The 288,358-nt window shown below is 42.9% G+C and overlaps 6 protein-coding genes and 1 long non-coding RNA gene across 13 annotated transcripts; 5 read left to right on the top strand and 2 right to left on the bottom strand.

Moving 5' to 3' along the window:
• The first annotated feature begins 559 nt into the window (after positions 1–559).
• On the top strand, positions 560–8,923 carry LOC150053970 (uncharacterized). Of its 2 annotated transcripts, XR_016537912.1 has the most exons (6): positions 560–669; positions 1,367–1,441; positions 1,924–1,974; positions 5,744–5,867; positions 7,472–7,599; positions 7,821–8,923. It is a non-coding gene; the product is annotated as an uncharacterized LOC150053970 (long non-coding RNA). The 2 variants fall into 2 exon arrangements; XR_016537911.1 differs by having other exon boundaries at positions 7,472–8,923.
• A 61,462-nt stretch (positions 8,924–70,385) lies between these two features.
• Nkx2-3 (NK2 homeobox 3) lies at positions 70,386–74,125 on the top strand. The gene is made up of 2 exons (XM_090346913.1): positions 70,386–70,920; positions 72,526–74,125. Exons 1-2 carry the CDS (start codon positions 70,569–70,571, stop codon positions 73,272–73,274), a joined length of 1,101 nt encoding a protein of 366 aa, XP_090203039.1. The 5' UTR covers positions 70,386–70,568; the 3' UTR covers positions 73,275–74,125.
• A 41,311-nt stretch (positions 74,126–115,436) lies between these two features.
• Slc25a28 (solute carrier family 25 member 28) lies at positions 115,437–125,969 on the bottom strand. 4 transcript variants are annotated; one of them, XM_090346095.1, is made up of 4 exons: positions 125,595–125,969; positions 118,669–118,897; positions 117,854–117,928; positions 115,437–116,283 (listed from the first exon to the last, which is right to left on the bottom strand). In XM_090346095.1, exons 1-4 carry the CDS (start codon positions 125,883–125,885, stop codon positions 115,766–115,768), a joined length of 1,113 nt encoding a protein of 370 aa, XP_090202221.1. In that variant the 5' UTR covers positions 125,886–125,969; the 3' UTR covers positions 115,437–115,765. The 4 variants fall into 4 exon arrangements, with proteins under 4 accessions (XP_090202221.1, XP_090202222.1, XP_090202223.1 ...); XM_090346096.1 differs by having other exon boundaries at positions 117,854–117,910; positions 125,595–125,968; XM_090346097.1 differs by lacking the exon at positions 125,595–125,969 and adding an exon at positions 125,279–125,572.
• Positions 125,970–137,596: 11,627 nt separating this feature from the next.
• Positions 137,597–169,547, top strand: Entpd7 (ectonucleoside triphosphate diphosphohydrolase 7). The gene is made up of 13 exons (XM_090346094.1): positions 137,597–137,676; positions 137,940–138,042; positions 139,942–140,124; positions 148,486–148,691; positions 148,884–149,034; positions 153,097–153,200; positions 156,068–156,124; positions 158,277–158,410; positions 160,685–160,851; positions 164,279–164,603; positions 165,869–165,954; positions 167,056–167,217; positions 168,496–169,547. The coding sequence occupies exons 2-13, from the start codon at positions 138,035–138,037 to the stop codon at positions 168,725–168,727; spliced, it is 1,815 nt and encodes a 604-aa protein (XP_090202220.1). The 5' UTR covers positions 137,597–137,676; positions 137,940–138,034; the 3' UTR covers positions 168,728–169,547.
• An 8,706-nt stretch (positions 169,548–178,253) lies between these two features.
• On the bottom strand, positions 178,254–192,355 carry Cox15 (cytochrome c oxidase assembly factor COX15). 2 transcript variants are annotated; one of them, XM_090346092.1, is made up of 9 exons: positions 192,190–192,355; positions 190,899–191,089; positions 187,868–187,990; positions 187,433–187,619; positions 184,953–185,120; positions 183,541–183,622; positions 181,429–181,583; positions 180,226–180,339; positions 178,254–178,642 (listed from the first exon to the last, which is right to left on the bottom strand). In XM_090346092.1, the coding sequence occupies exons 1-9, from the start codon at positions 192,277–192,279 to the stop codon at positions 178,511–178,513; spliced, it is 1,242 nt and encodes a 413-aa protein (XP_090202218.1). In that variant the 5' UTR covers positions 192,280–192,355; the 3' UTR covers positions 178,254–178,510. The 2 variants fall into 2 exon arrangements, with proteins under 2 accessions (XP_090202218.1, XP_090202219.1); XM_090346093.1 differs by lacking the exon at positions 187,868–187,990.
• A 145-nt stretch (positions 192,356–192,500) lies between these two features.
• On the top strand, positions 192,501–218,252 carry Cutc (cutC copper transporter). Of its 2 annotated transcripts, XM_090346089.1 has the most exons (9): positions 192,501–192,656; positions 195,356–195,427; positions 195,852–195,911; positions 199,537–199,746; positions 200,893–200,928; positions 202,849–202,982; positions 210,651–210,678; positions 215,404–215,509; positions 217,748–218,252. In XM_090346089.1, the coding sequence occupies exons 1-9, from the start codon at positions 192,596–192,598 to the stop codon at positions 217,860–217,862; spliced, it is 822 nt and encodes a 273-aa protein (XP_090202215.1). In that variant the 5' UTR covers positions 192,501–192,595; the 3' UTR covers positions 217,863–218,252. The 2 variants fall into 2 exon arrangements, with proteins under 2 accessions (XP_090202215.1, XP_090202217.1); XM_090346091.1 differs by lacking the exon at positions 200,893–200,928.
• Positions 218,253–228,517: 10,265 nt separating this feature from the next.
• On the top strand, positions 228,518–279,728 carry Abcc2 (ATP binding cassette subfamily C member 2). The gene is made up of 32 exons (XM_090346088.1): positions 228,518–228,562; positions 230,381–230,554; positions 236,536–236,661; positions 238,452–238,586; positions 238,796–238,903; positions 239,893–239,948; positions 241,052–241,280; positions 244,482–244,648; positions 246,006–246,183; positions 246,919–247,173; positions 248,170–248,235; positions 250,324–250,461; positions 250,973–251,119; positions 252,733–252,817; positions 254,772–254,838; positions 255,730–255,856; positions 259,175–259,351; positions 260,568–260,735; positions 262,856–263,036; positions 265,302–265,428; positions 265,715–265,850; positions 266,434–266,653; positions 266,809–266,963; positions 268,715–268,870; positions 270,538–270,737; positions 271,519–271,645; positions 272,471–272,572; positions 273,365–273,508; positions 274,065–274,223; positions 275,058–275,224; positions 278,105–278,299; positions 279,479–279,728. Exons 1-32 carry the CDS (start codon positions 228,533–228,535, stop codon positions 279,606–279,608), a joined length of 4,632 nt encoding a protein of 1,543 aa, XP_090202214.1. The 5' UTR covers positions 228,518–228,532; the 3' UTR covers positions 279,609–279,728.
• Positions 279,729–288,358: the final 8,630 nt, after the last annotated feature.

The raw sequence follows: 288,358 nt of genomic DNA, 5'->3' as shown, positions 1-288,358 counted from the left end.
CTGACAACTTTCTTCTCCAGGAATTGCAAGTAGACACTGAAGGTCAAATCACAGTGAGCTCTCAGCACTTCCAGAGCTCCCAGTGGCTGCAGGCAGCTGGTGAGAGGGGGATCCACAGCCCAGCCTTCCCAATATTTGGTTCACAGTATTGGCCAACAATATCACGGTCACTTCCTGCGTCATTCCCAAGTAGGAAAACAAGCATAGGTTACCTAAACACTATCAATTTGGCTAAGAACGAATAAATATTTATGGACAACCTAAGCAGATCCATAATCCAAGCCAAGGGCTGACAGGAACAAAGAAAATGCCATAATCACTTTTCCTTTATATTGTCTGGATATCTGATTTGAATATTGGAAAAAAAAAGCAGTTACTGAAGGTAGGGAAGGGAACCTATGAAGTCCCCCCACACACACACCTTGTTTTTTATTTTCATGAGAATGTGAGGTACATGGAGATTACTTTAGTTCAGTACCATACTGTCTCGAGCCTGTAGGCCACTCACCCTTCCCTCGCCCCCATCAAAATACCAATCTTAAAATAAACAAATGCCTTCCAGGTCATTGCTAATTTTAACGCTTTGAATTGACTCAATGCTGGCTCCTTGCTGAAGAGACCATTCCAGCAAAAGACAGGGCAGAACACTGAAGACAAGTAGGCTTGCAGGTAAAGAGTGTCAGGAAAGGGCAAGCAGGATCAGAAGAGGCACAGGCTGGAATTCTCTCCCTCCTGACTGCATTGTGACCAGGCATACCTCCTCCTGAATCTTTCCCCTCTTTTTCTCTTCAGAAGAATTTGAAAAGAGGAACTGGAAACTCCTATAGTGACAGCTCTGTCTGGAATGAATTCCTTCAGAATATGCTCTCTTGAAAAGCTGGAGCCTTCCGGGCTGGGCAGTACTACCCAGTACCTAAGTGGGGACTGCTGGGACTTCTAAGCTTATTGAACTTAGCCTTGGCCCCTGACATACCCAAGTCTAAACTTAGGAACAAGTCAGGAGAGGGAAGAGTTTATTCCCCAATGCACTCAGACACAAAATGCGTTAAGATGGTTCTGTTGGGAAATGTGCTGTCACTGAGGGTAGGGTATTCATTATAAGATGGGTTGTGTGTTGAGCAGTATGTTTAAAAGCAAACCAACAAAGCCATTGCCAAGCGCCAGCGGCTCTTTCCTGTCATTCTAGTTACTCAGGAGGTTGAGATCTGAGGTTTTCTGGCAGTTCATTGGAGATAAGAGTCTCATGGACTTTTTGTGCCCCAGCTGGCTTTGAACCACAATCCTCAGATCTCAGCCTCCTGAGATCATGTGCCACCAGTACCCTGCTTGCTATGTTTTTTAAGAGGGACACGTCGTCATGTTGTAGGATTCTGTGATTTGGTACAAAATACATGAAAATGAAGAGATAACTAAGGAAACAGGAAAATGAAGAGATAACCAAGTAAGTAGGTTTAATGTGTTTTCCAGAAAGTGTCTTTTGAACTGCTCCTGAAATGATAGTTTAGAATGGTATAACATTGTCCTTATGTTTTGCCCAAAGCTAGCAGGGTTATGGTTGGGCCATTTTAATACCCAGCACTAGAGGGCAGCACTGCACTTCTTTTGGAAAGTTAACCATGGAGAAAAATAAGAGCAAAAGCTCCTGACAATTTTTTAGGGGAGGGGAGTGGGCAGTCCTGGGACTTGAACTCTGGGCCTGGGCACTGTCTCAGAGCTTCTTTTGCTCAAGGAGAGCACTCTACCACTTGAGCCACAGCACCACTTCTGGGTTTTTTGAGTCGTTTATTGAAAATAAGAGTCATTGCCCAAGCTGGCTTCAAACCACGATCCTCAGATCTCAGCCTCCTGAGATCATAGGTGTGAGCCATCAGGGCCCAGGTCATATATATTCTTTTTTATAAATTGTATTTTTTTATTGTTTAGATGATCTTGTAGACAGAACACCAGATATTGTATTGCCTTCAAGTAGACCAGGTAAGTAGTTTTGAACAAAACAGATTTTAGTCCTCCCACCACCCCCAAAATTCAAGTTGTGTGCAGGAAATGTAAACAGTAATCAGATAATGTTATCCTATGAACAGACCTAATGCCCCTGCATTTTCTGGGTAGATGTCAATCTGTAAAATAGCAGAATGTCGTTTTGAAAATGTGTGTAAGTCATTTGGTCTTTAGCTCTGATGACTGCATCAAAACCTTATTCACTGCCTTTCTTCTGCTGTGTTAGTATTCCTTCCTGTCTGATCTGAGTCACATGGAGACAGTATCAAACATAGCACGTTGTATGATGACTTTAAAAAAGGGACTGTTTTCCATGGAACCGCAGATGGCTGAACATGTTAATAGCCATGTCATTTGAGTTTCCCTACCCAGGAATTAGCAAGAAAAAAAAAATCCAATTTTGTTCCCAAAGTTACCTGGTACTCTTTGACAAAAGGACAAGACAGGAAGGAATGATTCTTATGATAGCAAATGGCGTAACCACAATATTCCTAAATTATTTGGGTTATGCTCTAACCCTGAAAAAAAATTAACAGCAAATCTTCAATGTAAAGTTAAACAAATATTATCATAAATGAATGCTAAAGAATTGGGGTCTAATTGCAGTCATGTGAATCTGGGCAAATTATAACCTCTGAGCCTCAATTTCTTGAGTTGTTAAATGGAGAACCCTCCTCAATTTATTTAAAGAGTCCATTGAGAAAATATGTATTAAAATACTCTGAAAGCTTCTGGGCATCAGTAGCTCACACCTGTAATCCCACTGAGATATTCAGGAGGCTGAGATCTGAGGGCTGAAGTTGGAACCCAGGCAGAAATGTCCATGAGACTCTTATCTTCAATTAAACAATAACAAGCCAGATGTGGAGCTGTGGCTCAAGGGAGAGTGCTAGCCTGGAGTACCAGGCCCTGAGTTCAAGCCCCAGTACCAGCATACACACACACACACACACACACACACACACACACACACACACACACACACACACACACACACACACACACACACACACACACACACTGAAAGCTATTTAAGGACCTAACAAATATTTCTATATTGCTGGGCCTCAAGAAATTCCTACTTCTTCTAATATCCAATAAGACTTTATGTCTGTTCTTATTTGGCATCATTATGTTGCCTGAGGTTGTTAGTTAATTGTGGTATGTACTAAACTTTTTCCTCAACTTGATTGCTACTTTCTTAAGACCTAAAACCATCAGACATAGTTCTTTGAATCTTCCACAGCAACAAGTTAATTGCCAGGTAACAGAAACTCAAACATTTGTTGATTGATTAAAAATAAACTACTAGGGCCGGGAGTGTGGCCTGGTGGTAAAGTGCTTGCCTGTCATGTGTGAAGACTCAGGTTTGATTCCTTGGTAGCACATACATAGAAAAAGTTGGAAGCGGTGCTGTGCTCCAGTGGTAGACCTCTAGCCTTGAGAAAGCCCAAGGACAGTGCCCAGGCCCTGAGTTCAAGCCTCAGGAATGGCAAAAATAAAATAAACTACTATGCAAAATTAACTTTAAAATTGTGCAAAAACACATATAACAATTTGACAAAAACAGTTCGTAAGTAGATAGTATAGTAGTGTCAATGGTATGTTCGTTGTTACATAATAGATCTTTTTCATACAGAATTACTTTTTTGTGTGTATGCCAGTACTGGGGAAAGGCTGGTGCTCTACCATTTTAGCCATACCTCCACTACTGTCTTTTTTGTGGTTAATTGGAGATGAGAGTCTCATGGACTTTTCTGCCTGGGCTGGTTTCTAACTATGATCCTCAGATCACAGCCTCCTGAGTAGCTAGGATTACAGGCGTAAATCATTGATGCTCAGCCGCCCTCTTAATAACTGTCTTCTACATCACTAGTATTTTGTTTCCAAAGAGCTTCTTTATTGATTGAGACAAGAAAAAACTGTAGGACTTTCACTGTGTGCTCAGGAATGTTTTAGAACATCTAATCTGTAAATTAGCCATATCCTATAAATCTGGAAGTTATGCCAGAGAAAGAGGTGGCATAATAAAGTGTTTTCATGAGTCATTTGTAGTATATAATTAACCATTTACAAGAAGGGAATCATCAGATTAAACATAGTAAATTCACTTGCCAATTATTTGATCTTGAAGGTACCTGACTTTTATTAATGACTGAAAACAGTGCTTTAAAAAAAAAAGTCAGGGGGGTGTGGGGGGGGAGGGAAATGGGTACTAAGACATGTGAAAGGGTATCAATGTATGTGAATTAATGCACCTTCTATCTGGCAAATATCATGTAACCCTTTTACTAATTACAATAAAAAAATGCAAAAAAAAAAAGTCATTGCTGGAATGTGTGAGGACTGGATAACAGAAAGAAACTCACAGAAAAGAATCCTGTACTGGCCACAGATGGATGTGTTTCTATTACTCTATCACAATGACATGACTATTAAACTCTCAACATATGTTTTTGGAAACTCAGACCCTTTTCAATCACAGATCTTTATCTATTATTGTGCCTGTCAGTGATTATGTCAAATTCATTTAGTATTTTAAAAAGTGATTTTCTCCTCGGCACCAAACACAAAAATAAACTCAAGATGGGTATAAGGTTTATCTATTTCAGATGGCAAACAAAATACAAAAAAGAATGGGAGACTTCAGAAACATAAGTTACAATAGACTTTCCTAATTCTGACTTGCCTGCAGGAACCATAAAGAAAATAGTTGAATTTACATGATGGTAGACATCATATATAAAAAGTATGATGACTTAGAAAATCGATCACACTATTTGCTCAGAGTTCATTGTGTTGAGAGAATTTAGTATGTAAAAAACTCAATCATAAAAAATGGCCAATAAACAACAAAAATCATCCTCATTATTATATTGAAACTATATCAGTTTGTCCATTTTTACCCACCACACTGACAGGGGTTTAAAAAGTTGCTACAAAAGTATTTGGAGGACAAACATTGATATCCATTTTGGGGAGGAGTCAATAAAGCTTTTACATACATTGTATTTTTTCAATGTTGATCAAAAAAAAGTTTAATGCTCATACCACTTAACCAAGGACTTTCTACTCCAAGGAACTATCCTAAAAAAAATGTGTTCAAGTTTTCAAAGATGAGTAGGAATAGAAGCATGCAATTATGCATCCTAGAATTGTTTTATTAGGAAAATAGTACACAATAGTATTATAGATTAAATTAATAGTAATATTAAATTATCAGAATAATAGTACTAATATTAAATTACCATTAAACCATAATATATTAAAATCCGAAAATAGTTTTTATTTGAAAAAACTAACAGATCTGAAAAAGAGTTGATAAGAGTGAAAAATTAAGGTCACTTCTTTGTTTTGTTTTGGGGGTTTTTTTGGCAGTCCTGGGGCTTGAACTCAAGGCCTGGGTTCTGTCCTCAAGTTTTCTCAAGGATGGAGGTCTACTACTTGAGCCACAGAACCACTTCTGGCTTTTTCTATGTATGTGGTACCAAGAAATAAAACCTAGGTCTTCGTGCATGCTAGGCAAGCATTAAGGAGAACAATGTCTCCAGCAGAGTTGTTCTGAGAATGGATGCAAACTGCCTTGAGCCAAGTTCCTGCCAAATGTATAGCAAGGGTAGCTAATAGTTTGCTGATTTCCAGGGGTCTATTGTAGTTTAATAACTGCTTCATACATGACAAGGCTTTATTTCAAAATATTTACATTGTGCTTGCCAGTTCATTTTTTTATTATCCCATTTGGCAGATGAGACAGTTGAAACAATAATAACAACAAAAACAATTAAGCAATTCTCAAGAAGACCCTGCTAGACAATGCAGAGATGGAAAGACAGACCCCGAATGCTAAAATGTTACAAGTGAAAGGAGAGGTGAGATATTAATGGGTTTTTTTTTTTTGAAATTGCAGTGTGCCTTTGTCCCAGTGAGCTTAGAATATTTATTTTAGTCATGCCTGAAAATTATCTTCACAATCTCCCTTTGAGATAAAGCATACTTGAAAAACATCTTTAGTGTATTATTAAGTCATTTTTTAGAAAAGAATGTATAGGGTCTATTTCTGTGGTGAGGTCATTTTTTGCTTTCTGACATCATATTAACTTCAACAACACTCCCAAATTCTAATCAGAACTTGCTCTAGAGATGGAAGAGGCATAAAAGCTTACAGAGAATTATGAATGTCAAAGTTAAAGAGATGAGGGGTAGGTGTGGGTGGGGGTATGCTGTGTGCACACTTACTAGCCAGGCACTCTTATTTTGGGGAGGCATGTCCCCACACCCCTACTCTATTCTCATTCAGCAAGTCTGGGTGTATCTTGGAAGTATCTAATTTTGAAGTTTCTCAGGTGAATCTAACATTCTGCCAGGATTGAGAACCATTGGCAGAGATTAAATAGGAAATGATCAGAGTTCGACACATTGTGAAATCAGCATAGAAACAATAATGAACCAAGACATGCCTTGAGTGCCACCACTGACCCAGCATTCTACTTCTAAGTTGTCTATCCTGCCAATATATGCAGCCCAGAAATATATGGGTCTGAAGGTCCATCATAACAACATTTGAAATGACAAATACTGGAAACAATTGCAACCTCTACCAATTAGTGAGTGATATAACACAAGCAGACCAGGTCCATATGATTCCATATGGAGCTACCATTAAGATGAATGGGGCAGAGCTATGTGCACTGGGAGGGAAATCACTCTCAGATATATACTATTAGGCAAAACAAATTGCAGTTACATAACAATATGTCATCTCTGATCTCATTTGTGGAAAGGTGTATATATGCATGCATGGATATGTAAATGCTTCAAAAGATCACTGAAGGATTCGTAGCCAACTGCTGATCATGGTGACCTCTGGGAATAGGAATGAGAAGAAAAGGGGCATTTTGCACACTTCTAAATATTTTACAAGAACATATTAACATACCAGTCATGTACAAATGTAAAGCACATTTCAGGACTTTTGGCTGTCGTGCAATGATAATAGACTATTTAAACTAATTCTTATTTTATTATTATAATAATCTTGAGTGCATAACTGTGTAATGAACAGAATAGAGGGCTGATTTTGTTTTTCAGTCATGGGGCTTGAACTTTGGGCCTGGGCGTTGGCTCTGAGCTATTCAGCTCAAGGCTACTGCCCTATCTCTTGAGCCACAGTGCCACTTCCAGTTTTCTGGTGGTTAATTGGAGATAAGGGTCTCAGGGACCTTAGTGCCCAGGCTGGCTTTGAACTGCAATCCTCAGATCTCAGCCTCCTGAGTAGCTAGGATTATAGACATGAGCCACCGTGCCAGTTAATTTTTTTTGTTTTTAAGATAAACCTATACTCAGAGCAAAAGCTACCAGGGCTCCCAGGGCTTTTGTAGTTAAACCTGTGACTTCTCAGTCTAAGATGGTGGCATTGTGTCACTCTGGCTTGTGTGCTTGGCATTGCCTCTGACAACCTCTCTGGTTCCTCCAGAAAACTTCATCCATGCAAGCAGACCCTACTTCTAGAAGAATCTCAGCTTTGGTACTTTGGAAATGTTCCTGGGAGAGAAAGCCACCTACCACTCAAGCCTGACTGAGTCAGCTCTCCGACTTAGGGAGGTGAGGATTAAACAGCAGTGCGCACTCTGAATCCTGTCTGGGGCTAAATTCTAGTCCTTTCCTACATGGCTTTTCCTCTGTGGGCCTATGATGAAGCCCTGAATGTGTCTGATGAGCAATGTTCAAAGCTGAATGGAGCAGAGCTGCAAGGGAGACGTCCAGCCCCTGGCGGGGCCCCACCAACCACTCAGCTCATTAGGACCTGTCCTTCTCCCTTCCAGCTCGCCTTTCAAGTTAGAGCACCTGACAACAGTTTTACTGAAAATGAAGATGTGATGTCTGCCGGCACCAGAGGCCTGGCCCATCTGTCTTTGTTTGAAAGATGAGGAGAATGAGATATCTACAAAACGGTCTTCATAACTCACCTGAGCCGAGGGTGCCAGAACAGCTCTGTCACCCGCCAAGGACCCAACAGGAAGAAGCCACACAGCTCAGCCATCACAATTGATATTCCTCACAGTTAAAAATCACTCTAACCAGACAGCGCGTGAAAATCAAGGGGCCATGCCAGGCCTCAGAAAAGTGCCTATCACTGCAAATAGCGCAGAGTGAGCCTTTGATTTGGGGAAAATCTTTTTTTGGTTCTACCGTCAAGCTGGTCTTCAAAAATTGGTAACCATTTAAGATCTGAGAAGTTAGACTTACATTCTATGAAGAGGGTCTTAGCCTCAGATCTGCCACATAACCTGAAAGGGAAGGATAGCCAAACGCACACACACCTGTCCACACTATAGAAGGGAGACAAGCACACACCTGTATCTCAAAATCCTCTCCACTCAGCTTTTTCTTGTTCTCTGAATTGAATATACCTCAGGGTATATTAAAATGGAAAAAGCCTGTTTAAGGAGCAGATTCTAGGCAGATGCAGATTGTATCAAGGTGTTACATGACTGTAATCCCAGCCACCAAGAGACAGCAAGAAAAAGATAGTTCTAGTCCAGCCCTGGTAAAATTAATAGACGATCCAAAAATAAAACAGTACTTCATTCAACAAATATCTGTGATGAAAGTTTATGTCTGTGTTGAGGTTGTGCTCTAAATACACAAGCCAAGACAATACTGTCCCTGCCTCCACGGGACCTGGATCTCCATGAACAGGCCAGAGGTGTGTGTGCGTTATTCAATACAGCGTGGGCACCAAGCAGTCCCCCAACATTGCTGGAATGTGAATTTTCGGACTAAGCTGTTTGGACAGTGCTGTTTGGTGTCTGTTGTTTTGGACGAGGCGTCTTTGTAACAGCCAGTATTTGTCCTTAGCTTTCCTCCCACTCTTCTCCGCCTGTGGGGTTTGCCTCCTGTTGTGCTCTCTAATCTTTCTACTACTCAGTTGAAGAGGTGTTTGTTGTTTTAAAGATCTCCTTACAGAGTCTGGGACTCTGGAGGATGTTAAGTTCAACAAATAAACCAACTATTGTCCTAGCTTCACATTCTTATTCCATAGGATTTGGGAAGAACTGGAAGAAGTTCTCTTGTTATCTAGGAATCAGCTTTGAAAAAAAATCTCCAGTCAGGCTGGAATTGCGCTTTGTTTCTCCTTAAAGAGTGTCCCGGCTAGGGCATGAAGAACATATTTAAACTAAAAGCATATCCTATAGCCTCAAAGGGCTAACAGTCTCCAGTAGTCTGTAGGGGAGGTAAAATTAGCATCAGGGAAGCAATTAGAGAGTGGTTGAGTGCTCAATTATGTGCTACTGGCCCCTGCACAGCAGTAAGCCAGGACCTGGCTCTCTGCCTCCAAGGGGAAAGTGGAACTTGAGCAGGGTTAAGAAGCAGGAGGTGGCAATGTTCTGAGAAGAGGCAAAAGATGGGCGCTTTTACAGGTAACTGGTAACCAAGTTAAGATCCTCAAACCTTCTTATGAAAAGTTTTTGGTTAATTAGTGTCTGCCTGCCACCATGGGAAAGTAAGCATGAAAAGGGAAAGAATAGTATCTGCTTGACTATTGAATGCTTGACTCATAGTGCATATTTGATAGCTGAAGGAATGAATGAATGAATGGCCAGTGTGTCAGAGTGGTGAGAAGACTGGCCTGTTTGGAAAGAAGTATCTTGTTGGTTAGTGGAGGGACTCTTCCATTGAGATTCAAAACACAGGAGAATGAAACCAGCTGAGCAGGATATAGGAGCTGCCCCTTGTTTAGGTGGCCATGTATATATCCAGCAGTGAACATGCACTGCATGGAGATAGCTCACACCTGTAATCCTAGCTCCCTGAGAGGCAAGGATCAGAAAAATCAAGGTTCCAGGTGAGCTTAGGCAAAAAGTTTCTATGCCCCCCCCACCCATCTGAAACAAAAATAGTTGGGCACAGTGACACTAACACCACAGATAAGGTGGAAAGTGTAAAGAGGAGAATGATAGTCAGAACTGAGAAGAAAAATGAGGCACTATTTGAAAAATAAGCAGAGGAAAAAAAGGTTTGGCGACATGGCTCCAGTAACAAACACAAAGCCCTGAGTTCAAACTCTGCAAAGAAAGAAAAAGGAAAGTAACATTACATTTACTGCTGTCTCATCTTGAAGCAGTTGTGAGCCCTGAACTGTTCCGTTTTGCAGAGTTCTCCATCCTACACTCCTGGAATTGATTAATGCACCTAATGCAGTACTTTACATTAATGTCAGCTGCATCTTCTCCTATTGATTTCGGTTTGTGGAGTTCATTTGTCATCAGTTACTCCACATCAGTTACTCCCACACAGATGATCTGCAAAGCCCCCAGGGACTTGGATGCCTGAAGGAAACGGGGTATGTTCTAAGGGACAAAGATTGTTTACCAACTCATACCATCAGCCACATGTTAAAAAGGCACTAGATCACGAATCTATAGGGCCAACAACATTGGAGGGTCTTGTTGGGGATGGGATAGCTGTGGTCATTCCGGCTTGAGGCAGGCCAAGGTCAGAACTGCCCATTGAAGTAACCAAAGGATTTAGCTAGGAAGCTGAATGTTAAGGGATTGGGGGGAGGAGGGAGGGAAGAAAAGAAAGAAAAGAAATAGCTCAACAAATGTTGAGGCAGGCAGGAAGGGGAAAGGGTACGTTGTTCGTTTTAGAAGTAAAGCAGGGAATGAGAAAAGGATGTGCAGATACCATCCATTCATCTCAACTTGAGTCTCAAGCCTGCCACTGATGGCTCACGCCTGTAATCCTATCTACTCAGGAAGCTGACATCTGAGGATCGCAATTCAAAGACAGTCCAGCAGAAACATCCCAATGAGACATTTATCTCTAACCACTCAAAAACTGTTAGTGGCACTGTGGCTCAAGTGGTAGAGCACTAGCCTCAAGCACACAGAGGCTCAGGGACAGCACCCAAGCCCTGAGTTCAAACTACACAACTGAAGAAGAAAAAAAGCCAGAAGTGGAGTTGTGGCGTGTGTGTTATAGCATCATCACCCTAGCATAAAACATCAAAAGAATATGAGGCCCTGAGTTCAACAGCCCCCTCCCTTAAAAAAACAAAACAAAACTTGGTTTCCTCTTCCATTTGAGCAGATTCTAAGTTCTCATCTGACCATGGATTCCTTTTACATCTCGGAGCAAAGGCCCAACAAAGGTTCTTTAAGCTCATCCTTTAGCCCAGGCTACTCAAACACTACATCCATCCCCTATGGACCATTCCTCTTACTGGCTCTGGTGCAAATCAATTCCAATCTGCTTCCATCTCCATCTGCTCCAAACCTGCACACACTGAGCCTGCGCCATGCCCCGCCCCCCACACCGTGCCTTCTGCAATTAAATTCATCTTCCTGCACAGCACAGGGACGCAGATGTTTGCGCCTTGTTGCTCCAGCATAAGCGTATTTTCCCAGTGTCTCTGTGTGTAGGCTCCAGGCACTGGCTCTCTGGGGAAGGAGAGAGTAAATGTTTTCATTCCAAACCCTCAGGGTCAGGTCTTGTTTGTCTAAACTGTGTTTGTTGCCGTAATTATCAGATTAGCTGATCTCTGGCAGCAAGTTGGGGGGTGGCCTGGGAGGGGGGATTTTAACCCTGTGTGGGATGACTCTGGCTTTGTGATGAGAATACCTCTAGAAGGAGCTTCATTTGGCTAGGATTCTTTTCACCAGTCTTCACAGGACTGCCCAATAATCTCTCCTAAGTAAATCCAGCTATCCAATAGCCACTGCAGCTGGGACCCAGTGGGCAGTCAGCCAGAGATGGGAGGTCGAGAGGTCATCTCTCTCAGGATCTACTGGGGAAAGAGAGAGGGGTGGGGAGCCCTGCGGATGGCAGTAAGTAACTCCACAAAGGATATTGGTGGCTCTCCACTTCAACCCAGGCGCCCATCCCTCTCCCCCCACCAGCCACTGGCTGAGGCTACCCAGCCCCATTTAGCTTTTCTGGGGATTTCCTGTTGTTTCTGAGAATGTGAAGGTAATTTTTCACCATTGCTGTTTTAAACAAAGCTGTCTCCTCTATGTGGACATTCACAAGCCTTGGCTTTCAGGCTCGGAGGGAGGGAGGAAGGGTCCTTTCTACTTCCAGATGTTTTGTTGGTCTTCTGCTCCTACTACAGCACCTTTGCTCTTCTGTCTCATCTCCACAGACACAATCCGTACAGACTGTTTGCTCCTCCCAACCAGAATAATACCAAAGCCTTTGCATTTTAATTATTGCAAATGAATCAAGGTCATCTGTGCAGATGGGTAGTAAAACAAGTCCATTTCCTAAATACCACAGACCAGTAACTTAGCAGAGGACCCCAGATACCTAAATATGTGCCTAATAAGTGACAGCATTTTCCTACGCTTTTTCTATTTCTCACTTCTCCTTTCTGGTTCTGTTGTTATTGATGATGATGATGATGATGATGATGATGATGATGATTGATGGTGATGGGTTTTGAAGGGGTAGATATTGAAGAGAGACAGGGTCTCCCTATGTAGGCCAGACTGTTCTCAAAATCAGGATCCCATCAACTTAACATCCCACGTGCTGAAATTATAGGTGTGTAGCAATAGACCCAGCTTTTTTGTTGTTGTTGTTTCATATTGGTTGTCAGTATGCTTGTCTGTGGAACCATTATTTATGAAACAGTTCCCCAGTTTGTACTTTCCAAGTCAGTTTTCAGGTGTGTGAGACAGAGAGAAACAGACAGAAGCACACAGATGCACACACACACACACAAGTGTGGGGAAAATAACATAAAGATCGATAGCCCTAGCACTGTACACACGTACTCCACAAACAATATCTTATTTGAAACTCACCATGTTGTGAGGTAAGTGTATCACATGCAAGGAAGCTCAGACTCAGACTGGCATCAACCAGCAACTACCATTGCAAGTGGCAAAGTGAAGATGAGCCCAAGTGTGTGATTATTACTGTTCCTTCTTCACGTACAATCCCACCTTCCTAGTTACTGACTTATAGAAAAGTTCAGACATTTACCAAAAACATGCTTTCTGCCACAATCTGAATTTAAAACCAACTAATCTCTCTTCAGTGTTTTCCCTCAACAAATAGCAATTATAACAATGTCTTTACAAAAATTTGCAGAAGTTCAAACCCAATAAAATTCTGGACAATAATTTAGGCACTACAAACAGTTTTGATGTCGTGTTAGCAGTACTCTCTAATTGAATTTGACTCCTTTGCCCCTGTTGATGCTGTTTATAAATCCATCATTGCTAGAAGGCAAATAGGATTTTGCATATAGTCTATGGAGCCCGCACATGGGTTCACCAAACTCTTGTTGAAAAGCTGCTGACCAAGAGAAAGGAGGGAAGGAAAGGGGAGGGACAGGAAAGGGATGTCACATGTTCTGAGATCTTTCCTCTCCACTCACATTGCCATACTGAATTCCAACTGTGGGTAGGGCACAACGGTTCTTGAATAGAGAAGTTCAGAACCATAACTGAACAAAGTATTTTCATCCAACGCTCCTGGACTCTCCCAGAAGCAGAATTCAGAAGAATTTCTATGGAAGCCAGTGACAACACAACCAGCTCTTTTGGGGGCTAGAGAGGTGTTCTCTTCGGCTACACAGCCAAGTAACTATTGATATCTCTATTCTTCCCAGCAGTCCTTCTTCTTGGGACTGCCCCTCCTTTAACTTCTTACCTACCTTGCCACAAGTCACACAGGAGCAAGAAATTGTCCAATGTGCTAATAAGGAAGTCAGTGAGCCTGTGAGACAATTGCATGTACCTGCTGTAATATCAGCAACATCCTCTGGATCCGTAACATCTTGTACACTAAACGGTAAAGCTATGCATTCTATACCTTCAGCTGGAAGGTGTTCGTGCAGTGTGTTGCTGAACAATACTCTAATTCCTTTTCAGTTCCTAAAAATTGAAAACATTTAGGCCATAAGAGCCACACAAAAAAGAGAAGGTCCAAAATCCAAAACTCCAGTTTCTAGCCCAAGGCTGAATCTCTATCTTTTCCTCCCTAGAAAGTGGTAGAGTTATCTTGGTCTGAATATGGAGACCTGAATGTGACCAAAAACTCATATGCAGTGTAGGATGAACAGTGAGCAAGACAGAAAAGTAAGCAAGTAATCATAATAAAAGAAACAGAAGATCCAAGGATGATGGTTCAAAACCAGCCTGAGCAGATAAGTCCATGTGAGATTGTGATCTCTAATAAATTAAAAAAGCCAGACGCAGCGCTGTGACTCAAGTGGTAGAATGCTAGCCTTGAGCACAAAGAGGCTCAGGGATAGCACCCAGCCCCTGAGTTTGAGCCCCAGGACCAGCAAAAAAAAAAAAAAAAAGGAAACTAAAATGAAATTCAAAGGGGCAGAAGACAGAGGCAGCTGAGAAAATGGAATTGTGTATGGATGTGTGTGTCCTGGAGCTTGAACTCAGGACCTAGACACTGTCCCTGAGCTTTATTTTTGCTCACGGCTAATGCTTTACTACTTGAGTCAGAGCTCTACTTCTGGCATTTTGTTAGTGATTGGAGAGAAGAGTCTCACAAGGTTTCCTGTCCTTCTGGCTTTGAACATTGGTCTTTATATCTCAGCCTCCTGAGTAGCTAGGATTATAGGTGTAAGTCACCAATGACTGTAGAAGGATTGTTTTAAGTTTACACCCTGAAAACAAGACAGGTAAAAAGAGACTTGATATTAAACCAAAGGAAAGGATTACACAGAAAGAAAGGTGATAACACGCATCAAGTACTGAGAAAGCTACACAGAAAAGAGAAATCTGTGGGAAGAAAGTCTATTTAACACCAAAATCATCTCATGAGATCATGTCTATAAGATTTTGCTTGAATCTTTGCTAAAAAAAAAAAAAAAAAAAAAAATCTTCTTGGCCAGAGGCCTCAGTATCTGGGGAAGAGACTCTATCTATTCCCCTGGGCTCTCTGCCATCCAAATTAAAGGAAAATAGACAGGAACACTCAAACCAGAAGCAAAGCTTCTGTTGAAACAGGGCAGGATTGACAGGCTCCTTCTAGCTGCTTTTATTCCTCTCCATGATCCCCAGATAGGACCTTACTTTCAGGCAGTCCTGAAACTCTCAATGGCCCTGCCTCCTGAGTGCTGGGATTATAGACTTGCACCACCATTCCCAGCATGGTGCCCTTCTTAACACCACTGTCCTTGTTTATGTGAGAATGATTGGTCTGAAAGACCCTTCCAAAACCCTGAACAAATGGATAATACTCTACTACTGCTTTCATATTTCTCTTTCTCATGCTTTCTGTGTTGCCCTGTTACTTGGAGAGGTTAAGGGAATTGTGTTCCTATGTAATCAGTGCAGGGACAACTAGTGTGATGGCTTAATAGCTGAGCTATCTCCTTGAATAAAGTCTAGAAATGTTCATTGTAGTCCAGAGAGAGACTGCGAGGCAACAAGTATTAGTCACTATCACTGGGAGCAGAAGCCATATTTCAAAAGAGCTGAGTGAGTTTATTAAGAACAACAGTGGTGATAGACTAAGTAATTTAATGAGCACTTAAAACCCTGGAACCTGTCCTTGAGTTCACACACCAGATGTGGCAGTAATAACAGTGATGCGTGATGCCTAGTGCCTTCCAGGTGCTGGATAGAATGCAGACTTGGATATTCATCAAGTTATTTAATCCTCTTCACATCGAAATGAGGCAGGTCCTGTTGCCATCCTCTTTCCAGATGCGGTAGTAGTGGAAGTCAAGATTAACTGCTTTATCAAGATCAGCCAGCTTGTGACAGGCTGAGATTCAAGCATGCTCCCAGGCCCCTTTACACCTTCCTTTGCAAACTCCCCAATCTGCCTTCGTCAAGATCCAGTTGACTCAGGCTCAGACTGCAAGAGCACTGAGGTCTCCAGATTCATCTCATTCTTACTTTAAAACTAATATCCAGGATCTGTGCCCAGGAGCTGTTCCTGTGAGCCATTCCTTACCATGTCATCTGGAATCCAACCTGCATTAACCTGTCTGTGCTGTTACCTGTCCCAACTGGCAGATGCCCCCACCCCCATCCCTTGAGGAATTCCTACTATAGGATCCTCCTTCTCTTCTCCCTCTCCACCAATCTATCTTCAGCCCTGCTACATCAAGTTTTCCTAACAATGATGATGTTGCCTGACCTTTGGGATTCCTACCTAGGTTGCCTGTCCTGTTGAGTCAAATGAATGACTAAGGCAAAGAGATAAACCATGCTTGAGACAGGAAGTCCCACCCTCTGGAATATTGTCTTCCAAACCTAGGCTCGGCATCTTCTTCACAACTACTTTTTTTTGCCCATAGCAACATTGCAATACAAACCTTCACTTCAACTCCCAACTAACTGAGAATTAAAACCATTAGCTTTGTGAGATAATGCAAAATATTCATGTAACCAGGATAAAAATCTGTTCCAGTAATAACTGATAAGAGTATTTGAAATTATACTGTATTATCATTTTACTTAATCTAGCAATACTTTTTATCCTGAAGATTATACATGTAAGAACATAATAAGATAATAGTAAGAATTACTATTCAGACTTTATTTTTGAACTTACCCATTCTTCCAGTGGCCCCTCCCTGCCTTCCCCACTCCCTCCAGGCATTCAAGATGGTAGCATCTATATGAATAGAGTCAAATACTCTGTGAATACTCAGTAAATATTAACTGACTGTTTAGATAAATTAATCTCATAGCCTCTAGTATAGTGCTTTTGATGTCTCTCATTTCCTTTCCTTTTACTAATACAGGCATTCATGCATTCACTTCAAACAGTTATTGACTTAAGGCTGATTGGGGCTCCACAAATGTACAGCCTAGTAACGGGTGCAAGACAGCAGAACAAGTGGTTGCTTCGGTGAGGGCTGTCGCAACAGGAGAATGGACAACATCAGGTTCTCAGTCTTTGCAGACCTGGACTCAAGGCTGCCTCACTTAAAATGGGAGTATTGCACATCAGTAACAGGGCACCCATGAGGAGCTAGTAAGCACTGTGCACACTGACTTCCTCCATCCTCCCTGCTCACAGAGCTACAGCGCACAGTGCTACAGAGCACAGAGCATGAGGCACAACAGTTGGCTCCGTCTGAGGTCTCATAGCTGGAATATGAACCCCCAATGGCCTGTTGGTGGGAGTAGCCTTGAGGGTCTGGCAGGTTTCTCCCACAGCGAGTGCTCTATATGTATTTCCTTTGATCCCCTCCACAGGAGACAGGAGCAGGTATGGAAATAGATCATGTTACTTCTCATCCTGGAGAATTAGTACCCCCTGAAAGCCATGGCCAGTCAGACCCCTCAAAACCTACTGAGGCCCCAGAAAGGATGAAGGAATGGAAATTCTGCTTCCCTCCATCCCAGGAAGGGACTTGGAACAGCACATGGAGAGAAAAACCACAGCCAGATCCTTAAACACCCTGGCGAGGCTGCAGTGAATGGAGAACAGAGTCCCCCCTCTGATGCTTTTGTGTTTTGAGGCTGCAAGTTGGTTTGGTTTGGTTTCATCTTGCTATTCTTAGAAATATTCCTTTACTTTTGAAAAGCGTTGTTCTTATTTCAGCTGAACAAGGCGGGAAATGGGGAGAACCCAGGTTGGTTCAAAACATGCATCAAGATGTCTAAGTGAGGCATGATGATCTTGGCTAGAGAACTGGGGGAAATGGAAGAATGGAAGGACCAGGCAGCTAGACAAGGGAGATTATTGGGGTGAGTCTGCAGGCTGGGATTCAGCCAGTACCACAACCCATCCCCAGCAGCATTTTCCAGATTTCAGTGGCCTCCCTGGCAATCAATGCTCCAGAGGGTCAGCAATGGGAAACCTTGGCAAAACTGAATGGAGACAGGATCGTATGGGAGACATTCCCAAGTCTGGAGCCAGGGATGCCAGCACTGAGACGGAAACACATAACTTAACCTTGTCCATGTGCAATGGTGATGCTGAACAGACCACAAAGACCCCAGGCTTGTCCTCCAGTGAAGTCAAGCTCCTAGAGCCTGGCCACCTGGGAAAGGATGATACTCAGGCTGCAGCCCCATTTAATGAGAGAAGTTGGATTTTACTGTATTCCACTCCTGTTGCCTGGGGCAGGAAAAAAAAGTTTCTGTAATCTGCTGTTCAAAGTATAATGTTTATAATAGGGAGAGAAGAGAGCTTTAGCATATGATGGTAAAATCAGGTTTAAACAAAAGACCCCCCCCCACATATATGACTCCTATTCTTTTGTGACTATGGTAAAAATCTGCATAATATAAAATTTGCCATCTGTGTGTGTGTGTGTGTGTGTGCGCGCGCGCGCGCGCGTGCGAGCGCGCGTGCGAGTGTGTGTGCCAGCCCTGAGGCTTGAACACAGGGCCTGGGTGCTGTTCCTTAGTTTTTTGTTTTTTTTTTATTCAAGGCCAATGTTCTACCACTTGAACCATACCTCTACTCCTGGCTTCTTGTTGGTTAATTGGAGATAAGAGTCTCATGGACTTTTCTACCTGGGCTGGTTTTGAACCTCGGTGCTTAGATCTTATCAACCTGACTAGCTAGGATTACAGTCACCAGTGCCCAGCTAAAATTTACCCCCTTAACTATACCATTTTAAGAACACTGTTCAGTAGCACTAATATGTTCACTTTGTCACGTCACCACTACCACTGCCTGTCTCCAGAACTCGTCTCATTTGGCAAAATCAAAACTCTGGGACTCATTAAACACACTAATTTCTCATTTTTCCTTCCTTCAGTCCCTGCCACTCACCACGACATTTTCTTTCTCTACGAGTTTTACCACTCCAGGTACTCCATATGATTGGTCATATTTGGCTTCTTGTGACAGGCTTATCTCACTCAGTATAGTGAACTTCCAGTTTTTTTATTTAATTCATTTATACTCTAAAAAGAATGTCCAAAGATAATAAACTTTTAGAGTCATAATTCAGAGACTACAGGATGGCACATCCCAATGTCAATTTCCCTATGGCAGTTCTAGGAAAATGTTTTTCCCAGATTTGGAAGAGGAGTGGGTGCCAGATGGACTGTGGTCCCAAACAAAACCCCAAACACAGCTTTTGGAGTTAGGTTATTTCTTCCTTGTTCTTGAGATCCTTTGTGTTGCCACAACACACTAGTTCAGAGGAGAGCTGACCTTAGGATGAAAGCATACCTGTGTATGTTTTCTGTAGGCCCCATCCTAGTATGACCCCTTCCCATAAAGCTTACTCTTGCTCCTGACACAGGCGGGCAGCAGACCGCTTGTATTGCCTCATTGGTGGCAAGAAGGATGGAGATTTATACAGACAATCAGCTGTCAGTGGGGGAATGAGAGAGGAGTCAGATTCTCAAGATGTTTCTATATCTCTTGTTTCTCTCATTTCTACATCTGCCATCTTCATTAAGGGATCTCAAGCTTGTCTACTCTGAGGAGTCTGAGCCTGCCCTCATGCTTACCTCATGAACAGATTGCATATGAGTAGGGCAGAGCATGAAAGGGAAGTTTCATCTTGAGCATCTGATTTACTGATTGCAGTAAATACTGTTTTAAGAGCTTCAAAAAAAAGAAGAGAAGACTTTCAATGGAGAAGAGTATAGTGATCGATTAGAGATGTCTTCCATGGGCACTGAAAATAAGAATAGAAACACTTGTGCATCCATTGGCTATTCTGCTTTGGATGCCCAAGACAAATCAACTCTAAAAACATGCAACAAATTGAAAGCAGGAAGGTTTTTGGAGAAATCTCAGAATACAGGGATTTCCATCCTTGAGGACTTGGAACTCTGGAACATTTACAAAGTCAGGTCAGTTAATAATGACTTATGTCTTTTTTTTTTTTTTTTTTTTTTTTTTGCTAATGCAAAGGCCCAACTGCTTATCTGTGATGGGTTGACGAGGTTAACTAAATGTCAGGCCTCCTTCCTTTTGGATAGAATGTCAACTCCATTCACTGACCCTGGGTGTATCATGCTAGTCACTATGATTTACATTTGTTGAAATCACAGAAATTTCTGGAATGTTATTGGTTGACCTGCCAGTCTAGCATACCAACTGCATCCATGAGCAAGTGTGGGCATGAAGACGGAGTGGTGACCTAACATAAGTGATTGGTAACAGGCAGCAACACTAAAAAAGAAAAAAAAATCTTAGTGATTAGGTTGGGAATCACTGCTTTAGTAAAATATTGTGTCATTCTTAATGGAACTAACTGCCTCAAATCCTAGCCCCCATTTCTGGATATTTTAAACATTTCAGATCTGGATGAATATGCCAAGAGTTAATTTCAAAATGCCTATTTCTATTTCAGCATGAGTTACTTCAGGCTTAAAAAAGTAGTTTCTGTTAAATAATAAAATGTCTTTTTTTTCCTTTTTAGCTGTGGAATTCTAAAGGCCTTCTGCACTGTTATGGAATTCTGAAGTGTATGCACTCTGAATGCTTTTAGGAATTTATTTTGCCACTTTGGAACATTCTGTTGGCTAGAAAGTCCGGCCTGGGGCTGAAAGGCACAGCTGGTGTTAAAGCTGCCTAGACTCTGTCTGCCCACAAGAAATCAGGCTTCCAGGCTGAGAGGAGAGCCTGCTTCATTTTGGTCGTGTTCTATAGTGCCTCAACATAAAGCTATGCACAACAATGAAAGACCTAATGATTCGATATTTGAGGGTGCTTGTAGCCTTTGCGGGGGGGGGGGTAAAATAAGTATGGAGAAGTCATAGGTGTATCTAAAAGGAGTAAGGAGTGCCCTCTCACTTGCTCCCCCCTTTTATTTCTTTGTTGTCTTATATTTTTCCTCCCTCTCCTTGTACTTCTTTGCTCACTTGTTATTTTTTCTTCTTCTTTTCTTTTTTTTTTTTTTAACCAGTCATGGGACTTGAACTAAGGGCCCTGAACTTCTTTTGCTCAAGGCTAACACTCTATCACTTGAGCCACAGTGCCACTTCTTTTTTTTTTGCCAGTCCTGGGCTTGAGCTCAGGGCCGAAGCACTGTCCTTGGACTTTTTTCTCAAGGCTGAAGCTCTGCCACTTGAGCCTCAGCTCCACTTCCAGCTTTTTTCTATGTATGTGGTACGGAGGAATCAAACCCTGGTCTTGCATGCTAGGCAAGCACTCTACCACTAGGCCAAACTTCTGGCCACACACTTTTGGCTTTTTTGTTTGCTTATGTAGTACTAAGGACTTGAACCCAGAGCTTCATGCATGTTAGACAAGCACTCTACCACTGAGCCACATTCCCAGCCTCTTGTACTTTCCTCCTGTGTATTTATTCTAATTTTCCTTCCATTCTTCTGCTTCTCTCTCCTTCTCTATTTTCTCTCCCAATCTCTTCTTCTCTATGCTATCTTCCATTTTCTGTTCTTCAACTAAAAAATAATCCCCACCACCACCCCACCACCGGCCATGGCATCAGGCTGTGTTCCATCAAGCTCCAAAGCCATATGTGTTTTGAAGAAAAGATGTGGAGAGGAGTTAGACTTATGGCCAACTAAGCTCAGGGAACATTGCAAGGCGAATTCCTCTCTGGCAGTCTTAGCACACCCCGTGGCATGCATGGTACAGAGGGATGGAACCCAAGTCTTTGTGCATGTGAGGCAAGTACTCTATCACTAGGTCAAACTCCTGGCCCTGTTTTTTGAAGAATAATATGCAGTGTTGTATTGGTAGAACATAGTCATATTTTTTATTCCTGTCAGTGATAGTTTAAGTTGATTTAACCATTCCTGAAGGCAGTTTAACCAACACATTAACAGTCTACCTTGGCACTTTTTCCAGAGAAAACAGTTAAGGAGGTAAGCAAGATTTAGCTACCCATGTTTTTTTTGTTTTTTTTTAATTGACTCCTGATTTTAATAGCAAAGACTTGAAAATAATCTTAATATCTAACCAAGGGAGATAGATGAAGCACCTTACAAAACATTCATATGATTCAGTATTATATGACTCTTAAGACTGGGCTTGTAGAAGAGTATTTATTAGCATAAAATAACTCTCTCAAGCCAGGTGGTGGTGGCTCATGCCTGTAATCCTAGCTACTCAGGAGGGTGAGATCTGAGGATCACAGTTCAAAGCCAGCCTGGGCATGAAAGTCCATGAGACTCTTATCTCCAATTAACCACCAGAAAACCAGAAGTGGTGCTGTGGTACAGCACTAGTTAGCCTTAAGCTGAAGAGCTCAGAGACAGTGCCCCGGCCCAGAGTTCAAGTCCCAGGACTGACCAAAAATTAATAAATAAATAAATAACTCTCCCAAATTAATTCTATATAAAAAACACACATATGCAATGTGAGCCCATTTTTATCAAATCAGCTTACACCAAATATGAAATATTCCTGCAATTGTAAAATCAGGAAAAACTGTTCACCAAAATTTAGCAGTAATCATCTCTTCCTGGGTTATTCAACTTCTTGTTTATCTGTGCCTTCTGACTATTACATAAAGAGCATGTGTTTTTTGTATATTGAAAGGAAGCAGTTAGAAAAATGAACAAAAAAATGGCTAATGATCCTTCACAAACGTTGTTACCATTTGAAGTTCCAGCTTACTCCAAATATGGCCCTGTCCACACCAACTGGGACTCCTCTGTTTCTCCAGGGCTACAAGCTCCATGAGGAAGAGAACATGTCAGCCTTCCTTCTGGTCTCTGAAGAGATCTGGATACAAGAGCTGACTTCTGCATTGTGATGCTGCAAAAGATGGAGTTGGGTGGGGGAGGAGCTCAACCCACCCCATCATCTATTTATTTCATATTCAAAATAATATTTCACTGAGTGGCTGGCGTCAGCTCGAGCAGTTAGTCATTCAGGAATTCAAACAAAAGCAGCTTTGGCCCTGAGCCAGTGGGCTGGTGTGGGTGGTCCGAGTCCGTCCTTAGCTCAGAGCAGCTCCTAGGCTGTTTGCAGACCTGCTTGGAGTTCGGAAGATGATGTATTCATTTATTTATTAGAAATGTTTTAACAGGAAATGCGAACCGTTTGCATTTAGGGAGAACTGCCCTGGAGACAGCTGGAGAAACCCCACAGACACTGCTAGAGAAAAGATTGCTGTTCTTGGCCATCAAGTCAAATTAGGGTCTGTTTTGAGAGTACACTTGAACTCAGTACACCAGGTTAGCTCAGAAGATCTTGGTTGCTTTGCTTCAGAAGAAAAGGGAGGAACAGATTCCTTATCTCAGCTACCCTGGTTACCTTCACCATTGCTATGTGATAGGACTGGAAAGATGGATTTCAAATACCAATGCTGGCTCTGTTGGAGGTGAACAGGCCCTGTGCACACAAACCTGCAGATGGTTCATGGGAGCCAAGGCAGGAGCAGTATGTATACAGAGAACCAACCTGAAGTGTCATTGTGGGCTTGGTAGGGTGACGGGTGGGTGAACCGCTTTTATGTGTATGCTCTTTGTGAGGGCAGATGGAAGACAAGTGTTTTCAGGGGATTCCAGGTATGTTTCTATGCTCCAAGGTGCATTAAGTTCCAAGGGCGTTTTTTTGGTGCAGTTCCTGGGGCTTAAGTTCTGGCCTTGAACGTTGTCTCTCAAGACTAGCACTTTACTGCTTGAGCCACAGCTTCACACAGCCACATAATTCTTGTTTGTTTGTTTGTTTTTCTTTACCTCTCCCCTTCCTTCCTTTCTTTTCTTTCTTCACTTTCTTTCTTTCTTCTCTTTCTTTCTTTCTTTCTTTCCTTCTTTCTTTCTTCCTGATGCTTAAGTGGAGATAAGAATCTCACTGACTTTCCTGCCTAGCCTGGCTTGGAACAGGGATCCTCAGATCTTAGGTACATGAGTAGCTAGGATTACAGGCAGAAGCCATCAGTGCCTGGCTTCCATGGTGCCTTCCCATAGATCTCATTCATGGGTAATTCTGTGGCATCCAAAAGAAACTGAAATGCAGAAGGGAGAATAAGCCAGGCACAAATGCATGCCCATGAGAGGAACCCAAGCAAATTTATGTGTTTAAAATCCTTTTCCAGTTGGTGCCATGGTTCACGCCTGTAATCCTAGCTACTCGGGAGGCTGAGATCTGAGGATCAAGGTTCAAAGCCAGCCCAGGCACAAAAAGACCTGAGACTCTTATCTCCAATTAGCCTCTAAAAAACAGGAAGTGGGGCTTGGCTCTAGAGTAGGGCAGTAGCCTTGAGCTGAAGAGCTCAGGGACAGCACCCAGGCCCAGAGTTCAAGCCCCATGACCGGCCCACACACATACAAAAATCCTTTTCCAGAGCTTGGGAGTGGGGCCTAGTGATAAAGTGCTTGCCTATCATGCACAAAGCCTTGGGTTCGATTCCTCAGAATCACATACAAAGAAAAAGCTGGACGTGGTGCTGTGTGCCTTGAACAAAAGTGCCAAGGACAGTGCCTATGCCCTGAGTTTAAGCCCCAGGACTGGCAAAAAAAAAAAAGGAAAGAAAGAAAGAAAGAAGAAAAATCATTCTCCAGCTGCTTTGGAAGAGTGTAGAACTTTCCAGGGGTGGGGGGGAAGGGTGTGGAGCAGTGGGGTCCAGTGTCTAACCGGTCTGGCATGACAAAAGCCCTGTTCCTGTGCTTCCAGATAACAATAGAGGTAAAGACTGGCCCTGGAAACCGGTCAAGATTCCCAGAGATAAACCCTCAGGCTGCAAGAACACTGTCAATGAAAAGAAACTGACCTTTCCCTTCTTGAGTCACAGAATTCCCACAAATGCTATGTCTTCCTCAGCTCTGGCAGGGCTCACCACCACAGGCCAGACTTCGACGCCACTTTGTAAACAGCGTGGGGGAAGGCTGTGCTAGAAGACAGACGTGGCCACCTCCAGCCTCAAAATACAGAATGCCCCCTCCTCCCTTTTGTTTCTAGTGGTCATCCTTTCTTCTGACCTAGCCAACATCTCTATCTGCTGCTGCTGGGGTCCATCTCAGAGCAAACATAGTAGAGGGCTGAATTGAGAGGAGAAGCAAAGGGGCTATGGTTTTAGTGTGGTTCTCTGAAACTTCTATTGGAGTTTAATCCCCACTGTGAAGTATTAAAAGGCTGAAGATATCCTCTGAATATAGTATCTAGAAGTAGGCCTTTGAGTGGTAATTAGGGTTAGAGAAGGTTACCAGGGTGGAGCCTCCTTAACCGAATACTGTGAATTTATAGAACAGGAAGAGAGACCAGACAGTACGGCACACATGTGCCCATGCTCCCTGTGCCCTTGCTGTGGGGTGTCCTGCCAGGCCTCAGGACTCTGCCAGTAAGACAGTCAGCAGAGGTGACCCTTCCATCTTGAACCAGGGTGGTGAGCCAAACTTGGTCTCTTTTCTTTATTATAACTCATCCAGTCTGTGGCAGAAAACAGACTAAGACAGAAAAGTAAAGTGAGGTAGGAAGTCCACTCGATGTCTGGTCTAAGATCCAAAATTAATGAGCCATATTGTCAAGTTATTCAGCAAAATGAGAAATCATTGGAGATTCTGGGTTGAAAAGTCAATAAACTAGGACTTTATTCCTTGACAACTGCTCTGTCAGACAACCTGAACGACCATAAAACATCACATGAACTTCTGAAACAGGGTACTCAATTGCAGATGCCCACTTAGGGGCACCTAAACAGAATCAGTGCATGAGTGCCACCACCAGAGATTCATGGAATTGGTCTGAAGAAGGCCTGTCCACCACGATTTCTCTTTCCTTCTCTGGAAGCAACCTAATCTAAAATATGTGTTTTTTAAAGTTCTGTCCATGATGTTTATGTTTTCTTATTTTGTCACTCATGCCTGTATCACTATCACCTTATTGGAGATAATGACTCCTGCCATCTTCCATTTGTCCATCTATACCTGGAATGATGTTCTAGTTCTAATTCATATTTGGTCCCCAAATCAATATCTTGCCCCTAAACCTCTCCTATTTCTTAGTTCTTTTTACAATAAATGACACACCTTTCATTATCCTATTTGCCAGTATTCAAAACCTTGGTGTTCTCTTTAGATGATTATTAACATCACAGTGTTCTCAACCTCTGTAGCCTCCATCCATAAGGAAAGTATTGCCTTCTACTCATTGGCTGAGACTTCCCTCTTAGGAAAGTTGCAGTTTCAGGATGGTCCCTAGGCTTCATAACTCAAAATCAGAGCTGCAGTAGAAAAGATAAGACTAAAGAGGAGGCAAAAGAAAAGAGGACAGAAAATAAAAGGCCTTGGGAACCTAAGCTTCTGAGTTTTAGCACATAAGTGGAGGTGAAAGTTTAGGAGAGTGATAAAGTGTAAGAGCTGCTAAGGAGAGGGAAAGCGAGGCTTAAGAATTTTTTTTAAGAATTGTTTCTAAGCCTTATGAATCATGTTTTTTAAATTCTTTTTTTTTTTGCCAGTCCTGGGCTTGAGCTCAGGGCCTGAGCACTGTCCTTGGACTTTCTCAAGGCTAGAGCTCTACCACTTGAGCCTGAGCACCACTTCCGGCTTTTTTCTATGTATGTGGTACCGAGGAATCGAACCCGGGTCTTCATGCATGCTAGGCAAGCACTTTAACCACTAGGCCAAACTCCCGGCCCTGTTTTTTAAATTCTTGAACAAAGGAAAGTAAAAAACTTAATTAGATTAAAAATACTTTTACTTGTTAGGCTATTTTTGTAGTTCATCATTGCTTTGAAACTGAACCGTGTGGCTGGCCGGTTTATATGTGGATTATTTAGGTTCTGCACAATACCTCCTCTTTCCTCATTTGCTATATCAAAATATTGTCCGACTGCAAGCTGGGTGCTGGTGGCTCACACCTATAATCCTAGCTACTCAGGAGACTAAGACCTGAAGATCACAGCCTTAGTGAAGGAGCTAAAGCACAGTGCTAGATCCTGAGTTCAAGCCCCAGTATTGGCACACAGACAAAAAAAAAATTGTCCAACTCTGTAATTTTTCCCTTCGTCTTATCACTATTTCCCAGTAACATCATACACCTTAGTTAACAACCTGCTGTCTATGTACAGCATATCTCAAACTTTTTTCTTTGGATTTGATTCATCCTATTTCCTATACCCATAATCCCCAAACATTTTCATCATGTTGAGATTTTTTTCCTCACCTTCAAAGCTCAACCTCCAATTCTACCTTCTCCACGAAGGCCTCTCTGTTGACAGTCCACATATGCATTCTCCATAACAACAGCAAGAAGGAGGAAGAAAATCCTAGTTAATACTTTGAGTCTTACGTCATTTGTGCACATCCTCCTATGTAATTCTTGGCACAACCCTATGGGATAGCAACTGTGAGAAAGGAGAACAGGAAGGTGAAGTGACTTCTCCAGCTCTAATTGTCACAGATAGAATTTGAATCCAGTCTCCATGATGTGTGTTATTCCTACAGGGCATATATATATATATATTTTTTTTTTTTAACCAGTCCTGGGCTTAGGCTGAGGGCCTGAGCACTGTCTTTGGACTTTCTCAAGGCTAGAGCTCTACAGCTTGAGCCACAGCACCACTTCTGGTTTTTTCTATGTATGTGGTACCAAGGAATCGAACCTGGGTCTTTGTGCATGCCAGGCAAGCACTCTACCACTAGGCCAGACTCCCGACCTGGGCACTTATATTTTAAGACCTTTGGAAGTGCCTAAAATCCCCTTGCCCTTCCTTTGTCTACAGGAAGCTTCTATTTGATATGGCTTCCCATTTTGCTCCTCCTCCCACTGACTGCTGTCAAATAAATGCTGCGCTTAGCTGTGGTCAGATTTACATAGTCACTCCATGGTTCCCACTGGTCTCCAACCAGAAAACCTGTGCCTGTGTATGAGGAGGATTTTCTCTTAGAGAGATCCACTTTAGGTTGAAGTCTTCAGGGACACTTAATCTAAGAGCAGGGAGCATATGTTTATAAATCTTACCTTTGAATTTCATCTTCCTCCTCATTATGCCTTTGACGTGTCAGCTGTAAAGCAAACCACAGGATGGCCATACTTGAGTGAGGCCAAGATTTAATGCCGCTGCTCCAGTTCAAGTGGCTGTACCTAGAATGACAGTTGTGTTTTAGCAGTGGCTGGGAAGTACAAACACAGTGATTTAATGCAGCTCAGTTTATAGTCAGACGCAGCTCTGTTCTAACATCTTCTCGTGAATAAGCTATGGGGTTGCTACTGAAGGAAAAGGCAATTCACTTACTTGGTCAGGAATTGTTTTCAGGTGAATGAAGCCATGATTTTATTTGATAACTACATTTTTTCATTCGATGAAAGACACAAAAAACGTTTAAGCTATCTAGCATGCTTCAAAGTGTAACTGCAGGCTTGTACTATTGACCAAGAGAAAATACTATCTGGTTTACTGATTTACTCTCTCACTTAAAGCAATCAAAAAGCTGACAAGGAATCTTTGGCAATGTGAAAGATGCTGGATACAAGGACATGGCTCTCTAAAGAGATGTAAAACAAATTGAAAATGTCCTCAATTTACTGCCTTGAGCGTGGAGAGGAAACTCAGGCAGTGAAGGAAACTCCATGAGTGAGAATACAGAGTGACAGTAAAAAAAAAAAAATAAGGCTGCTGGAGTATAGAAAGACACCTGCACACACAGAGACATTCTGGATGGTTAACAGAGAGTTCCACTCCAATATTCAGCTGAGGACTGATCAACAAAGAGAATAAGCCAGGCACTGGTGGCTCATGCCTGTAATTCTAACTACTCAGGGGGTTGAAATCTGAAGATCGTGGTTTAAAGCCAACTGGGCAGAAAAGCCTGTGAGATTCTTATCTCCAATAAACTACTCTGAAAAAGCCAGAAATGGTGCTGAGGGTCAAGTAATAGAGAAATAGCCTTGAGCATAAAGAAACTGAGGGAAGGCACCAAGGCCCTGAGTTCCAGCCCCAGGACTGGCAAAAAGAAAAAACAAAAAAACAAACTGAGAAGCCATATCCCCTAAATAAGAACCATCCATTTCACCTCTCCCACCATTCTCTGTTCCATCTCTTCTATGAAGTTCATGTAAGGGAATCACCCAGTACTGACCTTTTTATGGCTGGCTTATCTCGGTTGGTATCATATCCTCAAGGTTCCTCAATATTGCAACATGTCAGAATTCCCCTCCTTCTAAGGGCTGAGTAATACAGCATGCAGGGCCCAACATACCACCTGTGGCCATCCATTCCTCACCCAGCAGACAGCTGAGATGCACCCACCTCTTCATGGCTGTAACTGGTGCAGCCGTAAGGCAAATCTCCTCCTTATAATTATTTTAGGTATGTACCCACAAAGAAGATGTCTGTATCATATAGTAATTCGATTTAAAATTTTATCAGGAATCACCACATTGTTCTCTTTTTCCCTTCTTTTTTTTTTTTTTTTTTTTTGTCAGTTGTGGGTCTTGAACTCTGGGCCTGGGTGCTATGCCTGAACTCTTCAGCTCAAGGCTACCACCCTAACCCTGGAGCCACAGCGCCACTTCTGGTTTTTTAGTGGTACTTGGAGATAAGAGTCTCACAGTCTTTAATGCCGGGGCTGGCTTTGAACCTTGATCCTCAGATCTCAGCTTCCTGAGCAGCTAGGATTACAGGCTACCACATTGTTTTCTAAAATGGCCATATGGTGTTACATTTGCACCAACAGCACACAAAGTACACACCCTCACTGCCACAAGGGACTGCTTGTTTTTCTAATATGGGTCCCCAGGGTTTGATTACATTGATCGTTGATTGCATTGCCCTAATGATTAGCGATGCTTAGCACCTTTTTATATGCTGTTGGCTGTTCTTAAAGAAGCTTTTAGAGATACGTACTCAGCACTGTTTCCTACTTTTCCTCTTTTTTTCTTTTTTTTTTTTTTTTGTACTAGGGATTGAACCCAGTCCCTGAAGTGGCTAAGAGTGAGCCACACCCCTAGTTCTTCCTTTGTCCATACTTTAACTTATTTGTCAGGAACCAGTGGCTTATGTTTGTAATCCTAGCTACTCCAGAGGCTGAGATCTGAAGATTAAGGTGGGTGGGTTTCTTTTGTTTGTTTCTGTTTCTTTGTTATTGTTTTGAGTCATGGAGCTTGAACTCAGGGCTTCGGCACAGTCCCTAATAACTTCTTGTACTCAAGAATAGTGTTCCACCACTTTGAGCCACAGCTCCACTTCCAGTTTTTGAGTGGTTAGTTGGAGATAAAAGAGTCTCACAGGGACTTTTCTGCCTGGACTGGCTTTGAACTGCTATCTTCAGATCACAGCCTCCTAAATAGCTTGGATTACAGGCGTGAGCCACCAACGCCTGGCTAAGATTAAGGTTTGAAGGTAGCCTGGGCAAATAAATCTGAAAGGAGCCTGAAGTGGCTCTGTTGATTAATATATTCCAAAGCAAAGACTATTATTAGGGGTAAAGGTATTAAGTCATCCAAGAGCCTAACAGTCTTAAACATTTCTGTACTTAATAACGACGCTTTAGAATACACAAAGCAAAACTGATAGAACTATGGGGAAAAGTGGACAAATCCATTATACAGTTTGACATTTAAATACCTTTCTCTCAACAATAATAGAATTAATAGAAACAACATCAGAATATGGAAGAGTTAAGCCACACCGTCAACCAACTTGACCTAAATGACATGTACAGAACACTAACACCACAGCTCAATCTAGCTACGCTCACTTATCCACCCGCACAGCAGTCTAAATAAAAATTTTAATTCAACTAATACAATGTATCTATCTTCATATAGAATTAAGGAACACACACACTCCTCTGGAAAATTTTCAAGAGCTTGGAAATTAAATAACTTCCATATAACTCATGTATCATATAAAAAAAACAAAAGAGATTAGAAAATGTTGTTTTGGTTTTGTTTTATTTTGGGCAGAATCCATGTATTTCAGGCTGGACTTCAACTTGTGATCCTCCTTCATCCGTCTCCTGTGCATTATGTTGCTATATCCACTACCACGCCTGTCTCTTGAAAAATACTCTTCTAAAATAAAATTAAAATATGTGTCAAAATGTGTGGGAAAGGACTAAAGCAGCATTTAAAATCAGATCACAAAGTTAAATGTCAATATCAGAAAGAAGAAAGTGTCAACTCAAGGAGTGGACTCCAACTCAAGAAACTAGAAAAAAAGAGAAAATTAAAGCTAAAGAAAATGGATATTATGAAAGAATAGAGTCTTGAAACTAAAAACTGGTTCTTTAAAAAGAGTGATAAAATTAATAACACTACCCAGATTATTTAGGAAAAGAAAAAGTGAACATTGATAAGTAATGAAGCAGGCAGCTTTACTACGGGGTGACTAACAGAATATTGAAACAATAATGAGAGAATATTATAGGAAATTGGTACTAATAAAGTTAACAACTTCTGTGACATGGACAACTTTCTAGAAAGACAGGAACTTCTAAGACTCACTGAAGAAGAAATAACCTCAAAAGCCCTTTATCTACTACAGAAATTGAGTCTTCAGCTAATAAATATTCTATGTAGAAAATTCCAGCCACAGTAGTAAATTCTATTCAACATTTAATGGAGAAGTAATACCAAATCTATACTAAAAGGAAAAAGGGAAAATAATGCAACTACTTTCGAACTCATTCTGTGAAGCCAGAATTACTCTGATACCAAAACCAGATAATGTTATAATATAACCTGCAGGAGGTGGGAGTGTAATTTCGTGGTGCAGCACTTGCCTACAATGTATAAGGCCTTGTTCCATTCCCTATCACAGACCTAAACAAAAAGAAAAGAAAAAAAACCCTATACACCAATATCCTTATAAACATGGATCTAAAACTTCTAAATAGAACTTTATCAAAATGAATCTAACAATATGTAAAAAGCATAATACATCACAAACATGAGCATGGGTCTGTCTAACACTCAAAAATCACTGTGATTAGGCACATTAAGTCACAAAACCGATATGAACATTTCAGTGTGCACAGAGAAATCATTTTACAAAATCCAACCCTGTTTTGATCATTGTTTTAAAGTCAACAAACTAGGGAGTGCCGGGATGTGTTTTCTTTTTCAAGCCTGAAAAATCGACAGCTAACTTTATGCTAGTGATGAAAGCTGAACATTTCCTCCCTATAACTGGGAACATGACAAGAGTAAGTGCTGTCATCACTCACGCTCAACTTTGCCTTGAGGAGCTAGAAAATCTGGTTTTAAAAAAATCAGACGCTGGGACTGGAAGCTTGGCTTAGTGGTACAGTGCTTGCCTAGCATGCACAAAGACCTGGGTTCAATTCCTCAGCACCATATACATAGAAAAAGTTGGAAGTGGTGCTGTGGCTCAAGTGGTAGAGCTCTAGCCTTGAGAAAGCCAAAGGACAGTGCTCAGGCCCTGAGTTCAAGCCCCAGGACTGGCAAAAAATCAGTCAGGAAGAAAAAGCTGCCTTCATGATTTTCTATTTTGAAAAGCCTATAGTATCTACAGTAGCAATAGAAGGAAAAAAAAAAACCCTGAACCAATAACTGCAGTCAGCAAAGATTCCAAAGGTAATATGCAATTTTAATAATGCCAAAGTTAATCATAAGCTGGGTGCTGGTGGTTCATGCCTGCAGTCCTAGCTACTAGGGAGACTGAGATCTGAGGATCGCAGTTCAAAGCCAGCCCAGGTGGTAAAGTCTGTGAAACTCTTATCTCCAATTAACTATCAGAAAACTGAAGTGGCACTGTGGTTCAAAGTGGTAGAGTGCTAGCTGTGAGAAAAAAGAACTCAGGGACAGCACCCAAATCCTGCGTTCAAACCCTATGACCAAAAAAAAAATTAAGTTAATTGTATTTCTATATAATTGCAATGAATAATTGGGAATTGAAATGTAAAAGCAATACCATTTACAAGAGCATCAAAATAAATGAAGTGCCTTACACAAATTGGACAAAATATGTGAAAAACTTTACACTGCAAACTACTAAACAAAGATGAGAGAAATTAAAGAGCAAAATTTAAAAAGTTCTCTCTTGCTGGTGCCGCAAGTTTATTTTCTAGGCACACCTGATACTTATTTTCCTCTGCCTCTTCCAGAAAAGGCCTCCAGATGGCACCCTTTCGTTCAGTTGTTTGGTGATTGCCAGGAACACCCCTGTGCAGGGAAATCGTGTTTCCTACCTAATTTCCTCCCCCCACAAATTTCAGAATCATTTTTAATCAGATGAAGAGGACAGGAAGTATGTTCAACACATCATCAGTTCAGATTAGGCACTTTGAATAGTTCCCTTAACTCATAACCCGTGGTTTATTTGCTTTCTCCTCTCCGCTCTATCTCTCCCGAAAGTTCCTACGGCCTGCTTAAAAGACTTTTCTACGTCCACCATAGTTTGATTATTTTCACTTCTCAATGAAGAATTCTTTCCACTTACACAGATAGTGATAAAGAGAAATAGTTCCCTGATGGTTTAACTTGCTTATTGTAAGGGGAAAAAAAGGTTAGGACTGTCCCTAATCAAAAAGGCCATCTTTTTCCTGCAGAAAAGAAGTATGGAGGCTTCTGCTGCTGAAAATAAGTTGCCAAGTCCCTCTCAGAACAGTCACACGAAACTCTTGGAATCGCTTCTGCAAATCATTTTCCCTTCTCCATCTAGGGTCTCTCAATTTTTCCAAAAAAAAATTTTTTGCCAGTCCTGGGGCTTGAACTCAGGGCCTGAGCACTGGCCTTGGGCTTTCACAAGGCTAGAAGCTCTACCACTTGAACCACAGCACCACTTCCAGTTTTTTCTATGTATGTGGTACCAAGGAATTGAACCCGGGTCTTCGTGCATACTAGGCAAGCACTCTACTACTAGGCCAAACTCCCAGCCCTCTAATTGTTTTTTTTTTTTTTTTAATTTCTGGTTGATTGTTTTTTTCTGTGACCTATGACTACAGCAAACAACTTTTATATACATAAGATGGATTCTGGCCTAGGTGGGGAATGGCAGCCAGGCAAATTCCAAGGTCTACCCTAAACTCTACAGAGGTGATCGCTACTTCCTGCATATTGCCATTCACAAGGTACAGGTGAAGGTGATTCTATTGCTGTATGAACATTGGCTGCCTGTAGATATAGTGATACTGTGTCTACATGAAAGTTCTCTTTTGACCAGAAAGACACAGGACTTCCCATGACACCATAACCATGTTTCTAATGCTCTCCCCATTAGCAGGTTTGTCTACTCTCTTGGAATCAACAACCTTAGAGTAGAGTGGCAGGTTACAGAGAGCTGTCAAGTTTCTGCTACTTCACCTGTTTTGATTTGGAATCCACTTCCTTTTTCCTCAGATCTGGCTGGCTTTCGTGACTTAACTTGATCAATTGTATGTGACTGAAGTGATGCTCTGGAACTTTCAAAACTAAATGATGACATTGCATCTGCGTTTATAGAAGCAAATGCTACTTATACAGGACTAATGCATGTTGAAATGAGGATTCATTGTGGATTTTACATATAGGACAAGAAATCTTCTACCTGCTACCCAAGCATTTTGGAGCAATCTTTCTTGAGTAAACCAGCTATCTGATTATCCCAGATGACCTTGCTATAAGAAAGCTTGAGTTGCCCGATTCAAGAGGCCACATGGACAAAGAGATGCCCAGCTTCCTGTGAACAAAGAACCACTTGATGACCGAAGTGGCTCATACACCAGGTGACAATGATCCAAGGTACTCAATACTCAGAACCAAAAAGGAAGTTTATTTTTCTTAAATGCCACCTTGAAAACAAACTACAGTTAGATAAAATTATCTTTGAGGTGAGTACTGTGGCTCCCACCTGTAATCCTAGCTACTCAGGAGGCTGAGATCTGAGGATCTCGGTTCAAAGTCAAGCTAGGCACTAAATTCCTAGAAATTCTTATCTCCAATTAACCACCAGAAAACAGGAAGTAGCACTGTGGCTCAAGGGGTAGGTGGTAGCCTTGAGCTGAAGAGCTCAAGAACAACACGCATGCCCAGAGTTCAAGTCCATTGACTGACAAAAATATCTTTGGGGGGGGGGGTAAAACATATACAGGAAGTTTGCAAGTTTTTGTGGCATCTCCTTTTTTTAGGTTGAGAAAGAATGAAGCCATGTGGTCTGGAGAAGATCTATTTTGAAAGCACTACAGGCAGCGGATGATCCTCCCTCCGCTAGGTCCCAAATGCTGACAATGCCAGCACTGGTTAAAGCCAACCAGGTGTGTGTCACCAAGGTTTGAGTGCATTCTCTGGCTAGCAGAGCTTGAGAGAGCGCTTTGACCCCTCCCTGTACCGGTGGTGACTCAGCCACAATCCCCATGTTTCACTCATCACACTCCCGTCTACTGCGAGGGAAACACCCAGTTCTTCCTTTTGTCTAGAGAGAAAAGCATCTACTTTACTTCTTTATTTTTCAAAGACTGACATAACCATAGGAACCAATGTGAAATGTCACTCAGCCAACGGGGAGAAATTTTCTCTAGTAGGGTTTAAGTCTCCTTTTTTTTTTTGGTTCTGTAAAAACTCTCCTAACAAACAAGTGAAGTCATGCCTTGTTCTTCTGTGCTTTTCAGAGACTCTGTTGTCACTCACAGACAGCATCCTTGAAGAGACCCCAGACCCACCCCAGCCCCAAACCACACGCTCATCCCTGCTGAGGTCTGGAGACACACAACTCTCTACTCCAGTGCTCTGCAGGCTCTGGGGCCTGTAGGTTCACGGCAGCCACTTGGAGGGGGGAGCAGGTGGCATATGGGAAGAATGTCTGACAAGGTCACCAGAGCAATCCATAAATAGTGAGGCATCTAATTCATCCCAACCCTGAGCTAGGCACTGTTGAGTAGGAGGATAAAGAGAGACCCAAAGATGACTTCTATGGCCTGGGCTCATTCCTCGTTTTGCCATGTGCTTGCTACCTCACCTTGCATTTTCTTTATCAACCCTAGGAACCCATGAGAGTGAAAATAGGTTTAGTGCTGCTGTCCACTGCTGGGCCATGAAGGCTATTATTATCACATTCTATTGTGTGCCAGGAGGTCACAGGACGAGGTAGGAACTGGGCAGGCGCTGTCAGGGACGGTTTGATGGAGGATGCTGCTCTAAACTGGACCATGAGGAAGGAAAGGATTGAGAGAGACCGAAAAGCTGTCGTCCTCCCAAGGGGAATGAGGGAGGGATTCGTATCCTGTGGGGGAGAGACAAAAGTAAGGAAACTTGACCTAACCTGTGAGAGAGGTTTGGATTGAGGAACCATATGGAAAATGAGCTTTGGGAGATAAGGGGAAACCATAAGTACTGGGTAAAGGATGTGAACCAACTTCTGCTGACCCATACCACAGAACATGTATCCAGTACCCCCTTTCTTAAACATGGACTAATCTGTTCTATGCTTATGAAACTGCTCTAATGAACTATGTTGGGCAATGACTTACGAAAATAATAATATTATCTGCTATATAGATTTAACATGTAGGAAGGGGACACTTTGAGATTTATTCCCCTTTCTCAGAAACAAAATTATTTTTATCTAATTAGATGTTTTCTTTTTTTCTAATTAGATGTTTTGCATTCACAGGGTCTCACACTTGCCTGATTGGTGCTTTAACCATTTGAGCCATACCTCCAACCCAGCATTTTGTTGGTTCATTGGAGATGGAGTCTCCCTGGCTAGAGAATCCATTACAATCCTTCAGGTCTCAGCTTTCCTGAGTCGTTAGGATTACAGGTGTGAGCCACTGGGGCTCAGATGAATGTTTACTAAAAGATTAAAACATCCTCTTAATTAGAAGATTCTAGGAAAAGAACCTCTCTCCTTTCAGACTCTGGTCTGCTCCAGCGGTAAGTCAGCACTCTGAGAAGAAAGAACTAGCATAAATCTCCAGATCTCCACCGAGATTCAGTCTGGCTTTATTCCTTGGTGCCTGTGTGTGTGTGTGTGTGTGTGTGTGTGTGTGTGTGTGTGTGTGTGTGTGTTAGTCCCTGAACCCCAGCATCACGCAGGATGAGTTACTGGGATGATACCAAGTGGTAAGTCAATCCTCTCAGAATGAGGCTCAAGAATCATGAAAGATTTTCCTTTTTTTTTTTCCGGTACAGTTGAACCTAATCTTTCTTTGGCACCTTGCTAATTTAGGGGCCCCTTTAATTTAACCTCAGCTTCCTCTTCTTGAAAAGGAAATGGAAGAGTCTGGGTAAATGATAGAAAAATGCAAAGAGTGCCAAGTGTAAGAGCAAGTTCAGCTATACTATGATTAGTCCCATTTGAAAAGAATTGTTTCAGACTTGAAAGCTCAGTGTATGCCTTAAGTCTTACAAAAAGAATCCAATGATTTTTCACAAAATTATGGCCATGATTTTAAGCTAACTTACTGCTAGCTAAACAAATACAGAGCCAAAAGAAAGTACATTCAGAATGAGAAATTTTTAGTTGGTGCCACGAAAGTCTGAAATTCTACTGCTGATGGTTTGTTGAATTTGCAAATGAAGACATTGAATAAAATCTAATGGTAATAGTAAACAGTGTATCTTAAAAGTAAAAGACAGTAGGCTGGGAATTTGGCCTAGTGATAAGAGTGCTTACCTAGCATGCACAAAGACCCGGGTTCAATACCTTGGTACCACATACATAGAAAAAAAAAAAGCCAGAGGTGGTGTTGTGTGGCTCAAGTGATAGAGCTCTAGCCTTGAGAAAGCCCAGTGACAGTGCTCAGGCCTAGTTCAAGCCCCAGGGCTGGCAAAAATTTTAAAAATAAATAAATAAAAGATAGTAAACTCCTACAGCCAAATAGAAAAGCAAGTGAAAATGGTCAGTGAAGAAATCCTGTGTATCCAAGGTAGGTACAACCATGTCATTACCAGAAACAAACATAGATTCACTTTCCACCATGCAGAAATAACTATGCTACCTTCTTCACATAATAAATGAAGTACAGCCTTAATTCCTATCCTGAAGGAGCTTGCAGATTAATGGAGGAAACAATGCACAAGCTCATTTGACGGAAATATTTGAAAACAATAACATACAGACTGATGTGAAAAAGATAGTGTGCCAAACTGTGCTGGCAAGCTGGAGAATAGGTGGGGTTACTTGGGAAATGTGAAATTCCTTACTGAAACCATTTGCTGCCACTGTTTCTATTTGATCCTAAGAGGCAAAGCTAAAGGCTAATAATGTGGCTGGAAATGAGAATAATATTGAAGTAAAAATGACACTTGAAGGCGGAAGCTGAGAAGGGTTTGATCATCTATCTGTTTTGAGATTTTTTTCCCGTAAAACCAGTAATGATCAACAGCATAACGAGACAACACATAGACCGGTAGAGAAGTATTTGCTAACAATCTGATTTTTTTTCCATGAAGCCCTGGGTTTGATTCCTCAGTACTTCATACACAGAAAAAGTCTGAAATGGTGCTGAGGCTCAAGTGGCAGAGTGCTGGCCTTGAGCAAAAAAAATGTGCAAAAAAAAAAAATCCAACAGATGAACTGAAAGTAAGACGTGCAGGAGCCATCACCACACTCTGAGAAGGGGGCCGGGCTGGAAGGGAGGGGAGCCAGGGGTAAGGAGGCAGGGGCAGATGAGCGCATCAGTGCACAATGCCTGCATGTATGGAAATATCACAGTAAAACCATTCCTCTCTATGATTAATATGGCTTCATATTGCAATAAAAGTGGTCTGCTCACAAAACTGCAGCTCTGTGAGGAGCACAGAAGTACAGGCTTGTAATCCCAACACTTGTGAGATGAGAGCAGAGGGGGAAAGAGTCTGAGGCCAAACTGGGCTATATAGTGAGGCCCTGTTTCACAACAAGCAAAAATAAAACCATAGATCATATTGTATTATATATTATATTACATTGTATGTGTGTTTTATACATACAATATATTGTAATATAAGTGTATATTTATGTTATAAATATATGTACCATACTATATCATATGTTATATAATATGTTATGTATTATTATATTATCAGTGTTAGTATATATTATATGAGCTCTGTAATATATATAACGTATGTCCTTTTTTTAGTTAAATTAAAAATAAGAGGTGTAGCCTAGTAGTAGAGTACTCGCCTGGCATGCAAGAAGCCCTGGGTTTAATTCCTTGGTACCACATACACAGAAAAAGCTGGAAATGGCTCTGTGGCTCAAGTGGCAGAGCCCTAAGCCTTGAGCAAAAAGTGTCTAAGAACAGTGCCCAGGCCCTGAGTTTAAGCCCCAATACTGGTAGAAAGAAAGAGAGAAAGAAAAAAAGAAAGAGCGATAATGGGGAATAGATTTTCTTTTAGCATAATGAACAAGCTGCTTATCTTTGGGACTGCTAATTTCCTGTTTTTAAAAGGCAAGCATGAAATGCCTTTTTTTTCCCATAATACCAGTGACTCAGAAGCTGACATGCAGAGGATTGCTATTTGAGACCAGTCCAGGCAGCAAAGTTCTCAAGACTCCATCTTCAACATTAGCAACGCAAAGCAATGCTAGAGTCATGGCTCAAGTGGTAGAGTCAGTCAAGGCCCTGAATTCAAACCTCAGTTCTACCAAAAAAAAAAAATATGAACAGCCATGTTATTGTCCCACATAATCACCATCCTTCACCTATTTATGACCTTTAATATGAGAATATACATAAAAATCCTCTGCATAGTAGCTACTCCATAGGCTATAGCTGTCTCCTCATGTGTTTGTCTGGTTAAGCCCTTATGGTAGTCCTAAGGTTTTCTAGTCACCCTGTCTGGATAATCATCATAGCGGTTGGCCCTGCTTCCAGTTCTGCTGCTGACTCACATACGACCTTGAGCGCATCCCGTGTCTTCCCTGAGCCTGGGCTTTTCACCAATAAAATGGGTTTAGAATCTGTCCAATGTGCTTTCAGACTGGTTACAAGGATAATGCATGTGAAAGTACCATGACATGCATAAAGTGCCCAGCAAATCTAAGGTATTATTGGGATTAGGTCCCATATGAATCATTCCCCCAAATGGAATGTCCGTCAGTCCTGAGGCTGGGGTGAGGCTGGAGAAACACTGGGTAACTTCAGTAAAGTTGCCATTATTGCTTAGCTTGATCTGTTGAGATGAATCTTCCAGCTGTGTGGTGATTCGGGGAGTGTTTTGATTTTGCAAGTGTGCTTAACCCAGCCCCTTAAATACGGCATTGCAGTTATAATTTGAGGTTAGAAAAAGCAGAAGGAAGTAAAGGGTCCACAATATTTGTCAGGCAGCCACAGAGACCATTGCATGCCCACATGCTACTGTAGAAATGAACCTAATCTCTCACTTCCAGGACTGCAAAGGTGCTTCTAAGTTGATCGACTAGATGGAAACTGTGAACACAAATACACACACACACACACACACACACACACACACACACGTGTTCGTATTTTCATATCCAGAGATGTGGAGAACACTAGGTTTTATTTGCAGGCTGACAAACTGAGTCAAGTCATGAGGATACTGCCCTATCAAATACTCCAAAAGGAAATCTGATCAGGATGGACTTCAAATTCAATTTCTGTCCTATAGCCCCAAGTCGTGTTGCAAATAAACAAGAGTTCATTTTCACATGGAATAAGTTAAAATTTAAAGACAGAGCAAGTGATAAAAACTGCATATAATAACACTCCGCTTTAAAAGTATCCAGGTGCTGGTGGCTACTCAGGAGGCTGAGAGCTGAGGATTGTGGTTCGAAGCTAGCCCAAGTAGGAAAGTCCATGGGACTCCTTATCTCCAACTAACCACCAGAAAACCAGAAGTTGCACTGTGGCTCATAGAGGGAGGGAAGGAAGGAAGGGAGGGAGGGAGGAAAGGAGGGAGGGAGGGGAGGGGAGGGGAGGGAGGGAGGGAAGGGAGGGAGGGAGGGAGGAAGGAGAAAGTCCTTGGGATCATGATAAAGTAGAATAATGTGGCTATAATAATCAGATTCTAAAGGCTTCTCCAGAAGCCATTCTAGCCACCCAGCTTTCCTCTAGGGTTAGATCACAGCTTCATAGACTGAGCACTATGTGGAATATTTGGTTTCTGTTTCAAGATCAAATATTCTCTTTCTCCTATCTCTGTAAGTGCACAAAGATGACAACAACAACAACAAAACCCTTAAAACACTAGAGTAATATTCAGTACAGTGTAAAATGATACATCATAAATGGCACCTACGATCCACCTCTCCAATCTGGCTCTCAACTTGGATGAATCAGACTACTTAAGTTTTCCCATTTTAAGCCCTGACTCTGTACTTATCTGATCCTATTTGCTCCTTTGCAGAGAGGCAAGCCTGCTTCAAAAGACTTCCTTTCCAAAAAAAAACCCCAAAACTACTTTATTGATGTGTAATCTATAAGTATGACACATCCATTTTGAGAGTACAGTCTGACAAGTGAATAGATATATACACTAAATTCAATAGACAGAATATTTCCATCACACCAAAAGTTTCACTGTGTCCTTTGCAGTGAATTCCCACTTTTTTTTTGTCAGTTGTGGGGCTTGAACTCTGGGCCTGGGCATTGTCCCTGAGCTCTTGCATTCAAGGCTACCACCCCATCCCTTGAGCAACAGTGCCACTTACAATTTTCTAGTGGTTAATTGGAGATAAGAGTCTCACAGACTTTAGTGCCTGGGCTGGCTTTGAACTGTGATCCTCAGATCTCAGCCTCCTGAGTAGCTAGGATTACAGACGTAAGCAACCATCCCTGGTTGAATCCCCACTTTTGACACCAAGCAACCATTGACACACTCTCCTCTTTCTAGAATGCTCTAGAACTGCTTACAAATGCAATTCCCCTTTTTGAAAATTTCATAAAAATGGAGTCATACAGCATGTACTATTTCATTTTAAAATTACCCTTCCCCCCAAAATATATTACTCATCTAAACCAGACTCTGGTGGCTCACATCTATAAACCTAGTCTGAGATCTGAGGATTGGAGTTCAAAGTCATCATCAGCAGAAAAGTTTGTGAGATCCTTATCTCCAATTTATTAGTCAAAAGCCAGAAGTGGAGGTGTGTCTCATGGGATAGAGTGCCAAGCAAGAATGCAAGGCCCTGAGTTTAAGCCCTAGTAAAGGCATTAAAAACAACAAAACAAAAAAATCAGATACCTTCCATTTACCCAAAGGGGAAAACAGTCTCTAGCCTCCCAGGAGATACATAGAGATTTATTACAGGAATTTCCAGGTATTAGCTTATGTGGTTGTGTGGTTGTGGGTTTAAGTTCCACAATCTTCTGTCTGCAAGCTGGAGAACCAGGAAAGCCAGTGGTATAATTCAGACCAAGTGTGAAAATCCATGAATCAAGGGATAAATTATGCAAATCATGATCTAAGCCCCAAAGGCTGAACCAGGAGCAATGATATCTGATATCTAATGTCCCAGGCTAAGAGAAAAAAGAATGAATGTTTCAGCTGAAGAAGAAAAACTTACCCTGCTTTCTCCTTTTCTATTCAGGCAGCCCGAAAGACTGGATAATTCCCATGAACATTAGTGAGAGTGGCTCTTTATTGAGTCTACTAATTCAAGAGTGAGTCTCTTGAACTAGGCGCTGATGGCTCATGTTTGTGAGCCTAGCTACTTAGGAGGCCGAGATCTAAAGATCATGGTTCAAAGCTAGCCTAAGCAGAAAAGTCCATGAGACTCATATCCAATTAACCAGCAAAAAGCCAAAAGTGGGCCAATGGTTCAAGTGGTAGACTCCATACCTTAAGCAAACAAAACTAAGAAACAGCACCCAAGTTCTGAGTTCAAACCCCAGTACTGGCACCCAGAAAAAAAAAAAAGTTAATCTCTTCCAGGAATATTCCTACATCCGCACCTAGAAATAGTATCTTGCCAGCTATCTGAGCACTCCTTCGTGTAATTAAGCATCACAGCCCTCAAAGATACCAAGTTTTTCTCGTGGAACCTGTGGATATTCCCTTACATGGCCAAGGGATTGTAGGAAATTGAGCTGGGGCAAATAGTCTGGGTTATCCACATGGGCTTACATTAATCACAAATACACTATAAAAAGGGTTGGCAGAATGAGATTGAACCATAAAAGGCAAGATGAAGTCTGGGAGTTTGACCTAGTAGAATGTTTGCCCAGCAAGCATGAAGACCCAGGTTTGAATCCTCAGTACCACGTACATAGAAAAAGCCAAACGTGGTGCTATGGCTCAAGTGGTAGAGCTCTGGTCTTGAGAAAGCCCAAGGACAGGGCTCAGGCCCTGAGGTCAAGCCCCAGGACTGGAAAAAAAAAAGGCAAAATGAAAAAGCAAAAGGAAGGAGATTTGAAGACAGAAGATACTGTGCTGCTTGCTGGCTTTGAAAATGGAGGTCAGGATATCCAGTGGAGAAACACCCAGCAGGAGCTGAGAAAGGAGTGGAGCTGACTCCATGCTGGTGCCTCCTGCCCTACCAACGCTGTGATTTCAATGTCATAATGTAGCTTAGACTAGTCACTTCCAGAATGGTAAAACAAATTTCTGTTGTATAGAGACACTATGTTTATGGCCATTTGTTATAGCCACATATGAAGTTAATACCCAGTGCTCATTTTATTCTGAGTCCCCTTTATAGCATAGGAAGACTTTCAAGAAAAAAAAAATACACTGGGACATGACAAATTGTATAGGTCTGTAGGCATTCACATACAGGGAGACAAAAGAGGATGTTCTTAGGAGAGGAGCACAAAGGAACAGTACCTACTTACATCTGATCATAGAAAATAACCTTTATCAAAGTGAACTTCAGGAAACTGAAACAAGTTTTTTTTCCTTTGTTGTTGCTTTTGTTTTCTTTTTATCTTGTTTATTCATTGATCTGTCTTTGGGAGAGTAAGGGGGGGCCACAGACATGGTGAGACAAAGTTGAATACAGCAGTGGTGCTCACTAGACACTATGTTGAAAATGATTTATACAACTTGTGGGTAGAGATGGGTGGGAAAGACTAGAAGGAAGGGATGACATAATCCAAAAAGAAGTGTACTCTTTACCTGACTTCTGTAACTGTAACCTCTCTGTACATCACTTTCATAACAATAACAATGCATGAAAAAAATTAATAAAAGCAAATGCAAAAAGGAAAAGAAATCCTTTGGGTAGAAGATGTGTGTCTCATACTTATAACCCTGTAACTATCAGAAGGCTGAGACGTGAAGGATCACAGTTCAAAGCCAACCCAGGGAAGAAAGTCTGAGAAACCCCATCTCCAATGAACCAGCAAAAGGCTGAACTGGAGGCATATGGCTCAAGAGGTAAACCACCAGCCATAAACAAGCAAGCAAGCAGAGCAAAAGCACAAGGCTTTGAGTTCAAGCCCTCCCCCTGCCACACACACACCGGTATTTCAGGACTTGTGAGGAAACACATTTTGAGGATCTCTCAACCACTGGAAGACTCTAATGAAACTGTCTTTTTCTGGGGGCTGGGAGGGAGGTGAAGGAGCTAATGGTCCCAGTCTATTTCCAGCAAGGTTGGAATTGTTTCGTGTGGGGCTGGAGTCCCCTCTCCCCGTTTTAAAACAATAGAATTTATTTCTTCCCTAAATGTACCCCCAGGATTAGTAGAGAAGTCCTGGAAAGCAAGAGCTAAGATTAGCTTCCACTCTCCCACGGAGACCTTGAGTGGCTGTCAGCGCTTCAGGGGCCAGCAGCAAAGCCTCACGCAAATGGCCTGAGCCTTGTCAGAGCCACCTTGACCTGGCAGGGCTGCTCTGCTCCTCGGATTCCCAGAGGCCCTCCGGGGTTACGCTCCCTCCCGTGATGTATTTCCCCTGCCTTTTTTAGAGCTGCATTATGCTTGCTCCAGGAAACAGCCTCTTCCTCCTCATAAACACAGCCTTGGGTTCCTGACCAAGCATCGTGCCACTTCGTGGCTCCCTATCCATCCATCACACCTTGCTGTCACCCTGCCCGCGATTAGGGACGACTGGTCCAGCTCCAGAGCTGAACTCGGGGTGGACAGAAGGAAGAGGCAAGCCCCAAGAGCAGGGAAGGGACACACACATACACACACACACACACACACACACACACACACACACACACACACACACTTCCAGCCCACTGGTGAATTCCTCTGGAGCTGTACCCCAGAAGAGCAAGATGGATGGGGGGATGGGAGACCCACACCACCTGGCCTCAGGCTCTGCTCCCATGTTTGTGGGCTTATTTATCAGAGGCTTCAGTCTTCTGACCAAGCAGAGGCATTTGTTCCCCACATTTTGCTGGCGGGGAATTAAAGGTATAGTAGATGGAAGGAAGGATGGAAGTAGAAGGATGGAAGGTGATGAGGAAGTTGAAGAATCAGAATTCAACCCTACACGTTAGCCCAGTGTCCACACTTGTCTGATTCTCAGGGCTTCGAAACCTCTGAAGTCAGGATGGCCTGTCTGTGCAGGTGCAGAGGTGAGCGTGGGTAAAATAGCTCCCTCCCCTGCTCCCAAGGGGGGCATAGCTCTCCTCCTCCTCCTCTTCTTCCTCCTCCTCCTCCTCCTTCTCTTCTCTTTCTTTTTCTCCTCCTCCCTACTCCTCCTTCTTCCTCTTCTTTTCCTCCTCCTCCCTCCTCCTTCTCCTCTTCCTCCTGCTCCTTCTTTCTCTTTTTCTCTTCTTCCTTCTCCTCTTCCTCCTCTGTATCCACCACCACCACCAGCAGCAGCAGCACGGTTTAACTGTGGTGTTTAATGGTGATCATAACCAGAGTCATTGAAGGAGCATTTGATGATACTTTATTTTTGAAACAAAATCTCTCTGTGTTTCCTCTCACATTCTTGGCCCAAGCAACCTCAGCTCAAGCTGCTTCAACCTTCTGAGTAGATGGGACTAAAGGTGTGCATCTGGCTGAGAGAACTTTAAATAATGGTGGGAAACATATGGTTCCTGCTTTTTACCATGACTCTATCAGCGGGAGCCTCTGGGAACAGCCATACTTTTTTTTGATTTGCCTCTTGCCACAGGTTTTAGGATGGATTTGGAGGGCAGGGTTCTTGTCTCAAATTGTCTCTGGTAAGGCAACAGGAAGTAAAGCATTTCTTCATCATTCTTCTTTATAAGCATGTTTTTGAAACTCCTCCTGAACCAAGCTTTTCCTCAAACATTCAGACCTTTATCTAGGGGAACAAAACATAAGGAAGCAAGTTCTACAGTTTGTTTTAGGGAGACTGTGAGTGCATAAGACTCGAAGAATATAGTCCCTGACATTTTCCTCCCCCTCCAGATCCAGACTGCCAGCTCCCTCAGTTCCCTTGGGAGATGAGTGAGTGGGGATCTGGAGCCAAGCTGTGCACGAGGACAGTACACACAGGGCCCAGAGAATGCCCTCTGGAGCTGACAAGTGTATCAGGCTGGAAGTAGCTGCCTTCCACCTCCCTCATTTTGCTGTTCTGGGAATCCTTGATCAATGGTTTCAATCAAGTACCCCAGGTAAAGTTAACCAAAACAGGGAGTGGTGGTACCTACCTAATGTCAGAACTTATGACGACTAAGGCAAGAGGACCCCAAGTCCCGAGTCACCCTTCGTGACATGGAGGATGGACATCTGATGAAATACTTAACATGAGGATCCAGAATTTAACCTCCCACAAGAGCCTTGTCTTTGTTTGACTTTTGTTATTGTGATTGTTGCTGTTTGTAGGGAGCCGGGACAAACGCCATTCTAAGATGGCGCCCGTTTCCTGACTCCTTAGAGGTAAACAACTCCATATAAGGCAATGCTGTGCTCGACTACGTGTCCTAAGTTATGCGCATGCGCGAATCACATGATGATCCCTGGCCAATCCCGCGGCACCTCGTTGTGGCAGTAGGGCGGCAGCCAATGGTGGAGCGACCCGTGTTCCTGTTCCCTATATAAGCAGCTGCTTTTGATGTCTCGCCCCTTTCGCTTCCTGCTCCCCCTTCAATCAAGAGGCTCTCCAATAAAGTATGATTTGAGAAGAATCCTCGAGTGGTGGTCGTTCTTCCTCGCTGGTCGAGGAGCTCGCCCCAGCTGTTCTCTTACTTTCCAATTGTAAAGTAGAGAGAAGTGGCAAAATAAATAACCCAGAACACAAGCACCCAAGCTAGTAGTGGAAGAAGCTGAGAACCAGTCCAACTTTTGCCTTGGAATCCTCAAAATCTCCAAAGAGGCAGCCCTAGAAGATCTGACCTGAGAATTTGACTAGTTTGTGAGAAAATATTTAAAGATTCTGACATTTAAAACAGTTCACGTAGAAGAGAAAAAGAAAAACAGACAACATGTTTTATTTGATGAGAAAGGCTGGGAAGAGCAAGCAAATCTCCTTCAACCTTTATAACTGGGGTCCTTAGGCAGAAACAGTGAGGTTAGGCAAGAAAGATGGAATGGGGGTGAGATGAGGCAGAGTGGGGAAGCAATGTTATTTTGACTGAGGAGTTTCAAGGTTTCAGCAGCATCTATGTCTGCAGGGGTGCAGCATCAGGTGTGGCCTTGGTCTCAGGCTCTCTCTTCCAAAACTGCCAGGTGAATTTGTTGGTCGGGGGGAGAGGGAAGGGAGATGATTCAGCGGGGTTGGCAGCAAGGGCAATTCTAAGATATGGATGCAAGGAGCAAGGTGGATGCTTTCTTTCTATTTAAGTCATTTTTCATCAGTTCACCCAAATCAAAACCCACTGAAGGCTGGAGTCGGAAGTACTGCTTCTGCTGTCAGCTCATTCCTAATCTCAGCATTCAGACTGCAGGTTAATCATGCAGGTATAGAAACATGACATGTGTGGAAAGCCATTCTCAGGAAATTCAGTCATCAAAACAGGGGAAAGGGTGTGGCTCATAGGTAGAGCCCAATGTTAGCACACACTTAGCCCTGAACTCAATCTAGCATCAGGATGGGCTGCAAATTGAAAGGCTGAACATGCGGCTCAGTGCTAATGTAGTATTACAGGACCCCAGGTTCCATACCAAGCAACACCATCAAAAAATAAGGGAGCAGGGAGCAACTTGGAACTTAGAGAAAAAAAGAAAAAATATCAGTGTTACCTCTTCAAAGAGATAAGAGGACAATATCACCATTCCAGAACAAGAGCAATGTTGTACTTCAGTGAAGTAGGAGAAAATAAAAAAGAGCTCATGAACATTAAAAATATGAGAAAGTACAGTGAAAAAAATGCCATTTGAGTAGGAGGATACTATCCAGGAAATCTGCTAGAAAAATGAACCAAATGTCAAAGAGGAGAAAAGAAATTAGTCCAAACTGATCCAATAACCAAATGAGAGAAGAAAATAGATGCAACAAAGAAATAATCCAAGAAAATGTCTCACACTAAAGGACATGAGTTGTACAACAGGATAAGACTGTCAAGTATTGAGCACAATGGATGAGGTGTATTACTGTGCAATTTCAGCTTCACAGCCTGGAGAGGAAGGCTCGTAAAACTCTCATTTCCAATCAACCAGCAAAACAGACCAGAGGTAGAGTTGTGGCTCAAATGGTAGAGTGCTAGCCTTGAGCACAAAAGCTTAGGGGCAGTGCAGTCCCTGAGTGTAAGCCCTAGCACAGGGGAAAAAAAGAAACACAGTATTAAGATTTTTCAGATCTAATGCTTTCCAAATTCTGGGGAAAATACATTTTCCAAATAAGAATTCTAGATTCCAGCAAAGCACCGATGGAATGTGAGAAGACAGGCAAGGCTCAAATGGTAGAGCACCTGCCTAGCAAGCAGCTCTGAGTTTCATCCACTGTGTTGTCAGAGAATAGGGTAGACAGAGGGAAGGAAAAGAGTTTAAGTACATTTAAGATACTTACAATCTCAAATTATTGACTTCCCATATGCCTTCCCTGTTTGAATAGCTTTTAGAAGTAGTTACCCTACAAAATAAATCAACAACTAGAAGAAGAACTTGGGAGAGAGAAAACTAGTTAGGCGACATCAGAGAAAGGGACAATCCCTGTTGACAGCAATGGAGAGTCTCAGAGACCAGTTTTGCCCACCTTGACCAAACTGTCTGTTGAGACTAGGACAATAAGATTCAAGGAGTAGACTCTGCAAGCGCCATCATCACCTGAGTTTCTCTGCCATTGTACCATCATTTAACCTGAAGACAATGCCCCAGTGAACTTGACCCAGTTTCATGCCTGTATCTGGTCTACCATAAGAATGTATGGATCAAATTCTAGCTCCTCCTTCCATGTCTGCTGTCCGGGCCAGCTTGAGACATTCATTTCACCCTCCAGAAGTCTTTGATCTACCTTGAGAGTTAAAGGCAGTCTTATAGATGCTGAGAAAGGAGTCATGCAAAACCCCCTGTTCCCTGTGCAGAGCTACGGGTCATCCACTCCCTGTCCCACACTGCAGCCCTTCTAGGTCATGTGGACCTAAGTCCTAGTTACAGGACTCGATTATGTTCTTATCCAAGATGGCCCAAGTAAACTCAGGAAAGAGCGGTGAGGCTCTTACACACCTCCTCCTCCTCCTAATAGTGGTATATTGGGGTTTTGTTCTTACACAGCCAGATTTGTGTTTGACACTCAGAGTTTTTTTTTCCTGGAAAAACTAATAAATGTTTAAGGTTTGAAAAATTCTAGGGAAATGATTAAGACAATAATAGGGGGAAAGGAAGACATTTCGTGGAGGAATTCCAGCAATGTTTTATTTCTTCACCTGGGTGGTGGGTTTATAAGTATTTATGCTATGTTTTGTTATTAAAACTGAACATATGTTTCATACATGCTCTTCTGAAGATCCAGTACACACACATAGGCATACACAAGAACTATAGAGACACGGCAAATACAAACATAATATAAACATTTGCAAGTATTTCCTTCCATCTTTTTTGTATGCACTCCTGTAACTGAGATTATACTGCACATACATTTTATATGCCCTTTATTTGAGAGAGATTATTTGACATAAGTATCTATGCTATTGAATTATTTATATATATGCTGAGTACTGGTGGCTTATAATCCCAGCTACTCAGGAGGCTAAGATCTAAGGATCAAGCTTTGAAGCCAGCTCTGGACAGGAAAGTATGAGAGACTCTTATCTCCAATTTATCACCAAAAAAGCCAGAAGTAACAAAAGGCGCATGGTATCCTTAATATGTGGCTATTAAATGCAAAGAGTACAAGAGCGAGGACTCAATAACTGCATACCCAAAGCTACAGGCATGATAATGGAAATATAAACATAACTATATAGACATAAAAACCTATGACTCTATAGACATAATGTTTTATTTCATAAATTAATATGTTTCTATGACATACAAACCCTTAGCCTAATTGTGATCAAGTTCTAAATACTAAGTCCCAGTGATTGTAAATAGAGATTCCTCCCTTGAACACTTGATTGTTAAACTTGTCATTTAAAATATGATGTAAAAATCAATGTTAATAAATTCTTTAATAAAAAAAAAGAAATGAAAAAAAAAGGCAGAAGTAGGGCTATAGCTCAAATGGTAGAGCGCTAGCCTTGAGCAAAACAGCTTAGGGACCAGGCCCTGAGTTCAAGCCCCAGGATTTGGGACACACACACACACACACACACACACACACACACCTAGGTGTGGTGATTCACGCCTGTAATCCAAATTATTCAGGAGACAGGGAAGCAGGAGAATAGAAAGTTAAAGGCTACCCCAGGCAAAATTAGTGAAACCTTATCTTTAAAAAAAATACTGAAAGAGCTGGGAGCTCTTTGTATTCAAAGAGCATACATATATATGGTTGAACACCTGTTTGACACTCTAAGTTGAATCTCCAGACCACAAAGGAAAAAAATTATATACTTATCATTTTAGGAACCATGTAATATTACATTAAAATCCTTCCCTTTTTCAAAGAGCATAGCTCTTGGAAATAACACACACTGGATACTTGTGTTGGTAGAAACTTGTAACTGAAAATATTTATGGGGAAACTTAAAAAGTCCTCCCACAGGCCAATCACACTGCCCAAAACCCACCCTCGTTCTGGAGATCCAGCTTAAACCCCAAGTCTACAATGAAACTTCCCCAAAGAAATCCTCTCCTCCAGCCAAGCAGAGTGCTAGTCATTTATTTGGCCTCTCTTTAGAGCTATTTCTGTTCAGATCTTTTCTGTACTGTAAGTTCTCGGGAACACAGTCTTGTCTCTAGAAAATTCCAAGTGTTCCAAAAGTGGTAAGTAAATAGATTTCAATTCTGAGCTTCTATATACTATATTACAAATTGTTTGACTGTTTATAATAGTAATAGTCTCTCTATTTAACAAGTAGTTTGTCTATTTGGGCTTTCACCCAAATTGCTACATTCAAAAACTGATATTCCAGCTGATTTTCTTTTCTGATTTGATCTTTGTTCTGAGGTTAGGATTAAGGAATGTTTGAGTGGCTATATACATATATAATATATATATATATTGGTCTATTAGATGCCAAACTCCAACTCAAAAAGTTTGAATGCATCTGTAATTTAACTCTCTCTCCTGGTAACACTATGAGATTAAAAACCATTTAGTGTTCCTATTTTCCGATGAAAAAACAGCCAGTTGCCTAGGGTCAATTAGTTTGCATAGGGAGGAATTCCTCACTTCTGACAAAGGCTGCTTCTTTAAAGATAAAAATGTAAAATCTGTTTTTGAGCTCCTACTTTCAGTTCCATATTGCAATGCTAATTCTCCACCAGATAACCGACAGTTATGAATAGAAATTTTATCGATCAAAACAAAAAAAAAATAATGTTTAAAGAGAAATAAGAAATCACAATGTGATCACCTAACAAACACTGTCATTTTAGAATATTCCAGTCTTCTGCCTAGGTATCTTTAAAAAGAAAAGCAAAACAAAATTCTATCCCTAGACAGTTGTATGACTGCTTTTAAGCATACAGGAGTCTACTCGGTGGAAAAGATGAAGGTAGCACTAAGATAAGCTTCATCTACTCTTCAGCTTGGCCTGGGGCTCATCTTCCATCAGATAGAAACCCGAAAATATAACAGAGATTACCGTGCCATTAACAAGGAGCTGATTTCCTTTTGCACAGTGGAAGATAGCTTGTCTGCAGCAGGAGGCTGCAGAAGCAGACCAGGCAGACGTTAATGGTGTTGGCTTGTGCCTTGAGTGTCATATGTTATGTCTACAGCTACTGAATGTGTAGCAAAGAGTAAATGCACTTCACTAGAAAATGTCACCTTTTAGCTGCCTTCTCTAATCTTAACTGTTCTGTTGTTGACAGTCTCTTTTTCTGGGGAAAACACTATACAAGTATTTCTCCTTTCTCTCCCATTTCTCTGCTCCCCTCTCTTCTTCCTCTTCATCTTCCTTCACCTCCTCTTCCTCCTCTTCCTTCTTCTCTTCTTCCTCCTTGCTTTCTCATTTTCTCTCCCCTTTTCTTGCTTGTTTGTGTATGGATTTTGTCCTTACGAATAGTACATGTGATACCTGTGTGCTTAATGTACTAGTTTTTGATATGCCCTTGAACCACTTCCTGGAGACACCCCAGTCACTACAGCAAGTTCCCTGAGTGTTAAACCTCCAGATCTTCAAGTCTATGCAGAAGGAAAGAAGGGAGAGAGAGAAGGTAGGAGGGAAGTTAGGAAAGAGGGAAGGAAGGAAGAAAGAAAGGAAGGGAGGAAGGAAGGAAGGAAAGAAGGAAGGAAGGAAGGAAGGAAGGAAGGAAGGAAGGAAGGAAGGAAGGAAGGAAGGGAAAGAGGAAGAGAGAATGGGGAAGGAGGGAAGAAGAAAGAGAGACGGAATAAAGAAAGAAGGGACGAGAGAAGCTCAAAGTCATCCCTTGCACTGGGTAAGGACACTGGTGACAGAAATCTTGTCTGCCTTGCTGAATAATATTTCACACACAGTCCATGCTTAATAGGCATTTATACACTGCTTGCGTGAGGAATGGTACTTTTGAAACCCCTGTCTTGTTCATCCACGTGCTGGGGTCCTTTGCTGTGTCCCATCACAGCTCTGTTTTCCTTCAAGGGAGGAATAAGTGTCCAGGAGTACGAGGATGCCGAGTAAGCACAGCTTGTGCTGTATATATGGACACATGTACAATGCTTCTTTAGTCCTTCATTCAACCAAAATTAAAAGCCTGCTACATGCTAGAGTCACTGGTGTGTTCTTAGAATACAAGAATAAATAGGACACAGTCATTTTGGTCCCCAAACTGACAACCCAGGAACGACTACTAATAGCCTTTTAATATGGTTACCATTCTTACATACAGCAGCCTCCTCTCAATTTTCATGATCCAGAGAGATCCGTGTTATTTGTCCCATTTTACAGACGGTGACACTGAAGCTTGGGATGTTAGATAATTAAACACATGGCAAAGAAATAGTCTATGGATGGCTTAGAATGTAGGAATCTCTGGCAGGCAAAGCATATAATAACTACTTACATTGTATAGCTACTTACATGGTACAAAGCACCTTTATTGCGTATTATCTCACTTGATCCAACAAGTGTATGAAATAAGCATTGCTAGACTCATTTTCTTACAGAGAAAACTTAAACAAGTCATCTGGTTAAGACACAACGTTCTCAGGGCATAGAAATGGAATCTGAACCAGCAGCTCTTCAGAGTCTATGTACATTCCTATGGCCCACTCTTCAAGGTTGTTTTGGTTGGGTTTGGGGAACGGAGTTTGAGACAAGGTCTCGTTTTGTAGCCCAGGCTTACCTCCAACTCATAATCCTCATGCCTCAGTCTCCCAAGTGCAGGAATTATAGTCATGCACTACCAAGCCCAACCTTTCTCATGTTTTTTTTTTTTTATTAAGCTCTGAGGTTTATGAGCAGACCCACCTGCTATGTCTAGGAGTGTGATCTGAGATTCTGATGAAGATATGTAGGAGAATGCAAAGCAAACAGCACTGCTAAGGTTGAAACTCGTGCCAGGTGAAAATTTATTAGTTAGCACTGTGTTTGCTCTGTGCTGTCAATTATAATCTCTTGCTTAATCTAGGACTAGCAATTGCATGTTGGGTATATCTTGCATGTTTCTTAACATTTGGAACAAGCTCCATTTTGGCACTTTAACACTGTAATCATGCTCATCAAAGTTCATGGTCTAACTAGTTACCTATTACAATAGAAAAGACAGGTCCCCAATTAATATGCTAAAGCTCTTCTTGGCTTCCAATAAGACTTGTTTGCCCACTGGCAATTATGCAAACATCAATTCAAGACTTTGTCAAAATAGTCTGATGGGAATCAAGATTACCAGGCAACATAGGGAGAGCATTTGGGAGAGAGAAAGAGAAGTGGGGGGAGAGAAAGGCTATCTGAAATTTCTAAAGGGTAGTGTTATTTTTTTTTCATTTTTTATTGTAATTAATAGAAGGGTTACATTATGTTCACCAGATAGAAGGTGCATTACTTCACAAACATTGATTCCCCTTCTCATGTTTTTGTCCCCATTTCCCTTCCCCCACCACTTCCCCTCATCTTGTTTTTTTTTCCCCTTCCCTATCCTATTTCAAATAAACATCTGTACAATCTATCAGATAACAAGATACTGTAACAGTATGAGATAATCAAGGGACAATAAAAGAGATGAGAAACAGGGCAGTGTTATTTCTTTACTCATTTTTTTCTCAGTCATGGGATTTGAACTCAGGGCCTAGGTACTGCCTATGAACTCTCATTGCTCAAAGCTAGAGTTCTACCACTTTGAGCCACAGTGTGACTTTTGGATTTTTCTGGTGGTTAACATGGGATAAGACTCTCACAGGCTTTCCTGCCCAGGCTGGCTTCAAACCATGATCCTCAGATCTCAGCCTCCTGAGTAGCTAGGATGACAAGCCTGAGCCCCCAGCACCCACCCAGCTTACTCATTTCTTTATTGCCCATAATATCTATGGCCTAATCTCCATGTCAAGCACTCACTTTGTGGATGGATGGTGGATGCATGCATGCATGGATGCATGGTTGGATGTTCCAAACATACCAACTCAGGAAGACCACAGGGAAGCAAAAAAAGGAAGACAATTCTTCCAATGGAGGCTTGCCATGGGCCACATGGATTGATGCTGAACTTGATGTTCACAGGATGAGGAATTCAATCAGCATTTCAGTACAGTGGGCCACTTCTATCACTAACAAAGTAATCTGCAGCAGGTTTCCTTTCTCATGTGCAAGAAGAGCATGGCAAATAGGATAGGAGCTGGGTGCCAGTGGCTCACACCTGTAATTCTAGCTACTCTGGAGGCTGAGATCTGAGGGTCACTACTACAAGCCAGCCTGGACAAGAAAGTCCATGAGACTAATTAACCAGCAAAAAAAAAAAAAAAAAGAAAAGAAAAGAGTAGGACAGAACATGGGAAATATCATGGTTCAAATTTCTTGATACAATTAATACACATTTTTAAGAAAAGAATGGGAGTAAAGCAGGCTCTGGTAGGGGGAGGGCATTTGTGGGGGAGGAGGGTGAATCTTGGGGTGAATATGATGGAAGTAGTTTGCTTGCATATGTGAAAATAAAACGATGAAACTTTTTTTAAAGAAGTGGGAGGATAAGAGAGAGCAATAGAAGGAATGAGATTGGTAACGCACATTGTATGCATATAGGAAATATCACAATAAACCCCTCTTGCACAAATGATTTATACCAATAAAAACATTTCTATGAGCCAGGTGTGATGGCTCACAGCCCGTAATCCTAGCTACTCAGGAGGCTGAGATCTGAGGATCGCAGTTCAAAGCCAACCCTTCCCTAAAGTCCGTGAGACTCTTATCTCAATTAACTACTAGAAAACCGGAAGTGGTGCTGTGGCTCAAGGGGTAGGGCGGTAGCCTTGAGCTGAAGAGCTCAGGGGCAGCGTCCTGGCCCAGAGCTCAAGTCCCAGGACCGACCAAAAAAAAAAAACAAAAAAACAAAAAATTCTATTAACAGCTACCACTCCTTGGCAGCTTCCTTCCCAGGGACTCTTGGATGTTCCAGCCACTGCACCCACACAGCGCATGTGCACCATTTCCATGCAATCTCCAAGAAAAAGCTTCTGCCCTCCTGCCCCACCACCTGGCTCTGGGGGATGGGAGGACCGTCCTCCTTCCTTGCCTGATCCAAGCAGTTCCCCCAAATAAGCTGAGGCTGCCAACAGATAACATTTAGATGCAGCAATCCTCACACCTAAAGTGAAAATCATTTTGAGTATACTTTGAATGTGAGTAACACACTCAGGACTATTTTCTTGTGAATCAGTAACTTGGTCTCCAGGAGAAATCACTGATAGTGTCCTAGCACGTTATTGCTGCTACAGATTCCTTCAAATTACAATTATACTCATTACTGCTTTAAAATTATGGTTGTGGGTAGACCTACCACTAGATTGCATTATTTAATTTTTCAATAAAGATTTTGAAATTGAACATTATTGGCTTTCTTTATAGTTCTATGTATTATAATGTATGCATTTTAAAACGTTCTCTGGGAAGAGAGCATCTATAGCTCTCATCAGACTGCGTGTACCAAGACAGGAGGGGGGTGGGGAGCGTGAGGGAGAGTTTAAAAGTCCACTGCTCTAAACAGAACCCGCTATACTAACGAACCAAAAATGATTTCTGACACCCTCCTTCTTCCTGCTTTCTGTCTCCCCCAAAGCACTCTTTCAGCAAGGTAGTCTGCCCCTCTCCTTTCCCAAGACATGCTGAAATCTGGGGGGTAAAGAAGGCCATTGCCCCACAGAGACTGCGTCCTGGAGGTGGCCTTGGCAATGGGTAAGAGAGGCTGGCTTTGCCTGCAGCGTCACTTGCTTGGCCTGGAAAACTTGTCGCTTTGCTTTTCTATTCAAACTGAGCTCAAAAAAGTACTGTTTGATATAAATATTCACTGAAGGGGTTAAGAAAGAACACACTTTAAATGAGTAGAAACCTCCTGAGCTCAGTGGCCCAATGTGCAACAGAAACAGCAAAGAGAGAGGTGAACAGGACTACCCGCTCTGCCAGGCGCAGGACCCTCCTCCTTACTTGGTTTTTGATTTCTAGGCTGGCTCCAAAGTAAACAGGCTGGGCATATCCTTTTGGAAAGTGAAGCAGAAGAAGCAAGGCCATCCGAACTGGCTAGACGCGCCCCCCCCCACACACACACCCCCAGATCACAAGGTGCTTTATACGCAGGGCCCGCCATGACATGTCCCGTGTGTTGAGAAAGTAGCCGTGGAGAACCCTACCAGCTCACAAATGAGGAAGGAGCCCGGGACCCCGGCCTGCCGGCCCCTGGGGCCAGGGGCCGGGGGAGGGGAGATGAGCAGCTGGGCACCAGCTACCCCCGCTCCTCCCGGCTGAGAGTTTATCTACGTGTCCACAGCCGGAAAGGAATCAGCATTCCCGGGCTTGTGACTTTGGGAAAATTGATGACCAGGCCAGCCGATCCGACGGACTCCCCACGCTGGCCATCCCAGCACCCGGGCGGGCGGGCAATGCCCCTCCTGTAGCTCCGGCTAAGGCAGGGATTTCTTCGAAGGTTGGGGGGCCAATCAGCGGCTATAAATCTTAGCGAAGCTTCGCCTGGTTTACGAGGGAGTCGGTGGGGCTGCCCTTCTCTCCCCGGCGCGAGTCTATTTACAACCCTGAAATCTCCGTGTTAATGGACCTGGGATAATGGTGTTTACTTGACCGATAAAGCGCTCAGCTTCCTGGGGGAGCGGCTGTAAAAATGTTTTGGGGCGAGGAGGTGGAAAGGGGAGCTGGAAGGGCGGAGGGGGGGGCACCAGGTTCTCTTCCCAGCCAGCCTCCGCCCTCCACCCTCCCAGGCCAGGCTTGAGCAGCAGCGCAGGCCTCACCCGCAAGGACGGTTCCCACATAAATCACCAGCGCCAGAGACTCGGGAAAAGGCGCATTTTTCATTGCTGGCTGCAGGGCAACTCCAGACAGCGAACGAGAAACAGAAGTTGTCTTTAGATAAACGGTTTACCGGAGCGTGCGTCCTGGCAGTGGGGTTTGCAGAGCACAGGGCAACTCAGCCTGGCGCTGTGCCTCCCACTCTCCCCTGTGCCAGCCCCACCAGCAGAGAGACTCCCAGCAGAGCCCCCACCCAAAGAAAACTCACTCAGATCCTCTGCAGGGCTGCTCCCAAATCCAGCCACGGAAAAGAAGGAGCCAAACAGGAAAGGAAGGGATCTGAGAACCCTGGTAGCATGGTACCCAGGAAGATCCTGGAATCCAGAGACCTGCAAATCCACTTCCACTTCACTGGCTCTGTTATCTCCAGCAAGTGACTTTATCTCCCTGCGCTTCCGTCTATAGTAGCAAAATGGATATATACAACAGTACTACCTTTACTTCAAAATTAACAGAGCAAATCAAATACAAATATTTATATAACCTTTGAAGATAAATGATTCATCCGAGGTCAGTGCACACACCCAAAGGGGTTCCCCGATGCCCCTGGAACTGTTGGCAGAGGGATTCATGTGCTCACTTGTATTCTAGGGCAGGGAGGGTCCATGTATTATTGTCCAGACACAAAACCAGCAGTCTCAACCCAGGGCCTCATTGCCTCCGCTGACAGAACTCGTGGTTTAAGGTTCTACTGCCTAAGAGCATCACGTTACCCGTGACTGCCACCCCCAGTGCCTACAATGTAGGATTATTGGAACAAATGCAACCACCTTGTGTATTTTGCATCTTGGATATAGTAAATGCTAACTATTTCTATGCAAATGATTTTAGCTCTCTAGCAAATGCACTTGGCTCAAAACCCAAGAATTCTAAGCCAAGTCCTTTCCTTCAGTTGAAGGCTGACAAGCCTGGCCCTGGGTAAACAATCACCAACCCCTTTCCCCATCACCCACCCGACAAGGGCCTTTCCACTGCGGCCAGTGGCTGCACAGATTTCATTTGGCTCCGGGGCAGTGCAAGTGTGTGCCTGAGACCGAGTGCTCCACCTCAGTCCTCCCCAGTTTGGGTGAGTTGAGAGCTCTCGGCACAGCCTTTCTTTGAAGGCAGCTTTAACCTTGCAGGCCGCCAGGCGCCTGGGGTTCGGCCATAATCCGGATTTTGAGGCCGAAGTACTAAGCCGGCCCCGCTAGCGATCAGAGAATCAAAGTGGCCGCCACCGAGGTAGCTCAGGTCTTGTTTACTTGTTGACGTGTGTGCATCCGAGCGGGACGAACTGGAGGTTAGAGATGGCCTTTAGAAAAGAGGGGTGCCCCCTTCCCCGAGTAGCCACCTCCAACCCCCACCGCGTTTCCTATCGCGGCAGACACGTTTCCTTCCCCTCGAGGGTCAGCGGTCAGCCCCCGCGAGGCCTGTGCCCCCCTCCCCTAGGCCCACCCCGTTTCCAGCCGCGCCTCCCGCACCCTTCCCAGCTCCCCATCCATTAGCGTAATCCCCTGTCCAAACACTGAGGCCGGGACGGGCAGACGCTGCTGTAAACAGACCCGGGGGGACAATCCTAATGATATAAATAAAATAACCATTAATAGCGCAAATTGTTGGATGAGATGGAGGCCGGGCGAAGGGGACTCCAGCCTTGCTGGGCCTGGGGTCCACAGTGGGGACCCCCGCGCATCCGGCAGGTGAACCACAGGCTCTTGTCCCAGACGAAATCGAAACGCAGCTCCGGTGCGGGTCCCCCTTCCCACGGCCCACGCGCGTCAGCGAGGCCTGGACTCGCGACACACAGAAGCCGGAACGCGTGTGCAGCTGGGGACAGACGCACACGACACACCACGGCTCACGTGAACCATCTGAGCGCTCCCCAAACACAGCACGACCCACATTAGCCTCACTCTTTTTAAAAAGGAAAAAACTTCCACCCACGGGCGCCACCAGGTCCCACCGGCAACCTCCGTGCGCAACAGGGGTTCAAAGCTCACACACAAGACGGAAAAAGCCAGCCTCCACTTGATCCGGGGTTAATAATAATAAACGAACATTTATTGGCCGTTTATTGTGCCAGGCACTAAGCTAAGGACTTCTCCTTAGTCAACGCACGAGGGAGGTGTTTGTAGTGCTCCTCCTTCTGCACGTCAGGAAAGCAGGGGTCAGAGGGATTAAGGAATCTCACAGAGGGCTAGTGAAGACAGGATTTGAACCCATGACTCTGCTCCAGGAAGCGGATGGCGCACACCCCAGGCTTCCCGAGCTCTGCGCAGATTCCAACATCCAGTGTCCCTTAGGTTTGGAGCCTGAGGCCAGTTCGTCCCCAGCCCGGCAGCCTGCTTGCTTTGATTTCTACTAGAAAGTTTTCCCGAGGGGATAAGCAGAACGGCCTGAGAAACTGAGGCAGAAGCTTGAGTGAGGAGGGGCGTCTCGAAAAGCCGTTTCCCGGCGTTCGATGGCGACAGAGACCTCCACAACCTACTGAAGACAAATCTTCCAGAGCTAGGGGGCCCTGTGTCTGCAGGAGGCAGTGACCCTTCTCCAATGCAGAGCATCTGCCAGCCGAGCCATTCTCTCCCTCTGTGCAGGAGGAAAGGCCCGTCTTGGTGCCAGGAGTCTGGCTCGCCCAGTAAGATGTTGAGATGTTCATTCCAGCCGGCTCCGGAATGGAGCCGCTGGGAGTTTCACACCAACCCCTTGCTTTACGTGGTGACGTGGACCAAGCCGTTTCATTTCTGCCCCCTAAGTTCCAATGGTTCTAAACTGTGGGATCAAACTACCATCAAGTGAAGAAGGAAGAGGAAAAGTCCTAGTGCCGCTGGCTCAAGTCTGTGATCCTTATCAGAAAGATGAGAACTAAAGTTTAAAGTTCGAAGCCAGCCCTGGGCAGGAAAGTCCATGAGATTCTGATCTTCAACTAATCACCCAAAAGCCAGCTGTGGCTTAAGTAATGAGCCCTGTACAGGGGGTGAGGGAAAGCTCAGGAATGGTGCCCAGGCCCTGAGTTCAAGCTCTAGGATCTGCACCAAAAATAATAATAAATAAACAAAAACAAAGTAGTGTTCAGTAGATATGTAAAGGCTGAGGAAAGATCGTGCTGTAGAACTCTTCGCTCACTACTGAGTTTTATTGTCATGATTCATGCTAGTCTGGCTGTAGGAGACTCATAAGGCAGAGCCAAGATTTGCCAGCCCCAAACCGAAGAAAAGAAGAGCAGAGGTAGAAAGAAACAAGCAACTGGGAATGGGAGAGTGGGGCTAATGGGTGGGGAGGGGCCTTCGGATTGTTTTTCTCCCCCACCCCCAGGCAACCGCTAGTCAATCCTGTGGTCCAGGCACATTCTTTGGGCCAGAGGATTTGAGGAAAGGGAGTCCAGCCCAGCTGTGAGCACCCAGCAGGAATTTGCAGAAACTGAGGATAAGGGTACCTGGACAGCCAGTTCTAGAGAGAGGCAGTCTGCTCATGTTCCCAGCTGCCCAGAGCTGGAAAAAGTGAGCAAAGAGGAGCTAAGTGTGCAAAACAAGGAACTTTGATAGCCTTGAGAAACATGCTCCATCCTTTCCAGCCTCAGTTCATTCTTCCACGACCTGGTTATATTTATAAGACCAAACAGGAGATAGAGAGGGGGGAAAAAAAACAGAAAATAGAACAATGGTATCCACTTTTCAAGAGTTGACAATAGTCTGGTGCTTTCCCTAGGATCTTTATACTCCAGAGCCATTTAATTCCCTCATGGAGGCAGCTTGCCCAGGTGTTGGTTTATGTGGGGATGGGAAGGGGACACTGAAGCACTTAGCATATGGTGTCTACAGGACACAAACAGTAGCTCATGTTATCTATATAACCACTGACAGTGGCAAATTTCTTTGTTGTCAGCTGTATTATTTCTACCATTATGGCTACTTATCACTGCTCCTGAGAGAGAATTATCAGTACATCCTTTATGGTGATGGCTCAGGGAAAGCAAGAGACTGCCTAAATGCAAACAGTCATTCTGGGACCTAGTGGAGAAATGTAAAAATCGTATGATTCCAAGACCATCCAGATGTTCTTGCCAAAACAGAGGGGAAAGGAGAAATGGAAGAGTGCACAGAGACAGAGCAAGAGATGGGGAAGGGGGGAGAGTACCCACCTCCCTCCAGGGTAAGTCCAGAGCAGCTGATTTATTTGCATTCCAAGGAGAACACTAATTGGCCAGATCTTTATCTAAACATGATAACAATGACTTGAGACTTTGGGGATTTGTTTACAGACACTGAAAATGATGCATTTGAGGGAGCAGGAAGCCCATTCCAGCTTGGGATTTGTTTGTGGGGCTGAGGAGGAGTGAAGGGGATTGGGAGTGACAGGAGTGGGGGAGACCAAGAGCAGGCTGTTAATGTCTCCAACAAGTATTTCCTAATAATTAAGAGAGCCATCCTTGTTCAGGAGGGAAGAAAAGCACACAGTGTAATTGATAATTGAATAATGCTTTCCTCCACATGTTAGAAAACAGAGGGCCTCAGGATCCTGCTCCCTGTTCAGCAGAGGAGAGGCTCAGGGCTCTGTGCCCAGCAATCACCCCTGATGCCCACGCCCAGGCACTACCACAAAAACTTATCCTAGACATTCTCTGTGGAATTCTGCAAGTGCCATACCTCTATGAGGTTTCCTTCATCCTTGCTGCAAAGTCCACACAACTATTATCTTTTTTTTTTTACAGTCCTGGGACTTGAACTCAAAACCTAAGCACTGTCGTCAGGCTTTTTCCTCAAGGCTAGCACTCTGCCACTTGAGCCACAGCATCATTTCTGGCTTTTTCTATGCATGTGACACCGAGGAATTGAACCCAGGTCTTCGTGCATGCTAGGCAAGCTAGGCCAAACTCCTGGCCCCCATTATCTTTTTTATAAGTGAGGAAACTGTTGCTTGAGGAGGTTGAAGAATTGGATCAAGGTCACAAGTCTGAAAATCAGCGGGATTCCACTGCAAATCTGGAGCTGGTGGGATAGAGTCATGAGGTATGGCATGGCTCAGAAAAAGCCCATTCTCCCCAGATCCTTCCTTTAGAAAGGATGCCAACCCTTGCACATCCATTCTCTGGGGGCTGTGTACATCCATCCACATAAATGTTTGTTTTTTTCCAGTTGTGAGAAGAATAAAACATTCACATGCATACACACAACCATGTACATGTTCTTTCATTAGGAGGGGCTACACACACACACACACACACACACACATTCACACACCAGGCCACCCTCTATATGATTCAAGCTGGGTTGTGGCATGTGGTATAGAATATTTCAGTGTGATTTTATTACTTCCAAGAACACACACAGTCATTACAGCTCTAGCAATAAAATCTATTCTTTGTTCTCTGCCTTCTCAGACTACAGCTTAGGTCCTCAGGGACCACTTTGAATAAGACTAATTGTAAGGATCCCATAAATTGTCTTATAGAAGTAAAGCATCTGATTGTCATGGAAGCTAGTTTCCATCTTGAGTCATATAAACACTTCTATCCAAATCATATGTCACTACTAGTAATTCACATTATTGTGAAGGGGAAAAGAGAGAGAGAGAGAAGGGGTTTTGCAAGGAATGTTGGCCAAGCCTTCCAGTATTAGCCTTGCACTGAAAAAGAGCAAAGCATCAGTGTGCATTCTGTATTTATGAAGAGTCCTGAATGCCTTTGTCCCCATGCTTATCCACATAGGCAGACACACACACACACACACACACACACACACACACACACACACACGCTTGTCCACACAGGAAAATACTTTCTTTTTATTCAACGAGAAAGACAAGTATATTGAAACATTGAAAATCTGCATCTCTCAGAATACTGTATCAGCTACCAATCTCGGAGACGTGGCTGCAAAGGAAAGGGGAAAGGATAGAGAAGAGGGAGGATGGTTGTACATGCAACTCACAGGGGAGAAAACCTGACACCCTGTCTCTTCTCAAAAGGCGGGTGGTCCTCTGGGGTCCTCAGCAGCTGGACAGTTATGGTTGGAGCAGAACAAGTAGAGCAGTCAGTTCTAGCTCCTTTCCTCCTCCAGTGAGAAGCAGGAGACCCCACAGTCCTCTGATTCCCACATTCCAGGCAGTCCTGGAAATACCTTCCAGCTAAGAAGACCATTTCGAAGCTCAGTGACCCCTAGTCTGGAACGGGCCTGTAGAGTTATAGAGGTGAGTTAATGAAGTACATTACATACATGTGTGGATATATTATGATGAAATCGTCTTGTACAATATACACTAAAGAAAAGATAAAAGTAATAATATGGAGCTGAAGGACAGAAGGGAAGGTCGGCCCGCTTACCAGTGTGTGGTGGGGAGAAGGGGGAGAACGAGATCTGAGAGTCCCCAACAGCTCTTCAGGGATGCCTGGGGCAAAGACTTCACACTCACCCTCAGCTCTGCGCCCCCCCCCCCCCCCCCCCGCCTCCTTCTCGGGCCTAGCCACAATGGGAGGAAACAGAGGCTCCTCAGGAACTGCCTGGAGGGGATTCCCAAGAGGAGGGGGAAGCGCAGCCCGCCACCTGGAGCCTAACACCAGGGGCCTCGTGGGGGGCGAGTGGGTGGGACTGGGAGGGAAGGAGTCTTCTGAGTCTTCTCTTTCACGTAAGCTGCGACGCTTGGAGCGTTTTTCGTGAGCAGCCCGGTAACACCGATGGGATGGGGAGAAGGGGTCCGGGCTCGTAAGTGGGACTTTGTTCACTGAGTCTGATCTCACCCACGCTACCCTGCAGTTGCAAGTGTGGATTACCTTTTATCAGACCCAAAGGGACCAGGATTTAAACACTACAGCAAAACACTAGAGAGCAACAAAGTAGAGGAGGGAAGATGGTAGAGAGAGAAAAAACAACAACAACAACAAAAACGAGAACCAACAGGTGGAAGACTTAAAAGCCTAAGAAAAAAGAAGAAAAAAAAAACTAGGTAGATGGGGAGACAGTGAAGGAGAAAGTAAGTGGGGGAGGGGACGGGAGGGAGGGAAGGGGGTGGTGAGGAAGGGAAGGAGTAGCAGATTGAGAGATGGGCTCTGCCGAGAGGAAGGGGCCGGAAAAAGAGTGGCCTCCGCTTGGAGAGGGAGGGCAGCCAAGGAAAAAAGGCCGTGGGTGTTGGGGGTCCTGGACTCAAGCTCTGCGGGACGTCTGGAGTTTTCGAATCGGGAGAGGTAAGAAGGTCCTTTCCCGGGTTGGCTGGAGTGCTGGGATATCCTGGGCGGAGATCAGAGATGGGTTAGTTCCACAATCTAGAGGCAAGTTCAAGGACAAAGCTTCAGCCTGTGCGGGCCAGCCAAGTCTCCACGCTGGAGACTCGGGCCTGGCAGGTGGAGAGAGGCCCAAGGGGGGACGAAGTGTGAAAATATAATGCGCGACCTAGGAGCCAGCCGTTCTCCCAACCTGGAGCCCCCAAACCCTTGCTCTTGTTACCCCAGAAACTCAGCAAGGGGAAGACACGGAGTACTGTGTCTCACGCACGCGCGCACGCGCGCAGCAGCCAGCCTGGATCTGGCAGCGGGGGAGGATCACGCCATGGAGCCCCAGTGGCCATTCGCCTGGGCTCAACGCGCGCGCGCGCGTGATGGCGGTCGGTCTCCCTGCTGCCCACTTCAGGTCTCTCCAGGGATCCCGAGCAAAGCTGATCACTCATCGGCTACCCCGTCTCCAAGTGCGTGCGCGCCCCGTCTGCAGAACCAGGGCTGCCCCACACCCCGCCCCACCCGCGGCAGTGGGAAGCGTGGAATGGCCCGGGACCCTCGGGAGCCACCGCCGAGGTGCCTAGGCCGCTGCGGCGTCGAGAGTCTCCTTCCAGTCTTGGGAATCGCACTGCGGACCAAAGTCCTGAATCTCCAGTCAGACAGAGAAAGCATTAAACCACAAATTAAACCAGAAAACTTCCTTTCCAAGAGTAGTTTGAAGGTGTTCTCCTCAACGTGACCCCTGGGAGATGGGGAGCGTGTTTTCGGTTGGGAGGAGCGAGCTGCAACACTGGAAAGGGTCAAGAATCGCGTCTTTTCCTGCTCCCTTGACTCAGCAGCGAACCGCACATACCAGGCAAACGTTTCTGGTTTAAGTGAATCAATTTGCCCCCAACAGCCATCCTTCGGATGTTAGATTATATTTTAAGACATTAATTTTTTTGCTACAGGAAGTTAAACATACTTTTTTTTTAAAGTCACGGAATGCATTCGGAATTCCAAACTAATCCCCAAGTTAACACTGTTCAGTGTAAGTCCTCAGTAGCACGCACAACAGTGCAAATAAAAGCCTGTGTACAGGCGTCTTTCATTTAGGCATTTTTGTTAGAAAAAAATACTAATTTTTCATTCAACAAAGATGCTTGTTCTGTTTTCACTTTTAAAAATTTAATCAGCATGGAACTGATTTTGGTGAAAAGTCTTAACTGACGTTTTTATTTTTATGTTGAAGGAAGAAAGACACAGATAGTAGTGAGAAGAGTCCTCTCGCTGAGAAATCGAAACTCACTTTCTCAGCAAGGGCCCATAATTTACCAAGAGCCAAATGATTTGCTGAAGCCCAACTGGTTTTCACCCAGAGAAGAGAAATAAAGGATAGGTGATTTAGAAAATACAATTCCAAACAAAATTGAGGGGATAGGGGAGTTAAAACACGTATGCAAACAATCCAAAACAGCTAACACTTTTTAAATCCCTTTTTAAAAAATCACCTCAACAAGGAAATCGATGCTCTCAAGAAATTAGATCAGTTTAATGCCTTTAGCAACTGACCAGGCCAGTTGATATTTCTTTAAAAGTAGAATCTACATTTGCCTTTCTTACAAGCAAAGCGTTCTTGCTTTTGGGTGGCTCAGAAATCTCAGATGGCCTTCTCACATCCTTCTACACAAAGAAACAAACCCGCCCAACACACCTCACCACCATCCAACAAATAACAGAACTCCATTTCGTGCTACCACTAAAGAGGAGGAAAGTTTTTCTTTCTTGTTTTAATTCTTTTTTTTTTGTATGAAATTGCTGAGAATATAATTTGTAAGGCACCGGTAAAAAGTGAAATGGAATATCATTTCCTGAAATGTAATATCATTTTGGTTTTGGTGAGTTCATATTAGGACATTTTTTATACTTTTAATAGGAAGATCACTCCTACGTAGGGTGCCGCATTGAAATCATGATAACTTCCAAGTTTTTGTGGCTTTGGTTACATAATTAAATGGCTTTTTGAGCACCAAGATAAACTAAGACTTGACTATTTGCCTGTTTTTAAATGTGTGTGAATAAAACATTTTACAGACAATAACACAGGAACACACAACAGTTCTCAAAATATGATCATATTTCAACTGAGAATATATGTACTGAGCTAACGGACAGCTTTTTTTAAAAAAAGATATAATTTTATTTATTCATCATGCATTTATATAGCACTCCCCCCCCCCCGCGCGCGCACCCTGTGGAATTTGCCACAACGTGAACGAAGTGCACCCAGGCAACTACATTCGATTAAAATAAAAGCAAACGTTTCCACGGACGCAACCATTATTTACTTTATCTGACAGTAACTAGCTAAACTGCCTGGAACGGAAAACGTATTAAGGGAGCACAGTTTCAAGATTTCGAAGATCTTTTCAGACAAGAGAATGCAAATGCTCCGGAACCCAGCGGTAACTGGATACTTGTAGGAGCCAGATTCTGGAGTCCGATAAGCGCCGCGGGAGAAGGGACCGCCGCGGTTGTCTTTCTCCCGGACCGCGCATCCACGCGAGGCAGTTAGCCACACACAAACCCCGGGTGACGGAGAATTCGGGCTGCCGGGGCGGGAGGGATTCGCTGGGTGGGCCCCACAAAAGGAAAGCCTACAACCCAGGAAGGGGGGGAATCTACTGAAGGGAGCCCCAACAGTCCCATTTAGTAGCTGGAGTGGATCCCATTCCCCACTTAGGGCATGAAACGAAGACAATTCCTTGCAATAAATAAGCGTTTGTCGATTTCCCAAGAGCTGGATCCGCCCTGCGTGGGGCAGGGGATGGGGAGAGGAAAATCGGGGCGGCCCATCCACGCTGCCCGCTGCTAGGACCCTTTGTGATGGGTCTCCCCAACCCTCCAGCCTGCTAGCCTGAAGTGCACTGGACGGGGAGACGTCTAGGCTGACCGTGGCTGGTGGCGGTGTGACTTGAGAGAGGGTAGCCGGGTGGGCCGTGGGTGGTGAGGAGACGGGGGGGGGGGGCAGAGCTGGCGAGCTCCGGTGGCTGCCCCGGGGATGGGGGCGTGACCTCAGGCTGGGCGCCGGAGCCGCGCGGTGTCCATTCTCAGCTCTAAGACCCGGGTTTGTAGAATTGAGTTTAGATAGGGCCTGGACAGAAAGAAGCAGGACTGGGAAGCAAGGCATGTAGCCAGGACAGATTCACACTTCTATAGCAAACTGGGGAGAGAAAGATTCTCTTGGCAACTTTAATCGTTTCCTTTTTGTACAAATCTTGAGGGCAACAAGAGTTGAGAAAACTGGGAACCAGAGGGAGCCAGAAAGGTTCCCCCAAGATGCTCTACCCTAGGGGTAGGGACCCAGCTTCCTTCTGGAACGGTCCCACACCTCCGCGTGACACACACTCAAGGTCCCCCACCTTCAGTGGCAAGCACTCACCCCCAATTCTTTCTGGATGCTTGAACCTGTGCGCAGGCATCCCACCGCAAAAGTGGACGCATTCTTCCCCAGGCCCGGATTTCCTCGGCCTGGTTTGGAGGTAACTGTCTCTGCCTGGGGCGTCAACGGTATTCGAATTCAAAGCTGAAAAGACTTGGGCAGCCCCGATGGCTGGAGGATTGTGGTCGGGGAGCAAGGCCCTGCCCATAGACCATCTTTCCCATCGCCCGGTGAGGGTGGGGGGTAACTCCTTGGCTGCTCTCGGCCCCGGGCAGCCCAGTTTCCAGGCCGCCCCAGGCTGTCTCCCCGAAACATTTCCTCTCTCTCCTGTGGAGCCCCGCCTCTCTCTCCTCCCAACCGGCTGTTCTTTCTCTGCTGGGCCTTCGCCTAGCTGTCTAGCTATTGCAGGTCCTGCGTGAAAGTTTTCTGCCCGAATTCCACATACCTTGACTGCTCCTCTCCTGAAGCAATATCCGCAGTCTCTGCATCTTCTAACTGCCCCCTTTTAGCTAATCAGATCTTTCCCAACTCCACCATCTTGGCCGCTTAATGAAGGATGTCAAGGCAAGTGCTACCCACATGTCTTTATGTGGATCTCAGTAGTGCTCTGCAACTCACCAAGTAAATATCAACTCTAGGACATCTCTGGAGGACCATATAGCTCCCACCAAAAAAGCAAGCAAGGTCTCCTAAGGGCACCAGGAGAAGGGTGGATAGAGAAATTAGGCATGTCTCCAGAGCTGAGGCCTAGACTCTGGGCTCCTGATTTCAATAGGTGGAAGAGAGGTAGTCACAGCTGGGACACCTCCCTTCTAAGAAAAGAGCCTGTTCTCTAAACCCTATGAAGCCTTACAGGGTATATGGTGGTCCAGCCACATCACCACCAAGCCCATCACCATACATACAGTCAACAAACACTGCTTTGACCTCTGAGCTGTGGTTGACATGTACTGAACACTTCACATGCTTAAGATCCTAAGCTCCTGGTTTGTTTGGCTTTATTTAACCTAAGTGATAACCCCAAAGAGGGTATTGCTATCTCCTTCTGACAAGTGAGGAAACTGAGAAATGTCCAAGAATAAACACTGGTTGTAGGCCAGAATTTAAAGCTAAGAGCCTAGTAAGAACACCACCAAAGCATAGTGAGAACACTATCATCTTGGGCAATTGGGGCAATGGCTCACACCTGTAATTCTGAAGTACCCAGGAGGCTGAGATCTGAGGGTCCTGGGGCAAAGCCAGACAGACAAATTCGAGGGCCTTTTTAATCTCTAACTAGCACAAAGCTGGAAGTGGAGGTGTGGCTCAATTGGCAGAATGACAGCCTTGAATGAGGAACAAGCTAAGGAAGAACACGAAGCCCTACATTTAAGCCCCATTTTCAACACAGGGTGAGAGAGAGGGAGAGACAGAGAGAGACAGAGAGAGACAGAGAGAGAGTCTTCATCATCTTTTCTCTCACATACCTGCTTCGTGCAACCGCTGTGAGGGTTACTAGGGGCTCACAGCCTAACCGGACCACCTTACAGGTCCATTAAAGCTATAGAACTCAGAGGCAAAGCAGTTGCCAAGTGCAGAGGCGGGAAAGAGGACTTCCGGCCAGGCGATCCGCTCGGGGGAGCGCTTCCTTGGAGAAGGTGGCATTGAGTAGAGCCTCGGAGAACAGCTTTCCACTCGTGGAAACAGGGCAGGAAAGACCATCCAGGTGGAGAAAAACAGCTTGAGCAAAGGCAAGGAGACAGAAAGTGACACGTCGTTCACACATAGGTAAGACACTTGATCTCCTCGGGAATCCCCGCCATTAGCGTTTACCAGCCACCAAGTTTTCCTGCCCACTCACAGCAGGTGAGCAGAGAAAACAAAAACAAAAACATACTCTGGTGACATCCATCCCGGGCATTGATTTCATGGACAGTGAGCCTTCCAGAACTGGCCCAGGTCGGGAAGGTCCAGCCAGGTGGAGCGAGAAATCCGTAAGTTCGTCCACCCCGGGCCAGCGCAGCCTCTTCCGCCTGTGACTGGGACCTCGGGATCCTTACCCTCAGTCCTTGCCTATTTCTGGTAGCACCCGCACGGTCCTACGGGGTGGACGCGTGGGGCGTGGCCCCCGGGAGTCCGAACCAATGGGGAGAGAGGCCCGGGTGCTTGCCACGCCCCCAGACGTGACGCAAGGCCCCGGGACAGAGGCTTCGCCTCCCGGGCCCCAGTCCCTGCAGTGGCTGTAACAAAACCCAGACCCCCAGATCCCGGCCAATGGAGGCGATTTAGACTGCAGCGAGAACGCGTCTGTCAAAACCCGGACTCTGCAGCGCGGCGGCGGCGGAGTCCAGAAGGGGAGCTGGAGCCATCGGCTGCCTCCCCGCCCCCGCCGGGATTTATTGAGTATTTGGACTGGACAATTAAGTGGCCCTGATGATGTTACCAAGCCCGGTCACCTCCACCCCTTTCTCAGTCAAAGACATTTTGAATCTGGAGCAGCAGCAGCAGCACTTCCACGGCGCTCATTTGCAGACGGACCTGGAACACCACTTCCACTCGGCGCCTTGTATGTTGGCCGCAGCGGAGGGCACGCAGTTTTCCGATGGAGGGGAGGAGGACGAGGAAGAGGAGGGCGAGAAACTGTCTTATTTGAACTCACTAGCCGCAGCCGACGGCCACGGGGACTCGGGTCTCTGTCCCCAGAGCTATGTGCACACAGTCCTGCGAGACACATGCAGCGGGCCCAAGGACCACGAAGAGGAGGTCGTGAGGGACCGGAGCCAAAGTGAGTAGAGGGGGAACGGAAACGCACCCGCACCCCTGGAGCAATGGCTCAGCGCCCACAGACAGCCCACAAACCTTGCCAGCACGGCCACCCGCCCTTTTAACCTTTGGCTAGGGTCATGCCTCCGCCCCCCCCCCCACCACCAACGACAGCTCCGACACACCGCTCCAAAGCGCAGGTACCTGCCAGGGAGTTGGGGTGGAGGAAGGAAGACGAGGTGACCCTGACACCTACTACTCCCCTCCCCTCCCCAGAAAGGGGGGGGGAGGAGGAGGAGGAGGAGGAGGAGGAGGAGGAGGAGGAGGAGGAGGAGGAGGAGAAGGAGGCGGCGGCAGCCCCCCACTCAGGAGAAAGTGGTTATCGCTGCCCAGATGAGGATACACTGATGGAACTCAGCTATTGAGTCCTAACATCTCTCGGTATTTTTTGCTCTACCCCCTCCAGACAAAGTGCTCATTTCCCAGAAAAAAAAAAAAATAGGGAGCAGGAGGCTGGCCAGCTTTCCGATTTCTTTTTTAACGTGCAGTCAGGACAGACGTCTCCTCTTCTCCGGAAAGGCAGTGTGCGCAGCTAGTGGTGTCTCTAGCATTCGGGCAGCCCGGGAACCTGGGCAGAGACCGGCCGAGTGGGTCCTTGGCTCTTGTGCGTGGGGCTTCCGCGTTGTCTGCCCCCACTCACGCCACCCCGCAGAGGAAAGGGCGTGGGAACACCCTGGGCTCTTGGTGACCTTGGAGCTTTCGCACTTCTGAGCGCTGGCCTGTTTAAATTCATTCCTAGACGTCTGGCTTTGTACTTCAGGCTGTAGGCCAAAGAGACAAGGCTCAGAGCCGAGCACAGAAGCCTGCGGACTCCAGGTGAATTCGGCAGGGAGATCAGATAACCGAAGAACCCCCCCCCAAGTAATGCTTCTAAGGGGACCCGATGGAGGAACCGCCTTCCCCCCCCAGCCCCCAAGGAGGTTTAACGTGGCAGAGGCCAAGGCCTATCCTCCCACACGCTCCTCAGGCCTAAGGTCGACACCAGGCTGTCTAAAACCAAACGCATTCCCCACCCCTCTTTCTCTGATATAACGCAGTCATCACGCACATATTTACATGCAGTCTTTAATAAGCAAAAACCAAAGCAGTTGGCAGGTCACCGACCACGTTGCATTGAGACATTTCCCCACATAACATGCACATCACCACCCCCGTTCGTCCCCCCCCCCCCCGCACCACACACACCCTCAGTTATCCGTGTAGAGTGAAAGGCAAACGAGTTGCAAATACTGTAGTTGTTATGTAGTCGGAAGCTTTCATCCTGAAAATAGTCATTAGCCCGTCGAGCTCCAGATTTAATACAGGGTAATCTCATCTCTCTAAGATGCTCCAAGTTTAATAAATGCACAGTAACGACTCCCCACTCAACGTGTCTCCGCCCCACCGGGGCCGGTCTGTGGACGATGGGGTTGTCCTTCGCAGAATAATCCTAGGGGACCAGGAGTCCCAAGAAGTTTGCAAAAAGTTCAGACATCTCCTACCGCACGAAAATAAAAGGGGAGCGGGGTGGCGTGGATCATTAGCCGAGCACAGTTAACGAACCCTTGTTGTGTTGCTTCTTCTACAGAAAGCTGCCAGCTGAAGAAGAACCTAGAAGTGGCCGGAGACTGTAAGGCGACGGCGGAGGAGAGCGAGCGACCCAAGCCACGCAGCCGCCGGAAGCCCCGGGTCCTCTTCTCGCAGGCCCAGGTCTTCGAGTTGGAACGCAGGTTCAAGCAGCAGCGGTACCTGTCGGCGCCCGAGCGGGAGCACCTCGCCAGCAGCTTGAAGCTCACGTCCACGCAGGTGAAAATCTGGTTCCAGAACCGCAGGTACAAGTGCAAGAGACAACGGCAGGACAAGTCCCTGGAGCTGGGCGCGCACGCCCCGCCGCCGCCGCCGCGCCGCGTGGCCGTCCCGGTGCTGGTGCGGGACGGCAAGCCGTGCGTCACGCCCAGCGCGCAGGCCTACGGCGCGCCCTACGGCGTGGGTGCGGGCGCCTATTCCTACAACAGCTTCCCCGCCTACGGCTACGGGAACTCGGCCGCCGCCGCCGCCGCCGCCGCTGCCGCCGCCGCCGCCGCCGCGGCCTACAGCGGCAGCTACGGCTGTGCCTACCCGACCGGCGGCGGCGGTGGCGGCGGCGGCGGCGGGGCCTCCGCCACGCCGGCTACCGCCATGCAACCCGCCTGCAGCGCCACCGGAGGCGGCCCCTTTGTGAACATGAGCAACCTGGGAGGCTTCGGCGGCGGCGGCGGCGCCCAACCGCTGCACCAGGGCGCTGCCGCCGGGGCCGCGTGCGCGCAGGGCACCTTGCAAGGCATTCGGGCCTGGTAGAGACAGCACTGGTTACGCGGCGGGCCAGGCAACCCCACCCCCGCCCCTCATCGCCGCTTGGCGCCGTGGAGAATGGAACGTGAAGCAGGCCAGGTCCAAGAGCCAGGCCCCCTCGGTGCAAAACAAACACACAAACCAACCAAGAAGTAAACGAAATACACACGTCTCGCTCCCCAGAGTTCCATCTGGATCGCAGCTCGCTTGAGGCCTGGGGAAAAGAACTCGGCCTAGGGGCAGAGGAGGAAGCCCAGGTCCGATCGCCTAGGCTTCACGGGAGGCGGGACGACGGCCCCCGGTGCTGGCCTCCACGGGGGTGCTGGAGGCTGGGACTCCTGCCGCCGCCGCTTCTCCTGGAGCGGGAAGGGCTCCTCTCCCTCGGCGAAACGTTGGCGGGCAACTAGGACCAAACAACAACAACAACAACAAAACACACACACACAAAAGAAAAAGAAAAGAAGAAGGAAGGAAGGGAAGAGAAAACGACTAGGGACGTGGTTTCAGAAATCCCAGGTTTTCTGGGTTCTGGTCCCGCGTCCCCCTTGGCTGGCCCGAAGGCGCCATCACACAGTTGATTTTCGTTTTCCACCCTCTTCCCCCACGCAGCGGAGACTCAGCCCAGGTCTCTGGATTGTCCGCAGACTCAGGACTCTTCCAGGAAATTCAGCCCAGTGAGATCAGAAGTTGGGGGGGGGGGGGGAGGGCTGAGCAAATCCCGGACCTGGCGGACCACCCGAGGTGTTCCCAGGTCGCCTTTCTGTTTCCTATTCTGTATTCAGCACATATTATCTCTCTATATAACTATATCCACACGCCGTGTACACACCCGCTGCCATACACTACAGGAGTCAATAAACAAGGTGCAATATTTCCAAACGGCTGGCTGGCTGCAGACTTTGTTTAGTCCCAAAGAGTGGGGAGGGCTCCCTGAAAACTGCAACGGGGAGGAGGAGGAAAAAGCGAGAACCAGACTCCCAGACTGCAGGTCTGATCTCTTCCCAGCTTTGTTCATTAATATCTCTTTAATGGGGAAAAACACCCTGGAGATTCAGAAGGTCCCAGACTTTGTCATATCTCTCCCCGCTTCTCCTCCCCAAGCGCCCCGAATTTTACTCGGACGCCCGGACTAACTGCCTGCCTGGCCCGACCTCCAGGGTCTCAGCCCAGCCGTAGGCGGCGCGGAGGCCGCTCCTTCCTCGGCCTTCACCCAGGCTCCCGGCGCGGCCCCGGGGGCGAAGCGCCGCGTCCCGCCGCGGCCCAGCTCTCCCCCTCGGCCGCCCTCCCTTCTCCCCCGGCGGCCGCGGCTTAATGCAGCTCCTTGTCACTAGCGCAGAATGCCTGTGCGAGGCCTGGGCTGCCACACGGCCGATTGTGAGCGTGCCAAGGCGGGTGAATGGGGAGGCCTCGGAGCGCTGGGCCATTGTGGGGCCGGGCCTTGCTGAAAGGCGGCTCCGGGCCGGGAAGGTGCGGAAAGAATGGCTTTTTATTGGAGTCCCGAACAAAAGGTGTGGTAGGAAGGCGAGGTCCCCTGCGCGAACAAAAAACCCCAGCGCGTCGGATTGACGTCTCTCCCGAGCTCCCCATTGCTTCTCCGAGCGGGGGCTTTGTGCAGCAGCCTGCTCAACAGAGGGACGGAGAAATGCGCGGGGGGTTTTGTTCCCCATTTTTTTTTTTTTGTGCGCTGGGGGAAGGGGCGGCCCGGGGGCCGGGGGCTGGGCGGGCAGCAGGGAGGGGCGCACTGTTTAGGCCGGGCTGGCCCGGGCGCACAGGCGTTCGGCGGGAGTCGGAGGGCTGAATGCAGGGTCATTATTGCTACAAGTTTAGCAATTTCGCCCTTGCAAGGAGGCGAGTGGGGGCTGCTGAGCTGCCCCGGAGCCGCCCCACTGGGGAGCTGGAGAGACTCGAGGATAAAAGGAGGAGGGAAACTGGGAGGGAGAGACAGAGGGAGGGAGGTAAGGCGGCCCTCGGAAACCCGCTGACCGCCCAGGAAGCGCTTGGCCGCGTCCAAAAGGGGCCTAGTGGGAGGCTGGAGTAGGGGTGCTGGGGCAGGGAAGTCCTCCCTCCTCTCCTCTCTAGGGCTTTAGAAGATCCTGGAGTTGGGCCTGAGTTAGGGTACCAGACTGAGGCTCTCTCAACTAACTCACCGGCTTCAATCCCTCCTCTCACACCTCCCATCCATCTATAAGTTGCTTAGGCTGGGAGAGTTCTCACTCTTACCAGCTGAGGCACTCACTTCATTCACCCATCCATTCACCCATTCATTGAACTATATTTTTTGGACGCTGGAAACTCTGTGTGTGTGTGTGTGTGTGTGTGTGTGTGTGTGTGTGTGTGTGTGTGTGTGTGTGTGTGTAGTTGTCTGTGTAATCTAAGTTTGTTTTCAGGTGTGTGGGGTTGAAAGTTTGTGTGACAACAGCCAATAAACATGAAAAAAATAGTAGATCTGTTCAAAAAAGGAAACCCCCAATGTTGGGAGTTGGGGTACCCTAAGAGGAGGCAGTAGGGGGGCTCACAGCAGTGATGCCTGGCCCTTCATGTCTGTGCCTCCCCTGGTCTGGGATGCCCTTCTCTTCTCATCTTTCTGGTGAGCTCCTGCTCCTCCTTCAAGGCCAAGTGTCTTGCTGAAACCCCTTAAATGGATTTAATCATCCCTTTAGTTGTGCCACCAGAGTCTTAGGTACTTTCCGATGTCATGGCATGGTACAATGCGAAGATTTATGTGTGTCTCTCCCCTCCACAAAAGGTCTTGGAGAGCCAGTCTGACATCTTTTCTCTTTAGGAAATTAGGTCTTTGTGGAGTTACCAGCTCTGTGGGTGTCTTCCAGGTACCCTCACAGCTCCTTTCCTGAGGTTCCAAGCAGATGGCGCTGATAGTGTCAAGCTATGGCTCTGACGGAAATGCTAAAGGGGATTTGTAGCTCAGCTGGGCCTAGGTGAGACATCTGGAAACCCATCCAACCCCAGAGCCAGGGCCTCAGAGCGAAGAATCCACGCAAAGAAGCTGAGTGAGAACTTAGTGAAGACTTGGACACTGACATCCTAAGTCTGGGGATCAGATAGGCCTTGGAGACAAGGACAAGAGTAACCTCCTCCAGGAGGCCGCTAAGCAGCCACTGGGAATGGCAGGTGAGCTTACTTCCAAGGCTGGATTTCTCTGAAAACAGTCACCCTCTCTCCCTTGGGGATTTCCTAAACAAGAAGCTACTTTTCCAGTCCTGTCCTGCATCCTGCTGGGCCATGGCCTCTCTGTGCTCCCAGCGCCAGAACCTCACCGTCCCGGCCCAGCTTCCTCCTGGCCCTTCATTCTGCATCCTCTCCAGTTCTGGAATGTGACTCTCATAGAGGAAATACAGCTGGTCCTATGGACTGGTTTCCTCCTAGTTTGCGTGTCTTCAGACACTTAAAGCTAGGCTGGCCGGCCTCTCTGTGCTCCTACCCTGGAGCCTGCACACTCAAATATAAATAGCCCCTGTCACTCCTTGAGGGATTTCCGAACCAGTCAGTTCCAGTGCCAGGGACATCAGCAGGTGAAAATGTCTGACCAACACAGCTCCACCTTCCCTGAGCTCTCTCTCCCTCCAGGAGCTCAAACTGGGGTTTTTCAGGGTTGCCCCTAGAGCAAGAAGTAATAACAAAATTAGGCAGGCCTACCAACCCATGAAACTGAGCAGGGCAAAGCCAAGTTGTCCCTGGGGCTCTGCTTTCTGAGCTTCAAGGCTCTCTGTGAGCCTTGAAATCTGTGAGTTCAGAGACCAACCCTGGCTAGACCTCTTAGCTTCTCTGAATCTATGGGTAATCTTTGTCCCCTCTCCAGTGGCTGTGTCACAGGGACCTCAGGCAGTGGGTAGGCACTTCTGGTGGGAGGGGCCCAATTGTGCCCGGTAAATAGCATTGGGGTGCTACCTCCCTTCCGACAGAGCCTGATCTTGGGAATTAGGAAAATGGGTTTGGATCACAGTATCACTGTATCACAGTACCACCACCATCCGCAGTGTGGATCTTGAATAAGGAAGGGACGTTCTGAGTCCCAGTTTCTTGTATAAAATGGCTGTGCTTACAGCGTATTTCTCTTAGTATTTTTGCTCCATTTTCAGTGATTTGAACTCAAGGCCTTGAGCTTGTTAAGCAAGCACTTTACCGCTTGAGCCACCCCTCCAGCCCCCTCTCTTTTAGATTAAAAACAGCTAAAACAAAGCGTACACACATTGTGTTTAATTCACTTGGCTTTGGACGAACCCCTGAGATGATCTGTATAGCTTAGCGCATGTTGGTCTTGGTAGAGCACTCATCAGGGCTGGGTGCTAGGAGAGGTGAATGCTGAGAACCAGGTCCTAAGAATTCGGATCCCCCCCCCCCCAACTGCGTGCATTCCAGGCCCATAGCTGGTGAGTCCGGGGACAGGGGCCACAGGGCGGGGAACGACCCCCTGCAGGGTCAGGTGAAAGGGTGCTCCGCGTAGAGCCACAGCCCGGGAGAAAAGTCCTGGGAAGGGAAAAGGGGCTTCTCCAGACCCCGCAGGCCCCACCGCCCAGGGAGCCGGGGCCCTGCGCCTCGCCTCGGGCGGAGCGGGATGGGCGGGTGCTTCCCTGGAGAAGGCGCGTGCGGAAGGCCGGGTGGCTCCAGGCCTCCGTCTCTACCACTCCACAGCGGGGACTTCACGGGGGTCCTACACCCAAGTCCAGGAACTCCAAGAGACGGCCCGAGGTTGGGGAGGGTTCAGCCTGGCTCGGCACCGAGTGGGGCTAGAGCCTGTGTGCCACCGGACTGGCGCGGGCAGGCCCGGGTGGAGGCAGCCAGAGGCGGAGGAGCAGGGAGCCCCCGCCCCCCGGGAAGCCTGGCCAACACGGGGCCCCGTGCGCACCCCGACTGGAAGAGCCCGGACGTCACAGCGCCCAGCGCGGAGGTAGGACGCCCGGGGTGCGGTTTGGGGGGGGGGTCCTGGTAGGGGGAGGCGGCGGGGCCAGGGGGCACTGATCCCAAACCACACCTGAGATCTTAGGATCCCCAATCTAGACTGCGGGGGGGACCGGCTCAAGAATGAACGATTTCTGGAGTGACTGAAAATCCGTACAGAAAAACAACAACAAAAACCCACATACCGAAAAGTAGCCAACACCCAGACCAAGAAACAATGGCCCCGGTTACCCTCACCACTGTCCTGGCTTGGAGACAGGGCAGTGTGGTATCTATTTGGAGAGCCCTACTGTAAATGTCATGAAGCAGCGGGGATGCTTGGCTTCTCTCTTGGTGAGAGTTCTCCACATAGTACCTCGAAGTGGCAGACAATTCCTTTTCATTCCTTTCATTGTGTGACTGCATCACAATTCATTCATCCAAGCTGCTGTTTCCTAGACGTTTGGATACTTTCAAGGTTGGATTGTTCTGAAGAGGGTGGTTAGGAACTCCCTGCAGTAGCCAACAGAACTTTCTGGAATGATAAAACTATTCTTTGCTTGGTGCAGAACAGTAACCATCCTTGGCTTTTGAGTACTGGAGAGGCGATGGGTGTAACTGACAAAATGAATTACTTTTTGTTTCCTAACATGCTCACTTGGGGGGCTCACACCTATGTTCCGGTGTGTCTTTCTTGAGCCCTTTGAAATAGCCACACATGGGACTGGAGGTCTCAGCTCAAGTGGCAGAGCATCAGCCACTCAAGGCCCTCAGATCAAATCCCAGCCACCAAATACAGAACTAAAAACAACAAACACCAGTGAGTTAAGTAGCCACAGATGGCTAAGGTTACTGTACTGAATCACACCATTCTAGTCCATCTTTTGGTGGCTGTGTGTGTGTGTGTGTGTGTGTGTGTGTGTGCATGTCTGTGTTGGTCCTGGGGCTCAAATATAGGACCTGGTATCATCCCTGCAATTCTTTTGCTCAAAGCTGGTACTTGAGTCACAATGCCACTGCCTTTTTGGTAGTTTATTGCAGGTAAAAGTCTCCCAGACTTTCCTGCCCCAGCTGGCTTTGAACTGTGATCCTCAGGTCTCAGCCTCCTGACTAGGTAGGACTGCAGGCAACAGCCACCAGCACCCAGCTTCTTTCTCTTCCCCCTTTTTTCTTCTTCCTTCTCTTTCTTTCTCTTTTATTGCTTTACTTCTTTCTTCTTTTGAGACAGAGTCTCACCATGTAATCCAGGCTAGCTTTGAATTCAAGATTCTTCTGCCTCAACTTCCCAAATGCCACCTTACCCAGCTACCAAGCACTTTATATTTGTACCAGCGGAAGCTCCACATGGCCCTATACTTAGTATTTTCATATCATTTCTGCTTTATTTTTGTCATTTTGGTGAGCATGGAGTTAAAAGAGGGCATTTTGCTGGCTTTTATGTTAGGTTATAAAATAATCATACTAATGATGTTGTTGATGATGATGATGGTTGTGGTGGTAGTGGTGGTGGTAGCTGGGGAAAACTCAAATTATACACATCTAAGATTTACCCTTTACACCACCTCAACCCTGCAGCCAGGCTCATCCTTTCAGTAGAGCAAGATTGATAAATCAGGGAATAGACTGGAACTTGGAGAATATCCATTCCCCACAGTTCTTTTCCACTATGAGCCTTCCTAAAATCAGTGCTCCTTTCCCTTTGCTATTATTATTATTATTATTATTACTAGTACTATTATTATTATTAGTTGGTCAGTTGTGGGGCTTGAACTCGTGGGTCTGGGCACTGTCCCTGAGCTCTTCAGCTCAAGGCTACTGCCCTACCCTTGAGCCACAGTGCCACTACTGGTTTTCTAGTAGTTAATTGGAGATAAGAGTCTCAGGACTTTAGTGCCCGGGCTGGTTTTGAACCATGATCCTCAGATCTCAGCCTCCTGAATATCTAGGATTAGAGGCGTGAGCCAGTGAGCCCCATTTCCCTTTGTCATTATTGATCAGAACATCTCAGCAGAAGAAATGGTGATATTTTTCTGGTAAGCCAGGGCAGAGGAGTGGGATTCTGTTCCTACTATTCTGACTTATTTCTTGGCTCTGCCCTTTATAAGCCAGCATTACAGTCCTTTGGCATGTTACCTCATTGACATGTTACAGTACAAAATCAGCCCTGGAAAGAAGTAGAGGGAGATTTTCTACAATATGCCAGGCTCTACGCGTGTGTGTATGGCATTGTTTTATAGACATTCTCTTCTATCCTCAGAAATACCATGAGTGAAGTATTTCTTGTTTAAAATGAAGAAACATAGGCTTAGACAGGTTAAATCACTTGCCTCAAGACCCATAGCTAGTAAACAGTAGCAGTAATCTAGTAATATTTTTTTACCAAGGCCACTGAGAATAATTCTGACATTTTCTTTATCTTTTCTTTTTTTTTTTTTTTTGGTTGGTCATGGGGCTTGAACTCTAGGCCTGGGCGCTGTCCCTGAGCTCTTCAGATCAAGGCTATTACTCTACTACTTTAGCCACAGCACCACTTACAGTTTTCTGGTGGTTAATTGGAGATGAGTCGATCCTCAGATCTCAGCCTCCTGAGTAGCTAGGATTACAGACATGATCCACCAGCCCCCTGCTAATTCTGACATAGTCTACCTCTGTTCTCTGAGTCAACAGCCTTGACTGGTGCAGGTCTTGAAGTTCTAGATGAAATTCAATGCTTGTGAGCCTCCCTTGGGATGAATGGAGAATGGTTATTGGCCATTTGTGGGTTGGTAAGTCAACCAAAGAAATGCTAATTAGATTATAATACTATGGAATTCACTTGGTGAGATGCACACATTCTTAGAAAGTTGTGTGCAAAGAGTTTTTTGCCTGGGGTATGGAGAGGAAAACTTTTTTTTTTAAGCTCATCATTGGAATTTGTTACTTAAAAGTGAAATATTTGGGTTTTGTTTTTTGTTTTTTGTTTTTTGCCAGTCCTGGGCTTGAGCTCAGGGACTGAGCTCTGTCCTTGGACTTTCTCAAGGCTAGAGCTCTACCACTTGAGCCTTAGCACCACTTCCGGCTTTTTTCTATGTATGTGGTACCAAGGAATTGAACCTGGGTCTTCATGCATGCTAGGCAGGCACTCTACCACTAGGCCAAACTCCTGGCCCAAAAGTGAAGTATTTTGTAAAATGAAGAATTCCTCTGAGATATGAGTAACCCATTATTTGTTTCGTAAGCTTAGGGTTTCAGATCATAAACAAGAATAATGATTAATTCAAAATTATACTCAACATGCAACCATATTTTGCATGCATTTTCTCATGCAATGAGAAAATTATTCCTGGGTCATTTGAGGGATGAGTTGTGCAGAGAACACACAGATTCATTCTCCATAAATAAACAGACAATCCTGGCTCCCAGTGGCTAGTGTAGATTCGCACTTAGCTTGGGTGTGTCTCTCAGTTTCTGGTCACTTATCTTCTCACAGAGGGGATTCAAGAGCCAAATGTATAGTTAGATTAGATAACCTCCAAAGTGAGTCAGATATCCACAAAAGTCCACCTCGTCTCCAAAGCTAAATTCCATCTCAGTTCTCGGAGTAGCTGAGGAGAGAAGGAACCTTTGAAGAAATGGTTTCCAGGGGACTCCATGCTGTCCTGCGTTTGTGACTTCTTTGGGATTGGGATTCTCTTCCTGCCTTTCTTTGGAATGACAGACTGTCAGAGCAAAGAGAATCAAGCTAACCTATTATTATTATGTATTGTTGTTGTTGTTATTTTGTCTGTGTGCATGTGTGTGTGCCAGTCCTGGCACCTGCAGTCTGGGCCTAGGCAGTGTCCCTATGCATGTTTGCTCAAGGCTAGCACTCTTCCATATGAGCTGCAGCTCCACTTTTGACTTTTTGGTGGTTAATTAGAGATAAGAGTCTCAGAGACTTTACTGCCTTGGCTGGCTTTGAATGACAATCCTCAGATCTCATCCTCCTGAGTAGCTAGAATTACAAAATGTGCTATGGATACCCAGCTCCAACCTCCCCCTAGTTGTGGGGCTTGGACTCAGAGCCTGGGTGCTGTCGCTAAGCATTTTTGCTCAAGGCTAGCGTTCTACCACTCTGAGATACAGCACCACTTCCTGTTTTCTGGTAGTTAATTGGAAAAAAGTCTCCCTGACTTTTCTACCTGGGTTGGTTTTGAACCACAATCCTCAGATCTCAGCCTCCTGAGTAGTTAGGATTATAGGCGAGAGCCACCAGCACAGGGCTCCCCAACCCCCCCCTTTTTTTTGCCAGTCCTGGGCTTGAGCTCAGGGTCTGAGCACTGTCCTTGACTTTCTCAAGGCTAGAGCTCTACCACTTGAGCCTCAGCACCATTTCCAGCTTTTTTCTATGTATGTGGTACTGAGGAATCAAACCTGGGTCTTCATGCATGCTAGGCCAAACTCCCGGCCCCACAACCCCCCTTCTTCAAGATAAGAAAATCATCTGAGACTATCTGTCTCCATATCCCCTGGCCCCCTTTGTGGTCCTTTTTTTCTCAAGTCCAATTCATGGTTTCTCCAACTATATTTCTCAACCCCTCCTCCTTAAAAAAAATTGTCATGCTGTGAATCTCCAGCCCATTTTACTTTCTGGAAAGTTCTATGTCTCACCTTCTCTCCCCCAGCTATGCATGCCCTCAGCTTGGGAGTAATGTTGTACTTGGTACTTGTGGGAATGTAAGCAAGAGCTACCCCCGAGAGGTAGACATACAACATTTTATAATATATGGATACTTCAGAAGACCACAGTTCCCACAAATAAGTTACCACTCAGAATCTCAAGTGGTTCCTGGGCTGAGATATGTTTTCAGGATTTCCCTGGGTCCAGAAACATAATGGGATTTAAAAAATCATAATAACAAAAGTCTCCAACGGCTCAAAATTCTAGATGATACACCAGATATTCTAGAAGGCCCATAACTCTCCAACCTCACATCATAGGAGCTACTTCACTTCTCCAGAAAATTCTTCCTTGGTCACTTCAGTTGAATCCCCGTCTCCCTTGCAATAGCTGCTCTTGGTGATGCCTCTCAGCCAGGAATGGGCCCTTCCCTTCCTGAGTGCTGGGAAGTGGGTACCTGCCTACGCCCTCTGCTGGTCACAAGGGGATTTACAACTCTTCCTGCGCAGGTACCTGAAGACCCAAAAGCACCCTCTGGTGTTGGCCAGGGACTCAAAATGCTACACATCCCAGTGTCCAAGGATCACCTGGACTGCAGCTGAAGAAGAGTCCTACGTTCTCCTGGTTCTCACTCCCCCCTGTCCTTTAAGGAGAACCCACTCATGCCTTACAGTGATCAAAGGCAGAGAAGAGATGGATTTGGTCACACGCCGCAGTTTTATTTTTTCAAGAAGTCAGCAAGATTATCTGAACATCTGTCTACATATCCTTAGTTTCCTCCGTCCTGTTTGTGGACACGCATCGATGGCTGGCATTGTACTAAGTTTGGAAACCTACTTTTCCTGGCCTTGATAAAGCTTGGATCCCTGAGCCCACCTGAAATCAGAATGGGAATGGCTGTCACCTGCCCATCAGATGTGATGAGCATCAAGCTAGAAAGCAAATTGAGAAAGGGTGAGGGTTCAAGTCCTGGGGAAGCAGGATTAGCCCTCCCCCAGGGCTGCCCCCAGCATCGGAGTGTGCCTTCTCATAAGGAAGCGGAGTGCTGTGGTAGCTGGTACCTCACAGAGCACCCACTCACCTCTTTCAGTGAATCAGAAAATGCCATCGTGTCCTCCAAGTGGTTAGAATCTTAGCTAGGTGCTTGCTGGATAGATATGGATTTCTCTAGGTCACTCTTGTTCAATGACCAGTCACCCAATCAGACAAGCTAGTTTTAGTGTCACATGCATCTCTTTCTCTCTATTCCCTGAATAACATGACGCTAGATGGAAATTATCATGTACTTATTGTCTTATAGGATATTAAACAATCACTGTCATAAAGAAAATTCAGTCATTATAGGTGGCTTAACCTCTGTTTGTGCTATACATGCATAGATCATATGGTTTTTGCAGTGCAAAAGAATGAATGAAAGTTGGTAAGAAGGCTGTCATCTGATGTGTGCCAAAGGAAAGCCTCACACCAGCTGCCAGGAAGGTTAGAATAGTAGGACATTACAGGTGCATTCTCCAATCCAGGCCTTTTGGCCTTTTTTCTGGTCTCTCCCTTCACCCCATTCTCTAGATAGAAATGGAGCTCCAGAGAAGCTACTTGATTCCACAAAGATACACACCCAAGAAAACAAACCATTGAGTGGAACCTAATTGTTCAGTGAAACAAATATGTAACATGGGACATCCCATGTCCTGGAACAGCTGAGTAAGACCGAGCCACCACTTAAGTGCAATTTACGACCTCCAGGGAGAAGATTGGTCATTTAACCTACACTCATTCACTAGGTAGACAAAATCAGATTCAACCCCAAAGTCTATAGATTATGTGTCAACCTGACGCTCACACAACATCCATCACTCTAATTGTGGATTAGGGCCTGGGCTTTCCACACAGGAGAGGATCTACTATTCTCACAGGCTCACTGCAAACAGCTGGCCCTTTACAACAGCTGTCTGCGCTGCCAACACCTCCTCTAAGTACCTTCTCCTGCAATAAGCCATGGGATTTCTCTTCCCAGTTGGACAGAGGCCATTAGCAGGCAGCTTTACAGACTGGCTTTGAGTTTGTTAAGTCTTGAAGTCCCACAGTACTTTTTTCGTGTGTGTGTGTGTGTGTGTGTGTGTGTGTGTGTGTGTAAATGGTACGTGTCACTTTTTGTTCAGTTGTGAAAGCATTTCTGAAGTGGACAAGCACTCTAGCCAAGCTCTTCTTTTTTTCCTGAGTCTAAAACTTCAAATCTATTTAAGAAAAAAAGAGCTTTATGCTAGATTGTTCAAGTTCATTTATTGAAGTAGTAACCAATGATACCTCAACCGACACTGAGTAGAAAAGGACTGTGGTATCACCCAGGGTCAGGGAGCAGAAGTTTAGGGATCAGGCTAAACTCCTTGGTCTCCCTCACCCTGTATCTAGTCCACCATCTAGTCTTGTGGACTGTGCTTGAGGTGCTCCCTGGAATCTGCCTCCTTCCTCCCCTCCAGCAGCAGCGGGCTCATGCTGTTCCTCCTACCTAGACACGCCTCTTGTATGAGTGGCAGCTGTCACCCAGTGCCACAGAATGGCACTTAAACAGCAGAAGTCCGCAGTCAAGGAGGGACACCAGGCGACTCTCCTCCGAGGCCTCACTCCTCAGCTGGAGGTGACATCCTCCTCTGGGAGTGTCCTCACAAAGGTCTTCCTTCTTTGTGTGTCTTTATCCCCAGGCTCCTCCTCCTGCTCCTCCTCCTTCTCCTCTTTCTTTCTTTCTTTCTTTCTTTTTTTTTAGGGGGGGGGCAGTGTTGGGGCTTGAACTCAGGGCCTGAGCACTGTCCTTGGGTTTTCTCAAGACTAGAGCTCTACCACTTGAGCCACAGCACCATTTTTTACTTTTTTCTATGTATGTGGTACAGAGAAATCAAACTGGGGTCTTTGTGCATGCTAGGCAAGCACTCTACCACTGGGCCAAACTCCGGCACCCCAGTCTCTTCTTGTAAGGACATCATCACATGGAATCAGCAATTCCAGAGTGACCTCTTGAGACTCTCCAAATGCAGCAGTGTTTTGAGTTTCTGGATATATCGACTTCAACATGTGAGTGGGGGAGTGGAGACTGAGAAAACAACTCATCACAAAATGTGACTTCTTCCATTCTTCTAAGCCATGGTTTTTTCAGTACTGGGTCTGATTTTAGGTTTTCACATTTGGTAAACAGGTACTCTACTACTGAACCATACCTCCAGTCCTCTTTTACACTGCTTATTTAGAGAAAGGGTCTAATGTTATACCCAGGAATGTGCCTAGACTACAATCCCCTATTTTATGCCTCCCACCATAGCTGGAATGACAGTTATCTGCAATCCACCTGCATTCTTTTGTTGTTGTTGTTGGTGGTGGTGGTGGTGGTGGTGTTTTTTTTTTTCCTGAAGTGGTGTATATCTGTGATCTTCCTAAGGTGACCCATGAGTGCCACCACATCCAGCTACTGGTTGAGGTGTCTTGTGAACTTTCTGGAGGACCTAGGCTAGCCTTAAACAGAGCTATGAGCCACGGTATCCAGTACCTCTGAGTCATTCTTAATGAAACTACCAAAGAGCTTTCCTAAAGATGTAAGTCAGGCCACATTGTCTGACTAAAAGCCCTCAGTGACTTCTCACGTAGTAAGAATGAAATCCAGGACAGCTGCTAGTGGCTCTCACCTAAAATCGGAGCTACTCAGGAAGCTAAGATCTGAGGATCACCATTCAAAGCCAGCCTAGGCAAGAAAGTCCATGATACTCTTGTCTCCTATACTCTACTCAGAAAAAAAGCTAAAAGTGGTGCTGTGACAGAGTGCTAGCCTTGAGCAAAAGAGGCTCAGGGACAAACCCAGGCCCTGAGCACAAGTCCAATGACCAACACACACACACACACACACATACACCCACACACACACACACACACACACACACACACACACACACACATGCATAGAGTACCTTACACTCAGTAGGCTTGCAGCAATCCCAGATTGAAATAATGCATGCAAACCCTTAAGTTGCATGTACCATGTCCCTTGTGGAGACTCCCCCAGGGCCTGCAAGCCCTGACCCCTGGAAATGCTAGCCCTCTGAATTCCCCTGTCACTCATCCTCCAGCTCTGCTCATCCTGTTCCATTCACTTCAGTCCTTTATTCTTTGCTTGATTTCCACTCTGACAGAAACAAAGCAAGGCCAAGATACATTGGGCCAACTGGTAAGTGGTGAGTGATGAGCCTCCTGGCTCTAAAAGGCTGGGAGGAGGAGCCTTTCACAGCTAAGTGCAGAAACCCTAGCCCTCAGCGAGTTGGTAATTCTAGATGAAGGTGGGATAGAAGGGGCAGCGTGAACAGCACAAGAGGTCCTTAGTGGGCCACAGGAAGAGAGTACATCTCTCTGAAGTCAGTTACAATTGCGGACTTAATGCCCACATGGAGACAAATTAGATGCAATGAGATAAGGAAGAACATAACAGATTCTGGCAACTACAAGGGCAGGCCTGCTGGCTACACTGGTTTCTATTCACTACTTGCAAAACTAAGAGAGCACCTTTAGAGAAAAATCCGTATTTCTTCTCTCTTCTCTTCCTTCCTGTAAAACATCCTGGCTCTGTGACTTTGGGTGAGTAACTTAATCATTCAAACCTCAGTTTCTTTATGGGTGATAAAATGAATCAGAGTCCCTAGGTACCTCAGAGGACTTTGGGGAGAAGATGGATTTAAAGGATGACTGGCTTAGTGGAGGCTTTCTGTATTAATGGACTTGAAATCTAGATGTTTGGCTCCTACAAGTTCCTAGTGCAGAAGTACCAGGGCTCTGGAGAAATGTAGTCAGCTCGGAGACATGTGAGATTTGCAGTATGATTAGGAAGTATGTGCTCATTTAGACTGTGCTTTTGATGAAATATTTAATATATAGCTCAGCAGTAATCACCTAGCATTTGATTATACATTTACTACTTCAGTCCTAAACATCAAAACATTAATATAGTTGGTAGGTTTTCATTGAGGAAAAGGGGGCTTGTTAATAAGCCAGATAGGGGCTGGAAGTGTAGCTTAGTGGTAGAGTACTAGCTTAGCATGCATGAAGCTCTGAGTTCAATTCCTCAGTACCACATAAACTGAAAAAGCCCAAGTGGCACCGTGGCTCAAGTGATAGAGCACTGATATTGTGCTCAAGCACAGAGAAGCTCAAGGACAGAGCCCAGTCCCTGAGTTTAAGTGCCATTACCCAAAAAAAGCCAGATAGGTTGGGGGTTTGGCTTAGTGGTAGAGTGCTTGCGTAGCGTGCAGGAAGACTGGGGTTCAATTCCTTGATACCGCATACCTAAAAAACAAACAAACAAACAAACAAAAAAACAGAAATGGTGCTGAGGTTCAAATGGTAGAGCTCTAGCCTTGTGAAAGCTCAAGGACAGTGCTCAGGCCCTGAGTTCAAGCCCCAAGACTGGCAAAAAAGCCAGAATGAAGTGAATTTCTTTCCGTGCAAGTAAGGAGAGGCAGCTTTTTCTGTCCAACAACTTCATGGTTTCTTTCCCATATGTTATTGTGTGCTTACCTGTTGAGAAGAGCTGTGATTCAAGAACAGGGTCCAGGGATTTGGAAATGTTAGTTAATCTCTCTGAGCCTCTGTTCCTTCAACAATAGTAAATGGTACCTGTTAGGGCTATGCAGAGGAATGTGGGTATAATACACAACCAGTGACCAAAGACAACTGATAACACTCTGCGTTCATCCAGGTTAGTACAAGAAACAGTCTATTGCAAAGAACAACCACATGGGGGCACACTTTCACCACTGGAAAGCCTGGTCATAGTTGTACCATTTCCTGCCATCTCGCTTTTCCCATTCAAAGATGATATGGCAACCTTCAGCATTGGCAGAGATTTCAGGAGAGGAAAGCAAGGTCACACGTACAACATTTCCAAGAAACATTTTTTGTTTTTATAGACTTTCGAAATATTGACCAAAACAGATATGGGAAACTCTCATTTGTGCTTCTTCCTCTCACCTAGGTACCAAGAACAGAAAGCATATTCTCTGATTCTCTTTCTCAATCCAATGAGGTTTGTAGCATCAGACTTTTCAGATTTTGTGTTTCAGGCTTGGGAAGTTCAACCATTCCTCTTTATGTTGCTGAAATGCCTAAAGCTTTGGTGGCAATGGCTATGGTGGGGATTATGTGAAAAGGGTAGACTCCACCACTTCATGCCTATCAAGATGGCTATTTAAAAAAATAATAATAACGGGAACTGAAGGTGTGCAGACATTAGAACTTGTGCACATTGCTGATAGAGCTGTAAAATAGGAAGGCCACTGAGGAAAACAATATGGTGGTTCTTCAAAGAACTAAATCTAGGGCTGTGAAGGTAGCTCATACCTCCCATCCCAGCTACTTAAGAAACAGATCTGAGGATCAAGGTTCAAAGCCAGCATGGGCAGACAAATTCAAGAGATGCTTACTTCCAAATAGCCAGCAAAAAGCCAGGGTTTGGGGGTATAGTTCAAGAAATAGAGTCCCAGGGCGGGAGTTTAGCCTAGTGGTAGAGTGCTTGCCTAGCATGCACGAAGACGGGGTTCGATTCCTCAGTACCGCATACATAGAAAAAAGCCAGAAGTGGTGCTGAGGCTCAAGTGGTAGAGCTCTAGCCTTGAGAAAGCCCAAGGACAATGCTCAGGCCCTGAGCTCAAGCCCAGGACTGGCAAAAAAAAAGAAGAAGAAGAAGAAGAAGAAGAAGAAGAAGAAGAAGAAGAAGAAGAAGAAGAAGAAGAAGAAGAGTCCCAACCATGAGTGAAAAACCTAGTGAAAGCATGAGGCCCTGAGTTCAAGCCTCTGTACCAGCACAACACACACACACACACACACACACACACACACACACACACACACACATTAGATATCAGAGTATGATAGGATTCAGCACCTGCACGTCTACAGTACAGATTCTGTACATCAAGAGAATCAAAAGCAGAGACTTAGATGAATATTTTTATATCTGTGTTCATTGCGTGTGTGTGTGTGTGTGTGTGTGTGTGTGTGTGTGTGTGTGTGTGTATATCTGTGTGTAACTAGAGTTTGAACTCAGGGCCTCTTGCTTACCAGGCAGATGCTCTGAAATGTGAGCCACATCCCAGGCCAGGATTATATTTTTGTTCTTTAATGAGAGTAGCAGTCTACTCCCCTTATGTCCTCAGGATATGTGGAGTACGTGCCATGGAGGATTTTCTAGTGTCAGTGTCACTTTTACTAATGATAGTGAGGGGACTGTGCTCCATTTTATGGCACTTTTCCTGATCCTTGGACCATCCCTGGGCTCCTTTTGCTCAAGGATAGCACTCTACCACTTTGAGCCACTGTACCAGTTCTGGCTTCTTCTGTAATTAATTGGAGAAAAGAGTCTCATGGATTTTACTACCTAGGCTGGCTTTGAACTTCAGTCCTCAGATCTCAGCCTTCTTACTAGTGAGAATTATAGGCAAGAGCCACCAGCACCTGGTGCAAGCAATATTTTTATCCACAATACAGCTGAAGGACTGACGCACAAGAAAAGCACACCACTGGTGTCTTTTGTACTATACTGTCCTTCAAATGTCATCTCTGCTTTGCTGCAGTGTCTCTAACACTTATTTTAATCCTGGAATAGAGTATTCTGTATAACCTATTCATCTGCGGATAGGCATCCTTGCTGAAACTTCCCAAATGTAAAGGATGATTTAGTCTCAAAAAATCTCATGCATTTCTGTTTGAATGAAACTCCACTTTTGTTTAGTCTGCTTGGCAGGCAGACACCACGTGGGATTCGTATTGGGAGCAATTTTCTCGCTCAGTCAGCTAGCTTGTAGGGCACTGTTCATGGCTGTTTTGGCCCAGGCAAAATGGTATTTCTTCTTCTCATTTGTCAGTCTATGTCTCTGCCACCAAATGTGTGGCTTCCACTAACTAGGCAAATACTGATGATTTTGCTTGTTTGCACTGAGATGCCAAAGATGTATTTGGATTTTTTTTCAACTGATCATCAGTAGCCACAAGAAAATGAAAATATGTTTGGATTTCACAAGCATCTTAGATACCACTTGTAAACCAAGATTATCTCTAGGGTTGGCTAAATAACTTATAGAATCCAGAGTAAAATAAGCATGAAGGGGCTCTTGCTTATATGTGTGTGTGTGTGTGTGTGTGTGTGTGTGTGTGTGTGTGTGTGTGTGTGTGTGTGAAAGAGAGAGAGAGAGAGAGAGAGAGAGAGAGAGAGAGAGAGAGAGAGAGAGAGACAGAGAGTTGTACTTTTTTTTTTTTGCCAGTTATGGGGCTTGAACTCAGGGCCTGGGCACTGTTCTTGGACATTTTTACATTTTTTACTCAAAGCTGCCACTTGAGCCACTTGAGCCACAGTGCCACTTCCAGCTTTTTCTTTGTATGTGGTTCGAGGGAATTGAACTCATGACTTCGTGCATGCTAGGTGAGCACGCTACCATTAGGCTACGTCCCTGGCCCTAAGTTGTACTTTTTGTTTGCTTTGGTTTTTGCTGTGCTAGGAATCAAACTGGAGGTAGGGACAGTCTCGTGCAAATTAATGAGTTTGCTAGGCAAGAGCTCTGCCCCTGGAATCATACCTCTAGCTTTACTTTTTGTTGTTGGTGGTGGTGGTGGTTGTGGGGCTTGAACTGGAGGCCTGGGAGCTGTCCCTGAGCTCTTTTAGCTCAGGGCTAGCACTCTACCACTTTAAGCCATAGCACTACTTCTGGTTTTCCGGTGGTTAATTGAAGATAGGAGTCTCATGGAATGTCCTGCCCACGCTGGCTTTGAATCCTGATTCTCAGATCTCAGCCTCCTGAGTAGCTAGACTTAGAATTGTGAGCCACCAGCATGTGGCTTGAAATAGAGTTTTCTAAACCTATTTCCACTCTGGCCAGTGGTCATGAATATTTTCCATTAGCTGTTCAGTTCAACCTGTCAGACTACTCCCAATATATGGTTACTTTCACATACACTTTAAAGAAGTACCATAGTTAAGAGCACACTCTACACAAGCTTAGCTATGTGACTCTGGGTGAGTTACTGGCTTTCTCTGATTTCCAGCTTCTTTATTCATAAAACAGAAACAAATATAGACCCTCTGTCATTCAGTCTACTGGGAAGTAAATGATTGCAAAGTGTTTATAATTATACCTGATATACAGTAAATTAATATTATTTTTTTCTATGATTGCTATTATCTAATCCTTCTAGGACTAGCTCATTCCCATTTTCCTGAGCTTTTCTAAATTTATCACCAAAAGCCTCTCATACTGGACAGGTGGAGTCTTGTGAAAAGCAGGCCACATGGTTTTCATGTCCTTGTGTGCAGTGACATGAAGACTATATGTTTTTGCTCAATCAGACCACTCTGCTCAATCCCTACACTGATAAGCTCAACGAGTGTGTGTGTGTGTGTGTGTGTGTGTGTGTGTGTGTGTGTGTGTGTGTATCAGTCCTGGGTCTTAAATTCAGGGCCTGAGTGCTGTTCCTAAGCTTTTGTGCCCAAAGCTAGTGTTCAATCACTTGAGCCATAACTTCACTTTCGACTGTTGCTGGTTAGTTGAAGTTAAGGGTCTTCTTGGGAGTCAGGAATTTGGCCTAGCTTGCCTAGCCTGCACAAAGCCCTGGGTTCGATTCCTCAGTACCACATACACAGAAAAAGCCAGAAGTGGCGCTATGGCTCAAGTGGCAGGGTGCTGGTCTTAAGCAAAAAGTGTCCGAGGGCAGTCCCCAGGTCTTGAGTTCAAGTCCCAGGACTGAAAGAAAAAAAAAAACCCAGAATCTCACTGACTTTCTTGCCTGGGCTGGCTTCAAACTGTGATTGTTGGATCTCAGCCTCCTGAGTAGCTAGGATCACAGGTGTGAGCCACTGGCACCTGATAAACTCAACCTTTAGAGAAAACCCACAAAATGTATTCTTTTTCATAAGAAAAAAAATCCAGGGCTGAGAAAGTGGCTTAGTGGTAGAGTGGTTACCTAGCCTGCATGAAGCCCTGGGTTCGATTCCTCAGTTCCACATACACAGAAAAGGCCAGAAGTGGTGCTATGGCTCAAGTGGGAGAGTGCTAGCCTTGAGCAAAAGAAGCTCAGAGACAGTGCCCAGGCCCTGAGTTCAAGCCCTAGGACTGACAAAAAAAAAAAAGTAAATGCAAAAAAACCATCCATTCTAGTCCAGTGCCCCTAGTTGGGGCTGGCAGGAATCCTAATCTAGGATTTCCTTGCGTTCCTACCTAAGCTAGATCAAAGAGCCCTGTCCCTACACAGGGGTGGTGTGGGGGAGGGAGAAGTGCAGGCCGGGGTCACACAGAACTCCACGAATGGAAGGCAGAGAGAGTCCAGGATGTTGGAGAGTGGAGATATAATTCAAAAAGACCCCCAGAGCCCTGCTCCCCCTCATCCACTCCCCTTTCCGGAAGCTCTGTAACACGGGCAGAGGACATGTTACCCAGGAGGTGGGGCCTGGAGTGGTTTTTCACTCCCACCTCTGCCACAGCCCCAAGGGCCAAGCAGTTTGGCCAGCACAAGGACAGAAGTGCCACATTCTGCCTGGTTGCAGGGGAGAGAAGAGAAGGGTCTATATTAGAGAAATCAAGCCTTGGGCTTAGATTTAAATTCAGTCATTCAACTGGAAGATGCCTGGAGTGGAAGTGGGTGTGCGCCTTCACAGCTAGCTCTCCACCTCTGCCCCAGTAAAATGAAGGACTAATGGCTGGTTGTTTGTTGATTGCAGTACTAGAGCTTGAACTCAGGATCTTGCCTTTGCTGGGGAGGTGCTCTCTCTCTATCTCTTGAGCCATATCTTCAGTCCTTTCAGCGTTCGTTATTTTCCAAATAGGGTCTTGCATTTGTGCTCAGGCTGTCCCAGACCTCGGTCTTCCTACGTATGCTTCCTGTGTAACTGGTATGACAGATGAGAACCACAGTACACTGCTTTTCATTGGTTGAGATGTGGATCTTGTGAACTTTTTTGTTTGCCTGCACTGACCTCAAACTGCCTCCTGCTCTGAGGTTATGGGGTTGAGTCGCTCATCTGGCTTCAATAAACATTCTTTATGATTCCAGTCCCAGTCACTGACCGGCCTTGAATAAGGCTCACCTAGTAAAGCTTAGTTGGGGTAACAATAGATTCTGATGATTGTGCTTTCTAGATGCCAGGGGCTCCTTCCCTAGAGGGTGGCAGGTGGTAGGGAGATACCCCTTAGCTGCCACAGAAAGTTAGGAGATAATGTGAGTAGCATGCCCAGTTTAACTTCACCGAAGGGGTCCCTCCCTCTGACCTTGGAAAGCAAACTGTAGGTGGAATTAAGTCAAGCCAGGCAAGATGGGGCCACCCTTCCCTGGCTAATGAGGACTTATGTGGCCCAAGTTGTTTCTGCCTATATGTGTTCTCTCCTTCAAATATGAATCTTGAGCCAAGTGACAGGAAGCTTGAAAATAACCCTGGCATGGTGGTACATGCCTGTAATCGCAGTCATCAAGGAGCTAAGGCAGGAAGATACAAAGTTCCAAGTAAGACTGGGCTGTGAGACCCTGTAAGATAGATAAAGAAATAAAGAAATAATAAAGCACATTCATTCCAAAGGATATTTCCTAAAACAGGAATGCACACTATGGTCACAGATTAAATCTGGCCCAGCTATTTTTTTTTATGTATTTGTTGGTTGTGGGACTTGGATTCTGGGTCTGAACATTGTTCCAGAGCTCTTCCGCTCTTCTGCCCTACCCCTTGAGCCACAGTGCCACTTCAGGTTTTCTAGTGATTAGTTGGAGATAAGAGTCTCACAGACTTCAGTGACACGGCTGGCTCTGAGCCTTGATCCTCAGATCTCAGTCACCTGAGTAGCTAAGATTATAGATATGAGCCTGGCTTATTTTATTTTATGTTTGCCCATCCTGGGGCTTGAGATCTGAGCCTGAGCACTGTCCTTGGGCTTTCTCAAGGCTAGAGCTCTACCACTTGAGCCACAGCCCAGATTTTTCTATATATGTGCTACCCAGGAATGAACCTGGGTCTTTGTGCATGCTAAGCAAGCACTCTCTTACTAGGCCACGCTCCCAGCCGCGCAGCTATCTTTTTTTTTTTTTCACATGTTCAATGTTACTTGTTTTTATTTTTAATAATTTTTTTATTGTAATTAGTAAAAGGGTTACATGATATTTGCCAGATAGAAGGTGCATTAATTCACATACATTGATACCCTTTCACATGTCTTGGTACCCATTTCCCTCCCCCCACAGCTATCTTTTCTTAAATCAACCAAGTCTTTTTGGAAAATAACCATCATGGTTTGTTTACATATTATTTTACTGGTGCCCTTATGCCCAAATGACAAAACTCAGTACTTATGATAGACATTCTCTGCCCAACAAAGCCTGAAGTGTTTATTCTCTTGGTTTTAAGAGAAATTTGCTCATCTTGGTCCTAAAGGGCTTACCAGTTCATCCCTGATACTTAGATTCCATTCAGTGGGATCAATCCCTGTTCTTGTTCATGGCAAAGCCAGGTTTCTTGGATACTGTGAAGTACTCCATATTTTTCCTAAGACATTGCTTAAGTTAGAGAGAGTTGATTTCTATCACTCACAACCAATGAAGACTAACTTGGTAGCATTCAAATGTATTTCTCCATGGAAATTTTTGTTGCACCCAGATTTACACCTGGCTCCTGCTACTGAGGAGTGTGAAGCAGAAGAATCTCACGGTCAAGTTTAGCCTGAGTAACCTAGTGAGATATCCCTGACCTTGTCCATCCCGTCTCAGAAAAAAAATGAGAGGGTGGAGGGAAGGAAGGAATGAAAAAGAAAAAAAAACAAGGAAACAAATGAAGAAAGAAAGAGAGAGGGAAGGAAGGAAGAAGAGGGAGAGAGATGGATTCTATATTTCTGTCTGTGGGGCAGCACAGGTGTAGACAGAACACATCAGTCTGTGCTCCAGCTTTGACCTGATGTAGGATTATGGTTATTATTTGAATTGCCTTGCTGGACATGGTGGTCTGCACCTGTAATACCAGCACTTGGGAGCTGAGTCAGGAGCATCACAAGTTCAAAGGGAGCTTGAGCTACATTGCCAGACCCTCTCCAGTGTCAGTGAAGTACACTTCCCAATGTTGTGTAATAAGCCTGGCCACCCTGGCTTCCCTGAGACTAAGCTTTTGCTCAAGGATTTCCTGGGAATGAGGAGTTTGTGGAAGGTAGGATATTTTTCTATGTTCAAACTGAGATGGTCCTGGGCCAACTGAGGCCACATCATCACTCTAGGGTTTTGTCTGAGAATCAAATCAGGAGTATTTGTATTGATTTCCATTGGTTTGATTTGATTTGAGCCGCAGTATTTCAAATATCTATCTATCTATCTATCTATCTATCTATCTATCTATCTATCTAGATGTTAGACATTAAACTCAAGCCATTAGACATATAAGTATGAGCTCTATGACTGAGCTGCGTCCTAGCCAATTTTAAATACTGTAAGTGTCCAAATTACATGAAAGAATAACATGCGATTTTCATATTTAGCATGTTCTGGAACTCCTGTGTAGAACAGAAAGCATAACCATCAAGTCATGGGATGTCAGGGCGAATGTTGGGTTAGGAAGGTGGAGCAGGAAGTGTGCATCCTGGCACTGCAACAACATTTTTTTGTACAAATATGACTTCTGAGATGCAGAAGGTACTACAGTGCAAATGCAACCCACTCCTCATTACTGGTGGAAGGAAGAATGACGGTGATCTCAGAAGACTTCTGAAACGTGGGCGAAGAGGCAGAGCGTGATCGCTGCCAGTGATTTCAGTAATGGATCCAGCACCGATGCTTGTGTGAAGGAAGGAGACTGAGCCTCTGGATTTGCAGAGTCCTGGAAAATACCTTTGGTGGTGAAAACATCTATTTGGATTAGGCAGCTTCCAATAAGTAGATGGATTACCCAGCTTCCTTGGTTCAGAACTGACTGGACTTGTTCGACTGCCAGCAGGAAGGAGGAAGCGGGCGAGTGTGTGTTAAGTCTTGTGCAAATACGGACCAAGGTGCACCGGTGGTGGCAAGTCTGCTTCTTTGTGTGAAGATGCAGAGGAAGAGTGACAAGGGAGTGGAGGTGGGTGCAGGTGCATAGGGATGGAAGAAAGCCCCAAATTAATTCTGGATGATCCCATAATTATGGGACCTGAGGGAAAGGCTGGTGATTTGGATAAGAGGAATAGGAGGGGGAAGAAAAGAGGAGGAGGAGGAGGAGGAGAAAGAAGAGGAGGAGGAGGAGGAGAAACTTGGAAACAAACTCTTTCCATTCACCTTTCCCAAGCTGATTTATCTAGAGGTTCTCCATGGAGGACTTGACCTAGAAATTCCTGACACTCATAAAATTCAGGAAGCTATAAAGCTGGATGGTTAAAAAGCAACAACAACAACAAATGACTTCTTTAACTTCAAATATAACATAGTGGGTTTTTCCTTTTCAGTTACCAGAAATTACCACCTAGGTATGTGAGTGAACATGAGATTCATAAGTAATAGAAGTCACCAATGTTTTCAAATCGTACCACTTTGGTCTAGATGTCATGAAGTATTTGTTTGTCACTACTTTCAAATGATGACTCACTAATAGACCTGTTGCTTAATGCACAAAGAAGTGCAGATATTATAAATCTATTATAGGTTTTTGTTTTGATCATTCTCTTATTTATAATTTAATTTTTTCTGATCCTACTTATCTTACTTTATGTATTCTGGCAAGGGGTTTAGGGACTTCGCCATACTGCTAAGGGGGTCAAAACAGCCCAGTGGAATGGCCCCAAATCTTCTGTGTCCCCATGTCCTCCACCTCTTCATACAGCCATTAATGGAAGTCTCTAGAAGCATAGATAAATGTTCTAGGTCCAATATGACAAAGGAATCTTTTAGCATGACTACAACTAGTTAAAAAAAAACCCTTAGGACAAATTTTTAGTTTTTGTATGTGGATAAGGACTGGAAAATAAGCCTGGGTTGTATTTCAAATGGTTTAGTGCCTGCCTGGCAAGCATAAGGCTCTGAGTTCAAATCTCAGTACTGTATATATAATATAAAATTATTTATATACATGTGATTTTTTAAAGACTGCAAAATAACAAAAATGGATTAACCTTTAACAATGTTTAATTTACCTTTCCAATATTATTCTTATTTTTTTTATAAAACTGAAGATTGAACCCAGGGTCAATATCAATTTTTCAAAATAATTTACAGGCCAAACATGGTTGTTAACATGTATAATTCTAACACTTGAGAGGCTGAGGCAGGAGGAATGAAAGTTCAAGGCCTAGCTGGGTGCTGGTGGCTCATGCCTGTAATCCTAGCTACACAGGAGACTGAGATCTGAGAATCGTGATTCAAAGCCAGCCTAGTCAGGAAAGTCTCTGCAACACTTATCTCAATTAGCCACAGAAAACCGTAAGTGGCACTGTAGTGGGCAGGGACAGCTCCCAGGCCCTGAGTTCAAGCCCCATGGCCAACAAGAAAGAAAGATAGGAAGGAAGAAGGGAAAGGAGGGAAGGAAGGAGGGAGGGAGGGAAGGAAAGAAGGAAGGAAGGAAGGAAGGAAGGAAGGAAGGAAGGAAGGAAGGAAGGAAGGAAGGGAGGGAAGGAAGGAAGGAAGTTCAAAGCCTATTTCTGGACTAACTACTGAGTTCTAAGCCAACCTGGGCCACATGATGAAATTGTCTAAAAATATCAAGGACTGGGTTAGTAGCTCAAAAGTAGAGTCAGGTTGTTGTTGACTGGTGAGAATCTGGGACCTGGCTTTGTAGGCCTGGAAATGCTATTTGGTTTCCATACCAGGAAGAGCTGGTCTCTGGAGGAAATGGTTAACACCACGCATATGCTTGCATCATATTTGAAATGCTTTGTATTACCTGCCTTGCCAGGTACTTTGTCAAAGCTCAGACAGTAAGCAAGAAACACATGTAGTTCAAAGTGGGAAAGTAATGGAGGGAAATGTGCTGGAAAGGACATTTAAGGTACTTGGGAAGGACTTTAACTTGGGCAGGATATGAGTTACAGAGTGTCTCCTAAGTGGAATCTGAGTGACAGCAATCCAGTCAAGGGAAGATGTGAGGGTGATATGTTCTGGTCAGAAGTAACAGAAGTAAATGTACTCTGATTTATTTCAGCTATACCACAGATAATTTTTTTTAGTATAAGAATATCCCAAATATGACACGGGATATACTTCTCCTTTAAAAAGCTATTTGTGGTTTAGCTGACACTTATGAGTGCTTTACCACTTGAGCCACAGATCCACTCAGCTTTTTTGGGGGGAAGGAGAGACGTTTCATGGAAGTAAGAGGTCATATGAACTTTCCTGCCCAGGTTGGCTTTGAACTACCATCCTCCGATCAGCCTCCTGAGTAGCTCAGTGTGAACCACCAGAACCTGGTTGACAGTCTGTCTTTTATCGGGATTCTGTCTGACAGAGAACCAAGTTGGGGAGCAGAGCTGGAGGGGACTTCTGGAGAGCAGTGACAGGTCGTCAGGCAGCCAAGACGCCAGACGGAAGGCTAGGAGAGGCAATGGGACTACACCAAGGCAAGCTTCAAAAGCCTTGAGGACCACCTATGGGAGGAACTGGATGTTGCTATTTCTTCCCCTCAGTGAAGTCATTGGCTTTACCTTCCTGCCACCCTCAGCTTCTGGGAAGGGCTTCTTGGAAGATGAACAATGTCTGGGCTGCTTTGCCTGGGCGGTGCCTGGGGAGGCCTCGGACCACTAGTTGACCTGCCTGAACATAGCGTGCCACATATATTGTTTGGTCTGAGCTCTTAAGTGTTCTTTCCCTGTTTGTTTGTTTAATTCCTGCGCTTTTGTATGTGATCCCCCATAAATCTCCCTTTTCTTAAGGACTGTGTTTGACAACTTCATTTCCCCCCCTCCCCAACCCCAACTGGAGACATTTCCCCTGCTAAGGGTCAAAGAGACTAATTACCCAAACCAAGACTTGAAGACATCCCAGGATGCGACATGACAGGGACGCGTGCAATCCTTGTCGAGTCAATAGAATGAGAGATGATTGTCTCGCAGCACAGATGCCCCGATGTCCGAAAGCCCAACTGCACTCCTGTCAGAAAATCAACTCCTGACCCCTTCACTCATGGTCATATGGAACCTTATGGTAGAAAAGGCCCTGAAACATTTCCAGTGGACATGATTTACATGTGAGAAAGCAGAGGTCCTGGGAGAACCACGATTTGTCTAAGAACCCAGAATTGATGATGAGATGATGATGATGATGATGATGATGATGATGATGATGATGATGGTGATGATGGTGATGATGATGGTGATGATGATGATGATGATGATGGTGATGATGATGGTGATGATGATGGTGATGCCAGCCCAGAGTTCCCAATTCTCTGTTCAGTGCTCCTTCCAACCAGTTTGGACTTGGTGAGGAGGAGAGCTAAGGATGGAGGGGAGAAGGGAAACAGAAGAGCAAAACCTTGCCAGACTCTGGTAAGATGTCTTCGCCAAAAACCCTTTCCCTACATTTTCACATTTAAAGTCGGTATAGTTTCTCTTTGGCAAGTCTACATTTTTATAGGAGGAGAGGAGGAATCTAACCCAGATCTTCCAGTTCCTTCGTCTATTGCTATTTATGCCCTAATATGGAAAAGACGGACAAAGAAAGGCAAAGCAGCAAGGTACCAGACACAAGGGCAGGCCTGGGGTTGAGAAGAAGACCAGCTTGGAGTCAATGTTGCACACTGGCCATCGCCTTCCATCCACACCTCAAGCTGTGAGTGATGCATCAGCACCTCCACTTTATAGATGAGAGACTGAGACTTGGGGTGACCTACCTGGCGAAAGCAGCTTTGGGGCTTGAGTCTAGATCTGACTGACTCAACAGCATCCCCTCTCCTCTCCTGACCACTGGCTTTTCTTTGATTAGTGGGAGCCTAGGATGAAACTGAGCGTGAAGGAAGCACAGAGAATATCACAGGGGTAGCGGGGCATGGGGGGGGGGCACCAGGAAGTTTATGTGCCCAAGAGCAGATCCTGGGGACAGAGCCTCTCCTTTGCTCATCCTCTGCCTCCCTCTGCTCCCTGGGCAAATATTCTCTCTGAAGCTTTAACCAGACTCCTTCCTTTCTGTAAGGGCTATCAATGTGTTGGATTTTAAAAAAACAACAAAAACCAAAGGGGCCAGTAGTGTGGCCTAGTGGTGGCATGCTCACCCAGCATGCACAAAGCCCTGGGTTGGAGTCCCTGGAACCACATACACAGAAAAAGTCAGGAGTGGTACCGTGGCTCAAGTGGCAGAGTGCTAGCCTTGAGCAAAAAGTGTCCAAGGACAGTGCCCAGGCCCTGAGTTCAAACCTCAGGACTGGCAAAAACAAAACCAAAAATCATGTGTCCCTGGACGGATACCCCCCTTAGAAATGTAGACTCTGGGCCTCTGGTTTCTCTGGTTACCCTTCAGGGCTTCCTTTCTGCCAAGCCCTGCCTCTACCTCATCGGAAGACCACCAGCATTGGGCAGGAAGCAGAGTTGGATTGCCTTGAATTCATGCAAGAACTTGCCACCTCTTCTGCTTTCCTCCTCCTCCTCCTCCTCCTCCTCCTCCTCCTCCTCCTCCTCCTCCTCCTCCTCCTCCTTCTCCTCCTCCTCCTCCTCATCCTTCTTCTCTATTACCATCACCTTCTCCTCTTCCTCCTCCACCTCTTCTTCCTTCTAATCTCTCTCTCTCTCCTTTAATTTTTGTTTCCAAAATACTTGTGAGGTATTTTCCCCCAACTAAGACTCCCAGAAGAACTCATGGGGAATTCCTAGAGATGTTCTTATTATCTCTTCTGGTCAGCCATGTTGTTTTTCTGATCCTGGATGCAGGCCCATAGGGAATAGTGTCATTTGCCTTGGTTCTTAATTCATTGCTCATGTATAACAGGGTCAGAGTAAGCCTCTCTGCCTTAAATTGACAGCACAGGGAAGAAGAGGAGGAATTATTCTGAGGAACTGTCATTGCTAATGTGTCTTTCGTTTACCCAGTTTTTGTAGCTAATGAATCTCATCAAGCTTGGCGTCTGGGACATTCCTCAGAAGCTTTCCCATTAGACAAGTCACTGGATGACCCTCTTGTCCTTTGGGGGAATGCTAGACGTTGACCCATCTGTTCTCAGCGCTCAGGGTTCCCAGTAGCCAATGGAATCTGCTGCCCACCCAGCCAGCCACCACGGCCACATCCATGTCATTCTTCATAAGGGTCTGTGCTAATGGAAACACAAGTGGAAATTCAAGACTAAAAGAATATAAAAATACAGTAGGGCTGGGAGTTGGTGGCTCCACTCAGGCTGAGATCTGAGGATTGTGGTTCGAAGCCAGCTTGGGAGGAAAGTCTGTGACACTCTTCTCTTCCCTGGAGTACCACAAAAGCCAGAAGTGGAGTTGTGGCTCAAGTGGGTACAGTCCTAGCCTTGAGCAAAAAGCTGGCCACACACTTCTAGTTTTATACCATAGATATCCTTAGTGCCTTTGAAGGCCACATTTACCTCAAAGAGGAATGAGTAGGTCCCAACAATGGCTGATGTCTGGTACTGCCTCTGAGACCAGGAGCCTGAGCTGTTTGCATTCAAGGGCTTTTATATCTGGAGGAATGAGCAGAGCTGGGTGTTACAGAGGGGTGGGGGAGAGGGAGGAAACCACTGGGAAATGCTAGTTCCCAAGACGGGAGCACTGCTGAGAGGGCAAAGACGGGTCACTTCTATTTCCTGCTGTTCCATCTACACCAAGTAAGGCCATGGCCATGGAATGAAGCCACCAATCATAAACAAACTGGGGTCCCAAGATTACAGCCAAGTACTATCCCATAAGCACCCTCCTGGCAGCCCTTGAAGAGAAGCGGTTGGTAACTCTGGGGAACAGTCTAAGGGTAGTGCCCTACCCCCATCCTGACTCATATAAACAACTGGAGATTGAAATGAGAGACTTGTTAGAACAATATGGAGAGTCTTTGGTGTGGGGGTTGTAACCTTTGATGGAAGAGGCTGCGAAGTCATAGTGATGGGTCAAGGGAGAGCTTTGTCCTTTCTGTGTTTCTTTGCCTCCCTCCAAACATTTACTGAGCATTACTAGTGCTTGCCAGGCATTGACTACAGGGTAACTGGCATCCTCTCATTTCATCTCCTGATATTTCATTAGAATCCTCTCATTTCAGATGAGGAAGAAAACTGAATGAATAAATAATTCAATAACCTGCCCAAGCCACGAGAGCTCTTAACACTCCACTCTTGCCTCTCTCACTCACTCACCTGCTCATAAAGCAGATTTTATTTATATTTGCAGCATGGTTTTTTTGGGGGCAGTTGTGAGACTTGAACTCTGGACCTGGGCACTTCAGCTCAAGGCTACCACCCTACACCTTGAGCCACAGTGCCACTTCATGTTTTCTGGTGGTTAATTGGAGATAAGAGTCTCACAGACTTTAGTGCCTAGGCTGGCTTTGAACTATAATCCTCAGATCTTAGCCTTCTGAGTAGCTTGGATTACAGGCGTGAGCCACCATGCCCAGCTCTGTGCAACCTTTTTATCCTTGAGATATTTTGAACAGAAATTTTTACAAAAGGAGTAGGAAGACTCTACAACTATTCTTCATTTACATTCTATAATAGAAATCATTTTTCCCCTCAATATTGGGGTTTGAACTCAAGGCCTCAAGATTGCTAGCCTGGCACTCTTCCATGTAAGCCATGTCTCCAGACCTGCCTTTAGGGGTGGAGTCTCATGAACTGCCTAACCTCAAGCTTCCGTCCTCCCGATTTCAGTCTCCTAAATAGCTAGGATTGCAGGTATAAGCCACTGGCACCTGGCACAGAAATGTGTTTTCCTCACCTTGTATTCAAACCATTATTATTTTTTTTGGTCTTAGTTTCTCAAAGTGGAGCTAATCATAACCATATATATAATATATAACCATATATAATATAACCATAATTCTTATTGTCATTATTATCTTATTAACCCACAATCCTATTCTCTCCCAGATCTCTCTTTAGGGTCCAATGTCATCAGCAGTGCCAAGCCCCTACCCTGGTTTTCATCCTTGTTCTCAACCCATGCATGCCTTTCATGGGGACACCTGTGTCTCCTGGCCCCTGTCCCCAGCACCATGTATGGTCTCCCTTTTGCTCTTCATTTGTTTCCCCTTCATTTGTGCTCCTCATTTTCCAGGTTGTCTGGTGTTTTCCTATTCTTAGAATTCTCACAGTGACTTGGGTGGGGGTGGAGGGGTGCAGGCTGAGCTCCCCCCCCCAAAGTGGAGGACGTGGATTAGGGAGAAAGGAAGGGGCAGCATTCCAGGTGGGTGAACCATAAGCAAAAGAGGAAGCAGATGGAACATAATTTGGGGACTAAGAGGGGAAGTAGGAGAAGGTTCCTGCCAAGGTTAGCAGATCAGCTCAAGAGGGAGGGGGTGGGGCCTGTAATGGAGGTCTCCCAGGCCTAGGAGAGGAGTTTGGACTTGATCCTGAAGGAAAGAGAACCATTGCAAGTATCTAAGTGGGGCAATGACAGGAGGCAAGCCAGGTTTCCAAAAGTTAATGTAGCCTAAATGTACAAACCAGAGCGAAAGCAAGGAAGAGCCTAGAGACAGGGAGACCAATATAAATCTTCCAGCCAGTCATCAGATGGGCAAACTCTGTCAACAGACTGAAAGAGGCCTTATGAGACAGCAAGATTACAGTGCAGTGATTTCAACTAGCAACAAGAGGCCTTAAACAAAGTCACCCCCTCCCTCTCCAACCCTTAGAACTTCTCATTCACAGAGCAAGTTGAAAGCTTCCAAGTAGCAAAAATGGGTTCCATGCTTTTAGAAAGGAATTTGGCACTGTGGATCGAGAGCCATAAGAATGGTCACACCCTTTGACCCAGTAATTCCACTTCTGGGAATGCTAGGGAAATAATCCAAGCTAAAGAAGGGGAAAAAAAACGCACGGAGATCTTAATCACAACACACTTTATAGCAGCAGATATTAGAAACAAGTAGCCAGCAAGGGGAGGGATAGTAAAGTAAACTACCACCGACAGTTAACTGTTACCTAGCCATTAACTCCAAGAGTTATGAAGATCAAGCAGACAGTGTGGCAAATGACCCTGATAGAATGGGAGGAAAATGGAATGCAAAATACATCTGGTAGATTATTGTGCAGTAAACAGTCCAAGCATAGAAAACACCAGTAATATTCTCGGTTGTTTTGTTAGACTGGAGAAACTATACATTTTGTTTTTGTTTTTGTTTCTCTTTTCAAAAGCTTCTCTTCAATATGATTTTTCTTTAATTTTTAAAAACATTTACTTTAAAAAACATTACTATAGGCTGGGCGCAGTGGCTCACGCCTGTAATCCTAGCTACTCAGGAGGCTGAGATCTGAGAATCATGGTTCAAAGCCAGCCCGGGCACTAAAGTTCATGAGACTCGTATCTTTAATTCACCACCAGAAAAACCAGAAGTCTGCTGTGGCTCTCAGGGTAGGGCAGAAGCCTTGAGCTGAAGAGCTCCTTTTGTCACTTGTTCCCTCATTCCAATATGCATCCCTCCCCCTACCCACACATACACAGGGTTCAAATCCACGGCCTCATCCCTGTTAAGCATACATTCTACCACATAGCTCTCCCTGTCGTTGCTGTGTATTCTCATGATTACAAGGAACACCAAGGAGAATTCTTACTTTTCATTCTGTTCCTGATGAAGTTGTTTGGCTTTTTAAAGAACGTACTAAAGAGTGGTTTAGGGGGCTGGGAGTTTGGCCTAGTGGTTAAAGTGCTTGCCTAGCATGCATGAAGACCCAGGTTCGGTTCCTCGGTACCACATACATAGAAAAAAGCCAGAAATGGTGCTGAGGCTCAAGGGCTAGAGCTCTAGCCTTGAGAAAGTCCAAGGACAGTGCTCAGGCCCTGAGCTCAAGCCCACGACTGGCAAAAAAAAAAAAAGAGTGGTTTAGGGTTGGTTTTGTTTTGGTGCCAGTACTGGGGCTTAAACTCAGGGCCTGCTATACCTTAGTTGTTGGTTCTTGTTTTGTTGTGTTTTTCACTCACGACTGGCACTCTACCACTTAAGCCACAGCTCCACTTTTGGCTTTTTGGTGGTTTATTGGAGAAGAGTCTTGTGGGCTTTCCTTCTTGGGCTTTGTCCTCAAACCACAGTTCTCAGAGCTTAGCTTCCTGAGTAGCAAAGATTACAGGCAAGTGCCACTGGCCTGGCATTCAGCTATCTATGATGTAGTTTCCAAATGAAAAAGGAGCTCAGTGGTAGAGCACTCTCCTAGCATGTTTGAAGCCCCAGGAATGGACCAGCAACCTCTGAGCACAAGGCTCCACATTTAGGAGACACCCAGTAAACTGACTAAACATTTTGAGCTATCATTTTCTCTGTTCTTTTTCCTGCCTCTTGAAAATAGGAAGCTGTGAGTTTACAGGCTGCTTGTCCAAGAAAGCCACAGAAACCCTAGCAATTCTTCCTTCTCAGCCATTTCATGTCCTTATGATGTAGCTACCCTCCTTTCCCTACAGTAAACGTGGTGAAATTTCTGCTTTTTGAATCTGCTTTTGCTATTTTTCAAACTCTGCCCAGACCATACTTTTGCTATGATGTACAAACATCATAGGTAAAGTTTATTTTCCAAACAAGCTTTATTCCAAAGAATTATTTTAATGTTGGAGATGTTTAGGTTAGACTATAAAGTGACCTTGGCTTTTGTGACCTTTCTGTTGTACCCCCCCCCTCAGGTTTTAGGCAAGCTCTCATTTACAATGCTGCTCACAGCTGTGCAAAGGCTCTGTGAAGGATGGTATAGGGTTTTAAAGAGCCATGGAGATTAAGGAAGGGGTTAGGGAGGATGAAGATGAGGATAGTTTGTAGACCACCTAGGACAAAGCCAATTAATGAATGCCAAGAATGATTTGGGTGGGGGGAGGGGCTACATGGCACTAGCAATTTCTCTAACAACCTACTTCATAAAACTTTTACACTCAGGAAGATTTTCCAAGTTTCTCAAGGACTGCTTAAGTGGGAACCCATTCAAAACCTTGTTAAAGTCTAGGGAGATGACATTTATTGGATCTGCGCGGTTTGCTGACATGGCTAAGCTGCAAAGGTGTTGACTCTGGTTTTCCAGTGGGAAAAGCCCCTTTCCTCCCCCACCCTGGGCCAGTCTGCAAATAGAAACACTGTGTGTCACACTTGGCCCACACATCCTGCTCTTCTAACTCTGATTTAGTGTGGTTACAACCACTGTTAGCCACGCAGGGCGCCACTGTGGATGAAATGACTCACTGGGAAGTGCTGGAGACAAAGTGAGTGGGGTAGTAGCCTCTCAGGAACCAGGTGATTCTCTTGATAGCCTTTGCCTAGGTGGTTGGGACCTGGTGAATGGATTGGGGATGGCAGAATGTCTCCCGGGCTGAACTGGTGTGCAGATAGAGTTGAACGGTGGCTTTGATCTGTGGGTGCTCTGAATGAACAGGACCTCTGATCTATGGTCGGCTCCAGACCCTTCTCTGTAGTGATCTCATCCAATCCTCAGGCCACACACCATCATTATGAGAAAAATGAGTCCAGGGCCTTCTTGCCTGAGTATCTGCCACGCTTTATTGGAAGATTCAGTGTCGGGGTCCTTCGTCCTCGGTCCCTCTCGGCTAGCAGGAGGGATGGGGAAAAACACGACCTGACCAGACCAAGCCGCGAGAGGAGGGGGCCCACGACCTCCCGCACTCAGCCTTCCTTCCCCAGAGCATGAACAGAGACACCACGCAGCTTCATCAAGGCAGGAAAATCTCTCTCTAATAAACCCCCTCCTGAGGAAGTCCCTCCAGCTAATATACCCCCACTCTAGGTCCCAGCAGAGAGTGATAAACAATAACATATTTGGGGTTTTTTTTGTTTTTGTTTTGCCAGTCCTGGGCTTGAGCTCAGGGCCTGAGCACTGTCCTTGGACTTTCTCAAGGCTAGAGTTCTACCACTTGAGCCTCAGCACCACTTCCGGCTTTTTTGTATGTATGTGGTACCGAGGAATCGAACCCAGGTCTTCGTGCATGCTAGGCAAGCACTTTAACCACTAGGCCAAACTCCCGGCCACAGTAACACATTTGTAACCAATCGTAATCAAGTCTTGCGCCCTGCCTCTTGTGCCTTGCCTTGTCTCAGCAGAAAGTTATTAGACATGGCATTACTCGGCCCCCAACAATTCAGAAAAAGCTCAGCTCCCCCTTCTCCTGCTGGGCCATGTTGTGATAACTATAGATTTATTAGGCAATGGAGCTGAGGAGTAGAGCAATTTAAATGAAGGTCATTACTCTAATGACATTTGTGATATAAAAAAATAATTTAGGCTTGGGTTGGCCTGAGCACTGCCCTTAGACATTTTTTTTGCTCAAGGCTAGAGCTCTGCCACTTGAGCCACAGCACCACTTCCAGGGCTTTGTGCCTAGCACTCTACCACTCATGGCCCCTAATGTATCATTTTTTAATTTTTAAAAAGATACACATGTAGCATCTCTCCATGCCCTTGGTGTTTCTAGTTGGCATTAAATTTGATTCTTAAACCATAGAGTCCTTGCAGTAGGGGCTTAACCTCAGGGCCTGGGTGCTGTCCCTGAGCTGTCTCCCCACCCCCTCAAGGCTAGTGCTCTTACTATTTTGAGCCACAGCACCACTTTCTGTTCTCTGGGGATTAATTGGAGATAAGAGTCTCATGAACATTTCTGCCAGGACTGGCTCTGAAACTTGATCCTCACATCTCAGCCCCCTGAGTAGCTAGTTGTGAGCCATCAGCACCCAGTTGCAATTTTATTTTTATTTACTTACTTTTAAATTTAAGTAGTTGTCCAAAGGAAATGCCATGTAACAAAGCCATTTAAGAACGCGATGCAACTTGATCACCCCTTCAACATTCTCACCTTTGTTCCACCCACCCCTTCTCTTACTTTTCTTCATTTTGGGGTATATACAATTAGTTTTATTTCTAGACTTCATTACTCCCCCTCACCTTCGTTCATCTGTGGTTTGATTTTTGAGTGAGGGTTTTACTACCTTTTTCTGGCTTGTGTGGTCTCAAACCATGATCCTTCTATCACGGCCTCCCACGTAGCTTGGATCACGGATAGCTTCTTCCTGGGCCATCAGCTTCTGTAGGCAGGATCGCTTCTCAATTCAGAAGGGGCCCATGGGGACTGAGGAGCCACACAGACTTTAGAATCCTGAGTTGGGATCCTGGTTCTCTCTTGCACTTGCTGGATGAGTTCAGGTACATTTTTTTTAACCTTCCAAAGCCTTGGTTTCTTCATCTGTAAAATGGGACATTTGCAGAGCTAACTCCCAGGATTGTCGTGGAAATGAATAGGGCCCAACACATACTAGCTACAAAAGTGTAGTTGACCTACCAGCACTACCTGAATTCCAGACGTCTGGCATGTAATAAGTGCCCAATACATTTGGTGGGATGAAATTTGTAAAGTAAGGAAGTGTTCTATGAGGTATTTCATGCTGAGAACAGCTGCTGACGCAAGGCCAGGATGCATGTTCCTCCTGGAAACTGCCCTGGGGTGGATGGAGTTGTCTCTCTTAGAATACCCATGAGACAAGCTAAATCCCTAACCTAACCCCTTGCTCGCAAACTGATTTTAATGCCTTGTTCTCAGTTGGAAGCAGTGTCAAGCCATTAACTTGATATGAACAGATATGGTGCCTGATCTTCCCCTGAAGCTAAGAAGCAGCGTTCAATTTCCACTCAGTCTTTGGCTGTCTTCCAGCTCCTGAGCACCAGGTGTCTTCAGCTGTGTGTGGGCCTTGAACTCACCAGTCCCAGCCCTTGGCACTTCTTTGTAGAAAGCCATCCTAGCGCAAGGTGAGCTGGGTAGGGGATAAAACAGGGACCATGAGATTTAGCCAGATGCAAAAGACACTGTTCAGATCACATATTCTGAAGGTAAAACCAGTAAAAACCATCTTCTTGACCATCTAATTGTATAGGTTAAAAAAGTAGAAAGAGGCAGCTTGGAGTCTTGACAAAGGGAGGTTTTAAGGAAAGGGAAGATCCTTTCAACAGAGTTTACAGGTAGGCTGGCTGTGCAGGTGGCCAGAGGTGGCTGGAGAGGGAGCAGATCCCAAGTGGCTGGCCAGGAAGCCTACATCAGGACTCTTCCAGAGCACTCTTCCAGAGCTTCCTCCACACTTGCTGCTGACTCTCAGTCACCACCAATAATTGGTTTGCTTTCCCAAGACCCGCACCCAGCGTGCAGCCATCACGTGACCTTGGGAGCTGGCCCTCACTCCTTCAAGTTGTACAACCCAATAACACAATGCAGGACCAATGCCTCTTCTGCTTTCCGGCACTGCAAGCCCAGTTTTGAGTGAGCAGTTGGGGAAAGGAAAGGTATCTATTTTCTGGGAGACTGATAAAAAAATCTTTCATTCCTCAAGCACTTTTTCCAGACAGACCAGCCTAAGCTGAGAGACCCTGATGAGATGAATGACCAAAAGTCATGATTTTTTTTTGTAGGTGGGGAGGAAGTAAAACTGGTATGAAGCCAGTGTTTAGCTGGAGTGGGCAACAGATCCAGGCCAATAAACACCCAGAAGTTTATGACTAGGTATGGTGGTTCAGTTCTGTAGTCTGAGCTACTTTGGGAAGGAAGTCGAAGGATTGTTGTCTCAAGCAAAAGCTTGAGACCCTATCTGAAAAGTGATTGAAGTAAATATGGCTAGGGGCATGCCTAGTAAGCATTTCTTAACAACTGAGTTCAACCAAACAAAATCTCAGGGTCTAGGTCAGCAGTATACATAGGAACTCAGAGTGGAGGTCAGATGTGAAGATTTCAGTCTAAAATCTAAACCATTTGCCTGCAGCCTGTCCTATTGTGGCTGTGGCCAAGTACCTTATCTCTCTTCCCATTTACTTCCTTATCTATAACACGGGATGACAGCTCCTGCTGCATCTTACTCGTAGAGCTCACCAGGCTCCCGTTTGCTTGAGAAAATTTAACGTAAGTGATATCAAGTGATGGCCCATCTGCAGTGGTCATACAATTGGCTCTCAAACATAGCAGTCATAGATATTACAGTTCATTGAAAACAGCATATGCAAATGTGACTTTAAACAGCAGAGTAATACAAAATGCAAATTCGTCCATCTTTTATCCATCTTAACACACGATCCTGGTGCCACCTCACTCAGCCTAGCAAATTCTCCCATCCAGGGACCTCAGTGGTTTTCTCCCATCTTCCCCAGCTGGAGCCTGAACATCAGCCATCTTTCCATCACATATTTCTTCCTGGATGCTTATGTGGGTGCAACCCCAATGTCCTTCCTCTCTACCCTCAGGTTGCACCATCTTCTCCAGTTCTCTGTCTATCCTTTGATCCATCACCATGCTCATCCCTTCTTTCTTTCCCATTCATTCCTTCTTCACACAGTAAAATAGGACTCTAGCTGAGTGTGACACCTTTGGCCTCAGTGTTTGGAGAGAGATCAAGTTTAAGGCTAGCCTGCGCTACATAATGAAAAAGAATAAAGTATGAACATGTACTCATCTAAATAAGCAAATAAGGAAGCAAAGAGATAGCACTTCCTTGTAGTAGAATACTAAGTTATAAATATAGGACTATGGGCTACAACTCTATTCCTGTGCAACAATTATATTAATAACTCATTTACACAAAAATTAATCCATGGATGCTAAAGTTAGGGAGTGGAAGTTTAACAAAGAACAAGATAGCCTCATAGATGCAAAGCCCTTCCCCCCAAATGCTAGTAGTTCACGTTTGTAATTCTAGCTACTCAGTAGGCTGAGCTCTAAGGATCAAGGTTTGAAGCCAGCTCAGTCAGGAAGCCCATGACTCTTACCTCCAATTAACCACCAAAAAGCTGAAAGTGGAGCTATGGCTCAAGTTGTAGAGCACCAGCCTACTTGACATTTCTTTTGGGGGGGGTGGGCATATCCTTACCATGCTGACAAATAACCCTGACCCTCTACAGACTTAGCATCTCCTCAAAAGGACCGACCCATCCACTCATGAAGCAAAATGGCTCACCTTCCAGACAAATCAGTATCAGGCTGCCACCATTCACAGTCAGCATATAGTATCAGCATACAGAAAGTCATGCCAGGAAGGGACAACTTGGGGCCTAGTCTTAGTAGACACACACAGGAGAAGCTATGGGGATGGCAGGCATTTGGCTTTGTTCCGTGGTAATGACTTCTCAGGCTCATCTCCATCTAGGTGGTAAGAGCCCCTCCGCCCTGTTGTCAGGTTATTCTGTGCTGCATTCACACATTATTTTGGTCAAGCCCCTCCCTGCAGAGAACCACCAGAACTCCCATCAGCCAAGCCGTCAAGTCTAAACTCTGCTGCTGGGCTTCCTGGCTCTCTCTGCTCTGTCTCTGGGTAACATGACAGCCATCCTAATGTTTTCTGAAGGCCCATCACAGAAGAGAAGGGGATTAGTCTGATTTTGTATTGCCCCAGCAGGCAGATGAAGGTGCCATTAGAGGCAGAAATGACAGAGAGTTAAGAGCCTAAATTTATAGTGAAATCTTCTGCTGTCTTTTGAGTTTGTGAAGTGAATGTGGTGTGTGGGGGTGGGTGGGGGAAGTTGCAGTGGTGCCAGGTTGGGTTTCTGGAGGCTCTGACAAAGCATGGATTTCTATGTGCAGGTTCCATAGAGCTTGCCTTCCATTCACCCATCTAAAGTAGCAGGCAACAACCCAATATTGCACAACTGATCCAAATGCCCATTGTGTGAAGTTCCTGAGAGTTACACTTATGACCCATCATATTTCCTACATTAATGGAGTGAAAGGCATTTAAAAAATTTTAATGCAATAGTATGTTTGTGTTTAATGCCTCACTCTAGAGTAGCAAGTGGGATTGGAGAGATAGGCTGGGACCAAATTATGTAAAATAAAACATTTGGTCTTTGTTTCAAGGAATAAAAGAATCAAGGGAGTGCCAGGCGCTGGTGGTTCATGCCTGAAATTCTAGCTACTGAAAAGCTGAGATCTGAGAATTGTAGTTTGAAGCCATCCCAGGCAGAAAAGTCTGTGAGGTTCTTTTCTCTCATTAAGCAGCAAAAGGGCAGAAGTGGAGCTGTGGCTCAAGTGGTAACGTGCTAGTCTTGAGTGGAAAAAAAAGGGACAGCACCCAGGCCTCGAGTTCAAGCGTTAGTATCAAGGGCGCTCACACACACACACACACACACACACACACACACACACACACACACACACACACACTGCACTGCACTGCAAAACACCTCCTTAGTGGTATTCACATACTTTTTCCTCCATAAGCAATTCTGACTCCAGGAACCACCACTGGGCACAACTAACATCTCTCCTTTCCAATGTTAACTCAGAGGGGCAGCATAGCTTCTTAAGTAAGGCAGAGAACAGGAACTCCTGCTGTTATTTGACAGTTGTTTTCAAGTGCATTCAGACACAATTCGCCATAGAGAGTTGAGGGACTGTCAGGAGGGAGGAGGCTAAGATTTATTCTGTAACCAAATCCTTTTGGCTCCTACAATTATAACATGGCTACAGTTTCTTTGCTTGTTCTGGTCCAGACCACCACGGAGTTGCCTGGATTACTACAACAGCCTCCTAACTGGTCTGCCTGCCTGTCTGGTCTTGCTCCTCTAATCCTTTCTCCAGTGAGTCTAAGTGATCTGTTTAAGTGATAAATCTGATCACACAGCCTTGCTCCGGCTGCTTAAAATCCTGTAATGCTTCTGTCTTGCCTTCAGGAGAAACTCTGAATACTTTAAGCCCAGCCCCCACTCCCCTGTCCAACTGCTTCTCTGGCCACATAATTCCAGTCCTACCAAACCACAAACCACTGGTACACCCAAGACAGAGCACTTTTTTTTTTTTTGCCAGTCCTGGGCTTAAGCTCAGGGCCTGTGCACTGTCCTTGGATTTTTCTCAAGGCTAGAGCTCTACCACTTGAGCCTCAGCACCACTTCTGGCTTTTTCTAAGTATGTGGCACCAAAGAATTGAACCCTGGTCTTCGTGCATGCTAGGCAAGCACTCTACCACTAGGCCAAACTCCCGGCCCAACAGAGCACTTTTTTTCTCTTCTAAGTCCAAGTCTTTTTCTTCTTCTTTTTTTTGGCCAGTCCTGGGCTTGGGCTCAGGGCCTAAGCACTGTTTTGGGTTTACTCAGTGCTAGAGCTCTACCACTTGAGCCACAGCACCACTTCTGGCTCTTTTCTATGTATGTGGTGCCAAGGAATTGAACCTGGGTCTTCATGCATGCAAGGCAAGTACTCTACCACTAGGCTGAACTCTGAGCACTCCTCTAGGTATCTGAAAAAACAAAAAATATAATCTCTATCACCAGTAGTCCAGGCTGGTATCCTTATAGCCTCAAGATTATTCTAGAGTTAATTCATCATCTTGTCACTTATTCTATAATTGCCTCTTTCTTCGTATCTTTCTTTCTAGTCCATAAGCTCCTTGAAGGACAATTTTGTCACTGGATCCCCAATCCTAATATCTGATGTTTAGTTACTGAGAATGGATGACCCATGACACAAGGATGATGAATGGGAGGTTTCTTTTCTTTTCTTTTTTTTGGGGGGGAGGGGTTTGTTGTTTTGTTGGTTATAGGGACTGAACTCAGTGCCTGGACACTGTCCCTGAGCAATTTTGCTCCAGGCTAGTGCTCTACCACTTTGAGCCACATCCCCACTTCCAATTTTTCAGGTGGTTAATTTGAGGTACAGAATCTCAGGACTTGCCTGCCCAGACTGGCTTTGAGTGGTGATCCTGAGCTCTCAGCTTCCTGAGTAACAGGATTGCAGGTGTGAGCCACCAGTGCCTGGCTAGGTGGTAAATTTCTACTGTGTACCAGGCAACTTGTAACTGGTCATATTCAGAAAAGGAACCCACCAGCCTGCCATATCCCCAGCTCAGGGAAAGTACCATCTGTGGAAGTCTCCAGACAGTCCCAGGGAGCTTCTTTGGTAATAGCATGCTGGGGAATGTGTGCTCAACTCACCTCCCTTCTGCAGACAGGAACTGTAAGATTTACTTCTGGGGTCAAAGATCTGGATTAAGGTCTCTGCTTTGCAGTTACTATGAGTCCTCCGCTAAGTCCTGGCTTCTCCGAGCTTTCATGCCTGGGAAGCAGAGATGGTATTCATTGCTGCCAACTTCACTGACTTCTGAAAGCCAAATAGGATCACATCTGCTTAAAACCTTACGCTCCAGTCAAATGTTACTTATCACACCATCTTCAGGACGTGTGGCAAACACTGAGTAATTCTGAAACTATGTTAGAAAACACAGCGCCATGTGTAAACTGTCACTTCACAGACACAGCGGAGAATTAGAGCAGAAACACCTACTCTTCCTGATCTGCTATTGTTGGAAGAAATGGTACCAGTGGGATCTACTGGTAAAGGCCCAGTGCTCCAGGTGTTGAGAGAACCCCTGAACTCTATTACTGATACCAGGGAACAGAGCCCCAGACTTAAGGCATCAGGAAGGTCAGCAGAAAGCCAAACCAGACACACACAATAAGCCTTCCATGCAGTTCTTTGATTTAAGCTAAGTCACAAACAGCCCAACAGTCCATCACTCCCAAGACACACCCCACAGAATCATTTAATTTAAAGGCCTTTTATTAGGAACCAGGGGAATGTGCTGCTTATTCCTCTATAACAGTCTAGGGCAGGTCATCAGGCCCAGGATGGAGAGGTGGTCAGTGGCGCCATGGTGTGCTCTGCTGCCCTTGCTCAGGGCCTGGAAGGAAAGGCGATGGCAGCAACGGAGGTTGGCAGGAACGCGTGTTAGCCAACATACCAAGAGCCTAGGGAGAGCTCTCTACCTTCCTTCTAATTCCACTCAAGGCTGGAACATGCCAGGAGATAGAGCGTGGTTCGTGGAGGCAGGGCACAGCCGTGTTGCCTGGCCCTGGCTTCATTCAGCATTCACTCACTCACTTGCTTGCCCTCCACTCTTCTTGCCGTTTAGTGATTATGTATTTGAAGAACTCATACACAGACCATGCGATGGCTGTGGAGGGGATCTGGTAAATTACTCTAGCCTGTACCCCTCGGAAGTAGGCGGTCACTCCGCCTACTTGATAGACCGTCCTGAAAGCACTAGCCATGCCTGTAATATGTCCTGTAATGTTTGAGTTCAAAGCCAGGGATTCCTGGGTGTTGAGCAGTGTTTTGCAAACGTCCAGTGGGGTTGTGGCAGCGGCAGCTACAGCTCCTGCGCAGGCTCCAGAGAGAACATGGGAGCTGGGGTTGTACCGTCTCTGAGGGTTAAAGTGCTCTTGCAGGAATTCATAGGTCATGAAGTGAATGGCTTGGAAGGGAACATTCATGGTTAGCTGGGTCGTGTAGCTGCGGTAAAAGGCCCCGGCTCCTTCGTTTTGCCACACTGCCCGTACACAGTCTGTCACTCGGTGGTATGGTGAGTTGTACATCTGCATCCTCTGCTTGATCACTGGGGAGCATTATCAACAAGGAGAGAAATGGCGATGGCAACCGGCCGGTGACCAAGAGGATCCAGATTCAGGGTCCCAATCAGCAGATCAGCCAATGGAGTGGAGAGAGAAAAAAAGTATGAATGAGTTGCCCATTACTCTGGAAAGATCATAAAAAAAAGTAAGAATAATGGCCCTAAAGGAGGGAAAGGGGGACAAAAGCATGAAAAGGGGTATCAAGGTTCAAGAAGTAATGTACCCAATACCTGACTAACTGTAACCCCTCTATATATTACCCAACAATATAATAAAAAATTAAATTTAAAAATAATGGCTTCAACTCCCAACAGGATTTCATTAAAATTAGCTAGGGGGGGCCAGGAATTTGGCCTAGTGGTAGAGTGCTTGCCTAGCATGCACGAAGTCCCAGGTTCAATTCCTCGGTACCACATCCATAGGAAAAAGTCGGAAGTGGTGCTGAGGCTCAAGTGGTAGAGTTCTAGCCTTGAGAAAGTCCAAGGACAGTGCTCAGGCTCTGAGCTCAAGCCCAGGACTGGCAAAAAAAAAAAAAAAATTAGCTAGTGGACACCTAATAGGCACCAATCTATTTCCCAACAACATGTGACCGAGTGGCAGTGAATGTACTAACAAACACCGAGCCCTACCAATCCCGGTCCTTGGGTACAAGGAGGAATATCTAACTTCATCTGTGAGGATGGTGACTTCCCAACCACTGGTGCTACCAAGCAAAAACAAGGGGGGGGGGTCATGGAACTTGAACTTGGCCTGGGCACTGTCCCTGAGCTCTACAGCTCAAGGCTACCACCCTACCCCTGGGTCTGGGCATTGTCCCTGAGCCCTTCAGCTCAAGGCTACGGCCCTACCCTTGAGCCAAGCCCCATTTCCCATTTTCTAGAGGTTAACTGGAGATAAGAGTCTCAGGTCCTTTTGTGCCTGGGCTAGCATGAGCCACTGCGCCCTCTCGCAAAAAAACAAGATTCTTAATCAAAGGGTTTTGGCTGTTGTTCCCAAATGTCTCCCAGTCCCTAAGGTAGAACTGGGGTTGCGAGTTCCTTGGATCTCTAGCTTTCCCCAGATCTTTCTACTCCATGGCCTTTCCCAGACCTAAGGAACATGGAGGATGTGCCAGCCCTTCATTATTTTCCAATGGGAAAGTCAACAGTCAGGCAGCAATGCACAGATTGAGCTCTACAATGTAATCTTTTAGTCTTAAATCTTAACTATCCCCATTCCAACAAGAGAATATTTTTCAGTCAAATCCATCTTCTTTGAAGAAAAAAATCTGATAAACTTTTAGGAGATCAAATCTTCTAGGAAGGCACAGAAACAGGCCATTAGAACAAAGATGAATCATATTCAGAAGAATGGTTTCTGAACAAGTTCCTCCCAAGTGCTGAAAATAAGGAGGGAGTGCCCTCTACTGGTAAATAACACAGGAGGATTTCCTACTCTGACTGACATACATATTCTTGCCTCCCCCCCTCCACCCCCCTTTTCTTGCAAGCCAGAAACTACATAGTCTAGACATGCAGATTCGGCTGCCAAGCAGGTAGGGCGAGGAATCATTACCTTCTGCTGGATTCATGGCTGCATCATGAAGTAATGTTGCCACACACCCAGCTGCACCTGCAAATGAGAAAACAACTGCCACATGTAAGGCCAGGTGGGTGACCGCTTCCTGGAGGCCCTGAGTAAAGGGGAGTGGCTGTGACACCACAGTAAGTCACAGCAAGGAAAGGGAAATGTTAAGAGCCAGTCCAAAGGAAGGGAACCCAACTGCTCCTAAATCCCTGCTCCAAGAAAGGGAGATATTGCGCCCATCAACTTGCTAAGGCCATCACTGTACATTCCGCATCTGACGGGAAGGCCCCAAAGAGGCAGAGGTGGCCCGGATTTTAGCAGCACAGATGGCTTTAAGAATGCAGCTTAGGCCACACAGGAAGCTGGCACATGCCGACAGAGGATAGCACCAACTGCCTCCAGTTCAGGAGAACATGGTGGTTCAAATCTTCACCACAGAACCTGTCTTCCGTCCTGCTGCCCCCATGCTGCCAAACCCGCTCCAAATCCTAACACTTGTCCATCCAGTCCTTCCCTCCGCATTACCAGGCATTTGAAGTTGATGCCAGGGAGATGAGAGGAAAAAGTCAAGCTGGTAGGTAAGGGAGGATACTGTGCCCCTTTGTTCAGGTGCCCCAAAGGAGGGGTGGGGTTGAAGCAGCCCGTTGTCTGAGAACATCAGGTTTGGAAGTCCCTCACCTATAATCTGGCCTACCCCAGCCCAAAGCTGCAGCGCCAAACCATGCTGAGACCGGGAAGCACTGGCAGCAGCAAAGCCCAAAGAGTTGGGAAAGTGGGGGAACCAGCACAGGAAGGCTTAATACCATTGGCAATATGGCTATTGCCCCCTGGGTGGATTACATCACTCAATGTCTTTTTTAACTTTTCGTAGCAGGCAAAATAGAGGGCGTGGGCAGGCCCTGCGCCTGTTGCTGTGACATTCAGCCCCCGCATGGGCCTCCATAGGCCCTCCGTTCTTATAATCCTCCAGAGGGCCTCCAACACATTGCGGTAGCGGGCAGCTGGGTCAGGCTGTAGACTCTGCATCCGGGTCTGGAATTACAGCAAAGAGAAGTGCAAGGTCAGTGCTGACAATTTCTCGCCCCACCTTAATACTCAGGCTGTGGACACTGGGCAAACACACAACCACACTCATCCATGGAAGTAATACCTGGCATCCATTCAGCTTCACTTCACCCCAAGTCTATGCTCCATCTCTCCAAATCTTGGGGAGTGAGTGTGTGAGTGTGAGTGTGTGTGTGTGTGTGTGTGTGTGTGTGTGTGTGTGTCCTGGGGCTTGAACTCAGGGCCTGGGCACTGTCTCTAAGCTTCGTTGTTTAAGACTAGTGCTCTACCACTTGGACCAAAGTTCTACTTCCAGTGTTTTTGGTAGTTTATTAGACTTTCCTGCTATGGCTAACTTCAAACTGCAATCCATTGATCATAAGCTCCTGAGTAGCTAGAATTACAAGCCTAAGCCACCAGTGCCCAGCCACCAAATCTTGGACTGTCTTTCACTACTACTCCCTCTTGAGAGCACTGTCATTTGTGAGTATCGTGAAAGTCCAAAATTATCCATTGCCCCAAATCAAGTCTGTGATTCACAAGTTGCTTTTCTACCTTAATAAACTCAGGCTAACAGCAGTGGTACTCTAGACACTATGCTGAAAATGAACCATACAACCTGTAGGTGGCAGTGAGAGGGAAAAACTTGGAGAGAGCAAGGAAAGGGGTGACACTGTCCAAAAGGAAATGTACCTGGCCTTGGGCAAAAGAGCTCAGGATCAACAGGCCCTGAGTTCAAGCACCATGGCTGGCAAAGAAAAAAACCAAAAAAACAAAAAGGAGGGGGAAAAAAAAGTACTGTTTAGAGCGATGACTCAACATTTGCGTACCTAATGCTATAGACATGGAATTGGAAATATAAACACAACTACATAGACAAAAAATTTATGACTCTATGTTTTATTACATAGATTAATATGTATTTATGACATACAAACCCTCAGCCTAATTTTAACTATGTTCTAAAATCTAAATGCCAGTGATTGTATATAGATCCCCTTCTTGAATACTTGTTTAACATGTCATTTGAAATATGATGTAAAAATCAATGTTAATAAATTCTTTAAAAAAGTAGTGTTTATCTGACTTATGTTACAGTAACCCTTTTGCATATCACCTTTTTAATAACAATGAAAGATCAAATTTAAAATCTTAGGCTAAGAATTTTGCAGATTTTAAATTGAAGCATTTACTGCCTACAATGTACTTTGTGCTTTATTTCTAAACACTGCTCCTAGCCTTGCTCCCCGAAGCTCATCTTCTGAGTTATATTCAAACTACTCAGCTACCTTTCAGACAATTCGGCATTAGTAGTCTTGGCATAAGTAGCGTTCTTAATAAATGCGATTATAATTTCCTGAGCTCAAATTCGTGTAGATGGGAAATATCTAGCTGGGAACCAGCACGGTCTTGAACACTGAAAAGGTTTTCAGGTTTCTTGCCTAAATTGACTGGATCTCAACAGTTTCTGTGAAGCAGTTTCTGTGAAACATAACCTTTGAAATCTCTTGAAGAGTTAAGAATTGTAAAAAAATAAAGTGCATGATAGACACTGTGTCATGTTCATAGACTGTTTTATTGAGCTTTGGGGCTTTCACTTCAAACACTTCCTCAAATTAGACCGTCAATGAATTATGTCTCTCCCATGTCAAAATCAAAAGCAGTTTAGAAACTAGCGATTTAAAATCAGAGTTGGGTGTCATTAGCTCCCATTTGTATTACTAGATACTCAGGAGGCAGAGATAGGAGGATCATGGTCTGAAGTCAGCCACAGCAGGAGTCTGTGACACTTTGTCTCCATTAAATTACAAAACAAACAAAAAAATAATCAGAAGTAGAGCTCTGGTTCAAGTTGGCAGAGTATTAGCCTTGAGCCTGGGTGCTCAGGAACAGCACCCAGGCCCTGAGTTCAAGTCGAAGGACTGGCACACACACAAAAATCATTATCTAATACTTGGCACCCAGAAGGCACTTAAGGTTTGTTTGGTGAACGAATCTTTTTGTCAAATCTTTGCAGCAGTTCAAAAAAAAAAAAAAGAAAAAAAAGGACACAGCCATCAGTCAGCCAATAGGGGGCGACTGATGACCGTTTAAATAAATTCATTCTACCCATCAGATTCAGTTTGGATTCGAAAACTTGAACCCTCTGATTCAACTTGGCCTAGTAGAAGGTTCCAAGAGCATTTTCTTAAGAGCACAAGAAAAAAAGAAATGAACCAGATGAACAAGTCCTGTCTAGCCTCAAGCCATCCACATTCTTCTGCAGTGACTTTCTTCTGCTAGGAATCAAAACTGCATGCTAAACACTAATGATTGGATATTAAAACAATGTCATATTTCCAAAAATGTATTAGGATGGTCTTGTTCAGAATGGATGTCCAGAAATCTCACTGCTCTGCTCACGGGTATGTATTTGGCCATCAGCTCTGGAAGGTCAGGCATCTGCATCCAGGAATGCTTTGCCTCCAAGAGAAAACTGGACTGTGAGCGAGCCTGAACATTTTGCATACACATCTAAATCTAATTCAATAATGCCAACTCAATAAAAATACACCCTCATGGAGAGGAGCCAGGCATAGTCATGCCAAATTAAAATTGAATATAGATGCCCAAATCTGTGAGCCAATAAAGCTACCTTTTGCCCTAAGAGGAAAACTCTTAAGAATTTATGAAAAGCTTCACTGGGGACAAAACATAAACTGGCTTTGAAGAGAAGTTAAACAAATGAAGTTTGGTAAAAGTCAAAGACACAGTTGAGTTAGAAAGCCTGAGTCTGAACATCAGCTTTGCTACATGTGTTGTTCTGTGTTATGTCACCTAAACCTCTGTAAAAATGGTCTTTTATAACAGGAAGCTAAGAATGGCTGGTTCATATTGCTGTTGTGGGAATTTAAAACAAATAAGGCATGTAAAAACCATGGATAATTCATACTGAGCTATAAATGCAAGGCTTTTTTATTGTATTAAAAATGCTTCAAAGATACATTTATTCATATCCAATAATTTACAGATCATGGCAGCTTTGTCTCTTATCTAAATCAGTTCACAAATAGGCTTACACAACTAACTGGTAAGACTCCAGGAATAAATCAGGTTTAATTTTGAATTTTTTTTTTTTTTGCCAGTCCTGGGCTTGAACTTGGGCTTTCTCAAGGATAGAGCTCTACCACTTGAGCCTCAGCACCACTTCCAGCTTTTTTTTCTATGTATATGGCACTGAGGAATTGAACCCAGGTCTCCATGCATGCTAGGCAAGCACTTTACCACAAACTCTGGGCCCCTGCATTGTTCTTCTGAAGTTTCTCTGTGGCTCTTGGTGACTTATGGTACATGCCCAGCTGTTAATCTAAAGGTCATATATCCATCAGCAAGCTTTATTGTGAAATTCATGGCCTTGCTTGGTTCTTGAAATCTGCTTTGGGGAGGCTATAACAGACTAGATTCAAGTCATGACTCTGCACTCAACTCTGACCTCAGACAAGTTACCTAACTCTTCTCCAAGCCACCTGTCTTCATCTATGAAATGACATTGGTGCCAACCTTTAAAACTGTTTAAAGGACTGAAACTTCTGAAAGCACTTGCACCTAAGAACTGGCACTTGAATATTTAACTACCGTTATTAGATGCAAGAAGAGCAAATAAGCCAATACTTTCATTGCCTTTTACTGGTGGATGTGTACAGAGAACCATTTATGTGAGGGAGTTTATAGAGACTCCTGTCCCTTTGTTCTTTTCCTCTTTATATATTGTATGTCAATACTTGTGATACCACCATAGGATCACAAACAGCACTCTGTACAGGTGTACACAGATGACTGTGTACAAGTTCTGGTTGCTTTGGGTCACAGAGCCTGTCCCTGCAGGTGAGAGTCTGATGCTTGATTCTAAGGCCCAGAAAAGGAAACTGAGATCTAGCTAGGTTTCCAAACCTCCTATGATGACCATGGAAATAACTGGAGAGCCATGGCCTACCCAGGCTGTACTGACTTCCCATGGTCCCTCCCGAGGATATTTTAAGGCAACTTGGCCCTGATAAGTGTCGGGGAATACAGAGGCCTGCATGCCAAAAGGCAACATCAGCTTTCCTGTGCAAATACCGTGGGTGCCCTTCATGCTCTAACACTTACTTCTAGTCCAGTCTTAGGGTCTGCTTTTCCTCTCTACCACCCATTTATGTAAAAGAAAAACAGCTGCCAAGAGACAAGTGGATGGGGAATCCCTATCTGAAGAAAATGATTTGAGTCTTATATTCATGCCCGCACAAAAATATTTAAGATATACTGATATTATCCTCTCGTTTAGTTCTTTAAATCTCAGCATTCTAGATGGAAATGGTTCTTCTAAGATACCCTTTGTTATTTTTTAAAGATTCCTGAGCATTTTTTCCTGCAGGCCAAATAATTACTTCTTTAATGTAGGGTTTGCAGGCAGGACTGTAATGTTGTATGACTCATTTTCAAAAATAATTTAAAAAATATTTAGATGGACAGGAATAGTTCCCTTGGAAGGCTAGAAGTGATTTATTCCCGCAATGCTGTGGTTATGCAAAAAACCCCAAAGGAGGAATTTCCAGAGCTCCTCTTTCACAAGTGCTTCCTCAATGGTTTCTCAGGCCTCAGGGGTAGTCTCCAGACTTTCCAAATGTTATCTTTGACCCAAGCATTCAAATCTCTCACCATATTATCCATATTTGAGTCTAAGTGGTCTCCCCTTCTACAAAATAAATCGTTTGACTCGTATTTGTCACAGGACAAAGATTTGCTCTCACCACGGATTTGCTAGAGATATTTCTAACAGGAGAATTTATAAAGTGTTTACAGCAACAGTAGCTTCATGTAAATACATGGAGTAAGGAGACAGCACCCATTATGTAACAGTACAACAGTTAAACTGTGAAGTTGTATTAACATTTCTAAGCTAGTCCCTTTACCCTACTGTATTCTCCAAGCCATTAAGGAATTTGCATTGCTTTCTTGGACCTGTTTCCCATTTGATCAATCCTTCAGATATTCTTCCCGAAACCTAGGGCCTTAAACCCTGAATTCTACTTACAGTGCAAAGAGAGTGAGGTCACTCTGCAGCTAGATTATATGAACTTTTGGATATGCAGCATTATTATTTCAGTCATTCAACCTAAAGTCTATTACAAAAGTGTCAGAATTTTTATTTACATTCACTCATTTTCCATTGAATAGTTCTCTCACATACATTTATTTCATTGATTATTTCTTTTAAGGGAAATGTTTCAGGGAAGATAGAGCAAGGTTTTTTATTAGGACTTTGATCAGTACCTGAAGAACTCCGCCTCAAGCCCCAAAATCCAAGTTCTTCTAATGTTCACCTTAGTCAAATGTACTTAATTACATTTTCTGTGCAGATGGCTCTTGTTAGGAGTTACCCTGTAATGCTGTAAAATGCTCCTGTCAAGTGTGTCATTCACAAAGCTTCCTGAGAACTTTCCCCATTTCCTCATCTACCTTACTAAGGAAAATGCCAAACAGTGCTAGAGACACCAGCAAGCAGAGGGGATCTACTTTGCAATGCCAAGTTGATACTCCTTCCCAATATAACATCTTCCTAATTTGGGAAAACACACTCAGAAAAACTGCCAGGATTATCATTTGATAACGTGCAATCACCAATACCTATTATAGTCTTACAACAGTGCTCTTGAGTTTATTTCCTTCTTGATTTATACCTCACCTTTAGGGTGGCTGGTATCTTTACTAGTGGATAAGAACTATGTTTTAATCCAACAATTAATTGATTTTCATCGTCACAAAACTTTCTTCAGGACTTGACTCTTGTATCCATTAGTCATCCTGCTTGGTTGTGGATGCAATTAGTTTTACTTTCACAGCAATCATGTCATCCTGCTGATCGCGTTCTACTTTCTTCACACATCTACTTTCTAATTGTTACACTTCCCATCTAGGCAACTCCCCCAGCCCTGTTGGTTTTTTTTTTTAATTTTTCAATTTCATGTGCCCGGAAAACATACTGTCAGTTTCGTTCCTATTATATGTGAGTGCTAATGTGCTCCCAGAACATTTAGTTTTAGTCTTAATCTCAGGAAATAAAGTGGGATATCAGGCTTGTTTCACGGAGAAACTGAAACCTTTTCCTGAACATATTACTCTCAGTCTGATACTCTGACTTCTAACTGCTCCATGATTTCCATCATGCATGCTTCAAGATTTAATATGACCTTTAACGGAAAGATCCCAGTTCCTGCCCTGTCACTTTTAAGAGAAGACACGGGAAGTAGCTTGCCTGAAGCACCTACCGGACCAATATCTCAAGCCATAAGATGCACTTCATAGTCTTATTCAGGCCAGATGGCACCACCAGAATTTAGTAGCACTTACCTGTACTTCGGGATTCCCCCATCCCACCCTATGCCTGTTTAGTCCCAGGTGGGTTCCGGAGCTTTCTCTGTGATTTTTTTTTTTTTTCGAAAATGAGTCCGGATTCAGATCTCAATGACGGTTAGAAATAGGTCTTGATTCCTGACTGGAATCCTCTCCCAGCCAGTACCTTGCTTGCATGGAGTTTCGGTTCAAATCGTGTAGGAGCCAGGAAAAGAACCCGGCGGCTCCAGCTCTCAGCCGGATCCTGGCTCTAGACAGGACTCCGGGTCAGGTCAGCCCCAGGTAGGGTTCGGAGCCCGGTGCAGGTTCTCACCTTGACGCAGTCGATCGGGTACATCACGCAATGCTCCAGGATCCCGGCAACGGCGCCCGCCACCATGTGCGTGGTGACAGTGGCTCCAGCCGGCAGCGCCTCGTAGTCCGGGCCAGAATCCGGATCCTGCCGTACCGGGGGCCTGCAGGCCCCGGCCTCCCCGCCGCCGGCCCCCCGGCCCACGCCCCGCTGCAGCCACCCGTCCAGCAGCGCCGACTCCCCGGGGCTCCGCCCGGGCCCAGCTGCCGGCCCCCCCGCCACGCCGCCTGCACTCCGCCCCTCCAATTCCATCCACCCGGGCCAGCCACGGCGCCCGACCGCGCCGCCGCCGCCGCCACTACCGCCGCCGCCCCCCGGCCCCGTTGCGTCCGCCTCAGGCGCAACCCAGAGAGCCCGGGGCCTCTGGCTCCCGCTTGGCCCCGTGAACACGCCCCCCCGAGCAGGCCATTGGTGCAGACGCCACCCTAGCCCCACCCCCTTCCTCTGGAAGAGAAAATGAGTCCATGCTATTCGTGAAATCGCCTGTCATTCTTCCGCCCGGAGGCGCTGCTGCCGCCTAGATCCCACCCTTTCCCCTTTGATCTTGGGAGCTTCTTGTTTATTGGCCATCGATTGGCGGACTTGGAAGCTAGGCCCGCCTTTGACATTTCAGGGGCGGGAGAAACTTGAGGCTCCACTTGGATAGGCTCAACCGCACCGGATACTTTGGCGGTGACCATTGGCCCGTACCACACCAGTCTCTGATTGGCTACGGAAAGAAGCTCCTGGGTGCTACGGGGACCGGCTCTTGGGCCCCAGCGTGGTGCCTGTGGGGCTTTGGGTCTCACGGCCGTGGGTCGCCCGGGAGGGGGGCGGTGCCGGGCCTCTGAGGTCAAACCGCTAACGAGTGCCGTTACAGCTCGTGCCCCAGGGCTAGCCCCCGGTTCCCGGACTGCGCGCAGCTCCGGGACCAGCGCCCGCGTCGTGTTCCCGCGGGATCTCGAGGGCGGGGGCGGGGCCGTCCGGGCACCGGATTCCCTGGCACCGCGAGTCCGGGAAGCTGTTGCCACCGGCGGGCGGAGTTTCCGACCGCAGCGTCCGGTGGAATCCGGCCGGGTCTGGAGTCTTGGACCCCGCAGGGCCCGATGAGCCTCAGGCCCCAGACCCCGGCCAGCGGGCTACGCTCCTGAAGTTGCTTAATGAGCCCCGCCGTGGCTGAATGAATGAATTCTCGTGGGCTCGGCCCAGGCGGGGCTCGGCGCCGAGGACGGTCGGGAATGCGATGCTGAAATGGGGAAGGGATGAGTCACAGGTGGCCGCAGGTGGAGCGGTGGATCCAGACCGCGTAGTCAGAGCGGCCGGGATGTGTGGCGACGCTGGGGAAGCTCGGGGGTACGGCTGGTCCTCGAGCCGACTCGCCTGGGGTGATCGCCTTTTGACAGGCTTGGGGTGCGATCCGTGGTGGTGGTACGGGCGACCTGGCGAGGAGGCCACGGGGGCCACCCCAGAATCTGCCCTGAGGACCCCGGCCGCCCTTTCCTCCCCGCCGGCCCCACTGGAGCCTGTTTGCACAAACCTGCCCAGCGCCGTTGCCTGTTCTGCTGTTCATACCCGTTTTAATGAGATGATGCGACTGTAAACGTCCCTGTCCGCTTATAGCGCGTCCTTAGATGTAGAGATCTAGCCTTTTTCAGGGCTTTCTCCGTCCTTTTCCTTCTCATCAGTACTCTTAACAGGTGGTTAAGGACTTGGGATTGTGACCTGGAAAACAATAAAACTACAAATCATCATCCCCCCACTCTCCTCCCTCATGCACGCACACACACACGCAATTTCGCACATATCTGAATTTCAGAGTTTTTGAACGTGACTCCCTAGGGTTCCGTTAACCTCAGGTTAGGAACTTCTCACGAGTGGAAGCATCTTTGTGCTCTAGCTCATTTCCCTTAAGAAATGAATAGATCTCCGGCTTAAAAAAAAAAATCTGTTAGCATTCTCATTTATTTACTCCAGGAATGATTCATTTCTGCTATTATGTGCTTTTTTGCTCCTTAAGCTCTACATTTCACCTTTTTTTTTTTGAGGTGGGGGGGTTGGTGGTGGTGCTTGAACTCTTGTCCAGTGTTCTTTCAATGTCCAGTGTTCTTTCAAGGCTAGAACTCAACCACTTGGAGCCACAGCACCATTTCTGATTTTCTGATGGTTAAGTGGCTTGGAACTGTGACCATAAGATATCAGTCTCTGAGTAGTTAGGATTATAGGCATGAGCCACCTGCACCCCGCCTACATTTCATTTATTTAGTGATACACTATCTTTCAGGAATTGCAATTTTGTCTTCCATTTTTGATTTCTCAGTTTCTTCCACTTCTCTAGCTGTAGGAGTGAAACATTCCTAAATATTTAATGCTCTGTATGTGTGTGTGTGTTGCCCCAGGACTAGGGTTTTGTGTTTTTTTGGGTTTTTGTTTTTTTTTTTTTTTGCCAGTCCTGGGGCTGAGCAATGTCCTTGAGCTTTCTCAAGACTAGTGCTCCACCACTTGAGCCACTGCACCACTTCAGCTTTTTCTATGTATGTGGTACCCAGGGAATTGAACCCTGGTCTTCATGCATGCTAGGCAAGCACTCTACCACTAGGCCAAACTCCTGGCCCCTAGGGTTTTTTTTTTTTTTTTTTGTCTAAGGGACAGTGCCCTAGGCCCTGAGTTCAAGCCCCAGTACCAACCCAGAAAAAAAAATCAGGACAAATAAGATTGGAAGCTGGGGGCAGGGAGGGGGGGGAGGGAAATAGGGACCAAGACATGAGAAAGGGTATCAATGTATGTGAAGTAATGCGCCCTTTATCTGGTGAATATAATGTAACCCCTCTATTAATTACAATAAAAATATATGAAAAAAAAAGACTGGAAGCATGGCTGAAGTGTGAAGTCCTAATAAGTTTGAATCCTAGGGGGAAAATGTTAAATGCTTAATATGCTATCAGACATCTTCATAAAACTCAATAAATGTTAATATTATTGTAATTATTTTTCCTTCAGAAGTCAGTGCAAAGTGCCTTGTCCCTAAGCATCACTGTCCTTTGCTTGTTTACACAATGTCATCTTGTTGCTATAATACCAAATTTGGCACCATCTTAAAAATAATTCTTTTTCCTTAGCAATATCATGAACTTCAGGTCCATGTCATATATGACCTTAATCATTGAACTTTTTATTAAGATTAGATATACCCTTAAGTAAAAAAAAAAAAAAAAGACTATAATTAAACTGCTTTCCTGGAGTGTTATCAAAGAATAATTTTCTACTGTCTTTGACATACAAAGAATCTTATCAGCAAGGATGAGATTTGGGTTGCATGTATTTTTAATGTTTTGTGATAGTGGATCCTTTATACATATGGATTCATTATCAAAGTAACTAGCCAGGGTTAAGGAGCTAGCAAAAGTAATAGTAAAACAACATTGGCATTAACCCAAACCTTATGGCAGTATATTTGGACCTCAAACCATAACCTGGGTTATCTGTGTGACTTTCCAGGCTGTTCTTTAGGTCCATTTCCTTGTGTGTGGATTAGAGGAGCGGGTGGTATTTTGTTTCCCAGTGCTGAAGATCAAACCCAGGATATGTCTGTAGGCATATTTGCCCCATTTTAAGGTGACAGCCTTCATCTTGGGCATCCACAAGCTAGGGCCAGCCACAGTTGCCTACTCCCACACAAAAGTCCACATAACCCCAGGCCCAACTGTGTTAACGACATTCTCTCTCCATCGTTCTGGTGCCCATTTCTGGTCACACGCTGTCTGTAGTGTCCAAATGAAAGGTGCCTGGACTGACTATGTGCCCCAGTATAAACTTTTCCTGGCGATAAACCAGCTATAGGGTATTTGGCCCTGGCTATAGAATGTATTGTTCAGCTGTGTGCCAGATACAGGATGTTTTCCTGGCATAAACCAGCTATCAGAGATTTGGCCCTGGCTGGCTGGTACCTCCAGGATCCTGCTGCAGCTTCAAAGATTTCCTGCTCCCAGCCCTTTCTCTGGTCTCCAGCCCCTAGCACCCTATAATTACCTCCCCTGCCTGAGAGCAATTCCCTCTTCTCTATCCTGTGGGAGAGCAGCCTGTCCACTTTGGACATTAAATCTTGCTTTCTTCTATATGACTTTTGTCAGTGTGGTTTTCTGGGATTATGCTTACAATGTATATGCTAGCAAATATTCTACCAGTGAGCTACTCTCTGAATCCCCATTCCCATTTTGTTACTGCATGTTTGTTAAAGACTCATCCTTGACTACATACATTTTACCTGGACTTCTGTATTTTCTAGTGCTCACTTCCTCATGACTCTCTCTCTCTCTCTCTCTCTCTCTCTCTCTCTCTCTCTCTCTCTCTCTCTCTCTCTCTCTCTCTCTCTGTCTTCCTTAGCATTTATTTGTACAAAGGGATTTTTTTGTGATGTTTCCATATATGCATACAGTGTATTCCAGTCAAACCCATCCCCTCTCAGTCCCACATATCCAGGGAAGAACAATACCCTTCTTAAAACAATTTTTAACAGGTTTCACTAATATTTTCAAACATTGGTATAAAATAAAGCCATTTGCATAATATTTATTATGCTAATCTGTGGACATGGAGGTCCATCTTCTAATGTCTTCATTTTTTTCTTCAGTGTTTTATAGTTTTCATTGCAGAAATCTTTAACCTTCAGTTACGTTTATTCCTAGTTATTCAATGTTTTTTAGGCCACTATAAATGAGAATATTCAAATTTCTTTCTCTGTTCACTAGTGATTTGTTAAAAAAAAAAATCTAATGTTTGGCTTTGTATCCTGCTACTTTGCTGAAAATGTTTATTAGATTTCAGTGGTTTTTTCTTTTTTTGAGTCTTTAATGTTCCTTATAAGACTCATAATTTAATGTAAATAAGGATAATTTGACTTCTATTTGTAAACCTTTTATTTCATTCTCTTGCCTTATTAGGCTGGCTAATGTTAAAACTATATTGAATGAATGAGGAGAGTGGACACCTTGTTTCATTCCTGACTTTTATAGGCAATGGTTTCAGTTTTTTTCCCCATTTATTATGTTGACTATAAGGGCCTGGAGCATGGCCTAGTGGTACAGTGCTTGCCTAGCATGCACAAAACTCTGGGTTCGATTCCTTGGTACCACATACAGAGAAAAAGTTGGAAGTGGTGCTGTGGTTCAAGTGGTAGAGTGCTAGCCTTGAGAAAATACAACAGTGCCCAGGCCCTGAATTCAAGCCCCAGGACTGGCAAAAAACAAACAAACAAACAAAAAACAGGCAGAAATTCCATGCATGGTGGTCCAGGTCTATAATCTCAGCACTGGAAAGGCTGATGCTGGATGATAAGAATTCCAGGCTGGCCTGGGCTAAGAGGGTGGAGAGCTTGCTTAGGAAGTTCAAGGCCATGATGGAATCAATCTCCACCTACAATATTAAAAACAAAAACCTTGATTTAATTTAATCAGCTTAAGAGATATCTTGGCGCCTCTGTTATGGTGTTCAGGGCTTTGCCCTGAGAGGGCTGAAAAGGATAAGGAAAGGCTGAAAATGCCAAAAAGGAAATGAATAAGTTATAGTCTCTCTCTCTCTCCCTCTCCCTCTCCTTCTCCCTCCCTCTCTCTCTCTCTCTCTCTCTCTCTCTCTCTCTCTCTCTCTCTCTCTCTCTCTCTCTCTTTCAGAAACTTTCACTCTCTGGTGAAAAGCAGGCATGGGTGTGTTACATAACAATGGCAGCTAACTGTGAAGGGCTTCCTGTGTGCCAGCCAAAGTACAGCTTATTTCTTTTAAGCCTGTGTGTGGTTGTAATATTTGTTATCTATTGTTTCATGAGAAATTGCCAGCTTAAAACAATAAACATTTGTTATCATTTCTGTGGGTAAAATTGGCTGGGGCTACAGGACCTGAAATCTTGCTAGGCTGGGGAATGTACTTCACTGGTGGCCGGGACTCCGTGCTTCTGGCTATTGGCAGGTAACTTCTGTTCCTCTTCATGTGGGACTCTCCAAAGAGCAAATTAAAGATCCTCTTGACCTGGTACTACCCATGTTCTTGGCAAATTATTATGTTTGTTTAATGTTGCCATTCTAGGGGATCTAGTGTATCTCATTGTAGTTTTAGTTTGCAGTTCCCTAATGACAAATGAGGTTGAAAGTGAACATCTGTGTCACCATCTTTCTTTGATGTTTTGTTCACTTATTCCCCACTGGAGCTCAGAACTTGGGTGCTGTCCCCAAGACTCTTTATGCTTGAAGCTAGCACTCTACCACTTGAGCCACAGTGTCACTTCTGGCTTCTTCTGAGTGGTTACAGACTTTTCTGCCCTGGCTGGCTTGGAACTGTGATCCTCAGGTATTAGCCTCCCAAGTAGCTAAGATTATAGGCATGAACCTCTGGCGCCAAACTTCCCCCTTTTGTTTTAAGCATTCATTTTTATATTCTGGATCCAAGTCCCTTATCAGACTGTATTTTACAAGGATCTTTTCCCCTTCTGTGTGGCTTTTTATTTTCCTAATACTGTATTTTGGAAGGTAGGTCTTCATTTTTTAGATTTTTCTTTTGTAGATCTTGCTTTTGCCATAGAATCTAAGAAATCTTCACCAAATCCAAGGCCATTTATTTTTTCATGTCTTTTTCTTTTACAACTTCAATAGCACCAGCTGTTATTGACTTAGTAGCCACCCCCCCCCCACTGCCCAGTCCGGGGGCTTGAACTCAAGGGCCTGGGCACTGTCCTTGGACACTTTTGCTCAAGGCTAGTGCTCTGCCATTTTGAGGCCCAGTGCCACTTCTGACTTTTTCTGAGTATGTGGCACCAAGGAATCGAACATAGGGCTTTGTGCATGCTAGGCAAACATTCTACCACTCAACTACCTCTTAACTTAGTAATTTTTATGTTTCATTAGGTCTTGGTTGCCATTTTTAAATTTTAACTGCACACACACACACACACACACACACACACACACACACACACGGTGTAGGCTAGCTCCAAACTTGTAATCCTCTGCTTCCTCTCTCCCAAGTGCTAGGATTACAGACATGTGCTACTACACCCAGTTTAACAATTGTTTTGTGTTGGGAGCCAGAGTGGAATCAAACTGTACCTTGACTTGCATCAGACAATGGCTTTATTGTCTTATTGTTTTCTGGCCCTATTCTATGTAAATGACCTGAGATTTACCATATGAATGTAACACCTGGAGGTTCCCTGGGTCTGGAGGAGTGAAAAATAAACGCAGCAGTCTTGGACTGCGGACATCCCTGGCCGTGTATGTCTGTCTCTCTTCTATTTCTTGCTAGTCCTTGCCCCCTATTTCAGGAACCCCAATCTGCGAACCCTGGTTTGCTGCCGGCTGGCTCCAGCAGTTTTGAACTCTTCTCATATGTATAAACATTACCTTTTCATTTTTAGAGCGAAATTATTGCTCAGATAAGGTTGTTATTCTAGTTGTAAGGGAGACAGACAGTAAACCAGTAAGTGGGGCTTTGAAGTGTTCAGGCATACAGCTTAGACTTTTTGATTGATTTAGACCAAATGACAATATACTTCTTGGGGCAGGGGTTTGAGCCTAGCCGTTTTTTTTTCATATATTTTTATTGTAATTAATAGAAGGGTTACATTATATTCACCAGATAGAAGGTGCATTAATTCACATACATTGATACCCTTTCTCATGTCTTGGTCCCCATTTCCCTCCCGCCACCCCCACCACTCATCTTGTTTTCCCCCCTTCCCTATCCAATTTCAAATAACCAAATACAAATATATCCAATATATCAGATAACAAAGTGAGATACTGTAACAATATGAGATAATCAAGGGACAGCAAAAGAGATGAGAGATAACATAGTACATTAAGGACAATAATCACTCATTATATGAGCCTAGCATTTGTTACACACAACCAGGCATTAGAGTGTGGTTACTCTACAAGGCAGAGAAAAGAGTTTATTTTTCGGGTCAAGAAGCAAAATCTACCACACCATGTTTTGGAATCTGGATGATATCCTATTGGGATTAGGAATCACTGAATGAGTTTAAGTGGAGAAGGAATGTGACTGGATTTTAGAATTGGGTTGGAGGGGCATTCAGGAGGGATGTGTGTCCGCAGGCATAGCCCTTAGTTGCAATGCTTGTCAAGGGGCATTAGAGAAGATTTTTAGGCATTTGGATGAAGAACATTTAATAACCAGTTGGATGGCAATGGAGAAAATAGAAGATAGTCTAAAATGACTCAGGTTCCTGCTTGGGTGAGTCATAGGGAATTTTGCTGAAGATGGGACAAGGGATAAAGGAGATTTGGGGGAGAGAGGGGAGATAAAAGTTTGGTTTTGAGGGCTGGGAGTTTGGCCTAGTGGTAGAGTGCTTGCCTAGCATGCACAAAGACCTAGGTTTGATTCCTCGGTACCACATACATAGCAAAAAGCTGGAAGTGGTGCTGAGGCTCAAGTGGTAGAGTGCTAGCCTTGAGAAAGTCCAATAAAGATATATGATGAACAAACTTGTTAGAGAAGACTACAAAACCTCCTATTCTAGAGGTCAATGCATTAGGAAGTGTGGAAGAAAGAACTGTGAAGGAAAAATGAACTAAACAGGCTGACACCTAATGTAGGACAGGTTTGACTGACTTTGCTTATGACTGGGCATTGATGGCATCTTGACAAAATTTCAAGTGTAACTGTCAACAAACTTTAAAGAGATGTTATAGCTATTTGGAAATATGAATTTCTAGCATTTGTTTCAAAGTGATGAACTATAGTAAATAGAAATCATCTCAACATTTTCTTTTTTAATTTGGCCTGTTGGATGGAAATCTCAGAGCTCAGGCTTGTGAGCTATTAATCATACAATATAATCATTACAAGCACTGCAGAGTTTTAGAAAGACTCAGACGTAACAAATGACTGATGGCATATGGACTCTTTAAAGTATACTCTATTGTTCAAACTAAATGGTCAAAATTTTGCAAAAAAAAAAGAAAAGTAATAAAAATCTTAGGATGAAAACACAGGTTTCTTTTCTGTTTTAGGACATCAGTTATTCACATAGTCTTAATTGTGGAGGATGTTTCAGTGTAAGTTTACGTAGCTCTTAAATTTGATGAATTAAATGTTGTTTAAAATAGATAGGGATTTTATCTACGCTCACAAGCATCCATTTTGTGGAACACAGAACTTTGAAAGAGATAGATAGATAGAAAGATAGATCGATCAGACATAGAACTCACAAAAACAATTTCAATAATTTTTTAAAGTCCAAAATATTTTCATTAATGTATTTGAACTATAGAAAGGGTTTTATCCAGGTACTTCCATGTATGCATATTGTATGTTTTGATCAGTGTAACCTCTTCTGTTGCTATTCCTTTTCCCTATCACACTCCACACTATTTTAAATACTTTCATGTTTCATAGTAACATCTTCATACATAGACACCATGCATTTTAATATTATTTTTTCTGTCAGTCCTGAGGCTTGAACTAAGGGTCTGAGCACTGTCCTTGAGCTTTCTTCAAGGCTAGCTCTACCACTTGAGCCACAGCACCACTTCCAGCTTTTTCTATGTATGTGGTACCGAGGAATCAAACCTAGGTCTTCGTGCATGCTAGGCAAGCACTCTACCACTAGGCCAAACTCCCAGCCCTATATTTTAATATTATTGACCTCTCATAATTCTCTTTCCCTCTCCTCTCTTCTGCTCATCTCCACAAACAATCCCATGTTCACATACAATACACACACACATGTATGGATGCATGCATGTGCACACACACACAGAGTCTACTTATGGATGTGAGAGAAACCTTGTCTATATTGGTTTAGGTACTGAACTGAGCTCTTATGTTAATGCTTCATGTCATTATAGTTTTGTGTTTATTACCAGCCTTGATGTGTCTTTTTGTTTTTTTGCCAATCCTGGGGACTGAACTAAGGGCCTGAGCACTGTCCTTGGGCTTTCTCAAGGCTAATGCTCTACCGCTTGAACCACAGAGCCACTTCTGGCTTTTTCTGTGTATGTGATACCAAGGAATCGAACTCAGGGCTTTGTGTATGCTAGGCAAGCACTCTACCACTAGGCTACATTCTCAGCTCCTTGATGTGTCTATTTTGCTCAGTGGTTTCTGGACTCAGGTGAAACATGTGTAAAGACTGAGAGATAGAGAAGAAATGAGAATTAAAGAAGAAAGGACAAGTTGAGACTACCAGGTTAAGAGAGTGGTGGAGGGAGAAAACAATAGTCATACTGAATTAGCAAACAAGACAATAGATCATATGTCAGTGAGAACTGTGACCCACAACCTCTGTATCAAGCAGTGCAGAATGATCATGACCCAATCAGTAATGATCAATGTGAATATTTTTGACCCTCTGCAACTCAGGACCAAGCTGAGACAGAATATGCTCCTTTATATCAGTCTAATATACTTCTAGTTAGCCAACTTTCAGTTTCTCCATGCTGATGCAACCAAGTCAGAGTGAACACAATTCCCCCTCCCTTTTTTACTATTAAGATCCCTCACTCTTCTGACATCCTTTGAGCCTGTGCTAAACACTGTGACAGTGAGTGGTTATAGTCAGATGTTTTTTTGGGGGGGGGATCTCTTTGATCTCTTAAGTGGCTTTTATTTTATTTTATTTTTTTCCGCCAGTCCTGGGCTTGAGCTCAGGGCCTGAGCACTGTCCTTGGGTTTTTTTTCTCAAGGCTAGAGCTCTACCACTTGAGCCTCAGCACCACTTCCGGCTTTTTTCTATGTATGTGGTACCGAGGAATCGAACCCGGGTCTTCATGCATGCTAGGCAAGCACTTTAACCACTAGGCCAAACTCCCGGCTGTGGCTTTTATTTTTGACCACACTCATTCATTTATCACACAATTCTTATATCTGATATGAGAAGATAGCTGGCTTTGGGAATAGATAAGAGGCAGATAGTCTTGCCCTTAAGAATATTCTGACTTAAGGCAGACGCTGGTGGCTCAAGTCTGTAATACTAGCTACTCAGGAAGCTAAGATCTGAGGATTGTGGTTCAAAGCCAGCTGGGGCAGGAAAGTCTGTGAGACTCTTATCTTAATCACCAAAAAAACAGAAATGGCACTGTGGCTCAAGAAGCAGAGCGCTAGCCTTGAGCTGAAGAACTCAAGACAGTGCCCAGCCCCAGAGTTCAAGGCCCAAGGAGAACAACAACAACAAAAAAAAAAAAAAAAGAAAGAAAAGAAAGAAAAAAGAAAAAATATTCTGACTAGTAGGGCAGACAGTTCAAAGTGGTAAATGCAACAGAAGACATGTATAAAGGAGGTGTAGAGGTGAGCTAAGACTTTCGGAGGAAGATGACCCTTGAGTTAAAAGGTACGAGATGAGTGGGGATCCGTCTAGGAAGTGTAGGAGCAGAGCGAGCAAAGGCCAGGGTGTTCTGCTGTAGTCAGGGAAGCGAGGAAAGCTGCCCGTGAGCAGGTAGAGGAGGGTGGCAGAAGATGCAACACATTCGACAAGATTTAGGCTTTATGCTGTCCCTCCTGCAAGAGAAAGATGGGGCTGGTGAAAGCAAAGAAGAATAAGAACGTTATTTGCAAGTTAGTTGTGGGACAGGGGTGCACTTCTGCAACGAATACGTCGCAGTCTAGCGGACTCACCCACCGGAGCGGCTGGGTCGGGGTTCTGGGAGCAGCAGCCGAGACCTCAACCAGAGCCACTGAAAGCAGCGAATGAAAGCCATCTGTCCAGCTCAGCTAGGTGAGCTGCCTACCTCCCGCCCCTCTAAGGCGGAGCCTCGGCCGACGCTTTTTTCCTATTGGACGAGGTTCGAAGTCCTGGGGGCCTTTCCTTATCGACGATTGGCTACTCTGGAGGACGAACGTGCTGCGGACGCCGTGGATTCGCCCTTGACTCCGGCTGCGTAAGGGGCGGGCCTCTCTAGCGAGTCCCCCGGCAGTCATTGGCTCGGTGCGGTTTCCTTGGGGACGTGGCGCCGCCGCCGGCGTGGGCCCTCCTTCCGGCTGGTCTGGAGGCTGTGTTACCCGAACCGTGGTGGACGGAGCTGGAGCGGAGCTGGGCAGAGGGACCGGCAGGCCGCTGGATCCCGTGAGTGGGAGCGCTGGAGAGCTTCGGGACGGGGAGGGACAGGGAGAGGAAACGGGGACCCTTCATCCCCTGCATCGGAGGACGGCAGGTTCTTGAGGGCCGAGCTGGCCCACCAGACCCTGCTTCCAGGATGCGGGCTACGGTCCGCGGGGCCTGAGGAACGAGAGCCCGGGGAGTGCGAGGACGACTTGGAATGCTGGCCAGAGGTACGGTCTCGTGGGCACTGCCAGCGGGAAGCCTGACACCTAGCCAACTCTTTCCAGGCTGCAGCCTTGGGAGATGCCTGGGACACGGAGGCCACCTTCTCAGGGCAGAAGGAAAAGAAGGTGACAGACGTTGAGACCACTGAGGGGAATCCATGGCTAGGTAAGACTGTACACTTTCTCCCTGGTTGGGGACTCAGCCATCACCCCACCCTGACTAGTGGGCTTTGCCCTGGGACTGCACCTGGACTTTGCATCCTGGTCAGGTGTATGAAAGAAGGCCAAAGTCGTATTTTATTAATTTTATTTGATGACAAATGTAATCCTTTCCGGTCCATAACTCTGAGGTTGTAGAGGAAGTCTACTGGTGTAGATCTGAAAAGTGATGCGATGTAATGCTCTTTGAAATTTCCAATCTCGGAAGCTAGGTGTCCCCTGATGCAGTTAAACAAAGAGCCGCCCCCCCGCTTAAAAAAAAAGCAGATAAGCCACGCTCTGATGATTCACGCTTGTAATCCTAGCTACTCAGGAGGCTGAGATCTGAGGATCGCGGTTTAAAGCCAGCCTCGGTAACAAAGTCCGTGAGAGTCTCAGCTCCAGTTAACCATCAGAAAATCGGTAGCGAAGCTGTGACTCAAATGATAGAGCTCTAGTGAAAGACCTCAGGGACAACGGTCAGACTCTTGAAAGTTCAAAAGTCCCAAATTAATTAACTAATTAAATAAAAATTTAAAAAGCAGATAGACTTAGGACGTTTTGAATCACTGGAAAAAGTGAGCTAGCTTCACAAGTGAATAGGCTTATTCATACATTATAATACTCCGAAGCTTTAATTTTGGTTCCTATCTTGGGGCTTGAACTCAGAACTTGGGTACTTTTCCTGAACTTTTGTGCTCAAAGCCAGTGCTCTACCACTTGGAGACACAATTCTGCCTCTGGCTTTTGGGTGATTAATCGGAGATGTGAGTCTCATAGGCTTCTTTACTGGGGATGGCTTCAGACAGCCATCATCAGATCTCAGCTTCCCAAGTAGCTAGGGTTACAGGCATGAGCCACATTCAGCCAGATTCTGAAGCGTTCCAAATGGGTGAATGTGGAAACTACATGTCCCAATATGGGACCATTTTAAAAGAGAGTGTTGTGTAGAGGAAAGATGCAGAGCAATAGATAGGGTAATCTACTACCTGGGCAAAGCCAATGGAATGGAAATACACAGAGGAACCTTACTTATATGTATTGCTTTGTAATTATGCCTGTGTGTCCATAGAATATCTTTGGAAAAATACATTGAACTGGAGACTAATGGCTGACTCTAAGAGAGAGGAAGTGTTAGGATTAAAGATCCACTTTTCCCTATGTATCCTTTTGAACTGACTTCAAAGTTATGTGTATACATAACCTATGAAAACACTTAAAAACCATTTGAATAACTTCTAACTAACCAGAGTCTTGACAACATTCCTGGTGTGAATGCTGTGGTTGATTTGATTCTCCCATGTCGCCAAGTCATCTCAGGACTCTGATAATCTTTTCATTAATATGAGGGAGATTAATTCTTTGAATTATACTTACAATGCAAAGTTTGGGAAAAGAACAAATAAGGTTTTTTCTGATTTGCACAGACTGTGTTAGTCCTTTTCTAAAATTCAAGACTAAAAGAACATTTAGACTTAGGTTGGCATAAAGCTTTGACTTTATTAGGGGGTAGGCACTGGTATTCATAACTGTAATACTATCTGGTCGGGGGGTTGAGATCTAAGTCTCAATTTAAAGCCAGCTATGATCCTGGCGGTGGTGGCTCATGTCTGTAATTCTAGCTCCTCGGGCTGAGATCTGAGGATCTCAGTTCAAAGAAGTCAGGCTGGGCAGGAAAGTCCATGAGACTCTTATCTCCAGTGAACCACTGGTAGTGGAGCTGTGATTCAAAGTGGTAGAGTGCTACCCTTGAGCAAAAGAGCTCAGGGACAGTGCCCTGGCCCTGAGTACAAGCCCCACCACTGGGGGAAAAAATGCTTTAAGCGCTCAGTTGTTTGTAACCACTTAACTGTTTGTCTTATTTTAGGATCAGTTTTTCCTACCTCTGTCCACCTTCCTGGTACTTCACTGTGCCCACAGTGAGCCCATTTCTCCGTCAGCGAGTTGCATTTCTTGTACTTTTCTTCATATCCGGTCTCCTTTTACTTATGTTGATCATGGACCTACGACATTGGGGTGCTTCATTACCAAGAGATAAACAATATGAAAGGTGAGTCAGCTTTAGATCACTTTGATCCCCCAGGCACAGAAGTCATAAACATTTTGATAGTTTTTGATACACTACTACCTTTGACCCTTTGGGGAGATATTGTACTTTTATTACCAAAATTGCATGTTAATTATTGCTTAATGTCTTAGGCCCCATTATGGCTGTGTTCAGTTTTAGTTCAGGAATGTTGATAGTGCATTTTAACTATGAAATGAGTCTTTTATTTTCTTATTTGGTGGGCTGAAACTTATTGGATGCATACATATTTAAAATTGTTGTTCTGTTGTACTAAACTTGTGTGCTGCTATGGGGGCTTAAATTCAAGGTCTGGTGTTCTTAGCTTTTTTGCTCAAGTCTGACACTCTAACACTTGTGCCAAATCACCTTCACTTTGGCTTTTTTCCTGATTAATTGGATTCTGTCAGCTTTGTCTCCCTGGGTTGGCTTCAGACTCTGATCTTCAGATCTCAGCCGCCTGAGTAGTAGATTTTCATGTGGGAGCCACTGCCACCCACCTGTTGTATACCCTTTGATAAATTAACATCTACTACTCTTGTCTTAATATATCTACTTCAGTTTTATGTTTTCAAGTTTTATTAATCTGTTTTTGAGGCAGGATCTCACTTTGTAATACAGGCTATAGAGTAAACTTATGATCCTTCTGCCTCCACATCCTCTGTGCTAGGATTACAGGTATGGTTAATTGGAGATAAGAACAGTCTGGTGGACTTTTCTTTTCTTTTCTTTTTTTTTTTTCTGTTTTCTGTTCTGAGATCTGAGGATTGTAGTTCAAAGCCAGCACAGGCAGGAAAGTCTGTGAGATTCTTATCTTGAATAGACTATTTAAGAAGTCAGAAGTGAAAAAAAAAAACAAAACAAGTCAGAAGTGTCACTTGTAGCTCAAGTGGTAGAAAGCTAGGCCTGAGCAATAGAAGCTCAGGGACAGTACTCAAGCCCTGATTTCAAGCCCCAGGACCAACAAAATAAATAAATAAGTAAATAGTATCACTCTACCACTTGAACCATAGCTTCACTTTCATATTTAACTTCTGTGTGTGTGTGTGTGTATATATATATATATTCACATTTTTTTTTTTGCCAGTCCTGGGGCCTGAACTGAGGGTCTGAGCACTGTCCTTGGGCTTTCCTCAAGGCTAGCACTCTACCACTTGAGCCACAGCACCACTTCTGGCTTTTCTATGTATGTGGTAACGAGGAATTGAACCCAGGTCTTCGTGTATGCTAGGCAAGCACTCTACCACTACTCCTGGCCTTTAAAAAAAATTTTCATTTGACATAAAACTGTATGGGTTGATTTCCCCCCCCCCACCCCATTACTTAAGATGAAATTTCACTGTATGTTGGCTTGCACTCTGGTAGTAGTGATTGTGGGGCTTGAACTCTGGGCCTGGGCACTGTCCACAAGTTCTTCAGCTCAAGATTAGTGCTCTGCCTCTTGAGCCACAGTGCTGCTTCTGGTTTTCTGGTGGTTAACTGGAGAAGAGTCTCACAGTCTTTCATGCCCAGACTGGCTTTGAACCTGTGATCCTCAGATCTCAGCCTCCTGAGTAGCTAGGATTACAGGCATAAACCACCTGTACCTGGCTCTGCTGTCATTTTTATCTTTTTTTTTCAGTATATAATAATGTTCCTTCTGATGGCTTTTAAGAGATTTTTTTTTTGTGGGTCATGGGCTTGACCTCTGGACCTAGGCGTCATCCCTGAGCTCTTCAGCTCTAGGCTACCTGCCTTACTCCTTAAGCCACAGCCCCATTTTTTAGTGATTAATTGGAGATAAGAGTTTCATGTTCTTTAGTGCCTGTGTTGGCTTTGAACCTTGATTCTCAGGTCTCAGCCTCCTGAGTAGCTAGGCATGAGCCACTGCCCCTGCTAAGAGTTTTTCTTTATTACTGATCTTAAACAATTTTCTTATGGTATGCTTTGTATGTTTTCCACATAATTCATGGTTCTTATTCAGAAGCAAATATTTACTGAGAACTTGCTGCATATGATAACTGTGCTAGGCACTAGAATAAACAGATAAGTAAGATGTGGCTCCTGGATTATTGGGTCTACAGAGTTACAGTTTTTATTTAAGTGTGGAAAAATTTGGCCATTATTTACATTATTCTTCATATATTCTCCTCTCCTTCCCCACTCGTGTGTGTGTGTGTGTGTATATATATATATATATGTGTGTGTGTGTGTGTGTATATATACATACATTCATATACAGAGAGAGAAAGAGAGAGAGCCACGTCTTTCCACAGCTCACTGGTGATCTATTCATTTTTACCAGGCTTTGTTCTTTTAATGTTCATGCCAGGTATTTTATTGCTGTGCTTTCAAGTTTACTAGTATTTTCTTTGATAATATCTAATATACCGTTAATGCGATCCAAGGTAAGCCGAATACCCCATTTCACAGAAAATCTATCTAAATTACTTGATGTACTTTTTAAAACTTTTATTTTTATCCTAAAGGTGTTCAAAGGAGTTGCCATTCAACAAGATAGTATATGAATACACTATATCATGGTCATTGTTATTCCTCTCACCATTCTCCCCTGTCCCTCCTGACTCATCCCTTTCCTTACTGTTTTCTTCATTGATGTACTTTCAGTGTCATATTACTTGCACAAAAGGTCAGTATTCTTTTACAGCAGTGATGTAGTTTCCTATAGTTTTGAGTTAATTTTCTTCTAACTCAATGAAACTAAGTGATGGCTTAGTGTGTTCATAATAAGATTGTCTAATTTTTTTTTAAAGAAATTTTCTCTTTATTGCTTTTTTTTTTTTTTTTTGCCAGTCCTGGGGCGTGAACTCAGGGTTTGGGCACTGTCCTTGGACAATTTTTGCTCAAGCAATCTGCCGCTTCTAACTTTTTCTGTGTATGTGGTACCAAGCAATCCAGGGCTTCATGCATGCTAGGTGAGCACTCTACCACTATGCCACAATCCTGGCCCCTCTTTATTGCTTTTTAATATGTATCCATTAGGAGACTTTGGTCTACAAGTAACAATCCAAATTGACTTAAATAAGTGCAAGTTTATAAATCTACAAGCAGAGGAACTATAAGCTCAACACTAGCTAATAAGATGGGAATCCTCTTGTTTCTTCTCTGTTTGTCCACAGTGTCCGTTTATTTAATGGTTGTGAAATATAATAGCCAATAGCAACCAGGGCAATGTGCATTCTCAGTCAGGTCCTAATGGAGAAAGAATAGGCTCTCTGTGATTTTCCTAACAACCACCTTTTGAGAAGCCTCTAGTAACCATTCCTTGAATCTTTTTTTGTCAAAATTGGGACTCCTTTTGGTTGGGGGGAAGCAGGGTGGTTTTCACACAGAGAATTTCTCACTTCCGATTCATTTTTGTCATTAATTAAGCAAAAATTTGTTGAGGAGCCTTGATGTGCAAATGCTAGCTTGCTAGCACCAGAGTTTGGTACCTTTTCTCGAGAAGATTGAGTTTTCAACCTTGCCTTTGTTATTAGCTCTATTCATTTGTATTTTTGTATCTTCCTCTCCAGAACAGGAAACACAATTTGGGTGACTACAGCAGTAAGGTCAAATTCATAAGTTGAATTTCTTATGTGCTTGTTTGGATTAAAAAAAATTTAAGCTTTCCAACTAGAAGATGGCACATCTGATAAAGGAACTCCATGTAGGTTAATACCAGTCGCATAGACTGTTAGAAAGTGAGTAGTGAGTTAAATGGCTGAAGGAATAGTTCAGGCTGGGCTTGTTAAGCCATTTATAGGATTTGAATATCACCCTGACTGCAAACAGAAGGCTATGAAAGATTTTAAAGAGTGATCTGATCTGACTCACTTTTTAAAAGAAAACTCACTTTTATGGTATTGTGGAGAATGAATTGGCAGAAAATAAAGCAAGGAGACTAAAAGTAATACTTTAGTAGGGATAATAGTGGCCTGAACTTGGATGGCAGGTGTCTGGATATAGTGAGATCATTCTTGTAGTATGGGGGAGCAGAAGTAGCTGGCACTTCTTATCTACCACTGTATCTCAAATGATCAGATCCAATAAGTATTTGTTATTGAATTGAATCAAGTTAGCCACAGGGAAGAGGAACTTACACTGTGCCACTGTGATGATATTACCAAAGTCCTTCACACCTTGGAAAGCTCTGGCTAAGCAGTCAGACCCTAGGGTGCATTATTATTTTATGATAGCTTATGTCCATCTTTCCACAAATTACCATATGTCACCAACTTGTCACGTGGCAGCCCCATGAGTCATTTAGGAGGCTAATATTCACTGACAGCTTGCTGGACACATGACACCGTGTTAGGCACTGGGGTACAAAGATAAATGAAACGTGGCTCCTGGATGCATAAAGTACATAACCATAAAGATAGAGTTGGAGGGATAGTTATTTTCCAATGAGATAACAGTTTATGTATAACCAGTGTAGAATCGGTAACAAAGAATCAACTACTGTACTTAGTTGAGAAGCAGAAACAATGAGTCAGAACTTAATCAGAAAAGACACAGGAGTAACCAAATTTGATACCACTGACTTCATGCCCTAAGAGTGTATATACTTTTCTGATAAAATAGGTTCTCCTATAAAACTTGTTTGCTGGTTTAATTAGCGTGGCTCTCTCATTTCACCACATGTTAGATAATAGCAAATGAAAGGGTGAGTGGTAGGTAAAGTGTGTTGATCAATCCAGGAATGGATCACATTGATTAACAAGGATAAATAATATCTGGCATTTTGACAGTGATGCTAGAGAAAGGAAATTTATTTTAAAAACAGAGACTCAATAACAACATTTCTTTTTTTTTTTTTTTTTTTTTTTTTTTTTTGCCAGTCCTGGGCTTGAGCTCAGGGCCTGAGCACTGTCCTTGGACTTTCTCAAGGCTAGAGGTCTACCACTTGAGCCTCAGCACCACTTCCGGCTTTTTTCTATGTATGTGGTACCGAGGAATCGAACCCGGGTCTTCATGCATGCTAGGCAAGCACTTTAACCACTAGGCCAAACTCCTGGCCCTCAATAACAACATTTCTACAGATAATTTCTGTGATGACAGACAGTTCTATGTGTTTTGTTAAAATGTTTATTACATGGTCTCTAGTATTGTATGTTAATAATGACCATAAATAATTGAATTTTAGCCTTTGTATGTCTAAGTCACTTGGGAAGCTTCAGCAAATATAAGTTATAGGATCTCTTCTGTACAGGATTTTAATATGCAGCCTAGGTTGATAATGTTGCTAGAAGGCTCAGTTATGCTTCCACGGGGAGATGTGTGTGGGAAAGAGGCTAATCAGCTCTAGTCATTTGCTACTTGGATGATCTCAAACAGGATTCTTAATGTCTTGTAATCTAATATTCCTTATGTGTGAAGAAAAAAATCTGCCTTTTACTTGTCATTTGGATTAAGAATAAAATATCTAGGACTGTTTGGTGCATTGGCTGACTAATTGAATGTTAGTCATACTATGTCACTTGAAATAATGTTGATTTTTCTATTCCTTGATTTCTGTTTCTGCCCTGAAAGTATACACTGAAGATAAGGGACAGCATTAACTCCCTTTATAGTTTCTCTTCTATAATATATTATTTTTTTTGTAGGCACTGCTAGTGCTTCAGTATGGTTGATAGAATGGTTAAGCACATAGTTGGAAATTGACAGAATCACTGGTCATCTTAGTTTAACAGCTTGAAAAAACTTAACAACAAGTGCTCATGTTATATTTATATATTACATAATTATAATAAATATATATATATATATGTATATGCACACACCACTGTCAGATTCCTATCTGAATTGTTCCTGATTCACAAGTTTTTGTTTTTGTTTATGTTTTTGTCATGGGACTTGAACTCTGGGCCTGGGTGTGGTCCCCTGCTCTTCAGCTCAATGTTAGCACTCTACCATTTTGAGCCACAGTGCCACTTCTGGTTTTCCAGTGATTAACTGGAGATAAGAATTTCATGGACTTTTCCTGCCCAAGCTGGCTTTGAACCACCATCCTTAGATCTCAGCCTCCTGAGTAGCTAGGATTACAGGCGTGAGCCACCAGTAGCAGGCAGGCAATCAATCACATGGTATTTTTGTTAGTATTTTGTGGTGTTCCTCAAAGTGTGTCATGCTTCTGTCTTTACAGAAAAAGTTGGAAAACTTGAAAGGATGTCCATAGGAATGTTGCATTCATTCATCCCTGTTCCTCTGTGGCCTCAGTAAACAAGGCACTATGAAATGAGGATCCCTCTTGCAATTGCTCTTGTGCTTTAATATGTACGATATATTTCAAATATGTATACACACACATATAATTTAATTATTTTCTACTGGAAAAAAAATTTGTGCCTGGATTTACTTTCAGATATTGGTGGAATTTTGTCTATCACTTCTCAGGTGATATGATCTAGGACATTTGAAGCCCAAGTGTGAGGTTTTTCCCTCTATACTTTAAAAATCAGGGAGTTGTATTTTTTTCCCCTCATACTGCTTCTGGAATGAGAAAGCAACAGCTTTTAGGGAAAGGTAAATTGTCAGTGAGATCTAGAACCCTGTCTGAGAGAAGTAGAGCAGGTGGTAGTCAGAGAACAATCTGTGGAGTGTGTGAAATAAAAACTTTTCTGTGATGGGAAATGAAGGTTACTGCATTGGGCTGAATTGCATTTTTGTTTGTCTGCTTTTTTTTTTTTTAAATCTATGGCTTCTAATATGGTATTTTCAAGAGTTCTGTACCTCGTACCTAGACTTTTGCCAGCTTGCATGTGTTGGAAGTGAGCTATTATAAATTGATTGGTGGAGTCTGAGCCCAGGCCAGACAAGTAATTTCATTAGACTAGGTAGGTAGATACATGGTGAACTAGAAACTTTAGGACTATAAACTTTCTAGCACATTATAGACTTTTATAATCCTTTTTCCTGAACTTCATTTCTATTTTAGATTCTGAAAAAAAATCCAATTTGACTCTACCCTATGCAATAACTTATGATACTTACATTGAAACACAAAATAGTGTTCCTTTTCACAGAATGCATTTCAAATTGCACAGTAGGATACTTAGCTTCTCTTTTTGATTTCTCAGGGCTCAGATTACAGGTATACATCATCACATCTAACAGAATACATTTTTTTAATTGACAAACAAATTTATTTCTTATAGTTATAGATGTTAAGAATTTCCAGATGAAGGGGCCGGGAGTTTGGCCTAGTGTAGAGTGCTTGTCTAGCATGTACAAAGACCTGCTTATAAAGCAGATTTTATTTATATGTGCAACATTTATTTTTGTTGGTTGTGAGACTTGAGCTCTTCAGCTCAAGGCTACCACCCTACCCCTTGAATCACAGCCTCCTTCTCCTTTTCTAGTGATTAATTGGAAATAAGAGTCTCACTGTCTTTAGTTCCCAGGCTGGCTTTGAACTCAGATATTCAGATCTCAGCCTCCTGAGTAGCTAGGATTATAGGCATGAGCCACTGTGCCCTGCTAAAAAATTGTTTTTTTAAAAAAATATTTTTTATTTCAATGTATAGAGGGATTACAGTTATATTTGCCAGATAGTAGGTGCATTACTTCTCACACATAAAAAATTGGTTGTACAGAGCAGTTTCAAAATCTACCCTCATGACTTAATCACATCTTGAAGGCCTCCCTTCTTAATATTCCTACACTGGGGATTAAGCTTTAACCCATGAACATTAGAGAAATATACCCATACTGTAATATTAACTATATTTTTTACCTTATCTCATGAACACTTTCTTTAAATGAATGTAATTCTGGCAAAATAAGTACAAAGCAAAAAAAAGGAAAATGTGGTAAAAAAAAATCACCACTTAGATATGCACATTAGTGATCAGTCCTGTGGTATTCTTTATGATTATATATAAAAAAGAACAAAAATTTTTTTAAATGCAGTTATAGATAAACAGAAAAAGCCAGAAGTGGTGCTGTGGCTCAGATGGTAGAGTGCTAGCCTTGAGTGCAGAAAGGCTCAGGGACAGATCCCAGGCCCTGAGTTCAAGCCCCAGGACTGCCCCCCCCAAAAAAAATCAGTCCAAAACATAGTGACATAACAACAAAACTGAGTGATTTATTTAAGCCTGCAAGCCCTTTAATGTTAGTCTTGCCAGTTTGAGAATGGCCTCAAATGTGTAGAGTCTTAGCTATCTAATTTTAGTGGCCTGTAGAAGCCATCTAGGTATTGCTTCCGAAACATCTGTACATGTCCAGGGCTGCCTCCTTCTTCTGGAAGGACTTGCAGTCCTGTGTGCTTAGCCCATGTGGGTATCTGCTAAAGACTCATGAGTAAACCAAGGAAGTGTTGACACCCTTCATGGACCTGGCTGATCTCGCTTTTCCCTGGCTTAGGTATTTGGCTCGAGTAGGAGATCTTGAAGCCACCGACACTGAAGACCCAAATCTCAATTATGGACTTGTGGTAGACTGTGGGAGTAGTGGCTCCCGGATTTTTGTGTATTTCTGGCCAAAACACAATGGGAACCCTCACGATTTGCTGGACATCAAACAAATGAGGGACCGCAACAGCCAACCTGTGGTTAAAAAAATCAAACCAGGTACTTACTGGAATACATCTTTCCATTAATCTCCTTCTGGTAGTAGGAGAAATACCTCATTCCTTGTTACCTCACCCCTTTCAAACCAATAAATAAATAAATGTATGTTTAGGACTTTAAGCAGAACCTTACAAGATGTTAGTTTTCTGTGTCTTGTGTAATCTGCTTCTCAAGTGTCTTACTTTACTTAAGGAATTTCCGCAATGGCAGACACTCCAGAACATGCCAGCGATTATCTTCGTCCTCTGCTGAGCTTTGCTGCTGCTCATGTGCCTGTGAAGAAACAGAAGGAGACCCCACTTTACATCCTCTGCACAGCAGGCATGAGGCTTCTACCTGAGAGGTATGTGACCATGAGTGCCTTGGGGCATTATGGGCCTGTTCTGGGCTTCATCTTTTGTGGTTCCCTAGTCTGGAGGTAGAAGTGGTATACCATGGAGAGAGTTCACAGAGCACCAGAAGGCTTCTTGTTCAGAGATAGTACACAACATCTTCGTGTTACTTGCTGCCTTGGGGTCAACATCTGACTGAGTTTGATGGAGGGTTAAATCACAAAGCGCCTACTTTTAAAGAGTAGTAGGATGGTTTCCCAGGGAACTGGGTAAGTGCTAATGGGTGGTGGGTGCTGCCTTTTACAATTGTCCACTATGACTCTACCTGATTCCCAATGATAACTAGTGAGTCCTTTCTCTTATAGCTACCCAAATCTCAGTCTCCATTACCATCAACCCCAAATCTCAGTCTCCATTACCATCAACCCCAGTCCGTTAGATTTTTCCATTTGACCTCAGCAGTTCAGTCTGATGTCTTGTTTCCTGATCGCTCTTCCTGTTTTAGAAGAGCAGAAGAAGATAAGGTTATATTTAGGTCCGAATCCTTCTACTTTGTGATTTCTCTCCTTAGTTCCTAGATCCTGCCATGCTTGTGATGGATATGGGGTAGGAATGAACTCTCTGAACTTTGGTGTGTGTGTGTGTGTGTGTGTGTGTGTGTGTGTGTGTGATTTTATTTTATCTTAGTAGGAATATTGCATTAGTCAGATTTCCATTACTGTGATTAACAATTTTAAGGTTTATTTTACCACATAGTTTTAGAAATTTTAGTACATAATCTTATGACTGCATTGATTTTGGGTCTGTGGTAGGATTGAACAGAGCTGCTCATCTCATGGTAGCCAGGAAATGGAAAGAGAGAGAGAAGGACAAGTTGTAGCCCCCGCTTGCAGTGACCCGCTTCCTAAAGTTTCCACTACTGCGCAATCATGTTATCAAATTATGAATTTATCAGTGGACCAATCCATTGGTTAGATGAGAGTCATTATGATCTAGTTGCTTCTTAGTGTTTGGATTTAGCAGCTGGAGACCAAATTTTCAACCCATGAAGCCTTTGGAGGACATACTTTATATCTAAACCATAACAAACAATGAATGTGTGATTTACACTCTTTTTTTGTGGGTCATGGGGCTTGAACTTGGCCTGAGTGCTGTCCCTGAGTTCAAGGACTAACAAAAAGTGCCTCTATCTATCTATCTATCTATCTATCTATCTATCTATCTATGCCAGTCACTAGTGGCTCATGACAATAATCCTAGTATCTACTCAGAAGGCTGATATCTGAAGATTATAGTCTGAAGAGGAAAGTCCAAGAGTCTGTCTCCAGTTAACCAGCAAGAAGCTGGACTAGAGGCATGGCTCACTTGGTAGAGTGCCAGTATGCATGAGCAAAACAAGAGGACTTAAGTCTTGGTACTGAACAAAAATAATATACTGACTCAGATAGTGGTGACTATGAGTTAGTGAAGTATGTTGTTAGCACTTTCAAGTAAAGAATTATACTTGAGGCAATAATTTCACAATATGTTATGTGTAATGTCTGAAAGAGTTCATTGCTATACAGATTAATGTCTTGGGAAAAGTTCATAAAACACAAGAGGGTGTGTTCTCTCCCAATAAAGTGTTCTTTGAACTATCTATAGGGGAGACTTGCTTCACTCTGGCAATGACAAGAATGGTCACTAGCCTTCATTCTACTTGAAATGGAAGTTACCAATACCACCTTTCTAAAGAGCAACCCAGAAGCTGGGAGTTTGGCCTAGTGGTAGAGTGCTTGCCTAGCATGCACAAAAACCAGGGTTTGATTCCTTGGTAACACGTAAGTCAATAAGTTGGAAAGGGTGCTGTGGGCTCAAGTGGTAGAGTGCTAGCCTTGAGGAAAGCCCAAGGATAGTGCTCAGGCCCTGAGTTCAAGCCCCAAGGCTGGCAAAAAAAAAAAAGAATAATCAAGGATTGCTTCCATTTTTTTGGGGGGGGGTGGTCATGGGGACTTGAACTCAGGGCCTAGCCACTGTCCTTGGACACTTTTTGCTCAAGGCTAGCACTGTGCTACTTGAGCCACAGCACCACGTCTGGCTTTTTCTGTGTATGTGGTACTAAGGAACGAACCCAGGGCTTTGCGTATGCTAGGTGAGCACTCTACCACTAGGCCACTCTCCAAGCCCTATAGAATAAAAAATACAAGAAAATTGTTCTTTCAGGGCCTGGGTAATATTCCTTAGCGTTTTTACTCAAAACTGGCACTCTACCACTTGAGCCACACCACTACTTTTGGCCTTTTGCTAGTTACTTGGAGTTAAGAGTTTCATAGACTTTGGGGGTTGGAGGAGGGAAATGGGGACCAAGACATGAGAAAGGGATTCAATGTTTGTGAAGTAATGCACCTTCTATCTGGTGAGTATAATGCAACCCTTCTATTAATTACAATAAAAATATATGAACATATATATGAAAAAAAAGAATTTCACAGACTTAAATGCCTAGGCTAGCTTCAAACTATGATCCTCAGATCTCAAACTCCTGAGTAACTAGGATTTCAGATATGAGCCACTGGTGCCTAGATGAGGGGAAGAAAAGAAGGAAATTTAGTTCTGATTTGATTTTTTATTTGATTAGATAAACTAATTACTTAATTTGTTAATTTAGAATCAAGGTCTGTCTTATTATGAAGCAAGGCCAGCCTAGATCTCACAATTTTGCCCTAGCCTCCTCAAAGTGCTGGGATTACAGTCATGAGTTACCACCACCAGTACATTTTCAACTACCATGTTCCCTAGATTCATATATTCAAATATATATGTATGTATATATTTGCCAATTCTGGGGCTTGTACTCAGGGCCTGATCACTGTCCGTTGGACCCTATCACTTGAGCCACAGTGCCACTTTCAGCATTTTTCTGTGTATGTGAAACTGAGGAATTGAACCTAAGGCTTCATGCATGGTTAGGTGAACACGCTACCACTAGGTCAAACTCCTGCCCTCTTAGATTCATATTAATAGTCACAACCTTGTTTCTGTTTTTATTTGATAATACTGTCAACATACTTAAGACATTAAAAGAAAAATAACTTTAAATATTACTTTTTTTTTTTTTTTGCCAGTCCTGGGCTTGAGCTCAGAGCCTGAGAATTGTCATTGAACTTTCTCAAAGCTTGAGCTCTACCACTTGAGCCTCAGCACCACTTTTGGCTTTTTTCCTATGTATATGGTACTGAGGAATCGAACCCGGGTCTTCGTGTATGCTAGGGAAGCACTCTACCACTAAGCCAAACTCCTGGTCCCTAAATACTACATTTTTAGATGTCATCTCTGAATTGAAAATGTTGTGTTCTCTGGATTTTGAACCTGATCTGAGGTTTTTTTTTTTTTTCAAATGATAAGATTTTTATTAAGGAAAAAACCACCTTGAAATACAGAGAGATTAAGAAGTTAATCGTTAGCTTATATAAAGGATTGCATAAGAGCTTCTGGAATTAACAGCATTATGCCTAGGTGATCACATAAGGCATTGTTTGTGTACTATGGAAAACTTGAGAGTGAGACTGTGTTCTTTAGCTTACATCTTTCTTTTGCAGTAGTTAGAATTAAGGTAGTTACATGTGTTTTGTGGATTAGTAATCTGTGTTGTAATTTCCTGTGGTTTATTCATACCCTCTGAGAGGCATAGAACCATCTCATATTTTAACAGTTTGTATAAGGGGAAAGCACATTACTGTTACCATATTACTATTGCCATATTACTCTTTACGTAGGAGACTATACTTAGAAGGCAATTTAAATCTTTGAAATCAGAGGAGATACCAAAAACTATCTCCTGGGCTGGACACATAGATGAGATAGATGAACAGTGGTGTAATAAGAAAAAGAGGAAGGGCAAATGGCGCAGTTTTTGAGAAGAGAAGTGTTCCTTTTCATTTTTTTCTTTATGAGATGGGATCTCCCCGTGTTACATATGTTTAAGCTGTTCTGTTCCCTCAGCCTCCTGTGTATACTGTGACTACAGGCTAGAAATCTGGTGAGAAAACACTTAATGATTAACTTTTGGATTTTTTGTTGTTGTTCTTTTGCAGGAAGCAGTTGGCTATCTTGGCTGACCTAGTGAAAGATTTACCGCTAGAGTTTGACTTCCTCTTTTCACAGTCTCAGGCTGAAGTGATCTCTGGGAAGCAGGAAGGTACTGGGCCTGGAGAGGGGAAGCTGGACCACCCCTGAGCCAGCACAGCCTAGCCTCATTAATGCATGTTGCGTGTGTGTGTATAGATAGATACATACATAGATGGACAGACATAACATATGTATATATGTAATGTATATAATTTTATTTATTTATTTATTGCCAGTCTTGCGGCTTGAGCTCAGGGCCTGAGCACTGTCCTTGGACTTTCTCACGGCTAGAGCTCTACCACTTGAGCCTCAGCACCAATTCCAGCTTTTTCCTATGTATGTGGTACCGAGGAAATGAACTCGGGTCTTTGTACATGCTAGGCAAGCACTCTACCACTAGGCCAAACTCCCAGCCCCTAATTTTATTTTTTCTACAGGGAATTTTCTTTCTTTTTTTTTTTTTTTTTTTCCTTTTCTTTTCTTTTTTTGTGGATCATGGAGCTTGAACTCTGGGCCTGGACTCTGCCTCTGAACTCTTCAGCTCAAGGCTCCATGCTCCCCTTGAGCCCCACTTCCCATTTTCTAGTGATTAATTGGAGATAAGAATCTCATGGCTTTATAGTGCCTGGGTTGGCTTTGAGATCCTCAGATTTCAGCCTCCTGAGTAGCTAGGATTACAGGCATGAGCCACCACGCCCAGCTTACAGGGAATTTTCTTAATTCTGCTTTGTAGTTTCTTTGTATATTCTACATTGGTATATGTCAAATCAACCCTAAAGGTTGCTGCTTTAAATGAGGTTTTAGTAATACTAGACAGTGTATTTAGAATATATTAATATTTAATGACAATTCCAAATAGAATTTTGGTTAGCTGATTGTATTTTTATAAACTTACGGTTCTCAGAGTTGTATCAAGTTTACCAAATTCAAGTGTGAAACAAATGATTAAGCTAAGGGAAACTACTTTCAGGGAATGATTTGGACTTTGTCCTGTCCTGAGCACTCACTTTACTGTCATTCCTATGAAGCTTTGAAACACTTTTGGGTTTGTACTTTTGAGTAGAGTCAAATATGTACTCTCTGGTGGCTCAGCTGTGGCTGAATCTTCTCATTTCTTTAGAAAGGAGAGACTGGGCTGGGAACGTAGCTTAGTGGTAGAGTGCTCACCTCGCATGCACGAAGCCCTGGATTGGATTCCTTTGTGCTACATACACAGAAAAAGCTGGAAGTGGTGCTATGGTTCAAATGGCAGAGCGCTAGCCTTGAGCAAAGTGTCCAAGGACAGTGTCCAAGCACTAAGTTCAAGCCCCAGGACTGGCAAAAAAAAAGAAAAAAAGAAGGGGGATATGGTATACATCTGATAGTCCATCAAAAGGAAAAGATTTATCTTTTTAAATTTCAGTCATGAAATTCCATTTTCTTCTTCCTCCTCTTCCTCCTCCTTTTCTTGTTCTTCTCCTTTTTTTCTTCTTCATTGGTATTGAGGGTCTTGTATTTTGTAGTCTGGTACTCCTGAACCATGTTTCTGCCCCCCCCTTTTTTTGTCTATTTTGGAGATGGCCTCAAACTGAGATCCTCCATATTTCAGCTTTTTGAGGAGCTAGGATTACAGAAATAAGCCACTAGTGCTTAGCTCCACTTTCTTCTTCAAGTTGTATTCCTTCTCTCACTCTACCAGTGCTTTGTGGTTGCTTCTATATCCAGGGCCAAGGGGCAGGATGACAGAGAGAAGAAAACATGAATTGGCTTGCCACACCTGAGGCTATAGCTCCTGTGACTAGAGAGAAGCATTCACATCCTTTAGAGTTTTAGGTACCTGACCAGGCTGCACCCCGGGACTGCCAAAGGATTGCCTGAGTAGGAAGGAAAACACAGTAAAGGGTTAGACAGGGGTTTTCCTTCCTTCCTCGGAACCTTCGGAGTCTCCTCCTCTGCTCCTAAAAACCAAAAAGGAAAGTCTTTAAAGTGTGGGTTTTTTTGTTTTGTTTTTAATGTCCACACCTTAATGTACACCATCATGGTTCAAACTGCTTTTGAGTACAAGCCACGCAAGAGGAAAAATATAGGGTTCTCACTATAGTCTTGGGGATGTTTACAATTCTGGTCTCTTCCTAAGTGTGCCCACTATCTTTCTTTTATTTCCAGAATTCTCAAAGAGCTGTTCTCTGTATTCTATCTAGAGTTTTCATAGTGAGACTCCCAGGGTTCACTCCCCTCCCTTCCTCCCTCCCTCCCGCCCTTCCTTCCCCCTTCCCCCAAACTCTTTCTCTCTTTCTTTCTTTTCTTTTTCTTTCTTTCTTTCATTGGCAGTCATTGAACACATAGCCCTGTGTGTGCTAGGCAAGCTTCTACTGTTGATCTATGGGTCCAGCCCTAAACACATTTTTTAAAGTATTTGTTTTTACAGTCAGTTCCTATTCATTGTAGGAAAGTTGGAACATAGAAATAATTTTTAAAGTGTGAAGAGGGAATAGCAAGATTAAAATACTTAAGGGATTGAGGATATATAGCTTACTGCACCAGAACCTAGGTTTGATTTCCTGCACCATAAAGAAGAATAGAAAGGAAAAGAAAAGAAAAATTGTATTTATTTATTTGCCAGTCTTGAAGCTTGAAATCAGGGCTTGGGCACTGGCCCTGAGCTTCTTTTGCTCAAGACTAGCACTGTACCACTTGAGCCACAGTGCCACTTCTAGCTTTTTCTGTTTATGTAGTACTGAGGAGTCAAGTCCAAGGCTTTGTGCATGCTAGGCAAGCATTCTACCATTAAACCACATTCCTAGACCAACACAAAGATTTATAACCTATACAATAGAACACTGTGATTTCTTTTTTTTTCCCTAGGAGAAAAGAGAAAAAAGATTGACCAGGGAGAAAGATGTAAATATGATACAGCAGTGGAGAATTAAGAGAGGCTTTTTCTTATTCCTTACTTAGGGGTTTATGCATGGATTGGAATCAACTTTGTTTTGGGAAGATTTGACCATGAAGATGGTGAGTAATACTGTTATAATTACTTAAAGATCAGAGGTTTAAGTCACAATCTATCAGTAATGGTTAAATGCTGGTTTTTATTTTATTTTTTTCTTTTTAACTACTTGCATTCCTTTGTTGGGTGCCAGTTGTTCATGCCTGTTATCCTAGCTACTTGGGAGGCTGAGATCTGAGGATCAAGGTTCAAAGACAACCCAGGCACGAATGTCCGTGAGACTCTTATATACAATTATCCACCAGAAAACTGGAAGTGCTGCTATGGCTTAAAGTAGAGCTCTAGCCTTGAGCTGAAGAGCTCAGGGACAGTACCCAGGCCCAGAGAGTTCAAGACCCATGACTGACAAAAAAAAAAAAAAAAAAAATTACACTCCTTTATTTCCAGTTCTAATTTGTTGTTTCTCTTACCATTTTGTTTTTCATTTTTTTTTTTTTTTGCCAGTCCTGGGCACTGTCCTTGGACTTTCTCAAGGCTAGAGCTCTACCACTTGAGCCTCAGCACCACTTTTGGCTTTTTCCTATGTATGTGGTACTGAGGAATTGAGCCCAGGTCTTTGTGCATGCTAGGCAAGCACTTTACCACTAGGCCAAACTCCAAGCCCTCAAAATGTGTTTTGAATATGGGAATTTCTACATGTTATAAAAGTAAATAGCAAAGTGAAATATATGGATTCATTTCCCAGACTCAACAATTATTAATATGTGCATTTTTTAAATCTGTACTACATATTCCCTCCCTCCCCTACCAACAGAGTTAGTCAGACCTACCTTCCTTCCTTCCTTCCTTCCTTCCTTCCTTCCTTCCTTCCTTCCTTCCTTATTAGAGGTTGAACCCTGGGATTCTCACATACTAGGCAAACTCTCGAGCACTTAGCCATACCCCCAGGTTGCATTGTTCTCTTTAAGAATACCTTTAAGCCAAGGCCTGGTATCTCAAGCCTATAATCCTAGCTACTGAGGAGGTTGTGTCTGAAGATCACAGTTGAAAGCTGACTGGGGCAGGACAGTCCAGGTGACTCTTACCTCCAGTTAATCAGCAACAACAAAATCAGAAGTGGAGCTATAGCTCAAAGTGATAGAGCACTAGCCTTGAGCAAAAAAGCTCAGGGACAGTGCCCAGGCCCTGAATTTCAAGAAAAAAAAAAGCATCCCTTTAAGTTTGCTCCTGTACCTTTTAACACAATCTCTTGTCGTTCTCCCGCTGGCAACATGCCAGCTATTCCATGTCATCTCACACACTTTCTACCCTACACCTAGCACTGGCCATTTTAAAAAGGAAACCTGGTTTCATTTCGTGGAAAATGACATTTAATAATCTGGACTTAGATCCGGTGGTATCTTTTGCTTCCTTATTATCATTGCTTCTAAGTTTTCAGATGAGTACAGCTAAAACGTATGTACTTTTTTAAGGAAGAGAAAAAAGTCATGAGTTCATAGTGATGTTTTTAATCTCATGTTTAAGGTGAGCAAGTTAAGTTTTTATATTTTATATAAAATTTTTGTATATTTTGTATCCTTTTATGCTCAATCTTTGTTCTTAAATGTATTAACATGCTACTTTATTCTAATGCATGTGCTGAATAATTTAGGATTATAGGTGGGAATCATTAGCACCCCTCTTGTTTTCTGATTTTTAAGGAAATAATTGTTGATTTGGGGGGTTTTGTTAGAATTAATTTTGGTCTTTCTTTTTTTTTTTTTTTTTTGCCAGTCCTGGGCTTGAGCTCAGGGCCTGAGCACTGTCCTTGGACTTTCTCAAGGCTAGAGCTCTACCACTTGAGCCTCAGCACCACTTCCCGCTTTTTTTTCTATATATGTGGTACCAAGGAATCGAACCCAGGTCTTCATGCATGCTAGGCAAGCACTTTAACCACTAGGCCAAACTCCTGGCCCCTAATTTTGGTCTTTCTTTTTTTTTTTGGCCAGTCCTGGGCTTGAGCTCAGGGCCTGAGTACCATCTTTGGACTTTCTCAAGGCTGGGGCTCTGCCACTTGAGCCTCAGCACTGCTTCCAGCTTTTTTCTATTGTATGTGGTACCAAGGAATCGAACCCTGGTCTTCGGGCATGTTAAGCAAGCACTCCACCACTAGGCCAAACTCCCAGGCTAATTTTGGTTTTTCATCCTTAGAGTCCTTTCGTTTCCTTATCATTTCAGAACCAGATGTTGAGACTTCCCAGGAATCAGCAGCAGGACGCAGAAGGACAGTAGGGATCCTGGATATGGGAGGAGCCTCTCTCCAGATTGCTTATGAAGTTCCCACCTCTGCCTCTCTCCTGCCTCCCAAACAGGTATTTTCCCATTTATGGAAATTCAGTTAGAAATTTGAGGGAAAAAATTCAGAAAAGAAAACCACTTGTTTTGGGGTTTAGATAAATCTACCAGAGTCCAAATATTTGTTCAGATACTTGCTAGGATGGGTGTTCTTTTTTTTTGGGGGGGGGGAGCCTGAACTCAGTACCTGAGCACTGTCCTTGGGCTTTTTCTTGAACCTGGGTCTTTGTGCATGGTAGGCAAGCACTCTACCCGTAGGCCCAACTCCCCGTTCCAGTTTGGGTGTTCTTGAAAATGTTTTCTTTCTGAGCTTCATTGTTTTCTAGTATAAAAGAGGCATAGGGATAATACTTGTCTCATAATATTTAAGAATGAAATAATACTGTGGAGTCTACAGTACCCAATTAGCCACTTACCAGTTTATACTAAGTATTTGACACATTTTAGCAGTCAGTCAATACTGTGTATCTTCTTGGGGTGCCTGGAGAGCAAATATAATACTGTAAATCCTAAAGCACACTATTTGATACATAATTACTGTTTAGCAAATGATACTGCCTTTTCCTGAAGTTTTCCTTCCCCTGGGTTCTAATAGTCCTTACCTATTTAGAACATGAAGAATGCATTTCAAGAAAAAAGTATCATTGTGGAAAGAAAAGAAATATTTGAAAATCTAGTATGTGCAAGAAATAAGACTTTTTAGGGCCCAGAGTTTGGCCTAGAGGTAAAGTGTTTGCCTAGCATGCACAAAGACCCCGGTTCGATTCCTTGGTACCACATACATATAAAAAAGCCAGAAGTGGTTCTGAGGCTCAAGTAGTAGAGCTCTAGCCTTGAGAAAGTCCATGGATAGTGCTCAGGCTCTGAGTTCAAGCCCAGGACCAGCAAAAAAAAAAAAAAAGACTTTTTAGTGTTACTGTCTTTCAAAGCTTGTAATCTGTCAATGGAGACATCCTGGGATGTAATTTGAGCCAAACAGGATTTCAACCTTAGCACCATTGGTATTTGAGGCTGGATAATTTTTGTTTGTTTGCAGATACTATACCACTTTTATAGTTATGCTCCCTTTTATTTTTATCTATTTAATTTTTTTGGCTAGTCATGGGGCTTGAACTCAAGGCCTGAGCTCTGTCGTTGGGCTTTTCTCAAGGCTAGCACTCTGCCACTTGAGCCACAGCACCACTTCCAGCTTTTTCTATGTATGTGATACTGAAGAATCGAACCTAGATCTTGTACATGCTAGGCAAGCACTCTACCACTAGGCCAAACTCCCGTTCACTATTTTTTTTTTTTTTTTTGCCAGTCCTGGGCTTGAGCTCAGGGCTTGGACACAAGCTCAAGTGGTAGAACTCTAGCCTTGAGAAAGTCCAAGGACAGTGCTTAGACTCTGAGCTCAAGCCCAGGACTGGCAAAAAAAAAAAAAAAAAAAAAAAAAAAAACTGATTAAAAAAAAAAAAAGCGGGGGGCGGAGGGAATATTGGAACCTCTTGAATAGTTTTGTGAACTCTTCTTGAATAATTTGAGAAAAGACCATACAATACATCTCATAATAATGCCTTAAATTGCTTTTTTATTAAAGGACTTTTTCCTATAATTATGAAACTAGCACATTCCAATGTACAGAACTGTAAAATATAGAGAAGTACATACCAGAAAAATGACATCAACTGTAATAATTCTACCTCCTATAACTATAGGTAATGTTTGAGCTCCTAATTTGGTGTTTGGTCTCCAACTTGGCCTCTTATTTGTACTTTTTGGTGCAGTCTTATTATATGCCTTGTAAAAGCAGTGAAGATGAAAGGAAGCTCCTAGACATTTTAAAGAACAGTTGGGAAATGAGGGTGTGTTAGAATGTTCTAGTCTTCTAGAGATCAGTGAAAATTCCTTTAATCTTGTACTTGTTTTTGTCCATCCTTGGGCTTGAACTTAAAGAGCCTGAGCATTGTCCCTGAACTTTTCTGTTCAAGGCTAACACTCTATCACTAAAGTCACAGCTTCACATCCAGCTTTATTTTTTGGTCGGTGGTGGTTCTTGAACTCTGGGTCTGAGTGTTGTCCCTGGGCTGTTCAGCTCAAGGTTATGGCCCTACCCCTTGAAACGCCACTTCTGGTTTTCTGGTGGTTAATTGAAGATAAGAGTCCCACAGACTTTAATGCCTAGACTGGTTTTGAACTGTGATCCTCAGATCTCAGCCTCCTGAGTAGCTAGGATTACAGGTGTCAGCTACCGCACCTGGCTAGCTTTTTTTTTTTTTTAATTGCTTTATTGTCTTGACATTATACAACAGGAAGAAGCCGCCAAGGTCTTGCTAGCTGAGTTCAACTTAGGCTGTGATGTGCAGCACACGGAACATGTTTACAGGGTTTATGTCACAACCTTTCTGGGTTTTGGTGGCAACTTTGCCCGGCAGCGCTATGAAGACCTTGTCCTGAATAAAACTCTTCACAAAAACAGGTATTTTAACATGGGATTTAAGTTTCTCAAATTGAATGACAGCATACTGAAGGTATTTCATTTAAGGTAGACAAGTCCCTGCTTTCATTTTGTTTCTAACAACCATCATACCGGTAGGTTAGCATCTCCCTCCTAGAGACCTTTTGTCAGGCGCTGACTGGGCAAGAGTGTTTCTGTTCCTTGTTATTAGGACTTATAAAAAGGTTTAGCAGCTTTTTGTGATCTCTTGCTGCGTCCTATGCCCAGACATGGCAAAAGTCAAAGTAATGAATGCCCGATTTAAAATATGCAGTATGACGTCACACCTGGCAGTTCTTTCTTGACAATAGTGCTCAAAACATGTCTGTTGACTGTAAAGTAAGTCATCTTATACAAGAGTTACGTTCAACCATAACTCAGGGCTGTCATATGTTCAGGTGGTAAACGCTGAGTTCAAAACCCAGTACTGTCCCCCAAAATCAAGAGTACTTACTTAGCATGCACAAGATCCTGGATTCAATCTACAGTACTCCCTTCCCCTCCCCCCCCACAGAAGTGGAAAGCATCTGTAAATTGTTGTGTGTGATCACTATGATCATAATTTGAGGTCAGCCTAGGCAAAAAGATAGAGACTCCCATCCCAACCAACAGACTAGGTATGGTGGTCACCCAAGGTATCCTAGATGCATAAATAGGAAAATCATGATGTGAAACTAGTCCCAGACGAAACTGTAAGACCCTATCCAGAAATAAGCAAGTAGAGCACTTACCTAACAAGCACGAAGCCCTGTGTAGTTCAAAACTGCAGTACTGTTAAAAGAAACCACCACCAACCAAAACTTTTTTTTGCTAGTCCTGGGGACTGCAATCAGGGCCTGAGCACTGTCCTTGGACTTTCTCAAAGCTAGAGCCCTATCACTTGAGCCACATCACCACTTCTGGCTTTTTCTATATATGTGGTATCTAGGAATCGAACCCAGGTCTTCGTGCATGCTAGGCAAGCACTCTACCACTAGTCCAAACTCCCAGGCCCAACCAAAACCTTTTAAAAGATCTCTCATGAAGTCCAAAACAACTGGTTTTCCCTCCAGAACTGTTCAGAGCAACGAATCTTTATTTGAGTACCAGATGAAGCAGTTCGGCCATTATACAGAGTTGTGAAGTGATTTTTTTTTTTTTTTTGTAGGTCATGGGGCTTGAACTCTGGGCTTGGGCGCTGTCCCTGAGCTCTTCAGCTCAAAACTTCCACCCTACCTCTGGGTCTGGGCATTGTCCCTGAGCTCTTCAACTACCGCCCTACCCCTGGAGCCACAGTCCCCACTTCCCATTTTCTAGTGATTAATTGAAGATAAGACTCTCATGGACTTTAGTGTCCAGGCTGGCTTTGAACCATGATCCTCAGATCTCAGCCTTCTAAGCAGCTAGGATTACAGACAAGAGCGCCACAGTGCCCAGCTTGTTTTGTGTACTTAAAATTGTTATTATGTGTATTGAAGGAAAGCATAGATTCCTTTCCTACCATAAAATTATCTATACTCAGACATTTAACTATTTTGGTGAGGTCCTTCTGTAATATTTTCTCCCTAATCATCAGTTATCTTACACTGAAAGCATGTTGAAGAAAATATTGCCCCATGCAGCTTTTTAATTTTTGTAAGTCTCAATCACTAAGAGTTCAAGGTGCTTTGGGAAAATGCTGGTGTTTTACAAAATTGATGACTGCATGAATACCAAGCAGTGTATTTGTGTTCTCAAAGTCCTCCTAAGTCCATATAAACGTTGCTTGAGCTGTGGTGCTCACATGGCTTCTGCCAGATTGTGATGGCTGAAGAGCATTTGTTATGAGTTTCACAGTCCATTTAGTTTGTTGCTTTCTCCCTAGCCATTGTGCTTCCTTTTCCATCTTCTTTCTTTTTTGTTCTCCTGTTCTTTTTCTGCCTGTTGTTCTGTGCTGCCTCCAGGCTTTATGCCAGCCTGCATCATCTTATGCACTGGTATTTTCTGGCTAAGTGTCTAATTCGTCTACTTCAGGAGATTGAGGGGTAAACAGTAAAGCCTGTGTAGCTGCCAATTGACTAGAGAAACTTATACTTCCAGGCATGCTTCTCTCTTAAGAGGATTTTCTGAATTTCCCTTGTAGTTTATGGCATGCCCTTAAAACATTCAGATTCTAGTTATCCCAAAGCATTCTGTGGAGTTGCTATCTTATGCTCTCTGCTTACAGGTGTATCTTCATCCTAGGAAGCCCAGTCTTCCACATCTGTTTTGGAATTGATGAATAATTAACTGCAGTTGCAGTTTTATTTGTTCTCTATGTAGTCTCCATTCTTGGCCAAATCTGCATACTAATCTCTTTAGTAATGAGAATACAAGTACTTGACAGATGCAGACTGAAGAACCAGAGCTGTCCAATGGTCATGGAGGAAATCAGAGCCTGTCTGACTTCTGCCCACTCAGAGCCTCCAAGGTCATAACTCTCCCTGGAGCAGGTGCTCCCTCTGTTCTAACCAGCACTGCTCATTCAAAGCCTGGCATCACCACTCTGTTAGATGTGTTGACTATACTGTTAAGTTCATAGATCATTGACTTCTTTTTTCTTAAAAACATTGTTTTAATCAAAAAAGTAAAGTACAGAAGGGTTATGATTACATAAGTCCGGTAAAGAGTATATTTTTGTTTGGATACTCTCTCACTCTCTCCCAGTTTTTCCCTCCTGTCCCCACCCCAGAAGTGACTAGTGAGTACCACTGCTGCATTACTTCACCCTTTGTCCTTCCATTTCTGTGCTCCCCTTACCTCTCCAAAGACGGATAAATGAACAAACAAGACAAGACAACAAAAACAGCAGGGAAGTAAAACCTTCTTGTTTCCTTTCCTAGAGTTCATTTTGATAGATATTTTATATAATCAGAAGCATATAGGCATCGCTGATGCCTTTGTGTCCTCTCCTAAGAATATTCTTTTTTTCTTTTTGAGGATGGAACTCAGAACTTTGCACTTGCTAGTCAAGTGTTCTACCAACTTGAACTATGTCCCAGTCCTCTTCTTTCCAAATATATTTTGTTTAAGTTAAACGTGCATGATATCACTGTACATTTGCATCTTGTTAGGTATCTATGCAGAGCTCTAGAGTTCCTAGATGAGGGTTGGTTCAAGAGTCTCAAGTTGCCAGGCATGGTGGCTCAAACCTGTAATCCTAGCTACTCAGGAGGCTGAGATCTGAGGATCACAGTCCAAAAGTAGGCCAGGCACTAAAGTCTGAGATACTCTAATCACATCAATTAACCAACAGAAAACCAGAAGTGGTTCTTTGGCTCCAGGGGTAGGGCAGTAGCCTTGAGCTGAAGAGCACAGGGACAGCGCCCAGGCCCAGAGCTCAAAGCCCCATGACCAACAAAAAACAACACCAAAAAAAGTCTCATGTTGTGTTTGTTTTTTGTTGTGACAGATTGCTGGGCCAGCAGACAGGCCTGAGTCCCGACAATCCATTTCTGGATCCCTGTCTGCCTGTGGGTCTCACAGATGTGGTAGAGAGAAACAGCCAGGTCCTGCATGTCCGAGGAAAGGGAGACTGGACCACTTGTGGAGCGATGCTGAGCCCCCTGCTGGCTCGCTCCAACACCAGCCAGGCCTCCTTGAATGGCATTTACCAGTCACCAATTGACTTTAACAACAGCGAGTTCTATGGCTTCTCTGAGTTCTTTTACTGCACAGAGGATGTGTTACGCATTGGAGGCCGCTACCACGGCCCAACATTTGCTAAGGCTGCTCAGGTAACTCATTAATATAAAGATGACTCATGCTGGCAGCAGCTACTTCCTACAGACGAGAAAGCAGACTTAGACAAGTTAAGGAACCTGATTTGCCAAACTGCCTTTTCATTAAATTAGATTTCCAAGTCATATCGCCCAGGTGTAAACTTGTGATGGCAAGTGCTTTTTCCTTTGGCTTTCTATTAGTCTGGTTTAATGTTTGGGACTGAAAAACGTCATGCTTTCTCTTTTCTGAGTGTCGTAGATGTGATGTGTTTTTGGAGATGACATGTAGTGGGCAAGTTCATTTTTGTTCTCTTGGTTATTAAGAGGCCAGAGTGCTATAGAGTTACTTAGAATATTAGAAACATGATATAGAAAGCAATCATGACCGAAAAATTTATTAAATTTAAAATGGAATACAAATTCACTTTGTACCTATATTGGACTTGACATATTTAATAGGTTTAAGTCATCAGTTACTTGAACAGGTAAAAATTGAGCTCTTTGCCTTAATTTAGAGTCATAGTGGTCAACTGTTGTTGTAGGATTTTATTTGAATAAACACAATATATGCATATGTAATGTGTACAGTGATATAAATGCTAAATGGAAAAATAAAGCAGGAAAAGGCAATACTTAACATGGGAAGGACTGTAATTTTGGGTAAGAGTGTCCTGGCTCAAATCTGTAATCCCAGATATTGAGAAGGTTGAGATCTGAGGATCTCCATTCAAAGGTATCCCAGGCAGGATAATCTGTAAGATTCTTATCTTCAACTAACCACCAGAAATCCAGAAATGATGCTGTGGCTCAGAGTGGTAGAGTGCTAGGATTGAGCACGAAAGCTCAGGCCATGAGCCCAAGTTTCAGGACTAGCATAATAAGTAAACAAAAAACAAAGAAGCATATGGGACAGTGTTTGCTGAATCAATGTGCCACTTCTGTTTCCTTGGTCAGCTAATAGCCCACAAGTAGCATGAAATGGACTATAAGAAAGTTAGAGTTTGCTTTTGATTTTTTCCCATTGTATGAATTTTACCACAAGCTGTTAGTTTCTTGCCAGTCCTAGAGCTTGAATTCAGAGCCTGGTGGGTGCTGTCCCTGAGCCTCTCTGTGCTCAAGGCTAGCACTCTACTACTTGAGTCACAGTGCCACTTCAGGCTTTTTCTGAGGATTTGAACCCAGGTCTTCATTCATGCTAGACAAGCACTCTATCACTAACTCTCACTCTCAGCCACTGCCTCTGATTTTTTTTTTTTTGCACTGTTCTCTGGTTGTTCCAGGATTACTGTAGCATGGCTTGGTCAGTTCTAACTCAGAGATTCAAAAATGGACTCTTTTCTTCACATGCAGATGAGCATCGACTCAAGTAAGTAACTTCCTTTGCTATCTTACATGGACTTAATATGTGGATGGCAAATTCTACTGGAGAATGTTGGAGCCGTAATGCAGACTAGATTTTATGTTGAAAAAGAATTTGATTATTCAGATTTGAGTTTCCAAGGGATGAGGACCCAAACAGTGAACCAATTTTAGTGAAGCCAAGGCAAATCAGTGGTTACTTAAGAAAGTTCTTTCCAAGTGGTTTCATGTTTTGAAAAAATGATGCCCTTTTAAAAAATTTAAGCATTTATATCAAACATGCAGAAAAATAAGAGTAAGATATACCTATTGCCTAACTTCAACTGCTTTCTTTGCCAGTAAGCCATCTGTTTTCCTATTTTGTACATGCACAAAATATAGAATATGAACTCCTGTGTACCTATCACCTAGCTGTTGCTGCCGCCTCCTCCTCCTCCTCTTCTTCCTCCTCCTCCTCCTCTTCCTCCTCTTCCTCCTCCTCATCCTCCTCCTCCTCCTTCTTCTTCTTCTTCTTGTTCTTTTTTTGCCATTCCTAGGGTTTGAACTCAGGGCCTGGGCATTGTCCTTGAGCTTTCTTCACTTTGCCACTTGAGCCAAAGCACCACAACCAGCTTTTTCAGTGTATGTGGTACCAAGGAATTGAACCCAGGGCTTTGTGCATGCTAGGCAAGCACCTGCCACTAGACAACACTCCCAGCCCTTACCTAATAGTTATTAAATGCTGGGCACTTAATTATTCCTCCCCCCCCCCAAATGGGTTGTGTTGAATTATACCCAGACCACCTATAGTTATATTTGTAGATATTCTTAGTATATTCTCTAAATATAATACTGTTGAAGAAAGGAAGAAAGGAGAGAGGGAGGGAGGGAAGAGAAGAAGGAAGGGGAAAAAAGGAAACCATAGTCATAATATCATTATTGCTACAAGATAGTCTTTATTTTTGTGTTAAGATAAAGTAGGCTCAAATTTGGCTCCATCTAGAGGTGAGAGAGATGAAGTAGGCAGAGGAAGGTCTTGACATGTAGTGAGAATGAATCTGTGGCTTATTGCAAAGGAAAGCATTAATTTTTCTCTTATGTTTTTAAAAATGAATTTGACATAACACAGATATCAGTGTTTTAAGTCAGCTTGGATGTACCAAGTGCTACATGAAGGATTCCACTTTCCCTACGACTACTCAAACCTGCGCACAGCCCAGCTGGTATATGACAGAGAGGTTCAATGGACACTGGGAGCCATTCTATATAAAACTCGATTCTTACCACTCAGGTAAAGTGAGACTGTGCTAGTACCTTGAGCTCAGAGGATGCCCCCAAAGCCAACAGGCTGTCATTATTTCTTCCATGGGAAACACTACTTGAATGAGGCATGTTGACAGAAGGTTGACAGTTAAGGTCTTGGCCATTTCAAAAAGTCAGCTTTTTATTCACTTTTCACCAGTCCATCTTTAGGACTGGGCTCATACTAAGATGCTGACTGATGAACTAAACTATTCTTCATTTACTCTGGAAAACATATTTGCCTAGCGAGGGGCATATAGACCCTGGATAATTAAGGTTTTCTAATGGGTAGAATCAATCCAGAAACCATTACTGATGTAGGAGGATTTTCAGTAGTCCAAAACTAGAACAGAAGACAAGAAATGTTTGGTGTGGAGTGTGCCGCCATTGTATCATCAGTTATGGTTGCTTGATACCTTGTTTTCACGTGCTGTAAGATATTAGAGACAGTTTTTAGATCTTCAGTCCCTAGACTTGTATAGATAAATTAGGACAAATTAACAGTCTGCTTGTTCCTCTAAACTCATGGTCGTCAGAGGCCGGAGAGGTGAAAGAAATGAGAAACAGGTTGTTGGGGGTTGAGGGGAACCCAAGAGTGAGTGCCAACTACTGGGTACAAGTGCTGTCCCAGCACTCACCAATTCTCGTTTATCCAGAAAAGTCAGAAACATTGTGTGTGTGTGTGTGTGTGTGTGTGTGTGTGTGTGTGTGTGTGTGTGTGTGTGATATGAAGGGTAGAAATTCACACATTTGAAAAACACTACAGCTCAAACCAAAGAAAGCAAAAATTGATCTAGTGCTTGGATAATCCAGGAGTGACATGTGTTCTGAACAGCCAGGCCCCTTGCATAACATCTTATCGCTTTCCAGGTTGTCTTACAATTGATAAGGCATGCTAGATCCTGAAGAAATGCAGCAACTTAAAATATCTGATCTGATTTTTTTTGGTTGAATTCAGGGCCCATCCTATTTTTATTGGTAGTATATAAGTTGTATTTTAAGGTTTATGTGAAGGACGATTAGTCTTATCTCCTTGGGTTTTATCTTGTTGGCTTTAGTTTCAAAGGCCTTTTGATTTTGTTGCTAGATTTTGGAGTGTCTTTCTCTGGGTCAGGTAGAGGAAGGGAAGAATTGCCCTGGAGACATTTTTCAGCTTCTAGCTAGTGTGTGACAATGTCTTCATGGAGTGACTAGATGGGCACGGTCAGATCAGAGTAAATGTTTCTCTCTGAAACTCACTGTTCTTTCCAAACCCCCTTCCTCCCAGGGATCTTCGGCAGGAAGGTGTGCGGCAAGCCCATGGCAGCTGGCTGCGTCTCTCCTTTGTCTACAACCACTATCTCTTCTTCGCCTGTATCTTGGTGGTGCTCCTGGCCATCATCTTGTACCTTCTGCGAATCCGCCGAATTCACCACCGACAAACTCGCGCCTCGGCTCCATTAGACTTACTGTGGATTGAAGAAGTGGTGCCAATGATTGGGGTACAGGTGGGGCCATGACCAGGATTGGAGAAACCCCAGTACCCCAGAGTTGCTGCTCAATGAATTCCTCCACGTTTTTGGCCTGGCCTCAGATGTTGCTTTGGCCTTGAAATTCCCAGTGTAATTTCCACGGTTAATTCCTTCAGAGTACCAAGAACCTCTTCTCAGAGAGAAGCTATAATTTAGTCTATATGAAGAAGAGAATGGTGAAAGATTGGGGCACCACAGTCCAGCTGAAGCATGCTTCTTGTGCATATCTCATCTGGTGTGTTCCTGGGATTCTGCCATTTTCCCCTTGCCGAAGCATGATGTTGGCATTGGGCAAACTAGAATCTGCCTGAAACCCAACTTGGAGCATCCGATACTCAGCCAGAGGCATTCTAGCAAGTGCAGCAGCCTCTTCTTTCTCTGTAACAGAGATATCATTTATGTGGAGATCCACAACCTTTAATAGGGATCCAAGATCTTTGTAGTTCGGTGGACCAGATATGAATTTCCAGGCAACCAAAATGACACAACGTCCTTGCTTACTTGACAAGCCATTGTGGGTGTGAGCCAAGATTCCTGATTACTGATGTGAGGGTATAATTTTGAAAGATTAGAGCCTCTTCTAAATAGATGGTGTATTAGAGATTTTACAATATTTTATCTGATACCTGGTCTGACCAAGACAGATTTTTCTATGTCTATGTGCCTCACGTGCTTTGTGGGTATACATGTTGCTTCTTTGAGCCTTAAGTATGCTTGTAGAATAGAAAAACTGTGACAGGGATTAGGGACCTGGGCTTGTCTCAATTTCAGGTCACTGACCCCTATGCATATTTTTAATGTACAGGAAGATTCAAAGAGAGTTCCTTCATTTCACTGCTGAGGTCAGTGTGGAGCTTTGGAAAGGATATATTTGGGTTGTTAAGGAAAGGAAGAAATGAGCAAAGGCAATAAAATAAAATCTCCTTATTTATTAGTATAACTTTTTGGGAAATAGAAATTCTCTCAAACGTCTCACAATTGGAATATCTGAGAGCCAAATCTAACATTGGAACATATTGGGAAATCTGCTAAGAAGGCATTTGATAACTTTCAGAACCATTGTTAAGAAACTGCTCTTGATAAACAGCAATTCCATTGATGAGGAGAGAGGAAAAGCCATAATTACACCTGTATCCACTTTGCTTCTCTCCAGTGAGCCTTTCATTTGTATGAGAGTTTTACTTTTTCATCAATTCCCTCTCCTCCATGGTGTCTTCTTTTACCTTGTCTTTCCCTATGTGTGAGAAATGCTCAATTCTGTGTGTGTCCTGCACACACACACACACACACAAATGCTCACAGAATTGAAATCACTTTCTTTTTGAAAAAGTGTTTGATTTTTAGGATTAGATGAATAGAGAAAATGTCTGTGACTTTAAAGAGTAAAAATATGGCTCTTCAAAAATAAAATCCACGTGGGGAACAGAAGGGAATTAAGTGCTTCATCATCAGAGAAAAAGAAATTAAGATTCTCCTATGGATAAACTGAAATTAAAATTAAGTACATTGATTCTTTTAGGTATACTGGTTCTTGACAAAAGAGTAGTGAGTCTTGGATTATTCTGCCCACCACTCCCCCTTCTTCAGTTTTTGGGACACTTTCTCACTATTGGGGCCCGGGCTTGCCTGAAATCCTTTTGTCCCAGCCTTCTGAGTGCTGGGAGTATACATGTATACCATACTACCCAATTTGGAATTATTTTCAAATTATGTAAGGATGGATCTAGTAAAGACCCTTGTAACTTCCTTTGGAAAGATCTTTTATTATTTCATTAGGGCTATTAGCAATTTCATTTAAATTTTAAGATTTCTCAATTGTCTTGTGACGCGTGTGTGTGTGTGCGTGCGCGCCTGTGTGTGCGTGCGCGCTGGTACCATGGCTTGAACTCAGGGTCTTGTGCTCTCATTTGGCTTGCTTGGTCAGCTTGCTTGCTCATTGATGGTGCTCTACCACTTGAAATCCACCTCTAGTCCAGAATTTTGCTAGCTTACTGGAGATGGAATTGAGGCCTTGTCTGCCCAGGCTGGCTTAGAACCAGGATCTTCCAGATCTTACCTGGCTTGCTTTCATTTTTCTTTGACTTATTATTTTTATGTTCTGTAAGTGATCCCTTGTCTTATGAATGCTGCTTATAAACAATTTCAGAATGTTTTTTTCTAGCTATTGCCTGTTTCTTTTCACTTCACTTTGATTTCCAAGTATCATCTTTGGTTTTCTCAAGATATCTAGTCAATATAACAGAGATAATACTTGTATGCTCAAACTGAAATTGAAACAGGAAGGCAGTGACCAGTCTGATTTTCAGGATGTTGTGGATAAAGATTCATCCTTGTAATAGCTGTTATTTGTTCAGCATTCATTATGGCCAGACATTTAAGAATTTTATGGGTATTATTTAAGCATTATGCCCTCTCAGATCGATACTATGTTCTTCATATAGATCAGAATCTCAGGATGTCTATACCTGTCATTTTTTAATATAAATTATATTTCTTAATTTATTTTAGTCTGAGTTTTTGTATTATATCCTGTTTATTATTTTAATATTTGGAATGTAGGCTTTTATTAATGTAAGATTTCTTGAACTTCCATAGTTTGAAAAGAAAGAAAAATTATTATACCCTTCAGAAGAACTGAGTATTTCCTCTTGATATTGGTCCCTGGGCTTCTTCCATTGCTTCTAATTAGTAGATATTAAATGAAGTCTCATTAGTTAGCCACAGAATGATCGATTTACCCTCTGTTATAGACCAATCACATACCTGCATGCATGTGGACGTATATTTGCATACATGCATGTACATACATCTCTGCATGCATATATTACTTCCTCTTACTTATAGGAGCAGAAATCAGTGTTGCCATACCTTTTATCTTCTTTTAGTTTCTAAAGATTTGTTTGCATTTCTGAATGCTGTGTTTCCTCTGGAAGGTAATTATGGTATCATAAAATTGACATTCCACTGCTTCCTTTCAGTCTTTCCAACCACCCTGGATAACAGCAACAATGAGCTTGCACTCTTTAGTACTTGTTATTACCCAGACAGGTCACAAATGTTAAAATTGGAGTCAGTGGCTCATCATAGTGATGCTTTGTCTTGTGATGATACAAGCCATCATTTCCCCTTCAAGTCTTGTCTCTAGAACCTAATGAAAATGCGTACAATACCCACTTAGATGGCATTACCTTCACTTAAGTTGCAGTTAACTCTAAGCCAAATTATACCATCTCGCTCTCTGTTCCTTATCTCCTTGAACTGGATTTCCTTGGTCTGGGAATTTTTAATCACTTTCTGCCAATGTTGTATTTATTCAACAATGCAATCTAAAGTATTTTCTCCCTCTCCAACCTTTGCTTAGCAGCTTCCTTTAACTTCAAGACCGTGGGTAGTGATTAGTGAAGTGCTGTAGACTGGAAGCCTGCCATGCACTCACTGAGCTAGGCTTTTTAGGCATTAACATTTACTGACACATCTATATTTACATTTTTGAAAGAAAATAATATACTTCTCACTAGTATTATCTAAACAGATGCCTCCCTCCTATGCCCAGTCTCATAGTTGTATGGTTTGTCCTTCCTCAGGTAAAAGGCAAGTGGATGGCATGATTTAAGGGAAAGAGTACTGGACTTAGTGGCTAGTCAGCTTTGACTCTAGTCTTGGCATTGTGATTCACCAGCTTTGCTGTCCAGGTGGGTCAGTTATCTTCTGCATAAGATAAGGAACCACCAGTAGGAGGCAAGGTTTAAAAAATAAAAGTCATGTGGATTCAGGAAGAGGATTTTAATCTTTTGTTTCTAAGCCCAATGCTACTCTATAAAGAGCATCCTATTTTATCCTTAGCCCCTGACCTTAAGTTAAATGGGAATGGAGTTTAAAACAGCCATCACTATAAATAAACCTGAGATATATTTATCTTTAATTTATGAAAGAGAGAGATTATATTTAGTTCAGGGTTCTGGAAGCTAGAAAGTTCAAGAGCATTCTATACTAGCATCTGCTTGGCAATAGGTAAGTCTTGTGGAATCTTAATACAGCAGAGGCATCCATGACAATTCAGGATAAGGCTTTAGGCTTTATAAGATCTCCCTCCCCAACCCCCAGACCTGGGGCTTGAATGCAGGGCCTGGGCACTGTCCCTGAGCTTTGGTGCTCAAGGCTAGCATCTACCACTTGGACCACAGTGGCACTTCTGGTTTTTTCTGAATAGTTTCTTGGAGATAAGAGTCTTAAGGACTTACCTGCCTAACCTGGCTTGGAACCGTGATCCTCATATCTCAACCTCCTGAGTAGCTAGGATACAGGCATGAGCCACCGGCACCTGGCTGAGGCTTTTTTTTTTTTTTAAAAAAAGGTTCAGCAACTTGTTTGTTATTATTTCATTTCATTCCACAAAATCTTTATCTCATACACAAACTATTTTTTATTACTGTGTGCAAACATGCTTTATTAACTTCCATCATGCCCCCAGTTTACAATGAAATTATTTCCTTCTGTTATCCATGCACTCATCATAATTCCCTATTTCTTTGACAGGGCCATGGTTCAATGTCAGAGTATGGACCTTGCTTTTCTTTTCTTTTTTTTCTTCTCTTCCTTTCTCCCCCTTTTCTATCTGGTGGTACTTGAACTCAGGTCTGAGCAGTATCCCTTAGCTTTTTCACTCAATGCCGGTGCTTTGTCACTTGAGCCATATCTCCACTTCTGCCCAGGGGAGGCTTTCTTTTTTAAGCCAGGATTTTAGAAGTCTGATCAACTCTCCTTGGTTTTCTAAGTTGAGATGCAAAGTAGTTGTAATTTGTACTGTGCATAAGTGGCCTCCTAGACTTTAGGTTTCTCTGTAACACACATGCACTTCCCCAACCAATTTGACAGCTACAGTGGGATGTTCCTTACCACAATATTTTCCTAAGTATTATTTCAATAAATCTGTTCTTTTTAGTGCAGCTGACTACAACCAACTATGCCCAGTCATTGAAAGAGCTTCTGATCCTCATTTGTGGTAGTGTTGTTCACACTTAAATACATTCTAACCATTTTAATTTCTATATTCCAATACTTTAAAATTCTGGATGTCTGTCAGTAATTTCCTTAATTTTGCACAATTTCCTTAATGACAACCTCCAAGCAATTAATATAGTAAATTAAAATCTAAACAAAGGTTCCTACTCCCTCATTGAGGAACTTGGTTGTAATTCTCGGGCAGTTTCCAGATCACATAGAAACAGTGCTGGGATTTTTGCTGTCTTTGTACTTTTCGCAAACAGTTCAAAGCTAGTATCTAATTTCCCTTTTTGCAGTGGTATAACTTCCATTGGGATTAAGAAATTAAGAATGCTTGTTTTCAATTCTCCCAAACTGGTCTCTTGAATTAGGCTAGCCTCAGACCTTGCCATTGGAACAATACAATTCTGTCAAACTTGTGAGGATTCTACTAGTGTTCTATTTTTAAAAAAATACTATTAAAATATAAGGACTAGAAACCAAATCTAAGCTCCTTTGATTAACAATATCAAACATTCTTACAAACAGCAAATCTATCTGAAATCAAATACTTTCAGGTAATGTGCATTTCCTGTATTTCTTGTGGTTCTGTCCTTGGTATTCTTTGTTCTGACTTGGATCTGATCTAAGTTGAAATGCTGTAGCACTGTGAGATCCTTGTGGTTTGTTTCTGCAAGTGACTTGTCAACGCTTCACTTGAATTTGCTATGTCTTTCTCTCTTTTTTCAAAGTATCCTAGTAGACTATATTATTAATATATTTCTGTTTTGCCCTAGTATTATTGCCTAGTCTGTCAATTCCATAATTAGAGGGAGAGAAGAGGAATAATAGGAATAATATATCAGTTGATTTTTTGTTTTCTTTCTTATAAATCTGAGCAATAAGGAAGTCCTTTTATGTGTAAGACTGAACTTTCATTGGTAGTATAGTGGTTTTCATTTCTTAATGTAATAAACTTATTTCTTCACCGTTTTTTTTGTGTGTGTATGGGTCATGGGACTTGAACTCTGGGCCCGGGTGTTTTCCCTGAGCTACCACCCTACCCCTGGAGCCATGGCCCCACTTCCATTTTCTAGTGCTTAATTGGAGATAAAAGTCTCATATTCTTTAGTGCCCAGGCTGGCTTTTTGAACAGTGATCCTCAGATCTCAGCCTTCTGAGTACTAGAATTATAGGCACGAGATACCGTGCCCAGCTTTCACCATTTTTTTTTGTGCCAGTCCTGGGGCTTGAACTCAGAGCCTAGGCACTGTCCTTGAGCTCTCTCAAGGTTAGCACTCTACCGCTTGAGCCACAACACCACTTCTGGCTTTTTCTGTGTACATGGTACCAAGGAATCGAACCCAGGGCTTTGTGCATGCTAGGTAAGCACTCTACCAGTAGGCCACACTCCCAGCCCTCTTCACCATTTTTTGTTGTTGGTTATGGGGCTTGAACTCTGGGCCTGGGTGCTGTCCCTGAGCTCTTCAGCTCAAGGCTACCTACCACCCTACCCCTGGGCCTGGGCATAGTCCCTGAGCTCTTTAGCTCAAGGTTACTGCACTACCCCGTGAACCATGGCCCCACTTCCCGTTTTCTAGTGGTTAATTGGAGATGAGTCTTAGGGACTTTCATGCCTGGTCTGGTTTTGAACCTGGATCCTCAGATCTCAGCTTCCTGAGTAGCTAGGATTATAAGTGGGAGCCACTGGTTCCTATCTTCTCTTTACCATTTTTATAAAGACCAAAGTTGTAAAACCTTCTGAATCATAGGATGTTTATAGCCATGCATACATGTAAGCCTGATGACAAGTCTGCTACTGAACTACCCATCAAAAGTAGGCAGTTGCCCTCTCTACACCCTCACCACTCCTCTCCACTTGTATGAGTGAGCTGATGATCATGCAATTAAGAGCAAAGATTTAATTCACTTTTGTGGATTCCAGTCCATCATCAAGTACCCTCTTTTGCTTTATCTTGGTGGGAATGTGTAATAGATTGAAACTGTTTGCTTCATGGTCAGGAAGCCAAATAAGAAAGGAAAGAGCTGGAGTCCCATAATTCCCCTTAGGGGCAGACTCCAATGACCTACAGATTGCCTACAAAAACATAACCCCTCAAAAGTACCTCCCAGTAACATCATCCTCGGGACCAAGCTTTAAACACATGGATCTGGGAAGATTCTCGATCCAAACTTACATAATCTAAGGCAGTCCCGGTACTTTACAGGCAACTGCTCTTATAAACTACTTGCCAGAGTTTGGTCCCACTGGTGGTGAAGGATCTGCCCCTTAGCTTCATAAAAGTCGTATTTGTTACCCTAGATCCCAGACAAATATTCTGTATTGGGCTGTTTGAAATTCTCATTTCACAGTTCCCACTTAGCAGAAGTTCAGAGGTATATGTCAACCTTGCTCAATCACCCTGCAGAATATGCTGAAAGGCAACTTTTTGTTATGCTGCGCAACTATAAACACTCCACTTAAAAAGCCAAAGGCTGACTATACTGGTTCACTTTGGGGGGGCTGTGAAGACTTTTTCAGATGTTTCACATTAAATAAGAAAATTTTTCTACTTAAAATCCTCACTGAGTCCATTTTGAAGAAGACATGCAATTACATTAGAGAGGTGATGTATGTCCCTTCTTCAGGGGCATAGCCACAGACAAGCCACTATTCACCCAGGACCAGAAAGGAGAGTTGCAAGCAAACTGATTTGACAAAAGTCATGATAGTTAACATTGGCAACTACCATCATTTCAGATAGTTTTTAATCTTTAGCATTGGCAATGGACAGCATATGTCAGTGTGGGGTAAAGTCAAAAAATGTCTAGATTGGGGCTGGGAGTTTGGCCTAGTGGTAAGAGTGCTTGCCTAGCATGCACGAAGACCCAGGTTCGATTCCTTGGTACCACATACTTAGAAAAAGCCAGAAGTGGTGCTGAGGCTCAAGTGGTAGAGTTCTAGCCTTGAGAAAAATCCAATAACAGTCCTCAGGCCCTGAGCTTAAGCCCAGGACTGGAAAAAAAATGTCTAGATTGATTGATTAAAATAATTGTATTTTAATTTCCTTCAAGATTAAAAACTTCACAGAATTGAGAGAACTTTGAAAATACTTAGGGCAATTCATTAAGCCTTTAAAACTGATAACTTTTTTTTTAAAGAGGCCTTTGGACATTACTGAATACTCTTCCATTTTCCATTAGTTCGTGTACTCCATTCAATATTCAGTACATGTCTGGTGACAATGAGAAAACACAAATACAAAAATAATTAAGATGGTCACTATTCATCAAGAGCTCATGGGAAACAATGCAGTTATATAGCTAAATATGAGATCTGTTCAAAGTTCTTAACTGTAAAAAATAAAAATGAAGTAAAACATCTGAAACTTGAACTTACTCCTGAGTTGCCATTTTCTGAGTGAACTGTGTGGGGTTAGATCATACTGCCCTCTGCTGTCTGTTATTAGCTAAGGATCAACTGGGTATGGAAATGGTGCAGGAACCTGCAATTCCTTTCCTTTGAAGAATTCTATTATCTAGAGGAGATAATCTATTGTCATACAAACTAGATCGTCATAGCGCATTAAATGAAATAGGGAGAGTAGGTGGAAGTTTGAAAGGAATGAATAAGCTTGGTCAGAAATTGTATGCACACTGGAATCAGGTGAGGAACTAAAAACTAGCCACATTAGCATACCACAGCTCCCAGAGATTGGGATTTCATTGGTTTGGGGATTTGAGATTTTTTCTTCCTGTGCTGGTAATGGGACTTTAACACAGGGCCTTGCACTCTCCCTTGGCTTTTTCTTTCAAGACTGACATTCTATCACTTGAGCCACACCTCCACCTTCAGCATTTTGCTGATTCATTGGAGATTTGTCTGCCAAAGCTGGTTTCAGACTGAACTGTGATCTCAAATCTCAGTCTCCTGAATAGCTAGGATGACAGATGTGAGCTACTAGTGTCAGACTAGGCAATGTGACTTTAAAAAAATCCTAGTATGAGAGAAGTTTGAGACCTCTTTCTAAACTTCAGCCCTGCCAGGGTCTGGAATTTCTGGAAAACCAAAGACAACTGGCTACCATTGTTTTGCTAAGAACATCTGAGAATAGTTTAACAGAACTCACATCAAAACTTTCAGTATATTGGAGTAGAAAGGGAAATGATACTATCTAGTTCAAAAATTGCAAATGGGAAACCTCAGGTCATGTATGACTACTACACATGTCAAGTATGCCTAACATTAAAAGTTGATTTGCCAACAGTTACTAAATCTAGATTTAGTTTCTTTCTTTCTTTTTTTTTTTTAAACTAGAAGATCTGAAGATCTAGAAGCAAGAGCCCAGCACTCAGCTGGCTTACTGGCTGGTTTGGCTCCTAGCTGGGGCAACTGCTCTCCAGTCTGTCACTCTCCACAGTTAATCCCAGTGGATGTACTTGGGAACACAAGGACACAGAAGTCATACATATAACCAAGATCTTACGAATATTAAAAACACCCAAACACAGCCTAACAAGCAGCAGCAAATTTCAGACATAACTTTTTATACATGAAACCTGATTGTTAACATAAAAAAAAGATTTAGAAAGGAACCTTCAGTGTAACTATACTTAATAACATTCTTGATTCAGTGACCGTCTCAAAACAGGCAAAGAGTTTTAAATAAGTTGACCAATTTGGAAACCACTTGGAATGCCAAGGTCATTGTAGAAAAGGCCAAGTCCTTGAGCTTGCTGATGTGTTCCCAAAGCACTTTCAGTCTTGTGAAGCTGATCTTCTGAGAATTATTTTGGGACTCTTCTGAGTTCGTTCATGAGCCAAAGGGCACTGCTAAGCAAAGCCAAGGAGCCTGACTGGTGAGTAGCAGCCAAAGGAGTTGGAACATACATCAGCAGAGTACTGATTCCCAAGGCTGCCTGTTACAAAGGAAAGTAAACAAGAGAAAAAGTAGTCATCCCAAACTCACACTGAAAATGTGTGTAAATAGCCAGATACAACTCTACCAAGACAAACGAACACTCACATACCATTAAGTACACTTAGAATGAATGAAATTTGAACATATAAACAGAAAATGTGCCTGGGTGCAGTCCCTGGGCATTGTGGCTCAAGGCTAGTGCTCAACCACATGGAGCCACAGCTCCACTTCCAGTTTTCTGGTGACTGACTGAACATTAGTCTCACTGTCTTATTCAGCTTGTTTTGAACCACGATCCTTAGATCTTAGCCTCCTAAATAGCTAAAATTAAAGGCATGAGCCACCAGTACCCAGGAGTCCACGAGACTCTTATCTCCAATTAACCAAAGAAAAGCTAGAAATGGAGCCATGACTCAAGTGGTAGAGTACCAGCCTTGAGCAAAAAAAAAAAAAAACCCTCAGAAACAGTGCCCAGGCCCTGAGTTCAAGCCTCAGGACTGGCATGAACATGTGCACACACATGTACATGTACCCCCCCATCCCCACGACATACAATATCTGTTGCTTGAAGTTTTACTATTTTAAAGTGCTTTTTAAAGTGGTTAAGTATTTAGATTGTTTCCTGTTTTTCACCATCACAATTCTATAATAGTTTTCTTACACAAAGCTTTTGTGTATTAGCGTGTGTGTATGTGTGTGTGTGTGCGTATACATATATATATATTTTTTTAATTTTTTGCCAGTCCTGGGGCTTGAACTCAGGGACTGCGTACTGTCTTGAGCTCTTTCTTTTTTTTTTTTGTGGATCATGTGACTTGAACTTGGCCTGAGGGCTATCTCTGAGCTCTTTAGCTCAATAGCCCTATTCTTGAGCCAAGCCCCACTTCCTATTTTGTAGAGGTTAACTGTAGATAACAGTCTCAGATCCTTTTGTGCCTGGGCTGGCTCTGAACCTTGATCCTCAGATCTCAGCCTCTTGAGTAGCTGGATTACAGGTGCGTGTGCCGGCTCCTTGAGCTTTTTCAAAGCTAGCATTCTACCAGTTGGGACACAGAACCATTTCTGGTTTTCTCTGTATATGTGATACCAAGGAATTGAACCCAGGGCTTTGTGCATGCTAGACAAGTACGAGTTTGGCCATTAGGCCAAACTCTGGCCCTGCGTTAGCATACTTTTAAGGCAGATACTAATAAGCCAGTTTTCCATGTCAAAGGATTACCTGCTTATTATTTTGTATGATATCACCACATTTCCTTCTAAGAAAAGTGATACAAATTCACACTCTTACCAAGAGCATGAGGTATCAATATCTGAAGGTATCCATTTTCCTGTACTCATCCCAATGTCTTGTTATCTGCCACCACTTTTTCCTCCTTTATTTCTTCCAAAATTGACAGGTACAGAAAGGTGCTTTTAATTTGCTTCTCTGATGAGTAATGCTGAAAAACTATTCCTGTTTACTGGCCATTCATTATTCCTTGTGAGAATATCATAGTGATATTTTCACTGTGACATTCTCACTATTAATCTTCTAATCTATTATAATATCAATTTTCTCAGGCCATAAAAAAGGGCTTATACCTGTGTATATGCCAAAGCCAGCAGGGTGATCGCTGCCATCTTGGTCCTTCGAGGAAGGGGGATTCTTCGGGAGAGGAAGTAGAGTACTGTAATGGCAGTAACTGAAGTGATTCCCTGGGGGGAAGAAAGACTTTGCATATGTTAGGGTTCTCTTCATCTTATGTGTCAAGAACCTAGCTCCTGATTCTATCCACCATCTCTCCTCTAGAACCACTAAGCAACTCTAAGTACTTCCTGTACTAATAACAGATAACCACCCTCCAGTCCCACCCCAGTTCCTTCTGACTTAAAATGGTAGAGTTATCCAGGGCTCCCCCTAAGTTGCTGTGATGTGTGTGTTCTCCACACAAGCTGACAATAATCTTATGTACCTTCAAATGAGGCTATCCCAGGTATGGTCCTTGTTCTTTAAATCACTGGCACCCTCCTCCCTAATTTTATAACTACACAAAGTAATGTGTCCCTGCCCCAGCCCCCTCTGGGCCTCTCTGGATGTTCCATCATCACCTCATCTCAACATGTCTTGCCCTAACAACATCTAATCTCTAGACTGAAACGCACATCGGTGACCTCATTTTTGTTAGGAGTGTTTTAAGCATGATAGCAGAAGGGTTAGGATCGCCTTTAATATTTACCTTTATTCTTACAGCCAGTCTTAATTCTCTGTTCCTTTAAAACCTCTCAGATTAACTGTCATTTCAAATCCGTCTCCCACTATTGCCCTTATCATTTTGCCCTGCCTCACTACCACAGCACTACTGTTTTTCCAGGCTTCCTTGCTATACTGATTCATCAGGCCCAGGCTATCAGGCCCTCAATACCTATCACCTTAAACTGAGAAGTACCAATGAAGCCTCCGCTCCTTGGAGTTCTTTGATAACTATATGATTGGCAGCCAGCTCTCTGCACCTTTCTCTATTCAATCTCCTTTCTGCTTAGAAGACAATCTAGAAAGACGTTATTTCTGACCATGTGGTGAAAGGCATAAACTTTCAGAAGCTGGCAATATCCTGAAAGCTAGGGTTTGGCTGGAGGGAGTGTGAAGAACAAGGACAGAGACATCATCAGATCAGAGAACTCGTCCTAGAATCTCTCCCAAAACACAAGAGGAAACACAGTTGCTGCTCTGCTGTCTTTAGCTGACCCTCCACCCTTGGGTAAAGCACTTCGTGTCCAGCAGCAGCAATTACCAGCCTAACTTACCAGAACCCGGTGATCAAACTGAACCATAGTGGGATTCTCAAAAATATTCCTCAGGATGGGCGAGAAGGTAAAGAGGTCTTCTGGAATCCAAGATTCTCCCATTTTGGGGAAGGAGTTGTAAACAAGTCCAGCATCCAGCCCTGCCACAAACGCCCCTGGTATGTCAAGATAAATGGAACTTATTCAAATGACAGGAAGGGACCAAATATTAGTTTTACCAGAAAAGGTTATTATCCCAGAGTTAGACAAAGGGACAAGTAGAAAATAATAAAGAGATTTGTAATAGGACTTTTCAAATATGGAATATATATCACCATATATTACCATAGGAACTTCACCATCTCTGTCTCCTTCAACTGCTCCCACCCCAATATTTTTCCTTAGAGAAATAGACTAGAGGCACTGGAGGGAAATGCATATTAGTCTGGAAGGGGGAAAAAACAATGATTATGATGTCTTCTCAACCCTTCACAGATTCCTGCTCATCGATTTTGGAAATTCTTTTCTCCTATGCATCTGCAAGATTTACTCCCAACTCCTTCAGGTCTCTGCTCAAATGTTACTTTACCAAAGATATCTCCCAGCAATTTTATATAAAATGGCACTTGCAGGTTGGCACTTGGTGGCTCATAGTAATCCTAGCTACTCAGGAAGTTGAAATCCATAGGACCTTGGTTCAAGACCAGCTCAGGCAGAAAATCCACCACCAAAATAACGAGCAAAAAAATGGGCTTAGAGGGGTGGCTTGTGTGTATAGAATCAGCTAAACAAGCAAAAAGTAAACAAAAGTGCAAGGTGCCAAGTTCAAATCCCAGTATCAGCAAAAAATACAAAGAGCACTTGCCTACCCTACATTTGACTAGTCCCTGATTATGCTTTACTTTTCTTCATAGCACCAAATATCACTAGACACGTGTGTGTGTGTGTGTGTGTGTGTGTGTGTGTAATGTTCCCTAAGTGGTCAATAAATATTGGCTGAATGAGGAAAGAAATTAGGAGAAAAGAAAAACTTAGAAACTAAATTCAGAGAAACTAAATACAGAGAAGGCACAGTCAATTAGTGGATGACTGATCCATTATTTATGGTCAAACAAGAGAAACTTGGATCACATTCCTTATTTTTGTGAGTGTGACAAAATTCATGATCTTTTTTTTAAAAAGGAAAAAGGCCAGGAGTTTGGCCTAGTGGTAGAGGGCTTGCCTAGCATGCACAAAGACCTGAGTTTGATTCCTTGGCACCACATACATAGGAAAAGCCAAAGTGGTGCTGTGGCTCAAGTGGTACAGTGATAGCCAAGGACAGTGCTCAGGTCCTGAGTTGAAGCCCCAGGACTGGCAAAAAAAAGAAAAAGAAAGGGTCTCACTGGTGTGAATCAATGTTATTTTTATTCTTGAGCAGAGTTGTCCAAAAGAAGTTACAGTGCTAATAGAAATATTCCGTATCTGTTCCATCAAGAATGGGTGTTAGGAGCCAAATGTGTCTGCTAAGAATTCAAATGTGGTGTGACTTAATTTTTATTTACTATTAATTAAATGAATCTTAAGTTTTAATCATATAGGGCAACTGATTCCTCTAACTGGCAGTGCATTTGTACAGTGAAGCATGGTAGAGACAATGGAAAAGCCTATTATACTGAGCTCTCTGCTGCAATGAACCCTCACCTCCGCCCATCTCGGTGAGCAGACCTTTTTTGTGTGACAACACATCTTGGTGTAACTCATATGTTTATATAAAACTAACCGCCAGCACTTAATGTAGCCTTTGCTAAATGCCAAGTACTGGCCTAAGCATGTCATACATATTATTCATACTGTAGTCATCATCTCATTTTATAGATCAGATCACTTAGAGATCTCATAGCTTGGCAACTATAAACATGCCACAGCATGTAGCTCACAGGTGGTGAAGTCGGGAATTGAATCTAAGGACATGCTCAATATTTTTGTTCCACTGACTGGCAAGGATTTTTGGAAGAGAAGACAAGTGGACAAGAGTGAGATGAAAATGGCAAGGATGAGAAAGATATAGAAGGGAAATAGGAAGATGAAGAATGAAGTGGCAAAGCATGTGACAGGAGGAGAGCAAGCCACCTCTGATGAGAGGAGTCCTACCTGAGAGAGCTGTAAGAAACACCAGACCTGCTGTTCCACTAGCAAATCGTCTCAACCACAGGAGCTGGCGGGTTTCAGGCAACTGAATAAGAAAAAAAAAAATCACTCAGGTAACAGCAAGACCACCAAAGCCAAACCCAAGTGATACTTTAAGACTAGATCTTTTCTGGTCTATAGTCTAAGCTAAGTAACTTGAACTTGTGACCCTCTTATTCTACCTCCTCAGTGACTGTATTACAAGCATGTAATACTATGCCCAGCTTAAATTATGAAAGTTTTTGTTTGTTTGTTTGTTTGTTTCTGTGACTAGAATGAAGCCCAGGGCCTATACATGCTAGACAAGTGCTAGAACACTGAACTGTATAGCTAGCTAACTAGTGATCCATAGTAATGTGATATCTTGATGCCTCTATTATAAATGAGGGCCCCAGAAAATGATATATATCTTGCTATTAAATCAAAGCATAAAAGCAAAAGTTCATAGTTTCCTAAAGAAAAGCACGTTTAGGGGCTGGGAGTTTGGCCTAGTGGTTAAAGTGCTTGCCTAGCAAGCACGAAGACCCGGGTTCGATTCCTCGGTACCCCACATACATAGAAAAAAGCCAGAAGTGGTGCTGAGGCTCAAGTGCTATCCTTGAGAAAGTCCAAGGACAGTGCTCAGGTCCTGAGCTCAAGCCCAGGACTGGCAAAAAAAAAAAAAAAAGGAAAGGAATTTTGATACATACTACAATATAGGTGGATAAGGATAGATGATACATAAGTCAGTCAAAGACAAAAAGTATATTATTCCAAGTATATGAAGTATCACAGAGACATAAAGTAGACTGGGATTATTATTTAATGATTATGACAAAGTCCTAGCTCTAGATATCTAATTCTGTGAATATATCTAACATCAACAAACTACATTTAATAAGATGAGGCTAGGGATGCAGGCCCTGCACCATAGGGTAGGATGGCAATTTTTTTATTATTTGTTGCTGTTATGTTTATTTCACTGCAATTAAAAAAACAAAAACAAAAATTGAAAGCTGGACGTGGTGGCATATGTCTATAACCCTAGCATTCAGGGATTTCAACTCAAGCCAGTCAATTTGTAGCCAGTCTAAGCTATATTATGAGATCCTATCTCAGGGACAAAAAAGAAAAATCAGCTCCTATGCTAGTTTTCCTTCAAATTCCTCCAGCTCAACGGAACTGCACACTTACAGTCCCAAGGTTCTGCAAAGCCCTAAAGTTCAATGTTTCTCTAAATTATGGTTTAATTTCTGATAAGGTGATAAATAGTCACTATAAGGGAATGCAAATTTTCACATACAACTCCCAATGAGAACCAGAATTTCTATCTCTCTGGCCCGCTCAGCATGTGTGCAGATGTGGTAACAATCCAGACTGACTTTTACCACTTTTACCTTGTGCCGAGGGAGGAGCAGTGAGAGTGAAGTCCACAAGCTAGCACCATAAAGAACAAGGGCAGAGCCCAGATGGGCAGCAAGGCGGTACTGACTGACTCGAGGGATGTCAGAAGAATCTGGCTTTTCTTCTAATCCACTTTTCACCATGTACCACCCTAAGAGACCCTAGAATTCCAAAGAGAAGAGGCACACAAAGTTAAAACTAGTTTTACGGAAGAAGAATGTCAGTGGTCAGCAGTGGACTCTACCCACCCTTGCACATGCCCAGGGCCCCAAGGAGCAAGCTCTCTCCACAGTTCTTCACCAGCACCATTGGAATAACACAGCTACTTACATTCATGTGTTACTGAAGTATAGTCCAAATACAGAAAAGGACACAGAAGTTTACCCACATGAGAAACTTTACAAATACTTGATATAATTTAGTATTATAGGAGTGGTGAAATAGAATAAAAAGAGAATGGATTCTATAAAAACTCGACTATATGCTTTAGAAAAGCTGAATAAAGATGACTGCTTAAAAACAATTCCTGCCACTGAGTGGAGTGGCAGAAGCCTATAATACTAGCTACTTGGGAGGTGGAGACAGGGGGATTGCAATTTAAGGCTAGTCTGGGCATAGAAAAAGTTGGAGACTCCATCCCAACTAATGGTTGGGGGTGATGTTGTGTGTCTGTCATCCCAAGTTACAGTGCATGCACAATGTCTGGCTATATTGGCATGCCCCTGTCATCACAGGCACAAAGGGAAGCACAAATAGGAAGGCCACAGTTCTGGCCAGTGTGGACATAAAAGGAGGCCCTATCTCAAAATGAGCTAACAGAGCGGTTCAACTGGTAGAGCACCTGCCTAGTTAACATGAGGCCAGTTCTGAAAAAAACAAACAGAAATTGTCAAGTTAGATGGGGATAAGATAATCAGAGGCTTGAGGGAAGTCACACCAATCTATAAGACTTTGCATGGAGAATGCTCTGTAAATATCTAAGTTCTTGCTCTTCTTTAAGGAAAATCATACTTTATGAGAAATCATAGTTTATGAGAATTCAACAAACCTAAAGTTTTACTCAAACCTTCTGGCAGAACCAAGTCAAAGAGGTAAACATTCTCCCATTTCTAAATATATACTTCCCAGAAAATCTGTTTGAACTTTTCCTCACTCTTTCATGATTACTTTGGCTAGTCTAATTACCTTGGTTTCATCTGCATGAGACACTGGAATATAGAAGTGTTTACATTGTAAATCACTAGTCCTTACTTTCTTCCTCACATAATGCTATCTGGCATCTTAAATTTCTTCAAAACTCCCTCAAAATCTATTAAATTTTTTTTCCAGTCCTGGGCTTGAGCTCAGGGCCTGAGCACTGACCTTGAACTTTCTCAAGGCCAGAGCTCTACCACTTGAGCCTCAGCACCACTTCCGGCTTTTTTTCCATGGATGTGGTACTGGGGAATCGAACCTGGGTCTTTGTGCATGCTAGGGCAAGCACTTTACCACTAGGCCAATCTCCCGGCCTAATGTTTATTAATTCTAAAACATTAACTTTCATTTTCTTCATGTAATTAATGTCTCCTAGTTATTAGTAGGCTTTTATTAGTGTTTAATATTTTACCGTTTCTATTGCCTCTTTAATTCCTTCTAATTGGTCCTTGTGTGCCCGGGCTGGCTGTGAACCTCAATCCTCAGATCTTAACCTCTGGAGTAGCTAGGATTACAGGCGTGAGCCACCCCACTGAGTAGTTAGGATCACAGGCATAAGCTACCATGTCCAGCTTCCTCTTAGGATCTTTCTTGACTCACAGACTTCTATGTAACTCTTTCCATAATTCCTTTTCTTGGCTCTTAACTTTATCTCCACTGTTTTTAAAACTTTTTAAATTGTTATGATAAAGTGATATACAGAGGGGTTAACCTCGTTTTTTATGTGGGAGTCTGAATCTCAAAGTCCTTTTTTTAAAAAGTCTGGCTTACATGATTTTAAGTCAGCTATATCTGTATTACCAGATTTTTCATTTCACAAAATTCTTCTTTCTTTTGGAGTTTTCCTATTTGCCTCTGTAGGTGATTCTAGTAACCTACTACACAGCAGGAAAGTTAGAAAAAAGGAAAGCCAGGAAAAAAAACTATAAAGGGAAACAAACTCTATTTGTAGCACCTGAGAATGTATTTATTCAGTGCTTACACATTCGAGGCACTCAGTAGTTTACAGGCACTATCCCATTGAATAGCCACACAATCTTAAATAGTAGGGCACTATTATTACCCCATTTACAAGTAAGGAAATGACAATTTACAGAAATCAGATAACTTGTGGTCCTACTAAGTGGCAGAACTAGGGCTTGAAAGCCAAGCCTGTGACACTAAAATGCATTCACTTCTTCATTCTGTTATAGTGCCTCTCAGATTACTTCCTAAAAAATAATGCCAACTAAGTCACTCCTGAAGTACCTATGGTTTCCCAACTTTGAATAGATCTTACCTGGAAGCAGACTAGGCTACAGAGGGCAAGAACACGTCCCTTCATGCTGTGGCTGAGCCAGCCCTTTCTCCAAAAGTAGGCAGCAGGCAGGATGTATGCAAGGCCTACAACTCGACCCCACATTCGGTGTGAGTACTCCATGTACCAAATGAACTTGAATTCTGCCAGAGTCATATCATGATTCAAGCTGGGTGGAAATGGAAAAGTCAGAAGTGAGGAAAGAAAAAACATCCACCAATTGTTATTTCCCTATATGATGCAGAAACATTCTTAGTTGTGAGCTTGGTAGGCCCGCTCTCTATCTGCAAACTCAGGATGCAGATAGCCTAGGTTACTCACTAAATGTAACTAAACCAAATAAAGGAGTTGAGGAAAGCAAAAGAATAAATGGGGCTAATGAGATGTTTACCTGATTTTTTTTCCCTTAGCACTTACATTTTAAATTCTGGAAATTGTTGGTATTTTTGGAATTCTGCTTCCCATTCTTCTTGGCTTGTAGGTGGCTTCATCTCTTTTACTAAATGCCAGTCTACCATAGAGAGGCCAGACTCTGTCAATCTTAAGGCAGGAAATAATATGATTCTTGATTTAGGAATAGTTCGTAGCAACAAGTAGGTAAGAATTTCAACCTCATTAAAGACATTGTTTCATTATTTTACATATTTCTCTCTAACTGCATGGACTTTTGAAGAAGAGCTGCTATCAGGTGCGAATTTCTCTTTCTTCCTTCCTATCTTTCCTTGTTTGTTTCTGCAGTACTGATACTGGTACTGGGGATCATCCTCAGGGCTAAGTCAATGCTCTGTCACTGAGCTACATTCCAGTTTCTAGCCCTTATTTCTTTACTCTCCTTTTCTCTCAATCCTTTCTCTTCCTCTTCCTCTCCCCCTCCCCGCCCCACCTCTCTCTCCCAGTCCTGGAGCTTGAACTCAGGGCCTGAGCACTGTCCTTGGGCTTTCTCAAGTCTAGAGCTCTATCTACCACTTGAGCAACAGCACCACTTCCGGCTTTTCTATATATGTTGTACCAAGGAATCAAATCCGGGTCTTTGTGCATGCTAGGCAAGTACTCTACCACTAGGACAAACTCTCAGCCCAATCCCTTCATATTTACTTAATTTATTCTGAGGTAGGATCTTGCTATGAAGTGCAAGATTTCCTCAAACTTATATTTCCTGAATGCTAGAATTGTGTGTGTTATTGCTCCTGGCTCCCACTTCATTTTTTTTTCACCAGCGTTCACAAGAAAAACCAACACTTATACCAAGAAATGCATATTAAATGCATAGCCAACATTCTCAGTTTTCTGGGTCTTTCATACACTAAGCACACACAAACTACTGAGTTATAACAGCAGTAACTCACATTCTTTACATGGGGAAAAAAAGAGATTTGTATGCAAGTTTAGGCTCTTCTGTGAAACTGAAGACAATACAACTCAAATGTTTCACAAATAATAGTTTGAAATAATCATGAAAACATAGACAATCGGAAAAAACATACATTTCATTGAAACTAGAAAATAAATCCAGGGCCAGGAGTTTGGCCTAGTGGTAGAGTGCTTGCCTGGCATGCACGAAGACCAGGGCTCGATTCCTGGGTACCACATACATAGAAAAAAGCCAGAAGTGGTGCTGAGGCTCCAGTGGTAGAGCTCTAGCCTTGAGAAAGTCCAAGGACAGTGCTCAGGCCCTGAGCTCAAACCCAGGACTGGCAAAAAAAAAAAAAAGAAAAGAAATCCAGGTGCTCGGTGGCTCACGCCTGCAATCCTAGCTACTCAGGAGAGGCTGAGATCTGAGGATCAAGGTTCAAAGCCAGCCCTGGCACAAAAGGACCTGAAACTCTTATCTCCAATTAACCTCTAGAAAATGGGAAGTAGGGCTTGGCTCAAGGGTAGGGTTGTAGTCCTAAGCCAAGAGCTTAGGGATAAAGCCCAGGCCCAGGGTTAGGGCAGTAGCCTTGAGCTAAAGTGCTCAGGGACAGCGCCCAGGCCAAGTTCAAGCCCCATGGCCCACAAAAAAAACAACTATGGCTGTGGGTTATCAATTTGCTGAGAAAGTAAAGTTTCTCTTTAGTTGAGCTAATAAAATATTGTAATTGGGTAACTAATGAAATAACAGATGAGGACAGAAGTTATAGATGGCCACTGAAATCTCTAACAGACACTAGATGTTCATGAATGCTCTAATCAACTATGAAGTATTTTGCCTACCCAACAATCAAACAACTATCGACTTATAGGACGTATTAGGGTATAATCAACAACAAATATATGCAATCAGCAAAGTCTAGACTATAGTTCTCTATAATTTTTACAATAAAACCTGCAAAGGATGGGAGAAGATTCTAAATCCATGAAGTCTGTAGAATTTTCATTATTGTGCCCATCCTGGGGATTGAACTCAAGGCCTGAGTGCTGTCCCTGAGTGTCTTTGGCTCAAGGCTAAGCACTCTACCACTTCAAGCCACAATGCCACTTGTGGTTTTCTAGTGGTTAACTGGAGATAAGGGTCTCATGGACTTTCCTGCTGGCTTCCAACTGCGATCCTTAGATCTCAGCCTCCTGAGTAGCTAGGATTAATAGGCATGAGCCATGAGTGCCAGGCAAGTCTATAGACTAACAGGCATAAACTATATATGGACCAATTGTGGGGCATGGGACTTATTTGGGGTTACCTGAAAAATCAAAAAAGGTTTGAGATAAAATAGAATGCTGACTGGAAGGACACTATACAGAAACACAACTACCAATTAGGTCCTAAAGTAGTATTTACAATAGGCTCTTACAAATAAAACATTAACCTGTTTTAAGATAGGGCAAGCCATAAGATATATTCAATCTTCCCTCCACCCACCCCTCCATCCTGGGGCTTAAAATCAGGGCCTGGGCATTCTCCTTGAGCATTTCTGCTTGAGGCTAGCACTCTGCCATTTGAGCCACAGCACCATTTTTGGCTTTTTCTGTATATGTGGTACCAAGGAATTGAATCCAGAGCTTTGTACATGCTAAGCAAGCACTCTTATCACTAGGCCACACTCCCAGCCTGATATACTTCACCTTTTTGTTGTTGTTGTTGTTTGTCGTGGGTTGAACTCTGGGCCTGGGCATTGTCCCTGAACTCTTCAGCTCAAGGCTACTGCCCTACCCCTTGAGCCACAGTGTCACTTCTAGTTTTCTGGTGGTTAATTGGAGATAGGAGTCTCCAATTAAATCTCCAATAAAGTCTCACGGACTTTAGTGCCCAGGCTGGCTTTGAACTGTAATCCTCAGATCTCAGCTTCCTGAGTAGCTAGGATTACAGGTATGAGCCATTGTGCCTGGCTTAATATTTCATCTTTAAAGGCTCTATTTCTCCATCTGTAAAATTGGAGAGCTACACTAAATGATCCCTAGAGTCCCTTTCCCTTCAGTTATCCTGAGATTCTGATAACCCAAATATCCACCTTGCTAAGAGCAAAATACTCACCTAGTTATTCCACCAAGAATAACTGCTCCAGCCACTGTTCCACTGCACACCAGGAGCCACCGGCCCACTGCCCGCTCAGCAGCCTTTGAAGGAAGAGGCACTGTACCTTTTCCAGGCTGTAACGCCACTTCAGTGATGGTGCTGTATTGCCCTGGCCTCAGAGGGCGCCTGATGCCACAGCTGCAGCCAGACTGAGAACCAAAACAGAAAATGACAACCCAAGAAACAGAGAAAGGTTGCTACCCACATTCAACCCCAGTCTGACTGGGGTTGCATCTTCACAGCTATTGCCCGGTTCAAACATTTATGTGTATGTTGTGAGCACATACTAGGACTTCAGCTCAGGGCCAGGGTGCTGTCCCTTAACTCAGGGTAGCTGTGACATGAGTCATAGCTCCACTTTCAGCTTTTGCTGGGTAACTGAAGATAAGAATTTCTTGGGTTTGTCTGCCAGTGTTGGCTTTCAACCTCTGTCCACTGATGTCAGTCTCCAGAGTAGTAAGGATTTCAGGTTAGAGGCACTTGTGACAGGCTCAGTCACTGATTCTTATGTGGACTACTGCACCCACTTTGTAACTCAGTTTTCTGTCCAGAGCCTTACATCACTCCAATCCATTCCCACATTATCTAATGGTCCATCCTCTGCATACTTCCCCCAGACTTCCTCCCCAGAAACTTTGAAAGGGTGATTTTTCTCAGGAACACTTCTGGATTGTTAAGTGCTATCCTGGGTTTATAAACCAATCTGTCTGGAGGGAGTGTCTTATGCTGCCCTTCCCCCTCACAACTCTGAATACAATCACATCTCACTAATCTATGAGCTCTGGCAAGCAGTGTGGTCTCAGCTTGATAAGCTAACAATGCCTTTCATTGCAAGATGCTCCCCGTGTAGGCCATGGGTCCTTTTAACTTTTTAACTAAATCTACCATTTCACTATTTCCACAGTAATTTCTGGCTACTGAAGCGTTTGTGCAAAAAGCAAAACATACAGGTAAAAGTCACGGAGCTTTAACGATGTGCTGAAGGCTTGACGTCCATTAACTCACTGCATATTCATTACCGTTTGGCCATTTCCATTTTACAGACTAGGATAACTGAGGCACAGACGAGCTTAAGTAATTTGGCCAATAACCCACAGCTAACAGCAAGCAGTATGTCTGGATCCCGACTCGATCCGGGGGAATGGAAATACACAGTGCAATGAATGAAACTAAACGGGACGCGGGCCTTTACCCCGGCCTTCTCGACCCAGCCCGCTTCCCGCGGCCGGAGTCCGCGGCGGCGCGGTACCTGTGCTCTCGGGGCCGCCCTAGGAACCAAGAGCCGGACACACGGATCCCGGACCAAAGCCTTCAAGGGCGGAAGGAGCAACCGCTGCATCCTGGCAAGAGAGCACGGCAACGCGCGCGCACACACTCCTGGCTCGGGGTGGGGGCGTCTCCCCACTCGGCTTCCGAAAGGTGAACGACTTCCGGGCCAGACAACACTTCCTCCGCGGGAAGCTGGAGACTGCGCATGCGCCGGCGGCTCCGCTCCGCGGAGGGGCGGGAGGCGGGGGAGAGGCGTGGCTTGCTGGAAATCCGGCGTCGTGACGCACGCGGGCGCGCGCCGCCGCGGAGAACGCACCTCCCGGGTCGCGCGCGTCGGAGCCGGGGATCTGAGTGGAAACCGAAGGTGTGCCGAGAGGCGTGGAGCGATGAAGAGGCAAGGGGCCTCCTGCGAGCGGAAACTGACGCGGACGTCCTCCGGAAAGACCGGTGCGGAGAGGAAGAAGGTGGCGGGGCAAGGGGGCAGGGCCCGGCCGGTCAGGGTTTCCACCCGCGGACTTCTCTCGGCGCCTCACGACCCCGCGGCGGGCCGGAGCAGGACGGGCCCTGCACCGTGGGAGAGCCGGTCACGTCCTGGCCGCCAGGGTCGTCCTCACTCGGGGACGCCCGGGCTGAGAGGCGCGGAGCCCGGGCTGAAGCCCCTGCAGCTTGGGCCGCCGGGGTGGTTCCCCGAGACCACCGAGCGGGCCTGCCGGCCGGCCGGGCGAACCCTCGACCCCTGAAGCCGGAGGCCCCTTCTCTTCCTTCCCTGCACGGAACGCTGGGTTCTTCCCACCGCACAAATTCTCGACAAGTTTCCTTGTATCGGTTTCTTTATTATTTATGTGTTAGGTCAGTGTGCCAGTCCCGGAGCTTGAACTCAGGACCTTATGCTCTTGCTTTGGGTTCTGGCTTCAAACCGCAATTCTCTGCAGATCTCAGCCTCCCGAGCAACAAGGATTACAGGCGTGTGCCGCCACCGGTGCCCGGCCTTTATTTCTAATTCTGAAAGTCACACCGTGGTGACGGGGTGGGGCAGGCACTCGTGCAGTATGCATTTAGTAGTTTTCCTTTTTTTCGGTTGTGGGGCTTGAACCCCACGACCTGGGCTCTGTCACTGAGCTGTTCTGCTACAAGCTAGCACTCTACCACTTTGAACCAGAGCTCCACTTCCGGTTTTCTGGTCGTTAATTGGACAAAAGGGTCCCTACGGGGACTTTTTCTGCCCAGGCTGGCTTCGAAATGCAATCCTCAACCCTCCTAAGTAATTAGGATTACAGATGTGGTCCGCTGACATACGGCTATTCATTGTTTATTTATTTTTTTTTTGTAACCCAAAATAAGGTACATGCTTAGCATAGTGGAAAAAATTCATTTTATTGGCTGGGGAAATTAATGAGGATTGAATTTAGGGCGTTGAGCTTCCTAGATTAAGTAAAATACTTCTAGAGCCCCAGCTCTACATCTTACTCTGTAGTATCAATATATGAATTAGTAATTATTCAGATTTTAGCAAATATTTGAGTAGCTGTTATGTAACGTGATAGACTGTGCTTCTTATGAATGGAAATACAGTTTTCTCACATGAAGATCTTCGGAACTGAAAAGAAGCTGACACATTAAAAGAGTAAAGAGCTAGGCAGTAGGAGCTCACACCTATAATCCTGCTCAAGAGACCGGAGATCTAGATCATTAAAAAAAAAAAAGTCATAAAAAGTAATGAGTGTTTTAATTGTTTTAGAATTTTTTTTTTTTTTTTTTTGGTCAGTCCTAGGGCTTGGACTCAGGGTCTGGGCACTGTCCTTGGACTTTCTCAAGGCTAGAGTTCCATCACTTGAGCCACAGCACCACTTCTGGCTTATTCTGTGTATGTGGTACTGAGGAATAGAACCCAGGGCCTCCTGCATGGTAAGCAAGCACTGTACCACTAGGCCACACTCCCTGCCTCTTTTTTTTTTTTTGCCTATCCTGGGGCTTGAACTCAGGGTCTGGGCACTGTCCTTGAGCTTTCTCAAGGCTAGCACTCTACCACTGGAGCCACAGCACCATGTCTGGCTTTGAGAAACAAGTTTTTAAAGAACATACAACACTTAAAAGAGTTATGTGAGTTTAAAAGAGGGAGATGCAATTTCCTACTTTAGGAGAGAAAAAAAGCCTGAAAGTGTGACTTGGCATGAGCTATGGAATTTTTTAGAATTTAAACGTGAAGCTAGAAAGATTTTGTTAGCTGGGGAAATGTGGTAAGCAACAGCAGGAATGGAGATTAAACAAAGGCAGAGAGAAAAATGTAATTTATTTATGCCTAGTAGTTATCGTAATTTTAATATGAATTATCTCATTTCATCTTCACTACTCTGAGTTCAGAACTAAAATCTATCATGTTCTAAGCAACTTGTGTAAGGTCACACAAAAAATAAGTGGTAGGGTCAGCATTTGAAGTTCATACTTAGCTTTAAACATAAATTCCGTGAACGTTTTACATTTGACCATTCTACAAGCAGTAAGAAACATTCAGTTTTTTGTTTTGTTTTGTTTTGTTTTTGCCAGTCCTGGGACATTTACAGCTTTTTCTATATATGTGGTAGGTAATAAGGTCTTCATGCGTGCTAGGCAAGCACTCTACCACTAGACCAAACTCCCAGCCTCAACATTCAGTGTTTTTAACTAAAAATACTGAGCTGAATGGAATGTAGGACCTCAGGTCTGTGATGTAGGAGGCAGCAATCAAATGGGTCCAGGATAGTCTAAACAAAGTTTAAAAGACCCTCTCAACCTATAGTTGGGCCCATTGCCTTGTGCCTGTCATCCTCTGAGACATACACCCACCCTTGAAAATAACTAAGACAAATTGGGGGCCAGAGGTTGGCTCAATTGCCTTTCTAGCAAGTGTGAGGCCCTGAGTTCTATTCCACAGGATGGCTAAAAATGGGAACAAATGGACATGTGTTACAATAATGAGGTCTATGATCTAGGAAGATTAAATTGGTCTTCACAGTATATATTTCTCAGTTTGATTTCTTATGGATATGCCTGTGTCTTCACAATCCAGAGACAGCAATTTTATATAATACAGTCTTTAACGAGTCCTGGTCTAAATCACTCTATGAATGTCTTACTTTCATGAAGCTGTTGTTCTCCATGTATTTTAGGAGCAGCAAATGGGTTTCTCATGGAAGTATGTGTTGATTCAGTAGAATCAGCTGTGAATGCAGAAAGAGGAGGTAAGAGAAATTAAAAAAAAAATAGAAAATTAGAAATAAATAGATTGTTTTCTGCTCAATTTGTTTTTAATAGGAAACATTTTCATCATCTCAGGATCAAAAATGTTTTAATTTCTTATGATGGAAAAATTTTAAACATACAACGCTAAGAAATATATTGAACCCCCTTGTACCCATCCTTTCATTTTTCAAGTATATTAGGAGTCAGCAAACATTTTTGGCAAAAAGCCACATAATGCATATTTTTAGCTTTACTGGATACATTTTTTCTTTGTCACTTACCCTTCATTTTTCATACGACTTTAGAAATTTCTCTTTTAAGGTTCTTATACATTTGGAAAAAAAAGATAAAAAGATTGCTATTTAAGAAGCACTTTTAAAAGTTATGTTGATCAGTGCTTTTGTTTTGTTTTTTAAATCATAGGTGCTGGTAGGATTGAATTATGTTCTGACTTATTGGAGGGAGGAACCACACCTAGCATGGGTAAGTGTTTATTTTTCACAGATTTCTCATAGGTGTTTTATAATCTGAGGCATCTGATTATAGTTTTATTGGGATCTTTTATTAGTATCATGTTAAGGATATTCCATTAATTTGAAATGCCTCCTTCTTGCCTTCCTGTCTGCCTGCTTCCCTCCCTCCCTCTCTACCTACCTCCCTTCCTTTTTCCTTCTTTTGGTGTGCACATGCACTGGCCATGAGGCTTGAACTCAGGGCCTTGGCACTGTACAACTTGAGCCACAGCTCCACCTTTGGTATTTTGGTGGTTAATTGGCGATAAGAGGCTCACCAGCTTTACTGTTTGGGCTGGCTTGGAGCTATAGTCTTTAGACCTTAAGCTTCTGGAGTAGCTAGAATTAGAGACATGAACCTGTAATCCCTAGCCCTTTTACTATTTTTATGTTTACATGATAGTATACAGATTCCTACTCAGGATTATCTTCCTTTTTTTTTTTTTAAACATACATTAGCTATTCATGGAGAAATTTTATTGTGACATTTCCACACATATAATGTATTCTAATCAAACCTCTAACACCATCCTTCCCTCCCTTCCTCCCTTTCCCCTTAACCCTTTTCTCCCCCATTTTTAGCACATCAGATTCTTGAAATTTTCCTGCTTGGTTGGTGAGAACTGGCATGAATGCATTTATACTTCTTTGATGGTTCTTTCTCTGGCCTTGTGTAGTTTCTTGGCATATACACAACATTCAGCTGAATATTAATGCAGAGTAGATCAAAGTTTTTGTTCTTTCCATGTGTTTACTTTGGTTTACAAATTATAGCTACTTTAGATTGTCAACTTTTTTTTTTTTGGCTGGTTGGGAGTGGGGAGCTCTGGTCCTTGGGGCTTGAACTCAGCCTGTGCTGTCCCTGAGCTCTTCAGCTGTAGTCTACCATCCTACCCCTGAGCCTGGGCATTGTCCCTGAGCTCTTTAGCTCAAGGCTACTGTCCTACTCTTGAGCCAAGCCCCATTTCCCATTTTCTAGAGGTTAATTGGAGATAAAAGAGTTTCAGGTCCTTTTGTGCCCAGGCTGGCTTTGAACCTTGATCCTCAGATCTCAGCCTCCTGAGTAGCTACAATTACAGGCATGAGTCACCACACCTGGCTAGGACTGTCAACTTTGTCTTTTCAAATCAAGTACGTTTTAGGCTCCACCTAGGTTCCCTGTTTTTGTGTTGTGACCTGGAAATTCTCAAGGTGGTAAACTGGGTCATTAATAGAACGCACTTCCCTCATTTCTTTTATGGGTAATTATTTTTTGTTGTTTGATGTCTAGACTTAAAGCAATTGATTTATATATTTTGTCCACTCCTAGTTATTATAGGAAGGAAAAATGAATCTAGTGCTATTACACTGTCCTGACCAAGTGCAGAGGTTCCTGTGTAAACTTTTTTTTTTTTTTTTTTTGCCGTTGTGGGACTTGTACTCTGGGCTTGGGCTGCTGTCCCTAAGCTCTTCAGCTCAAGGCTACCTCCCTACCCCTTGAGCCACAGTGCCACTTCCCTGAGTGAACTTGTAACTCCTTAAAGATGCTAATCTGAGGTTGATGATAACATTATGCAATGTACAAAGTTTGTATGTAGAATAGCCCTTCAGAATCTTCTTGTTAAAAGAAGCAATCCCCAGCTATTCTAAAATTCCTAGACTATATCTGTAAATTGGAGTACAATTTATTGCAACATTAATCATGATTTATTGCTTGATATTGACATATTGCTATCCTGTGCATAATAGGGGTTATTTTAATGAGGAAAAAGAAGAAAACTCTGGGCTGGAGTGTAGCCTAGTGGTAGAGTGCTTGCCTAGTATGTTAGATTCCTACAAATCACATATATAGAAAAGGCCAGAAGTGGTGCTGTGGCTCAAGTAGTAGAGTGCTACCCTTGAGGAAAGCCCAAGGACAGTGCTCAAGACCTGAGTTCAAGCCCTAGGACTGGCCAAAAAAAAAGAAAAAAAAAAGGAGGGCTAGGAGTTCGGCCTAGTGGTAAAGTGCTTGCCTAGCATGCACAAAAACCCAGGTTCCATTCATCGGTACCACATACGTAGAAAAAAGCCGAAGTGACAGAGTGCTAGCTTTGAGCAAAAGAAGCTCAGGGATAGTGGCCAGGCCGTGAGTTCACGCCCCAGGACTGGCAAAAAATAAATAAAAAATAAACCAAGGGGGTCTGGGAGTTTGGCCCAGTGGTAGAGTGCTTGCCTAGCATCCATAAAAACCCAGGTTCAATTCCTCAGTACCAAATACAAAGGGAAAAAAAAGCCAGAAGTGGTGCTGAGGCTCCAGTGGTAGAGTTTTATCCTTGAGAAAGTCCAAGGCCTCTGCTCAGGCCCTTAGCTCAAGCCCAGGACTGGCAAAAAAAAAAAAAAAGGAGAAAACTCATTGGGTAAACAACTAATAATGCTGCTTGTACTGCTGAGGGTTTCTAAACTAGTGCTTTTCATGTCATATGTAAGTAATTCATATATCTGCATAATATCATAAATAGAGCTTTTCCCTTTTTTTTCCCCCAGTACTGAGGATGAAACCCAGGGCCTATAGGCCTCATGCTTGCTGTACCCTCAGCCCCATATATTTCCTTCAAAAAGGGGTTTTGCTAAATATTTTATCCTTGAAAGAGACATAAACTTCATAAGTGCTTAACTGTCTCTATTTTAGATTCTTTAGAGGGATGGTAATCAGTTAGAAAGGGGAGCTGGGTGTGGTGGCACATGCCTGTAATTCTCAAGGTCCATCTGATCTGCATAGCAAATTCTAGGCCAGCCTGTGCTGTATCCTTAAAAAAAAAAATAGAAAGGGGAAACTGGATCTTGGGGCATATACTGGCAGACATTGAGCCTGTTAGTTAATATACTTTCAGATGTCATATATCCATAAAAGGGTTCTGAGTCATAGAATTTTTGTTGTCAACAAGTGCTTTTAAATTGAATTATCTTTAATTTTCTAGATTGGTCTTTTTAACCCTTGATTTTTTTTTTTTTTTTTTTTTTTTTTTGCCAGTCCTAGGCCTTGAATTCAGGGCCTGAGCACTGTCCTTGTGACTTCTCAAGGCTAGAGCTCTACCACTTGCGCCACAGCACCACTTCTGGCTTTTTTTTCCCTTTGTATTTGGTACTGAGGAATTGAACCTGGGTTTTTATGGATGCTAGGCAAGCACTCTACCACTGGGCCAAACTCCCAGACCCCCTTGGTTTATTTTTTATTTATTTTTTGCCAGTCCTGGGGCGTGAACTCACGGCCTGGCCACTATCCCTGAGCTTCTTTTGCTCAAAGCTAGCACTCTGTCACTTGAACCATAGCACCGCTTCTGATTTTTTCTGTTTATGTGCTGCTGAGGAATAAAATCCAGGGCTTCATGCATCCTAAGTAAGCACTCTACCAATAAGCCACATTCCTAGCTCTTTATTTTCTTATTACTTGCCTTACACTGTACAAAACATTTTCTTCTCAATCTCCTCCTTTTATGTTACCTTTCTCTGGTTTCCACCATTAACCCTTTCTTTTCTTTTGGAAATATTACATAATAATAGCTGTGTATGACTCTTAATATTGTATTGACTTCCTAGGGCTTTTAGCTCACATTTGGATTTGCTTTTTGTTCTTGTAGGTGTCCTTCAAGTAGTGAAACAATGTGTTCAGATACCAGTTTTTGTGATGATTCGGCCACGTGGAGGTGACTTTCTCTATTCAGATCGTGAAATTGAGGTAATGAAGGCTGACATTCGGCTTGCCAAGCTTTATGGTGCGGATGGTTTGGTGTTTGGGGCATTGACTGAAGATGGACATATTGACAAAGAGCTGTGCATGTCCCTTCTGGGTAAGAATTTGTATCTGAGATATATAGTCTTCAATGATGGTTGTATTTATGTTCTCAATAAAGAAAAACATAATCATTGACTTGACTTTTGTTTAAATTAGGTTTTTCGTTTTTGTCTTTTTGCCAGTCCTGGGGCTTGAACTCAGGGCTTGGGCACTGTTCCTGAGCTTCTTTTTCTTAAGGCTAGCACTCTACCACTTGAGCCACAGCACCACTTCCAGCTTTTCTGTGTATGTGGTAGTAAGAAATTGAATCCAGGGCTTCATGCATGCCAGGCAAGCACTCTACTACTAAGCTACATTGCTAGCCTTGATATTTCAGTAATTATCTGCAGACAACTTTACTACTCTATCCATTTTAAACATCTGGTATTTAGGGCTGGGCTGTGGCTCAAGTGATAGAATACCTACCTAAGAATACAGGGCAGTGGGTTCAAATCCCAGCATTGCCAATAATAAATAAAAAATTGAAAGTCCCCCAAACAGTAGTTAGATGTTTGTTGTAGATCAGGTTTTAGCACTGTTTTTGCTTTGCTAAAAGGAAATTTCCTTTGGTCCCTTTAACCACTGTACCAAACTTCAAAAGATTTAGCGGTTGATGACAGTATAGAAAACTGGAGAGCAGAGAAACAAGCTAACTATAACTAGGCCAAAGTATTTCTCTCTCTCGCGCGCGCTCTCTTTTTTTTAAATACTAGTATTGGGGCTTGAACTCAGGGCCTGGGCCTTGTCCCTTTGCGCAAGGCTTCCAGCTTTTTGCTGGTTACTTATAAAGAGTCTTATGGACTTCCCTACTGGATCTGACTTGAAACTATGATCCTCATATTTCAGCTTTCCAAGTAGCTAAGATTACATCAAATTTTTTTTTTTGGATATCTTCAGCGGGGCATGTGACAGATGTAATACTCTTCTTATAGGTCCCAGATCATGTAATTTTCATATACTTTTAAGACTTGAATAAATTTTATGTAGAAATTGAAGTTTAATGGAAAGATAGGATTTTTGAACTTGTAAGGATATCTTCTTATTATTAATTACCATCTTCTAAGGAGAAAAAAGTATAAAAAGTTTCCTCTACAATAGGGATTTCTATATATAGTAACCAATTATGACTTCTTCATTCATGTTGTTATGTAACTTTTTATAGCTATTTGTCGTCCTCTGCCAGTCACTTTCCACCGAGGTGAGTCATTTTTATTATAGAAGTTCTGTTCAATGGCTTTAGTTTTCTAATTTCACAAGCTGCCACAACCTTTCTATAGAACAGTGTTTCATGCTACTTAACATTTAGAAAGTTAACCAGTACTTACAAAGTTGACAACTTTAGAAAGCACTATTTCTTAGATCTTAGGATGAAAAATTAGAGAAGTAAAAATTTCTAAAAATTTTGAAAGCTCAATTATGAAAAGTTGTTGAAAGTCCATGGTAGTAGGATGTAATAAAGTTTCAGCAAGCATTGGTTTAAGTGCATGTATTCATCCTACTAACAGTCTTGAGATGAGATCATCCTAAAAAGAATAAGTCACTTTGGCCAGTGAAATGGTACATACTTCCTGGTATATACCAGATACAACTGATCTTGGAGCCAGGGAGTCGGGTCATCTTTCCCACATAGAGGGTTCCTTAGGGAAGAGACAGATATATGAAAAATTGAACATTTTTAGGACACTTTTTGCTCAAGGATATCACTCTGCCACTTGAGTCATAGTGCTACTTCTGGCACTAGGTTATGCTCCCAGCCCTTTTCTTCCTTTTAAGTAAGCATTCAAAGATAGGCTAAAAGAAAGTGAATCCAAACAACTGAACTCATTTATAGAAATTAGAGATCAAGTGTTTGGTAACTGTTCTTTTGAAATAGATGAGATAGAAATTGTTCTCTTGGACTTGATCTTAGCAATGTTTTCTATATGCAAGCAATAACAAAAAGATGTTAAGTTGTTAAAAGTTGACATCTTAAAACTAGCCACACATCTAAAAAGTTTTTAGTTTACAGACTGGACTTTTCTGTTCTTAAACTAAAAAAAAAATGTGTCCAAATTTTTATTCATTTTTTCTTGTACTTAGTTTCAATAAAATATTTTCTTGTTTCAAAATTTATAGAAATTTAACATTTTCCTAGATTCCACTGTTTTCCACCCATTTATTTAATAAGATAATATACATATATAGTCATTGGTGAGAAAGTGCTGCCACTGATAAAGGGAAAGCATCTATAGTAGATATATCTGCATACATGCACTAAAGTGCAACAAAAGTGGTCTGTCCAAAAAGACCAGTAGCATACTCTGAATTTTAACTTTGTTATATAGTGATGCTGAGAATCAAAGCAGAAGGTCATTTTTCTCTTTTCTTTTGGTGGCACTAGGGTATAATCCAGGCGCTCTCACTTGTTTGGCTTCCTTGCTTAGCTGGTACTCTACCACTTATATTCTCCTTTTCTGCACACTCTGGCTTTGATTAATGAATCTCTTGATCTCACCCTCCTTAGTAGTTAGCATTACATACAAGCTTGAGCCACTCTAGCCCAACGTGCTTTTTTTTTAAAGGAACTACACCTATTAAAATATGTACTAATAAAAGTATTACACTACCAGTAGTATGCAAATTGGTGTGCTGGTAAAAGGGCTCTTGGGGGAAAAGCAGACTTTTTGTATTATGACTTCTGTGGTTTAAATTTTCTAGCTTGACTAAGTCAGTTTAAGATGTTAGTGGAGGGCTGGGAGTTTGGCCTAGTGGTAGAGTGCTTGCCTAGCATGCGCAAAGACCCGGGTTTGGTTCCTGGGTACCACATACATAGAAAAAAGCTGGAAAGTGGTGCTGAGGCTCAAGTGGTAGAGCTCTAGCCTTGAGAAAATCCAAGGACAGTGCTTAGACCCTGAGCCCAAGCCCAGGGCTGGCAATAAACAAATAAATAAATATGTTTTTTAAAAAAAAGATGTCAGTGGATTAAAAATGATTTGTAAAATTCCTGGATATTTTACATTTGGCTCTTGTATAAGCTAAATCAGCAGAAGATGCTCTCTCTTTCTATATAATGCATTTTGGGAAAAAATTGCATTAGAGGATTTTTTTTCAAAAATCAAATCATTTTTATTTCTTTCAGCCTTTGACATGGTTCCTGATCCAGTGGCAGCTCTAGAAACCCTCTTATCCCTAGGATTTGAACGAGTATTAACCAGTGGATGTGATAGTTCAGCTCTAGAAGGGCTGCCACTGATAAAACGACTCATAGACCAGGTACAATCATTTCTTCTTAACTCTTTTGGTTATTCCTAACATTATTCAGTTTCAAGTTGTGAAATTAAATGTTCTTGACCTTATGATATTTCTTTTTTCCATATATTTTTATTGTAATTAATAGAAGGGTACATTGTATTCACCAGATAGAAGGTGCATTACTTCACAAACATTGATACCCTTTCTCATGTCTTGGTTCCCAATTCCCTCTCACTACCCCGCTTGACCTTACGATATTTCTATAGGGAAAAAAAAAAAAAAACAAGCAATGATGCATTTCTTTCTTTCTTTCTTTCTTTTTTTTTTTTTTTTTTGCCAATCCTGGGCTTGAGCACTGTCCTTGGACTTTCTCAAGGCTAGAGCCTCAGCACCACTTCCGGCTTTTTTCTATGTATGTGGTACTGAGGAATTGAACCTGGGTCTTCGTGCATGCTAGACAAGCACTCTACCACTAGGCCAAACTCCCAGTCCTTTTCTTTTTTTTTTTTTTTTTTGCCAGTCCTGGGCTTGGGCACTGTCCTTGGACTTTCTCAAGGCTGGAGCTCTACTACTTGAGCCTCAGCACCACTTCCAGCTTTTTTCTATGTATGTGGTACTGAGGAATTGAACCCGGGTCTTCGTGCATGCTAGGCAAGCACTCTACTGCTAGGCCAAACTCCCGGCCCTACATTTATTTCTTTTATGTGTGTTTTTAATAGTCAAAGTTCTTCAGATCAAATTATAAACAGTGCCTAAGGGTTTGATCTAACTTGCATAAGCACAGCAAATTTTACCTTTTCATTAACCTTGCCTCTTTGTAAGCCACATCTCATTTTCATACTATCTATATGTAGGGGTTGCTGTACAAAATTCATACAATATTGAGTACAGGCACATTTCAAAACTAAAATTATGCTTTCATTTTTCTCCATCTGTCAATATGTTTGGTTTTTTTTTTTTTTTTTTTTTTTTGCGTGAGTTCTAAGGAACTAGCATCATTGGTAGATCAGTCAGGGATGACTTTATAATTGAAGCATGTCTGTTTTTCTGATGAAAGGCTTTTTAAGTTAGAATACTGACATTGTAATAAACTCAGGTTTGAAGTATATTTACTGCATATGGTTGAGTTAGTAACTAATCTTTAAGCTGCTGTTTTCCCAGTGTGAAATTCAGATGAATTTAATTCCCCTTTCATAAATTTGTTGTTTTTGTTTTTGCCAGTCCTGGGGCTTGAATTCAGGACTTTACCACTGTCCTTGGGCTTTCTCAGGTGGTAGAGCTCTGCCACTTGAGCACCAGCAACACTTCTGGCTTTTTCTATGTATGAGGTACCAAGGAATTGAACCCAGGTCTTCATGCATGCTAGACAAGCACTCTATCACTAGGCCAAACTCCCGGCCCTTTCCTAAGGTTTTTGTAAATACTGAAAGAGACCTACATAAAAGCTTAAGCACAGTGCTTAAATGTAGGTCTTAGTGCATGCTAGTTTCTGTGTTATTACCACTTTTATTTTTTAAATTAATTTTTGTTGTTGTGGTTGGTAATGGGGCTTGAACTCTGGGCCTGGGCACTATTCCTGAACTCTTCAGCTTAAGGCTAGCATTCTACCACTTGAGCCACAACACCACTTGTGGCATTTTCTGGGTATGTGGTACCAAGGAATAGAGCCCAGGGCTTTGTGCATGCTAGGCAAGCACTCTACTACTAGGTCAAACTCCCAGCCCCCATTACCACTTTTATTAATAATATACTAAGCATTCTCATGTTTGCATTTTATTACTTTTGATAACCACAAAAATAACTTGTGTATGCTCTCGTGTGACTTTGCTATTCGGGAACTTGGTGATTTTTTTTTTTTTGCCAGTCCTGGGCTGAAGCTCAGGACCTGAGGACTGTCCTTGGATTTTTCTCAAGGCTAGAGCTCTACCACTTGAGCCTCAGCACCACTTCTGGCTCTTTCTAAGTATGCGGTACTGTGGAACCCGGGTCTTTGGGCATGCTAGGCTAGCACTCTACCACTAGGCCAAACTCCCGGCCCAAACTTGGTGATTTTTAAAATATGTAGTACATATTAGGTACAAAGTATTTATACTAAAGAGTGTAAGAGTACATATATACATACTCACTGTCATTACAATAAAATTCATAACATGTATATTTTAAGAGCACTAAATTAAGAAAGTTCTTTGAGGGACGTACAGAAGAGGAATTAACTCCAGATTTAGGGAAATGTAAGTTGGGAGTTAAGGAAAGCTTTGCAGAAGAAAAGACATCTGTGGGCTGGGGATATAGCTTAGTGGTAGAGTGCTTGCCTGGCATGTATGAAGTCTTGGGTTTGATTCCTCAATACTACATAAACAGAAAAAGCCAAAAGTGGCACTGTGGCTCAAGTGATAGAATGCTAATCTTGAGCACAGAGAGGCTCAAGGACAAAACCCAGGCCCTGAATTCAAGCTCCAGGACAGGCAAAAAAAAAAAAAAAGAAAAGAAAAGAAAAGGAAAGAAGGAAAGAAAGAAAAGACACATAAACAACAATGTTTTATTTACTCTTTGAAGAATCACTGGAAGTTACCATATGAAAGGAGAAGGTTAAGAGAATGAGAGAATTGTTCTTATAGAATGCACATATATAAAAGTATGGAATTAAAAAAATATTTAGGGCCGGGATTTTGGCCTAGTGGTAGACTGCTTGCCTAGCATGCACAAAGATCCAGGTTCAATTCCTTGGTACCACATACATAGAAAAAAGCCGGAAATGTGCTGTGACTCAAGTGGTAGAGTGCTAGCCTTGAGGAAGAAGCCCAAGGACAGTGCTCAGGCCCTGAGTTCAAGCCCTAGGACTGGCAAAAAAAAAATATATATATATATACATATATAAATATATATATACATATATATAAAATCCTTGGTACACCTAAGAAGCCTAAAATGTTAATAAATCAAGTTTCCAATTTTAAAAGTTTACCCCAAAAAGGAGTAGAGAATACATGTACTTTCCATAGCTATGTTTTGCATTTGGAAATATCTTTTTGCTTGCATTGGATTTTTAGACCTCAGGCTGAAAGTCCAGGAGTCCCAAATTAAGTCCAGCCACTCCCCCCTTTTTTTTTTTGGCCAGTCCTGGGCTTGGGCTCAGGGCTTGAGCACTGTCCTTGGACTTTCCCAAGGCTAGCCCTCTACCATTTGAGCCTCAGCGCAACTTCCGGCTTTTTGCTATGTATGTGGGGTACCGAGGAATCAAACCTGGGTCTTCATGCATGCTAGGCAAGCATTCTACCACTAGGCCAAACTCCCAGCCCCCAGCCACTCCCCCTTATACCAAGTAAAGAGATGGTAAAGGGCAGGGAAAGATTTATTACATAGCAGTCATGGGAAGACAGCACTTTTGGTACATATCAGCAGTCTTTTTTTTTTTTTTTGCTGGTCCTGGGCATGAGCTCAGGGCCTGAACACTGTCCTTGGACTTTCTCAAGGCTAGAGCTCTACCACTTGAGCCTCAGCACCACTTCCAGCTTTTTTCTATGTATGTGGTACCAAGGAATTGAATCCTAGTCTTCATGCATGCTAGGCAAGCCAAACTCCAGGCCCCAATGTCAGCAGTTTTTAGAAGTACAGGCATTGGCTTCAGGTTAAAAAATGGAGAATTTGGGGATGAGAAAGGTATGCATAGTTAAAACTGTCTCAAGTAAAAGCTATGGCCTAGTTGACCATTAGCTCTAGCCTGTGGTTCTGAAGAAGTTATTTACTTTATTACTGGAACAGAATAGAAACAAGGTGATTTTTCTGAGTTTGGAGCTATGTGCTTTAAGATGGTAAGACATTGCCTGTTTGAGACACAGTTTGCCTTTCATACAGATTGCTTATCCATGAATGTGATCTTTCTTGGAGCCCATGGCAATTGCAAAATTTATTGCAGTAGAGAATTTCTCAAGTCAAAAGAGCAAAGATTCAAAATTGAGACTTTTAGTCAATTCATAAGACCCTGAAAAAGCATCTTTAAGTAGCCTTACAGTTTATATGTTAATCATTGGTAGATAGGAAGAGCTGCATTAAATCTTTTCATATAAAGTACCTACTGCTGTAATATATTAGCTAAAAATAGCCTTTGGATTTAGAATTGTGGTTTAACTACCAGTTTGCTCTAGTCATTTTACTCATCTTCAGAATTAAATAATAGCAGCACATATATTACAAGGTATATTAGTCAGAGTTTCATGATACCACAATTTAAAGGGAGGGATTATTCATTTTCAGAGGTCTTAGTCCATAATCCTTGGCTCCATTGCTAATGAATCCGTGGTAATACAGAATATCATGTGGCAGAGGTTATTTATCTCATGGTGGAGGGGAAGCATAGAGAAGGTAACAGGAAGAGACCAGGGAAAAAGAATAATCCCATAGAACATACACCAAGTCACTTACTTTCTCCATCTAGGCTTTACCTTCCACAGGTCTACCACCTCATAATAATCTGTTCATAGTTTGAACCCATCAATGGATTAATCCAGTGTGAAAACAGGGAGCCCTTTATGATTCAATCATGAGGAGCTAAAAACTCCTGCTGACAGTCAACCCCATTAATATGTGAGTTTATAGGGGACATTTCATGCTCAAAACCTTAACACCTAAGACTACTTCAGAAAATTACAGACACTCATCTGTTTTATATTGTTCAGTCACTTTGATCATTTTAGGTAAACATGTAATTCTAAATCTTTTATAAAAGGCAAAAAAAGTGATATAGTATGTGAGAGCCCAAAACTCCAAGCTGTGAGACCCCAAAAAGATTGGGAGTTTGGAGTGCCTTCTCTAAACATACTCTCAGAACACTCTCAGATAGCTGAGAGTTTCCTGGAATGGTTGATCAGTCCTGGCTTAACGGAATTCAGATTTCTATCCTAGTATGGGTTAACTGCACCCTAAACTGTGTGAAAGCCTGTGGGCAGACTTAGGTTTATGCAAATTGTAAGCTGTTTTCTGTTTCGCTCTCCTTCCCAGAATAAGGAGGTCATCTACCACCTGTACACAAAATATTGTCACGGGTTGAAGTTTGTACCTTCTTGCATAAGACCAACAAAAACCTTGGATCTGAAGGTGATAGCCGGTTACAGGTCCCCTAGTACCCCAAATCTCAGTTCCATTGTCTGGTCTCTGTTATTGCCTTGTGCCCAGTTGTAGCAAATTAAGGAGCACACTGCGGGTTACATCAGTGATGGAACTTACCTTTTCAAAATACCAGTTGTCTGCATTTTGGAACACCTTTATTTGAGAGCAGTAAGTAAATGTGATTTTCACCCTTCTAAAGTTGTTTGAGCTATGTAGATAGTAAATGTTTTTGTTTTATGGATGCTTTGCTTTTACACATTTGAATGTGAAGCATCTTTGTTCTACTTAATCTTTCTAATAATTATTAAATTCCACAAAATAGCCCCTTCTCTCACTATTTTATTACTTGCTTTAGCATATTTCATTGTACTCACTGCTATCTGAAATTTTATTAACTATGCCTATTATTGTCTGTCTGCCATAAATGTGTAGACTCCATGAGAATAGGAATTTCTCTTGTTCACCATGTCAAAAAGGAAAAAAAAATTTCTTCTGCACTCCTATGTTTTGTTCCAAGAGGCCTGTAAATAAAACTGACAAAAGAAGTACTCCCTCCCAGAAGAAAGATACAGAGAGTGATTGAATATATATATATATATATATGTATGTATGTATAAACATTGTATACATGTAAGATTAGCTGGAAAGGGAAGGAAAACCACCACATGGTTCAGGCAGAAAAGAGTTTATTGTGAGGAGAGCAAACTGCAGGCCCATACAAGATGGAGGCATGCAAAGACAGAGAGGAAGAAGAAAGAGAAAAAGAGGGAGAGGACTTGTGTTGAACTGGATTCTATAGAAAAAGGCAGGACATGGGACCACCATGGATTCAGAAGTGATCTCAGAGCCTAGGAAATTTCTCTCGGTCTAGGGAGGCATGACCAGGGTGTTCAGGAATACCTCAGCAGATGAGGAAGTGACCTCAGAGTCTGGGATCCTTTGCTGACTCGCAGGTGATACCAGGCAGGTGAAGAGGAAGTGGGGAGGAGCTTTTCTCCTGGCAGACCTACACAGAATACATACACAGAAATATGATTCAAAAGGATGGTTAGAATTTGGGGCTTATATACCATGTAAGGATGAGGGGAAAATGACTTCCTAAAAAAATAAATAGGGGCCAGGCATGGTGGCTCAGGAGGCTGGGATCTGAGAATGTTGGTTCAAAGCTAGCCAGGGCACTAAAACCCTTAAGACTCTTGTCTCCAGTTAACCACTAGAAAACCAGAAGTGTCACTGTGGCTCAAGGGGTAGGTCAGTAGCCTTGACCTGAAGAGCTCAGGGACAGCACCCAGGCCCAGAGTCCAATCCCCATAACCAACAACAAGATAAATAGGGGGCTGGAGCATAGCTTAGTGGTGGAGTGCTCACCTAGTGTGCATGAAGCCCTGAGTTTGTTTCCTCAGTCCCACGTACACAGAAAAAGCAGGAAGTTATACTGTGGCTTAAGTGATAGAGCACCAGCCTTGAGCAAAACATGTCCAAGGACAGAGCCTAAGCCCAGGTGGAAAAGGAAAAAAAAAAAAAAAAAAAAAAGCTAACTAGGCCCTTAGGAGAACAGATGGAAGAAAAAATACTTTTATAAGAATTTTAATGTCTAACTTCTAGAATTTCCAGAAATTAACTGTATTTCTATAGTCCCAGTGAAAGGTATGGTTTTGTTTAGTTGGTATGAGAATAAAAGATTTCAGTGTGTTTTTCTTTCTTTTCTGCTAAAAGCTTTTTTAAAGTCAGCAATTTATATACCATTGCATAACAAGAACTCCAAATTAGAAAGCCAAAAGAAAAAAATGTGTTATGTTTCCTTCTAGACTTTTAAATCTTTAAATACTGTTAATGACAATAATTTAAATTCCAACATAAAATGAGAGTCTAAGGGCTGGGAGTTTGGCCTAGTGGTAGAGTGCTTGCCTAGCATGCATGAAGACCCGGGTTCAATTTCTCAGTTCCACATACCAAAAGTGGTGCTGAGGCTCTAGCCTTGAGAAAGCCTAAGGACTGTGCTCAGGCTCTGAGCTCAAGCCCAGGACTGGACCAAAAAAACAAACAAACAAACAAACAATGAGCGTCTACGGACATAAAGAGTCAAGCTTATAAGGACAAGATACTGGAGCAGAGAAGATTTAGAACTAAAAACTGTAGCTAAGTACAGATAGACAAAACATATATAACTTTCTGGATGGAAAACTACTGTGCTGGACATCTTTCCCAAGACTTTGTCCCCAAATAGAGAAATTCTGTTAAAATTTAGGTGTCAAGACTGGGAATGTGGCTTAGAGGTAGAGTGCTTGCCTTCCATGTGTGAGTCCCTGAGTTCAATCCCTGAGTACCACATAAACAGAAAAAGCTAGAAGTGGCACTGTGGCTCAAGTGGTAGAGTGCTGATCTTGAGCAAAAGAAGCTCAGGACAGTGCTAAGGCTTGAGTTTTAGCCCCGGGACTGACCAAAAATAAATAAATAAATAAATAAAATATATATATGTATCAATAGTATTTTTAAGAATTTAATCCATTTAAAATAATTTCTAACTACATTACCCCAATTAAGAGAAAGATAATAAAATTTGCTTTTTTTTTCTTTTTTCAGGCAAAAGGCAGGATTGTGGTAATGCCAGGTATTTATCTCTCCATTTATTAGCATAATACTAAACTATAGTTTGAGGAGGAGTAAAGGAGGCAGAAAAACATGGTGGGGGGGGAAGTAGTACTATATGAAAAAAACATATACTTTGATTCAGATGTTTAATCTTAGGAGATCTTTGCTATAATTGATTAGTTCAGAAGAGCTGAGAAGGAAACAGATTAGGATTGGAGTTTCTCCTTGTTTGTTTTCCCATAGTATAAAATATGAGCTTGACAAAAAGAAAATATAAACTTGAATGTTCATCTCTGCTGAGGCACATCTACTTTTATGCCTTGTGTTAAGAATATACATGTATATTTTTTGATAATTATAAATTAAGTACACAATGACAAAATTATAAATGAACTGAATAGGGTCAGGAGTATGGCCTGATGGTAGAGTGCTTGCCTAGGATGCACAAAGCCCTGAATTCAATTCCTCACCACTACATACACAGAAAAACCTGGAATTGGTGCTGTGGCTCAAGTAGTAGAGCATTAGCCTTGAGAATACAGAAGGACAGTGCCCAGGCTCTGAGTTCTAGCCCCAGGTCTGGCCAAAAAAAAAAAAGGAAATTAGATGAGGCAACCTGGAATCGGAGTGAGACAACTATAAAGGCAACCTTAAATTTTTTTCCTATAATTTCCTCAAACATGAAAAGTAGTAAGGAAGGGCCAGGAGAATGGGCTAGGGATAGAGTGCTCATCTAGCATGGATGAAGTTCGGGGTTCAGTTCCTCAGTACCACATACATATACAAAAAGCTGGGCTGGGCACAGTGGCTCATACCTGTAAACCTAACTACTCAGGAGGCTGAGATCTGCCATTCAAAGCCAGCCCAGGCACTAAAGACCTGTGAGACTTTTATCTCCAATTAACCACTAGAAAACTGGAAGTGGCGCTGTGGCTCAAGGGGTAGGGTGGTAGCCTTGAGCTGAAAAGCTGAGAGACAACACCCCAGGCCCAGAGTCCAAGCCCCACAACCACCTCCACCACCAACAACAAAAAACTGTAAGTGGTGCTGTAACTCAAGTAGTAGAGTGCTAGACTTGAAAAACATGAAGGGCAGTGCTCAGGCCCTTAGTTCAAGCCCCAGGACTGGCCAAAAAAAAAAAGCATGAATGGTCATGTGCTCATTCCCTAGATGTATCATTTTGCCACATTTGTCTCATTTTTAAAACAAAGGTATTTAAAATTTTATCTTTATGCATCTGTAAAAATATAAAGCAATTTTGGCCAGTAGCGTGGCCTAGTGATAGAGTACTTGCCTAGCATGCACAAAGACCCAGGTTCCATTCTTCAGTACCACATACATAGAAAAAAGCTGGAAGTGTGCTCTGGCTTGATGCTCTGATTCAACTAGCCAGAGAAAAAGCCCAAGGACAGTGTTCAGGCCCTGAGTTCAAGCCCCAGGACTGGCAAAAAAAAAAATTATATATATATACATATATATATATATATATATATAACAATTTTACTATAATCATTGTCATATCATTTTTATGTTTATAAAAATAAATACTAATTCATTTAATAATAATTTAATACCCACTTCACACTTCTCCAGTTGTCCCCAAAAGATTTTCATAGTTGATATATGCAAGCATTTTTCCGGTGCTAGTGGCTCATGCCTGTAATCCTAGCTACTCAGGGGGCTGAGATTTAAGGCCAGTTCAAAGCCAGCCCAGCCCAGGCAGGAAAGTCCGTGAGACTCTTATCTCCAACTAAACATCAGAAAACAGAAGTGGGGCTGTGGTTCAACTGGTAGAGCACTAGCTTTGAGCTGAAGAGCTCAGGGACAGTGCCCAGGCCTGAGTTCAAGCCCCATCCATGACTGACCAAAAAAAGAAAAAAGAAAGAAAAAAAAATGACATTTAAAAGATTTGGATTACTTACTCTGGCGAATGACATTTCTCTTGGTTTATTAGATTTTTATTTTGTTTAGCTTTATTTCCTTTAAGCCAATAGTTAGATCATATGGTTTGATTAAATTCTACTTAAATATGTAGGTAAGAATAATGGGTGAGTTCGTGTACCTCATATTAGATCACATCAAAGGCATTCAATTTCTAGGTCATCTCACTATCACAGATGCCAACACTGACCAGGTTTCAAAATGGTCATGGTTCGAACAAAGGCCAGTTTTTTTGTTTTTGTTTTTTTTTAAATGTTTTACTGTCATGGATTTTTACATCATATTTCAAATGTCATGTTTAACAAACAAGTATTCAAGAAGAGAATCTCTATATACAATTATTGGCACATAGATTTTAGAACATAATTAAAATTAAACTAAGTGTTTGTATGCCATAGATACATATTGATCCATGTAATAAAGCTATATCTATAGAGTATATAGCCTATCATAGATTTTTTATATCTGTGTAGTTATGTTTATATTTCCAAGACCATGTCCATAACTTTGGGTACCCAAATATTGAGTCATCGCTCTTGTACTGTTTGGATCTAATATCCACATATTAAGGATACCATGTGCCTTTTGTTCTTTTCTTGACTTATCTCACTCAACACGATTTGCTCTAGTTTCATCCACTTCCCAGCAAATGCCATTATTTTATCTTGTCTGTTGGCTATGTAGAATTCCATTCTGTATGTGTGTGTATATATACATATATATGTATAGATATGTGTGTATATATATGTGTCTGTATATATATATATATATCACATTTTTTGTATCCGCTCATCTGCATTAAGGCATCTGCATTGTTTCCATCGCTTGACCATTGTGAATAGTGCAGAGATGAACATAGCTGAGCAGGTGTCCTTATCATATCCTGAGTTATGATGCTCAGGATAGATGCCCAGGAGGATAGATGGCAGGATCATAAGGAAGGTCCATTTTCACTTTTTTAAGAAACCTCCAAACTGCAAAGGCTAGTTTTTTAAGAAAGGTCAGGTATAAGGGATTGTCAGAAATAAGGCTTTGACTTGTATAGCAAGTCTTTGAAATACGAGCATAGTATCTTATCAAATTAAAACTTTATAAAGTAATCAGGAGGATTAAAGAGGTAGAATTCTGATGCTTTTGAGACTAAATAATACTCAGAAGTAAACAATTGTTCACTTTTTTCTTTCTTTTGAGCTGGTCCTAGGACTTAACTCAGAGCCTGACTGGGCACTGTCTCTGAGCTAGCACTCTACCATTTGAGCCACAGCTTCACTTCCAGCTTTTCTTGGTAGTTAATTGGGAAATAATAGTCTTACAGACTTTCCTGTCCAGGCTGGCTTTGAACTGTGATCCTTACACCTTAGCCTCCTCCTGAGTAGCTAGAATTACAAGCATCATCAGTGCTGGCTAACAATTGTTCCTGTATGTGTGCATGCGCTCAAGTGTGCCAGACCCAGGGTTTGAACTCAAAGTCTGGATGCTGTCCCTGAGCTTTTGTGCTTGAGCCACAGCTCTACTTCTGGCTTTTTAGTGGTTAATTGTAGTTAAGTGTCTCGTGCACTTTCCTACTCAGGCCAGCTTCATACTACTTTCCTCAGAGTTCAGCTTTCTGAGTAACTAGGACTACAGGCACCATTTGTAACCAGCTTAATTGTTCACTGTTTTTTTTGGGGGGGGGGCAGGTAGATTGGGTCACAGGGCTTGAGCTCAGGCACTATCTCTGAGCTTTTTCACTCAAGGCTAGTACTCTACCACTTTGAGCCACAGCACCACTTCCATTTTTCTGGTAGTTAAGTTAGGATTACAAGCATGAAGCATGATTACAAGCCAGTTGTTCACTTTTATGAGTGCCTTTACTTAATAACAAGTTGCTTACTATGTACAAGGCATTAATTGGAATTTAGATTTACAAAAGAAACTATTTCCTGACCATAAAAATATTTGTGCCAAGCAAGTATTAATCTCATATCAGATGTATGTATGTAGCTAGCTCAATCTCTGTATATGTGGTAGATGTGAAAATAAAGTAATGTTGCTTGAAGAGAAATGAAATACTTGGTTATGTGAATTTTTTGGTTTTGGTGGTATGGATTTTTAACTCAGTGCCTTATGGTTGGAAGGCAAATGTTTTACCACTTGAACCCTTTTTGCTTCAGTCATGACTATTAGTTGTAGCTAGGTATGTGTTGTAGCTAGGTAACAGGTACCAGCCACCGCATCTAGCTCTCTGTTAAGGAATCTTGGGAAACTTTTCTGGCCAGGCTGGCCTCAAACTTCAATTCTCTCAAATCAGCATCTCAAATACCTAGGATTATAAACAGGAGTCATCATTGCCCAGTTAGTAATGTGTAGCATTGTTAAATAAATCAAGTACATATAAGAAATGGTATCATCGGGCCTGGAGTTTGACCTAGTGGTAGAGTGCTTACCTAGCATGCATGAAGCCCTGGGTTCAATTCCTTGGTACCACATACAAAGGGAAAAAAAAAAGCCAGAAGTGGTGCTGTCGCTCAAGTGGTAGAGCACCAGCCTTGAGGAAAGCCCTAGGACAATGCTCAGGCCCTGAGTTTAAGCCCCAGGACTGGCAAAAAAAAAGAAATGGTGTCATATAGCTAAGTATTGTATCCTTAACAGTCCTCTAGAGTCTGCAGTATAGACTTAAATTATTTTATATTACATTTGAAGAGAGAGAATACTTCAATTAAAAAAAAAACATTCAGAAGGGGATTTCAAGTAGAATGAATAGCTGTTAAATTTTATCCAAGCTTTTTCTTTCTCTTCATGTATTACTTGTTCTTTTCAACAGGAGGTGGCATAACAGACAGAAATCTGCAAAGGATTCTTGAGGGTTCGGCTGCTACAGAATTCCACTGTTCTGCCCGGTCTTCCAGAGACTCTGGAATGAAGTTTCGGTAAAAATGTAGTCATACAAGAAGGGATGAGCCAATCTTTACTTCTTTCTTTTAATTTTTAAATTGTTATTATAAAGGGGACATACAGAGAAGTTTTATTTTATTTTATTTTTATTTTTGCCATTCCTGAATTGAATTCAGCCGGGTACTGTCCTTGGATACTTTTTGCTCAAGGCTAGTGTTTTGCCACCAGAGCGACAGTGCCACCTCTGGCCTTTTCTGTGTATGTAGTACTGAGGAATTGAACCCAGAGCTTCATATATGCTAGGCAAGCACTCTACCACTAGGCCACACTCCCGGCCCGACAATCTTCTTCTTCTTTTTTTTTTTTAAGTAAATTTTTTTTATTAAATTATTAACATTGATTTTTTACATCATATTTCAAATATCATGTTTAACAAATAAGTATTCAAGAAGAGAATCTCTACATACAATTACTGGCACATAGATTTTAGAACATAATTAAAATTAAGCTGAGGATTTATATGTCATAGATACATATTAATACATGTAATAAAACATTATGTCTATAGAGTATATCTTCATAGACATAAAAATCTATGATGGGGGCCAGGAGTTTGGCCTAGGGGTAGAGTGCTTGCCTAGCTAGCATGCACGAAGACCCAGGTTTGATTCCTTGGTCACATACATAGAAAAAAGCTGGGAGTGGTGCTGAGGCTCAAGTGGTAGAGTTCTGGCCTTGAGAAAGTCCAAGGACAGTGCTCAGGCCCTGAACTCAATCCCAGGACTGGCAAAAAAAAAAATCTATGATGGGCTATATACTCTACCAACAATCTTCTTTAACTAAGAAAACTTACAGTCATGCCATGAATAGAGTGTTGATTACTATTTAGGTACTGTAGTCATTTTTTTAGTTGAAAATGGTTCTTATTCTGTTTCTTAAATAAGCAGGATCTTCTGAGTGTAGGCCAAAGTTTACATATTCTCAGTTTAATCTTGTTAGCCATTGTCACCACCAAGACTAACTGTAATCAGTGTTGCTTCTACAGACTTTGTTCATTCAGTAGAACTGATTGCCTAATTAAAGCATTATTGAACTTAGGACAGTTAATAATAAACTACTTTACCAGCTAAATTGGTGTATTATTTTAAACTTCAAACTAATTATAATACAATTTCCTTTTTTTTTTCTTTTTTTTCTTTTTTTTTGCCTGTCCTGGGGCTTGAACTCAGGCCTGGATGCTCTCCCTTCGCTCAAGACAAGTGCTCTACCTCTTGAGCCACAGTACCACTTCCAGCTTTTTCTGTTTATGTGATACTGAAGAATCGCTAGGGCTACTAAGGCTTCATGCATGCTAAGCAAGCACTCTACCACTTCCCAGCCATTCTCCTATGCTTTCTTTAGCAAGGCTAATAATATATAAGGATGGAAGAATTGTAGCCATTTTTTTTGCTCCTATGATTCATATTTAATACTTCTTCATTTTTGCCCTCTACTTATAGTTAATTTGAAATTACATAACTATTAGGGAATTGAAGTTTTCTTTTAAAACTTGGGAGGATTTCTATAACTTGATAGCTGAATCTTTCTATTTATAAGTTGGAGGAAATGTTACATAAAAAAGAAAGCCTTAAAACTTACATTTCCAGGGTGGCTCATGGCCTAATGGTAGAGTGTTTGCCTAGCATGCACAAAGCCCTCGGTTCTAGTCCTCAGTAATACACAGAAAAAACCAGAAGTGGTGCTGTGGCTTAAGTGGTAGAGAGCTACCCTTGAAAAAACTTAAGGACAGTGCCTAGGCCTCAGTTCAAGTCCAGGACTGGAAAAAAAAACAAACAAAAACAAAAAAAAACGCAACATTTCCAGATATAAAATCAACTGTACTACCTGACAGATTCAGCGGCTAGATATTTTAAGTAATTAGTTAATAAAATTATGGAATATAGTTGTCCAGAGTCTATAACCTCTCCTTATTCTTGCATAAAACTGTCTATAAAGGGCCAGGAGCATGGCCTAGTGGTAGAGTGCTTGCCTAGCATGCATGAAGCCCTGGATTCAATTCCTCAGTACCATATACACAGAAAAGGCCAGAGGTAGCACTGTGGCTCAGGTGGCAGAACACTAACCTTGAGCAAAAAGTGTCCTAGGATAGTGCTCAGGCCATGAGTTCAAGCCCCAGGACTGGCCAAAAAAAAAAAAAAAATCTAAAAAGTAACATAGGAGGACTTACTTAACAGCTTACGTAATTATCTGCTCATTTATTTTCTCTATTGCAGAAATTCCTCTGTTGTCATGGGAGCCTCACTTACTAATTCAGAATATTCTCTGAAGGTAACAGATGTAACCAAAGTAAGGACTTTAAATGCTATTGCAAAGAATATCCTGGTTTAGTGAGACCTCTCCAAGAGACATGGATATTGCACAATGAAGGTAGAAGTATAAACAACACTTCTCTGTGATACAGCTTTATTCTTCTCTGACCAAGACAGTCAGTCTTTAAGTTTCACTCACAGAGAACATTTCTAAGAAGAAAAGAAATTGAAACAGATACAGTCACTTCATTTGCTTAGTCTTGTCAGCCACTGTTATCATCATGGTTCATCACAGTTAAATGCAGTCTCTACTTCTGCCACACAGAGAGGGGTTCCTTTTCAATGGATTGATTGATGAACTGAGAAAATCGAACTGTGAGATTTAAATTCAGAGTGTCATTTCAGGGTCAGTTCAGTAGCAGGATTTTGTCTTTTCATTTATAAAATAAAAATTTTCATTCTGTTGTTATATAGTCTTTTATTCTTATACTATATATAATCTATAGCTAAATATGAAGGAAAAATTGTATTTTGATTTGCTTTTATCTGTAGTGTCTCTTTTTGATGTGCTCATTGGACATGTTGCTTTAGAAAGGTGCAAAAATCACGAGTGAACTGTTACAGCATAAAATTCCTAGACTTAGGTTTTTTTTGGTGTTGTCAGACGTAATGTTCAAATATGCTGACAACACAGGAGCCAAAAATCTAAGTATCAGATGATCTACTCCAAACCAACAATTTTTTTTTTATCCAAGCCACTTTGATCTGGACATAGTCTTTATTGGAATCCTAATACAATTGGAAAATGACTCATTTCTAATCAATGAGTTGCTGTCAAGGTTTCTTAGCATCCTTCTTCGTAAGGGCTATTAACTCCCAAAGCTGCAAATAGATCAATGATTTGCAAAAGATACTCTGGGAGGAAAAAAAAAATCTCACTAGTAAGTCTCTTGACTTCAACTGAGTTCAAAAACTCCTAAATCTCATATGTTGTTTAAATCACCGGGAGTACAGTCAGATTCTTAAAGAATGCACTTTATACCTTGAAATTGCTCAAAAGTCAATTATTGCTTTTGTGACGATAGGGCGATTATAAATGAGTCATCTGTTTGGTTATCTTTCAACTTGTTCTCAAAGGTCGCTTTATAAGTCAAAAAGAAAAGAATCTCTTATGTAAACAACACAATTGGCTCTCATGTCAAAAATCATGATTATAAGAATCGTATATTTTACTTAACTAAGCCCAAATTTATATACCTAGAATTGTACTTGCTTTTGGATGGCTGCACCTTTCACAGTATAAGATAAATAAGAATAATCATGGATTGGGCTGGGAATGTGGCTTAGTGGTAGAGTGCTTGCCTCACATGCAGGAAGCCCTATGTTTCATTCCTTGTTACAACATAGAAAAAGCCAGAAGTGGTGCTGTGACTCAAGTGGTAGAGTGCTATTCTTGAGCAAAAGAAGCTCAGGAACAGTGCCCAGGCCCAGAGTTCCAAGCCCAGAACTGGCAAAAATAAATAAATAAATAAACAAATATGGATTAAGATATCCTTAAGTGAAACAAAGGCTTTTTATAATAACAAACTCCTTTTGTAAATTAACACTCAAATGTGTCCCCAAACAACAACGGTTAACTGCTGATAGAAGCATTCCCAAAATTACTACATACATATGAGAACTTGTATAACTAACTATACAGATAAATACAGATTTCACAGTAGTCTGACAGGCATCTTAAAGATATTTGTTCAGCAAATATTATTGGACCTACTAATTTATTTTTTATTTTTTTGTAGTTTACTTTTGAATATTTATTTTATATTATAGAATTGATACACAGAGGGGCTACATGGATCAGGTAATGAGTACAATTCTTTTTGAACCATGTCTCCCCTTTCACTCTCTCCCAGTCTTTCACTCCCACTCATAAGGTATCCAGTTCATTTTAATAGTACATTTGCTAGTTTGTTATGAAACAAGTTTACAGTACAGAAATCAACAAATGTTAAAATAGTGCTTTTCCTTACCCAGATTAAACAATAACAACAAGTCAGCTTTGGCCAGGCATCATGATGTGTACCATTCACAAGTATCAAATTCCAAGCTAGTCTGGGAACTAGTCCAAGCTACCCAGAGAGACCCTGTCTCAAAAAGCAAAATCCAGGGCTGGGAGTTTGACCTAGTGGTGGAGTGCTTGCCTAGCAGGTACGATGCTCTAGGTTTGATTCCTTGGTACCACATACAGTCAAGTGGTAGAGTGCTGGCCTTGAGGAAAGCCCAAGTACAGTGTTCAGGCCCTGAGTTCAAGTCCCAGGATGGGCAAAAAAAAAAAAAATCCAGCTTTATCTTAGCAACAAATTGTTCTGATCAGCAAATTTTTCTGGTGATGCTTTTTGGGAACTTATGTTCTGTGCTATTGGCATTTTTTCCTGGGGGTAAGGGGGTTAGTTGTGGGGCTTGAACCCTGGGCCTGGGTGCTGTCCCTGAGCACTTCATTTCAAGGCAGGCACTTTACTACTTGAGCCATAGCACCACTTCCTTAGCATCTTTTTTGTAAGCTTATTTTCTTCAGTTCATTATTTCTGAAAGTAATCACTATTAACTATTTTACAAGGTATAGTGGCATACTCCTGCAGTCCAGATTAGAAGGCTGACATGGGAGGTTCCCTTGAGCCCAGGAATTTGAAAGTAACTGGCACAGCAAGCACAGAGCAGCATAACAAAACCCTTCCTCAAAAAAAAAAAAAAAAAGCGGGTGAGGTGGCTCACGCCTGTAACTTTAACTACCCAGGAAGCTGAGATCTGGAGATCAAGGTTTGAAGCCAGCCCAGGCTATTTTATGGTTACTTGGTTATTTTAAACATTGAACTTCAATATATTTTTCATTTTTAATAAACAACTTAATCTATTTACATCAATTATTAATCTATGCTTGCTAAGTAGCAATGAGTTTGATTTTTCTCCTGAGTCATTCTGAATAACCATTTCCATTCACTGAGTCACTTTATGTAATCAAGTACATTGTGCATCTCTTAACAGGATGAGAGATGAGTCACAGAGTATTTACTTACACAGTTAATACAGCGATGTGAGAAGGCAACACCATTGTTGACTTTCCCAGCTTCTTCCAGGACTTGTTTTCCTTCTTGTTTGACTTACTATAATTGAATATTATAATGCATATCATGCTAGGTGTCCTCTGAGGCTTCATGGATCTGTGTCCAAATTGATATGAGGAATTCTCAGTCATTATTGTTTCAATATTTCCCCCGTTCCTTTTGTTCTGCTTCTGCTGTTCTCATTATATGTACTTATACTTTTGGTTGTTATCCCACATTTCTTGGATATTCTGTTTCTTCAATCTTATTTAGCTTTGCTTTTCAATTTGGGCATTTTCTATTGTGATGTTTCAGTTAAGTGGCTCTTCAGAGCTGGTGCAGTGGCTCATGCCTGTGGATCAATTGGTAGAGCACCTGCCTTGAGAAAGTCCAAGTACAGTGGCCAGGCCCTTGAGCTCAAGCCCCAGGATTGGCAAAAAAAAAAAAAAAAAAAAAAAATTAGAAACATAAGATTCTTCAGCACTGTCTACTAAAACATCCATTAAAGGTTCTTTTTTTTGTTTTGTTTTGGTGGGGGGGCGGGGGAGTGAAGGGATATAGAGATATAGAGTCTTACTAGGTAGCCCAGACTAACCTCAGTTCCCAGTGTCTCAGTGAGACATTGGCTTAAAAAATTAAGTAGTTGTTCAGGCCAGGAGTTTGGCCTGAATGGATACAGAAAATGTGGTGTATATATATAATGGAATTCTACATAGCCAACGAACAAGATAAAATAATGGCATTTGCAGGAGGGTGGATGAGTCTAGAGTGAATTCATGTTGAGAGACAAGTCAAGACCAAAGGAACAAAAGGCGCATGGTATCCTTAATATGTAGCTATTAGATCCAAAGAGTATAAGAGCGAGGACTCAATAACTGCATACCCAATGCTATGGACATGGTATTGGAAATATAACTACATAGACATAAAAACCTATTACTCTATAGACATAATGTTTTATTACATAGAGTAATATGTATCTATGACATACAAACCCTCAGCCTAATTTTGATTTTGTTCTAAAATCTAAGTGCCAGTGATTGTATACAGATTCCCTTCTTGAATACTTGTTTGTTAAACATATCATTTGAAACATGATGTAAAAATCAATGTTAATAAATTCTTTAATAAAAAAAGGTAAAAAAAAAAAAAAAGTAGTTGTTCAGGCCAGGAGTTTGGCCTAGTGGTAGAGTGCCTGCCTAGCATGCACGAAGACCGGAGTTTGATTCCTCTGTACCACATTCATAGAAAAAAGCCGGGAGTGGTGCTGATGCTCAAGTGATAGAGCTGTAGTCTTGAGAAAGTCCAAGGACATCTTAATCCGTGTCATCCTTTTCAACATTCCCACCCATCTCTCCTATCTCATCCCTTCCCTCACCTTTCTTAATTTTTAATCTTTAACTGCATTCTTCCCCCTTTCTCCTTTTCATTCATCTACCCTTTTCCCCTTGTCTCCAATCCACCCCTTTCAAGTATCCATTTGTGGTGTTTATTTTGACCTTGCCCTTCTAAGGAATTACACGATTTGAGTTCTCTCTTGAATCTGACATATTTCAGTAAGTACATTTATATGTACTTACATATTACCCAGCATATTTACTTATATGTTTCTAAGTTAATTCTAGTTTCTATGTATGAAGAAAAACATGAAACCTTTGTCTTTATGGGCATGACTGGCTTAATGTAATTTTTTCTAGGTCTTTACATTTCTTTATAAATGACACAACATTTTTTTTTAATGGATGAGTAGAATTCCATTGTATATTTATATTTCACATTTTCTTGATCCATTTGCCCACTGAGGGTCATCTATACTGATTTCATACCTCAGCTATGGTGAATAATGCTACAATGAACATAGTTGTGCTGGCGGCTTTGTATCCTGCATTGTAAATGGATAAATGCCCAGGAATACAATTTCTGGAGCGTAAAGTTCTATGTTGTTTTTTGATGTATTTCCATATATTTCCAGAATAGCTAAACACATTCTTTTTGCTACAAAGATTTCTTTAGGGTTTGTTTTTGGTTCTTAGAATTTTTATCTGTTTCATTATATATCTGCTCATACATGTTGTTGACTTTGTCCATTAGAGCCCTTAGCACATTCATCACAGTTATTCTAAAATCATCATCTGATGATTACAACATACTCAATATGTTTAAATCTAGCTTTATGCTTGCTCTATATCAAAGTAGGGTTTTTTGTTTGTTTGTTTGCCTTTTAGTATGCCTTGGGATTTTTTTTCTTGGTGGCTAGATATGATATATTAAGTGCCTTTTTTTTTTCTTGCCAGTCCTGGAGCTTGAACTCAGGGCCTGGGCATTGCCCTTGGGCTTTCTCAAGACTAGGGTTCTATCACTTGAGCCATAGCACCAATTCTGGCTTTTTCTGTACATGTGGTACCAGGAAATAGAACCCAGGGCTTTGTGCATGCTAGGCAAGCACTCTACCACTAGGCCACACTTCCGGCCACACTTTTATATCTTCAAGCCAAAGGTTGAGTTTAAAATAAGCCTCACTCATACTTTCCTTCTGTTGGTGCTATACTAAATGGCTGTCTATTCCAGTGGTACTTTATTGATACTTTGTCAATACATTCAAACTTTTCCTGAGAAAGACTTGTATCTAGGTAATATTAAGGAACTTCTGTAGTCTTATGCTTTAGTGCTCTGGGTTCCCAAACTGGAGAACTCCCATGTATTTGTTTAAATTGTCTCTGCATTTTACAAAATTTGGTCTTTATTTGACTGAACTTCTGATCTTCCTTCCTAGTATAATCTAAGTTTCTTAAGCTTCATTACCTGCAACTAATAGACATCTCCAATAACAGTAATGTAAATTCCATTGGCTCTTGCTTTCATCAGTTCATGTAGGCATCCAACCCAGCAAAAAAGTAACCTTCCTACTCTGTTTTAGTTAACTACTACTGCATTCAAAAAGCAGCTTAGCCAAGCACTGGTGGCTCATGTCTCTAATCCTAGCTACTCAAGAAGCTAAAATCTGAGTATCACAATTGGAAGCCAGCCTGGGCAGGAAAATTCATGAGACTCAACCTCCAGTTAACCTGGAAATAGAGCTGTGGCTTAGGTGGTAGAGCACTACTCTTGAGCTAGCTTAAGGAGAGTGTTTGGGCCTTGAGTTGAAGTTTAAGAACTGGCATGCACATATGTGCCTAACATTAAGTGAAAACAGTTTATCATTTCTCATAGTTCAGTCTGTTGATGGGATGGTTCTTCTGCTTTTGCTGGACTTCCTCATTTCCTCATGTGTCTCTAGTCAGATGATGAGTCAGCTGAGGAGATGGTCCTGCATGGCCTCATTCATCTTTTGGGGCCACAGCTGTAATAGCTGAGAGGACTTACCCAGTCTCTCTCCATGTGATATTTTTGTCCATGTGATAGCTAGTCATTTGATAATTAGTCTTAATCGTGGTGAAAGCATCCCAGCAGATGGAAGAAAAATATTCAAAAACTGGATTTTAGGTCCTTACTTGTCCACTGTCACTTCTACTACGTTCTCCTCAATGACTAGTAGTGTGGTCTAGTGGTAGAGTGCTTGCCTAAGATGCACAAAGCTCTGGGTTCAATTCCTTGGGACCACATACACAGAAAAAGCCAGAAATGGTGCTGTGACACAAGTGGTAGAGCACTAGCCTTGAGAAAGCTCAGGGACAGTGCCCAAGCCCTGAGTTCAAGCACCAGGAATGGCACAAAAAAAAAAAAAAGTGAGGAAATAGACCACTTCTCTTGCTAGGAAAAAGTGCAAAAAAATGTCAGTTTATCAGAACTGTTCTAGGTACTTATCTTTTTTTCCTTTGGTCAGTCATGGGGCTTGAACTTTGGACCAGGGCTCTTAGCTCTCTGAGCTCTTGAGCTCAAGGCTAGTGCTCTACCACATGAGCCACAGCACCACTTCTGGCTTTCTGGTGGTTAATTGAAGATAAAAGTCTCACAGACTGTAGTGTGTGTACTGGCTTTGAACCCCAATCCTCAAATCTCAGCCTCCTGAATAGCTAGGAGCCCCTGGCACACAGCAGTACTTGTCTTCTTCAATAAAATAAATGCTACCCCTTCTAGTGGACCTTTGTACCTTCTTAAGATATAGCCATTGTTTGTGTTCAGTGGAACCATTTTCTGTAAACCCCTTTGATTCCTGTCTTATACAATATTACAATGTCTACTGCTTAGCTGTCTTTATTGGATACTACTGTCATTTCTGATTAGGGACTGTGACCAATGTAGCAGAGCCCTTTAAAAATTTTGTTTTCATGCCTCCATAAGAAAGTATAGAAACTATCTTAAGTATGATCTGATCTTATGTGATCAGATCAGGATGTGACATCCTTTCTGCCCTACCTTTAACATCTTATCCAACATATACTTCATATACTTTATCTTCTCTTTGAATTATTAATTTCAGTCCAATATTTTGCACAATTCCTCTGCATATGCATTTTATCTTCAATTTCTTCTGTGAGTGTAATGCTCTATAGACTGTGTTCCATTTTATCCAGAGTCCAGTTCACATCAATTATTCACTTTGTATTTGTTTCTCAGCTTACAAATAGGCTGAAAATTAAACCAAATAAAGCAAAAATAACAAAAAAAAATTTTGTTGTCATGCCTCCAGACCAGCATTTTACTGGTTTATTAGAGGTGAACTTTTTTAACCAAGCTGAATTTGAACTGTGATCCTCCATATCTCAGCTTCTTGAGTAGATAGGATTATAGTTGTAAGCAACCAACACAGCTTCTTTATTCTTTTTTAAAATCTACTTGTTTTAATTTTTGTTAAGAAATTGAATTATTTGCTGGGCGTCAGTGGCTCACATCTGTAGTCTTGCTCAGGAGGCTGAGATCTGAGGATCATGATTCAAAGCCAGCCTGGACATCTATGAGATTCTTATCAACAATTAACAACCAGAAAACCAGAAGTGGCTCTGTGGCTCAAAGGGTAGAGCAGTACCCTTAGACTGAAGAGCTTAGGGACAGCACTCAGGCCCAGATTTCAAGCCCCACAGCCACAACAACAAAAAAAAACATGCATTAGCACCAGTGGAAATTTTATCATTTATGAATGCATGGTAACACAAAGAAGTACTGGTTGGCCTTAGTGCAGACATTAAAGCATGAATTAAAATAATTATGTATTAAAGTAGCATATACATCATTCCATTGTTAATTAATCTGTGTTAATGTGATCTGCAGAGCAAAGAAATAATGAATTTACAAACATATTCACCCATCAGGAACACAAAGTTGGCTTTCCTCTATTAAGTTTGGTATTCTCATCTCAATATGAGATAAAACCATATATGAAGACTAGGAGCATGGCCTAGTGGTAGAGTGCTTGCCTAGCATACATGAAAATCCAGGTTCAATTCCTCAGTACCACATACATAGAAAAAAGCGAGAAGCTATACTGTGGCTCATGTGGTAGAGCTCTAACCTTGAAAAAGCCCAAGGACGGTACCCAGTCCCTGAGTTCAAGCCCCAAGAATGGCCAAAAAAATTTTTCCTATTCTATTCTTAAAAAATGGCTCTATAAAAAAATGATCCTGGGACCGGGAGTTTGGCCTAGTGGTTAAAGTGCTTGCCTAGCATGCATGAAGACCCGGGTTCGATTCCTCGGTACCACATACATAGAAAAAAGCTGGAAGTGGTGCTGAGGCTCAAGTGGTAGAGCTCTAGCCTTGAGAAAGTCCAAGGACAGTGCTCAGGCCCTGAGCTCAAGCCCAGGACTGGCAAAAAAAAAAAAAAATGATCCTACATATGATAACACATTAGTGTAATCTAACTATGATTTGTTGGGGTTGACCAGATAGTTATTCCTCTATTGACTGCCATTTTCCAAAAATTATTCCAGTTCATCTTTCTAAATTACTCTTCATATTTAATTATACTTTGTCTATTCAGATTCTAGTATTTATTGTGCAACTATTGTTGTATTTACTATTACCAAGAGAGCCATAAAAATACTGTGCTTAGGAAATGGAGCTGTGGCTCAAATGGTAGAGTGCTAGCCTTTCAACAAGCAAGTTCAAGGACAGCACCCAAAGAAAGCAAGCCCCAAAACAGACAGGCATACAGACACACAGACACAAACACACACACACGCACACACACACACACACACAGAAAATACTGTGCTTAGCTAGATGAGGTACCTCACACCTGTAATCCTAGCTACTCAGGTGGCTGAGGTCTGAGGATTGCAGTTCAAAGCCAGCCAAGGCACAAAGTCCGTGAGACTCTTATCTCCAATTAACCACCAGAAAAACCAGATGTGGTGCTATAGCTCAAGGGTTAAGGTGGTAACCTTGAGCTGAAGAGCTCAGGGACAATGCCCAGGCCCAGAGTTCAAGTCCCACAACTGACAAAAAAAGAAGTACTGGACCGGGAGTTTGGCCTAGTGGTAGAGTGCTTGCCTAGCATGCACGAAGACCCAGGTTCGATTCCTCAGTACCACATACATAGGGGAAAAAAAAAAAGCCGGAAATGGTGCTGAGGCTCAAGTGGTAGAGCTCTAGCCTTGAGAAAGTCCAAGGATAGTGCTCAGGCCCTGAGTTCAAGCCCAGGACTGGCAAAAAAAAAAAAAGAAGTACTATGCTTAAATGAATTTAAGAGTTAAAACTAATTTTGTCCTATATTGTCTGATGACTTTGAGTTCCTTGCAGAATAGTGTGTGTGTGTGTGTGTGTGTGTGTGTGTGTGTATGTGTGTGTGTGTGAGACAGAGAGAGAGAGAGATCATTTTAAGTAAATGATTATAACTGAGTTCTGCTATGTGGTTTCAGAAGTATGTTTGCATTTGTGTTGATAAGCAACTGTTTCCACACTGTCCTCCAATTTAGAATGTTTTCACTTTAATATTTTGGGGAGAATATCTTATTGTTAATTTGACATACCCCACATTAAAATATGTGATTTTCTAGAAAGAGGACAAAGTGGGAAGTTGTTGCTAAATAAGCATAAATTTTCAGTTATATATATACATATATATAGATATGGATACATATATCTATATAGATATAGATAGATATATATGTATATATACAACTGAAATATATATATATATATACAACTGAAATATATATATGTATATATATATATTCAGTCATGGGACTTGAACTCTGGGCCTGGGCGCTGTCCCTGAGCTCTTAGCTCAAGGCTACCTCCCTACTCCTTGAGCCACAGCACCACGTCCTAGATTTTCAGTTTTGAGAGGTCAAAAATTCTTCAGAATTCACTTAAACTGCTGAACTATATACTTAGAAATGATTAAGATGGGGCTGGGTGCTAGTGGCTCACGCCTGTAATCCTAGCTACTCAGGAGGCAGAGATCTTACATCCCTTAGTGACTCCTTTGATACATAGTGACACTGGAGGTTTGGGGAACTTTAGAAACTAGTAGTTTAATCTGTTCCTGAAAAACCCCAGGTCACATGTCTATCCACTAGGATGAGGTAGGCATGCATCCAGGCAAGGTTAACTATTAATTGTTGGGATGAAAGGTCAAGGGGACCTACCTTTAATTGGAGCATCAGAATGGGAAGAGCACCTCAGTAGCTACAGTCCACCTTCTTGAAGGAAAAGAAAAAAGAAGAACGCAGCCATAGACGTCTTCAAGAAGTTCTCCAAGAGTCATCATGGAGAACTTCTGTAACTCTACTTTTTGGGTGAGACATTTCATTTATTCTCATTGTTTCCTCTTTTCAAACTCAGAGTAGGGGAGTATTTTGTTAGGGTAGACATCAAGAAAAGTTAGCAGTGAAATCGGGTTTCTGCTCAGGCTTTTGACTGAAAAGACAATTCACACTGCCTTCGGAGAGTATGTCATCTGGGCAAGATAACAGAATTTATTATTTAATATGTATTAACGAGTATCTCAAACTTTTCTTGCTAACTACAAAATTGCTTTCTCAACAAAGAAATGGGGGGGAAATCTTTCCAGCTTCTTTGGTGACAGTAATGACAATTGTACACCTTGGGGGCTAGGAAGAAGCAGAGAAGTTCTATGAGTATTGTTGAACTCTGTTGACAATAATATGATAATAATGTATTCTAGAGGAACTAAAAACTAATAGTATAGATCAGAAGTAAAGATGAGGGTGGGTGCAAGTTTAGGCATTCTGAGATCATTTTGGACAATCAGAATTGGGCAGTACTGTTTTTTTTTGAGAAGGTAAGGAAAAAGCACTAGTGAAGGAGCAGTCAGGTTTTGGCAAGTGTAAAGAATAATATAATACTTAGAAGCGTCAGCAGAGAGAGTTTCAAGGCAGAGGGCAGCCACCATTACCAAGTGGCTTAGTGAAGCTGGGTGCCAGTGTGTCATACCTGTTTTACCTAGCTATTCTGAAAGCGGATAATTGGAAGATCTCTGTTCAGGCCAACCTGGACAGAAAAGTCAGGGAGACTCCATTCATCTCCAATTAATTAGCCAAATGAGTGGAGGTGTGGCAGAAAACGAAGCTGAGCCTCTTCTTGAGTTCAAGCCCCAGTGTTAACTATTAAAATGAGGGAGGGAGGAAGGGAGGGAAGGAGAGAGAGCGAGAGAGGTGGGCGATAGAGAGAGAGCGAGAGCGAGAGCGAGAGAGAGAGAGAGAGAGCGAGAGAGAGAGAGAGAGAGAGAGAGAGAGAGAGAGAGAGAGAGAGAGAGAGAGAGAGAGAGATTGAGATTCTAGCATTGTCAGATGAAACCAGGATATGAATACCACTGGAAGGTGGAGTTTAATAGACCCTGCTTTTTTTATTTCCTATATTTTTTCTTTGTAGGTCCTGGGGCTTGAACTCAGGACCTGAGTACTTCTTTTGCTCAAGGCTAACACTCTACCACTTGAGCTACAGTGCCGCTTTTAGCTTTTTCTGTGTATGTGGTACTGAGGAATCAAACACAAGGCTTCATGCATGTTAGGCAATCATTCTACCACTAAGCCACATTCCAGCCCTCAATTTTTTTTTTTAATAAGCCCTTTGGACTATAGTAGGCTACCTGTCATACAATGACTAAGAATTCTGTTGACTGGTGTCTACATGTTTGAACATTTGACTTGAGTTCATCTAGTGCTAGAAAACCAATAATAATATAATTTCATACCTAGGTAGATATTCTCCCCTACTGGATTGAGGAATGGTCCCTCTTCTTAAAATCTGGCAAATGTTCTACTCAGAAGAGCTGATATAAAAATGTACTTTATCTAGTACAACTGGTATAGAAATAACAGGCAAATAGGTGCTTACAGAGATGGCTAGAAAAGTCATTAAACATGAAGTAGAGAGTTTATATAAATGAGGATAAACAAGAAAATACAGAGAATTCCAGTTTTCGTATTTGGGCTGCCCAAAGAAGCATTAATTTAAAGGGTAAACTGGATGTATATATGGAGTTGAATTAAAAAGATTACTTAGAAGCAGTGAGCAGTGGGCTGTGATGGGGATGGGCTTGTTTTTGTTTTTTTTTAAATGCATGTATCCAGTAATATTTTATACATCCTCAGAATTCCTCATACCTGAATTCCCCGGAGGCAGACCTGCCACTCTGTTTTGAACAAACTGTTCTGGTATGGATTCCATTGGGTTTTCTTTGGCTCCTGGCACCTTGGCAACTTTTCCATGTATATAGATCCAGAATGAAGAAATCTTCTATAACTAAATTCTACCTTGCTAAGCAGGTACAGTAACCAATTTTCAAACTTATTTCTTTGTGGCACAAGATTTTCTTTTGATGGTGTCATCTTTCTTGACTTTTTTTTTTTTTTGATGATGTCTTCTTAAGTTTTCCCAGGTACTACCTTGCCAGACAAAACCATGCTTTGGGTCTGCCCAATGCCTTACTGGTCTCCTGCCTTACTTCTTTGTCAAAATAGTATGATTTTACATGATAACAGTGACTTTTCAGTCCTATGGATTTAGGGAGCCAAGACATAAATCAAAGTAATGCTTCAAATTGTTAGTATTTCTTCTGTAGTTGGAAAACAAACACTGGATCACCTGTCTTAAAGCTGTCCTAATAAATCAGCAGTTCAGCCAGCACTTACCAAAATGTTAAAATGAATTATATAATGCATCGTTTACACCATATAAACAATACAATCATGACTCATCTTTCAAACTTGGATCAAAACTAGAGTTTTCCTCTCATATTGGAGGGAACAGGGGTTGTTTGAGTATAACCTCTGGCAAGGCTGAGTGGGGAAATAATGGAAGGGGTATGGGGTATGCCAGAGAGCTCCAGAGGAACAAAGAGGCATTAACTCAGGAAAGGTTCTTGTAGGACATAAAATCTTCAGTGAAAGTTGTGAAAATAATCTACCATCTGGGCTGGAAACGGCGCCTAGTGATTAACGTGCACACCTAGGATGCACAAAGCCCTGGGTTTGATTCCCCAGAACCATATACGTGGAAAAAGCCGGAAGTGGCACTTTGGCTTAAGTGGCAGAGTGCTAACCTTGAGCAAAAAGTGTCCAAGGACAGTGCCCAAGACTGGCAAAAAAAAAAAAAAATCTACCATCTGCTTCATTTGCTAGGGGTCTTCCTTCCTTCCTTCCTGGGGCTTGAACTCAGAGCCTGAGCACTGTCCTTGGTCTTTCTCAAGGCTAGAGCTCTACCACTTGAGCCACAGCACTACTTCCAGCTTTTTCTATGTATGTGGTACCAAGGAATCGAACCCGAGTCTTCATGCATACTAGGTAAGCACTCTACCACTAGGCCAAACTCCCAGCTGGGGTTTTCTTTTTAAAAATTTTATGTCTTCATTTTTTTTCCCCAGTCCTGGGCTTAGGCTCAGGGCCTGAGCACTGTCCTTGAGTTTCCTTGAGGCTAGAGCTCTACCACTTGAGCCACAGCACCACTTCTGGCTTTTTTTTTTCTATGTATATAGTACTGAGGAATCGAACCCAGGTCTTCATGCATGCTAGGCAAGCACTCTACCACTAGGCCAAACTCCTGACCCTTAGGTCTTCATTTTTAAACAAGATTTTAGAAAGGCAAATTATATTTCTTTCCTCTGTGAACGTACATATCTGTGAACTAGTAACTGAACTATAATTTAAGACAGGAAAAGGATTGCCATAGAAAGTGGGTTTTACATAAACATTTTAGTATGAGGGCTCAAAATGGGTTTGTTAGACTGGGAAGGAAAAAGAACAGTCTCTGGGAATTGGAACAGATTTACTTTCTCCCTTGTTGGCCTAAATATCCATCATAGGACCTAACGTGTATTAAGCACTGATGTTAGAATTCAATATTTGTTGAACTTTTATGTTAAATTCACCCTAGGAAGCAGGAAACTGATGGCTCAGGCCTATATCCTAGCTACTCTAGAGACTGAGATCTGAGGATCACAGTTTGAAGGCAGCTGGGTAGAAAAGTCCAAGACTCTTACCTCCAATAAACTACTCAAATAAAGGCAGAAGGGGTGCTGTGGCTCGAGTGGGAGAGCACTAGCCTTGAGCAAAAGAAGCTTGGGATAGTGCCCAGGCCCTGAGTTCAAGCCCCAGGAAGTGAAAAGAAAACAAACAGAAAACAAAACAAAAAAAAAAATCACCCAACGACGACTAAAGATTATGTCCAGAGTTTACTGGACTCTAAACATTCTGAACAGTTAAATTAGAAGGATATTTTTTTTTAACTTCTAACAAGAGGCTAGGTAATGAGCAAACTAATATTCCATCCTAATAAAAAAAAAAAACTAATTTTAGCCAGGCAGTAACCCTGTAATGTCTGTAATTCTAGCTACTTGTGAAGCTGAAATCTAAAGACCACCATTCAAGACAACCCGGTTCAAGACAGACTTTCCTAAGTCTGTGAGACTATTATTTCCAACTAACCAGCAAAAAGGCAGAAGAGGAGATGTGGCTCAAGTGGTAGAGTATTAACCTTGAGCAGAAAAGCTAAGAGACAACACCCAGGTCCTGAGATCAAGCCCCAGTACTGGCACCAAAAAGAAACAATTTTGAGGACCATTTTATTGATAAATAACATTTCATATAATTATCATTGCAATATAATTCAGTGTTTCAGAACGTTCAAAGATATGAACAACCATTACCAGAATCAAAGTTTAGAACATTTTCAAAGTCTTTTGAAAAGAAATTCTTTGTCTTTTATCTTTTCCTTTTCTTTGTACTTAAGCAACCACTAACCTACTTGCTGTCTGTAGAGATTTGCATATGAGTGGAATCATGGGCTATTTCGTCTTTTATGACGGTCTTTAAACTTACTAGCACAATGTTTTCAAGGTCTATACTTCTTGTAACACTTAGCAGTACTTCATTCCTTTTCAGGGAGGAATACTATTCTTTTGTGTGAGTATACTACATTCTGTTTTAACTCAAAAGCACAAATCTCTATACAGAAAAAGAAAAGCAATGCATTATCTCTCCCCCTCCCCCTGCAAGTAGCAGTCTAGTCACTCTAACCTTATCTCTGGATATTAATTTATAATTTTAATTTATTAACATCTAATCTGAGTGTGACAGGTGTAAGTTTTGCTGCTTCTTAATATTTTCAAAATAAGTGTTTTCTCAAGATAATCAGAAATAAAGCCAGGCGCCAGTGGCTCACACCTGTAATCTTAACTACTCAGGAGGCTGAGTAGTTCAAAGTCAGCCCAGCATGAAAGTCTGTGAGACTCTTAACCTACAGAAACCAGAAGTGGCACTGTGGCTCAAATAATAGAGTGCTAGCCTTGAGCTGAAGAGCTCAGGGACAGTGCCTAGGCCCAGAGTTCAAGCCCCATGACCGACAAAAAAAAATCAGAAATAAAATTATAATAACATTCTTCTTATTATTTTTTTAAATGTCATTCATAGGGCTTGAACTTTGGTCCCTGAGCTCTTTAGCTCAAGGCTACTGCCCTACCCCTGAGCCACAGGGCCACTTTTGGTTTTGTAATGGTTAATTGGAGATAAGAGTTTCACATTCTTTAATGCCCAGGCTGGCTTTGAACCTTGAACCTCAGATCTTAGTCTCCTGAGTAGCTAGGATTACAGGCATGAGCCACTGCTCCTAGCTTCCAATTCTTCTTATAGAACCCTGATCGAGAATCCTGAATTTGATTTTATTTTGCCCCTTCTTTTTCTATCTACCTTTGGACTTTTTCCTCTCTGCCTCTCCTAGATTAAGGTTACGTTTGTTGGGTTAATGTTACCTTTGTTATTTGGTCTTCGCTGTGTTGTTTATCTTATCTGGATTTAGTTAACCTTCTTGATTAACCACTAATTTATTTCCAAGATCTGTTTATTTAAAGGTACATGCTTAGTAAATCATCTAGCGCATAATAGGAAGTCACTGAGAGAACGGATATTGAACTCTCTGAATGGGTTCTCCTTAATTTGTCCCTTCTCCTCTCTCTTTTTTTAATCTTTTTTTCTTTTTTCCTCCCTACATTCTAGATTTCCCTAATATTTTCTTCCAGTTTTTCAAAGGAACTTTCTTTTAGCAGTTAGCAATATATAATAATTCTTCCTGATTTCTGAATATGCCTTTTATTTTAACAAAGCCACTATTTATGGATGCAGTGTCTCCTCAAGTCTTACATTAATTTTAAAATAATTTAACATTCTGTTCTGTTCACTTTAATCATTTCTATTCGTTTAATCTAAGAACCAACTATTGTGTTTAATTACCTTCTCTGTCTTCTTTGCTAGTACTGATTTTTTTTTTGTAGTGATAATTATTTTATTTTTGGCCAGTCCTGGCTTGAACTCAGGGCCTGCGCACTGTCCTTGGGCTTTCTCAAGGTTAGAGCTCTACCACTTGAGCTACAGCACCACTTTCAACTTTTTCTATGCATGTGGTACTGGGCAGAATTGAACCCAGGTCTTTGTGCATGCTACCACTAGGCCAAACTCCTGGCCCCTAGTATTGGTTTTTTAAACTAGAAATGTCTAGTTATGTTTGCATTTACAAGTTAAAGCCCATGCAAATTAACATGTAGGGAAGATATAATTAACATGTTGTTATAAAAATGGAGGAGAGCAGAAAAGGAATAGGCTGGACTGGATCCTCACAGGCGAGGACTGTTTATTGAGGAACAGCGATGGGCTGTGGGATTAGAGGTTATGCATCTGAACTGGGATAGGATCTGGTTTGGAGTTTTTTTGTTTTGTTTTTGTTTTGTTTTTGCCAGTCCTGGGCTTGAGCTGAGGGCCTGAGCACTGTCCTTGGACCTTCTCAAGGCTAGATCTCTACCACTTGAGCCACAGCACCACTTCCGGCTTTTTTCCATGTATGTGGTACCGAGGAATCGAACCTGGGTCTTCGTGAATGCTAGGCAAGCACGCTACCACTAGGCCAAACTTCCAGCCCAGGACCTGGAGTTTTATGGGGTCTGATCAATGAGGCAGAAGTTAATGCAAAAGCCAATGGTTCAAGGGAGATGGAGGCTTTCCAGTTGGGCCCAGGATGGGATGTTTACAGCTAACCCTGCCGGAGTCAGACCCTCTGTACTTTTTTTTTTTTTTTTTGTCAATAGTGGGGGCTTGAACTCTGGGCCTGGGCTCTGTCCCTGAGCTCTTCCGCTCCAGGCTAGTGCTCGACCACTAGCCACAATTCCACTTCCAGTTTTCTGGTGTTTACTTAGAGTTAATAGTCTTACAGACTTGAGAATTTAGTGCCCGGGCTGACTTGGAACCCAAATCCTCAGATCTTAACCACCTAAGTAAGTAGGATTACAGGTGTGAGCCACCAGCGTGGCAGTCTGTACTTATCTTTGATGGCTTGCTTGGTATCTGTATGCACCTGGAAAAACAGCATGGGAGTCAATCCTTAACATATAGCTAAAGAAGATCCCCTTGCTAATACTTAAGTTGGCTTCCCATCCAACCTCTCCCTGATGTGAGGCCTGATTGTGAGCTCTGTGTCCTAGGCAAATATCTGTGCTACCTTTCCTCAAATGAAGATGTATTCCCTCTAAAGCACCAATACCCACACTGTCTACACAGCCCTCCACTTGAAGGAGGAGAGTATTTACTTAGTGTAGTCTGACCTATGGAGGTGATTGATATAGTTGTTGTTATTGAGTTTGTAGTAATGGGATGTGGTAAAAAAAAGTGACTAACATAATTATACCAGAATTATTCCTATTCCTGAGAATGGAGTCACCAAATCCAGCCTCACACTTAGCATTTCTTAGAAATATTCATCAATAGCCAGGCGCAGTGGCTCATACCTGTAATTCTAGCTACTTAGGAGGCTGAGATCTGAGGATCCCTGTTCAAAGCCAGCTTGGGTATTAAAGAACATGAGACTCATCTCCAATTAATAGAAAATAGAAAATGGGAAGTGGAGCTGTGACTCAAGAGGTAGCATAATGGCCTTGAAGCTCAGGGACAACTCCCAGGCCCAGGGGTAGGGCAGTAGTCTTGAGCTGAGGAGCTCAGGAACCGTGCCCAGGCCCAGAATTCAAGCCCTAGGACCCAGGCCCAGAATTGATCCACAAGGGAGGAGGAGGACGAAGACGAGGACGAGGAGGAGGAGGAGGAGGGGAAATATTCATCAAAACATACTTGGAACTGAATTCTTACTTGAACCATATGTCTATTCACTTCAGAATATTCATTGTGTGGTTTGAATCTCTGTACACTATCTTCCCCATTCATTTCTGGAAACCTGAAACAGGATCTTAACAACCATCCTTTTTCCTTTTCAGGTACTTGTAGTGTCTCTTCTTATACTAGCAGCAATAGAGCTGGCCTTTGTACTCACAGAAGACTCGGGACAAGCGATTATCCCTCCTGTTAGATATACCAATCCAATCCTCTACCTGTGCACATGGGTAAGGCCTATCACCATTTCTACCACATTTATCTTCTATCTACCCATTGACATCTAGCTGAAGTGTACTTTTCTGTGGTAAAATTATATTCAATTCTATCTGTATTTCTCAAGGATTTATAGGGAAGCAAAGCTTAATTATAATGTTTTAATGGAATAGAACTTGGATTTCAATCTTTTGAACTCTAATTTTTAGAGCTTTCTCTGATATTGTGTCATTATATTTTTTCCATGTAAGGATCATAGATGAGATTTGTGTCATGATATAAAAGAATTAGAGGGAGGATAGATGTGATGATTCTTTTTTATAATCTCAGCTGTTTGGGAAGCAGGGATATGAAGATCAGGGTTTGAGGTCAACCCATGCAAAAAGTTAATGAGACCCTATCTCAGAAACAAGCTGGGCATAATGGGTCATCCATATAATTTCAGCTACATGGAAGATGACTATAGGATGATCACAGTCTGAGATTGGCTCTAGCAAAAGCAAGAGACCCTATCTAAATATAAACTAAAGCAAAAATGGGTTGAAGTATGGCTCAAGTGTAGAACACTTGCCTAACAAGTGTTGGACCCTGATTTTAAATCCCAGGTATGCCAAAACAACACTTTTTTAAAAAAAATGTTTTAACTATTGTTTTAAATTGGTTGGTGGCTAGCCATAGATCACTGAGTTTTTTTTGTGAAAACTTTATAGCAAAAATTTTAAGCATGTTTTTTGAGGTCTTTATAGTGTTTGAAAACAACATTTTTAATCTATTTTCCAAAACTTACTTAGAATTACAAACTTCCTTGAAAAAAAATCAGAGAACATCTTGCAATTAGAGACCTACACTCACCCAGCAATGGTCTGCTGAGACTGAGTAGAAATTGATCCTTTAGAGTATTGGAAGCAAGGCCCTTGATCTCCTGGGCTTGCATTTGTTTCATATCATGACCTTCCAGTTCTACTCTGTGCATTTTTGTTTGCTACTACTATTGTAGAATAAGCAGAGAAGGATCTAGACAGTTGTGTACTGGGCCTAGTTCATATACAACTTTTTATTTAGTGATAGGTTGGAACTCAAAATCTACCGTAGCAAGAAATACTTATACCAGGAAAATTGGCAAATGATGCAAGCCAGAGGTTTTTTCCCCGCTATCCTGGTTTACTAGAGTAGCACCTGATCTAGGAAACGTAACAGCTAAGTGAGATGATACAAGGTAAAGTTTGGTGTTGTCAGAATTAATTACCCCAATATTAGCAAGTGAGGATATGGAAAAATTATATATATTCATCAGAATCTGCCTTACCATTGAATCTTGGAAAAGTTTTTGTAATTCTCAAAGTAACTTCTCTAAAACGCACATTGACCATCTTGTTTCTTGGCTAACTTCCCACCAAAGGTGGTGAATAGAGATGAAGCACTGGAAGAAATGAATTAGATAGCATCCATGAGGAAATGGGCAGTGTAACATTCACATGCCCTTTGCCTGACCACATATCAACAATCTCCTTTTTTTTTGGCCAGTCTTAGGGCTTAAACTCAGGGCCTGAACATTGTCCTTAGGCTTTCTCTGGGCTCTACTACTTGAGCCATTTCCAGCTTTTTCTATGTATGTGTACTGAAGAATTGAACCCCAGTCTTCATGGATGCTAGGCAAGCACTCTACCACTAGGTCAAACTCCCGGCCCAACAGTCTCCTTCTTCAGTGCTCCTTTCTTCTCACTTCAGCTGACACCCTTCTCCCCTCCTTTCCTTGGTTAGTAGTGACATTATGTTTCAGAACTTCATGTCAATTTCTCTCTAGCTCCTGGTTTTGCTGGTTCAACACAGCAGGCAATGGTGTATGCAGAAGAATTCCTGGTACTTGTCCCTTTTCTGGATTCTTTCAATACTCTGTGGCACTTTCCAATTTCAGACAATGCTTCGGGCACTCATACAGGTAAGCAGGAAAGGGAAGATAGCATGAGGAGGTACTTCTGGGCAACTTCTAAGTCACGCAAAGGGTATTGAGTAATTTGAGTTCCAGTGTAGAATTGTATTGGAGGAGAGGTGGTTGATAACTGTCTTTAATCATAAGTACTAATACATATGGGCTGTTTAGACTTGGATAAAAGGCTCATTTTTTTTCCCAACCCTTTCCCCCTATAGGACAGCAAGTCTAATATGGTCTATTCCTGCCTGTACTTCATCTTCTATGGATTCCAGATCCTGATCCTGATCCTTTCTTCCTTCTCAGAATCAAGTGATTTAGCACATGTGAGACTCTTAAGTATGCCCATTTCAGGGGCCAGGAGTTTGGTCTAGTGGTAGAGTGTTTGCCTAGCATGCACAAAGACTGGGGTTTGATTCCTTAGTACCACATACATAGAAAAAAGCCAGAAGTAGTGCTGAGGCTCAAGTGGTAGAGCTCTAGCTTTGAGAAAGCCCAAGGAGAGTGCTCAGGCCCTGAGCTCAAGCCCAGGACTGGCAAAAAAAAATTAAATATGCCCATTTCATATACTACTTCACACTTAACAAATGTAACTTTAGATGTCTGGGTTTTATGGAAGTCCTATGATCCTCATATAATGTACAGCTACAGAGCTGGGAGTTTGGCCTAGTGGTAGAGTGCTTGCCTAGCATGCACAAAGACCGGGGTTTGATTCCTTGGTACCCACATACATATCAAAAAGCCAGAAGTGGTGCTGAGGCTCAAGTGGTGGAGTGCTAGCCTTGAGAAAGTCCAAGGACAGTGCTCAAACACTGAGCTCAAGCCTAGGACTGGCAAAAAAAAAAATGTACAGCTTGAACATCCCTAATCTGAAAGTCTGAAGTCCAAAATTCTTCAAATCTGATACTTTAAAAAAGTCTATGCATATTGCAAAAAAAAGCCTTTCAAAGTCTGAAATCCCTCAGGCACTAAGCATTTCAGATAAGGGATATTCAACCTGTACTACAGAATATTTTATACACAAAGAAACAAGAATGAGCATATTGAAATACTGACCATGAATTTTTCCCTTAAATATTCAGCATGGATGGCTAATGTGTACATCTATTCTAGAAAATTTGATTATTATTCTATTAGTGATTTCTGTTATCATTTGATCAAGTTCTTCAGATAAGCTTATGTTGATCAACTGACTCTAGCATCATACCCAATTTTCAACAAAGCATAGTTATCTAGAAAAATCAGTTTCTAGTTTAGTGACCCATAGAGTTCCTATTTCCAACTGATTTATTTTTTAATTTTTTGTATCTTTCAGAATCCTTCATCCACGGCTTCATTTCTGAGCAGCATTACCTTTAGTTGGTATGACAGGTAGGAAATGCCATATTTTTACTCTCTGACTAGTCTGAAGGTAAAGGAAAACTTAATTTTTAAATATAATTCTGTGACTCTACTTAAGAGTCAGAAAATATTAAAACAAAAGTCATTTTAATTCAGCTCCTTTATTGGGCAGATTAGAATCATAATGAATGAAAGACAATTACTTTTGAGAGCCTGGGAGCTCCACAGGAGAAAAAAAAAAGAGCAAGAGAAGAAAGGGAAGTGTAGTTAATGTGGCACAGACGTGGTGGATAAGGGATGAAGTAGCTGGTCTCAGTCTAAAACAGGTATTCTTGGCCTTTGTACCTATTGACCCCTTTGGCAAGTTGGTGAAAACATGAGTTCCTTCTGAGATGATGTTTTACCTTGAGCCATATCCCACATCCCATTTTCTAGAGATTAACTGGAGATGAGAAGCTCAGGTCCTTTTATGTCTGGGCTGGCTTTGAATCTTGATCCTCAGATCTCAGTCTCCCGAGTAGGTAAGATTACAGGTGTGAGTCACCGCACCCAGCTAATACACATACTCTTAATGTAATAAATAGCAAGTTCTAGTGGTAAGTTGAATAAGAACCATTTTTTTTGTCAGTGACAGGGCTTGAGCTCAGGGCCTGGGCACTGTCTGTCAAGTAGTGATGAATGTAAGTTTGCTATGAAAGCATCTGTGATTTATCCTGGTGACAAAGATACCATATTGAATTCTTATTAGAAGGAAAGGCTAGATTCCAGTTAGAAGCTACATAAATAAAAATGTAATTTATTTTCTGTCCATGTGCTCAAACTCCAAATTGGGGAGCTAGCCTAGAAACAGCTATTGGGCCTGATCCATTTCCTAAGGGCATCATGGAGACTCTCTGGGAGAGGCAGATGTATAGACAGGCTGCAGGTATTATTCCATAAGGCAAGCCCTTCTCCCCTTTGCTTATTGTCTGCAAACGCATTTTATCATCCGCATGTACTTCCCACTCCTCTGTCAAGTTCAGAGGGCCAGGACATGACCTATCTCAGATCTGGAAGGCAGATTTTGATAGAGTCAGCAGGAGGCAATCTTCGACCCAGATCACAGGGTCTTAGTGTGTGCATTCTTATTCCAGCGTAGTTCTGAAAGGTTACAAGCAACCTTTGACACTTGAAGATCTCTGGGATGTCAATGAAGATATTAAAACCAAATCAGTCGTGAGCAAGTTTGAAGTATTCATGACAAGAGAATTACAGAAGGCTAAGCAAGCCTTCCAAAGCCGGCAGCAGAAGAAGCAGAAATCTGGAGCCACACTACCTGGCTTAGACAAGAATCAGAGTCAAAGTCAAGATGTCCTTGTCATGGTAACTTTCCTACAAGTGTCTACATGAGTGTGCTGTATGTCTCAGGAAAGAAACAATATCATAGTAATTCTTATATAGTTATAGTACTTTATACTGTTCAATGCATTTTATATTAGTAGTAGTATTTGTGATATTAGTAATTCCTTATTATTGTTGGATACATGAGTGTATAATGTACTCTTTTTAAGTAGATTTTAAATTTCCCATTATAAAAATAATTTTAGTAATAAGCTGAGCACTGGTGGCTCATACCTGTAATCCTAGCTATTCAGGAGGCTGAGATCTGAGGATCTCAGTTCAAAGCCAGCTGGGACAGAAAAAGTCTGTGAAGCTCTTTATCTCCAATGAAATACTCAGAAGAAGCTAGAAGTGGTGTGGTGGACCAAGTAGTATAGCACTAGCAAAAGAATCTCAGAGACAGTGCACAGGACCCGAGTTTAAGTCCCAGAACCAACAAGAAAATAGCAATAATAATAATTTTAGTAATACCTTAGCATTATTAGAGTTTGTATTTTGATGCAAGTTGGCATTATCAAAAATAGTTATTGACCACATCTCTGTGTCTGAAACTATTTGGGAAGTAGATATAATTAAGAATCCTGACCAAATCAGTGCCCATCTATAGACAGCTAGAAAATAAACTAAAGCTATGTTGAAAGTAACAAATGCTTTGTTTAAGAAAATAAGGCAAGGCATTGTGGTACACTTCTGTAGTCCAGGAAGCTGAAGTACAAGGGTTACTTAGGCTCAAGAGAAAAAAGAAGAAAAGAGATTTTATTGACTTTAAGATGAAGTACTGAGGGTTGGGATTGTGGCTTAATGGTAGAGTACTTGCCTAGCATTCATGAAATGCTGGGTTCCATTCCTCAGTACCACATGATCAGAAAAAACAAACAAACAAACAAACCAGAATTGGTGCTGTGGCTCAAGTGGTAGAGCACTAGCCTTAAGCACAGAGAAGCTCAGGGATAGAACTCAGGCCCTGAATTCAAGACCCAGGACCTAAAAAAAAAATGAAGTACTGCTTAAGATGGAGTAACAGGTAAGGATTCTTTTTCTTTTTTTTTTTTTTTAAATGGTGGTATGGCCAGGTCCCAGTGACTCATGCCTATAACCCGAGCTACTTAGTAGGCTGAGATCTAAAGATTGGGGTTCAAAGCCAGCCAAGTCAGGGAAGTCTATGAGACTCATCTCCAATTAACCACTAGAAAACTGAAAGTGGAGCTGTGACTCAAAGTGGTAGAATACTAGCCCTTACTGCAAAAGCTCAGTGCATAAGTGCCCAGGTCCTGAGTTGAAGCCCCAATACCAACACACACACACACACACACACACACACACACACTAGTGTAACAGAGACCCAATCATAAGAACAATCCATTCAAGAAATAATCAGAGGGGGATCTGTTCCAGTCAGAGAACATAGGAGTATGAGGCTGACAGGGAGCATGCAGGGCATGTTCAGAGGACTGGAAGGAGATCTCTGGAGGATCATGAAGAAAAGTTATAAGAGGATGTCAGTAGTAGAAAAACTTGGAATCTGAGAATACAAAGCAGAATTTGGGCATGAGGATGCCAGAATATAGGAAAAAGAAGCTGGCATATGAATTTTTGTGGTCCATGTATTACAGTGTTAGGGCTGTCACATGGGCCACCTTCTCCCTATTTTTCCTGTTCTTTTTTTTTTTTTTTTGTGGGTCATGGGGCTTGAACTCTGGGCCTGGGCCTTGTCCCTGAGGTCTTTAGCTCAAGGCTACATCCCTACCCTTGAGCCACAGCCACACTTCCCATTTTCTAGTGATTAACTGGAGACAAGAGTCTCTTGGCTTTGTAGTGCCTTGGCTTGTTTTGAACCATGATCCTCAGATCTCAGCCTCCTAAGTAGTTAGGATTACAGGCATGAGACATTGCGCCTAGGTCCTGTTTTTTCTCTTCTATGAGGACATTGGTCATTTTGAAGCACAAACTACCCTAAAGATCTTGTCTGAATTTCTCTTGGGCACATTCCAAGATACTAAAGGTTAGAACTTCAATTTTGTTATTGGTGGTGGTGGTAGTGGTGGCAGTCAGGGGTTTGAATTCAGGAGCTGAGCACTATCCCTGAGCTCTTTTGCTCAAGGCTAGTGCTCTACCTATTTTTTTTCTTTTTGCCAATCCTGGGGCTTGAACTCAGGGTCTGAGCACTGTCCTTGGACTTTCTCAAGGCCAGAGCTCTATCACTTGAGCCACACAGCACCACCTCTGGCTTTTTCTGTGTATGTGGTACCAAGGAATTGAACCCAGGTCTTAGTGCATGCTAAGCAAGCACTCTACCACTAGGCCAAACTCTTGGCCACGCTCTACCTCTTTAAGCCACAGCTGCACTTCCAGTTTTCTGGTGGTTAATTGGAGATAAAAGTCACATGCACTTTCTTTTCCCAGCTGGCTTTGAACCATGATCCTCATATCTTAGCCTCCACAGTAGCTAGGATTACAAGTGTTTGCCACCAGCACCTGACTCAACATACCTTTTGATGAGGGACACAGTTCAACTTAGGATATCCTCCAATGACCACAAAAATGGAAAAACAAAAAAAGTTTTGGGTATTCAAATGTATTTTTTCCATATCTATATCTTTTACTCTCAGCTTTCCCTTCAAGATCCTTCAGAGACTTCTCTGTTGTGATATATTTGTGTGTGTGTGTGTGTGTGTGTGTGTGTGTGTGTGTGTGTGTGTGTGTGTACATGTAAGAGAGAAAGAGAGAGATACCAGGCATCCAACTGAGAACCTTACCTGTGTTAGGCAAGTACACTACCGCTGAGAAACATCCTTAACCATCGGTTTATTTGATGTAGTGTCTTACCAAAGCAGTCTATGAATTTGCCATGTAAAACTGACCGCCCCCAAACTTATAGTCCTGCTTAAGCCTCCTATGTGCTGAGTATTACAAGTGTGTATTGCTGTGCCAGGGTTTATGTCATATTCTTGCTAGCTTGGTTGACTATTTTCTGATCTGCAACAGAGTATGATATCAATTATAAGGAAAACAGAAGAGTAAGTGGGTGGACAGCAACAAGGAAGTATAAGAAAATGAAAATCTGTACAAGAAGGCAACAAGGCCTCACGAGCCTTTCTGGAATGCTGTAGCTGTTCAGAGTAGGAACAAAATTTTATGCTACACAACTCTGTGGACACTGTTGTTGTTTTGTTCTGTACCCAGGAAGAAGTTAAAAAGAAAAAAAAAAAGAAGTCTGAAAAAACAGAAGACTTTCCCAAGTCCTGGCTTCTTAAGGCCATTTTCAAAACTTTCCACGGTGTGATCCTGAAATCATTCATATCAAAACTAGTGCACGATATCCTTTTGTTTCTGAATCCTCAGTTGCAAAAGTGAGTCCCTAGATCATGTTTGTCCTTGAGCGCCTCCTTTGCCTCCCTCCTCATTGCCCCTTGTATAGACAGGCAAGAGTTTTCATTAAGTGTCCACTTTGAAAAATACTTCTAATTTTCTTCTACCTTACAGATCTAAGATGATACATACTTTAGCCTCTTTCTTTTCCATGTCCCTCCTCTAATAGAAGCAGATGCTCATTAAACCTCTTTTGGGCTGAACAGAATTTCTATGATAAGAGCCTCCTTCAAGAGGTGGGAAACATACCCCAGGAGAGTAACTAACTTAACCTCCCTATCGTCATAAGCCATCCTCAGAGGTTTAGGCTCATCACAACAAGGCTTTGCAACTTTCCTCTATCTGGAATAAAATATTACCGTTTAAGCCCCTTGAATTTATGCTTCTTAGATATATGTCCTAATTGTCTAGAACTATATAGCTGTGTCACACAGCTGCTTCTATTAAGGGATGGGCAAGACAAGACCAAAGCATTCCAGTGGCAGCTACATAGAACATTTATTTCACTATCCATTCTTTTGTTTGTATTTTGAAATAGAATCTCATTTCATAACCCGGGTTAGCTTCAAACTCTTAATCCACCTATGTAAGCCCTCTGAGTACTGAGATTTCTAGGCCTGTCTCACAAACCTGGCTATCATCCACCATCATAGCCATGGTGAGCTCTTGCTCAATCATCTAAACTCTTGCTGCCCCACGTGAAAAAAAGAAACTTGCCAAGAATCTTAGAAAGACTGGAGCACAAATCTCCCAAAGACATTAATACATTGGTACTATTTGTTCCTTATAAATGTAGGGGTCTGGAAGCGTGGCCTAGTGGTAGAGTGCTTACCTAGCATGCACGAAGCTCTAGGTTTGATTCCTTGGTACCACATGCATAGAAAAAGCCAGAAGTGGTACTGTGGCTCAAATGATAAAGCATTATCATTGAGAAAGCCCAAGGACAGTGCCCAGGCCCAGAGTTCAAGCCCCAGAACTGGCATAATAATAATAGTAGTAGTAGTAGAAGTAGTAGCAGTAGTAGTAGTAGCAGTAGTAGTAGGGTAAACCAGGTGTCAGTGGGTCACACTTGTAATCCTAGCTTCTCAGGAGGCTGAGATCCAAGGATCACAGTTCAAAGCCAGCCCAGGCACAAAAAGCCATAAGATTCTCATCTCTAGTTAACTACTAGAAAACTAGAAGTGGTACTGTGGCTCCAAGTGGCACAGGAACAGTGCTCAGGAACAGTGTCCAGGCCCAGAGTTCAAGCCCCGTGACTGACAGAGAGAATAAAAAAAGAGTAGGGTAGTTGGCTATATGAGAAAATTGAGCATCACTTACTTGGTTTTGCTTTGACAGATTTCTCATTGCCTTTGTAAGTGACAAAGACACGTATTCATGGGTTGGATATCTTGCTGCAATCATATTGTTTGCTGTGAGTGTCATTCAGTCTTTCTGCCTTCAGTATTATTTTCAATTGTGTTTCATGCTGGGATTGAGTGTACGGACGACCATTATGGCTTCTGTATATAAGAAGGTAAGCAGACTATGTCAAGCATCATCAAGAAAATCCCCTTAGCATGTACATTGCCACATGTAGTGACACAAAGGCAGATGGAGGTAATAAGATGGACAAATGTAATCCTGGTCCTCACAGAGTATAAGTATAGTAGAGAAACAGTAAAATAATTGTTCATTGTGATAAAGGTAATGAAATGAGTAAATATAGAATATTATGAGTGTAAACAGGACAACTTATTTATTCCAAAATTGAGAATGAGGGTAGTTTTCTCAGAAGTTGCATTTAAAAACTAAAAGATAAATGAGAGTTTGGTGGTGGGGGGACAAGGAACGTGTGGATGGGTGCATATAGGAGAAAAGAGTTGTCAATAATGAGAAAATACTGTGTGTGATGTTTGGAAGCAAGAAGTCACAGGTTTTGGAAAAGCTATGACCAACTGAAGCTTATCCTTCCATTGCATTGTCACTTCTAGAGGTCCTGCCTCTATGCCCCAGTATCCTGGGACTTACAAATGGGTCCAAATCCTTATCTTTTTTTTTTTGCCAGTCCTGGGCTTGAACTCAGGGCCTGAGCACTGTCCTTGGATTTTCTCAAGGCTAGAGCTCTACCACTTGAGCCTCAGCACCACTTCTGGCTTTTTTCTATGTATGTGGTACCAAGGAATCAAACCCGGGTCTTCATGCATGCTAGGCAAGCACTTTAACCACTAGGCCAAACTCCCAGCCCCCAAATCCTTATCTTTATCTTTAGGCACTGACCCTATCCAACTTGGCCAGGAAGCGGTACACCATTGGAGAAACAGTGAATCTGATGTCTGTGGACTCCCAGAAGCTCCTGGATATGACCAGTTACATGCACTTGGTGTGGTCAAGTGTTTTGCAGATTGTCTTAGCCATCTTCTTTCTGTGGAGAGAGTTGGGACCTTCTGTCTTAGCAGGTGTTGGAATGATGATTCTCCTAATCCCACTTAATGGAATACTGGCTACCAAGAATAGAAATATTCAGGTAATGAAACATCCTGGGAAGCTACACTTTTGTAAATATCTAAACTGCTATTCTACTAATTCTTAGGAGGTTAGGCAAGGAAAAGCTGGTAGAAGGCTTTCAGTCATCCCAAAGATACCTGACATTCTTCATTTTCCTTTTAACCACTCATGCTCTATCTTCATTCATGTTAAAGGAAAAAGCCTGATTGTAGGGGAAAGGGCTATCCTAGAAACCTAGTACATACTCTTCCACCTACTGTAGTGGGAGACCCTCGGAATAGTTATTTATTTGATCTTGATTATCTATCGTAGCAACACTAACCAGCCATACAGATTAGTCATGAGTGATCCAGATCTCCAGCTTCAGTTCTGGCAATCATTTTGCTACGGCCAGTGCTAGGATTCCAGGCAGACAATCCTTGGCACAGCCAGGATTCATAATTTGGGTGGGCTATGTGCTATATATTTATTGATTTGCTTTGCCTTTATTTAGTTGCAAATAATTGTTTTTAGGATATTTGTTGTGTATCTTTTTCTGAAAACACAGCAATAAATTAGACAAAGCTGCTGTTTTCATGGCTCTTATGTTCTTCTTAGGGATGGAGAAGCAGGAATAAGCAAAGAAGAAAAATAGCAGATCATGAGAAATTCTATATAGATGGACCTAAGACTGAGAATGAGCGAGTAGGTGGTTGCATTTATTGGCAGTCTTCCTCTGTGAAGAAGGCACGTCCTGTCTGTGAAGGTGTTAGCCTTGGGAGCTGCAAGGAAAGAACAACCCAAGAAGAGAGTATAGTCAGGGAAAGACTGAAGAGCAAAAGCAAGCTTGACATCTTCAAAGATAATGAAAGATGAGATTGGCTTGAGCAGAGTAGACAAAGAGAGGAGTTGGTGAGGAATGAATGCCATCATTGGACACCTCGAGTTCTGACCCGCCAACTCTTAGCATCTACAACAAACTTGAATTCTCTCTCAGGGAAATTTGTTTTGGTTTTGTTTTGCTTTTTTCTGACAGGTAAAAAATATGAAGAATAAAGACAAACGTTTAAAGCTCATGAATGAGATGCTCGTTGGAATCAAGGTAAGAAGCCAAGTGGAAACATTCCTCCATGTGCACTGTCAGAAGCAGTGGATATCCTGGCCTTAACAAACCCTAGTAGAGGTTGGAGATTCCTGCTTCTTGGCCTTCTGTGTATAATATGACTCCTGATGCAGCTACCCAAGAACCCCTCATTTCCTCTTCTATCCCTCTCAACCCTCTATTGAACCTTGATTTATATATTCTAAATATCTTGATTCTTTTTGTTTTTAACAAAAATTTAGACATAAATAAAAGTAAGAAACGTCCTATAATGAATATATTATCCTGTCCAGGTATTATCAGCCTGGCCTAACTAGTTTCATCTATATGTCCACTTCATAACTATTAGACTTTTAAAGCAAATCCAATATCTGAAAGGCTGAATTTATAACATAACTACAATGCCATTGTCACACCAAAAATATTAATAACCACTCTTTTTTTTTTCAAGTCCTGGGGCTTGAATTCAGGGCCTGGGCACTGTCCTTGTGCTTTCTCAAGGCTAGCACTCCACCACTTGAGCTACAGCATCACTTCTGGCTTTTTCTGTGTATGTGGTACCAAGCAATAGAACCCAAAGCTTCATGCGTGCTAGGCAAGCACTCCACTACTAGGTCACACTCCCAGCCTCAACAACTACTCTTTGATATCATCAGTTTCTTCTTTTAAAATAGTTGGTTAATTTGAAAAATGGTGTAAAAAATTCACATATACATTTATTGGATATTTTAAATCTAAAAATCTGCTGAAAACCTTCAAATAATGATGATACTTTAAAAAGTGACCAAGCTAGCCAGTGGTGGCTCATAACTCTAATCCTAGCTACTCAGGGGGCTGAGATCTGAGGATCACAGTTAAAAGCCAGCCCAAGCAGAAAGGTCTGTGAGATTATCTCCAATTAAACATTAAAAAAAATCCAGAAGTAGAGCTGTAGCTCAAGTAGTAGAGTGCTACCCTTGAGCAAAAAGGCTCAAGAATAGTACCCAGACTCTGAATTCAAGCCCCAGGGAGGGGGGAAGCCCTTAGAGGAGGGGGAAGCAATCAATAAGTTCTTTTCTCTAAAATTAGTAAGTGATTTTAACATTTCCCTAAGTTTCTTGAAAGTCAAACAGAGATCCCTTTTACCTTCTTGCCATTTCTCAACTTGCAGCTCTGGATAGTTAGCTCTTTTTCTATTTTTCTGGGCAGTTGTGGGGCTTGAACTTAGAGCTTGGGACAGCCCTGAGCTTTTTTGCTCAAAGGCAACACTCTACCAATTTGAACCTCAGTGCCACTTCCAGATGTCTGGTGATTAATTGAAGATAAGAGTCTGGACTTTCCTACCATGGCTAGCTTCAAGCCACAATTGTCAGGTATCAGCCTCCTGAGTAGGTAGGATTACAGGTGTGAGCTACTGGCTCTTTTCCTTAAAGGGGGAAAATTAGAGGAAAGATCTGATTTCAAATCTCAGCTCTACTACTTGTTATCCTGGTAATTTGGAGCAAGTTACTTAGATTCTCTCAGCCTATTTCTTTTTTTTTTAATCTTTTTTTCTTTTTCATTTTTTTTTATTTATTTATTTTTCATTCTTTTGTCCTGGGCTTGAGCTCAGGGCCTGAGCACTGTCCTTGGATTTTCTCAAGGCTAGCACTTTACCACGTGAGCCACAGTACCACTTCCAGTTTTTTCCATGTATGTGGTGCCAAGGAATCGAACCTGGGTCTTCATGCATGCCAGGCAAGCACTCTACCACTAGGCCAAACTCCCAGCCCTCTCATCCTATTTCTTCATTGTTTAAATAGAGACAGTAATTCTATGCAAGTTGTAGAATAACTAACTCATGTTAGTTTGTCGAAAATTTTCCAGACTTTAGTACATACTGGAAATACCAGTTGGCCAGTCAAACAGGACAATTACTAAAAATATTAAGATAATGTCTGTGAAAGGTTTTATATTTAGTAGGTTGTAAATACAGACAAGATACCTATAACTATTCCTGATAGCCTGGTGTCCACCATCCCTTGACACTGGAAAGCCTATCCTGGAGTGGGTTTGCTGGGGGCGCTCTCTGGGCAACAACATGAGATATTCTCTTTTCTAATCTTTTAGATCCTGAAATACTTTGCTTGGGAACCTTCATTCAAAGACCAGGTTAACAACATTCGGAAGAAAGAGCTCAAAAACCTGCTGACCTTTGGTCAGATACAGACTATAATGGTATTCTTCTTACAATTAGCTCCAGTCCTGGTGAGTAGCAGAGGAGTCAGTGCACTGGGTAGTTTTGGGATCTGGTTCAGCTTTCATATTTAGGGTATTTATTTAAGGTAATTATGTAAGCCCGATCTAAATATCCAGGGCAATTATCCCTACTTCTCAGACTCCCATGTCATTATTCCCAGTTTGTGGTCCTAACTCTAGTTCTACTCCCATATACTGTTTAGTAATCCAGTAGCCAAGAACAAGCTTTCAGGATGTTCAAAATGAATGTGGTATCCAAGAATAGGGTATCTGCAATTTGCATGGTAGAACTTCTTATCATCATAAGGATGGTTGATCTGTAGTGGAAAAAGCCACAAAAACTAAACTGTAGTTCTAGCAATCCACTAATTGACTTTGTCACCTTGAGCATCAGCCACAAGAGGAGGTTGGAAAATCTGTATTGTGCCTCCAATGCCTGATATATCATGTTCCTAAAACTTAGTATAAGGCTATGTGGACCCTATTGGTAATAAATTGTCCATGACTTTACTCTTTGTAGGTGTGTGTGATCACATTCTCTGTTTATGTTCTGGTGGATAGCAACAATATTTTGGATGCAGAAAAGGCCTTCACCTCCATCACCCTTTTTAATATCCTGCGCTTTCCCTTGTCTATGCTTCCCATGATGATCTCTTCCTTGCTCCAGGTATGTGGGAATTCCATTGCCTACTTCTTAGCTCTGGCAAAAAGCTTGAGTCCAGAATAATTGCCTTCTTTCTGTTCCTTCCTTCCTCTTTTTCTCTTCCTCCCTCTTTTTCTTTCTCTCTCTTCCCCCCACCCCCATCCCATGTGCTAGTCCTGGGGCTTGAACTCAGGGCCTGTCTAGGCACTGTCTCTGAGCTTTTGTGCTCAAGGCTAATGTACTACCACTTTAAGCCACAGTGCCATTGCAAGCTTTTTGGTGGTTAATTGGAGGTAAGAGTCTCTTGGACTTGTCTGCCTGGCTGGTTTTGAACCATGATCCTCAGACTTCAGCTTCCTGAGTAGCTAGGATTACAAGCATGAGCCACCAACGCCTGGCTTTATTTCTGATTATTTTGAGAAAACAATTATTTTGAAAATGTAATGTGAGAGAAAGAGAAAGAGGGGAAGGACAATATGCTTATTTTAAATAATTTGTTTTATAGATAGTAAAAACAAGGTCAGAAAACGTAACAGTTCCCTGCATTCCTGGCTCCACAGTATAACATTGAACCAAAAGGAGCCTGGTGTTAGAATAGCACTCTGTTTCTGAGGAACTGATTCATTCCACAGCTAATAGTTTTACAGTGTAGGGAAGGGACAGATGGAAAGCCTAATATATCATTAGAAACTGGTTGGCTGTAAGAAACCATCTCAAGACAGCTTCCCTGGGAGATAGGAAGGCCAGTGAAAACTACCCTTTAGAAAGCTCCTTAAAAACCTCTTAGAGAGCTGGGCACAGTGGCTCACACCTGTAATCCTAGCTATTCAGGAGGCTGAAATCGGAGGGTCAAGGTTCAAGGCCAGCCCAGGCACAAAAGGACCTGGGACTCTTCATCTCCAATTAATCTCTAGAAAACAGGAAGTGGGGCTTGGCTCAAGAGTAGGGTGGTAGCCTTGAGCTGAAAAGCTCAGGGACAGTACCCAGGCCAAGGTCAAGCAAGCCCCAGGACCTACCAAAAAAAAAAAAAGTAGGTAAAAGGTGGAGTCTTGTCTTATAAAAAGTCATGACATGAACTGGGCATTGTGGCCCTTGCCTGCAATCCTAGCTAACCAGGAGGCTGGGATATGAGGATCAAGGTTCAAAACCAGCCTGGGCACAAAAGAACCTGAGACTCTTATCTCCAATTAACCACTAGAAAATGGGAAGTGGGGCTTGACTCAAGGGTATGGTGGTAGCCTCGAGCTGAAGAGCTCAAGGACAATGCCCAGGCCCAGGGATAGGGCAATAGTCTTGAGTTGAAGAGGTCAGGGACAGTGCCCAGGCTGAGTTCAAGCCCCATGACCCACAAAAAAAAAATCATGACATGGCCCCTGGTAATAGAACCCCAAACTGAAAAGAAATATCAGTAGAGTTGAACTTGTTGAGTTTTGTGAGGAGCTGAAATGGTGTCTTAATTTCCTTCGATGTAGACTGGGCTGGCTTCCAGGGCTGTGTGGTTGAGCCTGGTAGGGGTCTAGAGTTTCAGCTGTGGCAATGGCAAACCATGGCTGGTGACAGAAAAAAATCCTTCTCCCACTAGTGTTTGTTACTGGAGTTTTTTTTTTGTTCTTGAGATGTTTTGTTTTCTTCTCTAGGCCAGTGTTTCCATAGAGCGTCTGGAGAAGTACTTTGGGGGAGATGACTTGGACACATCTGCCATTCGACATGTCTCCAATTTTGGTAAACAAATTTGGAAGTTGCTTCCTAAAATGATTTATAGTGCTGGCATCAGAATTTTGATATATTTGAGCTGGGCACTGGTGACTCATGCCTGTAATCCCAGCTACTCAAGAGTCTGAAATCTGAGTATTGAAGTTCTAAGCCAGCCCTGGCAGACAAGTCCTTGTGAAATTCTTATCTCCAATTAACCATCCCAAAAATACACACACACACACATACAGACACACACACACACACACACACACACACACGTGGAAGTAAATTAGTGGCTCAAAGTGGTACAGTTCTAGTGTTTAGCAAAAAGAGCTCAGGGATAGCACCCAGGCCCTGAGTTCAAGCCTTATGACTGACAGAAAGAAGAAAGAAAGAAAGAAGAGAGAGAGAGAAAGAGAGAGAAAGAAAGAAAGAAAGAAAGAAAGAAAGAAAGAAAGAAAGAAAGAAAGAAAGAAAGAGGGGCCAGGAGTTTGGGCTAGTGGTAGAGTGCTTACCTAGAATGCATGAAGGCCTGGGTTCAATTCCTCGGTACCACATACATAGAGAAAAAAAAACGCTGGAAGTGGTGCTGTGGCTCAAGTGGCAGAGCTCTGGCCTTGAGGAAAAAGTCCAAGGACAGTGCTTAGGCCCTGAGTTCAAGCCCCATGACTGGCCAAAAAAAAAAAAGAAAGAATGAAAACGAAAGAAAGAAAGACAAAGTAAGAAATTCGAGGGGCCGGGAGTTTGGCCTAGTGATAGAGTGCTTGCCTAGCATGCATGAAGACCCGGGTTTGATTCCTCAGTACCACATACGTAGCAAAAAGCCAGAAGTGGTGCTGTGGCTCAAGTGGTAGAGCCCTATGAGAAAATCCAGGGACAGTGCTCAAGCCCTGAGCCCAAGCCCAGGACTGGAAAAAAAAAAAAGAAAAAAGAAATTCGATATACAAGAGTTTTGCTATGGTAAAAAGAAAAAACAAGAGGTAAAGCTGGCTGCCAGTGGCTCACACCTGTAATCCTAGATACTTAAGAGTTTGAAATCTCAGGATTATGGTTCAAAGCCAGCTATAGCAGGAAAGTCTTTAAGTTTGTACTCTTATCTCTAATAAACTACTCAGAAAAAATCATAAGTACTATTGTGGCCTTGAGCACAAGAAGCTCGGGAACTCAGTACCCAAGCTGAGTTCAGGCCCCATGACCAGCAAAAAAAAGGAGGGATGGGCAGCATCTATACTTGTTTAATAAGTTTAGCTTAAGTTATGTGTTCACCTAGAGAAAATTACATAGCAAGGCTGCTAAGCAAAGCTGTGCCATCTATCTGAGTATAAGAGGGAAATGGCAAAGGATCTAAAAAGCAGAAATGAGGGAGCCAAATCTGTGGAAATGGAAAGGTAGAGTGAAGGAACCTACTGATTCTGACCTGGAGTGTATCCAGGCCAGAGCTAACAATGGATCCGAAATCCAGTGTGGGGAGCATTTATATAAGGAGGGACAATTCATACATGGATTAGATAACAGAAGGATATACTTCAGACACCTGAAAGCAGCAATCCTGGCTATTAGTTTAGAAGTTCTGAATTAAAAAGGACCTCCTCTACAGACTATTTCTAGTCTCTCATCTCATACCTTTCATTAGTGTAGGAACAGCACAAAGCAGACATGATCTTAGGGGGAAAACAAAGAGGAAGTCAAGACATGCACAGGTATGGGCCAAGAGTTTGGTCTAGTGGTAGAGTGCTTGCCTAGCATGCATGCAGACCTGGGTTCAATTCCTCAGTACCACATACATAGAAAAAAGCCAGAAATGGTGCTGAGGTTCAAGTGGTAGAGTGCTAGCTTTGAGAAAATCCAAGGACAGGGCTCAGGCCCTGAGCTCAAGCCCAGAACTAGAAAAAAAAGACATATACAGGTTGAGGAAGGGCTGACACATAACACGTAGCAATCTACATGTAACTAAAAGAGGACCCCTTTTTTTTTTCAATAGACAAAGCAGTACAGTTTTCAGAAGCCACCTTTACTTGGGACCAAAACTTGGAAGCCACAGTCCGAGAGTGAGTTGCTGTCATAACATCTTGTTCTTTTTTTTTTTTTTTTGGTCCATCGTAGGGCTTGAACTCTGGGCCTGAGCACTGTCCCTGGGCTCCACAGCTCAAAGTTACCACCCTACCCCTTGAGCAACAGCACCATTTCTGGTTCTCTGGTAATCAATTGGAGATAAAAGTCTTCCAGACTTTAGTGCCTGGGTTGGCTTTGAACAGTGATCCTCAAACCTCAGCCTCCTGAGTAGCTAGGAGATGTGAGCCACCATGCCCGGCTCATCTTGCTCTTCTTTAGAATTTTCTTTGCTGGTAGTTTTCTGAGAGATTCCTTGTAAAAGAACACCTGGGAAAACAAACTCTGTGTGTCGGGGAGGGGAGGGGGAGGCGAGTGTACATGCACACCCATGCATGCATGTACAAGCTAGATTCCAGAAGGATGAACTGAGAGCAAAGATCTGAGCCTCCTTCCTTCATGATGTGTCTGTGAATCTTCTCTTCTACTTCAAGTCATAGAACCAGTCTACAACTCTTCACTAAACAATTGATTCACTAAATGTATTCATTGGCTTTTCTCCCAAGACTGAACAATGAAAGCTGCCTCTCTTAGATGCAGTTTCGGATCTAGAGTTTTGCATCAAAATAACCCATCCCTATGCCCCATCTCACTGGCCAGGGTTCTCTTGCCATGCTGCTGCATACAGTATGCTTCCTGAATACTGTGTGTAACCATTCACCCACACATCCTCTTAGCACATCACAGAGCACACTCAGAGCCTGAGCAGGCTGTGTCTTTCTTTCTTCCACAACCAGCATACCCTGTTCTCTCAGAAAATCAGAGAAGTGGCTTGAATTACTCTTGAATACTCTACCCCTATTTCTTTCACAAACATATCTGTCTTTCAGTGTGAACCTGGACATCATGCCAGGCCAGTTGGTGGCTGTGGTGGGCATTGTGGGCTCTGGGAAATCTTCCTTGATGTCAGCCATGCTGGGAGAAATGGAACATGTCCGTGGACACATCACTATTAAGGTAAGAGGGAATGCCAATAAGACTCTGACCCTCAAATATGGACCACTTAGTGCCGTTTCCTCATTTGGGACAAAGTACTGGTAGATAAGGCCTTGAAGATATCTGGTAGCTTTGTGACCTATAGCTTCTCTACCCCATCCCATTAAGTCAGATAGGCCCTAAACTTGAAGAGTCAGACTTTGTGAGTGGGAACTGAGAATATGGATTTTATTAAGCTTTCTAGATGATTCTTTTTTTTTTTTTGTCAGTCATGGGGCTTGAACTCCCGGCCTGGGCACTGTCCCTGAGCTCTTCAGCTCAAGGCTAGTGCTCTACCACCTAGATAATTCCTATATGTATACTAAAATGTGGAAAGTATTAACTACAGGTGTCATTTTCAAAGTATAGGCTTTGCTGCCAAATCTATTTATGGTTTATAGAAACTTTATATTCTATAATAATAATATTGTAACAACTTAAATTGTAAAAACTTAACTTTTGTTGGTGACCAGTGGCTTACCCCTGTAATCCTGGCTACTAAGGAGACTGAGATCTGAGGATTGAGGTTAAAAGCCAGCCTGAGTAGGAAAGTTCATGAGACTTATCTCTGCTTAACCACCAAAAATTTAGAAGTGGAATTATGGCTCAAGTGAGAGCTAGCCTTGAGCAAGAAAAGCTCAGGGACAGTGCCCAGGCCCTGAGTTCAAGCTACAGATCTGGCATTCACACACAGAAACCAACCAAAGAAAAAAGCCCTTGTAATCAGAGTACCAACAAAAATAGTACCAACCATAACAATAGTTATAACAATAACAGCAGTGGTGCAACAAATTGAACAGTGGTATTTGCAAGTAGGTCTAGGTTTCTTACCTCCTCCTTTAAGAGCTAGACTTCTAATACAAAAGCCTGATCTAAGATGTTGATTTCTTTATGAAACACTTGCTTGTTAACAGAGGAAAAGGCTTCATGGCATATTCATCATTCTGGTCTCCAGACAAATTTAGAGGAAATTATAGGTATTTTTGAGTGGTTAATTCAGCCAGTGCTTGTACTAAAAGAGGAAAGTCTATAGATTTTCTTTTTTTGGGGGTGGGGGGGTATTCCTGGGACTTGAACTCAGCCTAGGCACTCTCTGAGCTTCTTTTTCTTAAGGCTAGTGCTCTACCACTTGAGCCACAGCGCTACTTCTAGCTTCTTCTTTGCATGTAGTACCCAGGAATTGAATTCAGGATTCATGCATGCTAGGGAAGCATTCTACCACAAAGCCACATTCCCAGCTTGATTTTCAGCTTAAAAAAAAAAGCGGGGGGAGACCGGGAGTTTGGTCTAATGGTAGACTGCTTGCTTAGCATGCACAATGACCCAGGTTTGATTCCTTGGTACCATGTATATAGAAAATGCTGGAAATGATGTTGTGGCTCAAGTGGTAGAGCTCTGTTCTTGAGAAAGCCCAAGGACAGTGCTCAGGCCCTGAATTAAAAGCCCAGGACTGGCAAAAAAAAAAAAAAAAAAGGAAGAAAGAAAAAATAAAAAAGAAAGAAGGATAAAAAGCCATAAGACTCTTATCTCCAATTAATCACTAGAAAAAGGGAAGTGGGACTGAAGTTCAAGGGTAGGGCAGTAGCCTTGAGCTGAAAAACTCAGGGACAATGCCTAGGCCCAGAGTTCAAGCCCCATGACCCACCAAAAAAAAAAAAAAGGCATTTGACCAGGAGTTTGGCCTAATGGTAGAGTTTTTTCCTAGCATACATGAAGACCCAGGTTCAATTCCTTAGTACCACATACATAGAAAAAGCCAGAAGTGGTGCTGTGGCTCAAGTAGTAGGGTTCTGGTCTTGAGAAAACCCAAGGACAGTGCTCAGGCCCTGAACTCAAGTTCAGGACTGGCAAAAATAAAATATAATAAAATTATATATATATATATAATTTGTAAACTGCTAAGACTTTCTTTTGGCAGTACTGGGGTTTGACCTTGTGCTTGTTCAACACATACTTTGCCACTTGAGCTGTCTTTTTAAAGATGAAAACGGTTGCCTTGTTTTACTTTTCTTGATTTTATCAACAAAATTGTAAGAAACATCTCTTCCACACTGTAATTGTCTTCTTCACTATTTGCTAATTTTTAAGGAGCTGTTCCAGGTATCTGACAAATGATTGTAATTTCTCTTTTAGGTCTTGTTTGTTTTAAAGGTGGAGAGAGAGGAAAGGCTGGGAGTGCGGAGCTGGGGGGAGTGGAAGCTTTTCTCATGCTTGGGATTTGGTGACTATTCTAAATGCTGATTCATTAGGAATTATTACATCTGAGGCCAACTGGTTGTGGTGTTAGAGTGGTGGCAGAACACAAGTAGAGAAGAAAAAAGGAGAGACAAAAAGGTCATGGACTCAAAGTACAGAACTAGGATTCTTCACGAAAAACTGTGAAATCCATAGTGACACACTCATTTTGGGAAGCTTTCTAATGCCAACTCATAACTGAGTTTCTCTCTCTCTCTCTCTCTCTCTCTCTCTCTCTCTCTCTCTCTCTCTCTCTCTCTCTCTCTCTCTTTGTTGGTTGTTGTTGGTTATGGGGCTTAAACTTAGGGATTGGGCCTGAGCTCTTTTGCTCAAGGCTAGTGCTCTATCACTTCTTTGACCCACAGCTCCACTTCTGGTTTTCTGGTGGTTAATTGTAGAACAGAGCCTCATGAACTTTCTTGTCTGGGCTGGCTTTAAAACGGAAGTTCTCAGATCTCAGCCTCCTGAGTAGCTAGGATTACAGGCATGAGCCACTAGTACCCAGCTTTGAGTTCTTTCTTAAATACATGTATATAGCAGTCTCTCTCTCTCTCTCTCTCTCTCTCTCTCTCTCTCTCTCTCTCTCTCTCTCTCTCTCTCTCTCTCTCTCTCTCTCTCTCCCTCTCTCCCTCTCTTTCTCCCTACCTCTCTCTCTCCCTCTCTCTCTCCAATTGATTTGCATACATCTTGGTATTTTGATTCCAACCTCCTAGAATTTGCTACTTAGTGATTTATATCATATTCTGTGTGTTGGCTCTGTAGTAATCACAGTGAGTTTAACTGAAAATGTCATCTAGAAGCACTGTGCACATTCACCTTCTGATTTTCAGGATCATGGCAAGAAAATGAGGAAAGTGGGGACGGGGATAGTAATGGTGGATGGACACTGACTCATCGTGGTTAATTAATAAGCAAATTAAGAAATATCAGATGCTTGGGTAATATATAACACATAGCTCCTTAAATCGAAGATCTATTTGTCCCTCCCTATTTCTGCCATCTTATGCATCACCCTGCATTTCTAGAGGTCCCACAGTTAATATGGTATGATCCTTTCCCATCTAGGGCACTATGGCTTATGTCCCTCAGCAATCCTGGATTCAGAATGGTACCATAAAGGACAACATCCTTTTTGGATCTGAGTTCAATGAACAGAAATACAATCAAGTTCTGGAGGCCTGTGCTCTCCTCCCAGACTTGGAAATACTGCCTGGAGGAGACATGGCTGAGATTGGAGAAAAGGTACTTGGGACACAAAAGGGTGTTGAAGGGCTGGGATTTTGGCCTAGTGGTAGAGTGCTTGCCTAGCATGCACAAAGACCTGGATTCGATTCCTCAGTATCACATACATAGAAAAGGCTGGAAATGGTACTGTGGTTGAGCTCTAGACTTGAGAATGCCCAACAACAGTGCTCAGGCCCTGAGTTTAGTCCCCAGGACTGGCAAAAAAAAAAAAAAAAGAGTGTTTGTACTGGCTATGATAGTCTTTGAAAATAACTCAAAATTTTGTAATTATGTACCTGAAAAAAAAAATACAGGAATTGTAACTGGAACGAGAGGTAATAGCAAAGAACCTAATAGGCTTGTCACTGGCCCAAGGTTGACTTGTGTTCTTAAATACCTTCTTAAAAATAGATTGTTAATAACTACATTGCATCATTATGTAATTATAGCGCTGTTCACTTAGAAATTTCTGATTAATATACATGTTTACAAGAATTTCATTCTTCCTCAGTATTAAAAACCAAGCCTTGAGCTGAAGAGCTCAGGGACAACACCCAGGCCCAGACTTCAAGCCCCACACTGACCAAAAAAAAACAAAACCCAAAACAATGTAACAATATTTAGGATATAAGGATCTTGAGATACTAGAAGACCAATGAAGATACACTTCTAAAGAGATTTTATCCATTCATTCAGCCTACATGAACAAGTACTATGTGACAGACACCAGTTTAACTGCAAAATAGAGAAAACAGCTCTTACACCCTCATGGAGAGGGAAGCATATTAGCTAAGTGAATGATATAATAGAAAATGATTAAGTTGGGCATGACTTATATTATTAGGCTTAAAGTTACTCATTTGAATCTAAGTTATTTACTGATATAAAAAAATTCATGACATTTTAAAAAATTCCTTGGGCTGAGAGTTTGGCCTAGTGGTAGAGTGCTTGCCTAGCATGCACAAAGACCCGGGTTCAATTCCTCAGTACCACATACATAGAAAAAGCAGGAAGTGGTGCTGTGGCTCAAATGGTAGAACGCTAGCCCTGAGAAAAATGTCCAAGGACAGTGCTCAAGCCCTGTGTTCAAGGCCCAGGACTGGCAAAATAAATAAATTTTAAAAAAAATTCCCTGATACTTTATCAATGCACATTTATTCCTGTTACTCTTCCTTACTAAACTTTGAAGGTGGTTTCAGGGATATTGTTTAATAGAAATTATTTTCTTCTTCAGGGTATAAATCTCAGTGGTGGTCAGAAGCAACGGGTCAGCCTGGCCAGAGCTGTCTACCAAAATGCAGACATCTATATTCTCGATGATCCTCTGTCAGCTGTGGATGCTCATGTCGGAAAACACATTTTCAATAAGGTCTTGGGTCCCCATGGCCTTTTGCATGGCAAGGTGAGAAATCCTTCAGTGATGAAGCTGCCTTCATCACTGTCCCTCCCATGAGGGCAAGGAGGTAGGACTCACACCCATCTCCCTGAGCAGTTATAAAACACGTGTCATCCTGATGCAGATGTTCTTATTTTCCTCTTTCCCTGGACCCTGAGGAAATACAATGTCCGGTTGTTTCCCTTGGAGCCTTCCTACAAAGGCTCCCATCTTGAGGTCATGGCTTAGTCTGTAACTGGATACTTTGTGGCTCTTACAGTGATGGATTAGGATTAAAGAGTACCTTTGAGCAAGTGCTGATGATGTTGCCTTTACATTTTCCTTTTCTCTATTTTTCTTTTTCTTTCTTTCTTTCTTTCTTTTTTTTTTTTTTTTGGTCAGTTGTGGGACTTGAATTTTGGGCCTGGGCATTGTTCCTGAGCTCTTCAGCTCAAGGCTAGTGCTCTACCACTTGAGCTACAGCGCCACTTCCTTTCTCTATTTTTCTTTGCTTCTCTCTTTTTTTTCTTAAAAGCCTTGCATTTGCAAAGCAAACCCTCAACAACTCAAGCTATATCCTTTAGCGCTTTTTGCTTTAGTGATAGTTTTCTGCTTTTTGCCCAGGCCAGCCTTGAACCACAGACATCCTCCTGATGTTTCCCACATATCTGAGATCAGATTTGGTTCCCACAATACCCAGTTTGTTGAGATGGATATCACTAATTTGTTGGTAGTAATAACTAAGTTGGCCTTGAACTACAATCCTCCTCATCTCTACCATCTGACTAGCTGAAATTACATCCATGTGCCTTGCTGCTAGCCTGCAATATTTTTTTTTACCACTCCTGGGGCTTGAACTCAGGGCCTGAGCACTGTCTCTGAGCTTCTTTTGTTCAAGGCTTACACTCTACCACTTGAGCCACAGCACCACTTCTTTTCTCACAGCTTTTTCTTGAATGATGCTAGTTGATTAACAAGACCTAGACTGCTGTACTACCTAGGCTCTTTGTTTCCATCTTAAATTAATTTGTTATCCAGTACTCACTTTCCCTCCTATTATTGTTCCCAGCATCTATGTTACGACTTTCTTGGTTTCATTCATGAACTGATACCCATGTTGAGCCAAGTTTGTTGCAAAAACTGGGTACAGCCTTGAAGGACTGGCTCTTGCTCTCATGTATCATGCAATCTAATGGGAAGACATACATTACAGTTGCTTCAGTGTAGATAGTCTGTACAATAAACAGGAATACAAGAAATGCCAGGTCTCTAACACTAGGGAAGCCTGGATTAAAAATAAAATTTCTTGTTTCACAGTGTCTCTGACAGCCTGTAAACTCCTGAGCAGTTAGTTTTAGTACAGTTGGTTATCTGGTAAGTAAAAGTCTAGTAAGTGAAAAGGAGCAATTAACCAGTTAGCTTTTTTTTTTTTGGCCAGTCTTGGGCCTTGAACTCAGTCTGGGCACTGTCCTTGGGCTCTCTCAAGGCTAGAGCTCTACCACTTGAGCCACAGCACCATTTCTGGCTTTTTTCTTCATATGTGGTACCAAGGAATCGAACTTGGGTGTTTGTGCATGCTAAGCAAGCACTTTACCACTAGGTTAAACTCCTGGCCCCAGGTAGTTAGCTTTTGATAATGATTAGGATTGATCTCCAGCGTCTTTCCTTAGCTCAACCTTTTACTAAAACAGGGACATGAAGATTAATGTGTATAGGATAAAACCTCATTGTCCTTGTTGGAACATAACTGAGTAAATCTATGGATAATGTTTTAAAAGGAGGTGCTGAAGCCAGGCACTGATGGCTCACACCTGTAATTCTAGCTACCCAGGAGGCTGAGATCTGAGGGTCGCAGTTCAAAGCCATTCCAGACAGGAAAGTCAGTGAGATTCTTATCACCAATAAACTACTCAGAAAAGGTCAGAAGTTGTGCTGTGGCACACACACACACACACACACACACACACACACACACACACACACACGGTGTTGGAAAGGAAAGAAGTGGAATAATAAAAGAAGTAATGTGGGCCACATTTTGAAGGAAAGCCCCAGTATAAATTGACATGTCTGTTTTTGCCTTTTTAGAGGTATCTTGGGAAGATAGTACACAGAATAATCAAAACAACTTAATGTTATTTTTACAGACTCGACTCCTGGTTACACATGGCATTCACTTTCTTCCCCAAGTGGATGAGATTGTGGTTCTAGAAAATGGTACCATCTTGGAAAAAGGATCTTATAGCACTTTGATGGCCAATAAAGGAGTGTTTGCTAAGAATCAGAAGCTTTTCATGAAAAATTTGAGTCCTGAACAAGAGGCCACAGGTATATAAGAGGAGGTGAAACAGGCTAACATTTGGAGAATTGTAGAAACTGGTATCTACCTCCTGAACTATTTGTTTCTAATGAACTAGATTTAGGAGTGAATTTAGTTCTGTGTTTCTGTAAATAATCAGAAGTCTGTGTTTTTTTTTTTTTTGTCATATGTGGCCATTGAAGCCTCTGGTTAGTTAATGTAATGGTCAGCGAATGATTAGACAGAGATTTCCAAGAAATATTTGGCACTAGAAAAACTCTGCCTTGCTCAGAGGATCAGAGGCACATTGTGTGTGGGGAGAGTTGGGGTGGGGGTGAGGGTTGGGGGTATGTTCAACAGCCTTAGACTTTGTTTCCTGCTACCAGAGTGTCAGCCAGAGGTAAGATGAGGGCCTTCTACACTCTTCCTCGGACATGTGCACAGCCTACACATAAATGTAGCACCCTTGCTCCAAAATAATTTACAACCCATAGAGAAAGCAAAACAATAGCAATATAATCCAATTGTTTTCATGGTAATTTACACAAACTAGTGAAAACATTGGAAGAATACTTAGTTCCTTCAATTAATCAGTTGATATATTCCTGGAAGCCAGGAAAATATCGGAGCTAAGAGAGATCTCTGTGGGCATCACATTCCCCAAGGTTTTTTGGTTGTTTGTTTTGGGGTTTTTGTTGTTGTTTTGCTTTTGAGCCATGGGCACTGGCCCTGAGTTCCTTTGCTCAAGGCTAGTACTCTACCACTTTGAACCACAGTGCCACTTCCGGTTTTCTGGTGGTTAATTGGAATTACGAGTCTCACAGACTGGGCCTGGAATGTGGTCTAGTGGTAGAGTGCATGCCTAGCATTCCGGAAGCTCTGGGTTTGACTCCTCGGTACCATATAGAAAAGCAGGAAGTGGCACTGTGGCTCAAGTGGCAGAGCACTAGCTTGAGCAAAAAAGTGTCCAAGGACAGTGCCAAGGCCCTGAGTTCAAGCCCCAGGACTGGCAGAAAGAGAGAAGGGGGGAGGGCTCATGGACTTTCCTGCTTGGGCTGGCTTTGAACTGTGATCCTCAGATCTCAGCCTCCTAAATAGCTAGGATTACAAGCATAGGCCACCAGCACCTAGCTCCCAGTTTGCTTATTTGTTTCTGTCATCTTATTTGCCATAACTGTGATCACCTGTGATCAGCTGTGATGTTGACAGTTAATAGCCGCTGACTGAGCTAGCTCTGACTTAGGTGAAATAAAGGCATGCCTTGTGGATGGAGGTTTTCAGGGAATTCCAGGCAGATACAGTCATAGCAGTTTTCCTGGCACAGAGCTTTTGGGAAGTTGTGAGACTATCCTATTAGGTGGCTGTTAGACTGTTAGTATTCATGGCCAACCATGAGTTTATGGTTGTTGTTTATCTAGGCTACAGTAGCTAAGGTGGGAGGATGGAAAAGAGGTAGAGGGGATGGAAATAGGGCAATTTAAACTAATATCAGGCATAGCGTTCTTACCAAGATTCAGTTATGAAAAAGATCCTTAGGTTAAGGCAAACTTTTAGTTGATTAGATAATTTAGGTTTTGTCAGTATTCTCAACTTTTTGGAGATCCTTATTGATGTGCCTGCTATGTGCATGTGTGGTTTTATTGTGTTTTTGATGTAAAGTTTTTTTGTTGTGTTTTTTGTTGTTGTTTTTTGCTTTGTTTTGTTTTGTTTTGCCAGTCCTGAGTTTGAGCTCAGGGTCTGAGCACTATCCTTGGGTTTTCTCAAGGATAGAACCCTACCACTTGAGCCACAGCACCACTGCTGGATTTTTCTATGTATGTGGAACTGAGGAATCAAACCTAGGTCTTCGTGCATGCTAGAGAAGCATTCTACCTAGGCCAAATTCCCAGCTCCTGGTGTAAAGTTTTTAAGTAATTTTAATTAATAAAAGCTTAAGTTGTTTAAATGTCAAGATTAGCATTTTTGATTTACAGTAATCCCTAGTTAATTCCGAGAGAGTTGACTTCTATTTATCTCCAGTAGTCCATAAAGGTTCATTACTAGGTTCATTACTGCTGCAAAGACTTACAAATATCCAGGAGTTTTCCTCTCCTTTGAATCATTTTCAATTCAAGGGGGGGATATACAACCATCTCCCCTTTGTCCTGCAATTTCTCAGTAAGAATTTGTACTATTTGTACTAATAACTGGTATTTGTAGGATAAAATCTTCTAGTCTGTGTGCATACCTGCTAAGCTCTCATAGGGCTGAGAGCACTCTGTGTTACTTCCCTGACCTCTAACATGTCTCCTTAGTCAATGATGACAGTGAGGAAGAAGACAATGAAGGTGAGCTGATACCTAGTATGGAGGAGTTCCCTGAGGATGCCATCTCCTTGAACATGAAAAGAGAGAATAGCCTCCATCGAACCATGAGCCGCAGGTAGCCTGTGTATTTAAGTGGCAGCCCTCATAGCTGCCATACTTCTACTTGAGCTTGCTCTTTCTCTCTGTAGACTCTCAAGAGGAAAAGAAACTATGGATTATCCTAGCACTTCCTCTGTATCCGTTTATGGGTGGAGAAAGGGTTGGGGTTGTGTCATTTTCCTATGGCAACATGCTCTGTAATATACTTTGATTACCACAGGGTGATTGTAACATCTGCTTGCAAGAAGAAACTTGGGAAATATCAGTGTGCTTAGAGAGCTTTTCCTGTGTTTGCCTGTCAGCTCTAGGTCCGGTAGCAGGCGCCAGAAGTCCCTGAAAGACTCCTTGAAAACACGGAATGCAAATGGCCTGAAGGAGAAGGAAGAAGTAGCAAAAGGACAAAAGCTAATTCAAAAAGAGTTCATGGAAACTGGAAAGGTGAACACCACACCCACTATTTGGGGTGATAGAAGACTTGAAATCTGAAATTTTAAATTTTAGTTGAAGTTTGAAAATAGCTCTATAGAAGTAATATGTTGCAAAGATCTTTACAAATCTCCAGAATCATTACTGAAACTATAACAGAGTCTGAAGCTTTCTCTGCAGTCACGTTTCTGTGAAAAATAACCTGTTTCCTCTGAGTACTCTCACACTATCTGTCAGGAGTTCTTGGCTCAGTTCTGACTTATAGGCAATTGAGGTGCAATTCTAGGCAATAGGAAACCCTGACATGTCACACTCAGGACACACAATTTAATCAATGAAAGTTAACATCACACATTCCAAGTGCCTCAGACAACCTTACCTTTCTCACAGACATTGTATCTTTTCCTCTTAAGTAGCACTAGATACTTATTAATAACCAGATGGCTATTTATCCTGCACTACAATCACTATTAGCTATTACCCTATCTCAAGGCAATGGTAATGGCCACAGACTACTCCTGGTGATTGGTTTTCTAGGTGATTTCTCATGAAAAGCCATTGGGGTGTTCTACTCACGCTGGCAGGGGTTTTGCAGGTGAAGTTGTCTATCTACATAAAATACCTGCAAGCAGTGGGATTGTGTTCCATAGTCGTCATCTTCCTTACCTACATGATGAATTCTGTGGCTTTTATCGGATCCAACCTATGGCTCAGTGCGTGGACCAGTGACTCGCAAATCTTCAACAGCACCACCTATCCAACCTCTCAGAGAGACCTGAGAATTGGTGTCTATGCTGCTCTGGGAATAGCACAAGGTATGCCTGATTGTTACAACAACTATCTCTTTTGGCATCTCCTCTGGTGCCTCATCCTGTTATATGCAAGAAAGCATTTGCCATGTTGACCTGTATGCAGCCCTTTGGGGATCCCTAAGAATGGCGCTGACAATAAGCACTCCTTCTCATTCTAGGTGTCTGTGTGTTTGGTGCAAGTATTTTGAGTGTTTACCGTTTCACCCATGCATCAAAAACTTTACATAGACAGCTGCTAAACAATATCCTCCGAGTACCCATGAGTTTCTTTGACACAACACCCACAGGAAGGATTGTGAACAGGTTTGCTGGTGTAAGTACCATTACATAGTAGCTTGTTGATGTGCTGAGGACTCTTTCTATTTCTGATAGGAAGGAATTTTCATGTTCCCAAGATAACTCTGTGCAACTTAAATACTTTTGTCCACTCAGCACATAAAAATTTTCTTGAGTACCTCCTACTGGTTCCAAAGAGTTTAGGAATACAGGGGTAGCCAGGCACAGTGACTCACGCCTGTAATCCTAGCTACTCAGGAGGCTGAGATCTGAGGATCAAGGTTCAAAACCATCCTGGGCACAAAAAAGGTCCTGAGACTCTTATCTCCAATTAACCTCTAGAAAACGGGAAGTAGGGCTTGGCTCAAGGGTAGGGTGGTAGCCTTGAGCTGAAGAGCTCAGGGACAGTGCCCAGGTCAAGTTCAAGCCCCATGACCCGCAAAAAATAAAGAAACAAACAAATAAATAAATAAATAAAAGGAATACAGGGTTGACAGCTCTGGCTTTTCCATAGCCAAAGAAATGAAGGAGCAGATAGAATATGGTAAGCCCAGTAGTAATAGTATGCCTATGAGGCACTCTGGAATGCAAAGAAATGACTGAGAAGGAAGTGCTATCTCTACCTGAATAAGGAGAGGAAAAGTAAGAGAGAGAGAGAGAGAGAAATAAGTCCAGGGCATGTCAAGGGGTGTTGAGGGCAGGAGGTTGGCAAGAAAGGTTGAATTTAACCCCAATTTCAATAGCCAAGTGTTTAAGAGAAAAGTCAATGCATGAATGAGAGATGGAGGATTTGTGGTAGATAGGGAGCAATAATAATCTGCATAGAATTGATAACTGGTAAGGATTTTTTTTGTGTGGGTCATGGGGTCTTTTTTTCTTCCTTTCTCTCTCTTCCTTTGTACTCTGATTCAACTTTGGGGGAAAGGTAGATTAGACTCAGGAACCACTCCTGGTTGAGAACTCTGACCCAGTTTTAGAAACCCTCAAAGTAATTTGCACTCACCTTCATACTTACATGTTACTAAGTTATAGAATCAATGTAATCCCCTGAGAAAGTCAGGCAAGCACAACTCAAAGGTAAGCCAGACTTCCTCAGTGTATTCGAAACTATTTGCCCATCAAATTCATTTTCTCATCAGTTCATGTATTCCATGTGACATGAAGGCAATATGGCAGCAAGACCCATCTCACCACTGAGTTCCTTGATTGGAACACTGTCTAGTCAAGGCCCATACTCAGTCTCACTTCCTTTCCCCTTGAAATTCAATGCTTGGCAAAAGAAACAATTCAGTATAGGAGGGTTCTTCATTCAAGAGTGGGTGACAAGGCTTGTTGACTAGAGCTTCTAAATAAGTGGTGTTTGGTTTTTGTTTTTTTTTAATATGTCAGGCTCTGTTCTAGATATTTAATAGAATTAGGACTTGTGTGAACTAAGTTGATTTGGTTAGGAGAGAAGGATTTAACCTGTAAGTCTCTTATTAGCAGTTTGCAATAACTATGAATTCCATTTTTCAAAAGGTTGATGAATGAGAAGAGTGCCAGCCCTTTACCAAATGTACAGGAGAAGGTTGACAGGATGACCACGTCTTCCTGGATGGATTGTAGACTGTGAGGAAAGCACAGAAATGAGATCAGTTATTGAGAGAGAACAGTATAGTCTATTGTAAATGAATATTTGAAAAGACAACATGAAATCAGTACAAAGAATGGAGCAGATGTCTAGTTAGAATTAGGAAGATGCAAAATGTCTTGGGAGTTCATTGATTTGCCATCTTCCTTGTCTTTTAGGATATTTCCACAGTGGATGACACCCTTCCTCAGACCATGCGCAGCTGGGCGTTATGCTTCTTGGGGATAATCAGCACCCTTGTCATGATCTGCATGGCCACCCCTATCTTTGCTGTCATCATCATTCCTCTTGGCATCATTTATGTGTCTGTTCAAGTAAGTTTGGGAAAGGCCTTGTCTCCCTTTCTCTCTGTATATAAAAGCTCAGGATCCTTCCAGAGAATCTTCTCTTGTTTGTTGATAGTTTCTCCTCTCCAGCATCTTTGCCACTGAGTTATATTTTGATCTAGCTGTAAGCCCATAGGCCAGTGTCTGAAGCTAAATTGCAGCATCCATTTGTATATGGTTGGCAGCACATCTCATCCCAGAAGCTTAAGTGGTTCAGATTAATGTTTGGATTCAAGAATACTTGAGGACTGGGGATAGAGCTTCGTGGTAGAATACTTGCCTAGTATGGACAATGCACTTGTTTTTTGTTTGTTTTGTATTTATTTATTGATTGATTTTCCCCAGAATCTTCAGGCATACATCTGTTTTTTGTTTGTTTGTTTGGGGGTCATGGGGCTTGAACTTTGGGCCTAGGCGCTGTCCCTGAGTTCTTCAGCTCAAGGCTACCACCCTACCCTTGAGCCGCAGTCACACTTCCCATTTTCTAGGGATGAATTGAAGATAAGTGTCTCTTGGCTTTGTAGTACTGGGCTGGCTTTAAACCTCAGCGTGGAACCTGATTCTCAGATCTCAGCCTCCTGAGTAGCTAGGATTACAGGCATGAGCCACCGTGCCGGCCAGGCACACATCTGTAACAACCTTTTGACTGTTTGTGACAAACCAAGAAATGAGAAAACTTCCAGATATAATACTTTGTCTCTAACTCTCAAATACCTGGATCTTCTCGCAAAGTGTAGTAGTACCACATTCCATCGTACTTTGCTTCCAAAAATTCTACCTGCATTCTATTATCTTACACACTTAATATTCTCTACAGGTCTAAGACTGTCTTTACTGTCACATCCCATCAAAGCACAGCTTTGCTCATTTTGATCTTCCATTTCTTTTTTCTTTTCTTTTTACTTTATTTTTGGTCTTCCATTTCTTCTTTTATTCTTTCTTTCTTTCTTTCTTTCTTTCTTTCTTTCTTTCTTTCTTTCTTTCTTTCTTTCTTTCTTTTTGTGGGTCATGGGGCTTAAATTCAGCCTGGTCACTGTCCAGGAGCGCCTACCTTTGAACCAAGCTCCACATCCCATTTTCTAGAGATTAATTGGAGATAAGAGTCTCAGGTCCTTTTGTGTTGGGCTGGCTTTGAACCTTGATCCTCAGATCTCAGCCTCCTGAGTAGCTAGGATTACAGGTGTGAGCTACCAGCACCCAGTTGGTCTTCTATTTCTTAATCATGCCTTAGCATTCCTTCCTTTGATCACTTCTGGTCATTTCCGCTCATCCCCCAACTTAACACACATCTCAAGTCCCAACATTTTTTTTAAAAAATCTCTTTGAAAACCACTTTTCTAACTAGTATAGAAACTATCATTTGAGCATTGGTTATAGATTTGGGGGAAGAATATGGACCTTGCTGGCAAAACCTTCCTATGGTTGAGAAAGTTCTCCTAATCACTTCTGTTCCCCACCAACCACAATCTTGCCAGTGTTACCTCTTTGGGCCTCTCATCATCCTTCCAACAGGAATGACACTGCAAGCTTTCATCTGTTTCAAATGTGGGCTTGAGGCCAGCAAGTGGAAAATGTTGGGTCATGACCAGAAAGAAAGAAGTACAGCATACCCAGCTTGGTAGTGTGATTGACTGATGTCTGCTTTGTGTTATCAGATGTTTTATGTGTCTACTTCCCGTCAGTTGAGACGTTTGGACTCTGTCACCAGGTCCCCAATCTACTCTCACTTCAGTGAGACTGTATCAGGTTTGCCTGTTATCCGTGCCTTTGAACACCAGCAGCGGTTTCTACTGCACAATGAAATGGGGATTGACACCAACCAGAAATGTGTCTTTTCTTGGATCATCTCCAACAGGTGAGACTCATGCTGGGTATTTACTCAAATACATGCTCTGGGGTTCTGCATGCTTGACACCAGCCACTGGAGGTCAGGTATGTAAAACTAATTTGGGATACACACATCTGTTTTGCTATGTAAGTAGGGAGAAGAAAGCCTGAGCCTTGAAATGGAGATTCACTCTCAGCCAGTTCTGCTTTGACCCACTGTCAATTTACCTTGATTTTCATAATAAAAAAACTCAGTTTCTTTGTCTAAAAACAAAGGTAAGCCAGACATACTAGTGGCTCACACCTATAATCCTAACTACTTAGGAGGCTGAGATCTGAGGATAGTGTTTGAAAGTCAACCTGGCAAACAAATCTGAGAAACTCTAATCTCTAAATAACCAGCAAAAAAACCTGGAAATGGCTAAAAACCACTGAAGACAGGAATAGAAAGCTCACTTTCTATGACATGAGTCTCTGAGTAGTATAAGTATCATTAGACCCTGGCAAGCAGTGATGTATCATTGAAGGAGACAAGTCAGTTTAGAAAGGGAAAATTCAGGGGGAGGGAAACAGGGACAAAAACATGAGAAGGGGTGTCAATGTTTGTGAAGTAATGAACCTTTTATCTGGCAAATATAATGTAGATGTTCCTAAATAAAATTGAAGCACCACCCCCTCTCTCCCGCCCCCACACCCCATGAGTACAACCACATCGGCTCAAATCCCTGTAAACAGTTATGAGCTCCAAGGTTCCTGGTTACTGTGAAGAGGTAAAAATTAGTGCTGCTTCTTTCTCTATTGCCCTACAGGTGGCTTGCAATTCGCCTGGAGTTTGTTGGGAACATGATCATCTTCTGTTCAGGCTTGCTGCTGGTTATTTATAAAAGTACCCTGAGTGGAGACACTGTGGGGTTTGTTCTGTCCAATGCTCTCAATGTAAGTGTGAGCTAGATGAATATCTTTATTCTTAAACTGAGGGTAGAGTACTCCATGCACATATGCTTTTGATTCTTTTCTAGATCCAGAGGGAGGTTCAAACCTGATTCAATCTTTTACCCACAGATACTCCCCATACCCTGTTTTAGCAGACAACAGTGTCATCTGGGGGAAAAAGATTTAAATATGTTTCCTTTAGGCCTGAAGAACATAATTTCATATGTTTCTGCTTAAGTTTCTTGTCTGTGTCTGTGTCCCAATACTAGGGCTTGAACTCAGGAAGGCCTGAATGCTGTCTCTTAGCTTTTTCACTCAAGTCTGATACATTACCACTTGCGCCACACCTCTGTTTCTGGCTTTTTGGTATTTAATTGAAGCCTCTTGGCTTCTAATCATGATCCCTTTTGCCTTTCTGAGTGAGATCACTGAGCATTTTGAGAGGCTTTTTCCTACCCTGTGTGCTTTCTCTTTCCTATTTGTAGAGTGTCATTCACAACCCCCTCCACAAAATGGCTGGGCTTAGAGACAGGAATTCCCATCTCATTTCACCTAAATCTATCCTCTCCAAGTCTATACTGTTCAACCTTCACATCAACATTTATGTGAGCACCACACAGTCGAGCACTTCATTATTCTCCAGCCATTCAATGCACTGGTCTGATTTTTCCCACTCCAAGGAAATAAAGATTGTCTTTCTTATAGTTTTCCTTTCTTTCTTGTGGAGCCCCTCAGTGCTGATTACCAAAGTACTATGACCTGGTGGTGAGACTAATCCAGTTAGTTTCTGAGCCAGAGATGACTTATAATTTTCTGGTTTTTCTATAGATCACACAAACCCTAAACTGGCTAGTGAGGATGACATCTGAAACAGAGACCAACATTGTGGCTGTTGAACGAATAACTGAGTACATTAATGTGGAAAATGAGGTGAGGAAGTAATGCAGGAACAAGATCCACAGACCTTATTTAAGAGGGCATCTTCAGCATTTCTCCATAACTCATGTGGATCATAATGTTCTTTTTTGTTGGTGGTGGTGGTTTAATGGCAGCCTGAACTCTGGGCCTGGGTGCTATCCCTGAGCTCTTCAGCTCAAGGCTACTGCTCTACCACATGAGCCACAGCACGCCTTCCACAGTTTTCTGGTAGTTAATTGGAGATAAGAGTCTCACAGATTTTTGGACTTCTGTGCCCAGGCTGGCTTTAAATTGCAATCCTCAGATCTCAGCCTCCTGAGAAGCTAGGATTATAGGTGTGAGCCACCAGCGCCCAGCCATAGTGTTCTTTTTAAAGTTTTCTTTGTTCTACTTTAAAAGACTTAATTTCTTCAAACTCAGAATTAGAAATGGTTTAAAGTAAGTCAGGTCCTGGAATATAAGAATTTAAATATTTAATTTTTTTTTGGTCGGTTGTGGGGCTTGAACTTAGCCCAGACGCTGTCCCTGAGTTCTTCAGCTCAAGGCTATTGCTGTACGTCTTGAGCCATAGCGCCATTTCCTTGAATAAATTCTTGATGATTTCGTTCTGGAGATCCATAGAACAGCCTGATACGATAGGATACTTTACTTGAATAAGGTAGGAACTTTCTGGAAGAATGTGTAGTTCCAGCAGCTAGGACACTGCTAACTCTTTCCTTTTTTGACAACTTAACTTTCATCCTTGACAGCTGTTTGGCTCAGTTGCTACTGTGTAAAGCACTTTTTACCCTGTCCCCATGCCAGGCACCCTGGGTTACTGATAGGAGGCCTCCACCAGACTGGCCCAGCAAAGGTGAAATCCAGTTTAATAACTATCAAGTACGATATCGACCTGAGCTGGATCTGGTACTGAAAGGGATCACTTGTTCCATCAAGAGCACAGAGAAGGTAGGTGGGGTGGTGAAGGAATGCCTGAATGTGAGGGCTTGTGATCAGAGGACAGTTGCTGGAGATGGAATGGAGAGCAGCTGGCTTCTTGGCTTTCATCCTTTGGGTGGGAGGAGAAAGGGCCAAAGCATTTTCTTGGCTCTGGAGACATGTAAGGATGTAGCACCACCGCCAGAGGGCAGTATATCATCAGGTGCCATCCCATCACCCAGCCTCCCCACTAGGGCTGTTTCCTGTAAGGGCATAGCACCTGGAAGGACCTGTTGTGGACAATGATTGTCTTTAAGAAAAGAATGATCTTCTTTTCCTCCTGCTCTTTGTAAGTGGACTCCCTCCTAGGGTGCTCTTGTTCTCTAAGCATTTAGAGTTATAACAGCAGTAGTTACTGGGAGTGTGTCTCCGTTTGCAACAGTCACCCTAGTTCTTAGCAAGTAGCAATGTATGAGGTTGGAATGAGAGTTATTTTCTTTCGACATCTGGACACTTTCTCCCACCAAAACTGAAATTCATTTAGTGGCTTAGAAAGGAACTAACAAGCAAAGGACTCTGTTCACAGGTTGGCGTGGTGGGCAGGACTGGTGCTGGGAAGTCCTCTCTTACAAACTGCCTCTTCAGAATCTTAGAGTCTGCAGGGGGCCAAATCACCATTGATGGCATCGATATTGCTTCCATTGGGCTCCATGACCTTCGAGGGAAACTGACCATCATCCCCCAGGTGGGCAGGCTCTGGAACTTTCTTGTACACACAGTAGAGCAGATTGTTTTGCGTGAAACATATTAATATCATTCAGCTAGGAATATCATTTCTACAATTTAAGATACCTGGAGCTAGTTCCCTAAGGCCACCCTATTTTGCGTTTTAACATGCATTTGTGACTGCTAGTATCTGGCCAGTAGGTGGCAGCAACACAACAGAAGTCAAACAGCAGATGATTATTTAGTCCACCATGGTTTACAAGACCTTTGCAATCCGCATTAGCAGTTTTGTTGCTGAAGCTTGAAGCCATTAAGCTTTATACTCCCCATTTGATATGATTAAAAGATAGAGCAGGGAATTTGCTTCAGGTTTTTTGCCAGTATGCAATACACTTAGTGCATCAGCAAGAATTACTTCCTATGGACTCTCTCCTCTACCAAATAAGGGTTGCAGTGGAGGCCTCTCTGTGCTCAGTCAGTTGTGTGTGGCTCTTCATTAGAACCATCACTGTAGTTAAGTTTCTCTTGGAGTAATTTGGGTTTGTTTGGTGTTTACTTCATTTGATACGTTCTTTTCAATGGCCTAAACATAATACATTCTCAGGTGATTGCATTATGCCTTCTTCTACCCTCCTCTGACCCTTCTGTCTCTACACAATGAGCTTTCCTTTGGAAGAAGGCATCTTCTGAGAACCACTCCAGGCCTTCAGGGGGTTTGCACAAGTTCAACTATGACCAACTTCCTGCCCAGAAAGTTTGTCACAGGCCAATCTTACCAATTTCTCCTGGCTACAAGGAGCACTGGGTCCTCTGCTGCCATCAACTGAACAGACCTTTATCCCTTGGCTTGTAGGACCCCATCCTTTTCTCTGGAAGCCTGAGAATGAATCTGGATCCTTTCAACACCTATTCAGATGAAGAGATTTGGAAGGCCCTGGAGTTGGCTCATCTCAAATCCTTTGTATCTGGACTGACACTTGGGTTGTCCTATGAAGTGGCAGAGGCAGGTGACAATCTGAGGTAGGTAATGTCTCCCAGCCTGCTTGCCCCACAGACAGGAAGAGCATGTATGGGGGCCCATCCTTCTGTTCCTATGTAAGGTGATATCTGGAAAGCCTGGTGGAATTTTTACTCCACAGGTCTAAAGGTATAATATGAACCTTTGTAAAGATCACATGATAAAATAGACATAAAAGTGCTTAAGAGAAGCTCTAGAAAACCTTTGTAATAGCCAGGCACTGGTGGCTCACACCTATAATCCTAGCTATTCATCTGAGGATGGTGGTTCAAAGCCAGCCCAGGCACTAAAGTTCACAAGACTCCTATCTCCTTATTAACCATCAGTGGTAGAGGGCTAGCCTTGAGCTGAAGAACTCAGGGACAGCATTCAGACCCAGAATTCAAGCCCCACAACTGACAAAAACAAAGCAAAACAAAACAAAACAAAAAAAACCTTTGAGAGCCAGGTGCAGTGGCTCACTGCTTGTTATCATAGCCAGCCGGGCGCAAAAGGCCGTCACCCTCACCCTCACCACACACATGGCCGTCACCCTCACCACACACACACGAGGCCGTCACCCTCACCACACACGAGGCCGTCACCCTCACCACACACCTGAGACTCTTACCTCCTGTTAACCTCTAGAAAATAGGAAGTGGGGCCTGGCTCAAGGGTAGGGTGGGAGCCTTGAGCTGAAGAGCTCAGGGACAACACCCTGGCCCAGGGGTAGGGCAGTAGCTTTGAGCTGAAGAGCTCAGGGACAGTGCCCAGGCCTAGAGTTCAAGCCCCATGACCCACAAAAAAAAAGGGGGAGTGGGGCCAGGAGTTTGGTCTAGTGGTAGGTAGAGTGCTTGCCTAGCATGCATGAAGACCCAGGTTCGATTTCTCAGTACCACATACATAGAGAAAAGCCAGAAGTGGTGCTGAGGCTCAAGTGGTAGAGCCCTATGAGAAAATCCACATACATACAAAAAAAAGCCGGAAGTGGTGCTGAGGCTCAAGTGGTAGAGCTCTAGCCTTGAGAAAGTCCAAGGACAGTGCTCAGGCCCTGAGCTCAAGCCCAGGACTGGCAAAACAAAACAAAACAAAACAAAAAAACCCTTTGTAATTAGATGTAACATTGTGGCACTATACAACGTGAGCTTGCAAATACCAATATTATCAAGAATCATAGAGGGGCTGGGAGTTTGACCTAGTGACTCGGGTTTCACAATTCTTGCCTTTTCAATGTATTTTCATATATGCTGACATTTTGCTTCTGCTATACATTTTCTTGCCCACTCTTATGTGTGCCTGACATGTTTTCTTTTTACTTTTCTTTACTTTTTTTTTTTTTTTGCCAGTCCTGGGGCTTGAAGTCAGGGCCTAGGCACTGTCCTTTCTCAAGGTTAGGTCTCTGCCACTTGAGCTATAGTACCACTTGCAGCTTTTCCTGTGTATGTGGTACTGAGGAATCCAACCCAGGGCTTCATGCATGGTAGGCAAGCACTCTACCACTAGGCCACAAACTTACGATGCCCAACATTTTCTCTATAATAATTCCCCTTCTCATAAGGAAACTGAGCCTTTAGACAAAGCCTGCTGTTCCTCGACAGATTTTGTTTTGTTTTGATAGTACTGACTTGGTTTGGGAGATTAAAACTTAAATATGTCAGAAAACAAAACATAACTAAACAAAACTTGAATATTTTGAGAGCCAAAGTGGCTTCACAGTCTGTTATTAAGAAGAAGGAAAAAAAAAAAACTCAGGCAAGAATTTGGTAGAAGCTAAGTAAATGGTTCTGATCTTATATTACACCAATTCTGGAAGTTCATCTTGGGTGACTTCTCATCTCCTGCAGAAATTTTCTTACAGAAAATTACAGAACTTTAGTTTAGCCACCCTCTGTTTAATATGATCCCTAATGGCCACAGCAGGAAAGAACAATTAGCAAATCCCGAATATTTCCTTCACATCATTTCCCAAAGCTTCTTTATGTAAGGAAGAGGTCCAGCCTTCATCACAGGCTTTTAGCAAATTAAGCTATTTGCATTTTACAAGCATATTTGGATTGCACATACATTGCATCTCACACCAAGACATCATGCTCATTAGATAGCTTTGTCTCTAATCGAGGCAGAAGGCCTTGAACAAATAATTAGCCTTGAGACTAGAATTACACATTAAAATAATGAATGCATTTATTTAGACTACAAAGAAATGCCACTGGGGCATTCCAGTGTGATGCCACCCTATATTATGGTGCCAGGTCAAACACTTGTGCTATAAACTTGGGTAGACTCACATTGTTTTGGAATTGTTACCCTCACTGTCAAGTGAAAGCACTGTTCCTAGGCCAGTGTTTCCTAAACTTGTTTATGGGCGAAAATTGCTGAGGTGCTAATTAAAAAGTACATGTTCCCAGACAGCTCCCCCATCCTGACAGAACAGTCAAGCACCAAACAATGAATATTTTTTTTATTAAGCTTTTGTACTTTGCTGGGCTCTGGTGACTCATGCCTATAACCCTAGCTACTCAGAGGCTGAGAACTGAGGATTGCAATTCAAAGCCAGCCTGTGCAAGAAAGCAGGTGAGACTCTTACCTCCAGCTAACTACCAAAAATGCCAGAAGTAGAGCTCAGGTGGCAGAGTGCTTGCTTTGAGCAAAAGAAACTCAGGAAACAGTGCTCAGGCCTCGTGTTCAAACCCCAGGACCGGCACGTGTGCTCATGTACACATAAACACATGTATGCCTAAACTTCTAATTGGGAAAGTTTGAAAACTGTTAGCCACAACAGTGACGAATGGGGCATTTCAGAAGGAGAATTCCAAAGTCTGATCTGGCTGATCTGGAAGTCCACGTAGCAGGCTTTTTCTTGATCCTCGGGGCTGATGCATGGCTTCTTCTGTTGGCTGCAGTATCGGCCAGAGGCAGCTCCTGTGCCTGGGCAGGGCTCTGCTTCAGAAATCCAAGATTTTGATCCTGGATGAGGCCACCGCTGCCGTGGACTTAGAGACAGATCACCTCATTCAGACGACCATCCGGAACGAGTTCTCGAACTGCACGGTCATCACCATCGCCCACAGACTCCACACCATCCTGGACAGTGACAAGTGAGTGGCTTGGCCCCGCCCCCGCCCCACACACTGCCATTTTACTGATGGGACTGACGCCCAGCAACTTCTAGGAAGTCAGCTGAAATGATATATCTCACTAATAAGAGCCAGTCCATTGAGGGAGCCATCTCAAGTGTACATAGGCAACTAGAATTACTAAGTGAGTCTGACGACACAGAGATGTAGTCTCCAAATGTCAGACATGGACCTTAGGTCTTCCCAATTACCACGAGAAAGATGTGTACGTCCTTCTCTGTAAAATGATGAGCAGCCGTGGGTTCCTTCTCTAGCACCTTGCCCTCAAAGGTCAGTGATCTTAGAAATCTGTTTAAAAAAGAATGGTTCCTTTTAAAGCTAGGTGTGTGTGTGTGTGTGTGCGTGCACACTTGTGCATACACGCACGTGCATGCATGCACTACACCTGGGGCTTGAACTCATGGACTCAGGACTATCCCTTTGCCTTTGTTGTTTTTTGTTTTCTCAAAGTTAGCACTCTACTAGAGCTACAGCTCCACTTCTAGCTTTTTTTTTTTTTTTGGTAGCTCATTGGAGATAAGAATCTCACATACTTCCCTACCTGGGCTGACTTCAAACTGGGATCCTCAAATCTCAGCCTCCTGAGTAGCTAGGATTGCACGCATAAACCATGGGTGCCTGGTTAAAGCTAATCACTCTTCAACAATGAGCTTTGGGAGAAAACTTACATAAGTTTTCTTATCTACTACATGTTCCTGTGGCTTGGGTTTGCCCCTTGTGCTCATTATGACATGTGGAGTCTGTGCTGCTGTGCAGAGCTGTGGTTCATTCCTTTTCTTCACTTACTGTAGCCTTGTACCACGACTTAGTCCTGGCTGTCCTTATAAATGGCAATGGTTGCCGGGCACAGTGGCTCACGCCTGTAATCCTAGCTACTCAAGAGTCTGAGATCTGAGGATCATGATTCAAAGCCAGTTAGGACACTAAAAAGTCCATGAGATTCTTATCTCCAGTTAACCACTAGAAAACCTAAAGTTGCTCTGTAGCTCAAGGGGTAGGGCAGTAGCCTGGAGCTGAAGAGTTCAGGGACAATACCCAAGGCCCAGAGTTCAAGCCCCAGGACTGACCAAAAAAAAAAAAAAAAAGTAAGTGGCAATAGTTAAGATGTAGCGTTCTAAGACTTTTGCTTCTTTGTTTCAGGATAATGGTCCTAGACAGTGGGAAGATTGTACAGTACGGAAGCCCCGAAGAGCTATTGGAAAACCCTGGCCCCTTTTATTTTATGGCCAAGGAAGCTGGCATTGAAAACGTGACTAATACAGCACTCTAGCAACAAATCCTGTGGGGTTTGACAATGATTATAAGGACCATTCCTTGTTTACTTGTGTGTGTCTATATATTTGTGTGAATAATTATGAGACAAAACTAAATAAAATATACTATTTTTTTTGAAATGGGTCTCATATTGTATAGGCTGGCCTAGCCTTAAACTCTTGGACTCAAATGATCTCCCAGCCTCAGCCTTCCAAGTATAGGAATACATTCTAGGGCCGGGAGTTTGGCCTAGTGGTTAAAGTGCTTGCCTAGCATGCATGAAGACCCGGGTTCGATTCCTTGGTACCACATACATAGAAAAAAGCTGGAAGTGGTGCTGAGGCTCAAGTGGTAGAGCTCTAGCCTTGAGAAAGTCCAAGGACAGTGCTCAGGCCCTGAGCTCAAGCCCAGGACTGGCAAAAAAAGAATACATTCTAAAAAAAGCAATACCCACATACTCACCACACGAATTAAGATTACAACTATTAGGCCAGGAGTTTGGCCTTGTGGTAGAGTGCTTGCCTAGTATGCACGAAGACCTAGATTTGATTCTTTGGTACCACATGCATAGAAAAAGCTGGAAGTGGGGCTGTGACTCAAGTGGTAGAACTCTAGCCTTGAGAAAGCCCAAGAACAATGCTCAGGGCCTGAGTTCAAGCCCCGGACAGGCCAGAGGAGAGAGAGAGAGAGAGAGAGAGAGAGAGAGAGAGAGAGAGAGAGAGAGAGAGAGAGAGAGAGAGAGAGAGAGACTACAACTATTATCAGGTACCCCAGCCATCCCTCAGTTGCCTCACTTAGACTGTAATTCTGCCCCCAGACAGAAGCATTGTTCTGAACTTTGTGAGAATTATGCCCTACTGTTCTCTTAGCTTTGCCACCAGTGTATGGATCTTTGAGCCACACGTGTCTTTTATCTCAAGTAGATGGATTCACACTGCACATATTCTTCTAAGACTTGATATTTTTTTCTTTTTTTTCTTTTTTGCCAATCCTAGGGTTTGAACTCAAGACCTGGGTCTGTCCCTGAGCTATTTTGCTGAAAGCTAGAACTCCACTGCTTGAGCCACAGCTCCACTTATAGCTGGTTTGGTGTTTAATTGGAGAAGAGACTTGTGGACTTTCCTTCCTGGGCTGGGTTCAAACCACAGTCCTCAGATCTCAGCCTCTCAAGTAGCTAGGATTGCAGGCAGGAGCCACCAGCATTCACAACCTCTTCAGACTCAGTTCTCTACTGAGAGTTGAACACATGCTATTAATTTAGTCTCAAACCACAATCCTGCACAAGAGTGGCTTATGATAGGTGACTCTCAAGTGAGTACTTTGCTTAGCACAGTGACACTTTTTTGCTATTTTTAAATCTTATACTTTACATGGTGGAATTTGTTTTCTTAATTACCTGATCATGGAAGGTGTATCCTTTACAAGACTCCACCCAATCAGAAGGGACCCTATTTGGGTCTCTTGCTTGGATTTATCTCTTACTTTGACATTCTATATTATCAGCAAAATGAGAGTTCAGGATCTCTAGGTTTGGACTGGGTATCAATGGCTCACGCCTATAATCCTAGCTACTCCTGGGGCTGAGATCTGAGAATCATAGTTTAAAGCCAGCCCAAGCAGGGGCCATGAAACTATCTCCAGTTACCACCAGAAAAACAGAAGTGGAACTGTGGTTCAAGATGGTAGAGCAATAAACTCAAGATGGTAGAGCAATAAACTCAAGATGGTAGAGCAATAAACTCAAGATGGTAGAGCAATAAACTCAAGGACAGCGCCTCAGCCCTGAGTTTAAGCCCCAGGATCCACCAAAAAAAAAAACAATAATAAGATCTGTACTTTTAGGAAACCAACCAAAGTTTATCTCTGAGGACTTTTTTAATTGTTTGAGTTTTATGATATCCCTTCCCTCTGTGTATGTAGCATCTCACAATACATTCAGCATCATGTACAGTGCATTCGTCTCAAGGTAGCTGGAGTAAACATGCTGCCTCTGCTTCCGGGTGCATCCATGTGTCAGCGGAAGAGCTGCTCTCTCTTTTCCTCTAGGAGGTATCCAGTTGGGGTAATAAAATGTATAGTTCTCCTGTGTGAACTACAGTTCTGAGCCATCATGGCATATGATCCACAGAGTTGTGCAAATATTAGTGTGTTGACCAAGGAAGGGACAATTGGCTCCCTGACTCTGCTCTGTAGACCTGGCATGTCACAAACAATCTACAATTATTGGCTCTTTTTCCAGAGCTAGTTTTTGAAAGGTATTCCTGTTTACCAACATGAAATTTAGCTCCTATAAAGGGTGGATTCACAGGGCCAGAAGCGTAGCCTAGTGGTAGAGTACTCACCTAGCATGCACAAAGCCCTAGGTTCGATTCCTCGGTACACATACACAGAACAAGCCAGAAGTAGCCCTGTGGCTCAAGGTGCAGAGCACTAGCCTTGAGCAAAAAGATTCCAAGGACAGTGCCCTGGGTTCAAGCTCCACAACTGGCAAAAAAAAAAGCAGGGGGGCAGGGAGTTTGGCCTAGTGGTAGAGTGCTTTGCCTAGCATGCATGAAGACCCCATTCGATTCCTGGGCACCACATATATAGAAAAAAGCTGGAAGTGGTGCTGAGGCTCAAGTGGTAGAGCTCTAGCCTTGAGAAAGTCCAAGGACAGTGCTCAGGTGCTAAGCTCAAGCCCAGGACTGGCAAAAAAAAAAGGGGGGGGTGCAGATTCACATATACTAGGCTAACATCAATTGAGAAATATCTGTTGCTTTATATATCACCAAGAAAGAACTCAACTGAAAGCTGCTTTTTTTTTTTTCCTGGGCCTTGAACTCAGGGCATGAGCACTGTTCCTGGGCTTTCTCATGGCTGGAGCTCTACCACTCCACAGTACCACTTATAGCTTTTTTTTCTATATATGTGGTACTGAGGATCAAACCCAGGTCTTCATGCATGCTAGGTAAGCCTTCTACCACCAGGCCAAACTCCTGGCCCCAGAAAGCCTTTTAAGGGACAAGAATGACATTTTCCAGTTAATACAGACTTACACCGCCAAGGCTTTGTTAAAACTAAGGTGGGTCTCTGCTACTGGTCATGGCTTTTTTTGTGGGTTTTCTTTTTGCATTTTCCTTACAATCTTAGTTGTCCTTTTAACCTGATATTATCACTGTCATCATCCTCTTTCTCAGCCCATTTATTTTTCACCACTAGGTAACTTATTCTTGTGTTCAATATCCTTTCTTATTTGGAAAGTCAAATAAGAATGCTTCATTTTTCTTCTATTTTGTTCAATGTTTTCTTTTTTTTTCTTTTTCTTCTTCTTTTTTTTTTTTTTTTTTTTTTGCCAGTCCCAGAGACTGAACTCAGGGCCTGAGCACTGTCCTTGGACTTTCTCAAGGCTAGCACTCTACCACTTGAGCCACAGCACCACTTCTGGCTTTTTCTGTGTATGTGGTACCAAGGAATCCAACCCAGGCCTTCGTGCATGCTAGACAAGCACTCTACCTCTAGGCCAAACTCCCAGCCTCTCAGTGTGCCACATTGTAGGCACATAAACTTCCCAATTCACTTCTTTAAAACCATTTCTACTTATATAGCATTTGGAGAAGCCAGAGCGTCTTCGGAAGACAGAGGACAGCTTACACCTGCTGAACGCTCCCTGCAAACACAGGGTGCAGCCGAGATGAAGCACCAGTGATAGAAGCGGGCAAGGGGACCCTTGACCTTCTCAATCCGAGTCCCACACGACGTGGTCCAGGCTGCTCTATCTTTATCCACCACCACAGAACTTTGAAGGTTACCAGCCATCACTATGTATGCAGCCTCTTCTTAACATTTGACCCTATCCAAAATTTTCCAAGTAACTTAATTTAATGTTCTTTTATTAAAATATTACATTATTATAATATAGTAATCCTAGCTACTGAAGAGGCTGAAGTCTGAGGATGGCAGTTTGAAGCCAGCCTGGGCAACGAAGTTCAAGAGACTCTTACCTTCAATAAACTACAAAGAAAAAGCTGGACATGGCACTGTGGCTCCAGTGGTGCACCGGGGTCTTTGTGTATGCTAGGCAAGCACTCTACTACTATGCCACACTCCCGACTCTTCAGCTTGTGAATTTTGTGTGTGTGTGGGAGGGGGTCATGAGGCTTGAGGCTTGAACTCTGGGCCTGGGCGCCGTCCTTGAACTCTTCAGCTCAAGGCTACAGTCCTACCCACGAGCCAAGCCCCACTCTGTTTTCTAGTGATCAGTTGTAGATAAGAGTCTCATGTTCTTTAGTGCTCAGGCTGGCTTTGAACTTCGATCCTTAGATCTCGGCTTCCTGAGTAGCTAAGCTTACAGGCTCAGCTGGTCAACTTTGCAGACAGTTGGAGCTGACTACCTACGACTAACTCTTTCGAAGTGCCACCGTGTCTCCACTGGTCTTTTGGCCTCTTTCCACATCCCTCCTGCTCCTTCTGCTCACACAGAAGCCCAGCGTTTTCTGAGTGAAGAAACCTATGCTGTTAGGCAATTGACTAGCTTTCGAATCTAGCCTGCCAGGCTCTCCCTTGTGGTGCTCTAGCCAAAAGTTGCAAATTCCAGGTCTGCTTTGTGACCTGCTGTCACCTCTCTAACAACAGGGGGTGTTGAGCCCCAGGCTGTGCAGGCAGGCACTTGTTCCTCCCGCTTGGTCACCATCTCCCCAGCAAGGTGCCTGTTCTTCCATCGTTCCTCTCACCTCACAAAAAGAGTGTCACTGCGGCCTCTGGTGCAATCCACGGCAAGTGCCTTACCAGCTGCGATCCTATGGGAGCAAGGCAGGAACGGAAACTAGACCATGAAACTGGTTTGGGGACCTCTCTCCAGGAACAGACTCCCTAAGGCCCCGTTAACAGGGTCTTTATTGATTAGGGGGACAGGGGAGTCCATGCAGAAAGTAAGGTAGCGATGTCTTTGAAGTTACAGTCGCCAGCCTGTAACACTATCCTAGGATGAATGACTTCTTTATCTTAGTAAGTGAGGAAAGCAGCCAACAACTACGACCTGTAGGAGCCCTTAACTCTAAGGTCAAGAAAGTCTGGGTTTTGATGAACTCACATTTAGGGTAGAATCTTGGGTCTCTGTAATGCTAGGAGCACTGACCTTCCTTGGGCTACATCCAGCTTTTTTTTTTTAATGATAAGATTTTTTTCATATATTTTTATTGTAATTAATAGAAGGGTTACATTATATTCACCAGATAGAAGGTGCATTACTTCACATACACTGATACCCTTTCTCATGTCTTAGTCCCCATACATCCAGCTTTTTGAGGCAGAGAATGGTTTTCCATTCTTACACCTCATGGCCCAGCATTCTCAGATTCCCACAGCCCTCAGAGACACATATTAGCCGAGTAGCCCCGTTTTCAGAGACTCAAAGAAAACAAAATGATTCGACATTCAGTAAATAATTAGTTAGTTTTAATAATCCAATAATAACTGAGACTGGAAGAACATACATACTATTGAAATCTAATATTTCTTATAGGCTGGTTTTTTTCAGTGCTGCTTGAAACATATCGACATTTATTCCACCTAGATAATAAAAGAATATATTAAATTATAAATGCATTTGAAAAGTAGTAAATGATACCCTGTGTCTGTACCTGTCAGCTATACAGCTTAGATTTAATTAGTGAAGACTATATTCTATTGTAAGCATGGGCTGTCTTTGTAGTAAACACAGCAGTTTTGACAGATTGTAGGGAAAAAAGAAGAAAAGGTTAGACAAGTTAGATGTTTGTCAATTTTATCTTTTCAAATAAAAGACAATTTTTGGTTGATTAAAAAAATTTTAATTTCATTTATTTCTGTTGCTGCTGCGTGTGTGTGTGTGTGTGTGTGTGTGTGTGTGTGTGTATTTGATTTTTGAATTTTGGATTTTGAAACAGGGTGAAACCCAGGCAGGTCCCAAACTCAATCCTCCCGCCAAGCCTCTTGTGTATGTGGTACTGAGGTATTGAACTCAGGTCTTCATGCATGCTAGGCAAGCACTCTACCACTAGGCCATGCTCTCGACCCTCATACATAGAAAAAAGCCAGAAATGGTGCTGAGGCTCAAGTGGTAGAGCTCTAGCCTTGAGAAAACTCAAGGACAGTGCTCAGGCCCTGAGCTCAAGCCCAGGACTGGCCAAAAAACAAAAAACTGCTGAAGGACAGGGCTCTGGGCATGAGTTCAAGACCCAGGACTGGCAAGAGAGAAGAAGGGAAGAAACTCACTGGACATAGCTCAGATGGAAGTGAGCTATACAAGTCACAGGTAGAGACAGAAAGAAGGGACCGGCAAAGAATTAGGAAACAGAAGACATTGTATGAAAGCAAAGGTAACCATGACCTGATTCATGTCATTGCAAACCCTCCATACATCACCTTTATAATAACAATAAAGCAAATTAATTTAAAAATAAGAATAAGAGAACAGAAATGTCTAAATCAAAAGGACAAAAACAATCCTCAGTTCAACCAGGTGGTGGCTGTTCACACCTGCAATCCTAGCTACACAGATGGCTGAGATCTGAGGATAACAGTTCAAAGCCAACCTGATTCTTATCTTTACTTAATCACCAAATCACTGGAAGTAGCGCTGTGACTCAAAGTAGTAGAGCACTAGTCTTGAGCACAGAAGCCCAGGGTCAGTGCCCAAGCCGTGAGTTCAAGCCCTATGAGCCAGTGGCTCATGCCTGTAATCCTAAACTACTCAGGAAGCTGATCTCTGAGGATCACAGTTTGAAGTTTCCAGGTAGGAAAGCTGTGAGGCTCATCTCCAGTTACACACACACACACACACACACACACACACACACACACACACACACACACACACAAACTGGAAGTTGAGCTGGCTCTAGTGGTAGAGTCCCAGCCTTGAACACACTGGAGACTGCACCCGGGTTTGAGTTCTAATAATATTAGTGTATAATTATGTCCAGCAGGTGGCAGCATAACCACAGCTTCCATTCACTGTAATGGCAGTGACACCTTGGTTGGTTCCCCAGTGGAAGTGAACTCCAGTCTTAACTCTCAGCCCCGGTTCTCTCACCGTCTCTGGTTCTCTGCCTTTCCTTTTCCTGGATTTACTGGTTTCCTCCCAGCCAGCTGCTTAGGTGCAGGCTGTTTGGCAGTATTGGTGTCTAAACAGACATCGTGTCTGTCATTTGTCTTGCAGGGGCTTCTGTGGCCATCAGAGTGTACAGAGCCCGGGGCTTGTCGATTCTCTGCTTGGGTCTTTCCATGGCACCTTCAAGATGGTGCATAGGATGGTGCCACGCCTGCGGCAGTGTGGTACTGTAGCTATGTTCACTCACTCTTCTGGCTAGCTGGTGGGATATTGAGAGAGTCAAGGCCACGGGGCCACCAGTTACCTTTCCTCTCTGCAGCTCTTTGTATCTGTTTTCTAATCGCTTCATTCCCTGCAGCTGAGAAACTGGAAAGGGCCACCTACCTGTGTGTGTGTGTGTGTGTGTGTGTGTGTGTGTGTGTGTGTGTGTGTGTGTGTGTGTGACTGATGGGTCTTCTCCACTCCCGTCACACACCTGTCCCCTACAGTGCAGGGTTACCCCCATGGCTTGGCTCAGTCCTCTGATGCAGCTCCTGACCCCCGCAGCAGCCAATCTAGGACTGCCACTCACTTTTTTTTTTTTTTGCCAGTCCTGGGCTTGAGCTCAGGGCCTGAGCACTGTCCTTGGACTTTCTCAAGGCTAGAGCTCTACCACTTGAGCCTCAGCACCACTTCCGGCTTTTTTCTATGTATGTGGTACCGAGGAATTGAACCTGGGTCTTCATACATGCTAGGCAAGCACTTTAACCACTAGGGCAAACTCCCGGCCCCCTGCCACTCACTTTTTAAGAGGGCGCCAGGCTGCAGCCCCAGAGAACCTGGGGACTGGTGACCTTTTTCCAAAGCAGAGCTACTGTGTGGACTGCAGGTCACTTATCTCAGTGGGCCACAAGCCTGCAAGGAGGGTGGAACTTTCCAGGAGCTAGGATTTCCAGCGTGTGCACTGATAGCATGTGCTGGGGTTCTCCTGTTCCCAGACTCTGTCCAGGATGACTCCCCCGCCTGGCTGGAGCCAGGGAAGCTATGTGGGGGTTGGGTTTTTCCTACTAGGCTGCTGTCCCACGTCGCCTTTACAAGGTTCCAGTCTCTCTCGCTCACTGCCATCCACTGTCCTCTCATTATACACTGCTACTTGACTCTTTGAGGAAGAAAAGTTGAGTGCTGAGGCCGGGAGCGAGGCCTAGCAGTGGAATGTTTGCCTAGCATGCACGAGGACCTGGGTTTGATTCCTCAGTACCGCATACATAGAGAAAGCTGGAAGTGGTGCCATGGCTCAAGTGGTAGAGCACCAGCCTTGAGAAAGTCCAAGGACAGTGCCTAGGCCCTGAATTCAAGCCCCAGGATTGGTATAAAAAAAAGGGGGGGGCCTGGGAGTTTGGCCTAGTGGTGGAGTGCTTACCTAGCATGCAGGAAGACTCAGGTTTGATTCCTCGGTACCACATACATAGAAAAAGCTGGAAGTGGTGCTGTGGCTCAGGTGGTAGAGCTCTAGCCTTGAGAAAGTCCAAGGACAGTGCTCAGGCCCTGAGCTCAAGCCCAGGCCTGACAGAAAAAAAAAAAAAAAGAGTGCTGGATGTGTTAGGAATGATGATGAAGGTTCTTGTGTTGTGAGCCCCACACTGCAGCACCGACTAATGGGACGTGACGTACGGAGACCACCACCACACGCAGGTTGCTGAAGACCCCATGTGACCCCA

Source organism: Megascapheus bottae, chromosome 15, assembly GCF_031878675.1.
Source record: "Megascapheus bottae isolate mThoBot1 chromosome 15, mThoBot2.hap1, whole genome shotgun sequence".
Taxonomy (NCBI): Eukaryota; Metazoa; Chordata; class Mammalia; order Rodentia; family Geomyidae; genus Megascapheus; species Megascapheus bottae.
Note: the sequence above shows the minus strand (reverse complement) of the source record. Positions and strands in the feature narration are given on the sequence as shown.

Bases quoted from the DNA above. Each gene is read 5' to 3' on its own strand.
- Cutc (XM_090346089.1), top strand. From the start codon at position 192,596: ATGAAGAGGCAAGGGGCCTCCTGCGAGCGGAAACTGACGCGGACGTCC. The intron at 192,657-195,355 runs GTGCGGAGAGGA...CATGTATTTTAG, and splicing joins GACGTCCTCCGGAAAGACCG to GAGCAGCAAATGGGTTTCTC. The intron at 199,747-200,892 runs GTAAGAATTTGT...AACTTTTTATAG, and splicing joins GCTGTGCATGTCCCTTCTGG to CTATTTGTCGTCCTCTGCCA.
- Nkx2-3 (XM_090346913.1), top strand. From the start codon at position 70,569: ATGATGTTACCAAGCCCGGTCACCTCCACCCCTTTCTCAGTCAAAGAC. The intron at 70,921-72,525 runs GTGAGTAGAGGG...CTTCTTCTACAG, and splicing joins CGTGAGGGACCGGAGCCAAA to AAAGCTGCCAGCTGAAGAAG.
- Slc25a28 (XM_090346095.1), bottom strand. From the start codon at position 125,885: ATGGAATTGGAGGGGCGGAGTGCAGGCGGCGTGGCGGGGGGGCCGGCA. The intron at 118,898-125,594 runs GTGAGAACCTGC...CTGTAATTCCAG, and splicing joins ACCCGATCGACTGCGTCAAG to ACCCGGATGCAGAGTCTACA. The intron at 116,284-117,853 runs GTAATGATTCCT...AATGCTCCCCAG, and splicing joins AGCCATGAATCCAGCAGAAG to TGATCAAGCAGAGGATGCAG.
- Cox15 (XM_090346092.1), bottom strand. From the start codon at position 192,279: ATGCAGCGGTTGCTCCTTCCGCCCTTGAAGGCTTTGGTCCGGGATCCG. The intron at 187,991-190,898 runs GTGAGTATTTTG...TCCTGCCTTAAG, and splicing joins ATTCTTGGTGGAATAACTAG to ATTGACAGAGTCTGGCCTCT. The intron at 180,340-181,428 runs GTAAGTTAGGCT...TCTTCCCCCCAG, and splicing joins AGTTTGATCACCGGGTTCTG to GGAATCACTTCAGTTACTGC.
- Abcc2 (XM_090346088.1), top strand. From the start codon at position 228,533: ATGGAGAACTTCTGTAACTCTACTTTTTGG. The intron at 228,563-230,380 runs GTGAGACATTTC...ATACATCCTCAG, and splicing joins TCTGTAACTCTACTTTTTGG to AATTCCTCATACCTGAATTC. The intron at 244,649-246,005 runs GTGAGTCCCTAG...TTGCTTTGACAG, and splicing joins CTGAATCCTCAGTTGCAAAA to ATTTCTCATTGCCTTTGTAA.
- Entpd7 (XM_090346094.1), top strand. The intron at 158,411-160,684 runs GTATTTTCCCAT...ATTATACAACAG, and splicing joins CTCTCCTGCCTCCCAAACAG to GAAGAAGCCGCCAAGGTCTT. The intron at 167,218-168,495 runs GTAAAGTGAGAC...CCTTCCTCCCAG, and splicing joins ACTCGATTCTTACCACTCAG to GGATCTTCGGCAGGAAGGTG.